The 261,099-nt window shown below is 37.3% G+C and overlaps 15 protein-coding genes, 6 long non-coding RNA genes and 1 other non-coding gene across 32 annotated transcripts; 12 read left to right on the top strand and 10 right to left on the bottom strand.

Annotated features, from left to right (window-relative positions):
- Positions 1–4,518: 4,518 nt before the first annotated feature.
- On the bottom strand, positions 4,519–10,808 carry LOC136257904 (uncharacterized). The gene is made up of 3 exons (XM_066051223.1): positions 9,460–10,808; positions 9,304–9,402; positions 4,519–5,561 (listed from the first exon to the last, which is right to left on the bottom strand). The coding sequence occupies exons 1-3, from the start codon at positions 10,561–10,563 to the stop codon at positions 4,563–4,565; spliced, it is 2,202 nt and encodes a 733-aa protein (XP_065907295.1). The 5' UTR covers positions 10,564–10,808; the 3' UTR covers positions 4,519–4,562.
- Positions 10,809–24,294: 13,486 nt separating this feature from the next.
- LOC136259271 (uncharacterized) lies at positions 24,295–53,236 on the bottom strand. Its single transcript, XM_066052759.1, has 8 exons — positions 53,114–53,236; positions 46,169–46,271; positions 45,373–45,557; positions 40,172–40,286; positions 34,781–35,365; positions 34,582–34,632; positions 29,343–29,372; positions 24,295–24,566 (listed from the first exon to the last, which is right to left on the bottom strand). The coding sequence occupies exons 2-8, from the start codon at positions 46,245–46,247 to the stop codon at positions 24,295–24,297; spliced, it is 1,317 nt and encodes a 438-aa protein (XP_065908831.1). The 5' UTR covers positions 46,248–46,271; positions 53,114–53,236.
- Positions 53,237–59,564: 6,328 nt separating this feature from the next.
- Positions 59,565–62,405, top strand: LOC136257497 (uncharacterized). Its single transcript, XR_010702034.1, has 3 exons — positions 59,565–59,743; positions 61,505–62,117; positions 62,172–62,405. It is a non-coding gene; the product is annotated as an uncharacterized lncRNA (long non-coding RNA).
- On the bottom strand, positions 61,178–64,583 carry LOC136257493 (uncharacterized). Its single transcript, XM_066050710.1, has 3 exons — positions 63,463–64,583; positions 63,344–63,415; positions 61,178–62,325 (listed from the first exon to the last, which is right to left on the bottom strand). Exons 1-3 carry the CDS (start codon positions 64,498–64,500, stop codon positions 61,327–61,329), a joined length of 2,109 nt encoding a protein of 702 aa, XP_065906782.1. The 5' UTR covers positions 64,501–64,583; the 3' UTR covers positions 61,178–61,326.
- Positions 64,584–68,665: 4,082 nt separating this feature from the next.
- Positions 68,666–81,421, top strand: LOC136257496 (uncharacterized). Of its 2 annotated transcripts, none has more exons than XR_010702033.1 (3): positions 68,666–69,168; positions 69,428–69,817; positions 80,995–81,421. It is a non-coding gene; the product is annotated as an uncharacterized lncRNA (long non-coding RNA). The 2 variants fall into 2 exon arrangements; XR_010702032.1 differs by having other exon boundaries at positions 69,389–69,817.
- LOC136257494 (uncharacterized) lies at positions 75,522–98,634 on the bottom strand. The gene is made up of 9 exons (XM_066050711.1): positions 98,409–98,634; positions 92,646–92,748; positions 91,844–92,037; positions 89,658–89,772; positions 81,920–82,504; positions 81,727–81,777; positions 79,972–80,019; positions 78,640–78,690; positions 75,522–75,655 (listed from the first exon to the last, which is right to left on the bottom strand). The coding sequence occupies exons 1-9, from the start codon at positions 98,427–98,429 to the stop codon at positions 75,615–75,617; spliced, it is 1,209 nt and encodes a 402-aa protein (XP_065906783.1). The 5' UTR covers positions 98,430–98,634; the 3' UTR covers positions 75,522–75,614.
- Positions 97,968–99,742, top strand: LOC136257495 (uncharacterized). Of its 2 annotated transcripts, XM_066050714.1 has the most exons (6): positions 97,968–98,714; positions 98,786–99,129; positions 99,185–99,263; positions 99,321–99,415; positions 99,468–99,502; positions 99,553–99,742. In XM_066050714.1, exons 2-4 carry the CDS (start codon positions 98,805–98,807, stop codon positions 99,400–99,402), a joined length of 486 nt encoding a protein of 161 aa, XP_065906786.1. In that variant the 5' UTR covers positions 97,968–98,714; positions 98,786–98,804; the 3' UTR covers positions 99,403–99,415; positions 99,468–99,502; positions 99,553–99,742. The 2 variants fall into 2 exon arrangements, with proteins under 2 accessions (XP_065906786.1, XP_065906785.1); XM_066050713.1 differs by having other exon boundaries at positions 98,170–98,714; positions 99,185–99,415; positions 99,553–99,737.
- Positions 99,743–101,318: 1,576 nt separating this feature from the next.
- On the bottom strand, positions 101,319–103,991 carry LOC136257438 (uncharacterized). Its single transcript, XR_010701998.1, has 3 exons — positions 103,695–103,991; positions 102,438–102,511; positions 101,319–101,516 (listed from the first exon to the last, which is right to left on the bottom strand). It is a non-coding gene; the product is annotated as an uncharacterized lncRNA (long non-coding RNA).
- A 168-nt stretch (positions 103,992–104,159) lies between these two features.
- On the top strand, positions 104,160–104,232 carry Trnaf-gaa (transfer RNA phenylalanine (anticodon GAA)). Its single transcript has one exon. It is a non-coding gene; the product is annotated as a tRNA-Phe (tRNA).
- Positions 104,233–107,064: 2,832 nt separating this feature from the next.
- On the top strand, positions 107,065–108,532 carry LOC136257437 (uncharacterized). Of its 2 annotated transcripts, none has more exons than XM_066050646.1 (4): positions 107,065–107,600; positions 107,770–108,158; positions 108,211–108,366; positions 108,418–108,532. In XM_066050646.1, the coding sequence occupies exons 1-3, from the start codon at positions 107,582–107,584 to the stop codon at positions 108,307–108,309; spliced, it is 507 nt and encodes a 168-aa protein (XP_065906718.1). In that variant the 5' UTR covers positions 107,065–107,581; the 3' UTR covers positions 108,310–108,366; positions 108,418–108,532. The 2 variants fall into 2 exon arrangements, with proteins under 2 accessions (XP_065906718.1, XP_065906719.1); XM_066050647.1 differs by having other exon boundaries at positions 107,066–107,600; positions 107,654–108,158.
- A 1,593-nt stretch (positions 108,533–110,125) lies between these two features.
- On the bottom strand, positions 110,126–129,983 carry LOC136257434 (rho GTPase-activating protein 24-like). Of its 2 annotated transcripts, none has more exons than XM_066050642.1 (16): positions 129,793–129,983; positions 127,945–127,990; positions 125,684–125,794; positions 125,423–125,522; positions 124,296–124,408; positions 124,007–124,130; positions 123,775–123,852; positions 121,626–121,763; positions 120,898–120,991; positions 115,858–115,954; positions 114,589–114,713; positions 114,204–114,331; positions 112,587–112,661; positions 111,673–111,771; positions 111,112–111,220; positions 110,126–110,467 (listed from the first exon to the last, which is right to left on the bottom strand). In XM_066050642.1, the coding sequence occupies exons 2-16, from the start codon at positions 127,984–127,986 to the stop codon at positions 110,335–110,337; spliced, it is 1,566 nt and encodes a 521-aa protein (XP_065906714.1). In that variant the 5' UTR covers positions 127,987–127,990; positions 129,793–129,983; the 3' UTR covers positions 110,126–110,334. The 2 variants fall into 2 exon arrangements, with proteins under 2 accessions (XP_065906714.1, XP_065906715.1); XM_066050643.1 differs by having other exon boundaries at positions 111,724–111,771.
- Positions 113,024–145,856, top strand: LOC136257436 (uncharacterized). The gene is made up of 3 exons (XR_010701996.1): positions 113,024–113,116; positions 145,625–145,733; positions 145,786–145,856. It is a non-coding gene; the product is annotated as an uncharacterized lncRNA (long non-coding RNA).
- On the bottom strand, positions 130,023–135,869 carry LOC136257435 (cyclin-dependent kinase-like 4). Of its 2 annotated transcripts, none has more exons than XM_066050644.1 (12): positions 135,738–135,869; positions 135,039–135,223; positions 134,327–134,448; positions 133,780–133,852; positions 133,492–133,582; positions 133,265–133,369; positions 131,757–131,846; positions 131,553–131,635; positions 131,441–131,497; positions 131,290–131,391; positions 130,836–131,010; positions 130,023–130,198 (listed from the first exon to the last, which is right to left on the bottom strand). In XM_066050644.1, the coding sequence occupies exons 2-12, from the start codon at positions 135,204–135,206 to the stop codon at positions 130,149–130,151; spliced, it is 1,116 nt and encodes a 371-aa protein (XP_065906716.1). In that variant the 5' UTR covers positions 135,207–135,223; positions 135,738–135,869; the 3' UTR covers positions 130,023–130,148. The 2 variants fall into 2 exon arrangements, with proteins under 2 accessions (XP_065906716.1, XP_065906717.1); XM_066050645.1 differs by having other exon boundaries at positions 135,636–135,784.
- Positions 145,857–149,193: 3,337 nt separating the features above from the next.
- Positions 149,194–186,652, top strand: LOC136257991 (uncharacterized). Of its 3 annotated transcripts, none has more exons than XM_066051291.1 (7): positions 149,194–149,284; positions 149,997–150,049; positions 150,903–151,016; positions 183,987–184,192; positions 184,531–184,645; positions 184,754–185,299; positions 186,461–186,652. In XM_066051291.1, the coding sequence occupies exons 3-7, from the start codon at positions 150,923–150,925 to the stop codon at positions 186,550–186,552; spliced, it is 1,053 nt and encodes a 350-aa protein (XP_065907363.1). In that variant the 5' UTR covers positions 149,194–149,284; positions 149,997–150,049; positions 150,903–150,922; the 3' UTR covers positions 186,553–186,652. The 3 variants fall into 3 exon arrangements, with proteins under 3 accessions (XP_065907363.1, XP_065907361.1, XP_065907362.1); XM_066051289.1 differs by having other exon boundaries at positions 150,903–151,022; XM_066051290.1 differs by lacking the exon at positions 149,194–149,284 and adding an exon at positions 149,810–149,882 and having other exon boundaries at positions 150,903–151,022.
- Positions 186,653–188,940: 2,288 nt separating this feature from the next.
- Positions 188,941–197,874, top strand: LOC136257828 (uncharacterized). Its single transcript, XM_066051127.1, has 6 exons — positions 188,941–189,040; positions 190,625–190,736; positions 191,792–191,988; positions 192,858–192,972; positions 195,067–195,642; positions 197,713–197,874. Exons 2-6 carry the CDS (start codon positions 190,640–190,642, stop codon positions 197,799–197,801), a joined length of 1,074 nt encoding a protein of 357 aa, XP_065907199.1. The 5' UTR covers positions 188,941–189,040; positions 190,625–190,639; the 3' UTR covers positions 197,802–197,874.
- Positions 197,875–203,745: 5,871 nt separating this feature from the next.
- Positions 203,746–210,929, top strand: LOC136258701 (uncharacterized). The gene is made up of 6 exons (XM_066052045.1): positions 203,746–203,807; positions 205,788–205,895; positions 207,147–207,343; positions 208,017–208,131; positions 209,361–209,924; positions 210,798–210,929. The coding sequence occupies exons 2-6, from the start codon at positions 205,796–205,798 to the stop codon at positions 210,893–210,895; spliced, it is 1,074 nt and encodes a 357-aa protein (XP_065908117.1). The 5' UTR covers positions 203,746–203,807; positions 205,788–205,795; the 3' UTR covers positions 210,896–210,929.
- Positions 210,930–211,654: 725 nt separating this feature from the next.
- Positions 211,655–214,073, bottom strand: LOC136258767 (uncharacterized). Its single transcript, XR_010702984.1, has 4 exons — positions 213,452–214,073; positions 213,274–213,386; positions 212,490–213,069; positions 211,655–211,742 (listed from the first exon to the last, which is right to left on the bottom strand). It is a non-coding gene; the product is annotated as an uncharacterized lncRNA (long non-coding RNA).
- On the top strand, positions 213,824–220,838 carry LOC136258766 (uncharacterized). 2 transcript variants are annotated; one of them, XM_066052120.1, is made up of 6 exons: positions 213,824–213,910; positions 216,333–216,438; positions 217,232–217,428; positions 218,117–218,231; positions 219,384–219,938; positions 220,614–220,838. In XM_066052120.1, exons 2-6 carry the CDS (start codon positions 216,348–216,350, stop codon positions 220,700–220,702), a joined length of 1,047 nt encoding a protein of 348 aa, XP_065908192.1. In that variant the 5' UTR covers positions 213,824–213,910; positions 216,333–216,347; the 3' UTR covers positions 220,703–220,838. The 2 variants fall into 2 exon arrangements, with proteins under 2 accessions (XP_065908192.1, XP_065908194.1); XM_066052122.1 differs by lacking the exon at positions 220,614–220,838 and having other exon boundaries at positions 219,384–219,731; positions 219,793–219,930.
- A 4,845-nt stretch (positions 220,839–225,683) lies between these two features.
- On the top strand, positions 225,684–241,761 carry LOC136259164 (SH3 domain-containing kinase-binding protein 1-like). Of its 3 annotated transcripts, XM_066052607.1 has the most exons (20): positions 225,684–225,813; positions 225,956–226,038; positions 227,365–227,410; positions 228,589–228,768; positions 229,260–229,307; positions 229,495–229,740; positions 230,037–230,161; positions 231,835–231,919; positions 232,247–232,394; positions 232,592–232,730; positions 233,553–233,604; positions 233,696–233,743; positions 233,844–233,900; positions 237,429–237,470; positions 238,353–238,379; positions 238,471–238,577; positions 238,873–238,914; positions 239,018–239,074; positions 239,231–239,295; positions 241,365–241,761. In XM_066052607.1, the coding sequence occupies exons 3-20, from the start codon at positions 227,404–227,406 to the stop codon at positions 241,615–241,617; spliced, it is 1,728 nt and encodes a 575-aa protein (XP_065908679.1). In that variant the 5' UTR covers positions 225,684–225,813; positions 225,956–226,038; positions 227,365–227,403; the 3' UTR covers positions 241,618–241,761. The 3 variants fall into 3 exon arrangements, with proteins under 3 accessions (XP_065908679.1, XP_065908681.1, XP_065908680.1); XM_066052609.1 differs by lacking the exon at positions 232,247–232,394 and having other exon boundaries at positions 232,645–232,730; XM_066052608.1 differs by lacking the exon at positions 238,353–238,379.
- LOC136259166 (uncharacterized) lies at positions 240,219–240,872 on the bottom strand. Its single transcript, XR_010703230.1, has 2 exons — positions 240,634–240,872; positions 240,219–240,509 (listed from the first exon to the last, which is right to left on the bottom strand). It is a non-coding gene; the product is annotated as an uncharacterized lncRNA (long non-coding RNA).
- Positions 241,762–241,863: 102 nt separating the features above from the next.
- Positions 241,864–251,212, top strand: LOC136259163 (tripartite motif-containing protein 2-like). The gene is made up of 2 exons (XM_066052606.1): positions 241,864–241,983; positions 248,765–251,212. The coding sequence occupies exon 2, from the start codon at positions 248,768–248,770 to the stop codon at positions 250,967–250,969; it is 2,202 nt and encodes a 733-aa protein (XP_065908678.1). The 5' UTR covers positions 241,864–241,983; positions 248,765–248,767; the 3' UTR covers positions 250,970–251,212.
- On the bottom strand, positions 244,957–246,348 carry LOC136259270 (uncharacterized). Its single transcript, XM_066052758.1, has 2 exons — positions 245,939–246,348; positions 244,957–245,707 (listed from the first exon to the last, which is right to left on the bottom strand). The coding sequence occupies exons 1-2, from the start codon at positions 246,346–246,348 to the stop codon at positions 244,957–244,959; spliced, it is 1,161 nt and encodes a 386-aa protein (XP_065908830.1).
- Positions 251,213–261,099: the final 9,887 nt, after the last annotated feature.

The following is a 261,099-nucleotide window of genomic DNA, read 5'->3' as shown; positions in this document are numbered from 1 at the left end:
TCCTTCAATTATTGGCTTCTCAAAAACATTGTTTCCTGGCTTACCCTTCACCTGGTTTCTGCCTATGCACAAGAAAGTGTATACTGAGACACTCATACAGCAGTGTTGTGACAACAACAAGCCAAATTTTAGTTTAGCAACACAACACAAAAGCCGTACATTTTCATGAAATTTTTCACATAAGTAGTACTCCTCATGACATGTATTTTTTTGTTGATATAGTGCCATCAAAGATTTGACCTTTGATGACATTTTCGCACAGAAATTTTATTATTTCTTGAGGCATAAATTAATCAACAATGGTACCAAAGTAACATTCCTGCTGAACAAAACATCCTGGTTACCATTTGAAGTACACAGATGACTTCATTCCTAAGTTACGGTCATTTGTATTACCCATGAATTTCGGAGATAATTACCTCCCCATGGTTAATTTATACTGAGGGCAGATCTAGAGAATAGAATTTTGCAGTTAATAAAGTGTCATGTGATCAAAATGAAATTATCTATTAACTTAAAATAAAAATTTGGTGTGTCCAACAATTAATTACCTTTACTTTGATACCATGTTTTAACAACTCAATTGATGTCTCAGGAAGACGAAGACAAATTTCTGTGCAAAAATTATAAATGTCATCAATGGTCAATTCTGCAATGGCTGAACATGAGTTGATAAAGTTTTGTATAATTATAAGCTATGTACATGGCACAGCCATTCTACTAGCTAACCAAATTAACCCTTAATCACAGTTGGCTGACAACCACCTAGATATAGGTAGGTATACTGTAGCTATTTAGTCATTTGAGATTCATTGTGAATTCATGCATAGTGGAAGTTTTCACTGTATATGATTTCAAGAGTAAAAATGGCTTTCACACAACTGACATGACAATCTAATTAATATAGGTGACATATAGGATTACTGGTACTCTTACATAGTTTAAATCTATATGTGTGTAGGATCTGCTTTATAGCAGCTAATGATTCTACAATATACCAGATTAAATTTAATTTAATTTAATTAACTACTAGCAATAAATTTAAATTTTGTAAATAGTTTCGCACCTCTGTTTCACCAGTTTACTTCATTTTTATCATGAACGCAACTTTACATTGACTTCCAGTGTGTATACTGCATGGTTATTTCTCAGCTGACATCTTTCTTAGTTCCTATATGGGTGGTAGCTTATGGCATGGTGGGCTTGTCAGGTGATTTGTATATGTATATGAGCAAACAATTAATAGTGGAATAAGATGAGTGAAGATGGCAAGTCCAAAACTGAGGTAACTATATCCTTATCTACAAATTGCATTTGTACTATAGGTATATATGAAAAACATTAAGTCACTGTTGCTAGTTGGCTAACAGTAGCTTGTGGCATTAATGTATATACATAGCTGCTCTTACTTTTTAAAATTAATCCAAAGAAGCTTTAAAGTACTTCCCACTTGCAAGGAAAGTAGTGTAAGATATGTGTGATGCATGAAATTACAGTTATATACATATAAACTTCATTTTCAGTTATTGATCTACATATAAGTAAGATTATAGTCTTTCTCCTCACAGGCCCTAGCTAGTGCCCCTGGTTGAAAGTGTATACATTGGTCTGAACTCCACCAATCAGTGGCAGATCAGTGAAGGTAAGTACCTCCCTCCCTCCCTCTCCCCCTAAAAAAAAATTTACAAAATCAAGATACTCTAGTAGAGCGGTCAGTCAAATACTAATAGAACAGTCACCACACAAAACACTATCCTCTGGTCCACTGTTGTTGAGTATGAAGACCATCATCTGCAGCACTATATCCCATGCATGGGCACACTTATCCTGCAAAGAAAGAATATTTTGCTAATGAAAATGCACATGGTCTTGTGTATGCCATTTTTAGGTTAGCTAACAACTCCAGACTGTCACTTGATACATATTTACATGCATGGCAAACATGAAGAAATAAAAAGAAAACTTCCAAGCAAGGTTGGCTGAAATTGAAATCACTGCTCATATGAGGATCATTGAACTTAGAGACAAATTACAAAGTATATCAGAGAACACAGCAGATTGATGTGTGATAATTGAGGTATGACATTCGCAGCTACAAAGCAGCTATAGTCATCAATTGCTCCAGTAACTGTATAAGTGACAGAGTATCCCAAATGTTTGAATGCAATTTGTTATGGCTTATCATGACATAGCCACTCATTCTATACACTTACTGCAGCGGATATAAAGTGTGCTTGAATCACTAATGATACATCTGGCTGAGCAGCTATGACATATAATATACATATCTGTGTGTAGACACACATAGTCTAACAACCGTATATGCATGGCTATATTATTTGATAATTTCTTTAACACATGCAGTAACAGTTCTTTGGTTTATTTTATCTAAGTGTTGATACACACTATATTATTATGTTAGTCACTGTGCAGTAATCAATGCAGATTATAATGCACAGGTTTCCATGCATATAGTTAATGTTTAGATTGTTATGGAAGTGATCAAAGGATGAAGAGTCAGTTCTAAAGAGGGGAAAAATGTTCTAGAATTTAATTACAGTGGGGAAAATCTCTTGTGTGCAGTAGGATAAAATATCCTCTTCTCAATGAGTGGCAGCTGGGTATAAAGTAGCAGGTCAACAGGTTGATATATCAATAAGGTTATGTGCACCATTATACTCTTGCTTCAAAATCTTCTTTACTTGAATTCAACATGGTAGTAACACTATTATTTGTTGAGAATAGTTATAGAAGCAAAATTGTATTGCAGATCTCTGAATACTCTATAGCAAGTTTGTTTAGATTTAAAATGGTGTAAGGTTCCCAAGCAAGTGACATAAACTCAATAATAGGGCATGCAGATCATAGAAATGCACAAGTTACATTTGACAAAGGTAAATGCTGATAAAACCAGTACCATGCATGAGCAGATTTAATGGCCAATTATTTCTTTTGACACTACTAAAAACACTGATATAATATTCCTAATCTAAACAAAGACCCCTTACCTGGTATTCACATAATCCAACATTTAAAGTCTATTTTTCAATATTTCTTTTCAATATTCAGAGTTTGGGAACGCTTCATAGCTACCACATGCTTAGATTACTGTACTACATACTATAATATGTTAACTTTGAGTTTAGTCTTTTAAAAATAATAAAAACTTCAGTTTTAGTTCAAGATAACAAATTAATAGCCCTTATTAAAATTACTTTTAGCTTTAGTTTTGATTAACTAAAACAATCTAGTAGACATTCTAGTATACTTTGTTTGCTATAAAAATTCCCCATTTGAACTCTGACACAAAACAACAACAAGTACATGTGTAACTTATATTGTTCCATCATCTGTGATGCTACTTGGCGTGGGGTTTGTCAATAGGTATCTTTTCTGCAGATCATTGATTTATGTTAACAGTTTTACATTTCTAGCAGTTACCCATAGAGATGTGTTGGAGGAAAGGGCTAATTGTAGCATAGTTTTGTCTGACGGGATTGATACTATATCATTGATTGGAAGCAACAGTCAGCATTGTAGTCACTTTCTACATAATATTTACTCCTTGGTTAATGTAATTATTCTATTAGAGTACATGTACATTTAATTTGATATAAAGTGTCTCAAAGACTTTTCCTTGAGGGCACATTGGTGAAAATGCTGGCAGTATAGTTATGGTACATACATATATTATATAATACATACCAAAATAGCCAACCTGTGCCTTCAAAAAGCTAAGGCCATAACAGAATACTTTTTATGAATACAATGTAGCTATGTACGTTAAATAACACTTTACACTAAGCATGTACTGTAATTTGCTTTTTTTTTCGTTGTAAAACAATTTTCGTGCGCAAAATTTGTACAAAAATTTCTTTACGTGCAAGTTTTTACACAAGATTGAACTACTCTTTAATAGAGCAGTCATTCATGTAAATCATACGAAAATATTTTTGCACAAAAATTTTTATCACGAAAATTTTTTACATGAAAATAAATTGAATTTATGGTAATTCAGAACTACCTAATTGCACAGAAGTTGTCAGATATTATGATGGTGCATTTAATTTCATACCAATTCAATAAGTAGCAATATTAGTAGGGTCAAACATTTACAGAAGAATGTTATTGTCGTCCATAGAATTATCAAGTTTTTATTGTCTCACCTGCATGCATGGCATTCAAATTTGTCAGTGATTGGGTGTATATCCATACCCGTCTAATAGATGGTCCACACCTGTGACTTACTTCTGGCAGCGTCGTTGAAATTCAAGACTATATCTCTGATCATGACCTGGTACCACGAAGCCTAAAAATAATATATAATATTATACAGCACTCAGGCGAATGGCAATTAATAGCTCTACTTATGTTGCCTGATTTTGGAGAATCAGTCATAATGTTCAATAAAGATTTTATACATTGCAATTCACTGTGTTTTTATCAGGGAAGTTCTATGCACCACTCTAAACCTCAGAAACCTCTCTAAATACTTCAACTGTATAGTTATTTTGAAAAAGCAATACATATAATTATTATAAATATATAGTTACAATAAAACTCTATAGTTCATTTATTAGTTGAACCTGTCCCAGTTCCACCGTAGTCAAATTTGATGGACCTGCTTTAGTCACACCCCCTCCTATAGCACATCCACCAACAACTATTATGGAATTGTTGCTGAATGCTGCCACCGATACATCAGTTCTAGCTGATGACAATGATGCAATGGTCTTCCATGACTTGCTAGAATCATTATACATCTTAATATCTGATGTTGATGCATTGTTGTGATCCTCTCCACCAACTACCACTGGTGGCGATGAGCTGGGGAGTAGGGCTGTAAGCCAGTGAGTGGCACTAGTCATTTCAATCCATTTGGTGGGTGTGTCACAGGTTTGTTGTTGGTCACCTGATTTTGTGATATCATCAACAGGTATCTTGTAGGCACTTTTGTTACATTTATTTTCAGTATCAGTGTACCCCACTATGAGTAAATGATCATCAGTAATAATAGGTGAGAAGTTACCCATTGGCACGGGAAGATTAATGGCCACCTTTCTCCAATGGGAGTTCTCGATCCAATTGAGGACTTCAATATCATCTTGTATTACTGGTGCACTGTCATCACCTTTTGCTCCACCAGCAACAATAACATGCTCCAGGTGAGTAGCCACCCCTGGTCTGTTCCTGACTGAGAGAAGGTCAGGATAATAGGACGTCCAAGTTGTATTAGTTTCATCAAATGTTGATACTTTATTGGTTCTTTCATTAGTGGCAGACAGACGTCCACCGATAACAGCCAACTTTCCACCAATGATGTGAGGAACACCACACCAGTGACCTGAGGGAGGTAACTGATCCCAATGGTCAGTGTTGACATCATAAACATACACTTTATCTTTAGCATCATGAATTGAACTGCTCCCACCAGCAACATAGACCTTCTTGTCTATCACTGTGACATATGTGTTAAAGGTTGGAGCAGGAAGATTGGCTAGCCGTGTCCAATTTATGTGGTATCTGCCACTGGTAAGTGCTGGCAATAATGCAGGTGCCTCCTAAGTGGAAAGTACATCAAGTACTAAATATAAATTAGCATACTGTAACAGTGACAAAAAACCATGTAGGCAAATAATAGGTGCTGCAGAGCAGCTACTATTTCTGATGTGTTGATGACATAAGTATTATGAAAATTATTGGTTGCATTGCTGTATACTTTTCACCAACACAAATTTTATTGAACTCATTATTTGGATGCACATTTGCCAAATCTGGCTTGTTTGGAAAGCCACACTCTTTCTCATGTGTCAGTTTTGGCATAGATTACTGTACCATAGACTGAAATTTTGTGAGAAGACGGTTAAAACATTGTGAATGAAATCAAAGGTGATGGCTGACTGCCAGTAAAGACATTTGGAATAAGCTCTTTAATTTGCAAGCCAGCTTTAGCACAGCATATTTAAATAATTGTGAAATAATTATAATTATGTAATTATTGATAATTATTGAAATAATTATTTTTTCTACAAGCATAATTATTTCAGAAAGAATGTGTCAAGCCTATCAATTAATGTGTGTTGAATTTGTATCACTCCGACCATGGAATAGGTATATGATATTAGAACTTTGATTGCTACAACTTAAATTATTGATTAATAAGTTACCAGAACTATAAGATATTCAGTGGCATATACCTGGCAGCAGTTGCACAGTGGTTATAGGACCTGAGAGTTTAAAAATGGGAGTACCTATAGTTCTAGGGCTAGCTACCAATTAGGATAAGTAACTTGGGTACTGGGGGATTTTCCCTGGCCCAAGGGGGCCTCACATAGCTGCACAAAAGCTGTATCCACACATATCTACAATAAAGCTGCATGAACATACAGCAATGCATGTAGCTAGACTCAAAAGCATCTGTAAGAGATACCATCTATTGGCCAGCAAGTTCAGTAAGATCTATATATAGCAATGGGTATATTTCTAGGCAGCAGGCCATTACTTGTATTAATTATTTTATAAGGCACTTATAGATAGTTTTAGTTACATTTTCTGACTCCCTGCATGTATTCACAGACTTTAAGCCTTCTCACAGGTCCCTAGTTGGATAGCATTCAAAGAATAGAGAACACCTGACACTGCGACTTGATCATCACGATTCTAATAGAACAGTGGCCCATTCAGAAAAGTATTCAGTTACTGTAACTACTGTAACTGCAAAACCAGTCTCACACTCAATTTCAGAGGGTGCAGTGTTTAAAACTTTCCTAGGACGGTGGTATGTATTTGATAGAAAGCTTACTATAAATTCAAGCTCGAGATACCCTAATAGAGCAGTCACCCTGATACAACAGACAAATAAACATTAATAATGTTACTGTTGAAATGACTCTCATATTCAATCCAGAGCAGGGGTGGATCTAGGATCTCAGAAGGGGGAGGGGGGGTGCTAACATAATGGTTGGTTAGCTAAGGAAAGTGACAAATGGTTAATACAACTAGCTATAGTGTGTGAAGCACCTCCACATGCTCTATCTAGGGGGGTCTGGGGCATGCTCCCACTGAAAAATTTGCAAAGTTAGCCTATTCAGTATAAACATTTGGCAATATTTTTGACTGAAAAATGATGCCACTTTCTTTAAGTGATTCACAAAGCTTTCACAATGCTTGTAAAGCATTGTGAGTTGCCTAAGTGTAATAATGATGAAATGACACCATTATCCCAGAACAGTTGTAATGCTAGCTGCCATATAAGGGCACAGCCAGTAACTAAAAATATTCTTTACATAAAGAACAGGAAGGAGAAGGATGCAGCTATACATAATCAATACTTGCCATTATAATTGTTTGAAATACCTTGATTTAGCGGTACATTAAATATAGCAATTTTAGAGTTTGGTTTTTGCTAATTGATTTACATCAATTCACGAATTTATAAAATTTATATAGTAAATTCATCAATATACAAAATCGCTAAATTTAGTGTATTGCTTGGCTTAAGGTATAGCAAGTGTGCTTCACAGTCTCATGGCTCAAACTATAACGTTCAAACAGTAACAATGAAGAGAGGGCTTGAGAGGGCAAGTATACACTCACCATGCGGCATGTAGAGCACACATATGTAGAATTTTCCAGCTAGGATGATGCTTCCTCTGGAAATTTTTGGAATATAGTTATCACAAAATACTCTATTGTACTGAAAGATTGTGGGGTACAAGATGGATGAGTTCAGTTGTAAGCAATTTTAGAAACACAGAACTACACCTTTAAATACTATTGGATTATAAGGCAATACATAGTAGTGGATTGTCAAAGACATACACATGTACAGGATTGGATCTTAAGGTCACTGTAGAGATTTAAAATGCACACAAAAATAACTTCAATTTTGTAGTATATATATAGCCACAGACTGTTCTGTTACTATATCAATCTGACTTTTTCAACTATATGGCCCCATCACCATATTATTTTTTTACAACCAGAGTTGAAAGTCACTTACAAGTTTTTGGTCACAACTAGCCCCTTGTAACGTGACAGTGTAAATGCTGTGGTATCATTTGAGCTTATAAAGTTGAGTTTCAAAGGATTTGGGAGTGCAAACCCTGTATGACATAAAATTTTATTAGCTTCAATTGATGCTAGATTCAGATAAATGCAGCATGGAACTTTGGTATACTGATAAAGCAAAAACAAACAGTTCTCAGATACTACAGCCTTGTTAACTGTATACATTCTAAGAAATTAACTGTTTTACTTACCCAAGCACCCAATGTAGCACAACTTAAAATACCCACTATAACATTAGACTATTTGGCAGAAGTTGTTCTCAGAAAGTGATTAGTATATGGCAGGATGTTTGGAGCAATGGTAAGATAGCAGTGCACAGGTTAAGAAACTGGCAACTTCCTGCAATTCAGAAAAAAAAACATCGTGATGGATGTTCTATTAGAGTAGTTGACTGTTCTATTAGAGTATTTCGATTTTTAGCAGCTTTTAGCTCACACCAAAAGTATAATTTGAACCCCTCTTAGTAATTCTAAGTAAAGATTAGCTATTCTCCCTTCTCTTCTCTCTTTTCATTGCCCATGCATACTTATAAGATGCAATTGCATCTATACTGCAACTTCTAGAAGCTTCCTAGCTTGCACATGGTAAAATTTTGGAAGGGGGTGCACCCCCCAAATCTGCCCTTGCAGAGGGTCTATATTTTAAAACTTTCCTGTGGGACATGCTCCCAGATCCCCCTAGATTGGCATGCTTTGCATGCTAAAGGTGTTACATATCAGTTATAGGACCCCCACTTTCAAAATTTGCCTAAATTCTCTTTGTGGCCCTGCCTAGTTCAAATTAATTTCAACTTTTCAAAGTTACCATACATGTTTTCCATTACATGACTATTCTATTAGAGTATATCAATTGTAACTGTAACACAAGATTCACTTGAAAGGAGAGAGTCAATTGGAGATTCAATGAGAAGGTTTTGCTATATAAATCACACTTCAAACTACAGACTGTTTAAACTACAATATGCAGACTGATTTTCAAATTGCCTTTATAAATGATGTACATATATGTATCACAATTCATGATTCTAAAATAATTTTATAAGATGGCAGTGTTTTGTTCAATCTGTACAAATCTTAAATGTGCTCTTTCGAATTCTACCCTCCAATTATGTTTCTTTTTTGCATGACTGAGACTGCCAATAAAAATACCTCATAAGCTCTGTTAATGCACACTTGTATGTTGCATAATTTCACACCAATTTTCTTTAGACACAAGACACATGTGTTGACTTACCATTAGCCATTTTGAAGCCTTTTCTTTCAGGTTTTTTCCTCCTAAATTTATTCTGTGCAGTTCATTGGCTACCCATGTTGGTGTACTCCTTGTTGAGGGCTAAGATAGTAATACCATAATTATGCAATGGTAACTACGTGGGCAAACAACCCTTACCAGCTGTCGTCTCAAATGCTGAATTTCAGATTGTAGTAAATCATTGTCAGATTGTAGTTTAACATTTTCAGATTTCAGTTGGTCATTAATATCAGTCATTTCTCTGTTTTTTTGTTCATATTCATATCTCAGATGATCATTCTCAGCCCTATGCTGCTCCACTTGTTGGTGTAGAGTGATAACATCTTGTGGGTACTCCTTCATGTATACATCTTTGCTCACTTGGATCCTCTCACAGACAGCTGTTATGGTTGGCCTCATGGCAGGATCATCATCCAGACACTCCTCCACCAGTGGCCTCAATACTTCAGCCTCTCTTTTCATTTTGTCCAGGTACTGCTGACGACGCTCTACCTCAGACAAGGCCACCCTCTTTCTGGTTGTTGGGTCAAACTGAACTTGCTTGGATGGATGTGGCCATTGTTGATTGAATGTGTGGAGGACTATTCCAGCAAAAGAAAACACATCCATGGGAGGGCCATAAATTGGAGTCTCATCAAGTGATTCGGGTGGCATAAAGTCAACAGTTCCTGGTGCTTTAGTCATTGTCTTTCTGCTATCAGCCTTTATCACCTTAGCCACTCCAAGATCACTGATTTTTGCTACATGATGTGCAGTCAATAAGACATTATTGGGGGAGAGGTCTCGATGGATAATGGGAGGGTCATGATTATGAAGGTAGCACAGACCAAGGGAGACATCATGGACAATTGAAAATTTTATATGAACAGGAATCTTCTCATGTTTATCCACTAGTGAGGTCAAACTATCCTCCATCATTTCCATAACCATTACTGGTAACCTCATACTTCCCTGTACACTGGCCGTCCCAGATGGATAATAAACACCGAGGAACTGTATGACGTTTGGATGACGTAATGTACTGCACTGGCGACATTCCCTCATGAATGATTCCACTGTTCGTCGTACTTCTACGTCTCCCACTTCTTCAATCAAAATAGAATGGATCTCTTTGGCGGCACATATCGTTCCACAGTATTTGACTGTGTAAACTCTCCCGTAAGCCCCTCGTCCCAATTCCTTACGATCTAGTTTGGTAACTTCATTGAGTACTAGACCTTGAAAATTATCACCAGAAGACATTTCTCTCAGAAAATTAACTTGGCAGTGATATGCAAACAGAATACAAATAGCTATACTATCGATCACGTGCCTAAACCCCAAGTCTTCGCGCACTTAATTGTTTTTTTTACCTGCATGGGGTCGGTCGTATCATATATACCAGTGATAAAGCTCTGTCACTTCACTTGGTCAAGGTTCTTGTTTTCTTAACACTGCTACGAGCACCGCCATATAAGTTGAACACAACTTAACATGACTAGCTATGATCTAGATGATATGTTTGGGTGCAAGTAGTGAGTTCAGATATGACCTAGGCTTTTGGATGGATTCCAATGGAGCCAGTTATTAGGCTTCTGTTTGTGCTGGTATATTAGGTGGGGTCTATTCTACGACAACTTGATATCGTTACTAAATAGACCATTATGGTCACATTACGTTATTTTGACCAAGTAGGTTACGAGGTTTTATTAGACCAGGCGAGTCTAGGTTTCTTCTTCTCGGGTTTCGTCGAGGTGAGCTTTGAGGGGCACTTGGGGGTGTTACTCTCTCTCTACATTGAAGCAGAGCGTATTTCTATGACCATGCTGTGAGTTGAAATTGTACTGAGGTCAGTTGTAGGGCTGATTATCACGTGTGGCCTTCATCCATAGATTAGCACATATTTATCGAATCACGTATTGTGGTTGTTGGTGGTATTAAGTATTCATCGAATTACATTTAGTAGATGCTGGTAGTATCACTATTAACTATATTTTTTGGCAGATGGTCAGGTTGTTTAATCACGTGATCAGGTGCACGTGATCCCCTCTCAACGCAGGTCGGTGACAAGCACGTAGTTGCTATTGCGTTTTCGAGCCTTTGTTGTAATCTGTATGGCTTGATGTAGGATTTTTGGCCCCTGCAGCTAACTCGAGCCTATCTGGACGAGAGTTCCATAGCCCAAAGAAAGCCCATAATGGGGTAGCAGGGGGTTCTAAGTGGCTAGTTGGAGTAGTTTAAACCTTGTCAAAATGATCATCTTGTTTGAGCTTGGTTTTCCTATCGCCCAGATGAGGTCTTGTCGCCTTTGATAGGCACCGTTAAGCGTTAGCGCCATAGGGTTAGCACGTGTGTCTGCCTATTCATGGCTACCTGGCCACCTCTAGTAAACCGTGCCAGCAGCGCAGTTTAGGAGCTGCAAATTGCTATTGGTTGTTGATACTGGCCGGTATAGAAAGGAATATATTTCAAAACGTTAAGTGAGTGATGTTGTATCAGTGCTATGCCCTGGTCTGGCGAGCAATCCACTGTCAGCGGACTACCCCAGCTTCATCGATACTTAGCTGCGTGACACCGCAGCCTTTGTTTGATTGAAGTTTTATGGTCATAGTTATGACTTATGCTAAGACTGCTTGCTATAGGTGTGTCACCTGCGTGGTGCAAAGTTGGCAGTATCAGTAGCCGTAGCTATAGCTTGTTATTAATCTATAATGTACTGACGTGTGTATGCAAGTGCGTTTGAGTGGCTGCATGGCCTGTTGGATTTTTGCACTGTAGTCATGTGATGACCTAGCTGATGTGCAGTTGCGCTCTGTCCCCAGCTCGCAGTGCAGTCATAGTGAGTAATATTGGCTCACCTATTTGTGCACTCTTGACACAATCATAATTGACGTGTTCCCCGTATCCGGAGAATTGAGGCACAGCCCAGTCTATGTGTCACTAATCTGATACTGCTTAGGGCAATCTCACATCTCTATTTATAGTGTAGGTATGTGTGTTAACCATGCCTGGTGTGATTTCAATAAACTAGTGCATGATACCGCTGGCATGTGGTAATGATCAACTACCTTAGTACAACTTTGTCTTGTTGCCTGAAGTAGCTATAGTGCTACGTACTAGATCTAGACTCACTCGGTTGCTTTGTTCGGTGGTCACCTTAGCTGTTATAGTGTGCTGCTTATCTGTCACATCCTGACTAGCTGGATATAGAATATTCTAGTCTGTTTTTTTTTGTTTTTTTTTTGTTTTTCTTTTTTTGATTGCTAGGAGTTCTAGTCAAGGTGTTCCCAGCAAGTGAGCTGAACTAGTCGCAGCTGGTCATCTTGATTATTGGTTATTGATTTAGCTGATATGTGTGTACTGTACATGTGCTACTGAACATCGCTGCCACATCTAGCTACAGCAAATAATATAGTCTGGTGCTAACGCTCAAGTTGATGACTGACTACACTGTGCTGGTCACTTAGCAGGTATAGTCATATGCTCTCGGTGTACCTGAAGTGTGCTTAAACTGTGGCCACAGCTGCTACAAGTTCTGCCATTTAGTTGTAGTGATCAGCTGATGTGTCACTGTACCATGCTACAAATGTAGCTGTCCTGTCATTCAGTTAAGTGCAGTAACTGATATGCTACTGTATAGGCAACTGAGTAGCCATTTTGTTTACTGCCATCGATGTTGTCATGTATAGCTGATACATATCTGTAGTGAACTGTGCTATACCACTGTATAACTGTCAAATATACTGCAAATGACACTGTCAAGTGCTATTGTTATAGCTGAAGCAGGAACTAGGCCTTTATGATCAGTGTGGGTGAAGAGGAGTCTTTAGAGCACATGGTTGGACATGCTAAGGAGACCAAAGCCCAACCTCATGTGATTGCTATGGCCACTGTACTGCATTACTGACATAGTTGTCTCACCCACTGTGACTGATACTGAGTGATAGTGATGCAGTCAGGTGAGAAAGCTCATAGCTGCCCTGTGCTATTACTATCTGTAAGATCTGTCAATGGTGCAGGTACAAATAATGCAACTAATGTGTAGCCGCCATCGTGATGTGGTCAGGATTATCTATCCTGGCATGGCTGTTACGTCTGCAACTAATGCGTCAGGTGTTTTCAGTATGCAGTTGAAATTCCTGACACTTCTGCTGTACATTATTCGTAGCAATCTATCTGATGTGTGGATGTAGGATCATGACAAAGCCAGATCTCACATCTACTACAATTGATGCAGTCAGATGTAACAATATACCTGATATATGTGACTGCACAGTGCTACTGATGTAGCTGTCATGTCCACTGAAGCTGCAATTGATGTAGTGAGGGTGTGTGGCTACGCTGGTGATGTTTCTGCTACCCCCATTGTAATTGATATAGTCTGATGCTAACAGTATAGACTGTACAGTGCTACTGGTGTAGCTGTCCTGATCATGAAGCTGATATGTAGCTGCCCTGCTGAAGTTTCTACCACCTCCGCTGTGACATGTTCCTATGTAACAATATAGCTGATGTGTGGCTGTTGCTACAGTGCATGGTAATAATGTATAGCAGTACTATGGCTGTCCCATTTTTCATTTTATTTTACCACTGATGTAGTCAGAAGCTAGCAATATAATGACTGTACAGTGTTGTTGACGTAGCAACTACAGCTGATGCATGCAGTATAGCTGTCATGTAAATGTGTGATGACAAGAGGTCACGTTCACTGTGATTGATAGTCAGGTAGCTGATGTATGCATGATTGTACTGTGATACCAACATAGTTATCACATTAATTTTACTAGACTTGATGTTGCATCATTCATGTTTGAGAGCTACCAATGTAGCCCATGTTTGAGTACTATGGATGCAGCCCACGTTTACTGATGTAGCTCATGGTTGAGTGCTATCGACATAGCTCATGTTTGAGTGTTATTGGTGTAGCTCATGTGTGATTGCTACTGACATCACTCATGTTTGAGAGCTGCCAACTTACCTCATCTGAGTGCTACTGACATAGCTCATGTATGGCTGCAACTAACATAGTTCATGTCTGGTGCAGCTCGTGTTTGAGTGCTACCAGCTTACCTCATTTGAGTGCTACAAACTTACATAGCTCATGTCTGGGAACCCCTGTCTGGGTACTATCAATATAGCTCATGTCTGAGTGTTACCAATGTAGTTTATGTTTGAGCATCAGCGATGTAGCTCATGTAAGCATGTTTGAGTACTACCAACATGGCTCATGATCATGTCCACATAATGCTAATGATATAGCTCATGTTTGAGTGTTACTGACATAGCCCATGTTTGAGTGTTACATGGACGTAGATCATGTTTGAGTGCTACCAACACAGCTCATGTCTGAGTGCTACTGATGTAGCTCGTGTTACCAGCTTACCTCTTTGAGTGCTATGTACCAAGTAGCTCATGTATGAGTGCTACTAATATAGCTCATGTTTGAGTGCTACCAAACATAGCTCATGTCTGAAATTGAGTGCTACTGATGTTCGTAGCTCATGTTTACATGCTACTGATGTAGCTCATGTTTGAGTACTGCTGATGTAGCTCATGTTTGAGTTTGAGTGCTACCAACATAGCTCATGTCTGAGTGTAGAAGCCCGTGTTACCGACTTGTATAATTACCTCTTTTGAGTGCTACTGACTGACATAGCTCCTGTCTGAGTGCTATTGATATAGCTAATGTTTGAGTGCTACTGACTACTCATGTTTATGTGCTACCGAGATAGCTCATGTCTGATACTGAGTGCTACTGATGTTTGTAGCTCATGTTTGCTTGCTACTGACATAGCTCGTGTTTGAATGCTACCAGCGTACCTCTTTTGAGTGCTACTGATGTAGCTCATGTTTGAGTGCTACTCACTCTTGAGTGTTTGCAATGTAGCTCATGTTTTGAGTGCTACCAATATGTTTATGGTGGAGTTCTACTGTTGTAACTCATGTTTGAGTGCTACCGACATAGCTCATGTGTGAAAGCTTTTAACTTACCACATTAATTATGGGTGCTACCGATGTAGCTCGTGTATGGGTGCTACCGATGTAGCTCATGTCTGGGCACTACCAATGTAGCTCATGCCTGAGTGCTACCGATGTATAGTAGTTCATGTTTACGTGCTACCAACATAGCTCGTATTGTGAGATGTAGACTCATGTTTGAGTACCAACTTATCTCATTTGGGTGCCAGCAACATAGCTCATTTCTGGGTGCTATAGCCACTCATGTCTGGCTACTGGTGATGTAGCTCATGTCTGAGTGCAACTGACAGCTCATTTTGGGTGTTACCAACATATTGAGTGCTACCGATGTAACTCAGATTTGGGTACTACCAATGTAGCTCATGATCATGTTTGAGAACTGCTGACATAGCTCGTTTGAGTGCTATACTGTCTTAACTCATGTTTCAGTGCTGCTGACATAGCTTATGTGTGAGTGCTACCAATGTAGCTCATGTTTGAGTGCTACCGGCGTAGCTTATGCTGTGTGAGTGCTACTGACATGGCTCATGTTGTGAGATGTAGCTCATGTTTGAGTACCAACTTGAGTGCTACCAACATAGCTCATGTCTGGCTACAGCTACAGATGTAGCTCATGTCTGGGTGCTACTGACGGCTCATGTCAGGGTGTTGCTGACATATTGAGTGCTACCGATGTCACTCAGGTTACTACCGACGTACCTCTTGTTTGAGTGCTACCGATGTAGTTCATATGTGACTGCTACCAATGTATTTTTCTACAGTTGTGACTCATGTTTGAGTGCTACCGACATAGCTCATGTGTAAATGCTTTTAACTTACCACATTTGAATGCTACCGATGTAGCTCATGTATGAGTGCTACCGACGTAGCTTATGTCTGAAAATTACCAATGTAGCTTATGTCTGAGTGCTACTGATGTATAGTAGTTCAGTTTGAGTGCTACTGATATAGCGCATGTTTAAGTGCTACTGACATAGCTCATACTGTGAGATGTAGCTCATGTTTCAGTACCAACTTACCTCATTAGAGTGCTACCAACATAGCTCATCTCTGGGTGCTATACGTGTCTGGCTACTAATGATGTAGTTCATGTCTGGGTGTTACTGACATATTGAGTGCAGCTGATGTAACTCAGGTTTGGGTACTACCGACGTAGCTCATGTTTGACTGCTACTGACATAGCTCATGTTTGCAACATAGCTAGTGTTTGACTGAGTGCTACCAATGTAGCTCATGTTTGAGTGCTACCGTTGTAGCTCATGTGTGAGTGCTACCAACATGGCTCACATTGTGAGATGTAGCTGATGTTTGAGTACCAACTTGCCTCATTTGAGCGCTGCCAAGTCTGAGTGCTACTGACAGATCGTGTCTGGGTGTTAATAACAAATTGAATGCTACTGACAGCTCAAGTCTAGGTGTTAATGACATATTGAGCACTACTGATGTAGCTCAGGTTTGAGTACTACTGATGTAGCTCATGTTCGAGTACTATTGACATAGCTCATGCATGAGTCCTACCGATGTAGCTCAAGTGTGAGTGCTGCCAACGTAGCTGATGTTTGAGTGCTACTACTGATGTAGCTGATGTTTAAGTGCTACTACCAATTAATGGAGCTGATGTGAGTGCTACTGACGTAGCTGATGTTTGAGTGCTACCGACATAGCTGGTATTTGAGTGCTGCCAACGTAGCTGATGTTTGAGTGCTACTGATGTAGCTGATGTGAGTGCTACTGAAGTAGCTGATGTTTGTGTGCTACCGACGTAGCTGATGTGAGTGCTACTGACGTAGCTGATGTTTGAGTGCCACCGACGTAGCTGGTGTTTTGAGTGCTACCGACGTAGCTGACGTTTGAGTGCTACTGACGTAGCTGATGTTTGAGTGCTACCGACGTAGCTGGTGTTTGAGAGCTACCGACGTAGCTGATGTTTGAGTGCTACCAATGTAGCTGATGTTTGAGTGCTACCGATGTAGCTGATGTGAGTGCTACTGAAGTAGCTGATGTTTGAGTGCTACCGACGTAGCTGATGTGAGTGCTACCGAAGTAGCTGATGTGAGTGCTACCGACGTAGCTGTGAGTGCTACCGATGTAGCTGATGTGAGTGCTACCGACGTAGCTGATGTGAGTGCTACCGATGTAGCTGATGTGAGTGCTACCGACGTAGCTGATGTGAGTGCTACCGACGTAGCTGTGAGTGCTACCGACGTAGCTGATGTGAGTGCTACCGACGTAGCTGATGTGAGTGCTACCGATGTAGCTGATGTGAGTGCTACTGACGTAGCTGATGTTTGAGAGCTACCAACATAGCTGGTATTTGAGTGCTGCCAACGTAGCTGATGTTTGAGTGCTACTGATGTAGCTGCCAATCCACCTGTCCCCAACTGAACCAGGCCTAGCTATCATTCCCCTTTTCCCTCCCTCCTAGGGGCTATACTTTAAAATGTGGAATCCAACCAGCTTAATTTTCGGTCAATCAATCCATAAATTCCTTTCAAAAGAAAATTCCAGCAACTTCACCCTAAAAGGCCAGGTACCCTCTACGCCTACCTCCAGGATGTACTATATTTCACTCCCTTCCTGTGTGAAGGGAGGAGAATGATCGATGACTGGTTAGTGAGGACTTCCGGTGGTAGGTGATAACTCACTCGGCGAGACGATACTGGAGCATCTACAGATAGAATCAGTTGTGATCTGTGTGTGCCACCGCGGCTAGAGCACTATTGATCAAACTAGTGCCGGAAACTTTCTTGAAAATCTTCCTGGTCACATTCTGACGGTTATGTTATGTTATGTTATTATCAATTTTGTCAAAAGACTGGGTTGTACAAAAGGACAAGCCTGTAGGCGTACTTCCCACAAAAAGCACATACACACCAGAAATTACAAAAACAATGACATAAGCAAATACACCTGTAAAACAAAACTACTACAAGAACAAAAATAAATACTAACAAAACAAGAACATTAAGTATACAGAAGATTAAAAAAAGAAAACAACGGAGGGCTAAACGGAACAAGGGTGGCTGTTTAATTCGCAGGATGGTATGGGGTATGGTATTCCACAGAAATGGGCTGTTCACAAAGAAAGAGTAACGAAACGAATTGATAGACGATGTCACAGACCGGAGAGATAGAGGGTGACACCTTGTGGGAGCTTGGGACAACTGAAAATGTTCACTAAATGGTAAGGAATTCCTGTGGTAGAGACTATCATGAATGCAACAAATAGTAAAGTAGTTGTGACGCTGTTGAATGGTAGGCCACTTTAATGCTTGGATGCATTCGTCAGAAGACTTACTCCAACAGTGAGATGAAGGAATCCACCTACTATTGGAAGCCCAACGGGCAGCTCTACGCTGAACAGATTCCAGAGCATTGATGTTTTTAGCAGTATGAGGATGCCAAACTGGACTGGCATATTCCATAACGGGGCGGACAATGCATTTGTAAGCAGTAGATTTAATGGATGAAGGAGCATTGAACAGGCAGTGGCGAAGAAAATCACTGTGGTTCGCGGGGTAAAAGTAGAAGTCGATACCCTATTCATCACGATATCATTCCGTTTGAGGTAGAGATGAAATATCATTGCTCTCCGTCTCGCACTTTTACGCACGAGTTGAAGTTCGATTACACGAGCCAGCAAATGGCGCCTTCTGCATCACGTGCGTAACTGGCTGGAGGCGTGCGTGATTCTTTTTGTGCTAACCACAGTTAAGCTATTAACCTCCATTATAGCTACAGGTTACTCTTTTTAATATTGTGGGGCTACCTCTGCTTTCAGACGTTTGTTCCCATGAGACTCTGTCAAGGGCTGCTTTCCTGAACATCAGACTATGGGGTGCCATTTGTGTCAAAATAGTACAAAAACACCTTATTTATAAACTATAACCATACTTTATAAATTATAAATCAATACACTACTTTATAAAGTATAGACATATACTTTATAAATCATACGCATACTTTATAAATCATACACAAACTTTATAAATCATAGACATATACTTTATAAATCATACTTATACTTTACAAATCATGCATATACTTTACTAATCATTATAAACCCGCATACACGTAATTTGTAAATTATTAACATAGCTACTTCATAAACATGATTTATTAGGCATTTAGTATTTCAATAAGCAATCACGAAAACATATATTATCGTTAGGTAACGATTGTCAGTAATCGATATAGGAATTTTGCACACTTGTAGAATAAATCTTCGCACGTGCAGCTTTTAAAGCGAGTCTTACCGGGTACACAAGCTTTGGAACAAGCGTTTTTAACATTCGCTGGGGCTATAGCGCAGAACCAACTACGTCACAGCAATGTGTACCACAGACTGGATCCATGGTCCAACAGTCGACCCGCTCGACTCTGAGGTCCACCTCACTCGGCCATACTGACGGAGTTGCTTCCACAACCACTTTATCTCCGGCTCTTACTTCGTCAACAAGGTATTTAACCAAGTTGTTACATGTGTTACTTTTGGAGTTGCCTGCTTGAGGCAAGTTAATTAACTAACCCGAATTGGGCTGAATGGAACGTAAAGTGTTACTTAAAGTATTATTATTTTTTGTTATTATTTCCGGGCTAGATGGACTGCCCTTGCCACCATCCCCAGCACTAGTTGGCATGTACTGGACAACTAAGAGACAGAAGGTTGGACTCAGTAGTCCCTGTTTTCATCACAGTGGCCCATCTCTGGAGAGATGTTAGCAGATCGTAGCAAGATGGACCTGCTACCACGGATACACACTGCTGTTGAGGGCAACACAGAAAAGGACAGTGTGCAGGCCAGAGTATGGCTGTATGTAGTTGAATCTCAACGAGACAGTGGGTCAGCCAAACGTGTATAGAAAACTATGGTTTATTTTCCCATTCCCCATGCAGTAGTGGGGGTAAAAGAAGCCTGCTCTATTTCTCTGAAGAAGGGTAGCTAACACAAAAGGCTAGATAGCCTGTACAAAGTGGTCCCCAACACAGAACATACACAGCTACACACATACAGTTTATCTGTTTATGATTACTGCAGAGGCATACGCAGTAATTTTGAAAAGGGTTTCCACTACAGCTAAGTGACTGTTACATTAGAGTAGTTTATATTATCTGACTGCATGCTTTATTAGAGTATCTCAATCTTTTCACCAAAATCATAATTCAGAACAATGCCGCAGGTGTTGCCATCATGTTAGAAACTATTATTTAACTAAGTAAAAGTCCTGTTCCATGATAGATTCCACATTCTGGAAACCTGAAGTTTCAATTTCTTTATGTTTCAAGTACTGTGTAAAATGCAAAGGGGTTTCCTGAAACCCCCTTGGTACATCCCTGTTACTGGGCAATCAGCACAGCTGGTGTGCCCAATAAAAAAAGGAAATTACAGTATTAGGTACAATTATATAATTATTATTAGACACAAACAAATAGAAAACAAAAATATACTACTTATGCTAACTAGCTATATTTTACAACAATCATGCACACAAAAGACCACATAATTACAAACTAAATGCTTAAGCCTATACGTAAAACTTCCTGCAGTCAGCTGAGACAAAACTGCCAATGGTGTAGAGTTCCATAACATTGGTGCAGCCACAAAAAAGGAGTGCGTGGCCTAAATGTGTTGATAGTTAATAGCACTAGGTTCAAAGTCAAAGAATGTGACCTTGTGGCTAATGTATTGAATTTAAAATATTTTTAAAAATCAATGGCTGTTCTCTTATGAAAGATGTAGTAGAGTCCAAATAGATAATTTTTGATGAGCTTTGGGCAAGGGCCATCGCAGTTCGCAATAGAAGATATGGACCATTTTGGCATGGCCTGATTGTGGAGTTCTTGTACACAAACATGTGACTGCTTTTCGAGTCTTTCTGCAATGGCCCTAAGTACCTGTAGTAACATACATTATTAGTAGTTTGGAGTATGCATGTTCTTTCTACAACTAGCCAGAACCAAACTTGAATACATTATAATATATGTTTTTGCCTCATTTTACCTCTTTATGCTTTTATTTTGGCAAACAATGGTCTAATTGGTATAAGCTACACCTCACATCAGAGATGACAGACAATGATGTTGAATGTGAAATTTGGTCAATTCTTCAAGGAACAATGCAAAATGATCCCAATTTTTCACTTTTGTACCTGCAAGTGACAGGTGCTGGTGCAAAATCATTAACTATACCATCACAAAGCTCATCTTTTAGTGGACTCCACAGCAGGTGGCTCGCCTCTCTAACCAGTTGGGCACAATTTATATACGGGCACAAGCTGACCTTCACTACACAGAAGAGAGGTAGAGGTGTACACATATAATTTAATTTGCAAACTGATTACATAATTAATTTTTTGTTATCTTCATGTAGGGTGATCAAGGGGATATTGAAGTGAACAGTCCAGAAACGTACTCTGCATCAACGCCACAATCCCCATCACAAATACCACAATCTCCAACACCAACCTCTGTCACCACTTGCGCCTTTTTCACCAGTACCACTGCTGCCACCTCTACCGATACAATGATATACTTATTATAGGGAACCAGAGAAGGGCCTATTGATAGTGCTGTTATAAAGCATGTGATTCAGCAACATCAGTTACGTGCAATAAAATCTTCAAATGATGAGGATGTTCAAAGGATCAATATCAGAAGATCACAAGTGTATTCTGATGCCCTGCAACATTTTTCAAAGAAGGCGTTTGATGTAGAGAAATTATTGAAAGCGTGCTTCGTAAGACAAGAAGCAGTTGATCTGGGAATCCTATTTCATGATGGCATGGCTGTTGCTAATGACACTTACTGTATACTGTTGGAAAAATACTTTCAACATTTTCAACTCACAGGGGTATGGAGAAGTTTAACAGAAATACTCTAAGACAAGTTACATTTCTTAATAGAAATTAGGTGTTAAGTATATAAAATTGTACACATTGTTATGACATATACATACAATATCAATTACAGGTGACATGTATTACTGTTGATTTGTAAAATTAATGTTGTCCTAGTATATACATTGCTCATAAAATTGTTTTCAAAATCTGTACAACCTGTTCCAGGGTAATAAGCTCATTAACAACCTGTGTGCATTTTTCTTACAGTACAGTTGTATTGGTGGCTAAAAGGACAACAAAAAACCATGCCAACAAGTATGTTGGGATATCTACAAGGTCCATCTCCTCTGGCATTAAATCTTGTTGTCTGCTTGTTAATCCAGATTACTTTTTGAGGCATGATACTGCACTTAGTGGCCTGTAAATCATCTAGGTACAATTGAATGGGAGTCATGTCGCCTTCAGTTGACTGCAGAGTGTCAGAGTTCCAGCCACCTTGAAAGTCAGCCAATGCTTTGTTTATTTGAGTTGAAATTAAAACTCAGGGGCGTAGCCAGGATTTTTTGAAGGGGGGTTCCAGCACCAGCATTGAGTTACTAGAAGCATACCTGACTGCTCTATTAGAGTATATACCTGACTGCTCTATTAGAGTATATCGATCTTTTTAACAAGTTTTGAAGAGGGCTCATGTTACCTCCGTAAATCCTTCCCTGAGAGATGAATGTAAGTTGTATCAATTGTTGTGCTGTGCCATTACACTATATTGCTCACTCATTTTGTCCTGCCACACTAAATGGTGTGTTAGGATCCTGCTTGCAGAAGTCTAAATTTTACAGGGGGGGTTCCTGAACCCCCCCCCCCCGGAACCCCCCCTCCCTACGCCCCTGAAACTAGTCAACATCAATACTACACCACAGGCAACAACGTTACGTAGCTAGATACCTTGTTGAGATGTCCAAGTCTCGCTTTGAGGAGTAGGAGCTGGTGGATGCTTGCGGAGGAAGCCACACTGTTGTACACTACCGTAGGCGGGGAAAGTTACGCGTGGGAAAAGTTTCGCGAATTGCACTCTACTTTGTATACCGGCGTAAAAGTTTTGCGATGCTGATTTTACATACTAATTTATTACTGTACAAATACAAGCATGTAGAAACTAACCGGCGTAAAAGTTTCGCGATAGCTACTGCATTCGCGAAACTTTTCCCGGCCACGCGTAACTTTTCCCACCTACGGTAGCTAGATCCGTACGTTTTGTACTTGGTTCTGTGCTATTGCCCCAGCAAATGTTAAAAACGCTTGTTCCAAAGCTTGTGATAACCCGGTACGACATCCTATGAGGTGCCGTTTGTACCAAAATTGTACAAAAATGTCTTATTTATAAACTATAACCATAGCTACTTTATAAATCAATGCACTACTTTATAAATCATGAACATATACTTTATAAATAATATGCATGATTTATAAACCATATACCTAATTTATAAATCATTGACATACTTTATAAACTATAACATTGATTTATATAAATTATACATGTGATTTGTAAACTATAATACTTATTTGTAAAGTATAAACACTGATTTATAAATTATAGTATTAATTTATATATCAATGTACTACTTTATAAATCATGTGTATAGTTCATAAATCATGTGTATAGTTTATAAATCATACACATGATTTATAAATCAATAACATACTTTATGAACCATAGATGCACAATTTATAAATCATCATTATGATTTATAAATTGCACATGTCAGATTAATAAATCATAAGTATGTTTTACAAATCATCATCACGAGTGACTTAGTTTGGTTATTGTTGTATTTTATAAATCATTGTCGTACTTTATAAATTTAACACATACTTTAGCTACAAGTCACATGTACAATTTACTAATACTATGATATATGAATCAATAGTGTAATTTAGTAGCCATATGTTGTTGTTTAGTATCGATAGTTAGAATTCATATCAATATTGCTTAGATGTGCATCAAATGGAAAAGCATTTGTGGCATGTGATCCAGCACAGGATTCAGCAAACTTAGTACAAGCTTTGGCAGCTGTTGTGAGCACTTGCACTAATGAGAGCAACCCGGCTAAGTGGAGTATCACCATTACCAATGCCCCTGTCATTGTCGTGGGTAACTCCCCTGCCAGTAATTCCACTAATTATGCCACTCTTGCTGGCTACTCTTAGGATTTGGGCTCAAGCCAGCCAGTGACAACAGTAGCATAATTGGTGACAACAGTGGCATAGTTGGTGGAACTACTGGCAGGGGCATTGGTAATCGTGATATACTCCACTTTGCTGGGTTGCTCTCATTAGTGCAAGTGCTCACAACAGCTGCCAAAGCCTGTACTAAGTGTGCTGAATCCTGTGCTGGATCATATACCACAAATGCTTTACATTTGATACACATATAAGTAACTATCAATACTAAACAACAATGTAAGGCTACTAAACTACACTATTGATTTATATATCATAGTATTAGTTTACAAAAGTAAATTGTACATGTGATTTGTAAAGTATATGTGTTAAAATTTATAAAGTAGGACAATGATTTATAAAATACAACAATAACCAAACTAAGTCACTCGTGATGATGGTTTGTAAAATATACTTATGATTTATTAATCTGACATGTGCAATTTATAAATTATGCATGTATGGCTCATAAAGTATGTTATTGATTTATAAATCATGTGTATGATTTATAAACTATACACATGATTTATAAAGTAGTACATTGATATATAAATTAATATTATAATTTATAAATCAGTGTTTATACTTTACAAATAAGTGTTATAGTTTACAAATCACATGTATATAATTTATATAAATCAATGTTATAGTTTATAAAGTATGTCAATGATTTATAAATCAGGTATATGGTTTATAAATCATGCATATGATTTATAAAGTATATCTTCATGATTTATAAAGTAGCGCATTGATTTATAAAGTATGCTTATAGTTTATAAATAAGGCTTTTTGTACAATTTTAGTACAAATGATACCCCATAGAAAACTGCATTATAGTTCCCTACTTGATAATCCGAAGATGAGCACATTGAGTCAGCTATTCCCACAATTAGTACTTTGTTACTAATGACAACCAACAAGAACCCATAATCGATCCTTAAATTTGTTTTATCTTTCTTGGGGGTACGTTTGATTACCTGCTGGAAGTGCCACTGATAACTTGTACAGCAATGGTAAACTGCTTCAATTTGAGAAAGCATTCCGTTCTGTAGTTTAGTCCATCGTTCTGTTCCGTAGAATAGACCCCACCGCTATATTACGGAATAGCTACATTCATTCTGCTGCTGCTGCTGCTGCTGCTGCTGCTGCTGCTGCTGCTGCTGCTGCTGCTGCTGCTGCTGCTGCTGCTGCTGCTGCTGCTGCTGCTGCTGCTGCTGCTGCTGCTGCTGCTGCTGCTGCTGCTGCTGCTGCTGCTGCTGCTGCTGCTGCTGCTGCTGCTGCTGCTGCTGCTGCTGCTGCTGCTGCTGCTGCTGCTGCTGCTGCTGCTGCTGCTGCTGCTGCTGCTGCTGCTGCTGCTGCTGCTGCTGCTGCTGCTGCTGCTGCTGCTGCTGCTGCTGCTGCTGCTGCTGCTGCTGCTGCTGCTGCTGCTGCTGCTGCTGCTGCTGCTGCTGCTGCTGCTGCTGCTGCTGCTGCTGCTGCTGCTGCTGCTGCTGCTGCTGCTGCTGCTGCTGCTGCTGCTGCTGCTGCTGCTGCTGCTGCTGCTGCTGCTGCTGCTGCTGCTGCTGCTGCTGCTGCTGCTGCTGCTGCTGAATACCATCACTGTAAAACCTGGATTGCCACCCCAACCCAATACAAGTGTAAGGAATACTATAGTGAAAATAGATGCACTCCATGATGATGCAATTGTAATGTGACTGAACATGTACACGGACACTATAGATTATGACAAGTACACATGCAAGTGATATACAAAATTAATTACAAACTTTAACTTACTACATGCAGTATACTAGATAGCTGAACAATACAATGCAATTCTCACACATATTAGCTCTGTGTTCCCTTACTAAATGAAGTGATTTTACAGTGGAGTTTTCCACCAGGTAAAATAGTCCAAGGACATGCCAAATTCAAGCATAATCATTATAGCCATTCCTAAAAATATGCATGGCTAACCACAATTTCTGGGGGTTTTATTGCACACATTGCAAGAACATAATAATAAGAACCATCACTGATAATATACACAAATGCACTAACCAATTGTGTTGAATTGATAATAGATATAATTATATAAAGCTGAAAATGCCAAACTCACAAGGGTTATATATAAACAGTGCAGCACAAAGCACGCATATGTCCGATAGCCTTGCTAAAGGGGGAATACACATAGAGCAGAAGGCACCTTAACTGCTCATCATATGGGCCTTGTGATCATCAGTGATCCAATTCATTGCATGCACGGTAAGTGTAGAATGAGTGACTATCAGCCATAAAAAAAAATATCAAAAGATTTGGGATATTCTGTCACTTTTACAGTCACTGAAGTGATTAGATAACCTGGTAATGACATAGTGCATGTTTTGTAGTTGAGAATGTTATACCAAAACACTTCTGGATCAGTTGTCATACATTCAATCTGCTGTGTGCTTTGATTTAGTTTAGCTTCTAGTTCATTGATCTTCATTTGAGTAGTGAATTAAATTTCAGTATTTCAATCAACATTAATTGCTTGGAAATTTTCTTGTATTTTAACTGGCAGCGTATATATTCCTGATTTTGATAAGAAAATGATAACTGTTGTTTTGTGTCATCCAATATTGAATATGACCTTGCTTTTCCCACACTGATCAAGGGCAAATTTAGGGGGGGGGGGGGGGGGGAGTGCTTGGGGGGCTGAAGCACCCCCCTCCAAAATTTTACAATGAGCAAGCTAGGAGCTTCTAGAAGCTGTAGTACAGGTGCAGTTGCATTTTATGCACATGTATTGGCAATGAAAACATGGAAAGAGCAAGAGGAATAGCTAATCTTATCCAAGAATTACTAAGAGGGGTTCAAAATTATACTTTTGGAGTAAGTCTTACCTTATAAGCTGCTAAAATCGAAATACTCTAATAGAACAGTCAACTATTCTAATAGAACATCCATCATTAAAACTGTAATAATATTTTCAAGAAGCTACCAGAGTGCAAGCTGAAATTAAACTATTCTTCTAGACCTGTGCACTGCTACCCTCACCAATGTACCAAACATCCTGCTATATACCTATCACTTTAGAAAGGTTTATACCTTTAATGTACTAAATTGTATAAAACATTATTAATTGAAAATCTATTCTGAAAATAGCTTTTTCTGTCAAATAGTTTTTTTAGGCTCTGTTACAAACTTGATTCTTAAGTTGAAATGCTTCTCTTGCAAGTAAAACAATAGTCACCCTTATTATAATAGTGAATTTTTTAGCATTTATAAAGTTCACAAGGCCACAACACCTGAGAGCTGTTTTTTTCCCTTACCTGATCAAATCCCATGTTACATTTATCTAAATCTAGCAGCCTCTGGAGTTTGCACTATCAAATCCCTTGAAACTCAACTTTAAATGATACTGAAGCATTTATGTTGTCATGGTTATGTGTGCTAAAGGGGGTTAGTTGTGGCCAAAAACTAGCTGTATTTGTGACCGGGCCTGCAAAAATAGGGCATGTGGGCACAAACTACATCCCACCACATAACATCTAATGTCACAGTACTGGGATAGAATAGTTTTGTTCTGTAACTAGTACTGAAAATGCTAGTTACAGAACTAACTAAATGTTTAGCAAGTGCTGAAAATTTCATGGCCAAGCAATAATGGAATGCAAAGTTATAATGCGAGTTTGACAAAGTAGGCAATTTTCATGTGCCCACATTCCCTATTTTCACAGGCCCGGTCACATTTGTAGACTAGTTGTAAAACAATTATGGTGGTGGATGGATCCATCATTTTAAAAGTTAGATTTAAATAGCAACCTGCACCACAGAACAGTGGTTATATATATGAAGTAAATCCAATCCTGTGTTCATATGTTCTCCTTGACCTTACATTCAGTTCTGTTTTTACTTCCAACTGAATCCGTTCATCTTGTACCCACATTTGGTTAAAAATAGCTTCTAAATTCAATCTTGTGATAGCCATTTTCCAAATATTTCCAGGGGAGTATGCCACCAGAGCCCCCTAGCTGGAGAATGCACTCCACACACTGGTGAGTCTACTTACCCTCTCCACTCACACTTACCTCTCTACTGTTTGGACAGCTAGTGTAGTTTGAGCTTCGAGACTGTATACTTCAGAATGCTAAAATTGATTATATGCAGCTGATACCCATATGTTTCCACTATTAGTTCTACAAGATTGAATTTAGCTACTGGCTGTGCTCTTTAGTTGTATTGACAAACTGTAGGGGAATAATGGTATCACATTAAAAAGTGACATCGTTTTTCACTCAAAATTGCTACCAAATTCAATCTCAGTAGGCCAAATTTGCAAACTTTTCCTGTGGGGGCATGCCCCCAGATCCCTAGTTGTATCAACTTTCTTGCCACATATATAAAATATAAGTGTCCATGTTAGCAACCCCCCCCCCCCCCCCTTCTAAAATCATAGATCCACCCCTGACTGATTTATGTTAGTGTAATACAGTAGCTGTTTGTCAGCAGTTTTAAATGTAAACATTCCGGTATTATTATCAATTGCTTTTATGCTAGAACTTAATAATCATGCATTTTATTATCCTTGCATGCATGAGTAAATTCATTACTTGTTAATCAGTCATGGTTTATAGAAGCATTGACATGATACCAATGAAAGCAAAGCTTAAGATTGAGTATTGTGCAAGTATATAAACTTGTATGACTTGCACAATTATATTCATGTACATCAAAATTTAAACAGGCTGTAGGACCAGGTGTCCTACAGACATTCAGCACTTGTGCTGTAAAGCCTTAATAAATAAAATAAATAAATATTACGATGAATTCAGGCCCTATATGCAAGCATATTGTAGCAGTAGCAGCAGCAGCTATATGCATACCAGTATAGGATTCTTTTGCATAAGTAGCTCCATGCATGTATTCATATTAATCATTATGATTAGTTATATCATAGTTATGTATACGAAGTATAAAATTTCATGTAAAATTAAACTACTACAATTTTGTAATGTTCATTAAAACAATTTCATACATTACGGACACTACTAAAATCACCTTGTGAGTTACCTGCAGAAAAATAAAAAAATACATAGTACAATAATTTATAATACATGCAATCATAACATTCATCAAGTTTTAGATTGTCTATTTATGTAAATGCATATTTAGTAGGGCTGAGCAATACTATTGTTTTAGCAATATATCGTGATATTTTGAAAGTATCAATATCGCAATATTTTGTTATTAACTTTTGTGATACCATGCCTGTACATTAAACAGCTATTTGTTATGCAGTACTTGGCTAAGAATCCTTGTAAGTGACAAAGTCCACCCACCTGGTTTCCCCTGTGAACATCATAACATAACCTCAAAGCATGTGTTACAATAACTGTTACTGTAAGCAAGGACGATAGTGACTAGTTTGCTATCACCTATAAGGACTTCCTGCAGGAATGCTGAGCAATACACAATGTAGCAGCAGCTATGATTGACTTATTTGTAAGTATCGTGAACTATTCAGTATCGTGAATGGTGGCTTTAGTATCGATCGTGATACTAAAATGGCAGTATCACTCAGCCTTAGTATTTAGCTGATCTAACATAGTTCTATGTTATACAGTTAACTGATTTAAGAACTTCCTGACAGTTTATGGTATGTACAGTAAATGGTTGGTTATTACGTACATGTATTTAGTTCAAGCAGAAATGGCTTAGCTAAAAAGCCAGTAAAAACTGAAGTGAGTTGGTGTCAAGTTATACAAAGAAAATTGGGAGCCAAGAAACATCTACATTGATGCAATATGTACATTGTGTACAAGATAGCAATTTATCCATGTTTACAATTATTTTGACTTTCACTCTAATTCTGAGAACACTCCAACTGAAAAATGTCTTTACATTGAGTAGCCAAGATTAAGTCTAAAATAGACCCTCGCTTATCTGACCTCAATGATATCAGGTAATGATAAAAGTGTTCAGGTAAATGAATTGTTGAGGTAACTGAAGCCCATACATTTATATACAGAGTCCTGTTGAAACACTCTAATAGAACATACAGCTGCACTCACAATACTCTAATAGAACAGTCATTTCCAATTTCGGATAAATGAGACTCGGATAGCTGAGGGTCTGCAATAGTATGGATTAACAGCTGTTTTGCAGCAAAAAGGAAGAATAAGGATAAGACAACTTTGAACTCTGAGGGAATGAAATTATCACACAAACCCAGTCTGGGAAAACTGGTCTTATCGCCTATTTAAAAGTATCAAGAAATGCCAGTTTTAAGTTTTCGGTGTGTTGTAGCTCACCAATGGATGAAGATACGTGTACCAATTTTTCACACTTTTTATACCAATTCCTTACCTTCAAGAGCACCACTATACAATTAGCCAACAGCTAAGTTTCCTGCCATTTTAGAACTGGAGTTGACTTTATCAGGTGAACTCCAAAAGGGGTGGCAGCGGAGGGCAAGGGGCTGTTTAAAAAAATTAAATAGGAAGGCATAGGGATGAATTAGGCCATGTTATTTCAAGTCTCAAAACTGAAATGAAATTTACAGCACAGGTCTTTATTCAACACCACTGAGCTTTACAGCCACATACAGCCATCCCCAGGCTGGCCAGAGCTGCTCCAGAGTGCACATTCAAATTGCCACTGTGCTTGGGAAAAGCAGCAAGCAAAAGAAGGCCACTCAAGCCTAGCTGATTTTGACAATGACATTTGATAGTTTATTTATGTAGCTTTGTGCTATTGGTGAAAAATCAAATCTGTTGTCATGGGCGATAAGACCGGTTTCCCAGACCCAGTCACATATTAGGGATCACAAAGGTTTGTGCTTTTCTGGCCAAAAATATCACACTAAAAATACCTTCATGGCACCTTGGTATATAACCAAGCCCAAAAGTGTCTTCAGTACAATCTGAAACACTTCCAAAAAGTTGCTATGAAATTTAAAAAAAAAAATTTAGTGGAATTTTCTACTGCTTGACTGACTGACTGACTGACTGACTGACTGACTGACTGACTGACTGACTGACTGACTGACTGACTGACTGACTGACTGACTGACTGACTGACTGACTGACTGACTGACTGACTGACTGACTGACTGACTGACTAATGCCTTCAGACAAGTGTAACTTAATATACAGGTTTGATTTTTTCACTGTATGACATAGCTTCAGCCTGAAAGGTGCCTTTTGGCATACCACAGTACATAATATACACGTATCATGGACTTACCTCTGTCCTTTTTGTGTCCCATTTCTTTTTGCTGACAGCTCAACGTGTCAATTCCCAGCAGCACAAAGGCTTCCCTATGTTTGTAAATATGTATTTTCCCTGGAAACTGGATTGATTGAGAGGAACTTCTCCTATTGTTCTGGGTTGAACATAGTTGAAAACGAAGCGTAATGGCCACTTCCACTTTTGAGTTAGTTGGGGAGTGCAAATTGTCTTTATTTTTCTTGGTGACTGGATTGATTGCAGAGGCGCTTCTCCTACTGTTCTTCATTTGGGCAACAAGCTGAAAATAGCTGAAAGCAAAGCGTAATGGCCACTCCACTCTCCAGTCAGTAATTGATGGTTGGGATGCACGTTCAGATGAAAACATTGATTCAGGCACCATTCTTTCTTATGATGCAGTATGCGTGGGTTCACGTATCATAATAACATTATAAAAAAGTAAACAAAGTCAACAAATAAGTATAAGGAAAAATTAGGAATTTTAAGGGATCATAAAAAAGTAGGGAAACCAGTGAGCATTTAATCCCTAGCTATATTATACCAGTACAGATTAAATGTCGAGTAGTATATCTTAAGGTGTCCTTGTTTCCATACTTTTATTCTATGATCCCTAATCAAATTTAAATTTCCTCTTATGTTATTTAAACTAGGAAAATATACAGAGGAAACATTTACATCAATGATGGACTTCTTGGGCCACATGACACAATTACGTATGCGTCAATAAAATACATCTCAGTACATGCTTGTAAAATGAAATACATTTTAACAGAAGTACTATTGAACTAGCCACATGTATACTTATGATAACTGAAGTCACGAGATGTAACATCATCATCTCTGTTATCAGCTGCAACTGTGCAAGATGGAATGTGGATCACACACAACATACACCAAAACTACATGTATGACAGTTACACCCTTTGTAGTTGAGCCATGTTTGCTCTAGATCATGTGAACCAACTTATTCAATTCATGCCCTCATTAAGAGGTATACAATTAAACTGGATAGCTACATAGATATGGTGTGTACAACATTTATAACTAGTGATTTACTATGCAGCTAATTTTTTTGATACTTCTCAGCTTCCAATTAAACTACAATAAAACAACTGTTTTGCAAAGTGTACTAGAAGAAAAAACAAACCAAAATTATTATAACTTTGAGAGCATGAGTCCTATTTTAACTTTCGCAGCAATAATTGACCTCTAGGGCCACATAGTACACTATTTAATGAAATACAGCGGCCTTTATTATTGTATAATGTATTAAAAGAGATCAAACTTATGATTATGAAATTCGCGATATGAAACATCGTCTCTGTTATCACCTGTAACTACACATAAACAACCAATATAATGTGAATCCACACACAACACTGTGCTACACCAAAACTCTATGTGACTGTCTCAGCAAAACCAGTATAGTTAACATCATTTACTATTTCTCTTATTGCATCAGTATCACCTATAGTGTCCAAGGAATGGGTTAACCAAAGTTTCAGCCTATTATGGTGGGTAGCTTTGGAATTATACAATCATGCATGTATTTACTTCTGCATACAAGTATGAAAGCGATACAATGAATAATTAACGATATTACTGTTTACGTCTACCACATTGTAAAACAACTTTTCACTTGTAACATGCATGCCCTATCCTATCCCATCCCGTCCTGTTTTGTTTCTGTGGCCCTTTCAGCTACAGAAACAAAAAAGGATAATCTAACTTTACATGAATAGGTGAACAAGATGGTATATACAGGGTGTATACGGTGCACTGCACAAAGAAGTAATAAAGTATAGTTGCAATGACTCCCACATCTTAGTTAGTAATTGCAAGCCTTTGCAAGCTGGTCACTTCTAGGCTTTACGATCATTATTTGATGCCTGTTGTACTGTACTTATTAACTGAGTCAGACTGTAAATTATAAGTTTGATATAAGGTTGTGCTTTTGCTCCAGAAGGTGTCATAGGTAACCTAACAGACAAACAGCCTGCATTAAATGACCACTAACATAATTGATCTTGTTTCTTATCAGAGATTTTATATGTGCGGTTTAATGACCCCACCAAAACACACAATCTATGTACATGCAAGCACTTCATAAGTTTTTCATGATCCTTTTGCAAAGCCTTACAAACCTGTTGGCAACCTAACAGACTCCATGAACATTTGTAAACTCTCACAACTTCTTTGTTTATTTTTCTGTGCACTGTACCATAGATTTAATTGATTTGAAATGAATAACAACCCCATTAAAACCTACAGTACATATTCTTTCCTTTATAACAAACGTAATTTCAATCACTGTTTTCAATATATTGTGTTGGTGTTAACTACACAGGTCACATACAGCTGTATACAACATGAGGACTTGAGAAGATTAAAAAGAAAGCTGTAGGCTATCAGCATCCGATGTTTTGTTCGCAGCAAATAATCAACTAATTGGGCCACATGGCACAATATGCTCTAGACACAGAGTTGGGATAAATAGCTACTTTGTAACTAAATTATGTAACTATTTACTTAAAAAGTAATATAATGTGCTTTGTAACTAGTAGCTTACAACTAGGAATAACTGTCTGAAAAGTAACTAAGTTACAATAGTAACTAGTTACAATAGTTACATTATAACTATAGGTAATTAAATTATGCTTAAAAGCAAGAGCACTTTAATTTTTTGTCATATATGCTACAGCCACATTAAATAGACACATTCTGTGTATTGTTCTTCATGACTCAGCTTCAGTAACAGATGTGACAATAATTGAAACTCGCCATAGAATCAGAAAGTGTACATAATTATAGTTCTCTTCTTCCTTTGTTGAAGTATATCCGGGCAAAGTTATGTTACAAAGCTAACAACAAGTCATAACTTATGTTATGAAAGCAACTAATAACTAAAAGTACTTAGTTACCTTTTAAGAAGTAACTGTAAGCAAGTAACTACCCCAACTCTGACTAGACATTTTAAATAGTGGTGGCCTTCACTGTGCAAAGCATTGGAACAGAATTACTGGATACTTACAATTATCAAAATCACGAGATGAAACATCATCATCCATGTTATTAGCTGTAACTACACATAAAGTTCAGATCATATCTAACACCCAAACTGCCCACAACATATACATCAGGCTTAGATCAGCAAGAAGGTTTTAAATTACATAAAATAAGCAAAGTGGTTGGAAAGTAATTCACAATAAATCTGTATTTAGGGAAATTACCTGGTGATTGAATTTCTTCATATCTATTGTATTGTCTACTCCAGGATATAGTCTTTACACTACGTTTTTTCACTACACTCACTACACAGACCACAGCCACAATAGCAACAATCCCGACGAAGATTCCACACCCTGCAACTTCGAAATAAATCTTATTAGAGCCATGTGTCTCTTTACTAGAGGAATTTGATATTATATTAATATGGACAAAAGTGAAGTTCTTGTCAAATTCCTTTGACAATCCTATTATATGTGAATTGCTTATAAATGTTCCACCATCATACTTCCTTGATATATTTTTCACTGTAAGAGAACAGCCATATTTGTATGAGCACCCTTTTCCATAATGTGATGTCAGTTTCCAATCTTTATTAGTACAGTTTCCAGCACCAGGGATATCGAGTTGGTCATTGTCACAAATACAACATGAACTCTTATTGTTGGCTCCTACAAAGCACCACTTTAGAATAGAGACCTTAACTTGTGCTGTAATAGAACAGTGCAGTTTTATATCTGAATGTTCATAGGGATGCTTCCAGGTGTCATTAGTAACTACCACACTTGGACAGTTGTCAATTTGGTTACCTATGTAAGAATGTTATAGAAATAAAAACATCTATGCATGTGTGAATAATATGTGACCAGATCTGCAAGAACCCCATATGTTAGCACATCTTTCAAATTCCATTTTATTCCATTTTCTAGCCAAAGGTCAACCAAAGTTTCAGCTCTAGATTCCATTTTCTAGCCAATGGTCAACCAAAGTTTCAGCTCTAGAAAGCAAGAAATTTTGAAGCTATAGTGCTACAAAGTGGCAACAACAATTTGTACAGTGACAATACAGAAAACAAACTACAGGTACTTAATTAAACAATCATAACTTATGAACGCAGTCCTCTACCAAGATCAAATTTACACCATCAGGTTCTCCATGAACAGACGAATCCATTGCTGGGTAAGTTTTGTCTTCTAAGCCTTTCTTAAGACTAGCAAAAACATGAGGTGAATCGCTTGTCCAATACAAGGCAGACTGCTGCTCATAGCTCTGTCTACTTGGGAGTACTGAAACAAAATAAAGATTTTGGAACTCCTCTTGCTGTGGGGATCACGATGCTATCAAGGTTTTTGACATTTCACCTTCCTTCAATGTGAAACAAGTGCTTTAAATTAAATTTTTCCAATTTCATAAATATTTCATCCATTGCATTTATTGTATTCTACCAAGCAAGATTTTAAACCTTTAACTTTCCAAAGATTTCAAAGCAAGATTTCAAAGTTTCAACAAGATTTCAGAGTTAGTAGTATCAAGAGTACATAATAATAGAAGTCCCTCTTCTATTATTATGTACTCTTGATAGTATCTAGATCACGAGACACTTAGTAACTGGAAATGTATGAAAACTTTTGCTAGTGAAGAGCAGAAACTTTTACAAGTGAAGACTTCAGATTTCAAAGCCATACAAGAGTTCTGGACCAGTATAGGGCATAGCACATGATACAAAAATATACATAATTATATAAAATATACGGAATTTTACAACAACTTTTCAAGATTTCAGATTTCAAAATCAGCTAAGATTGACGATTTCAACAAGATTTCAAAGAGCCTGTACGAGATTTCAAGAGTTGCAGACCCCTTGCATTCAACTGTAAAATTAGGCTTGCAAGAACATATGGGGATTCTTGCAGATCCAGTCACATATGACAACATAGTTGCCTATAGATATGTCAATCTGTTTATTATCCAAGCTACAGTATAGTAAGGGTATGATGACTTCAACAATAAAATTCTGTACTAAAATGCAGTGAAATAAAAGAATCAAACATGCATGAAGCAAAATAAAAGGTGGTAACTAAAATTGCCACTATAATAAACATACAACTGTAAAGTTCATGACAAGTTTGACAGCCATTCCACATACCATGGCTGCGAGGGATTTGTTGCTATATACACCCAAAAGCCCAAGGGTGCATCCCGAGGGCTGCGTGTGTATAATATCAGCAAATACCAAGCAGCCATAGTATAAGTGATATCTTAATGGAATACTTTCACACCTCAAATAAAAGGAATTCTATAGGATACATTTGCCATGCAAACCTCATACTTCTTTACAGGGAGACAACTAAATTTACACCGGTGTACATTGAGACGTGTTCCAGGAAAGTGGTTGCACTTCAGAAGAGCAAGCCACTTTCATCAAAGCTTTTATGTGGATGAGGTATAGTGGTACTGTCCTGTTTTCTACTAGGGGGCAAAAAATTGTAAATTTAAACAAGTAGAATAGGGATCGAAGTTGTGATTTTGAAAAAAAACTGCGTAAGCAAGAATTAATAGGGATGGTGATTCACAATACTGCTTAATATAAATCCCTGAAGGAATCATATGCATACCGTCATTACGTGTGTCTCAATAACTGTCATAGGCCCTGTGGGCACAAACTACACTCTGTCACACAACAGGACGTATCTCAGTACTGGAGTAAAATATTTGCATTCTGCTACTTGTATTATAAAGAGAATTATGTAGTAGTGGTTACCATGTGATGGTTAATGGTTACCATCAAACTACACAAATGACTAAACTTGAAGCAGCATGATTGGATATGCAAAATAACATATGACACAATACACCCACCGAACCACGCATGGAGATACAGTACAACCCAGTCATGTACAACTAAGTGTAGTGAGGATGTGTTTTGTACACTCAAGTGCATGATATAAATATAAAAGGTCTATCTATTCTTATAGTATGCATGACTAAAAAGCTGCAGGCTAGCAATAGAAGCTCATACTCAGTTTTGCATCACCCACATATAATGCTACAACATCCGCTGTAGAAACATTCCTTCCTCAATTAAAACCAGCATTTTTCCATAAAGTTCCTCAATTCTGTTAATACAGTGTACTTTCTTGTCTGCATGAATGCTCTATTAGAGTATACTTGACTGCTCTATTAGAATACCTTGATCTTTAACAATTTTCCAGAGAATTAATATACCCACTGTAGATCCTTCCCTGGATCTACAATCTGGATCTGGAGCTACAATAGCAGTGGTGTGACATCCCGCCATGTTTACAGTAGAGTATACATATTTATGGAGAACATGCAGTAATTTCATCATCGTTTCGTCAGAATAACATGGTTTGACTATATAACCAAGACATAAGTGGCCCTAGGGACACTAAGTTTTATATTAATGCATTCATGTATTTTACACCCATCCACCACAAGTATTAGCGTAGCTGATCTCTCTACAAGGTGACTTGTAACATAGCTGAATTCTGCACAATGAATTTTAGTAGCTGAACTCTCTACAGAGTGACTTGTTGTAGCTTAATTCTCTACAGGGTGACTTGCTGAAGCAGTTTGGTTACTAGGGGTGGCAACTAAATGTATCATACACTACGATAGTAGTGTATAGTTGGGACCACAAAGAAGTAGGCGTGGCCCACAAAAATAACATTACCCAAAAAAGCAGCCTCAATTTTCCCAGACGACGATGAGGCAGTATTGGTTAGGTAAAATTAAGCCCAAACAAGCTTTCAGATCGACCCGAAATGCTTTCAACAAGTTGCTACGGAATTTTAAAAATACTTTATTTAATGGAATTTTCTACTGACTGACTGAGTAACTGACTGACTGAGTAACTGACTGACTGAGTAACTGACTGATGCCTTCAGACAAGCGTAACTCGATAACAGATAAGGCTACGGGCTTGATTTTTTTTAACTGTTTGACGTCGCTTTGGCCCGACAGGTGTCTTTTGGCATACCGCAGTACGTACAATGCATTCTTCATGGACTTACCAGTGTCCTCCTGTGTGTCCCATTCATCTCTGCTAACAGTGAAAAATGTCGATTTGGCGATAGCACGTGATGGCTTCCCTTCGTAACAGAAATCATCCATATTTGTCATAGTGGCTATTTTGATAGTAGAGGTGCTTTTCAAACAGTTCTTGATTCGTACTGCTGTGTAACGGCTGACAACGAAGCGTAATAGATTCTTCACTTTTCAGACAATAATTGGGGCACATGGTGCCATTTCAGATGCGATATGCATGGGTTCACCAGTCATAATAATTTATTTACAAAAAAGTTAACAAACAAGTACACAGAAAAATTTGGAATTTTCAACTAGAATAGGGACCATAACACATCAATAAAAAGTACTGAAACAAGCTGGAGTAGTGCACAATATTAAATCACATTAAAACAATAATAAGTGTTGTATCCCTATTGTGCTCAAGATACCATAATGGAAATGCACAGTAGGGATATAACATTTCTTATTGTTTTACTGTTTACTGTGTGCACTACTCCAGCTTGTTTCAGTACTTTTTATCGATGTATTATGGTCCCTACTCTAGTTGAAAATTCCAAATTTTTCTGTGTACTTGTTTTATTAACAAAATGGGATTGTGTGATTGTTACACACACTGTTGGTTTTTGCTTGTATCTTCGTGTTCTTAATCTTGATTTCCTTCAAACCACCAAAAGGCACTCCTATAATGGCTAATCTAATTACAAACCAATTTTTCAAAGCAGTTTACCCTATAGGCATGATAGAAGTTTGATTTTATTTTACACAAATAATTGGTTATGACTCCATGAGTCTTGGTAGGATTTTTAGCAAAATTCAAAATTGGTACTAAGATTCACTTTAATAACCCTATTAAGTGTGCCAAATTTCAGCTTTATTGGACTATATACGTGTTTGTGTTTAATAGCAGATTTAAAAAAAAAAAAAAAAAAAAAACTTTGGCTGCTTGTATCTCAGAAATTGCTGTGGCGATTTCCTTCAAACTTGGTATGTAGACTCTCTTGCCTGATGGATATCTCTACAGCAAAATTGGTTCCAATCATTAAGGGATAATGAGCTACATATGTGTGAAAATGGCATTTTCTTTCTTCCTGTCAATATACCCATGGTGTGGCATGCCAGTTTCTTGGACTGCACAACACACTACCGTGTGTATTGATATATTTGTTGTCTTTATGCACCCACAATGACGTCAGCGAAATGTTTTAATTATTTGTAGGTAGACTTACCCAAGCCCTCGCTTTTCCTCAATTACACAGGCCATGAGCCTGCCACCAAACATTTAGCGGAACTCCAAAGCCCTTTCAACATTAGAAATGTTTATCAAAAATTGCTCTGACAAATGACAGTTTCGTGGCATTAAAATTTAATATATTCTATATATTTACTATTGGAAGCAGGCCAGAGCATGTTGATGGTTGTTGCAGTACGAAACCATCAAAAACAGACCACATGTTCACCACTTTGATACTAATGAGATTTGTATGAGCTAAGATTACAGTTGCTGTGTTATACATACATTGCATTACCTGCATAGAATATTGTAGACATAATATTATGTAACTTACAAAGTGGACAAGATGAATGTATATGAAAACATCCTGTTTTAGTAATGCCACATTCATTTGTGACATTCACAAAGAAAATTATCTTTCCTTTACCAGCACTTGACCACTTTAGTGTCTGCACATAAAACACACAATATAACAAGTCAGGTAACAATAGTAAACTTCCTAGAATACAGTATGTGATAGCATTTTATAATCAAAGTTGCATAGCAAAGCAGTGTGTAAGACCTGAGGGCATGTAGCTTTGCATTCCCATAATATAATTAATTCCTGTACATACACACATGCATGAGTATCATACAGTATGATAGTGCTGTATAGTAGACACTACAAAGGTTTGGGCATGGCTCATGTAAAAAATCACCCAAACACTAGCCTCAATTTTCCCTGACAATGATGAGGAGGCAGTGTTGGTTAGGCAAAACTAAGCCCAAAAAAACTTTCAGATTGACCTGAAAGACTTTCAACAAGTTGCTATGGATTTTTTTTTTAATTATTAAATGGAATTTTCTAATGACTGACTGAGTAACTGACTGACTGACGCCTTCAAACAAGCATAACTCAATAACAGCTAAAACTACAGGCTTGACAATAAAACAGTTCATTTTTTTATCCTAACGTAATCATTTTTAATCATAAAATAAAACGAAATGTAAACTTTCTTACAGGTATGTCCCCTAATGTCCATGAAGAATGCATTGTACATACTGCGGTAAGCCAAAAGGCATGTGTCTGACTGAAGTGATGTTGAACAGTGAAAAACTCTAAATAACAATAGTAAATACTATCATTTTTTAACCCTAAACCAGCAGAGAATGTTTGGGGAATGCATGTTTACACAATATGGGCACACATGGTGACACTAGATAGGTAACTTAATCCTTACAGCCTATAATTATACATCGTCTGTTCACTGGGCTAGGGTAAATGAACACTGTAACTACAGTGGAATACTTGTTATGAAGCAGTGAACAGTGATGAGTCACATCTCCCGTGTTTCAAAATTTTTGCATGTGTTTAATTTTGATTGTGGGTTTACTCATGTGAGTCATATATAGTCTGATAGAACATTTAACAGTGAATCAAATGGAAGTTGTTCCAAAGTGATAGGAGCAATTGCTGTTGAGTTATTAATCATTTTATAAAGGTATGTAAAGGGTTTGTACCAAAAAGTTATTTTCATGGCTAGTTTTGCCTCATCATTTAGAAAACCCTAGGTATCATTTTAATCTTTGTTACATCACAAGTAGAATGATAATTGCGTATCCAAAAGATGGACGCTTTGAAAGTTATAGTGCTATATACCACTTTAGCGTGGGCGTTCAAAGGCGCCGCTCGGTGTTTAACTGGCATATTGCCCAGGCAATATCATGGGAAAGTGGTTTGCCCATGACTTTGATGCCCAGCCAGTTCAAAGAAACGATACGTTTTGACTCATTATATTGAGCGGCATAGAACTTTGTATTGTGGGATTCATTTTTATAGTGGTTGCTAAGCTTAATATATTTTCAAAGATAGATTAGTTGGTTGTTAGTAAAGGATAATGAAGACACAAAAAAAGTGTTTGGGTGATTGTGGATGCGTATTTCTACCCACCGCGTATCAGCCTTTGAACAGACCACAGAATGGCAAAACTACTACTGCTACGCTGAAATAGGTTAGTAATTAACTTACAGTCCTAAGTACTTATTTAATATAATAACTTACTTACTGTCCCAATAGCGAAGGTAGTTGGCTTAACTTAGTACAAAAATGATAACAATATAAACTCCATCCCACAATCACAGGTTTTTTAACACTATGTGTCGAAGCACAATAACGTATTAATGACATTTTAAAGTCTCAGTGAAGCAATTGTGGGATTTAATTTTAATACAAACTGTACAGCAGTATGATCTCTAAGGTAAAATTTCTATTACAAATAACAAACGCCTAAATTATATGTATAAGAGAAAAAAAAGGGAAAAGTCCATAATGATTAATCATCAAATATTTCATCATAGTCAATACCTTGCAGTGTTTCATCACAAATACGTTGCTCTTCCTTACTGGTTGATTGATGCAGTGCCTGGCCAGAAAATGCAACAGAGCATCCTGTAAATGTACAACCATTTAGTATAAACGTTGGTGCTGTTGTTGCAGGTGATAGACTACTAGACATGGAACTGTTACCAGCTACCTGCTGATGTGCTGGAACTTGACAAATACTGGTGGATGGTGGATTGCTTACAGCACCCGCCATTATATTAGAGACATCAACTAGCTGTGCTGTGGTAGTACGTTCATACTGGCGCAATGCTTCCAGTGACCTGTGACCTGTACGCTGCTGTATCAGCTTCTCTGGAACACTTGCTTGGAAGAGAGTGGAGGTTCCATAAGCCCGAAGGCTATGATTTGTGTATTTTTCTAACCCTGCCTTTTGACACATTTTCTTCATCATTGTTCCTAATGTGTTTTTTCCAACAGGTACATTTGTAAACCATGGCATAGATGGATCTGAGGGAACTTCAGCAAACGGTTTCAAATAGAAAACATCACTTCCGTTGCTCTCATGAGGCAATACTCGTAAATACCTATCCAGTATCTTCACATGGCATCTTTTTTTATCAACTTCATATTGCCTAACCACTTTATTTGTTTGATTAAGTGAGGCAAATCCACCTTGGTTGTTTTTTGATCCGCGTTCAGTGTAAACATAGCACGCAACCACCTTACCATTGACATTATCCATTTGTCTTTTGATTTGAGATAATTTCAAGCTTCTGTGTTCTAAACCTCCCCTGAGGCAAAAGTTTTTTCCATTGTAGAAAAACACAGCATTTAATAAACCAGTAGGATTGTCAAGATTGATCACACCACTATCCCATAGCACATCCTCATCACTTTTAGACAACACAGGGATAGTTTTTGTCTCAGTGCCAATTCCACTACTGTGTAGACGCCTGAACACAGAATCACATACATTTTTTAGAGGCCGAAACACTGGATCCTGGAAAATATTGATTTGTATTTTTGGGTTAATTTTCCTTAAATGCCTTTGAATTGCTGATAATAGCATTTTAAAACTCCTAGGAGTGTATTGACTGCCGTCAGCCTTACGTGTTTCTGCAACATATTTGCAAAGCCACTCGCATATTTCTTCAAAATTCTTGGAAGCCAACACTTCAGGAGGGTACTGTTCTGAAGAATATCTCCGATTTCTTGCTACTCTCCATTCTTCAAAATTCTTCAGTGCCCACTCAGTATTCTTCATTGTATTTGCTGGGTACTCACCTTCTTTAAATGCATCGAGCTCTTCGCAGGTGACATCAAACAAAAATCTATCTTCGGATGTTTCCACTTCTTCCTCATTGTACTCGCTATTGGACTCTTTCGATCTCTTGCAATTCTCATTTGAAACCTTCGTTTGACGAGGCCGTTTCAATTGGAGAGATTTGGGTGCCCGTTTAGAATCTTTCTCCATTGGCTCCTCACAACAAGGACACCACCCAGGAATACCTAAACAGAACTTCTTTGCTCCTTCCTTCGTAATTCCTGGCCTCAAACTCGTCCGTATAAGAGACTTGCTGACAACTTCAACATGTGGTTGGCCATCACTCATACTGAACAAACCCACAATCAAATGTTCTGTGAGCAAACCCACAATCAAATGTTCTGTGCATGCTAAAGGAGATAACGTTTGGATAACGTAGTAAACCCATGATCGATTTGTTGTGGCTACTCTATAAAAGAAATGGACCAATGGGTAGTTTGTTTTTTCACCTATTAGGTGAGTGCACCCCAAGTGATATATATCACTTGTACCATGGCTGCTTGGGATTTTGCTGACATATACACCCGCAGCCCTTGGGCCTGCGGCCCTCGGGCTTTGGGTGTATATATCAGCAAAATCCCTCTCAGCCATGGTATAACTATTACTTGTGCAAGGCATGTATATTTATTAAGTTTTCTGGATTATGCGGGTTTAAGGGTTAAAATAATCAACCATTTTTTTAAAAACCCATAACTAATCGTTTTTTTTAAATGGTGCCAATATAATTTATACTACAATTGTTTTTTAAAATGATTATATTATGATAAAAACACTTTTAATAAACGATTAGTGATCCTACCAAAATTATGATTTGTAATAAAAAAGATGATGTGATTATTTTTTTTAAATAAAAAGCTGATAAGATTATGATTGTTTTATGATCGTAAAAAAAAAAAATGTATAAGTTTTTTATGTTCCCTACTGTACTAGTGTCCTCCTTTATGTCCCATTCATCTTTGCTGACAGCGAAAGGGGTTGATTTGGCGATAGCGTGTGATGGCTTCCCTTCGTAACAGAAATCATCCATATTTTTCACATTGCAATTGGCTACTTCAATTGCAGAGGTGCTTCTTGATTTGTAATGCTGTGTAATGGGTTGAACATACAGTACACCCTGTAGCTGACAACGAAGTGTAATGAATATTTTACTTTTCAGACGATAATTGATAGCTGGGGTGCGTGGCACCATTACTTTTGATGTGGCATGTGTGGGTTCAACAATCATTATAATGTTATTTTACAAAAAAAGTTGACAAATAAGTACACTAAAAATCTGGAATTTTCAACTAGAGTATAGGGACCATACATTGATAGAAACAAGCTGGAGTAGTGCACAATTTTAAATTACAGTAAAACAATAAGAAGTGTTATATCCCTACTGTACATTTCCATTATGGTATCTTGAGCACAGTGGGGATATAACACTCCCTACTGTTCTACTATCATCAAGAGTACAATAATAATAAAATTTATTATTTTATTATTTACTCTTAATTGATATCATGCACTATTTTCAATATGGTCCCTATCCAACTTGAAAATTCCACATTTTTTGTGTACTTGTTCAGTAAACATCAATCTCCAGATGCAGTGATACTCTAGGTATTTTTACATCAGTATATATCAAAGTAAGTTGCTATACTAAAGCAGTTGAGTGTTCTAATAGAGTAGTTGAGCAATCTATTTATGCCACTCAAGCAGTTTAGTGTCTCAAACTTAGCAACCATGTGAATGATGTTCTACTATCACCATGGAATAGGTTTTCATAATGAGCCAAACTATCAGACATATTGGTCTGCGAATCAGGTCGTGGAAATTTTATAGTTTTGGGCTTGCATACACTGTTATGAAGTATTTTAGTTCACAAGACATCATCCAAACTACTTACCTTATTGTTATCTTCTAATGTAAACTCAGTAGTGTTACGAATATGAGTTGTATTTCCATCCTTCCACCATTGGTAGGTCAAATTAGTTCCTGTGGCATTCACAGTCAATTCTATTGCATGACCATAAACAGCTAACTGCATGTAGCATTGATCAGCAGTACTATAGGTGTTCTCTTTAAAAAGAGCTACAGAAATAAACAGATAAACACTTATAACAGTACATGTAAAACTACAGTGTGTACCTACATAGAATGCAAACTAAAGTTTCAGTCAGCTATAAAATACCTACAAACATTTTACAGGTCAGTTGTATACCACCACCCACCTGCTTTGTAAAACATTTCAGCTTCTAATTGTAAGGCAATTGAAAGGTAAGGGGTAGACACTTTTGTAATGTTCTTTATTTGTAATATAGTATAACAGGCTGAGCATAGCTGAAAATCAAGCGTAATGGCACGTAATTGGTAGTAGGGGTGCATACTCAGATGAAAACACTTTTTTCTATTGATGCGGTATGTACGGGTTACCAGTCATAATTATGTACAAAAAGTTAATCTATCAGTACAAGGATAAATTTAGAATTTTAAGTCGATTAGGGATCATAGACATAAACAGCAGTGAAACAAGGGACCTACCGGTACATTTAATCCTTAATCAGTCATGGGTATACAGACTGAAATAGGGATTAGATATATTTGCAAATTTAGGCGATTTCCATTGTTTTACTACTTTTTATTGCTATGACCCCCAATTGAACTAATACTCTAATTATACACAACTGGTCAAAACTCAATACCTGTACAATTCTCAGAGCTATCACCATAACAACCAACACATAGCAGAGATAGTAGCAGAAAACAACAAATAGTAATCATCAGTAGCTTTACAAGATGAAATTCCTGCATGAGACAAGGCATGGTATGATATGAATAAATAAGCACACAAATTCAGAGTAACAATGGTCAAAATATAGCATACACTTTTAACAATTAAGGTATATCCCACAGGGACCCACAAGAAGACTTGTGCATCAGGGAGCCATAAAATTGACATATAAACTGCAGAAGATCACAAGGCCTTTATGTATAGAGACTGTCAAAATGGTTTATTCTGAAATCATATGCTATGTAGAGAAGTAACAGCTCAGTAAACGAAATGAAATCTCCAAACCAGAGGAGATCAGAAGTGATTAAGTGCTATTAAATATTAATTATGTAGAAAGCCGATTTCTGGGATTTAACAAAGTGTGGCATCATTGTTTCACTCACAAGAATATACACATAACTAGTCAGTGTGAGAAGATACATACATGTATATATGTCAATAGAGTTATATAATTTTTGTGTCAATATCTAGGACTTGTACAAAACAAATTACACTATCTTAGTGCTTCTATAACCACAATCTAAATATCCGATGAGCACAATTATGCTTTACTATAGTTTTTGTACTGTGACTATTAAGACTCACATGAAATTTCAAACCAAACAATTAATGTAATGTTTTAAAGTATAGCGCCTAAAGTGCTTCTGATCTCCTCTGGTCCCAAGCAATGATTGGTCAGAATGGGAGTAAACCCTATAATTAGTATATAATACCATGTAGCCTAAGGGGCAAATTTTTCAAGGCGGAGCAATGTTACCTAATAAAAATTTGCGGATTTGCAAACACTCCCAAAATGTATTAGACTATGCGGAGGGCTAAATATTTCATTGATAAAATTTTCACTGTTAACCTCATAAACTGTGAACTCAGCGACAATTTTTCTACTAGGTTATATGGCACACTACTGAGTTATATGCAATTGGCAGCATATATACTAATCAGTCACTGACTAACTCCTGATTGAGAAGTTATTTTTTTATAAACACTACTGTTTGTTGGAATCACTAGGGACTCACAAGTAGAGTCTATGCATTAAACACTGTCACAATAGTGTCTTTGATGTTTTATGCATAGCGAATTGATGACCAAGAGATAACAACCCTGTCTACCCAGGTACCTGGAGTGAAATGCTTGGCCTTGTGATAAAGCAAAAAACAGTGGTGTGTTCTAGGGCAGCTAGACAATATACCATGAGTGTTTATGCAGATTAAATCTAGTACGTAAATATATTTAGCAGTGTGAGCATAAATGTAAAAAGTTCCATGTGACTTGAATACCTATGAATTTAAGATGGAGAAGTACAGTAACTACAGTGTGTGAGGCCTAGCATATGGTATCTTCTCATTGTATGGAGTCTATCGTGCTGGTATATAGGAAGGCAAATGAATTTAAAAAATATTTTACTCTCATATACATGGCATCTCTATGTAATGTTGATGCACTCATACCACTCCATATAAGGCATACCAAACCACATACTGTAGTTAATGAAGTACTAACCTAATTCAGTTTCACTGGAAACAGGATGTTTATTAGGCTTTACTGTGTTTCCTGCTGTCTACAGGAAATACGTTATCATCCATTACTAGTGAGAGTGTAATAGGTTGTTCCCCAAACTATACACAGTATATTCATCTTAGTTGATATTATCATACACCAGAACTATGTATACAGCTGGTAACAACTTTTATAACAATAATTCTAGAATGGGACAGTTTCTGCTGTCATCCAAAGCAGTCACAGTACAACATCTATAGGAAAGATTTGTAACTGTTGCCATGATGGATTTAAAATTACTGTAGATATACAGTAATAAGGTTGAGACCAAAGTAATAAGGTGGCCTTATCAATGAGGTGGAATAACTGGATCGTTTGTATACCATTCTGGATTTGTTACATAATACTACAAAGTTTTTCTTATCAGAAAAGATGAGTTTCATGAATCTTTGAGTTGATACAGTCATGTTTTGAAGTCCACTGGACTGTTATAGACAGAGTTTGGGTAGTTACTTCAGAAAAGTAACTAGTTACTAGTTACACATTACTGTTATCCCATGTAACTTAGTTACAGTTAGTTACTTTTCAAAGGTAACTAAGTACTCTAGTTACTAGTTACTTTCGTAGTACAAATTATGACTTGTTTTTAGCTTTTGTAACATCAGATATGCATCATTAGGGATGCATTACATAAGTGCACTTAAAATAATAATTCTGTGGTTATTTCAGGTCAATTCTAAATATTGCTACGTCTGTTACTCAAGCTGAATCATAGAGAACAGTACACAGAATCTGTCTACTTACTGTGTCTGTAGCATATATATGACACAAAAATTGAAGTGCTCTTGCTTTTAAAGCATAATTAATTATAGCTACAATGTAAATATTGTAACTAGTTACTATTGTAACTTAGTTACTTTTCAGACAATTACTCCTAGTTACAAGTTACTTGTTACAAAGCAAGTAACTAGTTATATTACTAGTTACTTTAAAAGTAATCAGTTACGTAACTTAGTTACAAAAGTAACTAGTTAGCCCCAACTCTGGTTATAGATACAATAAGACAGCCAAGGATGACTGCTGGCTGTTTTTCAGAAGTGTGGCTTATGTGTGTATACCCATGTATGACATGAGATTTGGAATAAATCTCTAAGAAACCAACCAAAGAAACAATGTACGTAGAGATATGGTACAATCTGACACAGACACCATTAAAATTGCACATCTGTCAGTCATGGTGAAACCTCACTTGACAGCTGCCTCAATAAGACCATGGCTATTTCAGTTAGCTAGGGTTTTACAATCAAATAAACTGATATTGTTATTGAAGCAATATGTTTGGTTAGTGTTCACATTAATGAGGGATCACTGTAAAGTTAACCAATGAAATGGATTCTGAAATAATTCTATGCTAAATTCTATTTGTGTGTGTGTGTGTGTGCGTGCGTGCGTGCGTGTGTGTGTGTGTGTGTGCATGTGTGTGTGTGTGCATTGAATCCCCCTCCACATACCACAAAGTGTTACATACACTGTACAGCTACATATCCAGTGTTATAATGATACAAAGATGAACAGTAGTAATAAAGTAACAAGTACACAAAAAATTTGGAATTTTCAACTAGAGTAGGGACCATAACACATCGATAAAAAGTACTGAAACAAGTTGGAGTAGTGCACAATATTAAATCACAGTAAAACAATAAGAAGTGTTATATCCCTACTGTGCTCATGACACCATAATGGAAATGCACAGTAGAGATATAACACTTCTTATTGTTTTACTGTGATTTAATATCATGCACTACTCCAACTTGTTTCAGTACTTTTTATCGATGTGTTATGGTCTCTACTCTAGTTGAAAATTCCGAATTTTTCTGTGTACTTGTTTGTTAACGTTTTTTGTAAATAATAATTATGACTGGTGAACCCACGTATACCGCATCTGAAATGGCACCGTGCACCCCAATTATCATCTGAAAAGTGAAGTATCCATTACGCTTCGTTGTCAGCTTTGTTCAACCCGTTATGCAGCATTTCAAATCAAGAACTGTTCGAAAAGCACCTCTGCAATCCACGCATACCGAAAGAAATGGTGCAGCGCACCAAAAGTGAAATATCCATTACGCTTCATTGTCAGTTATGTTCAACCCGTTACACAGCAGTAAGAATCAAGAACTGCTTGAAAAGCACTTCTGCTATTTATCAAAATAGCCTCTATGACAAATATGGACGATTTCCGTTATGAAGAGAAGCCATCACGTGCTATCGCCGAATCGACACTTTTCGCTGTCAGCAAAGATGAATGGGACACAAAAGAGGACACTGGTAAGTCCATGCAGAATGCATTGTATATACTGCATTATACCAAAAGGCACCTATCGGGCCAAAGCGACGTCGAACAGTGAAAAAATCAAGCACGTATCCTTAGCCATTATCGAGTTACGCTTGTCTGAAGGCATCAGTCAGTCAGTCAGTTACTCAGTCAGTCAGTCAGTCAGTCAGTCACTAGAAAATTCCGTTAAATAAATTATTTTTTAAATTCCGTAGCAACTTGTTGAAAACGTTTCGGGTCGATCTGAAGGCTTGCTTGGGCTTAGTTTTACCTAACCAATACTGCCTCATCGTCGTCGGGGGAAATTGAGGCTGTTTTTTTGGTGATATTATTTCGTGGGCCACGCCTACTCCTTTGTGGTCCCTACTATACAGTTACTATCGTACTGTATGATGTGATGGTAAACTACTATATCCTACATGCCTATGTGGTTATCATAATTAAGATAACAATGTAAGGGACTTTTTAAAAGGCAACCTAGAAATGCTGGTATATCCCCTTTTATAGGTTCATTTCCTTCCCCATGACTGGGGGGGTCTTCACCCTGCAAGAACTTTTGTATGGATATCAGGACATGATAATTAAGTTATTAATTAAATCCTCTCACTGCTAAATTTCCTACAAGCTTCACTGTACACTAAACTACTTAGTTAGAAACTGGACCTCTGTAGGCATGCCTGTTTCAGGGTAAACACATCCTACTATGAAACATGCGATAGAAAGCAGTAGTGCATTAGAATTGTACTCAGAGAGTCTTTTACAGCATCATACTGGATAAATCTGGTTGTAGTGGTAAAATTAATTAAACCTTATAAAAAATACTTACTCCCACATCATAGCTAGAACATGGCACACAGAAAAAAAGCATTGGTTAGCGGAATAGTATAACCAGTTTGAAAATAACAAAACATAAAAAGAGAAAAGAACGTAAGTTTGAAAATAAAAAAAATATGTGACAACTAATGTACACTGTACATGTATTTCCACTATCAAAGTTTAGTGCAATTATTAATAGTCTGCAGGGTCATATTAATTTTTACGGCTAGGTAAGTTTTTGTCAAGTGGGGAAGAAAAGTTTGGGTAGCTACAGACAACATTGCTCTATTACAAGTTATGATTCATCATATACACTTCACTACACAAGTACACACCACATGTATGTATAGTAGTTTTAGTAGTCTATTGAAAACTAGCCTCTTGAGACTGAACATAAATCCATGAATAATATCCATTTATCCATCAGTAACTTCTTGGAAACACTGCATCACTAATACCTTTTCATTGGCATGTCCTCAACTGTACACACATCCACATGGATAAATTAATGATGCATTAATTTTAATAACGTATCGGCAAAATCCACCCATGATGGAATAATATGGGCATGATAGTTCCTTGCAGTATACGTCGTTTTGCTTCTACCACAGCATAAATTCACTGTGATAACTTTTCCTCTCTTAACAAAAGGTATCAGTTTTTTTGTTTTTTTTTGTAAAATAGACAAAAATTGATAATAATAATAATACAGATATTTTTATATGTTGAAATTTTCATGATTTACTATACATGTCGATATGTGGTACAATTGTCTTAATACAGGTACCAACCATGTAGTTATTCAGTTGGTACCATACCAGTTTACAGAACGAACATATGTGTGCCCACACATGTACATACATACAATTAACACAAACACACACACACACCTTCCTTCTTCCCCCTACAGGTCACGCTGCTTTCCTAATTGGAAGGGACAGACAGCAGCAAGAGTGGACAGTCACGCCACCAGTGGTTTACTGGTAACGATCATGGTACAACTACACAGAAACCAGAGGATCCATTGAACTCCAGCAGCAGCATGTGCCCTGGCATTATGACAATATCCACCAAGCTGTGCCTTTCCTAAGTGCAGACTTCAGTATCCCCTGGGAGGCTTGCAAAACCTCCACAGGGGAACCAGGTTGGTGTCTACCAAATGATGCCATCAGGAAGCATCCTGGGCTTGGCACACAGTAATCCAACCTTGTGATCGCTGTCAGCTTAGCCGGCTAAAAAAGCCATTGCCTATGGGTCACTCTTGGAGGTGCTGACCGACTAGTCTGGCGGCACCCGCCCAGAAGAAGGGTTTGGTCACTCTAGCATTACAGAGCTATAACAATGGAATGTAATTAAACAATGACATCACAATTATGGCAGCAAGAATGGCACGTCTAACAGCCACATAAAGTAGGCAGTTCACGAGATAGATTAATGAATGGCTGCTCTCCATATTGATTTGGCTACTTTACTAGTACATCAATTCTAACTACAAGGTTCTTTTACTACCTCTGTATTCTGTTCTTATAAAGAACATCCTACAAGCAGCCTCAAATCATATTGCATTTCACAAAGCTTTGTGACAAAACTCTTTCACGCATTATGTAACTATGGTAACTCCAAAACAAACGTCACAAATATTTAGTAATTACCAACAAAGCAATCTGATTAGTATTACCTGTTTTGGTAACACGCTAAAAATTTTGAATGCTAGAGTGACCAGACCCTTACTCTATGCAAAGGGGAGGGCACCACCAGACTACTGACCGACATGGTGTTAAAAACACTAACACACGCACGCACGCACACACGCATGCACACACACACACACACACACACACACACACACACACACACACACACACACACACACACACACACACACACACACACACATACGCACACATACATACACCAAACTACACTAAATCACATGCAACACACATACACACATACTAGAAGAGAGACCACGCTCTCTTAGTTATGCACCGTATTGGTATTTCCAGAAAATAAGCCGCGGAAATAGAGGTTTACCGGACACTATTTTTGTGATTTAAATTACTCAGTAGCTAACTACATGTACGTGCCATTGTAGGGACGCTTAGTCAGTCAAGTTTTACTACACCTGGCACGGCCAAGCATACATAGCCTAGTTACAATACTACACATATTTAATAAGGATTCCCGCATACTTTCATAATGTTAACTTACGGTTTACAATTTGTGAAGACTGGATCGAGGCTTAACAATTATAGCAATATATTAATGTTCGTTCGTTCCAAGGTTCGTTCGGTCGCGTACCTCGAGGTGCACCTGCTGTGAACTGTAGCGATATATTTGGACCCCCCAAAAAAGTGGACCCCGGTCCATTTTTCTTGAAATATTTGGACCCCTCTGGAATATTTTATCCCCCCTACAAAATTTACATTTGCACACATTCAAAGGGAGGTCCAGATATTTCAGCTGAAATAATCGATCCCCCGTCTATATAATTATCTTTGCCCTTACCAATCAGCTGACCAGGGGCGGATCCAGGGGGGGGAGGGGGGGGGGGGGGGCCTTGGGGGCTGAAGCCCCCCCCTTCATATTTAGGCTTTACTTCATCAATATGCTGAGTATTATAATGAAATTTTGTCTTAGCATAATTATATGATCACTAATAATACAAATACTCATAAAACCAACTTATAAACATCTTTCCAAGGTATTATCAGTGGATTTATGCTAAAGTTTATGCAACAAGGACCAGGATCAGCATTGGAGTCGTACAAGATCGAGATACTCTAATAGAGCAGTCAGCTAACTACTCTAATAGAACATTCACTGGAAACATGTAGTTGGTTCTGTTATGGAATTTTTCCAAATCTGCCTGCACCTATAGCTACATACAATGAAGTGCATTGGTCTGCATGTTTAAAGGGCTTCATTCATCTACTTGTGTAGTTAATATGTATGGCAATACTTAATTCAGGTACACAATTACCATTGAAAATGCTCTCAAATTCAATCTTGTATTGTTCAAATTTCAAAATTTTCTACTTTCAACATTATTATTCTAACATGCACCTATTCTTGGTTGTTCGTACCTACCCAAACTTTTCCATTAGCAAAATGCTTCAGAGAGCCATACCTATAATCTAAAGGCAGTATATAAAATATCTACAGGCAGAAAATATTAGGGATTTTATGTGGAAATGTCTCCAAATTGCAGTATTTTAGCATCAATTTTTCAAAATTTTCCTGGGGGGCATGCCCCCAGACCCCCCTAGTTCCAGCATGCTTCGCATGCTGGGAAACATCTCTACCCAAGAGATTATTACCTTGACTTAGCCCCCCCCTTTTATAAATCCTAGATCCGCCCCTGCTGACCACCCCAGTTTCTGGAAACTGAGTGACAAGTGTGAAGTGTAACTAGCATTTTCTCTTACGAGCTGCCTCTGCCACACTTTGACCACTGCTGTCAGTTTTCGACATCGATCCTTGCAATATGATGCAGAGTGCTTATTGTGTAATTCCACAGCAAATGTAAGTTAAATGACGGGTCGTCCCCTGTCACTCAATTAAATTAAGTTACGCTTACTATCACAATAAGGTGCTGCATGTTAATAATTTTTAATATTATGCAGACCTACAAAACTTCTGAGCTAGCTATACTGAATCACCTTAAGCAGCAATTGCTCAAATATTATTTAATTCGCTATTATGAAAATGTGATTATAGAATTGACTTTCCCTAGCTCTGGACTTTGTACATCATATACAATCAGCCCTTCCCAGGAAACAATCCAAAGTAGAGTACCTACTATTGCTGCAGAGATTTAAAAGTAGCTATATTAAGTTACTATGAGACATATACAATTGAAATTACAGTGCTTAGCCACTACCAGTATGTCTCTGTGAACCATCTGTTGAATCAACAGCATCTTCCATGTTATTTGTCAGGAAGATGTTGAATCATGATGATGCTGCCTGTATATAACAGATTTCATCTTCTGAAAGAATTTTCTTAGCTCAATCATGCAAAGAGTGGGTGGACTCAGCCAACCATACTTAATAACTGTATTTTACTGATGTAGCTAAATTTTGTTATTGTAACCACACAATCCATTTACACATATGTTACGGTCTTTGTTTGGTCATACGCAATCCAAAATTTTACCTGTCTGTGCATGTGTGTGTACTGTTGCCTCACACACATACACTGCACACACACTGCATTGCATTAGATGGTTGTGGGTGGTCAAGAAATGATGTTCGTGTTAACTAGAATTACCATTATAAAAATAAACATGAAACTGTACTTTCAAGACAACCATTCCAACTACAATTAAATCACATACATACATACATATCAAACAGCATAGTATTGTTTAGTAGGGTTTCCCTCAAAAGTGATGCATGCCACTAAAAATACAGCATCTAAAAAAGAGCCCATTTGCCCAGGTGTACATTTCTTAATCTATTATATCACTTTCACACCTAAATTCCAAAGGATACATTTGCCATATAAACCTCTACAGGGAGACAACTAAATGTACACCAGTGTACATTGAGATTGCACTTCAGCCACTTTCATCAAAGCCTAAATGTGGATGAGGTATAGTGGTACTGCCCTGTTTGTTTTATATAGGCCAATACTATGGGGTGCTGTTTGTACCAAAATTGTGCAAAAATTCCTTATCTAAAAACTATAACCATACTTTATCAATGCACTACTTTATAAATCATGGACATATACTTTATAAATCATATGCATGATTTATAAACCATATACCTGATTTATAAATCATTGACGTACTTTATAAACTATAACATTGATTTATATAAATTATACATGTGATTTGTAAACTATAACACTTATTTGTAAAGTATAAATACTGATTTATAAATTATAATATTAATTTATATATCAATGCACTACTTTATAAATCATGTGTATAGTTTATAAATCATACACATGATTTATAAATCAATAACATACTTTATGAACCATACATGCGTAATTTATAAATCATCATTATGATTTATAAATTGCACATGTTAGATTAATAAATCATAAGTATATTTTACAAACCATCATCACGAGTGACTTAGTTTGGTTATTGTTGTATTTTATAAATCATTGATGTACTTTATAAATTAACGCATACTTTACAAATCACATGTACAATTTACTTTTGTAAACTAGTACTATATGATATATAAATCAATAGTGTAATTTAGTAGCCTTACGTTGTTGTTTAGAATCGATAGTTAGAATTCATATTAATATTACTTAGATGTGCATCAAATGGAAAGCATTTGTGGTATGTGATCCAGCACAGGATTCAGCAAACTTAGTACAAGCTTTGGCAGCTATTGTGAGCATTTGCACTAATGAGAGCAACCTGGCAAAGTGGAGTATCACCATTACCAATGTCCAGCGGCGGAGGAAATAGTTGATATGAGAGGGGGGCTGGGCTGACCCAGACTTATTTCTATAGTTTGGTAAGGTGAGACCAAAAAAAAAAAAAAAAAAAAAAAAAGGTCGCAACCAACTCACAAGAGCTTTCCACCTCACCAGCTACCATTTCTAGCTGATAAACTACACAAAAATCCTTTCATAGTTCGCTACACACTGACTACTTTATTAGAGTGACTGCTCTATTAGAGTATCTCGATCTTTATCACGGTTTTCAGCCCCACTCCAAGAAAGATAATTTCGGTGTGATGCCATTCTGAGGGGGGGCTAAGCCCCCCTCAGCAGACCAAGGGGGGGCTTTAGCCCCCTAGCCCCCCCCCCCCCTTTCCGCCGCCTATGCTAATGTCCCTGCCAGTGATTCCACCAATCGTTATGCCACTGTTGTCACTGGATGGCTTGAGCGCAAATCCTACACCGTGTAAGAGTAGCCAGCAAGAGTGGCATAATTAGTGGAATTATTACTGGTAGGGGAATTACCCACAACGATGACAGGGACATTGATACTCCACTTTGCCAGGTTGCTCTCATTAGTGCCGCAAGAGCTCACCGGCAATAGCTGCCAAAACTTGTACTAAGTTTGCTGAATCCTGTGCTGGATCACATGCCACAGATGCTTTCCATTTGATGCACATCTAAGTAATATTAATATGAATTCTAAGTATCGATACTAAACAACAACGTAAGGCTACTATTGATTTATATATCATAGTGCTAGTTTACAAAAGTAAATTGTACATGTGATTTGTGAAGTATGTGTTAAATTTATAAAGTACAACAATGATTTATAAAATACAACAATAACCAAACTAAGTCACTCATGATGATGGCTTGTAAAATATACTTATGATTTATTAATCTGACATGTGCAATTTATAAATCATAATGATGATTTATAAATTATGCATGCATGGTTCATAAAGTATGCTATTGATTTATAAATCATGTGTATGGTTTATAAACTATACATATGATTTATAAACTATACACATGATTTATAAAGTAGTGCATTGATATATAAATTAATATTATAATTTATAAATCAGTGTTTATACTTTACAAATAAGTGTTATAATTTACAAATCACATGTATAATTTATATAAATCAATGCTATAGTTTATAAAGTATGTCAATGATTAATAAATCAGGTATATGGTTTATAAATCATGCATATGATTTATAAAGTATATGTCCATGATTTGTAAAGTAGTGCATTGATTTATAAAGTATGGTTATAGTTTATAAATAAGACATTTTTGCACAATTTTGGTACAAATGGCACCCCATACAAGACCAAAATTGATTATGGGAACAAATCAATTCTCACATTACTGTTATCACTAATTAAAGTTTCGCCACAGGAAGCATTCAGATGAAGGCGTTTCAGTATCCTTGCCATTCTGCGAGTTGGGAAACAAAGTTATGTGAAAGGTGATAACTAGTCCTATATGCATTCACAAGTGATTCAGCACATTTTCAAATATGGACCACACCAACCTTACAAATAACACTATAGTTATTCACTCTACAATGAAGCTTACTACTTTAGGCCTTCAGTACACATCGTAAATAGTCCTAAACAACATCATAGCATTAAAAACTTACAAGATTCACCAAATTCGACTTTTCTGTGATATCCTTAGTACTTATCCACAAATGTAGCTACAACGCTACGCACCGCCTATCCATAATCGAACCTTTCAGGCATGCATATAACAAATCCAGTGGTTGCACTCATATTGGCATGTGTGATTACTCACCCATCAACAGTGTTGGGCAAGTTACTTTTTACAAGTAACTAGTTACATATTACATATTACTTGCAGCTGAACTATTTAGTTACAGTTACATATTACCCATAAAATAAAGTAATTGTAATAATATTACATATTATATTACTTTGTGTCCACAGCTTTAAGCTGTCACATGTGAAACTACCACCTTATCACGTGACATGATTGCGTTGTTGGACAATGTGCAAATCTTGGTTATAAATAAGAAGCTGGTGAATAAACCTCATTCAGTAGGCTTCAATACTTCGTTGTGGCTGGGCATTACTCAGTGGATTACTAACGAGATTAGTAACTTCGTTACTTGTAGTAATATTATTACATAATATTAGATTCGTTACAGTAACTATATTACTTAGGTAACGCGTTACATTTGTAAGTAAAGTACCTTGAGTTATATTACCTGTTTTTATAGCGTATTTCGTTATATTACTTAGTTACCACAAAAGTAATAATATTACGTAACGCGTTACATATGTAATGCGTTACTCCCAACACTGCCCATCAAAGGCTATTAGCTTGAAGCAGAAGCATTACATATTAGCTGTAGCATGGGTACTTTGGGATTTGCCTGATACGTATGCCTGCAGCAATCCGGATTTGGGCATATCAGGCAGATCCCTTGTGTCCGTATTACATGTACACCAGGCACAGAATGATAGTGGTTAAAGTAGTTATGAGAGTGAATATATATGTGACCAGATCTGCAAGAATCCCACATGCCAGTGTAAGCCTAATTTTATAGTAGAATGACATATTCATGAATTAAAAAAAATTCTGTAAATTTTTTGAGCACTTGTGTGATGATGAAGGAAAGTGATAATGGCAAAACCATGGTAGCATGGTGATCCCAAAGCAAGGGTAATCCAAAACGCTTTGTTTCATGTTAGCATTCCCAAGGAGACAAATGTAATATATTAGTGTTAATCTGCCTTGCATTTGGACAAGCATTTCGATATCATTTCTTTTCTTCACATTTTCGCCTTATTTCACACTAGGGTTGTAGGAAGAGCCCGAAGACAAAACTTACCCAGCAATGGGTTTGCCTGATCATGGAGAACCCGATGGTGTAGGTTTTGCAGAGGACTGAATTCATAAGTTATAATAGTTTGATTAAGCACCTGTAATTTAATTTCACTGTACAAGTCAATTTTTTCTGTTGTTGCCACTTTGTAGCACTGTAACTTCAAAAGTCCGAGCCGAAACTTTGGTTGGCCATTCATTCCTTTAGCTAAAATGCATTAAAACAGAATTTGAAAAAATGTATGGGGTTCTTGCAGGTCTGACCACATATTATATGAAATCTCTGCTTGCACATCCACAAGATATAGCATGTTTGTCCAGTATGTAAAACACGCAATACCGACATTAATTGTAATTATAATTTTGTTTGTAGTGCCCTAACTGGTGTTTAAATTAGAGTTGCACCGATAATCGGTTGAATAATCGGTAACAGCCGATATAAGGTGATTTTGCAAGTATCGGTATCGGCTACAAAGAGGAAGTTATTTGCCGATAACCTAAACCCACAATCAATCATTAACGACAGTAATAAACATGTGACAGTATTAAAAGAAAGCAGTGAATGCAGTGGTAAGTGGTAAACATTTATTTGCTGTACCTGTTTATAACTATTTAGGCTTGTTTATGTGTGAATAGTGTGGCTGCAAGGCTATAATAGGCTGTGTATATTTATCGGCCCCCCACGCAATCAACCAATCACTATTTGGAAAGGGTCTGGAATCCCACCAAAACTCCGTTTGAGAAGCTGACTTAGGTGTTTTATAACTACTTGGCTTTCATTTCCATGTAAGGGGTTAGTGGCACACTGGTAGCAAACATTGTAGAATTGGCCGCCCACGCAAGTAATTAAATTATTTCAACAAACGTTATACATGCACATAAACTTTAGATGATTTTTGCTCCTTCTCCCCTGACCTACAGAATAGAAGAATATCGGTAAATATCGGCATATCGGCTACAGGAATGAGTGAAACATCGGTATCGGTAAAAGTGAAAATATGCATATCGGTGCAACACTAGTTTAAATGTATTCTGTACCTAAGAATGAAGTATATACCCAGTGTATAGTTGAGGCCATGCATGTATTTGAACCGGCCCTGCTAATAATAGAATCAGGAAATCTGTTTAAATGCACCATGACCTATATCATCTGTTTACATTAACTATCTATTATAGACTAAGTAGATATATGCAACACAATAATATTATTATGTCACTTACAAAGTGGACAAATAATTGTTTTGAAATTCCGTAGCAACTTTGTGGAAGCATTTCAGGTTGTATAATATTGGGCTTGGTTATATTAACCAATACTGCCAAGGTGCCTACTGTAAGGCTTATTTTTGGGTGATGTTTTTGGCCAGAAAAGTCCAAACTTTTATGATCCTGAGTATACAGTACTACCATACTGTAAGTTTTATTCTTTTAATGATACAAAGTGTGTGCGCGCGTGTGTGAGATCATCAGGCATATAATTATATAGGTCAGTTTATTAGGGCTGAGCGATACTACCGTTTTAGCAATATATCGCGATATTTTGAAAGTATCGATATCGCGATATTTTGTTATTAACTATCGTGATACCATGCCTGTACATTACTGTCATTAAAAATCCATTTGTTATGCAGTACTAGGCTAAGAATCCTTGGAAATGATAAAGTCCACCCATCTAGTTTCCCCTGCAGAGAGGTGTGAACACCATAACAACCTCAAAGCATGTGTTACAATAACTGTTACTGTAAACAAGGATGATAGTGGCTAGTTTGCTATCACATATAAGGACTTCCTGCAGGAATGCTGAGCAATATGCTATGTAGCACCAGCTATGATTTACTTATTTGTAAGTATCGTGAACTATTCAGTATCGTGAATAGTGGCTTTAGTATCGATCGTGATACTAAAATGGCAGTATCACTCAGCCCTACAGTTTATTTTAATTCAACAATCTGGAGAATTAAATCTTCACCAGCATCTGCATCTACTTTCCAGTGGAAACCCCTTCTAAGAAAAGTGATGCTGTAATTATTCTGTACATACACATCTCAGTGTGCATTAGTTACTATATGATTATGATAAAACCTCACATGATGTAGTGTACCAGAAATTTGACTATGTAAGCTGCAGTATTATAACATGCAACTCTACTCAGAGTACTAGTTAGTAAGAGTTATTTGTGCTTGTCCCAGTTCCACTGTAGTAATACTGGATGCTTTAGCATTACCTATGCTTTTTCCTTTAGTAAGTCCTCCAATAACTATAATGGTATTGTTGCTGACTGCTGCTACAGCTACATATGATCTAGCTGATGTTAACAATGCAACTTTTTTCCAGCTCTTGCTAGAGTCATCATACATCTTAATATCTGATGTTGCTATACCATTTTGATCTGATCCACCAACTATCACTGGTGGGGATGAGTTAGGGACTAGGGCTGTATACCAGTGAGTGGCATCAGTCATTTTAATCCATTTGGTGGATGTGTCTGTGCTTTGTTGTTGGTCACGTGGTCTGGTGATATCATCAACAGGTATCTTGTAGACTGTTTTATTACGTACATTGTCAGCATCATTGTACCCTACTATGAGTAAATGTTTGTCAGTCAAAATAGGTGTGAAGTGTACCATTGGCATAGGAAGATAAGTGGAGACTTTTCTCCAATGGGAGTTCTCAATCCAGTTAAGAACTTCAATATCATCTTGTATTACTGGTGTGCTACCGTGGCTTTTAGCTCCACCGGCAACAATAACATGCTCTAAGTGAGTAACCACCCCTGGTCTGTTCCTGACTGAGAGAAGGTCAGGATAATACGATGTCCAAGTTTGACTAGTTTCATCAAATGTAGAGACTTTATTAGTTCTTTCATTGGTAGAAGACAGACGTCCACCAATAATAGCTAATTTTCCACCAATGATGTGAGGAACACCACAGTAGTGACCTGAAGGAGGTAACTGTTCCCAGTGGCCAGTGTTGATATCATAGGCATATACTTGATGTTTAGCCTCATCAACTGGAGTAGTCCCAACAACAACATAGACCTTTTTTTCTTTCACTGTGACAACTACACCATACCCAGGAGCAGGAAGACTGGCTAGCTGAGTCCATTTTATGTGGTACCTACCACTGGTAAGTGCTTGCATTAATGGAGGTGCCTCCTGAGTGGATAATAAATAAAGCAAATACAAACCATTTTGCATTTTTATTGCAAGAAAATTGAAATCAATGAGTGTTTTAATGGTAATTGAAAGTATTTGCCCTAGTATCTTGTGAATAATTCACCAGAAAATGTTGTGCTTGTAGTTCCCTGACAGATGTTCAGCTGGTGCTTATCTATAGCTAATGAAAGTCATAATGTTATTCAAGGGAGGTCTTGCAAATACAGATTGAGTTGTCTTGGGATGTTGTAATAAGTTAATATGGAATGTGATAGTATGTTTCCTTGATAAAAGATTTTGAATGGCTATGCTTAATCATATTCATGTAAGGCGTGTAGAGCGACCATCTGTTTTTGAAAGTTTCAGTCACTAAATTTAGTATGTACTGTACTCAGTGTACTTGGGCTCTTAAGGAAATGACAATGATCTCTATAATCTGGCATTTGCTATGCAGATTTGCACTGCTAAACAACTACTTGCCATATATTAGAGTGTTACAAGTGTGCAGAGCCACCTAAAAAAGGCGGGGTAACTGAAGCAATCTTTTCCCGTCCGGTTTGGGTCCTCAGCAAAAATGAAATTGGTCCATATTGTATGGGCCCCTCTTATTTTTCCACCAGTGTGCTTGGCTAGTGATGTTTGTGGGAGTCAATTCAACATCTCTAAACAGGCTGTAGGACCAGGTGTCCTACAGACCTCTTCAGCACTTATGCTGTAACCGAGAAGCCTTAATAAACAACTATTATTCATCAGACTATCTGCATGGGATCACACTGGCAGGTGAGCACACTGGCAGGGCCAACAGGGACAAGGGGCAGGTAATGAATAATATTACTTTAGGCATTAACATATGATTCAAGTAGATTATATGTACAGTCATATAGCTAATCTGACAAGGCCACTGTAGGAAAATGTATTGGAGCTTTTTACAAACCAGCCTCTGCTGTCATCACAATGTTGCGATCGGTTCATAAAATGGTATAGTATAAGGTATATATGTACTTAAAAAGTGGCTCACTATCATCATCTTGGTCCTGCAGTTACTCTGTTGACTGGCTACTTGTTGTGTTCGTACATTCCTTGTGGAGGACTAAGGTTATGATACATGGTAATGCTAACAAAACTATTAAAACTCACCAACTGTTTTTTCAACTGGTCAACTTCGAATTTCAGTTGGTTGATTTCAAATTTCTGCTCCCTAGTTTCACTTTTCAGTTGTTGCACTTGTTGGTGTAGAGTGATAATATCTTGTGGCAACCCCTTCATGTAATTGTCCTTGCTAACTTGGATCTTCTCACAAACAACTGTTATGTTCGGTCTCATAGCAGCATCATCATCTAGACACTCTTCCACCAGTGGCCTTAATACTTCAGCCTCACCTCCTCTCATTTTGTCCAGGTATTGTTGACGGCGCTCAACCTCAGACAAGGCCACCCTCTTTCTGGTTATTGGGTCAAACTGAACTTGCTTGGATGAATAAGGCCATTGTTGGTTGAATGTATGGAGGACTATTCCAGCAAAAGCAAACACGTCCACAGGAGGGCCATAAACTGGAGTCTCATCAAGTGTTTCAGGTGGCATAAAATCAACAGTTCCTGGAGCCTTAGTCATTGTCTTTCTACTATCAGCCTTAATCACCTTGGCTACTCCAAGATCACTAATCTTTGCCACATGATGTGCCGTCAACAAGACATTATTGGGGGAGAGATCACGATGGACTATGGGAGGATCATGATTGTGAAGGTAGCACAGACCGAGGGAGACATCATAGACAATTGAAAATTTCAAGTTATATGGAATCTTCTCATGTTTATCCACCAGTGAGGTCAAGCTATCTGCCATCATCTCCATGATCATTACTGGTAGCCTCATTCTTCCTTGGACACCGCGGCCCGCCCCATAGGCATAGGTATAACAAACACCTAAGAATTGGATGACGTTTGGATGACGCAACACACTACATTGGCAACATTCCCTCATAAACGATTCCACTGTTCGTTGCATTTCCTCGTCTCTCGCCTCTTCGATCAAAATGGAGTGAATCTCTTTAGCGGCACATATCGTCCCACAATACTTGACCGCGTAAACTCTCCCGTAAGCCCCGCGTCCCAATTCCTTGCAATTTAGTTTTGTAACTCCCTTCAGAACAAGACCTTGAAAGTCACCACAAGCCATTTCTCTCGGGTGTGACAGGCATAAAAACTAAGGCATACGACAAAATTAACGTGCCGTCTGACACGCGAAACTTGCAAATACCGCACACGTGATTGCCAATATAATTATTCTGTTCTGTGAATCGTTATCAATGGTGGATCCAGTATTTGGGGCAAATGCCCCCCCTCCTTCCATCCCTCACCTTGTGGAGGAGCCAGACACACTTCTGATTAAAATAGCTACTAACTTTATGCCAGACCAAGAAACTTATGCACTTGTCAATTTCATGCCCCACCCCCCACCCCCGGGCGTCCCCACACTCCAGGTGGGGATTTGACATTGCTTCTCGTCCCCACCCCTCGGGCAATTGACAGTTGTCCAATTCACTGACCGATTTTAGGTAGTTGCATTTCTAAACAATAAAATCGCACTTGCTATAATTTTACTAGCTACAGGGCAGGTTTATTACTAGTCGCATGCATGAAATAATATTATGCGCTTAGTCATCCTTGAGGTGTTGTCAAATCCCCTACTATGGGGGTGGGGACATAGTGGAGATTTGTCAGCCGATTTTGCCCCAGTAGTGGGGAATTTGACACCACGATTTGTCAAATCCCCTGTATTCCCCGGGAGTGGGGGGTGGGGCATGAAATTGACAAGTGCATTATGAAAATATGCATACTGATTTATATATAGCTATTTGTAAGGCGGCCAACCAAACTTGATTAATTGTTTCTCATCCCCGCCCACATCCCTTTTTACCCCACCGCTGTCACAGTGATATATGTTTCCCCGGGTACCGTAGGCGGGGAAAGTTACGCGTAGGAAAAGTTTCGCGAATTTCGATTGCAGTAGCTATCGCGAAACTTTTATGCCGGTTGGGCAGGTTCTTCTTTCTTAAAAAAAAAAAAAAAAAAAAAAAAAAGTTTCTACATGCTTGTATTTGTACAGTAATAAATTAGTATGCAAAATCAACATCGCGAAACTTTTACGCCGGTATACCAGTGGCGTAGCCAGAAAAAAAATTTTACCGAGGCAAAGTAAGTTATACATTGACGTAATTGAGAGGGTGTGCTTGTGACTCAACTGATTCGCAAACAGTTTCAAGCCATAGGCGGATCTGAAGGGGGGCCAAGGGGTGCTGTGCCCCCCTTGGCCCTTCTCTTGCCCCCCTTGGACTTACAGTACCATATTGATACAGAAACTGGAATCATGCATTCTCCGGCACTGCATTCAAAAGTATAGAAAGCCAATGTGCAAATAGAAGACATGAGTTATAAATGCATTTTACAGTTATACTGTACATTGTGAAGAAAGTGAGGCAAATAAGTTTGAATTTTTGTGCTAAGATCGAGATACTCTAATAGAGCAGTCACTACTCTAATAGAACAGTCACAATTCTATAATGTCAATTCAGTGGCGGAGGAAGTAGTTGATATGAGGGGGGCTCTGCTGAGCTGACCCAGACTTATTTCTATAGTTTGGTAAGGTGAGACCAAAAAAAAAAAAAAAAGGTCACAACCAACTCACAAGAGCTTTCCACCTCACCAGCTACCATTTCTAGCTGATAAACTACATAAAAATCCTTACATAGCTCGCTACACACTGACTACTTTATTAGAGTGACTGCTCTATTAGAGTATTTCGATCTTTGTCACGGTTTTCAGCCCCACTCCAAGAAAGATAATTTCATTCTGAGGGGGGCTAAGCCCCCCCTCAGCAGACCTAGGGGGGGCTTTAGCCCCCTAGCCCCCCCCTTTCCGCCGCCTATGAATGTCCTTATAACAATACTAGCTGCGCCTTATTTTAGATTTAGTACACTTTACCATCAAACAGGTTTTATCTCAAATAAGCTAACTAATCTTTATATGCATTGCAAGCATACACTTCATTAGCTAAATGTTATCAAAACTGCTCCCAATTCAAACCTAGGAGGTCTAATAAATTTTCTCTAACTATATACAGTCTTAAAACTGTTTGTCTATCATTCATCCAGCCATACTGAATAAAGTTATGCAACTGAATATAACTTGTGTACTACAATTTAGTTGTCTATGGTATAGATGAATGCAGCAAAGGGACTCCAAAGAACGAACGACTCAATCATGATCTAGACAAAGTCACATCCATCATCACTAAAGGAGAAAACAGTATTAGTCCTTTATCCATTCGTGACCTTGTAAGACTTGGAAAATACCATGAGCAATTGAAGCAACCTCGTCCACTACTTGTCAAACTCAACCGATCCATTGATGCATCAGCGCTGTTGTTAAAAGCAAGATCTCTGCCAAAAACCATTAGAATAAAACCAGATATGTCTCAAGCTGACAGGCTTGTTGAGTCTCTTCTTCTAAAAGAAAGATGGTCATTGATTCAAAACAGTATTGATCGCAAGGTCATCAAAATTCGAAGCAACAAAATTTTTGTACACAAGAAACTTCATGGCCAAGTTATAAATTCAACTTTTGTCCTATCTCAGTCTCATCAGCTCATTCCAATGGACTCTTCAGTAGCTAACTGACTATCCCACAAGATTCCTGAATTTTTGTAGCTAACTAATCGGTTTAATTAAAGTGTATGTATGTACGTAAGTCTTGTTAGGCTGCTGCATGGTACAAGTTACCAGCAGACCCTTGGTAGTTTTCTACCATAAAGTTTAAATAAATAAATAAATAAATAAATTCCTCTTAGTGGAATAAACACTTTTGTACACTAAAACTTCTTGCCCCTCCTTGGCCCCCCCTGACAGCGCCTCCTAGATCCGCCTATGCAAGCATGGGTGGTACAGCATTTGTAGGTTGATTCTCTGGTTGGATGGAAGAAACTGTTTCAGAAGACTCTGAGTATTTTTCTACATGTTATGCTCCAGCTTAGTTAATGCAACAGTATACCATGCTTCAATTATTAGACTAGTTTAATTGTACTCAACACAAAAAAAAACTGACTTACTCTGGAGATGTTTTGAGTGGTCAGGCCATCCATGGACTGCAACAGAGGTCATAGTCATGCACACTATACTTTTTATTTGATCCGATATGATATTTAAGTCAGAGATATCTGTTTCATGAAATAATCAACTACATGTGCTAAGTATGTCAAGCTAGGGAGTCTGGGGGCATGCTCCCTTAAGGAAATTTTTGAAATATATGCTTTGAAATGGCTATTTTCATGATATACATGCATGATCAATGGGCTCAATGCAATGCCATGCAGTTGATTCATTGGAACACTTTTGAAAAGACAATTAACAATGTAAATGATTTAGACCAAGCAGTGTAAGAGCACTTGCTATAATTTACACTGAATGCTCTATTAGAGTATATTACGATGACTGCTCTATTAGAGTATCTCGATCTTTTTCCGCATACAAATTCAAGTAGCTGAAAAGTGGTCCAGGACTATGTCACCATGGGCTCCGGCCTACTTAGTGCTACAGCCATAGACTCTATTGTGTGTGGTACAGTAATGCTGTATAGTAACATTTGAGTAGAATATTCAAGGTGCCAAAACTCAGGCCTGCTCAGTGCTCAGCCTGAATTGTTGAGCTTTTTTTTTACCGAGGCAGCTGCCTCAATGGTACACTGTAAAAATTTAGTAGTGAATTGCTCTGCCACAATAGCTACTCACTCAGGGCCAGAGGGAAAATTGAGTTGGTCAGGCCATTGACTATAATGTTGAAACTGTTACTGTATACATGCCACTGAGAGAGGAGCTGTTGCACAGTGTGCGAAGCACACTCTGCAAAGTGTGAAGCACCGAGCATTCTAGGGGGGTCTGGGGGCATGCCCCCATAGGAAATTTTTGAAAATTAGACATTCAGATATGCAATTTTAGTGATATTTCACCGCTAGCTAGCTATATAAATATGCTCAGGTCTATCTGTTGTTCTTCAGACTTTCTATACTATGTATAATTGTAGACCTGACATATTATAGGGGACACAGCATGAAACTTGCTGTATGGTTCATTTAGTTATATCAGTAGCAATTAGAAGTTCAAGGGGGTGCAACCCCCAGGAGCTGCAGAATTTTTGCAATTTAAAGGTTTGAAAATGCCTTAAAATTTAAAATTGATGCTAAATATTAAAGTAGCTAAAACAACTAGCTAGCAAATTGCAACTTTCCCCCCAAATTTCACAGGGAACCCATGCAGCATGGCCCCCTTTAGCTAGGATATAATTACTATACAGTGAATTCAAACAGCTACAATAAAATGCTACACAGCTGTATACTACTATACTGGTTTGTATGAAGTGAACGGATCGTCACGTAAATGTACTGGTGGACAGTCACGAGACCAATCAGCATTCGAAAATGGCGCGATGTGGGTGAGACTGAGAGTATCTCGACAGGACGAGTGGGTAGTTGAAGAGGAGTGATTTCTACTCAACATCTCATCCAGATGGCCACCATGTAATGTATGAGTGTGCAGCTTCTTGCCGAGGAATGAGGCATCTGGTTTGTCACTGCCAGCCCTTCGCCCAGTAAAGGAAGCCAAGAGAGACAAGCCAAGGAATGCTAATCATTATTTTATGAAGATTGAATTGTGATATAAGCGTGCTGGTTTAGAATCAAAGAAGGCACCTGCCTTACACGTGATAAATGCCAACTGTCAGCACACGTGATACTGTACGTAGAACCCACAATCATTTCTGTACAAAACGATACGAATGGACTGCTGTACTGTAAGGTAATTGGAGATACTATACGTGTAGTTCTGTGCTTTAGTTAGGATGAGAAACTAGGTAACTACTCGTGTCATGCATTTTCAATAACATGTAAAATGTACGTAGCTACATGTAGATGTGATCGTCCAAAGATTGCATGAGAGTATTATTATTAATTAGCAAAGCCCACTAGGGGCAACACGCTAATAAGCAGTACAATCACACATATTATATTACTTACAGCGTTCTTAAATGTTTCAAGATCTATTGTGTCGATGTTAGGAATTTGAAGGGAGTTCCATTGAATAATTGTTCGAGGGAGGAAGGAGTATTTGTACGCATCAACTCTTGTTTGCAATTGAGTTAGCTTGAGAGGATGTTGAGCACGGGTGGAGGACACTGGAGTTGGTGACGGTAAGCAATGATCAGGTATTGCTAGTAAGTTCCTGACAATCTTGAATAGGAAGGTGAGTCTAGCAATTGTTCTTCTGTTTTGAAGTGTAGGCCATTCAAGACTGGTTAACATGTCTGTGATGCTATCATGGTTTTGGTTAGATCTGTGCCAGGGTTTGTTCAAAACGAAACGAGCAGCGCAGTGTTGGATCATTTCTAGTTTACTAATACTAGTGTGATGATAGAGGTCCCAGATGGTTGAGCAGTATTCTAATGATGGTAAGAGCAATTGTTTGTAGACGTGTTCTTTAATTTCTGATGGTGCATTGTGGAGATTTCTTTTTAAGAATCCAAGGAGTCAATTTGCCTTGTTACAGATGTAATTGATGTGAGGATCCCATGATAATTTTGTAATGTAGTTCGAGCTGGTCAGCTAGTTGGTTCAACTCCAGATTATTGGTCCGGCTCAGGCCTGACCAACCGGACCGTCTCCTCCGGCCTTGTCACTGCTTTTAAGTAGTGACGTTCACTACTTTTTGTAGTGAACGTCACTCCTTTTTGCAGTGAACGTCACTACTTGGTGGTCAATGTAGTGACGTTCAGACTACAAAATTAGTAGTGAACGTCACTACACAAAAATAGTGAGTATTGTGGCAGACATTAGTAGTGACGTTCACTAGTTTGTTTTTACTGTGTAGCTACGCCACTGTATACATAGTAGAGTGCAATTCGCGAAGCTTTCCCCTCCTATGGTAACATGTGTCCCGCACACATATCACTAGGGATCCGTGTTTCCCCGCACACATCACTAACTCGCTAGCGACCTACAAGTCAGTGATAAGTTTCCCCTTTATATAGTCATGCGCAACGTAGCGTTAGCATAGGCGCGCATGCACTTTTAATAATCATAGCTAGCCATACCTATAGCTACAACTAATAATATAATTATACATGTTGATGGAGGAAATCAAGACATTCACTGGCATTCAACTAGCTATAACTGCTAAACTGTGCTGTGATTTGGCTATGTAGCTATAGCATCAGTTTAATAAAACAGTAGCTACAAGTACACAGGGGCGTAGCCAGACTTGGTGATACCAGGGCCTACTAGCTGAAGACCAAAAATTAAAATGTAATGTTCGTGGGGGAAGGCCTGGGTGTTTCCCCCTAGACCACGTCTAAACGAAAATGATGCATACACAAAATGTGCCCTTAGGCAGTAACATTAAAAGGTGTCTGTGCATCTAACTAGCTAAAACCTACACACTGCTGTTTATGCAGCTTATAGAAACTATAAACCTATTGTAGCTAATACTAACTTAATCCACTTTCAGGCAGCCAACTTCAAATTTTCTAGCACATGGGAACCCTCCACACTCGAGTCGCTTAGTTGGCAATACTTCTTTCAGGGCATACATTATTCTCGGTCAGTCCTCCTGTTGATGGTCAGTAACTTCAGACTTGGCTTGTACTCCAATGTATTCGAGACATCACGTGCCAGCAACATGTGACAAATAAACAAACCGTTCATCAGATAAATATACATCAACTATTCACAGTTTGTGCTCACCTGACACATGTATAACACGACCACTCAAGTTTATCGCAGCTGCTGCCTTGTAATATGTCTGCCTCAATCACTCAACACTTTCGCCATTTCCACCATGCATCACATGCGCTACTGATCATGTGATACAAAAGATCTGAATGATTTGCAATAGCTCAGCATTAATGCAATGCGACTCTCAAGAGTAGTACAGGGGAGCGCTAGTGTGCAAGTAGCTACCGGAGAGCTCCAGGGCTGTAAGACTTGTGATTTTTTGTTGTAAAATATTCTGCTTCTGAAAGGGGGTTCATCCAAACCCCTCCTCCCCCTTCCCTTCTTAGCTACGCCATTGATCTCCCCTCCACCAACTGCACCTCCTTATTTATAACTACATACATAGCTTGCTACACTGCTTCTCTGAATACTGAGACTGATATATCTTGATCTGACTGCTCTATTAGAGTATCTCAAATTATTGATGCCCGGGTGGCCCGGGTTCTGGCTATGCCCCTGCAAGTACATGTATACAATAAAATACCATCTCTAGCTAATAGAGTAAATCATGTGATTGCAGCTATGTATAACTAATCAATGTAGCTACAGCTTTGGCATGCAGTCAGTCATTATCTACCCCATTGCTGGTTCTATCTGGGGTTCCCCAAGGGAGTATTTTGGGACCCCTATACTCTTCATTATTTACATGAATGATTTACCATCTTGTGTTACCATCAGTAAAACTTTACTATTCATTGACGACACCAAGATTTATAATACTGTTTGTAGTCCTGGAGATATTTCACTGTTTCAAAATGATTTGTACTTAGCAACTTTGTGGAGTACGAGATATCATAATATTATGTTCTTTAATCCAAAAAAGAGTGTATTTGTATTTGTATTTTAAGGATAAAGGCTTATGCCTGTACATCCATAAACAAAATTAATAATTATTATGTACTTAGCTATTCTAATTACTATACAAAATCAAATAAGCAATTACTGTAGTGTCTGTCCAGTAGTGTTTTAAAATCATTGACAGAGGAAGAATCAACAATAGATTGGGGTAATGAATTCCAGTCATTGATTACTCTGTTACTATAAAAATTAGATCTTGTATACAAATTAGTGTGATGTTAGAATAATTTCCTTGTGTGACCTCTTGTTACAGTAGAAGTGGATGGGGTAAATAAATGATTTTCTATATCATAACTGCCTTTGAGAATTTGGTACAAATATATCAAATCACCCCTTCGTCTACGGTGTTGTAAAGATGGTATGTTTAGATGTCTTAATCTGTCGTAGAGTGTCCACCTATATTAATGCAAAAGTCATCACTAATTACAAAATAGCTGACACACAGGTTTTAACAAATAGTTGACATAAAAATCTCGGTATTATAATATCATCAGACCTATCTTGGGATCAACACTACAAAAACATAATCCCTAAGACCTACAGAATGCTAGGACTGCTCCATCGCAGCTTTAGCAATCATCAAACAGTGACAACCAAGAGAACTTTGCATATTTCCTTAGTGAGATCGCAAGTTATATACTGTTCAGTGATTTGGAATATCAAGCAGGGACGGATCTGGAGGGGGGGCTTTGGGGGCTGAAGCCCCCCTTCATATTTAGGCTTTACTTAATCAATATGATTCTGAGAATTATAATAAAATTTGTCTTAGCATAATTATATGATCACTAATAATACAAATACTCATAAAACCACCTTATAAACATCTTTCCAAGGTATTGTCAGTGGATTTATGCTAAAGTTTATGCAACAAGGACCTGGATCAGCATTGGAGGTGTACAAGATCGAGATACTCTAATAGAGCAGTCAGCTAACTACTCTAATAGAACATTCACTGGAAACATGTAGTTGGTTCTGTTATGAAATTTTTTCAAATCTTCCTGCACCTATACATACAATGAATTGAAGTGCATTGGTCTGTTTAAAGGGCTTCATTCATCCACTTGTGTAGTTAATATGTATGGCAATACTTAATTCAGGTGCATAATTTCCAATAATTTCCATCCATTGAAAATGCTCTCAGATTCAATCTTGTATTGTTCAAATTTCAAAATTTTCCACTTTCAACATTATTATTCTAACATGCACCTATTCAGTGTTGTGCAATTGTGAGAGGGGTGCATCATGTACTTGGTTGTCTGTACCTACCCAAACTTTTCCATTAGCAAAATACTTCAGAGAGCCATACCTATAATCTAAAGGCAGTATATATAATCAAAATATTATGAATTTTATGTGGGAATGTCTCCAAATTGCAGTATTTTAGCATTTATTTTTCAAAATTTCCTGGGGGGGGGGAGGCATGCCTCCAGACTCCCTATAGTTCCAGCATGCTTTGCACACCTCTACCAAAGAAATTAGTACCTTGAGTTAGCCCCCCTTTTATAAATCCTAGATCTGCCCCTGTCAAGGACATCACACTTATTGAGCAGGTCCAGAGAAGAGCAACAAAGTTTATTTAAATGACTATAGTTCTGATTATTAGTATAGCTAGCTAGTATAATTATTGTGTTGCTTGTATATAGTAGCTATATAGCTAGTTAGCTAACTATAGCTATATACATGCAATATGCATGGGTGTCTATTAGCTAGATAGCAATATATCTACTGAATGGTTGGATCGCGTACTGTTTGCAACTAGCCATAGGACCTTGGAGTTACTGCACGATGGCTATATCTTAGTGGGAAACACGGATCCCTGGTGATATACGTGCGGGGAAACACGAATCCCTAGGGATATGTGTGTGTGGTGAAATATTTTAAAAATCGCTACGGGAAACACATACTACACTGAGCTATCACTGACAGCTTTTGGTGGGAAACACGGATCCCTAGTGATATGTGTGCGGGGAAACACGGATCCCTAGGGATATGTGTGCGAGAAACACGTTACCCGGGGAAACATATATCACTCTGACACCGCCTCTAATTTTATTATTGCTATTATCAATCACGTAAACTACAAGGTTGAAATCATTCAAAACACTAAAAAATATGCAAATTCATTTAGTATCAACAATGCATAACAACTGCAAATGTGACCGGATTTGTAAAGGTACCTTTTTCACACATAAACTTTTACCCATTTTTTGAACTTTGAAACTTTATAACTTTTGTGTCAGTGCTTACATTCGCTTACAATTTTCCATGATTAAACTTGCATTAATTGGCTACATTTTGATATACAAAGGAAGTTAATCAATGCAAGGAGGCAGCTGATATGAAAGTTTGTTTGCTGGTATGTCAAATGTGTGAAAAGGTATCTTTTCGCAAATCCGGTTACAAATATTCATCTTTCTTGTCCCCACTTCCTACATTAAAACAACTTTCTATTCTCATGGAATAAGTGTGGAATACAATTACTTGCACTATAGAGTTTGCAAACCTACCCTTGATGTACATAAGTGCTCCTAGTAGTAGAACGGGTAAGCAAAAAAAATCGTTCACCTTTTTGATTAGAACACCAAACTTCTTTGGTAAATATTTACTCATATATTTACATAATATGCCATTAAAATTACCCATCATATCATGTTCAAAGAACAATTATAATTAACAAATAAAACCAATAGTAAATGTATTGAGGTAGCCAATAAAGTGCTAAATAGTAAATTGTGGTGAAACTTTGAATCTGTGCATGCATAGACCAGTGAGGGATGGCCATATCTAAAAGCTGATCAAGGGAAGTGTTACACTCATCCAGGTCACTTGCAGTGTTAAGAAGCACGGAGGGTCAAGGTATACAAAGCCATAGATATGGAATTATATCATTTTTATTGGGTTGTACCTGCACTTTTTAGGCTCTCCATTAGAAGTTTATTTTACCACATTGCTAGATTTTCTGTAAATTTAAAACACATTCATGCTATTCAAGCAAAAACTGATTAAGAATGCACTTGTATGGTTTCCTTATCAGTTAGAAACTGGCTTATAATTTAATTTTAAAGTTTCTAAACAAGCCCTAAGGCAATAATTTTGACGTGGCTTCGTATCTCAAATGATTAAGTAGACCTTACACAACCTACACAGAAAAAAATATATATATATTTTTGGGAGGGTGAACGATTTCATTAAAATTGGTTACTTAGCCGCTCTACTAGATGTACGATGTGTATGTACTGAATTGTATAGCTAAATGTCAGTCTATAAAACTTGCATGACAACCTCATATCTGGACTTGTTGATAACCTATAAAGTTAGTACTAAAACCATAACGTGCTACAGAAACAATCTGATTGACTGAAAGCAAACTGAAAGACTACAATATTACGATGAATTCAGGCCCTATTTGCAAGCATATTGTAGCAGTAGTAGCAGCAGTGGCAGCAGCAGCTATATGCATACCAGTATAGGATTCTTTTGCATATATAGAATGTATAGCTTCCATGCATGTATTCATATTAATCATTATGATTAGTTATATCATAGTTATGTATATAAAGTATAAAATTTCATGTAAAATTAAACTACTACAATTTTGTAATGTTCATTAAAACAATTTTATACATTACGGACGCTACTAGAATCACCTTGTGAGTTACCTGCAACAAATAAAAATACATAGTACAATAGTTGTAATACGTACAATCATAACATTCATCAAGTTTAGATTGTCTATTTATGTAAATGCATATTTAGTAGGGCTGAGCGATACTATCGTTTTAGCGATACATCGCAATATTTTGAAAGTATCGATATCACAATATTTTGTTATTAACTATTGTGATACCATGCCTGTACATTACTGTCATTAAAAATCCATTTGTTAGATAGTACTTGGCTAAGAATCCTTGTAAGTGACCAAGTCCACCCACCCCTACAGAGAGGTGTGAACATCATAACATAACCTCAAATCATGTGTTACAATAATTGTTACTGTAAACAAGGACGATAGTGGCTAGTTTGCTATCACCTATAAGGACTTCCTGCAGGAATGCTGAGCAATACACTATGTAGCAGCAGCTATGATTGACTTGTTTGTAAGTATCGTGAACTATTCAGTATCATGAATAGTGGCTTTAGTATCGATCGTGATACTAAAATGGCAGTATTGCTCAGCCTTAGTATTTAGCTGATCTAACATAGTTCTATGCCATACAGTTAACTGATTTAAGAACTTCCTGACAGTTTAAGGTATCTACAGTAAATGGTTGGTTATTACGTACATGCGTTTAGTTCAAGCAGAAATGGCTTAGCCAAAAAGCCAGTAAAAACTGAAGTGAGTTGGTGTCAAGTTATACAAAGAAAATTGGGAGCCAAAAACATCTACAGTGATGCAATATGTACATTGTGTATAAGATAGCCACTTATCCATGTTTACAATTATTTTGACTTTCACTCTAATTCTGAGAACACTCCAACTGAAAAATATCTTTACATTGAATAGCCAAGATTAAGTCTAAAATAGACCCTCGCTTATCTGACCTCAATGATATCAGGCAATGATAAAAGTGTTCAGGTACATGAATTGTTCAGGTAACTGAAGCCCATACATTTATATACAGAGTCCTATTGAAACACTCTAATAAAACATACAGCTGCACTCAAAATACTCTAATAGAACAGTCATTTCAAATTTCGGATAAATGAGACTCGGATAGCTGAGGGTCTGCAGTAGTATGGATTAACAGCTGTTTTGCAGCAAAAAGGAAGAATAAGGATAAGACAACTTTGAACTCTGAGGGAATGAAATTATCACACAGACCCAGTCTGGGAAAACTGGTCTTATCGCCTATTTAAAAGTATCGAGAAATTCCAGTTTCAAGTTTTCAGTGTGTTGTAGCTCACCAATGGGGATGAAGCTACGTGTACCAATTTTTCACACTTATTACACCAATTCCTTACCTTCAAGAGCACCACTATACAATTAGCCAACAGCTAAGTTTCCTGCCATTTTAAAACTGGATTTGACTTTATCAGGTGAGCTCCAAAAGGGGTGGCAGCGGAGGGCAAGGGGCTGTTTAAAAAAATTAAATAAGAAGGCGTAGGGATGAATTAGGCCATGTTATTTCAAGTCTCAAAACTGAAATGAAATTTACAGCACAGGTCTTTATTCAACACCACAGAGCTTTACAGCCACATACAGCCATCCCCAGGCTGGCCAGAGCTTCATTAGGGCTCCAGGGTGTGCATACAAACTGCCACTGTGCTTGGGAAAAGCAGCCAGCAAAAGCAGGCCACTCAAGCCTAGCTGATTTTGACAATGAAATTTGATAGTTTATTTATGTAGCTTTGTACTATGGTGAAAAATCAAATCTGTTGTTATGGGCGATAAGACCGGTTTCCCAGACCCAGTCACATGTATTAGGGATCACAAAGGTTTGTGCTTTTCTGGCCAAAAATATCACACTAAAAATACTTTCATGGCACCTTGGTATATAACCAAACCCAAAAGTGTCTTCAGTATAATCTGAAACACTTCCAAAAAGTTGCTATGAAATTTAAAAACAATAAATTTAGTGGAATTTTCTACTGCTTGACTGACTGACTGACTGACTGACTGACTGACTGACTGACTGACTGACTGACTGACTGACTGACTGACTGACTGACTGACTGACTGACCAACCGACCGACTGACTGACTAATGCCTTCAGACAAGCGTAACTTAATACACAGGTTTGATTTTTTCACTGTATGACATAGCTTCAGCCTGACAGGTGCCTTTTGGCATACCATAGTACATAATATACACGCATCATGGACTTACCTCTGTCCTCCTTTGTGTCCCATTTCTTTTTGCTGACAACTCAACGTGTCAATTCCCAGCAGCACAAACGCTTCCCTATGTTTGTAAAGGTGTATTTTCCCTGGAGACTGGATTTATTGAGAGGCACTTCTCTTATTGTTCTTCATTTGTAATGCTGTGTAACGGGGCTGAACATAGTTGAAAGCGAAGCGTAATGGCCACTTCCACTTTTGAGTTAGTTGGGGAGCGCAAATTGTCTGTTTTTTTCTTGGTGACTGGGTTGATTGCAGAGGCACTTCTCCTACTGTTCTTCATTTGTGCAACAAGCTGAAAATAGCTGAAAGCAAAGTGTAATGGCCACTCCACTCTCCAGTCAGTAATTGATGGTTGGGATGCACGTTCAGATGAAAACATTGATTCAGGCACCATTCTTTCTTATAATGTAGTATGCATGGGTTCACGTGTCATAATAACGTTACACAAAAGTAAACAAAGTCAACAAACAAGTATAAGGAGAAATCAGAAATTTTAAGGGATCATAAAAAAGAAGGGAAACCAGTGGACATTTAATCCATATCATACCCATACAGATTAAATGTCCACTAGTATATCTTAAGGTGCCCTTGTTTCCCTACTTTTATTCTATGTTCCATAATCAAATTTAAAATTCTTCTAATGTTATTTAAACTAGGCAAATATACATTTACACCAATGATGGACTTCTTGGGCCACATGACAAAATTACGTATGTATAAATAAAGTACATGTCAGTAAATGCTTGTAAAATGAAATACATTGTAACAGAAGTACTATCGAACTAGCCACATGTATACTTACGATAATCAAAGTCACGAGATGTAACATCATGATCTCTGTTATCAGCTGCAACTGTACAAGATGGAATGTGAATCACACACAACATACACCAAAACTACATATACAACAGTTACACCCTTTGTAGTTGAGCCATGTTTGCTCTAGATCATGTGAACCAACTTATTCAATTCAAGCCCTCATTAAGAGGTATACAATTAAACTGGATAGCTACACTGATATGGTGTGTACAATACATTTATAACTAGTGATTTACTATGCAGCTAATTTTTTGGTACTTCTCAGCTTTCAATTGAACTACAATAAAACCCGAAGGCAAGTGCGTTTATACAGGCAGAGCACGAGTGCACGTTGTATAACTGTTATGTACCATTCACCTAATAGGTGGGGAGAGTCTCACAAGACAGCTGCAACACTTATAAAGGCCAGGTTTCTAACATCAATTGTGGGTAACCAAGCCTGACGTTGCGATGACGTTCCCCCTGCAGTACTACAGCCACCTGAGATATTGAAAGCTAGTACGCTATGGGATAATTATATCACTAACCTGCATTCGCTGTTCCACTCTATCATGTAGTGCTCAGCATGCCAGCGTGCCATATAGACTAAGCACCATACTAATCGCCATAGTGATTCTCTCGAGCGAAAAAATCAGCTAAATAGATGGTTTAAGTAAACAAAACCTAACTACTAAAAGATACTGGTCTAATTCTTACTATTCACACTGGCTAAACTCGAATCTGGTGGCATGACAAAACTGGTTACCACAATCGAACGTAAAGGTTAGTATTATTTAGAATATATTTGTTTTATTGAGTCATTGTCGAAGTGGACTACAGTTTAATCTGGGCTAAGATGGCACCAGACTAGTAAGGTGTATAAGTACGTTTATATATATGTAGACTAGAGTTGTGGCCACCCGCGTTGGCTTTTTCGATCGCCATTGGCTGCTTGTAAACATTATACGTATTGGTGACGTTATGGCCCACAATCGACCTTTACATGTCAGGCTATAAAAGAATTCGAGTGATCTGTGTAGTGTCTTTCCACCTATTAGGTGAGGTGTCGTAGTGGTCTTCGCCACCGGCACTTGTGCTATGCTGCACAAAACCGCAGCCAGTGCAATATCTGTATATTGCACTGCGGTCGGTGCATTATAACTTATAATGCACTCGTTGTGGTCTACAAAACCGCAACCAGTGCGTTATAAGTTATAATGCACTCGCTGCGGTCTGCAGCAGTGCAATATACAAATTATGGCACTGGCGGTGCCTTTGAACTGCCCACGCAGAGTGGTACATTGTTGTATAATGCATTAAAAGAGATCAAACTTACAATTATGAAAGTTGCGATATGAAACATCATCTCTGTTATCACCTGTAGCTACACATAAACAACCAATATAATGTGAATCCACACATAACAACACTAGGCTATACCAAAACTCTATGTGACTGTTTCAGCAAAACCTGTGTAGTTCACATGATTTACTATTTCTCATATTGCATCAGTATCACCTACAGTGTCCAAGGAATGGGTTACCAAAGTTTCAGCCTATTATGATGAGTAGCTTTGGAATTATACAATCATGTATTTACTTCTGCATACAAGTATGTAGGCGATTCAATGAATAATTAACGACAGTACTGTTTACGTCTACCACATTATAAACAAACACTTGTAACATGCATGCCCTATTCCATCCCATCCTGTTTTGTTTCTGTAGCCCTTTCAGCTACAGAAACAAAAAAAGGATAATCTAACTTTCCATGAACAGGTGAACAAGCTGGTATATACAGGGTGTATATGGTGCACTACACAAAAAAGTAATAAAGTATAGTTGCGATGACTCCTACATCTTGGTTAGTAATTGAAAGGCTTTGCAAGCTGGTCACTTCTAGGCTTTACGATCATTATGTAATGTCTGTTGTGCTGTATTTATTAACTGAGTCAGACTGTAAATTATAAGCTGTTGATATAAGGTTGTGATTTTGCTCCTGAAGGTGTCATGGGTAACCTAGCAACAGACAAACAGCCTGCATTAAATGACCACTAACATAATCTTATCAGAGATTTTATAAGTGCGGTTTAATGACCCCACCAAACCACACAATCTATGTACATGCTAAGTTTTTCATGATCCTTTTACAAAGCCTTACAAATCTGTTGGCAACCTAAGAGACTCCATGAACAATCGCAAATTCTCGCAACTTTTTTGTTACTTTTTTCTGTGCACTGTACTATAGATTTGAAATGAGTAACAACGCCATTAAAACCTATAGTACATATTTTTTCCTTTATAACAAACGTAATTTCAATCATTGTTTTCACTGTATTGTGTTGGTGCTAACTATACAGGTCACATACAGCTGTATACAACATGGGGACTTCAGAAGATTAAAAAGAAAGCTGTAGGCTATCAGCATCTGAGGTTTTGTTCACGGCAAATAATCAACTAATTGGGCCACATGGCACAATATGCTCTACTAGATGTAGAGTTGGGGTAACTAGCTACTTTGTAACTAAGTTACGTAACTATTTACTTAAAAAGTAATATTTTTATAATAACTCAATACGTGCTTTGTAACTAGTAACTTACAACTAGGAATAACTGCTGAAAAGTAACTAAGTTACAATAGTAACTAGTTACAATAGTTACTTTATAACTATAGGTAATTATGCTTAAAAGCAAGAACACTTTTTGTCATATATGCTACAGCCACATTACATAGACACATTCTGCATACTGTTCTTCATGACTCAGCTTCAGTAACAGACGTAACAATAGTTGCAACTCGTCGTAGAATCAGAAAGTGCACATAATATAGTTCTCTTCTTCCTTTGTTTAAGCATATCCGGGCAAAATTATGTTACAAAAGCTAACAAACAAGTATAATTTATATTATGAAAGCAACTAATAACTAAAGTACTTAGTTACCTTTTAAAAAGTAACTAACTAAGTCACATGGGATAAAAGTAACAAGTAATTTAGCTACTTTTCTGAAGTAACTACCCCAACTCTGACTAGACATTTAAATAGTTGTGGCCTTCACTGTGCAAGGCATTGGAACAGAATTACTGGATACTTACAATTATCAAAATCACGAGATGAAACATCATCATCCATGTTATTAGCTGCAACTACACATAAAGTTCAGATCATATCTAACACCAAAACTGCCCACAACATATGCATCAGGCTTAAATCAGCAAGAAGGTTTTAAATTACATAAAGTAAGCAAAGTGGTTGGAAAGTAATTCACAATAAAACTGTATTTATTACCTGGTGATTGAATTTCTTCATAACCGCTGTATCGTCCACTCCAGAATTTGGTCTTTACACTACGTTTTTTCACTACACTCACTACACAGACCACAGCCACAATAGCAACAATCCCGACGAAGATTCCACATCCTGCAACTTCAAAATAAATCTTATTAAAGCCATGTGTCTCTTTACTAGAAGAATTTGATATTATATTAATATGGACAAAAGTGAAGTTCTTGTCAAATTTCTCTGACAATCCTATTATATCTGAATTGCTTATAAATGTTCCACCATCATACTTCCTTGATATATTGTTCACTGTAAGAGAACAGCCATATTTGTTTGAGCACCCTTCTCCATAATGTGATGTCAGTTTCCAATCTTTATTAGTACAGTTTCCAGCACCAGGGATATCAAGTTGGTTATTGTCACAAATACAACATGAACTCTTATTGTTGGCTCCTACAAAGCACCACTTTAGAATAGAGGCCTCAACTTGTGCTGTAATAGAACAGTATAGTTTTATATCTGAATGTTCATAAGAATTCTTCCAGGTGTCATTAGTAACTACCACACTTGGACAGTTGTCAATTTGGTTACCTATGTAAGAATATTACAGAAATAAAAACATCTATGCATGTGTGAATAATATGTGACCAGATCTGCAAGAACCCCATATGTTAGCACATCTTTCAAATTCCATTTTCTAGCCAAAGGAATGGTCAACCAAAGTTTCAGCTCTAGAAGCCAAGAAATTTTGAAGCTATAGTGCTACAAAGTGGCAACAACAGAAAAATCAATTTGTACAGGGACAGTACAGAAAACAAACTACAGGCACTTAATTAAACAATCATAACTTATGAATGCAGTCCTCTACCAAGATCAAATTTACACCATCAGGTTCTCCATGAACAGGCAAATCCATTGCTGGGTAAGATAAGACTAGGGTGAAGGCAAAAACATGAGATGAACCGCTTGTCCAATACAAGGCAAACTACTGCTCATATCTCCATCTACTTGGGAGTACTGAAACAAAATAAAGATTTTGGAACTCCTCTTGCTGTGGGGATCACGATGCTACCAAGGTTTTTGACATTTCACCTTCCTTCATTGTGAAACAATTAAGTGCTTTAAATTACATTTTTTCCGATTTCGTAAATATTTCATCCATTGCGTTTATTGCATTCTACCAAGCAAGATTTCAAACCTTTAACTTTCCAAAGATTTCAAAGCAAGATTTAAGTTTCAACAAGATTTCAGAGTTAGTAGCATCTGGAACAATTAGATCATGAGACACTTAGTAACTGGAAATGTACAATACATTTTGCTAGTGAAGAGCAGAAACTTTTACAAGTGAAGACTTCAGATTTCAAAGCCATACAAGAGTTCTGGACCAGTATAAGGCATAGCACATGATACAAAAATATACATATATAAAATATACAGAATTTTACAGCAATTTTTCAAGATTTCAGATTTCAAAATCAACTAAGATTGACAATTTCGACAAGATTTCAAAGAGCTTGTACGAGATTCCAAGAATTGCAGACCCCTTGCATTCAACTGTAAAATTAGGCTTGCACGAACATATGGGGATTCTTGCAGATCCAGTCATATATGACAACATAGTTGTCTATACATATGTCAATCTGTTTATTGTCCAAGCTACAGTATAGTAAGGGTATGATGACTTCAACAACAAAATTGTGTACTAAAATGCAGTGAAATAAAAGAATCAAACAAGCGTGAAGCAAAATAAAAGGTGGTAACTAAAATTTCCACTATAATAAACATACAACTGTAAAGTTCATGACAAGTTTGACAACCATTCCAACTACATTTAAATCATAAATCACATACATATCAAACAGTATGGTAGTACGTTTAGTAGGGTTCCCTCAAAAGTGACGTGTGATGTTAAAAAATACAGCATCTAAAACTGAACTACGTCCATTCAAGCCCAGGTGTACATTTCTTAATGTAACACTTTTTTCTTTACAAAGATAAATATATGTACGTTTGACTATGTGTTGTACATATTTATTTGCAACTCTCTACAGGGTGACTTGATCGTAGCTAATCTCTCTACAGGATGATTTGTTCATAGCAATTTCAGGATGAGGATGACTTGCTTGTGGTTGAACTCTCCACATGGTGACTTGATTGTAGTTGATCTGTGACTCGTTTGTAGCTGAAATCACTACACGGTAACTTGATTGCAGTTGATCTCTCTATGAGATGACTTCTGAATTGACCTGCTATGGCTGAATTCTCTACAGGTAAAGATGACTCTGTAGGTGAACTCTCTTTGTTATTCTTTACAGGATGACTTCTTTCCAACTGAACTCTCTACAAAGTGGTCCCTCAAAGTGACTTGACTCTCTGCATGGTTACTTGATTGTAGCTGTACTGTCTACATGATGACTTGCTACTTACTGAATGTTCTATTTGGGTGACTGCACTATTAGAGTACCTTGATTGAGCGTTTGTTACATGTAGTGGCAACTATATGCGATGATTGTTACACACAGTAGGATTTTGCATTGTATTTAATCTTGGTATTTTCAAACCACCAAAAGGCACTCCTACGATAGATAATCTAACTACAGACCAATTTTCAACCAATTTCTTGAAGCAGTTTACCCTGTAGGAATGACAGAAGTTAGATTTTATTTTGTGCAAACAATTGGTTATAACTTCATGAATCTTGATTGAATTTCCACCAAAATTGGTAAGATTCACTTTAATAACGTCTTCATGTGTGCCAAATTTTAGCTTAATTGGATTATATTACATATTTGTGCTTATGGCAGATTTTACAAACTTTGAAAAACCCTAAAACTTTGTTTGTATCTCAGAATGGCTGTAGCAATTTCCTTCAAAAATTTGGTATGTGGACTACCTTCACTGACAGGCATCTCTACAGAAAAAATAGTAAGGGATCACAGAGCTACATATTTAATAGTTATACCATGGCTGCGAGGGATTTGCTGCTATATACACCCAAAAGCCCAAGGGTGCATCCCGAGGGCTGCGTGTGTATAATATCAGCAAATACCAAGCAGCCATAGTATAAGTGATATCTTACCATAGTATAAGTGATATCTTAATACAATACTTTCACACCTCAAATAAAAGGAATTCTATAGGATAAATCTGCCATGCAAACCTCATACTTCTTTACAGGGAGACAACTAAATTTACACCAGTGTACATTGAGATGTGTTCCAGGAAAGTGGTTGCACTTCAGAAGAGCAAGCCACTTTCATCAAAGCTTTTATGTGGATGAGGTATAGTGGTACTGTCCTGTTTGCTACTAGGGGGCAAAAAATTGTAAATTTAAACAAGTAGAATAGGGATCGAAGTTGTGATTCTGAAAAAAACTGCGTAAACAAGAATTAATAGGGATGGTGATTCACAATACTGCTTAATATAAACCCCTGAAGGCATCATATGCATACCGTCATTACGTGTGTCTCAATAACTGTCATAGGCCCTGCGGGCACAAACTACACTCTGTCACACAACAGGACATATCGCAGTACTGGAGTAAAATATTTGCATTCTGCTACTTGTAGAATTATGTAGTAGTGGTTACCACGTGATGGTTAATGGTTACCATCAAACTACACAAATGACTAAACTTGAAGCAGCATGATTGGATATGCAAAATAACATATGAATGACACAATATACCCACCGAACCACGAAAGGAGATACAGTACAACCCAGTCATGTGCAACTAAGTGTAGTGAAGATGTGTTTTGTACACTCAATTTAAATACTATATAATAAAATTTATAAATTTAAAAATGAAGTAGGGTTTCAAGCTATAAAAAGTAGTGAAACCAGAGATGAACAATGGTAGCTTTTACAGTGTTAAATCCCTACTTTGGCATTGAACACAAAATAATTGTTATACCATGCCAAAGTAGGGATTTAACACTGAGCTATGCTATAATAGCTACCATTGTTCATCTCTTGTTTCACTACTTTTTATAGCTTGAAACCCTACTTCATTTCTAAATTTATAATTTTTAACATACTAGTTTGTTTAGTTTTTTTGTTAAAGTATACAGCTAGCTATAAACATGTGACAGTTTTATTAGGATGACTGCTGTATTAGAGTATCTCTAGTCAGCCTGCAAAGATGTGCTTTCCTCAAAAATGGGTGTGGTAATCATGGTTTCGATCGATTATTAGACTAGAGCATCTCGAATCAGCCTACCAACATGAGGGTGTGTGGTCACAAATACAGCTAGCGTAAAAGGGGCATGGTCATCGTGGTCTCGATCGATAGATTGATAATACGTAGAATAAAGAATGGGCATGACCTTGTTACCTATCGTAGAGTACTGGTACCTCCGTACAGTCGGGAGCCGTACAGTAGCGTAGTCTAAGCGCCTTAAATAATTTTGTGCATCTATTATGCTGCTTAAAGAAAGTGTTGATATGGAAAATTAATGCCTCGGTATGGTTTCGTTGGATGAAGAAGAAGACAAGCAGCCTGATTGAAGATAAAAGAAAAGACAAGGCGCACAGGGCACACACTCGTCAGAACCCCAAAAGGCACATCCCACCGGTGAGTTTGTTATTGTGGCATAAAATGGTGACTGTGTGCTGCTTCGTTTGGGCTCTAGGCTTGCAACTGTGGTCAGTGAGTGAGTGAGTGAGACGAAATTTCGAGTTTTGACGATTTTAAAAAAATTCTATATCCGGCCGCCAGTAAGTGTTTTCTTGTTTTGACGCTACGTTTGATGTTAGATGGACTAATATTATTCCGTAAAGGTGATTTTCGTCGCGTAAGAAGTTTCTAAGCTGATTTTAAAGGGCGGTATTTTTGGTGGTGCGTCACTTTTGATGCAAACTCTACTTAAACAGTACTACCGTACTGTTTGATAAAAGGTCTATCTATTCTTATAGTATGCATGACTAAAAAGCTGCAGGCTAGCAATAGAAGCTCATACTCAGCTTTGCATCACCCACATATAATGCTACAACATCCACCGCTGTAGAAACATTCCTTCCTCAATTAAAACCAGCATTTTTCCATAGAGTTCCTCAATTCTGTTAATACAGTGTACCTTCTTATCTGCATGAATGCTCTATTAGAGTATGCTTGACTGCTCTATTAGAATACCTTGATCTTTAAAAATTTCCAAGAGAATTAAAATACCCACCGTAGATCCTTCCCTGGATCTACAATCTGGATCTGGAGCTACAATAGCAGTGGTGTGACATCCCACCATGTTTACAGTAGAGTACATAAATTTATGGAGAACATGCGGTAATTTCATCATCGTTTCGTCAGAATAACATGGTTTGACTATACAACTGAGACATAAGTGGCCCTAGGGACACTAAGTTTTATATTAATGCATTCATGTATTTTACACCCATCCACCACAAGTATTAGTGTAGCTGATCTCTCTACAAGGTGACTTGTAACATAGCTGAATTCTGCACAATGAATTTTAGTAGCTGAACTCTCTACAGGGTAACTTGTTGTAGCTTAATTCTCTACAGGGTGACTTGCTAAAGCAGTCTGGTTAGTAGGGGTGGCAACTAAATGTATCATACACTATGATAGTAGTGTATAGTAGGGACCACAAAGGAGTAAGTGTGGCCCACGAAATAACATCACCCAAAAAACAGCCTCAATTTTCCCAGACAATGATGAGGCAGTATTGCTTAGGTAAAATTAAGCCTAAACAAGCTTTCAGATCGACCCGAAACGCTTTCAACAAGTTGCTATGGAATTTTAAAATTAATTTATTTAATGGAATTTTCTACTGACTGACTGAGTAACTGACTGATGCCTTCAGACAAGCGTAACTTGATAACAGATAAGGCTACGGGCTTGATTTTTTCACTGTTCGATGTTGCTTCGGCTTGACAGGTATCTTTTGGCATACCGCAGTACATACAATACATTCTTCATGGACTTACCAGTGTCCTCCTTTGTGTCCCATTCATCTCTGCTAACAGCGAATAGTATCAATTTGGCGATAGCATGTGATGGCTTCCCTTCGTAATAGAAATCATCCGTATTTGTCATAGTGGCTATTTTGATAGCAGAGGTGCTTTTCAAACAGTTCTTGATTCGTACTGCTGTGTAACGGGTTGAACATAGCTGACAATGAAGCGCAATGGATTCTTCACTTTTCAGATGATAATTGGGGCATGCAGTGCCATTTCAGATGCAGTATGCATGGGTTCACCAGTCATAATAATTTATTTACAAAACAATTAACAAACAACTACACAGAAAAAAATGGAATTTTCAACTAGAGTAGGGACCATAACACATCGATAAAAAGTACTGAAACAAGCTGGAGTAGTGCACGATATTAAATCACAGTAAAATAATAAGAAGTGTTATATCCCTACTGTGCTCAAGATACCATAATGGAAATGCACAGTAGGGATATAACACTTCTTATTGTTTTACTGTGATTTAATATCGTGCACTACTCCAGCTTGTTTCAGTACTTTTTATTGATGTGTTATGGTCCCTACTCTAGTTGAAAATTCCAAATTTTTCTGTGTACTTGTTTTATTAACAAAATGCGATTGTGTGATTGTTACACACACTGTTGGTTTTTGCTTGTATCTTCGTGATCTTAATCTTGATTTCTTTCAAACCACCAAAAGGCACTCCTATAATGGCTAATCTAATTAGTATACAAACCAATTTCTCAAAGTACTTTACCCTGTAGGCATGATAGAAGTTTGATTTTATTTTACGCTTGCAAATAATTGGTTATGACTCCACGAGTCTTGGTAGGATTTCCAAAAAAATTGGTACTAAGATTCACTTTAACTACCCTATTAAGCGTGCCAAATTTCAGCTTTATTGGACTATATACGTGTTTGTGTTTAATAGCAGATTTTAAAAAAAGAAACTTTGGCTGCTTGTATCTCAGAAATTGCTGTGGTGATTTCCTTCAAACTTGGTATGTAGACTCTCTTGCCTGATGGATATCTCTACAGTAAAATTGGTTCCAATCATTAAGGGATAATGAGCTACATATGTGTGAAAATGGCATTTTCTTTCTTCCTGTCAATATACCCATGGTGTGGCATGCCAGCTTCTTGGACTGCACAACACACTACCGTGTGTTTTGTTTGTCTTTATGCACTCACAATGACGTCAGTGAAATGTTTTAATTACTTGTAGGTAGACTCACCCAAGCCCTCGCTTTTTCTCAATTACACAGGCCATGAGCCTGCCACCAAACATTTAGCGGAACTGCAAAGCCCTTTCAACACTAGAAATGTTTATCAAAAATTGCTCTGATAAATGACAGTTACGTGGCATTAAAATTTAATATATTATATACATTTACTATTGGAAGCAGGCCAGAGCATGTTGATGGTTGTTGCAGTACGAAACAATCAAAAACAGACCACATGTTCACCACTTTGATACTAATAAGATTTGTATGAGCTAAGACTACAGTTGCTGTGTTATACATGCTGTACATTGCATTACCTGCATAGAAGCAAGGGAAGTGATATTGTACCCAGCATTTAGACAAACCCAGTGTCTATTTGGCATTTAAATGGACCCAGGTGTGTATTCTATACATTAGAATGAAGCCCTCAGTGTATAGTTGAGACCACTGAGCCCTGCTCTAATACAGATGAATACAGTAAGTTGGTTAATATTCTAAAAGCAGCAAATTTGCTTGCATGCACCACGTCCTATCATTTGTGCAAAATATTGTAGACATAATATAATGTAACTTACAAAGTGGACAATTTGAATGTATATGAAAACATCCTGTTTCAGTAATGCCACATTCATTTGTGACATTCACAAAGAAAATTATGTTTCCTTCACCAGCACTTGACCACTTCAGCGTCTGCATAAAAAACACACAAGACAACAAGTCAGGTAACAATAGTAGACTTCTTAGAATATGTGGTAGCATTTTATAATCAAAGTTGCATAGCAAAGCAGTATGTAAGACCTGAGGGCAGGCAGCTTTGCATTCCCATAATATACGTATTAATTCCCGTACATACACACATGCATGAGTACCATACAGTATGATAGTACTGTATAGTAGGGACTACAAAGGTTTGGGCATGGCTCATGTAAAAAATCACCCAAACACTAGCCTCAATTTTCCCTGATGATGATGAGGCAGTATTGGTTAGGTAAAACTAAGCCCAAACAAGCCTTCAGATTGATCTGAAACACTTTCAACAAATTGCTATGGATTTTTTTTTTTTTTTAATTATTAAATGGAATTTTCTTCTGACTGACTGAGTAACCGACTGACTGATGCCTTCAAACAACCATAACTTGATAACAGCTAAGGCTACAGGCTTGACAATAAAACAGTTTATTTTTTCATCCTAATGTAATCATTTTTAATTAGAAAATAAAACAAAGTGTAAACTTTTTTACAGGTATGTCCCCTACTGTAAGTCCATGAAGAATGCATTGTACATACTGTGGTAAGTCAAAAGGCATGTGTCTGGCTGAAGTGACGTCGAACAGTGAAAAATCAAAATAACGATAGTAAATACTATCATTTTTGTGTTGGTTTTTAATCCTTAAACCTGCAGAGAATATTTGGGGAATGCATGTTTACATGATATAGGCACACATGGTGACACTAGGTGGGTAACTTAATTCTTATAGCCTACAAATCTACATCAATTAAAAGTATGTTCACTGGGCTACTTGGAGAAGGTTAAATGAACTTGTTAAGAAGTGATGAACAGTGACGATTCACGTCTCCGTGTTTCAAAACTTTTGCATGTGTTTAATTTCGATTGTGGGTTTACTCATGTGAATCATATAATTTTTATGGTCTGGTAGAAAATTTAACGGCAAATCAAATGGAAGTTGTTGCAAGGTGATAGGAGCAACTTCCGTTGAGTTATTAATAATTTTATAAAGGTATGTAAAGAGTTTGCATGTTTCCTAACCAAAAGTTATTTTCACGGCTATATTTGCCCTCATCATTTAGCATTAGGGTAAAACCCTAGGTATTATTTACATCACAAGTAGAACGGTGTAAAAATTGCGTAGCCATAGGATGGACACTTCAAAAGTTACAGCACTTTGTGCAAGGCATGCATATTTATTAAGTTTAAATCCAGTTTTCTGGATTATGGGGTTAAGGGTCAACCATTTAAAAAATGATTACTAATCATTTTTTTTAAATGGTACCAATATGATTTATGCTACAATTGTTTTTAAAAATGACCATATTATGACAAAAACAAGTGTAACCATTTTAAAAAGTGATTAGTGATCATACCAAAATATTGATTGGTAATAAAAAAGATAATGCAATCATTTAAAAAAATAAAAAGCTGATAAGATTATGATTGTCCTATGATTGAAAAAAAAAAACCAAATGTAAAAATTTTATATTCCCCACTGTACCAGTGTCCTCCTTTGTGTCCCGTTCATCTTTGATGATGGCGAAAGGTGTCGATTTGGCGATAGCGTGTGATGGCTTCCATTCATAACATATTGGCTACTTCAATTTCAGACGCCTGTAGCTAACAATGAAACATAATGAACACTTTACTTTTCAGATGATAATTGATGGCTGGGGTGCATGGCACCATTACTTTTGATGTGGTATATGCATGGGTTCAACAATCATTATAATGTTATTTTACAAAAAAAGGTTTACAAACAAGTACGCAAAAATTTGGAATTTTCAACTAGAGTAGGGACCATAGCACATTGATAAAAACTACTGAAACAAGTTGGAGTAGTTCATGATATTATATCACAGTAAAACAATAAGAAGTGCTATATCCCTACTGTGCATTTCCGTTATGGTATCTTGAGCACAGTAGAGATATATTGGTCTACGAATCAGGTCGTGGAAATTTTATAGTTTTGGGCTTCCATACACCGTTATGAAGTATTTTAGTTCACAAGACATCATCCAAACTACTTACCTTATTGTTATCTTCTAATGTAAACTCAGTAGTGTTATGAATATGAGTTGTATTCCCATCCTTCCACCACAGGTAGGTCAAATTAGTTCCTGTGGCGTTCACAGTCAATTCTATTGCATGACCATAAACAACTGATGGAGCTAACTGCATGTAGCATTGATCAGCAGTACTATAGGTGTTCTCTTTAAAAAGAGCTACAGAAATAAACAGATAAACGCTTATAACAGTACATGTAAAACTACAGTGTGTAACTACATAAAATGCAAACTAAAGTTTCAGTCAACTAATTACCTATAAACATTTTACAGGTCAGTTGTATACCACCACCCACCTGCTTTGTAAAACATTTCAGCTACTAATTGTAAGGAAATTGAAGGGTAAGGGGTAGACACTTTTGTAATGTTCTTTATTTGTAATATAGTATAACAGGCTGAGCATAGATGAAAATCAAGCGTAATGGCACTTAATTGGTAGTAGGGGTACATACTCAGATGAAAACATTTTTTTTCTATTGATGCGGTATGCATGGGTTTACCAGTCATAATTAAGGATAAAGTTAATCTATCAGTACAAGGATAAATTTATAATTTTAAGTCGATTAGGGATCATAGACATAAACAGCAGTGAAACAAGGGACCTACCGGTACATTTAATCCTTAATCAGTCATGGGTATACAGACTGAAATAGGGATTAGATATATTTGCAAATTTAGGCGATCTCCATTGTTTTACTACTTTTTATTGCTATCACCCCCAATTGAACTAATACTCTAATTATACACAACTGGTCAAAACTCAATACCTGTACAATTCTCAGAACTATCACCATGACAACCAACACATAGCAGAGATAGTAGCAGAAAACAACAAGTAGTAATCATCAGTAGCTTTACAAGATGAAATTCCTGCATGAGACAAGGCATGGTATGATATGAATAAATAAGTACACAAATTCAGAGTAATAATCGTCAAAATATAGCATAAACATTTAACAAGGTATATACCACAGGGACCCACAAGAAGACTTGTATATCAGCGAGCCATAACACTGACATATAAACTACAGAATATTGCAGGGCCTTTATGTAGAGACTGTCCAAAAAATGGTTTATTCTGAAATCATATGCTATGTAGACAAGTAACAGCTCAGTAAACAAAACGGAATCTCCATACCAGAGGAGATTAGAAGTGATTAAGTGCCATTAAATATTAATTACGCAGAAAGCCGATTTTCTGGGATGAGTGGATGATATATAACAAAGTGTGGCATCCTTGTTTTGCTCACAAGAATATGCATACATACATACCTGGCCAGTGTTAGAAGATACATACACACATACATACATGTCAATAGAGTTATGTAATTTTTGTGTCAATATCTAGGACTTGTAGAAAATAAAATTATCTTAGTGCATGCTTATAATTATGAAGCACAATCTAAATATCTGATGAACCCAATTAAGCCCTGCTGTTAACTAGTTTTGCATTGTGACTATTAATTAAGACTCACGTGAAATTTTAAGCCGAGCAATTAATGTAATATTTTAAAGTAGCACATAAAGTGCTTCTGATCTTCTCTGGTCCCAAGCAATGATTGGTCAGAATGGGAGTAAACCCTATAATTAGTATATAATACCGTATAGTCTAAGTGGTAATTTTTTTGAGGTTGATCAATGTTACCTAATAAAAATTCACGGATTTGTAAATACTCCCAGAATGTTAGACTCCATACAATGAGAAGATACCGTATAGTGGGAAATTTTTGAGGGGTGAAACTTTTGCAAAACTGTGTAAAATACAATTTTCGCAGTTTTTAATTCACGAAAGCCTAGAAAGCAGATTTGAATAAGGTAATAGCTATGTGTATAAACCTGAAACACCTCACGGTTATATTTTCACGAAGCTATCATTACTTGCAAAATTCACAAAAGTTTTGTCCCTCTATAAATTCACAAAAATTCACAAAAGTTTTGACTATGTGGAGGTCTAAATATTTCATTGATAAAATTTTCACTGTTAACTTCAGAAACCGTGAGCTCAGCGACAATTTTCCCCTAGGCTATATGGTACACTTCTAAGTTATATGCAATTGGCAGCATACTAATAAGTCACCTACTAACTCCTGATTGAGAAAGGTTTTTCTTTTATAAACATTACTGTTTGTTGGTATAACTAGGGACTCACTAGTAGTGTCTATGTATTAAACACTGTCACAATAGTGTCTTTGATGTTTTATGACCAAGAGATAACAACCCTGTCTACCCAGTGATATGCTTGGCCTTGTGATAAAGTGAAAAAACAGTGGTGTGTTCTAGGCAGTTAGACAATATACCATGAGATTAAATCTAGTACATAAATATACTTAACAGTGTCCACATGTGTGAGCATAAACGTAAAAAGTTTCCATGTGACTTGCATGCCTAAGGTGGAAATTATAGAGGGACAAAACTTTTGTGAATTTTGCAAGTAATGATAGCTTCGTGAAAATATAACCGTGAAGTGTTTCAGGTTTATACACATAGCTATTACCGTATATGACTGTATAGAACCCCGGGCGTTTATTTCCTATAAATCATTTTTGACCCGGTGTTTAAACGAGACCGGCGTTAATTTGGACCCGGGCGTTTATTTCTTACTAGCCACTCGTTGAGAATGACAGGTGCCAGTACAAGTACCTACGAAATCCATAACCCATCACATACAAAAACCCACTTGGACTCCTCTGCTGGGTGAAACATTGGAAGTCGGGCGGAAAGATGACAATGACCACAATAAATATGCTATGGCCATCACCAGAAGAGAAGGCATAGTCGAACAAGACAAGACATCATAAGACTGGTGACGAGACATCACTGTATAGTTAGCAGCTGACACGAGTTTACAACCCCTTTCAGTGCATATCATTAGCACCCCAGCGTTTAAATGAGCCCCGGCATTTATTATGACAGTCCCCTAGCTGTATCTGGCGTATATTTAAGCCCCTGCATGTATTTGAGCCCAGCTTTAATACGGTCATATACGGTACCTTATTAAAATCTGCTTTCTAGGCTTTCGTGAATTAAAAACTGCGAAAATTGTATTTTACACAGTTTCGCACAAGTTTCATCCCTCAAAAATTTCCCACTATACGGTATCTTCTCATTGTATAGAGTCTAACATGCTGGTATATAGGAAGGCAAAGGAATAAAAAAATATTTTACATGGTATCTAATGTTGATGCAATCACACCACTCCATATAAGGTATACCAAACCACATACTGTAGTTAATGAAGTATTAACCTAATTCAGTTTTACTGGAAACAGGATGTTGATTAGGCTTCACTGTGTTTCCTGCTGTCTACAGGAAACACATTATCATCCACTACTAGTGAGTGTATTAGGTTGTTCCCCAGACTACACAGTCTATTCATTTCAGTTGATATTATCACACACCAGAACCATGTATACAGCTGGTAACCACTTTTATAACAATAGTTCTAGAATGGGACAGTTTCTGCTGTCATCCAAAGCAGTGACATTACAACATCTATAGAAAAGATTTGTAACTGTTGCCATGATGGATTAAAGAGTAAAAACCAAAGTAATAAGGTGGCCTTATCACGGAGGTACAATCTGACAGATACCATTAAAATTGTACATCTGTCAGTCACAGTGAAACCTCACTTGACAGCCACCTCAATAAGACCATAGTTATGTCAGTTAGCTAGGGTTTTACAACCAAATAAACTGACATTGTTATTGTAGCAATATGTTTTGTTAGTGGTCACATTATGAGGGATCACCGTAAAATTAACCAATGAAATGGATTCTGTTACTTAAATAATTCTATGCTAAATTCTATTGTGTGTGTGCTTGCGCGTGTGTGGCAGCATAGTCAAGTGGCTAAAGCATCAGCCTGGTAATCAAAAGGTTCAATGTTCAATACTTGGTTTCACCAAGTTAAGTGTTGTTTTTTGTTTCAATTGAGCAAGACACTTTACTCATGTTGCTTCAGTCTAGGAAGCACCCCACCCAGCTGTAATACCAATGGGTACCTTGTTTTAACTGGGGAAGCAAATGCCAACTGTTCATGTCTCACACAGCAGGTGAAGGTCCAGGTGGGACTTCGGGTGCCTACAGTACACTTCCAGTGAGACATATGGTACAGCCTCCTGCGGGTTACTAGTACTGCCCCAGGAGGATTCCCCTGCGCTGACTCCAAGCACCTGAGGTGTCCCAGTGCTGGTTCACTGGGTAGGTGTAACCATGCTACCATGGCAGCTGAAGGCTTTGCTTTTATGTTTTTTGCTCTGTGTGTGTGCACTGAATCCCCCACCACATACCACAAAGTGTTACATACAGTGTACACATACCCAGTGTTATTATAATCATACAAAGATGAACAGCAGTAATAAAGTAATGTATGTAGTGGTAAACTACTATATCCTACATGCCTATGTGGTTATCATAATTAAGGTAACAATGTAAGGGACTTTCTAAACGACAACCTTGAACTGCTGGTATATGCCCTTTTATAGGTTCATTTCCTTCCCATGACTGAGGGGGTCTTCACCCTGCAAGAACTTTTGTATGGATATCAGGACATGATAATTAAGTTAAAATCCTTTCACTGCTAAATTTCCTTGGGGACTACACAGGTCCACACCAAATCAGCTTCACTGTACACTAAATTACTTAGTTGTCATACCTCTAAGTATATCGTTTCTTCAGCAGAGATTTATCCCAAATCTTGTATCACGCATGCATATACACATGAGTTAATCACACCACACTTCTGAAAAACAGCCAACTGTCATCCTAGCCTACCTATAACAGTCAGTGGACTTCAAAACATGACTATAGATTCATGAAACTCATCTTTTCTGATACGAAAAACTTATTTAACAAACCCGGAATGATGTGCAAAGGATCCTGTTATTCCAGAAACTGGACCTCTGTAGGCATGCCCATCCCAGGGTAAACACATCATACTATAAAACGTGCGATAGAAGTGGTGGTGCATTAGAATTGTACTCAGAAAGTCTTTACAACGTCAGACCGCATAAAATTAACCAGTTGTAGCGGAAAAACGGTTAATTAATTCATTAAATCTTACAGTATAACATTAAAGCAGAAAAGAATATAAGTTCAAAAATACAACAAAAATATGAGAAAGTTATGTACACTGTTCATGTATTTCCACTATTCAAAATGTAGTTTACTTATTAACAAATAGCCTGCAGGGTCATATTTTACAGCTAGACGTTTCTTGCATTTTCCATTTTACATGTACGTTTTTGTCAAGTGGGGAAGAAAAGTTTACAGACTTTTGCTTCTGTTTGAACACTTGCGTATTTCGGTAACGTGATTACATTACATGTCACATGGCTCACTCAATATGCAAATGTTAAAACGGAAGCAATAAAGTCTGTAAAAACAACATTGCTCTATTACAAGTTATGATTCATCATATACACTTCACTACATAAGTACACACCACATGTAGGTATATATAGTAGTTTTAAAGTAGTGAGTTATCTATTGAAAACTAGCCTCTTGAGACTGAACATAAATCCATGAATAATATCCATTTATCCATCAGTAATTTCTTGGAAACACTGCATGACTAATACCTTTTCATTGGCATGTCCTAAACTGTACGCACATCCACATGCATAAATTAACGATGCATTAATTTTAATAATTCATTGGCAAAATCCACCCATGATGCTGGGGCATGACACTAGTTCTTTGCAGCATACGTCACTTTACTTCTAGCACAGCATAAATTCACTATAATAACTTTTCTTCTCTTAACAAAAATATGTTGAGATTTTTTGTAAAAAAAAACTTTATATGTTGAAATTTTTCATGATTTACGATACATGTGGATACGTGCATCTTTTGGGTACAATTGTGTTATTAATACAGGTGTAATACCAACCATGACTGGATAAGGAATACTTTGTGATTGTGCGTAGTTTTCAGTTGGTACCACCACACCAAACATGTGTGCCCTTAAATGTACATACATACAATTCACACGCACGAACACACACACAAACATATACACGTGCATGCATGCATACAACACACATACACATGCAGTCTCATGCCCAGACCCCACCCACTGCATTGTTGAGTAGGGTCTGGTGACAAACGCAAGAATTTTGGGCCCTACGCCATTTTTCCTTTCTGACCAATCAGACGCTTTAATTCAGCTGTAATGCGATTTGATAGGCTAGAACGACGAAGATGGCCAACTGGAACTATGGATACAAATCATAAACAATATGGCGGCAGGCCCAAAAACGTAGCGCAAGTCACCAAACCCTACTCAACCAGTGGGTGGGGTCTGGGCACGAGACTAATACACATGTAGGAGAGACCACGCATTATTTCCAGACAATTAGAAATAGAAGTGTGCACTCAGTAGCTAGCTACATGTACGTGCCATTGTACGCCTACACTATAGAGCTGTGAAGGTGGCATATCAATATACGTTTAGTCAGTCCAGTTTTACCAAACATACATAGTTACAACACTACACTTTAATAAGGATTCCGGCATAATTATATAACTTACGGTGTACTGGAGGCTTAGCATTAGCAATGTTCGTTCGTTCCAAGGTTCGTTCAGTCGTGTACCTCGAGGTGCACCTGTTGTCAAAGTCCAGATACGATGGTTAGTGACTACAACTTTAATCCAACGCAGAATACACCGGAACTCCAAATATTAGCTATAAGGAAACGGGCAAAGCACTTCAAAGCTTTCCGCGAGGGTTGCCGATCGACGACTATAGGCGCGTGTAATTAGTTTTATTTCCTATAATAATAATAGGCGCTTAAGATCTACTGGCTCCTGCACAACAAAATGTGATCTATACATCAGGTTAGTGGCTCGGTTAGTGGAGTGACTAGTTATACACTACATCTATACACTATACACCATTATCACTACAGCTGAACTAGTAGAGGGGAAATGTCCGCTAGTAAAGTGCTCCAGCTCTTCCACCCTCAACTAGTAGAGATGCTACCAATGAATGATGTCACTTTCTTATCAAAATTGTTTTCAGTCAATCTTCTTCCTGGTAATATCAAAGATCAAGTAAAGTCAATGAATACACGAGCAGACAAGGCAATACACCTCCTGGACCATGTGATCCTGCCATCAGTGGCAACTGGTGTTGGTAGATGTTTTGATGATCTTATTAAAGCGATGAAGGATAGTGAGTATGATGGTGTGAAGGAGTTGGCCAAACTGATTAGAACTAGACTGAGGAAGTTTGAAGTGAACAGTGAGACTGGTTAGTTGGTGTAATGATTTTGTAGTTATAACTGTATTGTGTGTGTATTGTACAGATACCTATTCAACTACTAGCAAGTGTAAATGTTCTACAGTGAAGTACAGTCCACTAGTTGTTCGCAGATTACAGGCCAGGTACGTTAGGAAATTACCCACTGCCAAAACTGATTGGCCGAAGCATCATCATAATAGTACCCACAACAGACCACACAACAGGATAGTGATAGTAATGTTAACCCCATTAGTAGTAGTGATGGTGATGATCAACTTGTAAGAGGAGACCACAGGTATGTAGGAAGTTATGTTGTATGATGTAATAATGAATTACCATGGCAACAGATCAGAGTGGACAGGGGAATAGTGTTACTGTTCAGGTATGGGTGTGTCTCTGTTGCCATAGTGATTACTATTATCACGGTAATAGGACCAGTCATCACAAAAACCATAGCATTGTGTAGATTGACAACTATTCAACTTACTGTGAACAGGATTTACAAAACTATCATTTTTTTTATAATTTTCAAAATAATTACCTGCAAGAAAATGTATATAGGTACTTTCTATGGATGCATTAAAATAATGTTTTGCACGTTTATAGAATAACTTGTTCTACGGTGTGCATTCTGTATAATGGGTTACTACCTTGTAAGATATCGATGGGCTGGAACACTGTAGCCTAATAATTAAGACTGACCCTTTATTGTCATGTGAGATCACATGACCATCCAAACTGGATTATGGTAAATCAGTGTGTACCCCCAACATTAATTTTATTGTAATTAATTATAGATGGTATATTTGGTGGTAAACCTCTCTAATCCAACACCAGAATCCTCTCTAATCTAACCAAAATGTCATTTACCAACACATGTGTACAGAAAACAACCTCTGTAACCTGACATCTCTACTCCATGCAAAATTTTTGATTACCTATATATAGACTTATTGTTTTCGACCTTTGTAATATGACAGGGAATAATAGCAGCATTAAAAATAATCACTGAAAATAATTTTTAAGCAACCGAAGCACTAAATTGGTTGACTAAAGAAGAAAAAATTGTAATACTTGCTAACTCTGACATTACTACAGTGTGCACAGCAGTACCCATGTCACACTAACTAGCCATACGTAGTTCAGTATTACAGTACAAGTTAGGGAAAGAAATAGGTAGGGACCCGCCGATTATGCTTATAATTGTACCTATTATGCTATGCTGCACTGCTCAAAAATTTACCTATTATGCTCAAATTATGCCCAATTATTTATGCCTCAGTTCTCATGCTCTGCTAATAATTTCCAGTTTATGGATAAATTATAGTGGCTGGAGCACAAACTTACTTGTTAAAATGCATATCACAGAAAAGATCGATATACTCTAATAGAACAGTCAGCTATGTGATTGTTCTATTAGAGTTACTGACTGTTCTATTAGAGTATATCGATCTTTCTGTGATAGCTACTTGAAGAAGCAAGAATTCATACTATTACACAAATATTCTACCTATTATGCTACCATTATGCTCAATGCTTTCAGACACCTATTATGCTCATAATTATGCCAGCATAATCGGCGGATCCCTGGGAGGGACCTTTGGTGTGTGATAAAATTCTCTAAGCACTGCACTCAAGGTGTTCCTTAACTACCACTGCTAGGCTGTTATTGCATACAGGCAGGCCAGACCTGTTAAGTTGTTTACCCTGCATCAGTTGCAACCAATCAGATCAGATTTTTGTAAGGGGAGCTTGACAAACAAGTGTAATACTAATTATTCTTTTAGCTAATTACATATTTCAGGTAAAATAGCAAGCTATTTAAGAATGAATCCAGCAAGTGAATGTGTTACAATGTAATACCTTCAATAGCACCTTGACGCATTAACAGTGAAGGAGATCAGACTTACTTAGTGATGGGAGTGACACATGCTGTGTGTTCTTTAACTTTTGTCCTACATATAACACACCCAGTTGCAAACCTGACCACATAAAATTTGTTCCTCCAGCCCTGTTGCCAGAAAAACTAAAATAACATCCTATTATGTTGGCCTCTGTATTAAGGGATTACCTGCAGCTGTTGTGAATATTAATTCTTACTTATAATTATGTGTAATATACGTACATGCATCGTATACAGTTACACAAAAATACTAATACAAAAAATTATACAGATATTGGATTAATGTATTGGCTAAAATAGTATAAAATTTTTCCATGCAGTACAATGACCAAAATAAAAGAGATGTAAAATCTTTCCCATTTACAATTCTGACACTTCATCACTAACATGACCATCCACCTCATCTGTTTCATTGTCATAAGCAATTCCAAAATTTTTAAATGTCTCATCCAGTGCATGTCGTAATTCCTCCACTCTCTGCTCTGTTTGTACTCTACAAAATTAAATGACAAATGTACAGTTTAGGAAATGCTGTGCCTTAAACACACATGCAGATTAGCAAGGTTGAAATGATGTTTAACTTTTTCACAACTACTGATATGGGCATATGTGTGAAATATGTGTTGGACAATGACATCAAGTAGTTTGTGTGATATAATGTTATCAGTAGGTAGGTAAAAAATGAGGGATGGGTAAATGGAACATATTATACTATAAAAGGCTTGGTACAGTGAACCCTCGGTTATCAGAACCCCTTTGTTCTCAGGAAATAGTAAAAGTGTTCAGATAAGTGAATTGTTCGGATAAGCAAAGCCTGTACATTTAGATAGAGCTCTGTTGAAATACTCTAATAGAACATAAACCTGTACTAAAAATACTCAAATAAAACAGTCATTTTCAATTAACAAGGGTATACTATACATGATAAAGCCTGCTGCTTCCTGTTTTGTGACACAAATGACCAGAAAATGGTCTTGATACTATACTATACATAATTAGACACAACTTGTTAGCACTCTCTCCTTATAATAAGTTACAAGATCTAATGGTTTGAAGTTATATAAGGATAGGGCCAACACCAACACCAGATTAAATTTTTTTACTAACAGAATAATCAACGACTGGAACACCCTTCCAACTGTTATAGTAAATGCTTTGGACACAACTTCTTTTAAGACATTACTAGACATTTATTGGAGAGACAGTAGATTTATAATTATGTAATTTAATTTAATTTGTATGGCTATATAAGACTTTGGTCTTTTTCAGAACCATTAATAAAAAAATAAATAAAACACTTGGCTGAGTGCTACAAAGCAAAATGTGTACACTATATACAGTGATCATCTTTCTGGTGGATAATAGTGTGACCGGACACCTCTCTGCATACCAGCAAACAAATTATTGAACATACCATCATATGTCGGTGTGACAGGGCTACCTGGTGAGTCCAGTTTACATGATACACTAGCTCCGGATAGGTGGGTGCTAAATAAATAAATAGCCATGTACACTTTTATGCTATATATGTACAGTAACATGCAAACCTCTAATACCATTCCATTCTTGTGTCAGATTAAACACTTAATGTAAATTTCTAATAAGTACACAGAAAAATTTGGAATTTTCAACTAGAGTACGGACCATAGCACATCCATAAAAAGTACTGAAACAAGCTGGAGTAGTGCACAATATTAAATCATAGTAAAACAATAAGAAGTGTTATATCCCTACTGTGCTCAAGACACCATTATGGAAATGCACAGTAGGTCCAGCTTGTTTCAGTACTTTTTATCGATGTGCTATGGTCCCTACTCTAGTTGAAAATTCCAAATTTTTCTGTGTACTTAGTTGTTAATTTTTTTTGTAAATAATTATTATGACTGGTGAACCCACGCATACCGCATCTGAAATGACGCCGTGTGCCCCAATTATCATCTGAAAACTGAAGTGTCCATTATGCATGCTTCGTTGTCAGCTATGTTAAACCCGTTACTTAGCATTTCGAATCAACAACTGTTAGAAAAGCACCTCTGCAATCCACACATATCGAAAGAAATGGTGCCACGCGCCCCAGATTATATCAATAATTATCGTCTAAAAAGTGAAGTATTCATTACGCTTCATTGTCGGCTATGTTCAACCGATATGCAGCAGTACGAATTGAAAAGCACTCTGCCATCAAAATAGCCACTATTACAAATACAGACAATTTCTGTTACAAAGGGAAGCCATCACGTGCTATCGTCAAATCGACACTTTTCGCTGTCAGCAAAGATGAATGGAACACAAAGGAGGACACTGGTAAGTCCATGAAGAAGGCATTGCACGTACTGTGGTATGCCAAAAGGCACCTGTCGGGCCAAAGCGACGTCAAACAGTGAAAAAAATCAAGCCCGTAGCCTTAGCCGTTATTGAGTTATGCTTGTCTGAAGGCATCAGTCAGTCAGTCAGTTACTCAGTCAGTAGAAAATTCCGTTAAATAAATATTTTTAAAATTCCATAGCGACCAACAGGACAAACACGTATGGTCTATGCACATAACAGGAGTTGTCCTGTTTAGCACTTTATCCACATCAGCTATTTAGATACGAGAGTTTATACCTCATACAAATATTATAACTCTTCAAAAAGTCTCCAAGTCATACAGCTAGTACACATGTACAAGTACCTGTTATCTCAAATTGATACTGGTTGGATAACTTGGGATCATCTGGTAATCTGGTGATCTTGTTTCCTGCCAAAGGGACTGTCCTTAAAGGCTTTGACTCCTGAACTTAAATAAACAATACATGCAATTCATCTCATACACAATATTTCAATATTTTAAAATTTCTGAAAGTGTTGTCCCAGAAGGAGTTGATGACATGCCATACTATAAGATATACACATCCTCATACTCAGATAATTCATTTCCATACACCTCACAATACATATACTTACACTGGGATTTCTATAGTAATGTCTCCTTTTAGAATAAACCACCAAGATGATATCCTGTCACCTTTCTTATGATAACCTTCCTTAATGACTTTCTACAACAAAATGACATCATAATGACAAGTGTACAATCAATAATGTACATACATGATTGAATGGATATAACAGCACAAAGATACAGGCATATTTCTGTCCTGCCGAAATAGCTCAGTTGGGAGAGCATTAGACTGAAGATCTAAAGGTCCCTGGTTCAATCCCGGGTTTCGGCAAAACTTTTTTACACATGTACACAACAATATATAAAAACTAATAACAAATTAAGGAACATACACACAATACATGTGTATTCAGTAAACATCAGCCCAGTAAATCTCCAGTGACACTCTAGGTATTTTAACATCATTATAATACAGTATGTGACCATCTCATGATCTAAGCAAAAACCTGTCTAGTTTGCACAACTTCCGAATTTCTTTTTATTTTCTCAGCATCATTTGCATTGTCCAACGAATGATTTGCCAAAGTTTCAGTCAAATATGGGGAGCAGTTTTGGAATTACAGTGCTAGAAAGTAGGGAGAGCAAGGAAATTGATTTGTACAGTGACTATACTAAAAGTAAACTACAGGCGCTTACATTCTCAGCCATAACTTTCGTTTGGATTCTACAGAGTTGAGATTTGTCTTACAATGTTCACCATGGATTGGAAGATTGACCAAGGTATAGTTTTAGCACTGCAGTTACTTGTGCATAAGTGTATGAAGGCGGTTTTACTGAAAAAACGGCAACGATTTTTTTCTATGTCTACCTCATCATAAACAAACATACTGTACATGACATGCAAACCATTGGGGCTACAGAAACAAAACAAAGATTTTCGAACTCCCTATGAGTGAGTGAATAAGATGGTGTATAGGTTTAACCAATTTAAGACTTCCTTTCCTGAGTATTATTATTATTTATTACAGGTAATTTATAAGGCTTAACAGCCTGTTACACCTGATCAACAGGTAAAAAAAGTACAAGTAGACTAATTACATACATTTATACATAGTGTTAGATGAATATTGGTCAATCAATTTCTTAAAATCATCAACTGACGCTGCACATGCTACTTCTTGGGGTAAATTATTCCATGGTTCAACAACTCTTCTTGTAAAAAAAATATTTCCTGGCATCTGTTCTTGAAAAATATTTAAATAGCTTAAATGTATGACCTCTGGTATGGGTAATGGGTGAAAAAGTAAAAAAATCAGAATGGTCTATATCATACTTATCATGTAGCATATTGTAGACAGCAATTATGTCACCTCTATAACGTCTATAATGTAATGATGGCAAGTTAAGTACTTTCAATCGTTCCTCGTAGTCAAGATTTCTTATAGATTTGATCATTCTAGTTGCTTTCCGTTGGATTTTTTCTAATTTTTGGATGTCTGTTTTATAGCAAGGTCCCCAAACCAAGTTACCATAGTGTACCGTAGTGTGTGTTTGAAGTTTAAAGAGTAAATAATTAAATTTACCTCATGTACATTTGGCATCCTCAATATTAGATAACTATATCATACAAGTACACTCACCAACACTAGTATGTATCATACAGTACAATAGTATCATACAGTATGATAGTGCTGTATAGTAGGGACTAAAAAGGAGTGGGTGTGGCCCATGAAAAAATACAACCCAAAACCAGCCTCACTTTTCCCTGATGATGATGAGGCAGTTGGTTCGGTAAAACTAAGCAAGTCTTCAGATCGACCCAAAACGCTTTCAACAAGTTGCTATGAAATTTAAAAAAAAATTATTAAACAATATTTTCTACTGACTGACTGACGCCTTCAGACAAGCGTAACTCGATAACAGCTAAGGCTACAGGCTTGACTTTTTCACTGTTCGACGTCGCTTTGGCCCAAGAGGTGCCTTTTGGCATACTGCAGTATGTACAATACATTCTTCACGGACTTACCAGTATCCTCCTTTATGTCCGATTTGGCGGTAGCATGTGTTGTTTCCCTTCATAACAGAAATCATCCGTATTTTTCATAGTGGCTACTTTGATTACATAGGTGATTTTCGAACAGTTCTTGATTCATACTGCTGTGTAACGGGTTGAAATGAGCATAATGGATACTTCACTTTACAGGGTCGGATCTAGGATTTTTCCTAAGGGGGGACTGAGGACATGGGTGATAAGAAGCATTTAGTGTCTACAGTCAAATTATCGTATACATTAGTGCTTGAAGCACACATAGAAAGTTAGATTTGAAGTGTTGCAGACCTCTCATTTTCTCTGAGCATGTACTCACCAAATCTTGAAGGCTTTTATAAAGTTTGCTGGCTGGGTGTATCATGCTTGTGGTCATAACACTAATTTAGCCATCAACTATGACAGTACGAATTTTCCATACAGCCTGTATGTTCCACACACATTACTAACAGATTGTCAGATCAGTGGGACTCCTGGTAATTAATGTATCTCATTCACCAATGGCTACTTGAAGACATCCGCTGCTTGTAACCTGCTTGAGGTTGGAATGGATTCAAGCTACGTAGTTATCCATGCTTTTTGGCACTAAAAAACATCAGAAACTCACTACCAGTAACCTTTCCAATAATACACCATGTACTCACACTACTTATAAACAAAAATAATTAGATCACGTGACTTTTCAAATGCAATAATAAATTTGCATGCGGCTCTAAAATTACCATATGGGCGGGTTACAGGAAACAAGGAATCTACAATTGGTGGCCTAAACAAGAATCAGCTCCTTCTAATTTAGTCTGTATCAGAGGTGGAACAGGTATATCTAAAGTAGCAGTGGTTAAAAGGTGATGTCAACGCTTTTAAAGATCACATAGCAACATCTTGTTAACAAGCACTGATCCATGGAATGGACTACTGTTACATGGAATACAAGTACACAGAAAAATTTGGAATTTTCAACAAGAGTAGGGACCATAGAAACGCACAGTAGGGAAATAATACTTCTTATTGTTTTACTGTGATTTAATATCGCGCACTACTCCAGCTTGTTTCAGTACTTTTTAACGATGTGCTATGGTCCCTACTCTTGTTGAAAATTCTAAATTTTTCTGTGTACTTGTTTGTTAACTTTTTTTTGTAATTATTATTATTATGACTGGTGAACCCACGCATACCACATCTGAAATGGCAACGCATGCCCCAGCTAAATCAATCATCGTCTGAAAAGTGAAGTATCCATTACACTTCGTTGTCAGCTATGTTCAACCCATTACAAAGCATTTCAGATCTAGAACTGTTCGAAAAGCACCTCTACAATCCATAGAAATAGTACCGCGTTATATCAATTATTGTCTGAAAAGTGAAGTATCCAATACACTTTGTTGTCGGCTGTGTTCAACCCATTACACAGCAGTACGAATCAAGAACTGTTCGAAAAGCACCTCTGCAATAAAAAAAAAAAACAGCCACTATGAAAAATACGGACAATTTCCGTTACAAAGGGAAGCCATCACGTGCTATCGCCAAATTGACACTTTTCACTGTCAGCAGAATGGGACACTACTGGTCAATTACTGGAACATTTAACTCTCAGATACATTGATCTCTCACTATTGATGGGCTGGTACAAATAATGAAGATTGTGAAGACAAGTAAGCCCTGCTATTAGTGGTTGATATACTGAGTGATCATTACAATTATATAGGTAGTGCCACCTTAAGAGGATTTGTAGTTATTGGTAATCTATTTAGGTATAATATCAAGTGTACTCGTAGTATTTGTAGTTTTCGAATTACTCTATTACTGTTATGATCACTACAGGTGCCATTTGTATCAGTGAAGTGTTTATGAGAAAGCCTTCACTACAACACCTTGACATGTCATTCAACCTTGATGTTGGCAATGAAGGCATCACTGCCATTGCAGAAGCACTTAGTAACAGCCAGATTAGTTACCTGTATGTTAATCGTTGTGGTTTTACTCTCACTGGAACGAGATCACTAGCAGTAGCAGCAGGATTACTAGTCAACAACAGTGTAGAGGAAATGTATTTGTGGGGTAATTCCATCACTGTTGGGAGAGCTCGTCTAATACTAAAGGCAGCTATGGACAATGGAGTCTGTTATTTTGTAGACATTGATGAAGAACACAAGTACGATGATAAAGCAAAGAAGATCGTAAATATATTAGATCAAAGGAGAAGACACAAGGTAGGAGGTAGTGGCATAGTTATTGATGTAATAATTATTGTCATCATAATAGTACCCACAACAGATCACACAACAGGATAGTGATAGTAATGTTAACCCCATTAGTAGTAGTGATGGTGATATATGTAGGAAGTTGTGTTGTAAGATGTAATAATGAGTTACCATGACAACAGATCAGAATGGACAGGTGGATAGTGTGACTATTCAGGTATGGGTGTGTCGTTGTTGCTATAGTGATTACTTGTTGTCATGGTAATAGGACCAGTCATCACAAAAACCACAGCATCAGGTAGATTAATACCAACCATTTGAGATATACAGTACTATTATTTTCTATAATTTGCAAAACCTGCAAGAAAATGTACATCACTTAATTAGGAGATATCTCCAAACTGATTTTGGTACGCTTAACATCATAATGATGTTAAGGAGGAGGAGGGTTCAGCCCATGAAGTTATTAATTTTTATTAAAGCAGTTTGTTTTAGTGTAAACAGCTAGGAATAGAGAAAGTGACGTCATTAAGCAGCAGTACTGTTTGTAGACTATGTTTTCAGGTAAAGAATAATATAACGTTTTGTGCTTCTAATTGCCAATGCATTACTTTCATAATGCGACGTTAAGGAGGGGGGAGGGGTCTGAAGTTAGCATCATTTTGAAGTTAAGCATTATACCAAAATCAGTTTGGAGATGCCCCCTTATATTGGCAGTTTTTATGGATGCATAAAAAATTATGTTTTGTACAATTAACTTGTTCTATGGTGTGTATTCTGTATTACGGGTGACTGTACTTTGTAAGATATCAATGGACTGGAGCACTGTACCATATAGCCTAAATATTTCGAGGGGGAAATTTTTTGTTGATTTTGCAGTTTTGGGAGTTATCAGCAAAAATTTTATCCTTGAAATATTTAGACCTCCATATAGCCTAATACATTTTGGGAGTGTTTGCAAATCTGCAAAAAAAAAATTTAGCAGCATTGCTCAACCTCAAAATATTTCAGCTATATGGTATATAGCCATAAGATTTGACCCTTAATTAGCTGTCACATGACCATCCAAGACTAGGTCATGGTAATTGTGTACCCCAACATGTATAAAAAAATTATTTATCTATTTTTAACCCCGGGCTAGATGGACTGCCACCCCCTGCACTGGCTATTAAGTGCTGGACAGCTGGAGTGTACCAGCTACTGAAACAAATCAATCGAGAGTGCCAGACTCAAGGTGACCCTCGGAATAGGCCAGATCGACCATAGACGGCATCGGATGACTAGTCAATGACCGATGACCCCGTAAGCACATCACAGCAGACCTTAACAAAGAAAAACACAATCGACATCGAACCCAGAATAAACAACAACTGTAATTCACAATCCACTTCTCAGCCAACATAGGGGCAAGTTTCCGAAAGACATTAGTTGCAGTAGGTCCCATGCCTCCAGTGGCTGCAAAAACTAAAGGGGAAAAACAAGCTCCCAAATCCAATCATCAACGTTTCTCTTGTTCATGAAGTTGGTAGCACCTTGGCAGTAGGAAGCGAGAATAGGAGCACGTAAAAGAATTAAACACCCTAACATCAAAAAATGCACGCTGTCTGTTCCAACCCCAAAAATCCCTAGCAACAACATCAAGTCGAACTCTATCTTCTCTGTTGGCAGTAGCGTATCGGAGAGATTCATGATCTAAAGGAAGAAGAGCAGGCTCAACACCGGCATCACAGCACCCCAACATTTATCACATAAATTATACACCCAGACTCATTTTCAATCTTCTTGCTATTTTTCCTAAGGGAGCATGCCCCCAGACTCCCTGATTTAATGGAATGACACATGCTGTGTGTGCTCTTTAACTTTTGTTCAATATAATGCACCCAGTTACAACCTGACCACTTCCTCCAGCCCTGTTGCTAGAAACACTAAAATAATAATGTCCTAGCTTATGTTATCTGTATTAAGGGGTTATCTAATGAAGAAAGGTAGTGAATATTAATTCTTACTTATATGTGTAATATACGTACATGCATCGTATAAATACAGTTACACAAAAATATTAATACAAAAATTTATACAGATATTGGATCAATATATTGGCTAAAATAGTATAAAATTTTCCATGCAGTACAATGACCAAAATTAAAGTTATTATCTAATAACAGAGATGTAAAATCTTTCCCATTTACAATTCTGAGATTTCATCACTAACATCACCATCCACCTCATCTGTTTCATTGTCATAAGCAATTCCAAAATTTTTAAATGTCTCATCCAGTGCATGTCGTAATTCCTCCACTCTCTGCTCCGATTGTACTCTACATAATTCAATGATAAATGTACAGTTTAAGAAAGCTGTACCTTACACACACAAATTAACTACCACATGTGTAGAAAATTTTGTGGCATATAAAATATTGTCGTTTTCGTGGTATGAACCTGATCCACAAATTAATCCACATGTAACTCACGTAGCACCTCAAGCAAACTTCAGAACAGCTAGTAGTCAATGATGCACCTTTTAATCCCTACATTAATGTGTAACATAGCAACAGCACTGGCTTGTAGACCACGCAATGGCTTTCTTTAAGTATCTGTGACTGTTTATCCCAGCAGGCAAGATTCCTCAGTGATGTGAAATATGGTTTGTTTCCTCAATATACATCATGAGACCAGACCATGTGTTGCTCGAGTGATTGGTTCTAATTATCAGTTAGTTAGTGTACACCCACCATCCTCGTCATACCACATTGTTCACATCATGTCCAGTCTGACTATCACAGTACTAGTGTTGAGGTGAGGTATAACTCTGAACCACAAGTTTCAAGATTAAACCATGAAAAATTTCACCCACAAAATTTAATACACTTGAAATTTTTTTTTTTTTTTTACAAACCACGAAAATGTTACCCACAAAATTTAATACACTTACAGTAGTTGTATTTTTAAAAAATGGCCATACCTTGCTGTCTTTTCTTGGTTGTAGCGCTTCTTCCAAAGTCGCGCTGCTTTCTTGTGTTTAGATACTTCCAGATTCAGAGCATGTATTTGTCTTCTCATTGCTTCAATGTCTGTATGACAAGACAAATAAACACCATCTTTAATCAGTGTCCTTACAGGTAGGTATCCAGTCACAAAGGGTGAATGATGTTTAACTTTTTCACAACTACTAATATGGGAATATGTGTGAAATATGTGTTGGACAATGACATCAAGTAGTTTGTGTCATATAATGTTATCAGTAGGTGGGTAAAAATGAGGGATGGGCACATGGAACATTTTATAAGACAAAGTACAAGTACATAATAAAGCTTGCTCTTTCTGTTTTGCAATTTTATTAGAAAAAATCACAAACCGCCAAAACTTCTTGATCAATATACAGTACATAGTAATTTGTAATCACTATATCTCCTTATAAAACTCTTGGCTGAGTGCTACATAGTAAAATGTGTACACTGTTAACATGTATACAGTGGTCATCTTTCTGGTGGATAATAGTGTGACCGGACACCTCTCTGCATACCAGCAAACAAATTGTTGAACATGCCGTCATACGTCGGTGTAACAGGGCTACCTGGTGAGTCCAGTTTACGTGATACAGCTAGCTCCGGATAGGTGGGTGCTAAAAAAATAAATAACCATGTACACTTTTACGCTACATATGTACAGTAGCATGTAAACCTCTAATACTAGAACACATCATTCGCTCTGTGCCAGGATAAACACACTTACCATAAATTCTCATACGGTAGTCTTAACAGGGACGTTAAGTCAAACAACACCCACTTTAATATGTTATTTGCCATCAAATTCGTGCAACACCTTAAGTCACACAATTATTTTAAAACTCCTATGCAGTTTTTAATCACAAGAACATGTGTCACCCACATGTGTCACCCGCCCATCAAACAGGATATAAATAAGACAGTAGCCAGCATTAGTAATTTATGAATTTTGATGGCAAATAACATATTAAAGTGGGAGCTGTTTGACTTAGTGTGACTTAACGTCCCTGTTAAGACTACCGTATGAGAATTTTAGAATATTAGTTATGCTACCCAGCTGAGTGTTCAGTATGTATTTGCATCCATAGCAGTTAACAATTATAGGAATGATTCATAATTACATGCTGTTATATGGACGCAAATACATACTGAACACTCAGCTGGGTAGTATAACTATAATATTCTAAATACCAGTAATCACTCAGTATTTAGGTGTGTCTTTTCAGTTGTTTTAATAAAAATGATTAACAGCACGCAGAGCAGCATTTAATTGTAGACCTTGGATTAAAGTACCACTTTGTAGCAATGGAGGTACTAATCACTGTACCAAGTATGAATGACATCACTTAAATTGTCATACAGGAAAGTTGCAAATGGTATGTGAATTACAGTTATTTATGCTGAATATATTTACAAAGGTTATCTACTTTACCTGGTGTGTGTTCAACATGTTCATCGTTTTCAAAACTTATCAAACTCTCTTCAGTCACTGACACCGGTCTCTCATCTGTACAACAGTGAACAACAACTAATAAATACACCCCCTGTAAGTTTAAAAGCACTTAATATATTTTATACACATTTATAGTATTGTCTGTTATTTCATTGTTGAGGGGAGATAGGAGGTAAAGTATGTAGTCGTAATGCAAGATGTTACTTTCTACAGTCAATTTAGGCTTTTGTGAACATGTGAGATTTGTGTTAACAATCACTTACGTTATATTTTTATACATATTTAACACAGTAACTTCAATACACAGTGGAATAAGGCTCAAATAAAACATTATGCACCATCGAATTTGCAGTTCATAGAGCGTAAACTGATAATTTCACATTACAGAAATACGATGGAAGATACTCTATTATGGAGCAGTCACTTGCTCTAATACAACAGTCAGGAATGGTGATATACTCTAATAACACAATCAACTTTCAAGCTGATTTTGAAAGCTAATTAGTGAGGTGAGCTATTGCCACAATTACAACAATCAGATATGCATGCATCATACAGTATCATACAGTACAATAGTACTGTATAGTAGGGACCACAAAGGAGTAGGCGTGGCCCATGGGGATAACACCACCCAAAAACCAGCCTCAATTTCCCTGACGACGATGAGACAGTATTGGTTAGGTAAAACTAAGCCCAAACAACCTTTCAGATCGACCTGAAATGCTTTCAACAAGTTGCTATGGAATTCTAAAATAATTTATTTTAACAGAATTTTCTGACTGAATGACTGAGTAACTGACTGATGCCTTCAGACAAGCGTAATTCTATAATGGCTAAGGCTACAAGCTTGATTTTTTCACTGTTCGACATTGCTTCAGCCCGAGAGGTGCCTTTTGGCATATCGCAGTACGTACAATGCATTCTTCATGGATTTACCAGTGTCCTCCTTTGTGTCCCATTCATCTTTGCTGACAGCGAAGTGTCAATTTGGTGGTAGCATGTGATGGCTTCCCTTCGTAACGGAAATTACCCATATTTTTCATAGTGGCTATTTTATTAGCAGAGGCGCTTTTCGAACGGTTCTTAATTTGTACTGCAGTGTAATGGGTTGAACATAGCCAACAACGAAGCGTAGTGGATACTTCACTTTTCATCTGGACGATAATCAATATAACTGGGGTGCGGCACCATTTCTTTCAGTATGCGAGGATTGCAGAGGTGCTTTTCGAACAGTCCTTGATTCAAAATGCTGTGTAACGGGTTGAACATAGCTGACTACAAAGTGTAATGGATATTTCGAGGACAAAGGCAAGTCCATGATGTGCGTGTTGTACACATTGCGGTTGGCGAAAAGGCACATCTTGGGATGAAACAATGCCGAACAGTGAAGAAATCAAGCCCATAGCCTTATCCATTGTCAAGTTATGTTCAATCAGCCAGTGTAAAATTCTGTTAAATAGGAAATTCCATAGAAGCTTTTTTGAAAGGGTTTGGGTTTGGCTGTGCCTAACCAATGCTGCCAGGGAAATTGAGGCTGGTTTTAGGTCTTCATGATCCCTACTACCGTACTGTATGATACAACAAACACAATCTTACCAGTCAACTTCTTGACAGTTCTTAGCGTGGCTTGTTTGTCTAACCCACTCTCATCATACACTGAATTAGTCCAGCTATAGCTAGTCTTTCTGCTCAGTGTCTCCTGTGAGACCCTTCGCTCTGGAATCCTGGTAGAGAAATGTATACATGACTATGAAACTTGTGTGTACAGTGGAGAGTTGATTATCCAATAATATATGTGTACACTACATCCAAATAAAAATGGGGGGGGGGGATATTCTGTATAGGACAGCTAGTTCAATCACAAAAGCATTCATGGAAGTGTAGTTGATCAAACCAGTGAAGGGTGATGATTGAATTGACTCATTTATGTATGTGCTGAGTTTTGTAAAATTTTTTTAATGGAGTAAGTATATAGACACACCTCAACTTGACTGGTAATATTTCATCATTAGTTTTAGGGAACAGATCCTTGTTAGCTTCAATCATGATGACCACAAAACGTGTTAGTAGGTTGGAACAGGCTACCAGTTCATGTGGATTGTCTGACTGTTGGGAACATGAAACAGTTAGAATACAATGTCATATACACACGTGCATATGCCTATGTTTACGCACACCTTACAAAATGTGCATTAAATAGAATCACCAAGATAGTTGGTCTAACATGGCAAAACTGTAATTTCTCTAGAGCTTAGAGGAGGTTGGTCACATGTCATAGCCATATGACGTATTGATGCGTGTTATTGCACAACCAAAAATGGTATTTGAAATTGGCATTGATATTTTCTATCCTTTTCATCACATCCACACGAAGTATTCATGATGTAGCCTTTGTTTCTTGGTTAAGAAAGCCACACAGCATGCTTTGTGGCTGAAAGAAGCCATAATTTATCGATACTAATTCATGCATTAGAATACTTTATATCGATACTGAGGTGTTGGGGTTGAACTTTTCTTTGAGATCATGAGATGCTTGATGACACGTGACTAACCTCCTCTGTCTAGAGCTTACGTAATCACCTGCTACAAGGAGTCTGGTACAGTATTATAGCGACAGACTGTTGTTGGTGATTCTTGAGCCTACCTACTCTAAGAGTGATTTCAGCAGTTTGTCAGATACTATTAGATTTGTTGAGTGCTCTATTAGGGTATCTTGACCTAGGTACTTATCTAGTGCGGTGTCTGGTGTCCCGGGTTCTGGATATTTCAACTGATCTGTGGTGTTTGTGACCAGCTGAGTGAAACCCATTGTGTCTACAAAATATAGCAGTCATTGAATAAACAGCTACAGTTGAAATGCATGCTACAAATGAATTTATTTACGAAACAGCATGTAGTACACTAAAGGGCATGTGAGCTGTAGGAACTTGTTTGCAATGTGGTAGAAAATTTAAAATTGTCATTTCCTTATTTTAATTGCCGTCTTGTTTGCTTATGATTTAAAAAACTATAGCTTAATGGATGAATCTGCCAGTTCATGGTTGAGCCAAGTTTTGTCTTTGTAGTCGTATGGTCAATCAATTAATTAAGTATCTCAAAATTTGGCTGCCCGCATATGCACCATTAACAACAAATCAAGAGTACAAAAAAACATGGCAAAAGTTGGCGTTTGAGTTAACCTAGCTATGTATGTGTTCAGTTTTTGATGCATGTTGTACATTAATATTACAGGTACTAATACAATCAATACCTCAGGTCTTAGCAAGTTTGGTCCAAACACAGTTCCCAGGTTTGAGCTGATCATTTTGTTCACATCAGAATGTTGTTGTACATCATATAAAAATCGACTGTGTAGTGAACAGACAAAAGTACATACACATCTTTATCAGTGATGGAATCTTTACCTCTTACATAATAAAATTCACACACACAAATACTACACATCATATAATACAGTAGTACTGTATGATAGAGATTAGAGATGTACCAATAAGGATTTTTCTAGGGCTGTACCGACACCATTTTAGATCCAATACCGATATCCAGTATTTATTGTCTATTTCTGATGTAGACTACTGTATGGTACAGCTCATTTACAGGTTTACTAAATCACTTAGTAGTCACCTAACATATGTTCACTTAGTCACCCGCCCTCAAGTACATGATAAATAATTATAACATGAAAGGCACACTGCAGTACTTGATAATACTGTACTCTTCTTCTCCATGTTCTGCAAATAATTCTGGAGACTAAGCAGCGTATCTACTGTAGCTCTAGCCGTTACTCTGGTTACTGGTTGAATAATTATTTTTGTGGGCGCTGTAAGGGCTTCAGGAAGAAACCGCCGCTGTTCTTCACCCCACACTTATGCCCCGAATATAAAGGTACGTGCTTTAAACTATAGTCTAGACACTGTGACCAACGGGAACTAAGTGATTTAGTAACCCCTCAGGCACTAACAGCCTCAGGCCATCGGGGTTACTAAATCGCATAGTTCCCTCGGTCTTGGTGTCTAACTATTATACAGGTTTTCTAATGAACCAATATCATATACACAGTTGATAGTTCAAAGTCGAGCTGATATGTACATTATTACAGCATAACAGAGCATGTAGCATAATCGCTATGGCTGTGTTAAATTACTATAAATTATCAACAATGCACTCCTATTATTTGTTGGTACTCATGACAGCTCACAAAAGGTTTTTATCCAAACTTGTCTGTTTTTGTCAGTGCAAATCTCACAGAATTAAAAAAACCCAACCACTGAAAAACCAACAAAGTGGTACAAAAACCCTCAGAAAAAGAATTTTGACCAACGTGGAACTTGAAGCCAGGCCAACTCATGCTAGTTAAGAACTTTAAGAGCTTTACCATTTGACAACTAAATCACTTTGGCCAGTAAGGCACTTTTCATGGTACTTATACTAAGTACTTTTAATAGTGCGCATAACTCAAGTGAAACATCTCTATTGTAGACTTAATTGCAATTGACCGACACTCGTAATATCAGTATCAGTACTGCCATAGATTTTTTCAATCGTACTGATATCCAATTAATCTGTACCTTTAATATACCTGGTTACCTATGGGTGGTGTAGCTCTATTACACTACCCAGACAATTAGGCAACACAAAAAATCTAATTAATGCTCCCACAAAGACTTCTCCAGATTACTTGTATTTTGATTATTTATTCTGACTACACAGCAGATTGTTTAGTTCATATCTTGTGGTGCAGTTCTTTATTCTTAGTGTAACAGCTATACTTCAGAAGATCGGGTAAGAATATTAACAACAATCATTTTTGCGTATGCACTCATATGGCTTCTAATAGCTTGGTGCTATGATAGCATAGAAATAGGCCTGTTCGTTTGTACTGAGCAAGAAAGGCTTTTTTATTACTACAATGCAAAATAAGTATTTGTAAACTATATCGGTAGCAATATCAGTTTATTAAGCGTCGGTGCCGATTACCAATAGGTACAAATTGCCATATTGGCAACTGATCTGACCAGCCAGCCAATTATCAGTACATCTCTACTGTATGGTATGACAAAGGTTTGTATTTGCCACCAAAAAATAATATCAATTGAAAAACCAACCTTACCTTTCCTTCACTTAACAATGGTATAGTCAAGTCCACACATGCTTTCTAGAGCAGCCCAAAATGCTTTTAACGAGTTTCTAATTTTTCACTACTGACTAACCAACCAATGATTTACTGTAACTATCGTATAGCCTAAGGGTCATTCCATGTCAAATCAACAAGGAATTTAGGGTCACCTCTCAGATTTTGACGAAACTTGGCATGTTTATAGTACCTGTGGTGCTTATCACTCATGCAAATTTTTAGCTCCATACATTCCATAGTTTCTGATTTATGACCACAAATATTTTGAATATTTCATGAAAATTTGATCCATCTCTGGTTACAAAATCAACTGCAACTTTGTACTGTGTAAATATTTTTAAACACAATTTTCACTGATGGAAGACTGTAGATTGACCTTTCCAGTGATCCCTAAATTATGGGATATCTACTTAATTATGGTTCAAAAGTACTTCATTGAAAACTTTAATCCTCTATATTTTGAAAAATGCTGCTTGAAATTTTTCAAATTCTTTTGTGAATAATGATTGGGTCATAGTCTATGTTTGATAAAATTTTTGTGGTGGGACCACAATGGGCTCAAGAGATATAATGAATTATGTTGTGGTATGTGGAGGAATTTGCAGACTATTATTGCTGTATTGGAGTGTACACCTCCAATAACCACTCACAACAAGGCCATGCCAAGTTTGTCTTACAGAGTGAAGGTGTCTAGGTACACTGAAACCTGTATTAATGACCACCTGTATTGAAAGACCATCTATAAGCTGCAGCTAATTTATACTTTAATTGGATCTTAATGTATAGCACCAAAGCGTCAATCTTTTCTAGCAAATCCAAAAATGGTCCTTATTAGACAGGTTGACTATAAATGAGATAATTATGCATCCATAAACACATTAATGTTGTACCATCTCTTCAGTTATACCTTATTTATTAAGTAAAATCTCGCTGTTATACACTTACATACATATCCCCGCTCTACACTATTCAAGTTACGTACATGGCTGCATAGGTACAACAGACCTCCTTAAAAAGGATATCTGGGTACCTTGATAGCCTCATGATCTCACTTTATAATTGTACGTACATTTTGGACCCAAGACAAATCTGTGGGGTTTCTCAAAAATGAACACTTTATCAATGGTCCAGGGACTCGGAGAGAGAAGAGTTACTCTGTATATAGTAGATGCATTACTTGTACCAAGAGTTTTTATATATATTATTAACACTTGCTTGCACCTCAATGTGTGATTTATAGTACTGTAATTACTAAAATTAATGGTTTTTCAAAGTATTTTGTGTTCACGTTTTTGAAGATCAGTACAGGTAAATGGTAAATATGTGGTCAACATGTTTACTTCCTATGTGAGTATGTGTATGAATTTATGACTTGATCTTCAAAGTGGTCGTGAATTTAAAGTAATGTAGTAATTAATTTCACACATTGAGATACAATTAATGCATGTACGTATATGGTAAAACCCCTCCATTGTTAGGACCATAATAAAGTGCTCATATTACAGAAGCTACAGAAGTATCTTGGTCCAAAAGTATGTGCGCTGCTAGAGTGGGAGTACAGTGTATAAACAGGTGTCCCGGTTATCAAGGTATCCAGGTATCCCTTCTGAGGAGTTCTGTTGTATGTATCTATGCAGCCACATACGGAACTTAAATATGGCTAAATCCACTACAGTGGGATTCAACTTAATAAAGAAGATACTTGTGAAGAGATGGTACAACATTTACATGATGTTTAGGGACACATGGTGGTCAGATCTATAATTTATAGTCAACCTGTCTAATAAGGACCATTTTTGGATTTGCTAGAAAGGGTTGATGCTTTTGTGCTATACATTAAAGAAGTATAATTTAACTGCAGCATATAGGTGGCCTTTCAATACAGGTGGTCACTAATACAGGTTGCAATGTACCTATACACCTTCACTCTGTAAGACAAACTTGGCATAGCCTTGTTGTGAGTGGTTATTGGAGGCGTACACTCCAATACAGCAATAATAGCCTGAAAATTCCACCGCATACCACAACATAATTCATTATATCTCTTGAGTCCATTGTGGTCCCACCACAAAAATTTTATCAAACATAGACTATGACCCAATCATTATTCACAAAAGAATTTGAAAAATTTCAAGCAGCATTTTTCAAAATATAGAGGATTAAAGTTTTCAATGAAGTACTTTTGAACCATAATTAAGTAGATATCCCATAATTTAGGGATCACTGGAAAGGTCAATCAACAGTCTTCCATCAATGAAAATTGTGTTTAAAAATATTTACATACAACAAAGTTGCAGTCAATTTTATAACTAGAGATGGACCAAATTTTTATGAAATATTCAAAATATTTGTGGTCATAAATCAGAAACTATGGAATGTATGGAGCTAAAAATTTGCATGAGTGATAAGCACCATAGGTACTACAAACACATCAAGTTTCGTCAAAATCCGAGAGGTGACCCTAAATTCCTTGTTGATTTGACATGGAATGACCCCTAAGTATTTCGAGGGGTGGGGGGGTGGGTCAAGTTTGAGTAATGTTGGAATAAACATCTTGCGGATTAGCAACCAATCCCATTATATGGAGGTCTAAATATTTTGAGGTAAAATTTTTACTGTTAGCCCCCAAAATCTTGAAATCTGCAAAAAATTTCTTCCTCAAAATAATTATTAGCTATACAGTATGTAACCAACTGACTATACCTTCAGCAAAGCATAACTCAACACACTGGCCACTTTACTTAGACCTGAGATGTACCTTTCACCACTACAATGCAAACACTTTACTATTTTTTGTGTCCACTACTGCATACAGTGTAGGTATTGATTTGTGGGTAGCATATCACTGGCTTCTTGTGTTAGCTATCACAATTAGTAATTATTGGCCGGATTGATTGCAAAAGGTGTTTCTTGTACCAATCTTCACCATAAAATTGATTACATGGTAAATGTGTCCCGACTGAAAAAACCTAGTAATGTCACCATTTCCCTTTGTTTTCAGTGATGTTTGGTTCCACCATTACACGGTATTACAAGCACGATGTGATATTCACCAGTTGACAGCTAGGTGCTGCATGACTTTCCACAACTACAGCATTATGTATGGAATGTAGTTAACATATTCTAATAGAACAATCACCTAGAATTCCACCATACCTGATGTACTTTAGTAAGTTGTAATTTGGTCTTGGTAACAACTCAAGAGTCTCTTTCAGTACAGTTAGTCCATTAACACTATCAATATCATAAGCTGTAACAACATCAAGTCAGTAACAACACTGACATACATATTTGTGACCGACCGAGCAAAACCCCACCATGTTCACAAAATTCTATTTAGCTATTGATTGAAGACTACACTATAGCATACCATACATTTTAAAAAAAATTATGCACATTTCAATCTGTAATATGAGGATATACACCATCAGATTCACATGTTCATAAAGACTGATTTGTTTTGTGTCCATACAGTAAAGGGAATGTGAATTATGAGTATTTGAAGTTTACCATAGTTACTTCCTTTATTGAAATAGCATTCTTGTTTGTCCACACAGAGGGATATAGGTAAAGAGCACTATACATTGATGGATTAACCTGTTCACACTGAACCAAGTCCCATTATGATAACCTGTTTCAGTTGTGCATTATATGATTGATCAACCAAGTACCTGTAATGTATTCACCATACAGCTGCATATGTAAATTGAATTTTTTGCTGCGAGTGTTCCCAATAATCTAGTGCTATAACTCCCAACACAACTGGCTGAAACTAACCCATTGATAGACAACAGATAAACAATAAAATGAAATTCAAAACTATACATACAGTACATTGTGGGGTTTTGCTCAGCTGGTAACATAACATGCATACAATGGTGTACCTTTAGTAGCATCAATGATTTTCCTGTAGTTGTAGTGGTCCACTACTGGCTCAGGTAGTTCTCTGAGGTAGAGCTTGAGTAGTGAGGCCACTGTGTGTACATCCTCCCCAACATGTGTAGGGAACTCTATTTGGTGACCTAGTAGTAATAATGTCATCAACTGTTATAATACAGCTATTGATAGTAGGGGTGTGTAGTGGATGAAGAAGAAATTTCACCATAGATCAGTGCAACAGAGGACCTGCACCACAGAAACAAACGAAAGGTAAGGTGTACGATTGTGACAGAATCTGAAAGAATCCCATGTTTGTACAAACCAAAATTTACAGTAGAATGCATACATATTTCACAAATGGACGAAATGTATTTATAAAAAAATCTGTAAAGTTTTTGCACACTTATTTCGTGATGAAGGTGCTACAGTATTTGGTATCATCACATTCCCCAAAGCAACAAAAAAATTTTATTCTGTGTCAATGCAACCAAGAAGATGGAAGAATAGCGATTAGTTTACTTCGCATGGGATATGATTCACTGTCTTTTTTCCCCCACAGTTTGCCTTTTCTCTGGTTGTAGAAACAACCTAACTATTGCCAAGAGTATATAATAGTAGCCAAGAGTATCGAACAGGTGTATTACCCTGTGATTAATGATTGTGTGAAGTAACACGGATATCTCAGTAATTGTTCGTTTATATTGCCATAAAAGGTTGCTGTATTTAGCCCAATTCAGCCACTAAACCAAGTGAAACACGATAGCAAAAGTTAATAATAGTGGAGGGAGAGTGTTTAACACTGCATAGGTCTGTAAAAAATGATCCTGAGAAATTCAAAGGGATTCTTCAGATGTGTAAAATGTTCACACAGGCAGAACAAGGAAATGTGTTGTACACTAAGAGAACAAAGAAATACAATGATTGAAACAATCTTCACCTATGGAGAATACCACAAATTACAGAGTTTTACAGAAAGAATCCCTTTGAATTCTCAGGATCATTTTTTACATGCCTATACACTGTTAGGCACTCTCCCTCCACTATTATTAACTGTTGATGATAGTGTTAAAGGGAAATGGCTAATGTTGAAGTTCTGGCACTTCCCTGAAGGCATGGCAAATTGCACATTTGTGCAGCAATTTTTTTTAGCGAGCTGGAGTTATCTTGGGTCCATACTACACTTTCCTTGAACAATAACTGTTGAATACTTGGTGAATACAGTGTAACTCGGAAAATTGGTGAACATAGACCCATTGCCACAGAAAGCATTTAAAATTACCATTTCGCGTAAATGAACAATTACTGAACTTTGTGTTATTTTATGCAATCATTAATCACAACCATTCCACACTCTTGGTTTCTATTATACACTCTTGCTATAGCGGAAACCTGTTAATGGGGAACATGAATCTCCCCACGACTGCATTCTTAAGTTATGACCACTTAAATAAACTTCTGTAGATTATGTGTTTATATTCTGTATTACATACTACTGTACAAATCGATCTTTCTTTTGTTACCACTGCACATATGTAGCTTCTAAAGCTCTTAGCTTCTAGGGCTAAAATTTCAGTCGACCATTTCTTTGGCTATCCAGATAAAGAAAATGGAATCTGAAAGTGTGCAAACATATGCCTTGCAGATCTGGTCACAATTCAACAACTTTCCAGGTCAATAATATTTAATATCCTGTTATGTAGATGCCACTCTTTATGAAAAAGTCCATGTTGAACATCTATACTAAACATAAATGATTCAACTTGGCTCATGAATTAATGACCACAAAGTATTATAATAGACCAATAGAGAAAAAGCACATATCATAATCCATTATGTGGCATATAAAGACAATAGATGGCTTTTCTATTAGGAGTGTACATGGGTACAATGTTTAATGTGAATAGTCATTTACTTCATTGTTGAAGTATTCTATTGTGTGCAGATTGAGCTCCAGGAAACAGTGAGTTATGTAATACCTCTAGGAATTAAATTCCATGCTAATGAGGAGTAAATACATACTTGTGTGTGCGTGCATGCGTACATACGTATGTGTGTACAGCTATGGTAGTGTGTGCATGTGATATCTCCTTTTTCGCAGTCAGGGTGAAACACAAGAGAAACAAATACATGCTTAACATACTGTAATGTACGTACCTTCATTGAACAATTCCTTTAATTCATTTACTCTTATTGTTGATCCAGGGAGTCGAAATATCCCAACTTCTTTTAAGCCTACCAACAGCAAATTGCAAACAACCAGCAATAAATGTGTGTGTGTGCACGTGCATGCATGCGAGCAAGCAAGTGAGTGTATGCATGCATAGCGACACATACATACATACATACATACATACATACATACATACAGCTGTCAGTTATGATTCACCTTTTTCTTTCACATACTCACAACACCTGTCTACAATAAATGGGACATATCCTCCTCCACCAAACTCTTTTTCTATTGCAACAGTTTCTACAATAGGTCGTCCAAACATGGCACCACCAAAAGGCTGTATAGTAACACAAAATCAATCATGTGTACAGCATACATACAGTGACAATAAGGTGTACACACAATACACAGACACAGTATACACACACAAGCACGCACTACCATAGCCGTACACACAGACACACACACAGACACACACACAGACACACAGACACACACACACCTCATACATCACTCTAGTAATGGCGGCAACCCATGCTTGAGTCTCAAAGGGATCTTCAGTGTACATTAAGAATGAATCATGAGTGGCAGTAATTCCTTGACCACCACTACCAGCTGGAGATGAACACATACACACATGGACAAGTGTATGTACACCAGACATCTAATGCGGCAGAATTTTTCCTTAATATAATATATAATATTATGGACACCCTCAGAGCAACTGAGTTGAGGGTACAGATTGAGTAACTGCTATAGAGCATAATGCACAGTAGCAAATTATTAAAAGACGATTTTTGTGTATTCCACTACTTGTATTCAGTGTAGGTTCCTAACTAGCAAAACTCAGTAAATCCAACCATATAGTAGAATGTGCAATATGGCAGTCCAGTAGATTTAGTGATGGCCACTGTGGGGTCCTAATTAATCAGATCAGTTATTGTATATGGACTGCTATATAATAAAAAAATTTGGTGGTAAAAAAAAAATTGGCGAAAGCCCTACTGAAAAATTGGCAGAAAAAACTTTGCCACCTTAATTAATGTATGCATTATCTGATCGAATGAATGATAGATTATAAAGGAGCACGTAAGTATGCTATCTCTACATAAAAGTACCACATGCAAGTGTGCCATTCGTCAGTGTTATGAATGCTGAGAGCGATGTTTAGTTTTACAGTGAACCTCGCACTCTGGGACAGTGATCCCATGCTCAGTGCCAGGCAGGTTTTAGTCAAATTCTTCATGTGGCGATGAACTGTGCCTTCTTTCTTATATCTCTTGGTAGCTAGTAATTTATTACAGGAAAGATTTCAATGATGCAACATGGTCTCGCTATATCTGCTCATGTGATTGCTACTAAAACATTGGCAGAAAAAACTTTGGCAATTGAAGCCTTATTTGCCAAAGTATTTTACTGCTGAAGTTTTTTACTATACAGTATGTGTATACAGAAGTTATCTTGTTTAGCACTTCAGTGTCACACTTTACAGTATCCACCTCAGCTATTTTTGCTATAACAATTTAGATATGAGAGTTCATACCCTATATACACAAATATTACAAATTCTTATCATTTAAGCCTTCAAATCATATAGCTAGTTAACATGACACATGTGTATACAAGTACCTGTTATCTCAAATCGATACTGGTTGGGCAACTTGGGATCATCTGGTAATCTGGTGAGCTTGTTTCCTGCCAAAGGGACTGTCCCTAAAGGCTTTGTCTCCTGAACATAAACAAACAATACATGCAATTCATCTAATGCACAATATTTTAAAATCACTAAAAGTGTTGTCCCAGAAGGAGTTGCTTTCATCAAAGTTGCATTACATACATCTTCATACTCAGATAATTCATTTCCATACACCTCACAACACACACACTTACATTGGGATTTCTATAGTAGAATAGAATGTCTCCTTTTAGTATAAACCATCTTTTATGCCAAGATGGTATCCTGCCACCTTTCTTATGTAGATAACCTTCCTTAATGACTTTCTATAAGAAAATGATATCATAATGACAAGTGTACATGCAGTACATACATGGTTGAATGGATCAGCACTAAATAATAGTTAGACACCAAGACCAAAGGAACTAAGCGATTTAGTAACCCCGATGGCCTGAGGCTGTAGCGTCCCGAGCACAGCGAGGGTGCTACTAAGGGCCAGAGGGGTTACTAAATTACTTAGTTCCCATTGGTCGCGGTGTCTAGCTTATTTAGACTATGGTTTAAAGTACATATCTTTATAGCCAGAGTATTAGGGTGGGGTGAAAGAGCAATGCAGAACAGCAGAACGGTTTCTTCTTGAAGTCCTTACAACGCCCACAAAAATAATTATTCGACGGTAACCAGAGTAATGGCTAGAGCTACAGTAGATACGCTGCTTAGTCTACTATTTGTCCAGAATTATTTGCAGAACATGGAGAAGAATTGTATTACAGTATTATCAAGTACTCCAGTGTACCTTTCGTGTTATAATTATTTTTCACATACAAAATTGCCTGAGGGCACCCCCCCTCCCTAGAAAAATCCCTGGGCAGGTTACCAAATGAACATGTGTAGGTGACTAAATGAGCATGTCAGGTGACTAAGTGATTTAGTAACCCTCTAAATGAGCTGTACTATAGTCAAAGATACAGATAGATCTCTGGTGTGCTGAAATAGATTGGTTGGGAGAGCTTTTTTTTGACTGAAGATCTGCTTGGTTCAATCTCTGGTTTCGACAAAACTTTTTTTTACACTTGTACAACAAATTGAGTCCATAGCAAAAGAGCTTCATCACAACTTCAGGGCATGCTCCCTACAAAATTTAATATAATTTTTTTTTATGAAGAGTGGAATGGTTATTACAACACTACTTATGGCTTACAACACATATAGTTCATCCACATACACTTGGATAGTTGATAGACTGCTCAGTGTGTAGGATGAAATTAATATGTATGCAAAACTGTAGTGAAGCCTTGATTGTATGCAGTCATGGGACCAAAAAAAAGAAGGCGGTCTTAATTTATTGCAGTACGTCACGAATACCTTAACTACATGTATGTTAAACATTTAGGACTTGTAAGCCTCATTAATGAGACCATGCTTGGGATGTGCTTGACACTGTTATAATGAGGTGGTTTATTAAGCTTCATGTCACACTAGCTTACATGTATCACTATACCTCACTTTCTTGTACATGTATGTTCATTATACAAACATCTGCGCTAACCCAGAGGATCGGAAGTCAGCATTTCAAGCACTACTTCTTCTAGAACTTCTTCTAGAACTGAACAGGTATATTCATGGCCAAATTCTCAAGGACCACCGGCCGAATCGCCAAATTTAAACATCCAATACAAGAACTACATAAACAATATATCTAAATACTCGTTATAAACTAAGGAGGTCAACTATGTTGTCTTTGTTTAGATAACAGTAACCGCAATGAAGCTATGGAATATAATACACCTTTGTAAATAGTTAGCTGGGATTCCCTGCTGTTGCTAGTTCGGGCTGGGTTTTTTTGACAAAATTTAGACTTTGTTGTTTGACCAAAGAACTATTCTATACAGTTTACTTACAGTGCAATCCATTCCATAGCTGGTTTTTTCGTGATTTGTCCGATTTTTGCTGTTGTACATGCATATTTGCACTTATGTCCACCATGTCACATCCGCTATAAAACAGCCAACTGTCTGTCTTCATCAATGTAAAACACTTTCTTTGTTATCAAATAATACCATTCAACTCGAAGAACCATTTAAACTCACCTTTTCAAAAGGTTACATTTTGCACTATTACATAACAATTAACAAATAGTGCCGGTTATCCCAGCAATGGGACCTCTATGGGCATGTCCGCTTCAGTACTAGCGCATCTTGCTACGAAACTTGCTTTACAAGTAATAACAAAGCTAAAGTTAATTCTATGACTGAGTTATGATGCCATGGGAGGGAGTGGCCGTGTATGAGTTAAGCAAAACAATGATGCTACACTCTGTTACATTGTCCGCACATTTTATTTCATCATAGAAAATCAGTACAATCACTTCTATTACTAACTGGTGCACTGACAAAAACACAGTGGTACTGTCAAAAGACATACAGGACATTCATACATATACATACATACATTGATAAACTTATAGACAACTTACATTTCTACTAAGAAGTTTAGACTGTGAAAAAGAGTGTTCCATTGTCCTAATAGAGCACAATAAAACATCTATTAGTACAATACAGATAATGAACACTATTGTATTATAGTTATCAATAAATGCATTGAGTCATAGTCTTTCAGAGTCAAATCATGAATGCCCTACTAAATATCTGATTGAGCACACATTAATTGTTTATCATCTTCTCTCTAGTCACCTTCAGATATATAATCCTTATTAGTGAGGTGTCCTGGTTCTAAATGTGTATTGACTAACTAGGAACACACACCATGTCCTGATTATAATCAAGGTGTACTGTACTATACATGTCAGGGCTATATGTAAAGCCAGTCCCTGTGGCTACAATTTCCTTCTAAAGCTATGGTATACAGAAATTTTGGTAAAATATAATGACCAGATGACAGTCATATATCATTTCTGTTAGCAAAAGTAGTTAAGATTTTTAACTGCTAGTACACAGGTTTTCAGTTGTACTGCAACCAACAAAATTAGCCAATAAATGCTCACATGATAACTACATAATATAGGAATGTGTGATTTGATTTATGTACTTGAGATGGTGGCCAAACAGTCTAGTCCAACATATGCAAACATAACGCTCTTAACACATCACTCTCAAACTGTATACAATCAATCCACACTTACAGTTTATAGTGGAACCACTTAACCTTCAGACACATGTACAGTACGTTTAACTTAAAAAACAGTTTTAGAGGTCCCTATAGACCATCTACCTGTATCTGCCAATACAATTTTACCTGTACAACAGTAAATTTTCATCAAAATTGATCCCAATGTCCCTATTATAATTCTACTATATGAAGTCAGGTGACATGTTTATCAGGCACAAGAATTGCGACACTACAACAACACACCAACATCACTAACAACTACAATGATTGCATAAAAGGACATGGGTGGAGGACCATTGCTAACCATCAAAAGACTGCTGCTATATACACATAAAATAGTTTGTCATAAAGGAATGAACAGTTGTAGCCCTTCTGTTCACATCCTGTGTACATGACATTATACACATGCATCACTACTAGTAATGTACATGTTAAGGACACACCCAATATTTTATAAGTCAACAATGACTGTTACCATATGTGGCAATAAACAGGCTTCAGCTTTTTTTAGATCATCTAAATGACTACACACATTATGAATACACTAAGTGAAATATCATCAATCCTTACAAAGGTTTAGCTATATTTAACACTTCTCTGTCCATCAGAGGTGCTAATGAGATCAAAGATGAACTAATATAAGCGTTGTACAGGCCACCCAAACACTTGGGACTATAGTCTCATGTGACGAGAACTCCTGGATGCTTTATTGATTAGGCAAAGCACCTACTCCAAAAAGCACAGGCAGGTGCTTATAAATAACCATGAAAAAGAGGTTTGGCCATGTGAGTTCCAGAAAACAAGGGTGTTTAACCAACACTTCTCTTGCAAAAGTGTTGTAGGATGTCTGAAAATGAATTATAACAAAAAAGCTACACCAATTCTGTTGCCTGTTCCATGCCTTACCATGTTACAGTAATGTAACCTGATCTTAGATACTAATATTGCAAAAAATTCCCATCAGATTCCTTCAGTGTTTGGTTATAAAATAACCGCCTGAGGTGTTTGCTTTAGCACATCAATATGTTATACACGGTACAAATTGGTTAGCAAATTGGACATAAATCCTCATTACGTCTCCACCCATAAATGTCGCCAGTTTTTACCCACCTCGCAAAGAGAGCATTCTTAAAATGGTAAACGTACAGCACAATCACACAATACAACACTATAAATGCAACAAATAGTAACGCACCTGTGTATGAAGAGCCGTGTGGGTTTTAATTGGAATAATTTGCGCGGATTATGTTAACAGCTGCGATCCATATGTGACGAGTAGAATAACGTTGAAATCCTTACTGCTAATACCTCTAGGGAGCCGTACAACATTTGGTATACGAACAACTCGAAGGTTACACCGGAAGTCTACCACGCCTCTACCCTGTATATTTCCGAAAACGGTATTTATATTTTTTTGTCACGTGATAATACAACAACTGCTAATACACAACAGAAATATAACATTGTACATGATATAGAACAAATTGTGACTGCTGCTGGTCCATTAAATGGTTGAATGATGAAATGAATGAAGTAGTGAAATTATTAGAGTCATATTGACGGTAGATGGTCCATGTGAGTATCTGGCTTCTTCTCTTTTTCTAAAACACAAGACAACATTGCAACAAAAGTACATGCAACGAAACCACAGCCCGTGTTTAGGACCTGCTGTACTTGACATGGTCACTATAATAAGAGGTCTTATTAATGACAATCTTAGTTATGTTTGGGGGTTTGATGGGCCACTATATAACAACTAATGTAGTTGCAGCATTTTATCAACGAAACAAAAACAATCTTGGTGATAAGTGGCACATCTACACATGTACTCTACAATTATTCCATGTTTGCTAAATACTACTAATACACCATGCATGTGATCCCTATTTTGTTGACACTAATACAAATCTTACAAATTAAGCTTAGGTGTCACTAATTTGTATACGGTAACTTAATAAGGCATATTATTTACATTCATGATTGAGACAACAAGTGAAGTCATGTGTTTAAGAGCAATTACCTGAAGCTCTCCACAAACAAAATACTCTAATAGAACAATCACAGGTACACTAAAGATCATCACACATGTACATAACTATTGTCTGAATCCATTGGGACCAGTTCTGCAATATACAGGTATAGCGTGTGGATAATGCAGGTGTCCTTATGTTGACTACTTTACTAAAGCAGAGCTAGGCCAACACATAGTGAGTACTAGATATGTACGTATATCCATACCTGTTTGTGGTGTTTGTGTTAGTGTCCTCTCTTGGACTTGTGTTAGTTGCGGTAGATGCCTACCCTTGGGATCCACCTCTGCTGCTGCCCCTGTTGATGGGGGAGGGTGGCCACGACGTGTGTGCACCCTGGAACGTGACTTGGTCACCTTCTTGAACTCTTTGGCTAACAGAGCCTATTAGAAAACATTTATTAAATGTGTACCACAGAAGTAGCCTATAGTGCATACATGCTACTCAAATATGTAGGTACACATACATACATGCACACACACACACACACACACACCTTCTAACAGAGCCTAAAATTATGGTCACCATTTTCTGACTAACAAATGGAACACATTTAGAAAGTTTTTGTACAGTACTATTGGGTTTGTCTGAGATGATTTCCAAAACATAATTTCAGGTCCTGCTCTACACACACTCACACACAGTCATATTACGTAACATACTTCTAACTCTGGCTCAAACCAGTCTCTAAAGTCATCAAAATATGAATGGTCCAATAGCTCCTCACAAGTAAGCCTTCCAGCAGGCTCCATCACCAAACAACTCTACACACAATGCATTACACCAGCTTCCATCACATGTACTATATCTGACCTTCACGAAACTAATTGCCTTCATTGGGTAACCACCGAATTTCACTTCTAATGGTTCCTACATAGACATACAGGTCTCGTAAAGAACAGTAAGTCATGCAATGTTGCTGTACCATTTTATCAGGAGTAGGTAGTGAGATGCCTTTGAAAAACGAGTTATCACGAAATACCTCAACATGTCTTGGAATAAGAGGACCTGAAACAGTACAAATGGAGGTAGTTATACGTAATTTGCATACACACATTTGTACGCACGCATACTACATACACACACATGCACACTACATATACACATACGTATGCACACACGCACGCACCTAAATTTTTTTGAATAAGGTACAACTGATCCACGTCTGATTTTCCTGGCCACAGAGCTTGACCATTTAGTAGCTCAGCAAACAAGCAACCTAAATAACAATATGACTCCAAACCTACATACTCCATTGTGAACAACTAATGTGTAACATACAACAATAGTAACACCAAAGTAGTAAAAATATGTAATTTCATTAATAAAAATTTTGTTAATAAAAATCTAATTTCTCTTCATTTATACTTCACAGTCAATGCAATGTCTTAATCCACTTGGATACTACAGGATGTGAATAGCAAAGGGTTTTAAATACTTACTGTTTGTTATCCATAACTCTGGCACACAATTTACCTAACACTGCCCATTATATCAATGAATGGTTTACAGTATAAACAGCCCAACCAATGGATTGTGATATACAACAACATATGCCGTGTTTTATAAAATAGTTATTGACAGTGCTCAAGAGGTGAAGTGGCTCTATGCTATCACTAGACATAACAGTGGTGATGTTTTAGATTCATCCAACTACGTATAGCTGGCTTCATCAAGTCCCCACACACTTAATACTGACTACAGCATATGATCATCAGCAAAAAATAAACAAAAGTCCTCCTTCATAAATATGCCACATTATGCACACCTGGACACTTTGTTATTGTTATCAGCGCTTTACAGTGACCAGCACTGAAGGTCTGACAGCATGTGGCACATGGCACACTCACTCATACATGCATGCATGTATACTACTACAAACATGAAATCAAAGCTTTAGTAGCTGTTGTAATACATACGACATCACCACCCAGAGAACACTGGATTCCTGTGTACCACTCCAGTTCTTGGAACCTTGTACAGGCTATAAATCTTAGCCACTTGAGTGTTAGGGCTGAAAAGATCATGGATTTTAAGCATTTTAGTACTCACCACAGCTAGTGTTAACAATCAAGTACTCACAAAGTAACTTGCAGTCATACCCATGAGATGTACGTGTTTTATACTGGACCTTAAGCAGCTATAATGTTTTCAAGGAATAGCAATGATACCAGTGTATTAAAGTACTGATACGAGCTGACAAGGAGTGTAATTGCGCCAATCAAACTCTACAGCCTTCATGCTGTCATTTTCATGATGACAAATACATCACATGAGCTGGGTCACATGATCTTAACAAGTACTCAAGTATCAAGTACCAATTCTACTATTGTAGCACCAATATCCTTAACTATTACTTGAGTATTTGCAGCATTTGTACACAATTTTAAATTTTATCATTTCATAGTACACTGCATAAGTTTCCAGAATTTTAGGTACGCCCTCTCCAACATGCACATTTGATGCATACATAGGAAGGACACATGATGCATAGTGCATGAGCATGTGTGCGTGCACACACATACATGTATGCATGCATGCACGCACGCACGCACGCACGCACGCACGCACGCACGCACGCACGCACGCACGCACGCACTACACTACAAACTCTACACATACACATACAGTACTAACCAATGGCCCAGACATCCACAGGTGGACCATATTGTGTATCACCAACTAAAAGTTCTGGTGCTCTGTACCATCTTGTGGCCACATAGTCGGTATACTCATCACCAGCTATAAAGATACATCATACATTACTGTATTGTACATTAGTGTACACACATGTACACTAACAGTACATATTAATCAAGCATATGCATTTGCTTATATACAGCAACACTAACATGTATACTTACTGAGCATTCTGGCAAATCCAAAGTCGCAGATTTTCACTACTCCACTTTTACAAACTAATATATTTTCCGGCTTCACATCTCTGTGAATGCACTACAAAAAAATAAATAAAATAAAGGAACATTGTCTGTGTGCAATACGTACAAGCAAGGGTACACTTGGGTCAAACACTAACTGGCCATTAAAAAAAGTACTTGAACTTTGTCCAGTGTTAATTCACAAACCATTCATTTAACTAAGTATGGGTAAAAATTACTTGCACAATTAAGACTATTATGTACACAGCCTACCTGGTTTTCATGACAGTACTTTACACCTTGGAGGGTCTGCCATAATATCTGCTTTATAAATTTTTCATCCAGCCTACGAGCAGAATAACAACATTCCACATGAAGAAGTGTTAATGACACAAGTATGCATAATCACCCTCCCACAACACACCCTCTAAATGTCCCAGCTTGTAAACAATCTTGAACATTGAATACAGTGCGTATTGCATCAACCCATGCAGTATTACACAATTCGCAATGTTCAAATGAACAGAAATCCACAGTACTGAAATTCAAATGATTGATTTACTACTGTAAGATCAGTGAAATATAATTTCTTCCCGCAGACACATTTCCCATTTTTAAAAAGATACAATGACCATATTACACTTGCAAAATATACCACAAGCAGACAGGCTTGTACAAAAAAAATCATTTAATAGCTTGGTGGGGGGCATATAATATTTACTGAGACAGTTACTTGGCAATCAGTTGCCAACCCAAAACACCATCAAGTAGTTAATGGGTTATGTTATACAGTAGACAATGTGTTGTTAAAACACATTACCCCTTCTGATGCTTCTCCAGCTCATTCAGTACAGTGTGGTCACAGTACTCAAACACCAGGTGGAGCTTCCTCTTGCGCTTGAATACTTCAAGTAAGTTGACCAGGTTGCCGTGCTTTAGTTGCTTTAAAAAGAAATAGAAGAAGTATCATCACGGGCATATACATTTGCATACTACGGCACGCATGCACGCACACGCACACACACACCAGTGGCAGATCTAGGATTTTGAAAGGGGGTTTCTGGGAGGTGTATTATATTTCTCCATAAAGCCATTGCATTAGTATAGCATTAGTAGCTATAGCTCTATTGTGCTACCATTTAGACATCCTTACTTGCTCTTTTATCAGATGGTTTTCCTTGCTTTAAGTTCTCATCAGGGTCTCTTCTCCTTCATTTTAAACTAACATTTAAAAAAACTCATGCACAAACAAGCAACTGAAAAAATAATTATCGAGTGAGCAGATCAGCTGCTGTGCATGTGATTTGGTTGGCCTCAGAGATGAAAAAGAATACTTTCTCTGACTTAAATGTTACCGTTATAATAAAGAGCTATTTACAACAGAAGAATGGCTTAGTCAGACAGTATCACTTTCAAAAGTGAAATTTTCTTGGAAGTTCTGAAAGAGGGTTTCTGTCAAATCTACTAAAACCCTTCTAGATCTGCCACTGTACACACACACACACGCATGCACACAAAGTACACACACTCACCTTTAACATTCTCACTTCCCTCATAGCTATTCTCTTAATCATTGGATCATCCTCAGTCTCTACAAACTTTTTAATGGCTACAATGTGGCCAGATTCTTTGTACCGACACTTGAATACAACTCCATAAGCCCCCTCACCAATCTTGCACAATTTCTCATACTTCTCCATGATCTAACGTATGTGACCTACAGAAGATACACACACTAGTCCTGATGGTGTCATTTCTATCACATACGAATCAGTGATCACACTTAAAAGGGCCTAAAAAGGATGTGGCAAATTCAACGGCTTGTAGCAGATATAACACCTTGGCTCTAAATAACACACATTATAGGCCAGTTCAAAGCTTGGCACTAATCTAAGAACTGAGGTGGGAGGAAACGGGAGAAATGCTTTGTAATGCTTATGAAAAATGAAAATGCTAGCCTTAGCACACCATAACGAATGCAAAAAACAAAGCAAGGATTGCCAGTGTTAAAACACAGCATACAAATGATCCTACAAGATTAAGCATTCCCAAAGTTTTAGCAACGTGTATACACGCAAATAAACGTGCACTCTTCGCATACACATATATTGTTAGGCCACGGGTCTTACTTGTACAAATAATGCTTTTAGTGATCTTTTAATAGAATCCCTTCACGTTCTTTTAGTCGCAAGCAGGCGCAGAATTACTAATCACACAACATTTATACTCACGCAACACTTGCTTCACGATTCGATGCATTTCCAGTAAATGAAGCCCAGCCAAGGGTGTGAAAAAGAAAGCGACTTCCGTTTCTAAGAGAACGAAATAAACAATATGACGTAGTTTATTCAATTCACGTGGTGAATACATTGCGTCATATATATAATATAGTGAGGTTGAGGTGTCGGACCTTTCGCTTCCAGAAATTCATCCGCATTGTAAGGAGCTTACTGATTCGTGTTTGTGATATGTCTATTTTGATGGATTTGATACTAAGATGCCACTCCAAATAAATTTCCTGTTTCCCGTCCACCTCCCGAATCTGGTTCCATTATTCCGTATTCTTCCATTATTTTCCGGTTATTCTTGCATACTGACAGGCTTAGTAAAAGCCATCTTGAAACAGTGTCAGCAGTGCTATCAAGTCGGCTAAAACTTCACGTTTGTGTTATTTTTGCACCTTGAAAAGGAAGGAACGTGCATGCTTTTGTGCAGCTTTTTATAGCTGTGGCAGGATGAAAAGCTGCCAATCTCATAATGAAATAATGGAAATGGACCGCCTGCATGCAAATATGCATGAGGTCAGGACGGGAAACAGGAAATTTATTTGGAGTGGCCTTATCCGGACTGCAGGGCAATGCTCACTGACATCATAAAACCTTTTTTGACGTACGTGTCTTTAACAGCTTTGCAGCAACCAGTCGTTCTTTCACCCTTGCTGTTGCTTTTCGTCTACACGAAGGTGAAAATGAAGAACGCATAAACTTGCGTGAAATTGAGCATAGCAGTTTTATTCCCCTTGTTTTCAAGTCAAAGTCTGGGGGCATGGGTACAGCTGCTACCACGATGTATAAGCACCTGGCTCACTTGTTGAGGGGCTCACGTTCAACCTCTCAGTCTCCAGTAGTCCCCCTGCTCGCCCCTGCTATTGATCTTGCTGTTGCTGAGTGGAGGCTTGCTCCGCTCTGGTCTTTTCTTTAGTGTTTAGGCAAAAAAATTACTGTTTACTTCTTTTGAGATGTGGAGGTGAAGAAAGTGCCATTAGGGCTGGTATAATCTGAATTTTTTTTAAAATAGTACTGAGATGTTAGTCATGCAAGTTAGTGAATCTGATTTGTTGGGGTATACTCCAACAACCGGCTGAAATCAGGTTCACTAGCTTGCATGACTAACTATATATACTCCAACAAATCAGATTCACTAGCTTGCATGACTAACATCTCAGTACTATTTTTTTTGAAATACAGGCACTGATCCGTATACGGATCATGCAGTGCCTGTAGATAAGAAAAAATGTGTTCAAGCCCCAAAGCCAGCTTATGACCAAGGGGGATTTGGGGGTGTGTGGGGGCCTAAAGTATCTCCCTAAAAATTTTACTATTATGCTTGGTAGCTAGAAGGATATTAGAAACTATGTGCAGTACAGCACTTAAAGTGTACATGAGCAATACTCTAATAGAACATTCAACAACTCTAATAGAATGTCCATCATTAAAATTCTTTCAAAGACCAACCTTGAACTTCATGAATTTGAATTCAAACCATACTGCAGCATTTATGCTGTGTGCCCTTGTCTGCTAGAAAATAATTAGTTAAAGTGGCTCACAATGCTTATTCAATAAGAACAAATTTGATTTCAAAAAGTTTTACAATATTTTCCATTGAGAAAATGCTCCTAGACCCTCTAGATAAAGCATGCTCCTCATGCTGAATGTGTTTCTCACACTGCACTATATACTAGTTGTGTCAACCAGTTGCCACCTTTCTTAGCCCCCATGCACTAGATGCCCCTAGCTTAGTACCTCCCTGGAAAATGCTAGATCTTTTGGGGCCTTTAGTTAAATTGGAAACTTCAACTTGTTTCACGGGGGAGAGTATAGGATCTGTAGGTTGGCGGCTAAATAAAAATATTAGGACAGAATGTGTACAAAATAAGTAAAGGAACGTGGTATCGACTGCAGCGCCATGTATATTTCTAAGCTAGGTTTTTATGAGATAGTTGCACTGAGATAAACAGTAGTTTGATGCATTGGAATTAAGAATGAAGCTTGATTCAGAGTTTCTATTTTACTTATTGAAATTTATTTAAATTTTTCAATCTATAAAAGTGGGTCAGTTGGGCCCATGAAACAACACTCTACTGACTCTAGTTGATGTAGCCTTAACATCATTGCAACCATATGCTTGGTGGCCACCTTTCAAGTGATTTCACACCCCTTTACCCAGGCTTTTGAAGGTTGCACCATTTTTTTCACAGCTTAATTGGCTGTTTGTGTGGTTGGGGGTTTGTTTTTTCAAGTATGCAAACATCTACTGACTTATTGATGAAAGAAATTACAACCTGACTATACCGTACAGAGGGAAACTTTGGTGGGTGGTAAACTTTGGCAAATAGCAAGGTGAAATCAACTTTGGTGAATTGAAGCTCAATCCCTAGCTATAAATACTAATCTCAGCACTATGAATAATTGAGCGGGTTAAACTTTGGTGAATTTATAGCAATCATCAAATTCACCATAGTCCGTGGAGAGTCAGCGATATTTCTTAATTATTTTTTGTACTCTAATATAGAATACACACTTTTAAGGACTTTATACGTATACTAATAGAATGCACACCATCTAGAATTTCCCTTGGTAGATCTACGAAATTGGTAGACAAGTGGAAAAAAAGAGTTATGGTATAAAGAAATTTACTTATTCCTAATATTAAAAGAAAAAGTTACCAACTCTTGTTGGCAAAAGTATACATTAATTGTAAAAATGGATCATCATTAGTCGGTATAAGCCTGGACATCAGAAACAAAAGTTATGAGTCTGAAAGTTTGAAAAGGTAGACAATTTTTTTGTGTGCCCACATGCCCTATTTTTGCTGGCTCAGTCACAAATGTTAATGACACGTCCTGTTTTTCAAAAACAAATGGCATGCAAAAATGTAAGCAGGGTTGGCTCATGCATGCAGGCATACTGTGTTCTTATTATCATATGGCAATATAATTAAATTTTTTAAATACTTAGTCTATATCACTTATTATATAGGCTGCAGAATTAAAATATTCTATACCAGTATTGGGATATATGACCTTTTGTGTGATGTAATGTAGTTAGTGCCCACATGCCCTATTTTTGCAGACCCACACAGTAAATTCAAATGGATCAATTCAACCTCCATGGGTAAATTTAAACTACAAACTTTTTTGTTAAAAAGACCGTCTAAAAGTGGTTATAACTAGGATAGGCTTTTGGACTAAATCAGTCAAAATAACTAGGGTAGGTCAATATAACTGTTCGCTTAGGATGTTGAAATAACATATTTGGGTAATTTCAGTGTGTACATATGGTCAAGTTTACTGTAGCACAGATTAGATGACCAGCTACATAGTTAAATTTACAGTACACTGGCCGTTATAACATTTGTGTTACATCCCACAATCAAAAGTGAACATGGAGAACATAGATTTTATATACAATTTGACAACTCTATAGGTTCAGGTATGTTTAAAGTATTAAGATGCAGCATGTAACAATTATCGTGAATATGTATCATAGATAGATCAATGTATGTTATTATTAATGATGACTGATGACTTGTTAATTAGTGTAAATAAACGAATATTTTGTGACGTGAGTTAATTTTACCACAGATGGTTAAAATAACCATGATGGCAAAGTTATTTCAAACACTTGGCTAGAAGTGGTAAAACAACCCAAAAATTTTGGTCATTTGTACCCATTTGAATTTGCAGTGTGCATGCAGTCGCATTTAATATTTATCAAGACAAATGTAAGAAATGTTGTTAACTTAGGAGCATAATGCACACACTATCAAATATTATAATTAGCTAGCACACGCAGAAAGGATAACTATACACTATAGCCTCCTAGCTAGCATGTCATGGGTAAAATTTTTGAGGGTGGGTGCTTTGGAACTCTGTATGGAATTATACAGACATTACAGTCCGGTCCAGTCAGTTTAATTCAAGCAGGCCAAACATAGGCGGATCTAGAAGGCATTGTCAGGGGGGACCAAGGGGGCAAGAAGTTTTAGTGTACAACTGATTATTCCACTAAGAGGAATTCTAGTACACAAATTATGTTCAGTTGCATAACTTTATTCAGTATAGCTGGATGAATGATAGACATACAGTTTTAAGACTGTAGTTAGAGAATAATTTTAAAAATTAGACCTCCTAGGTTTGAATTTGGAAGCATTTTAGCTAACGAAGTGTAAGCTTGCAATGCATATAAAGATTAGTTAGCCTATCTGAGATAAATCTAGCTGTTTGATGGTAAAGTGTACTAAATCAAAAATAAGGTGCAGCTACTCAGCTAGTATTGCTATGACATTAGAATTGTGACTGTTCTATTAGAGTAGTAACTGCTCTATTAGAGTATCTCGATCTTAGCACAAAAATTCAAACTTATTTGCCTCACTTTCTTTGCAATGTACAGTATAACTGTAAAGTACATTTATAACTGTTGTCTTCTATTAGCACATCGGCTTTCTATATACTTCTGAACACAGTGTGAATACATGATTCCAGTTTCTGGTATCAATTATTATTATTATTTGTTTTTTTACTGTGCAGAAAACACAAATGATTATAATGCACAGATATAATTACTTAAGTTGTTACAAAAATTATCCAGGGAAGGGGAATTAACTATATAGGGGGGGAGGGGGTTCCAAAGTTTAATCACAGAGGGGGAAAAGGAAAATTTATACGAGTCAATGTTTGTCGTCAGTTGCCTATAGTATCCTTTTCTTAATCATGAATCATTAGGGATAAAGTAATCTTTGGGGATATCAATAAGATCATTAATAATTTTATACATCATTATAAGTTTAGCTCTCTCTCTTCTTTGTTGTAAAGGAGGTAAGTTGAGTGTGCTTAGCATGCTACTAACACCAGAGTGACGTGAAAACTCATTTAGGCAAAATCTGGCTGCTCTTCTCTGCACTGCTTCAATTTTATTAATATTATTTAAGGTATGGGGTCCCATACAGATGATGCATATTCAAGCACTGGCCTGACCATACTTCTGTAGCAGTTACATTTCACAGTGCTTGGACAGTGGCGCAGGTTTCTGTAAATACAGGCATTGATTTGGTTAGCTTTATTGGTGATTGTTTGGATATGGTCATTGAAGGTAAGCTTGTTGTCGATGGTGACCCCTAGATATTTGGCAGATGAAACTTCCTTAATGGGAGAATTTTCAATATAGTGCTGTGAGCCCAAAGAGGAAAGAGAAGGGCCAGGGGGGGCACAGCACCCCTTGGCCCCCCCTCAGATCCGCCTATGAGGCCAAATATACTCCAGCATGATGAATCAGTTACATGTAGTGGCTACAGAACCACTAAGCCCCTCCATGCATATACATTTTGCTCCCTATTCTCTCCCTGTGGCCAACTTTGCTCCAAAACCCAGATCTATAATACATGCATGTAACATTTGTACCATTCATCACCTTTTGACACTACAAACTACAAATCATTTTCCACTGAAAATTCCATGGCTGTCCATCACAAATTGGCCTTCATGGCATAAGATTGCTCCAAAATTTCATGTGTGAAGCCTGAATGGCTACTGTATTCTGCTGCCACCTATAGCTACATTCCTCCTTGGTTTATCTGAACCTATACAAGAATTACATAAATACACCCGGAGTCAATGCTGAACCCGACCCTAACCTAACTGAGGTATGATATCTTTCACTGTCTGAATCAAGAGTATTGAGGTGAGCTAAAGTTGGCCCATCCTTGTGCCCTGCCTTCAAGGTTGCACTGAACTCATCAATGATAATTGTACTTGAGCTATGGTGGGTGACTACTGGACAAAATATGTAGCAAATATGTCTGGCTGCCAGACAAACAGACTATTAACTAGTGCTGGTACGTGTACCTGCTCTACCTGCAGACAGTGCGGTACATGTAGCTTAGGCAGTGTAATAAAATGTGGCATTATACAGCACTTTGACATTTTGAAGTAGTACTCTCATTACACAAGGTAGCACGACGCATTCTCATTGAGAACCAAAACATCACGCAATGGAGTATTTTTACCTGCTCATGTGAAAGTGCATGATTGCAACCTTAAGAAAGTTTGATAGTACATCCTGTTTTTGAAATTATTTTCACATAGCTAGTGGTTTTGATTATGCATTGCCTGGTTAAAATTGCTGACATTGTCTGGCCTCAAACCACCAAATATTTTACATCTATGTAGTGGTCACTTCTAATTGTTGATAAAATAAATTTGACAGAAATTTAATGTTGCATGTAGGAGACTTAGTCATTTGATGGAACAAATGATGGTGATCACCCTACATTCTAAAGGAAGGAATAAAGCCAGGCATTGCGAGAATAACCAGCTATTGCATAATGGAAACCACTGTGTGAAAGTGGCTAATTGTATAACAGAATGTACCAACAAGCAATGTTATAGAGTTGTGGTCAACTAAACAAAGGACATTCAGGTGAGCAACCCAGGAAGTCACTGTGTGTGGATCAGCGTTGAAACCGGGTCGGGTCATCCGGGTCATCCGGGTCACATTTTCTCCGGGTCATCCGGGTCTGACCCGGTTTACAATTTATCCGGGTCTGACCCGGATTGGATCACGTGAGAAACGAAATTGTTCGCTTGACGACGTGGAACTTATAAACGCTATCGCGTAGCTCTTTCGTGAGCCACACCCACTTATCGCATTACCAACATATGCTCAGCCACGCTTATTTGTTAGTAAGTGCAGTATGTAGCACGAAACTGAGGGTATCTATGGTGAGGGGTAGCTATTGTCAGTAGCATATAAAGGATCTATGTCAGTAGATAAAGACCTTTTTTTTTTTTTTTTTTTTTTTTGGTCTTTAACCTACAGCTAGGCTGAAGTTGCAATATTTACTCAACACGAATCGAACGCTCAAAATGTAGACTCGTTCGCTCGCCCGAGACTAGCCGAAACACGTCTCGGCTGTAATTAATCCGGGTCACATCCGGGTCAGTGGGTCATCCGGGTCAGCAGTAGTGACCCGGTTTCAACGTTGGTGTGGATGGGATAGGTGTTTTGGTACCCAATGAGACTGTGAACAATGGGGGCATAATGTTACAATACAGGGTTCTGCACCTCCTTCCTACAGTGTAGCAGTATAGTTGTGTCTTTAAGGGAGACTGCTGTATCCTTGTAGTCACACAGAGGGTAACAGTATAGGATAACAAAAGACACATACGTCAATTTACATACGTCACATCAATTTTGTTGCCAAGCCAATTGCTGACAATCTAAAATATTTTCAAATGTATGTGGCATTTACAATTGGAAATTATTAACTTGCATAGTAACTAGGTGCATGGTTATAGTCTCATCTAGGAAATTTCTTTACCCAACTGGAATAAAAACAAGGTGACCACTCAAGAGTACACTTCACCAGGTATGCAGTCGTCCCATATTAATGTGTACCACAAATGTGTAGTGTGGGTAGGTGTCTTTACCATTATCTGTTATATAGCTGCCAAACACAGATTCCATTTTGGTTATGTTCAGTTTTCACATAAGATTCTGGTCCACATCTATAATGTACATTCTCCACTTCTATAACTTCCTGCTTATAAAATTCTGCAACATTAATGCTGGAGGACTCACTGCACAGATCTGACAATCTAATAAGCATTCTTGGCACTTTACAGTAGTAGCTGATCTACATGCATGTGTTCAATATTCATTGTTCAGTCATATAATAATAGTTTAGTATTATGATATTGCAGAGGAAATATACATGCGGATGCTGCTGAAAAACAGAATTGCCCAATAGTACATGGTATTATAGGTCAGCGTTGAAACCGGGTCGGGTCATCCGGGTCACATTTTCTCCGGGTCATCCGGGTCTGACCCGGTTTACAATTTATCAGGGTCTGACCCGGATTGGATCACGTGAGAAACGAAATTGTTCGTTTGACGACGTGGAAACTTAGAAAAGCTATCGCGTAGCTCTTTCGTGAGCCACGCCCACTTACCGCATTACCAACATACGCTCAGCCATGCTCATTTGTTAGTAAGTGTAGTATGTAGCACGAAATTGAGGGTATCTATGGTGAGGGGTAGCTATTGTCAGTAGGTGAAGACCTTTTTTTTTTTTTTTTTTGGTCTTCAACCTACAGCTAGGCTGAAGTTGCAATATTTACTGAACACGAATAGAACGCTCAAAATGTAGACTCGTTCGCTCGCTCGAGACTAGCCGAAACACGTCTCGGCTTTAATTAATCCGGGTCACATCCGGGTCAAATCCGGGTCAGTGGGTCATCCGGGTCAGCAGTAGTGACCCGGTTTCAACGTTGTTATAGGTACATGAGAATAACTCAATTTCATGTTTATATGCAATGGTTTCATTAAACCATATTATTTTTGTGAAAATAAGCTATTTTACTATGCCCCATACAATTGTTTACATAATCACTGGGCATCAAAACACCTACTTCCTCACCCAAACTCTAATAAAACTTTTGGTGCATTCTGTTGTTGAAATTATTATTTTTAGTTACTTTCACTGATAGTGCCTGTCAATAGCTAGTTTAAACTACTGATAATGTCTTCCCTCAAACCACCAACTATTTGTAGTGGCCACTTGTGATTTCTAAATGTCAGTAAATAAACTTGACAAAATCTACAGTATATGTACAGTAGTTGCTGTGCTGGGTTATCATTATGGCCAAAATGATGAATTTTCAATGCAAATGGTTGAAAGGTCACCAAAGGTCAACTCAACAATGGTACAATATCCAGAAATAAATTTCATTGAGAGAAGTGCACAAAATAATGTACAATATAATTAATTGTGCACAATTATCTCACAATACTGTGACTATGTGGGAAAGCTGAATTTTAAACTTTTTATGCCAACCTGGCGTTGAAGTGATATGAACTGTTTAGGTTGTTTAAGTCAAAAACATTTGGATTTGGCGGCAATGCCTATACAAAACACCACGCACATAACCCTAGTAGACTGCATAACCCAGTAAATCCACCTTCCTGGGATTCCTGTGTAATGCACACAGCTTAAGCATTTTAATTAATGCTTAGCCATTCATCATCAATGTGCATGTTAATCTCCCAAAATACGTACCTATCCTCCTTGCAAGTCCATAGTTACATAAATCAACTACTCAATCATAAACAATGAGAAGTCGTGATGTTGATGCATTGGTTTGAATGCAGACTGGATCCCAGGCTGTGTGGCCTCTCAGGCACTTGACCTAGACTACAAGCTGTCTGTAAACGAAGTTGCCATCTGGTCTGGGATTTTTCCGTGTTCGGCATATTTTTAACCAAAATAAAGTTCTAACTGCCTGCCTCACAAGCTATCTGTATAGGCTCCTTTCAGGTGCTAGAGGAATCTTACTACTAAAACAAAACATATAGGCATGTAGATTGTTATGTTGTAAACGGCCTAAATGAATTCTAATGAACCACTATCCTTGAATGATAGGCATTATAGCTAACTTTCCAAATCATTTAGAACAATTGCTCTTATATACTAGATGTGATTAGTCACTTACATGGGCAGTGCATATGAGAAACACATCAAGTAGATTGCTGGTTTTGCTTACCAAACAGCTGGAATATTACGTATGTTGCATTAGCCATCAAAACTTCACACTCCGATTTTATAATTCCGTGCACACAGCACAAAATAGTTAAATCCCCAACACCTCCAGTGCCACTCATCATAATAACACACCTGGACATACGTAATGTGAGCAACGACACAAGCAGATTAATCAAATAATTTTTATCTGATTCAATAGAGAGTATATATGTGTCCATGGCTCTGTTACTATTACAATTTAGTGGGTACACTGATTGTAAAATTTTGGTCATGTGTGGACTAAAGTGTTATTTGTGACCAGCAAACTGATCATCACGGTGAACAGACAAGTACCACTCATTCACCCAGGATGTGCCATGCTGCGTTTCAGAGCTGGAGTAGCAGGAATAACAATCAGAATACAACTAGTGGTTAGTTAATAATAAAACATACATGGTTCTATGTAATCCATTAACTTCACAGGTAATGCTAATTGCTTGTGCGGCTACCTCTGCTACTTTTCCAATTGGATTGATACATACAGGAGATGGAGAGATGTATTGGTTACTTATTTCAGATGCAATTGCCATCATAGCAACCCTCTCAGTGACATCTGCTGCTTTATTGTTTAGTCTTAGTTGTAGTCTGTTTCGTTTTCTCAACATCACAACTGCTATGGAATTCTGGTGAGAATAATGTCATTTGATGATTAAATATTCACTTTTAGGAAATCATTTAGTATATTGTTGTGGCTTTTGGCTACATAATAGTTATTATTATGTATTAAACTCGGCCAGTGAAGAGTACAACAGTTCTTCCAGATCTTGTGACAGGGAATATCCTGGAGATTTAGCATGTGGCAGACTGAGGAGTCGAGCAGACCAGTTAATAGCTGTTATCATAAGTGTCCAATATGGCAATTAATTTAATACACAACTTTGTACAGGTGCTACTTTCTGTCACTGTTGGAATCCTTATTGTGGGAGATGCTTTATATAGCTTCTGGTTATCACAATCGTTTACCTGTACCTAGAGTGGAGGGTCGAGCATAGCAAATCAGTTGTGAATGTTGGTTATATAACGTATACACAAACATTTGTTATTTAATTGTATGTTATTGTTGTTTCAGTTAACTGTAACTAAAACTAAAAGTACTTTTAGTAAGGTGAATATATTTAAGTTAACTATAACTAAAAATAAATGTGTGTAATCACTGAAACTATAACTATAACTAAAATCAAATCTATATTATTACTAAAACTAAAACTACTTACAATATAGCAAGTTGATCTTATTACTGAAACTGTAACTGCTTGCTAAATGTATTTGATATATACTACTTCTAAAACTAAAATATCTATATCGTATAGTTACATACATACTATTAAATCTATAGCTAATAAAAACTGTTTGACCAAAATTCACGAACTCAGTAATGTAGGTACTAGGTAGTAGTGATGGCCTATAGTATGCTAACCGTTTTTGTTAATGGTCATTGTAATTTAATGCTTTTAGCTAATGGCTACTATTGTGAATGTTGGTCCATTACTTATTTGGTACCTACAATGTATACCAATGCATTTTATTTTCTACTTTTTACCTTAATGAAGCTTTGTTCTATTGCCTTGACAGCCTATGTGTATTTGTGAAAGACTTGTTTTACTGTTTACTACATGCATACATAGCACACAGGCTGACACAGCAGATTGCACAATTGTGAATTATTTCAATTATAGTTGTATTATGCACACATAGACTGAGACTCAGCATATTACTAAGTTGAAAAAATGGTACTGAAATTATAACAAGAGTTTCATTCACATAAAATATAGTCACTCGGTGCTTACTATTAAAGTTAAACAAGGTTTTCTTATGCACAACTAAAACTATAACTAAAAGGTTTTCAAGTTTTTAACTAGAACTAGAATTAAAACATTTTCATGTACATAACTAAAACTGTAACTAAAACTAAAAGATTTTCATGTTTTTAACTGTAACTATAACTAAAACTAAAACAACAAAGAGTGAATAACCGTAACTAAATCAATAACTAAAAAGAAAGAAAGATTACTATAACTAAAACTAAAACTCCATACTAAAACAACACTAGTGTATGTGCATGCATGCAAAGTACTAAAATATACAGATTGATTACAATCTGGATGTTCAGTATAAATAATAGCTAGCTATATTTAAAGATACTGCTGTATAGAAATGTTATCATAATTTTAATGCTATACATATTTTTACCAAGAGTACTTCAATTATATCATTTTTTATTGAGTCATGACAAATAATAATCACTATTATGTATGGGATGTAAACATGCACATATGCAGTGACTAGATTTTGCTTTTACACCTCATGTTCACTAAACACAATTTAAGCCATGGCCATAAATGGTGCCAAATCTCCACATGCAGGGTCTGAGGAAAGCTGCTGCAGAAACCAGACTTGCTAGTAGTTCTTATGAAGAAAGGAATGGAGAGAAATGTCACAGTCCAATCCAATTGTGGTACTGATTTTGTGTGTGTGTGGAAGCCATATCCAAGTACATAGTATTGTACACTCACCCTGCATGCAACAGTGCATGTCAGAGAATGGTACCGTACATAGTTTGTAATGCAATGGGTTTTCCATGCCCTTTCATTAAAATTTTTAATAGTTTTTGGAATTAAAAAATAATGTATATTAGCTACTTTTGTAAGACCAAAACCTACCAATGGATCAGCTGCACTAAATGTACATCAAGTAGAATAGGGTGTGATTGATCACATAACACCCTGTGGTGTCCCCACTGATGTATATAGCTCATGAGATTATAATTCTGGTTGTGTGTGGTGTTTATCAAGTACGTTACACATTTGAACAAATTGAAGCAACTGGATCTTAACTATACTTCAAGCAATGGTATAGCTACACTACTGCTTTTAAAGTAATATTGAATTTATTAAAATGCCCATAACATAATTATACTTGGAAAAACCATGAAAATAATGGGTTAATCATCAGTTGTAAATGCTATGAATTTTATATGAAAATCATGTAAATTTTATGTGTTTGTTTAAACTGGACCACATGCACACATGTGCCAAAACCTTTATACCTATGAAATGGCTTTTGGCATTTTGTGCATGCTAGCTAATTTTAACTACGCCGACGCGTATATACATATAAGTGTTGGTATACATGATTGTATGAATCAGCTGCAATATTATTAATATACTAATGTGAAATTTCCATGGAAATTTTGGGTTCTTACATATGCCAAATTGCTAGCCCAGCGGTCAATTGATTAAACAAATGCAGAAATTCCTATGAAATGTTTGGCTACTTTTGTAAGACCAATGAATCAGCTGCACAAATGACACATAGCAATGTATGCTGAAACTGTTATATGAATTCTAATAATGATTGAGCTGTATCCTACAGTATATAGCTATATAAGGACATTATATACTAGTGCATTATGTTGCGGTATGCATGATCATGAGTTTAAATGTATAATGCTACTAGCTCTAACTTGATAGCAAGTCATAAGGCAACCAGGCAATTGAAAGATGTATAGCTAGTTTCACTTAAAGCACTGAAGCTTATGCAGCCAGACAAATCAGCTAACTATTAAACTCTCCATTACGTTTAACTAGTAGCTTTGAGCTTGAATCAGCCATGTGAACTTGAGGCAGCCATGTGAACTTGAGGCAGCCATGTGAACTTGAGGCAGCCATGTGAACTTGAGGCAGCCATGTGAACTTGAGGCAGCCATGGCAGCCATGTAAGATTTAAATTTTCCATCATCTCAGTAAGGTGGTGTGCACAAAACAATGGTGTAGTGGTATTTATTTTCGAAATTAAAAAAAACCCGACTTGTACCATTGAGCTGTCTGCATCACGTGATCATATGAATGTAAAAATTCCCCAGCATACCATTTCTGACTGTCGTACCCTTGTAGATGTGAGAATCACTGGCTAAATCAGGCAGGTAAAGCTGTGCTATCAGTCTATAATCTGTATATACCTTGATTACATCACGCTGGTGACTTAGCTATTGCATTGCTGCATGTGTATCATGACTAGTCCGACTGTCCGAGAACCTCGCCGAGAACAGACCGACTGACGAATCAGTGCTCATGTGTTCATCAAGGTTTTGTGTATCTAGATCAGTAGGCTATCTGCGTTACAGTCAGGCAGCAGCGCGATCAAAAACAGCGATCAAAAGCAGCTCAGCTGTATATAGGCGCCACCAGGGCGCACTGGTGCAAGTCGAAAAAAATGAACAACGAAAAGGTGTGCCTTGCCAAACTGAACGATGAAAGGTGGGGTCGTGCTGTTTCCCATCTACGTAGTTCGAAAAACGTAATTCGGCACAAAGAGGTGTAGCTTAGTCTCGCGCGCCCGACACTCGCGCCGGCGCCGGTCTGGCGCGCGAGTTATACTGTGGTATAGCTAGCTAAGTCATTTTAAGCTAAAGTGAATTCATCTATATAGAGAGAACAGCTATAGTAGAAGAAAATATTTTAGTGCTGAATAGCTAATGGACTATATATTTGACTTTATAGTTAATTAGTTATTCAATTAAGGTACATGATTGAAAATTTTATGATAGACTTTTAACTAGTGAAATTTAGATGTCAAGTTTACATAGCTACACTGAAATCCCTGTAATTCCACGTACTTCTGTTGCATTCCATTAGAGGTGTAAAGCTTAATTGAGAAGACTACCTCAAGCCAAAATTGAAGTCACCAGGTAAATTACTTTTATCAAGTAAGTCATGTATGCATGCCCTATACCCAACACCTTATTATGCAGCAAGTACATTATATTATGTATACATACATAGCTGTACACTTTTAAGGAGTGTGTAATCATTAATTTTGTAGAGTTTGCATATGTTGCTAAACTTATAACAATTGTGGAATTACTAATTGAGCCTAACTATTAAAAGTAACTTTGCAAGTTCATACTATAAAATTGCATTCTTTGTAGGATAAGCTATTTATTCTCACTATAATACTGCCAACTTGCAAAGATATTTAACTACACTGTGGGTATATGCGTATGTCCAGCTGTGCATGCTTGACTTTTACCTGAATTTCAATCTCAGAGCTTAGCTACATGCAGTGTTTTAAAAAGTTTTTCAAGACCCCTTTATGATGACATCATGTAACCATTGTAACTTTACCTGACCACTCCAGCCAAATTACTTCTTCATAAGATAAATAACAAGCATATCATATTTCAGCCATTATAATTTTAAAAGGAAAAGTACCACATGCTAGCTGTTCCACTTGTGGCATATAGCAATAGAAATAATAAATGCATGAATTACATCACTATAAAATGCATGCATGCATGCATGCACGCACTTACACTCGCACGCACGCACACACACACGCGCACACACACAATGGTACCTGTGTACAGTATGATACATGTGGCAGTATAGTATTGATAAAAATTTGTAAAGTGTATTCACCTGATGTGTTGTGGTCTTACTATACCATGGAGGATATACTTATACAGTATATCACTACTATATTATAAGTTATTGGTCTGGTGTTAATGATGTTGTGCTATAAATTCTATGTTTGTTATATAGTGCATTATAACCTGTACTGAATGGTACTACTATCAATGGTTACATCTTGGTTTCTACTCTTATCAACTGTACTGTGTGGAGGATGTTATGGGGAAAGTTCTGGTAACTGTACAGGTGAATGTGTGTGCATACATGTGTGTGTGTGTGCGCGTGTGTGTATGCATGCGTGTGTGTGTATGCATGCGTGTGTGTGTGTGCGTGTGTGAGTGAGTGAGTGAGTGAGTGAGTGAGTGAGTGAGTGAGTGAGTGAGTGAGTGAGTGAGTGAGTGAGTGAGTGAGTGAGTGAGTGAGTGAGTGAGTGAGTGAGTGAGTGAGTGAGTGAGTGAGTGAGTGAGTGAGTGAGTGAATGAGTGCATTAGTGAGTGAGTGAGTGAGTGAGTGAGTGAGTGAGTGAGTGAGTGAGTGAGTGAGTGAGTGAGTGAGTGAGTGAGTGAGTGAGTGAGTGAGTGAGTGAGTGAGTGAGTGAGTGAGTGAGTGAGTGAGTGAGTGAGTTAGTGAGTGAGTAAAGCTAATCATTGTTCCAACCTACCCAGCTGTGATATTGGAGACTTGCCAATTGTCCATGTCTCACATCATGGGTGAAGTATACAGGTGGGAGTTTCAGTGCATTCATGGTATAGCTGTAGCTCTAGAAGAAGAGTGTAGAGATGGCCTAATGTTTCACTCAGTAAGCATGAACATGTATATACAGCAACCTTGCAATTGGTCTTTTATATTTTACCAAAGGTACTTCCTACATGTAACATGATAAATACATACACTAATCCCCCATTAAACCCTATATTGGTGTGATGTGGGAAGAAGCCAAAATCAGTCTTTGTAACTGAATGCGTTATCAGTGAAGTAATACATTTTCCCAACTCAATCCTGGAGAATGCTTCAGCAGAGTCAAACTTTTTATACAATTGCTATTTTGAATTGATGAAGTTGGGCTTACATTTATGATAATCATGATAATCTACTGTGCAGGTTTTGTATAGCCCAAGGGAATAATGAAGAGGTTTCCATGGCTTCCAGAAACCCTTTGATCTCATTGGTTTATAATTATACAAAAGTGCAGAAAGGGAAAGAACAGAAGTCACAGTACATTAAAATTCCTTTGGCAATGCAATTATGCTTTTTTGTTCGAATTGAAGGGCAATCATCTTCATGTTTGATGTGTTCTTCATCATTGATGACTATGTGACCAAAATGATATGCAGTATATAGTGAGGCTAGACAATTTTTACAAAGTCATGAAATGTATTTCTTATGCAATAGCTGAGATATCGTACTTTACCTCTATTTTTCTTTGCAGTTATTTCTGTTACCTATTATGTTCATGATCATTTTTGCAATTAATCTATTTTACTCAACTAACTGATATGCTTACTTACAACTGCATAGCGTATAAGGAACCACTTTTACATTGCCACTCATAACATTTTTGTATGAGAGGCCTGACCCAAATTATGCTCAAAGTTTTACCTTTCAAAACTTCCTCTCCTATATATCATTCTTTTTATTCTTGTATACTAACCTATTACTGATTCCAGAAATAATGTTCATTTAGCTTGTCATTTAGTTTTCAAAATGCTAGTTTTTCCAGAATTAATTAGTAGCCATGAATGAAGCATATATTCCATCTTACACATCTTTTTTCTAGCCATAAGTAGTTACAAAAGACTTAGAATAGCTGTACACAGTATTATATTAAAGCTGTATAGCTACAGCTACATGTTTAGTTTGGTAGATCATGATCAACGACTTGAAGAAGACACACTGGTTTAAGATGTACAAGTTTCAGAATTGCAGATAAATGAGATAATCATGCAGTTGAATCCCTGATGCTGGTAGATTGTTAACAAATGATCTGACTGCTCTATTAGAGTATTGTTAGAGTATATCAATCTTTTAGAGGCTTTTCAGCCAGCACTCATAGAATTTCTAGCTAACCATGTCCCTTAATTCCACCAATTATTCCCATGACATCCAATAATTCTAACATTATGCTTGTAGCCATCCTATAAATCCTCATGAAATTGGTGTCCTATATAAATTATGCTGGCATAATAAGCGCAGGCCTATTGTACAAATAGTGATGTCATTCACACTTGGTGCTTGTGACAAATATAGTCCTTCAGGGGCTACTCAGTAGTACTACTGCCTGAGGGCAATGATAGCTGCTTTGCATACATAAAGCATCTTAAATACCGAAAGTTGCACAGTGACATATTATGTCAAGCATCTAAAGTATGGAGCAATTTCTGCTACTTATAAGGGTAAGTGTTCAGTAATTGGCCATGTCAGGTACTGATAATACATGATTCCTAGTATTGATAACAGCACTTCCTTTGTAACATAGTAGAACACCTTAAATCACACAGCTTGTCTAGCCTAATTTAAGTACTGTACTTTTCAACACAAGATCACATGTTTCATGCAACTTACCACCCGGGGCCAGACTCAAAGACAGTAACCAGTATCTGTAAATTTTTGTACTTTGATAGTGTGTATTACAACATATAGAACTGGGAACTGTGCAAGTTATGGTGTCCATAGCAAGGTGCTAAATACTGATGAAAGTTCGCTGTGTATGACTGTTCTTGTAAAGTGTTTCAATTTTTCATGCAACGGCTGTGCAAGGTTATATTCCCCAATTTTCAATTTTATGTGCTGATACACATTTCATTACTGGTGCAGCATATGCGCTGTGTTGGTATGTGCTGGACATGCAACATGCTAGAAAAAGTATAGTGACAGGCTGGACTCGGTAGTCCCTGTGCCCATGAAAGCTAACCCACATGGAGAGATATCAGCAGATGAACCTGCTGCCACAAATACTGTGTTTGCACTAATACCTGTATCACACATGCAGAGGTGGCATTATGTAACCGCATGTTGTGTTACATCTACACGCATGAGATAATGTGAGGTGTTCATCAAATGGAGCTGCACCTTTGTAACTCATGTATTGGAGTATAATGATATGTGTCACACAGCATACCTGATTCCAAACACAATGTGCACAAAACCTGCACCTAATATATGCTCAATGCCATTGCCACCTACTTTTGTCACAAATTTTAGTTTGTCAGCATCCTTATCTGCTTTACATGGCTGCTAGGTGAAATGTATTTCTCAGAGATATAACAATTATGGACCGCTTAAGGTTTCATCCTTCATAACTTGGCCTTAGAAAATTTGTAGAACAACGAACTTTTTAACACTGCTAGATCTGCTATCTCCCAACACATGCTAAATTTCAGTCCCACAATCTAAAGCATAGGAAAATGGTGGTGATAATTGTTGTGGGCATGCGTCCATCAATTATCAACCGTGTAAGTATCAATTACCTATTATCGACCTATTTCAAGAAACTATGAATATCATGCTATGAATTTGCAATACTAAGTTTAGCTAATTGATTTGTGCATATCTCTTATACTGAATGTTTTAAATAGGCCCTTCTTACGCTAAGTGTTACAGTGCTATCATAGCTGTATTGCAATTGCATACTCCACACACATAAAGGTCACTGTCATCTTGTAAACACTGGCTGTGAATCCACTTCTTGCACCTTTCATTAGTGCACTCAACCTACTTCCTCATCAACTTTCCAGCATTAGAAATCATCTTGGTACAGTCCAAAGCATACCGCACATTCTTTGCTAGATATCTCCCTGTTTTGGACCCCATATTTATCATCATAATTATGCTTCTACTTCTGAGTCAGAAGATGGTTCAGCTGCTACTGGTAGCAGTTTCTGTATCTTATTCCCAGATCTCTTTGACTTTGAAACTTTTGCTTTAATTTTTCTTCCTCCTTTTTTTCTCAATTCAGCTTTATTCTTCTTTTCCTCTTCTTTCTCTTCTCATTTCTTTTCACGCTCTTCCTTTCTCTTTGCCTTTTGCTCCTCTTCCTCTTTTTTCTTTACAATTAATAGTGCCAAAAGATTCAGCACTTGTAAGCACTCTAGATATTGACTTTGTCTTGTTATATCTTTTGGTGGCACTCTTTGTTCATCCAAAATTTCCTTCAGTTTTGTGACAAACCTTCTAGTGTTTGCCAAACTTGCAGAAAGACTGTAAGACTTGTTTACTGATTGCTCTACAATCCCATTGGTTGTGATGACACTATCACTTACAGTAGCTGTGGTGATGCCATTGTCTTTGGGATCCAGAATAACATTTGTTCCTCATCTACTACAGAAGTGCCAGCCAGTACCAAATCTTCTGGAAAGTCATCAGGGTGCTGTTGTCGTAGCCATTCCACATATATTTGATCATCATATATGTCATAGCCACTGTCCTATTTTCTTTGAAACAAATTGCTTTGATCTTCACTTAGTGAAGCAGCTGATGGCCCAGGATCATTTTCTACCCAACCACTTTCAAATTCATCTTGTTCAGTGCTTTTAGTTAGACTCACTGGGCTTTGTCACTTAGAAATTACATATGGCTTGTTAGCAGTGGGGTCAAATGGTCAAATGGATAGACATCAATTTTTCGAAAGCCATGTGCAATAGTTGTGCTTGGCTCTATAGACAAAAACCATGTAAGCTTTGTTGAAGAGCAAAGAGAACTAAAATTTTGTGACTGCCCTACCAGGATGGTCAGTTGTGTACTCATGACACGCTCTAGCCCAATGCTTTTTCAAAAAAGGTGACATCAAGTGGCCCACATGAGTGGTACAGGGTGGCAAACAAAAAGTGTAATTTTATTTTCTGCTACAAATATGATATCCTCCAAGCTATAGTGTGATGAATCCCCATCTAAAAGTAACAGCACTAGTGAAATACTTTTGATGAACAGTTTCTTAAGCCACTCATAAAATAGCTCATGGTCTGTCCACCCTTGATGTGACTTACCATATTCTGTACCTGGAACCTCTCCCCTTGTCCATTCATAGTTCAAACACTCACCCTTGATTGGGGGTAGCATGGTACCAACAACATTAGCACAAGATAAGATGGTGATTTGTGCCGTGTTCCCTGAGATGGTCCATAAACCTTCTTTATTAGTTTTAGGTGCAACATGTTTAGCTGTCTATGGTTATGCGGCATACCTGACTCATCCATATTGTAGGTGTATCCATCAGGCGATTAATCTCAATGGTTTTCTTTAGCAAATAAAAAGTAATGATCTAGTGCTGGCTGACTTACAGCACTGGATCTGCAGTGTGACAGAGGATCTGACGTTTGCAAGGAAGTAACTCAGGGTGTCTTTTCATAAATATGACCACCACTGAATTTGACCATGGGTAACCCCTTGTGAGTTCTTTTCTTCTCCACCAGCCTGTCGTTAGGTAGCCTCGTGGTCTTGGTTAGTTCTGTATTTCACTCATCCAGATAGTTTGTTTTTAGCATTGTCAGTGGATCATTGTGCTGTACTCACTCCCATTTTATTCGAGATGACTGCATTCATTGCTTTGATCATGGATTAATCTTCCCACAGTTTGCGTCGCTTAATTTCCCCAGTATGCTTTCTACTCGATCGCATGCAATCTCTTCCATCCTTGCTAAGCAGTATCAGATTGTTTCCATTTAGGTATAGCAAGAGGCAACAAAAGGTCTCATAGTTAAAGCGTCTGTAAAATCAGTGGATGCCAACTGGTTGATAATACGTAGGTGCAGCTTACTGGTCAATAATAGGTGGTGGTGGTGGTGATGGTGGTGGTGGTGGTGGTGGTGGTGGTGGTGGTCGATAATTGGTGAGTTAAGTTAAAGGAATCAAGACACACGGTAGTGTGTCGTGCGGCCCAAGTAGCCGGCGCGCCACACCCGTGAGTATATTGACAGGAAGAACGAAAATGTCATTTTCACACCTTTGTATCTCAGTGATCACTTATCCGATTGGAACCAAATTTGCTACACAGTTGCCCGCCAGCCAGGGGAGTCTACATTCCAAATTTCAAGGAAATCGCTCCAGCCATTTCCGAGATACGAGCTGCCAAAGTTTCGTTTTTTTTTCTTCGTTTTTTTTTTCTTCTTCTTCGTCTTTTCGCACACTTGCAAAAATTGCTATAACAAGCAAACGCGTACTCCGATCGCCTTGAAATTTGGCACACAGAAAGGGAGTCCAACGGCGAATCCTAGCATCAAATTTGGTACAAATGCGATGAATGGTTGAGGAGTTATGACCGATTATTCGCGTAAAACAAGATCGATTTGTTGTCACGCCTACAGGGTAAACCGCTTCATGGAATGAGTTGAAAATTGGTATGTAGATGGAGTAACCATCGTAGGAGTGCCTTTTGGTGGTTTGAAAGGAATCGAGATAAAGACCACGGAGATATGACACAAAACCCAACCTGTGTCACAATTACGCGATCGATTTTTATGAATAAAAAAGCATTAGTTTTCACGCCTACTAGGCAAACCGCTTAGAGCAATGAGCTGAAAATCGGTCTATAGCTGGAATAATCTTCATAGAAAGTTCTTGCAGTAGTACAGAAGAATCGGATTACAAACCACTGAGTTATGATTCGAAAGCCAACTCCGTGTAGCAAATGCGAGATCGAGATACTCTAATAGAACAGTCACCCTAATAGAGCATTTGACTAATTTATTTATTCCATTATAGAATTTTATTACATCACAAGTTATTCTGTAGGGAGTTCAGCTGCAAACAGTTAATCTTATAGACAGTTCAGCAAGAATACAGTCACCATGTGGAGAGTTAAGCAAATATATCACTATAGAGATTCAGAACATTACAAGTCACACTGAAGAAAGTTCAGCTATAAACAAGTCATGCACTGTGTAGAGAATTCAGCTACAATTAAGTCACTCTCTAATGAATTCAGTTACACAGAATTCAGCTACACACAAGTCACTGTGGAGAGTGTTCAGCTACAAACAAATTACCCTTTAGAGTGATCAGCTACAAACAAAACACTTTGCAGGGTGTTCAGCTGCAACAAATCAACCTTTAGAGCGATCAGCAATGAACAAATCAACACAAATCACCCTGTAGAGAGTTCAGCTACAAGAAAATCATCCTGTAGAGACATCAGCTAGAAACTAGACACAATGTAAGGAGTTCAGCTAAAAGCAATCACCCTGCAGAGAGATCAGCTACAAACAAATCACCTTATAGAGAGTTCAGGTACAAACAGATTACCTGTAGAGAGATCGGCTACAAACAAATCAACCTGCAGAGAGATCAGCTACACACAAATCAACTTGTAGAGAGATCAGCTACAAACAAATCACCCTGTAGAGAGATCAGCTAGAAACTACACACAATGTAAGGAGTTCAGCTACAAGCAAATCACCCTGTAGAGAGTTCAGCTACAAACAAACCAACCTGTTGAGCGATCAGCTAGAAACAAATTACCCTGAAGAGAGGTCAGCTACAAAAAATCACCCTGTAGAGATATCAGCTAGAAACAAATCACCCTGAAGAGAGGTCAGCTACAAAAAATCACCTTGTAGAGAAATCAACTACAAACAAAACACTTTGCAGAGAGTTCAGCTACAAACAAATCAACCTTTAGAACGATCAGCAACAAACAAATCAACCTGTAGAGAGATAAGCTAGAAACAAATCACCCTGTAGAGAGTTCAGCTAAAACAAATCAATCTGCAGAGAGATCAGCTACGTACAAATCACCTTATAGATAGTTCAGCTACCAACAAATTACCTTGTAGAGAGATCGGCTACAAACAAATCACCCTGTAGAGAGATCAGCTAGAAACTAGACACAAAGTAAGGAGTTCAGCTACAAGCAAATTACCCTGTAGAGAGTTCATCTACAAACAAATCAACCTGCAGAGCAATCAGCTAGAAACAAATCACCGTGAAGAGAGGTCAGCTACAAAAAATCACCCTGTAGAGAGATCAGCTACAAACAAATTGCCCTGTAGAGAGATCGGCTACAAACAAATCAACCTGCAGAGAGATCAGCTACACACAAATCAACTTGTAGAGAGTTCAGCTACAAACAAATTACCCTGTAGAGAGATCGGCTACAAACAAATCAGCCTGTAGAGAGTTCAGCTAAAACAAATCAACCTGCAGAGAGATCAACTACAAACAAATCACCTTATAGAGAGTTCAGCTACAAACAAATTACCCTATAGAGAGATCGGCTACAAACAAATCAACCTGCAGAGAGATCAGCTACACACAAATCAACTTGTAGAGAGATCAGCTACAAACAAATCACCCTGTAGAGAGATCAGCTAGAAACTACACACAATGTAAGGAGTTCAGCTACAAATAAATCACCCTGTAGAGAGTTCAGCTAAAACAAATCAACCTGCAGAGAGATCAGCTACAAACAAATCACCTTTTAGACAGTTCAGATACAAACAAATTACCTTGTAGAGAGATCGGCTACAAACAAATCAACCTGCAGAGAGATCAGCTACACACAATTCAATTTGTAGAGAGATCAGCTACAAACAAATCACCGAAACTACACACAATGTAAGGAGTTCAGCTACAAGCAAATCACCGTGTAGAGAGTTCAGCTACAAACAAACCAACCTGTAGAGCGATCAGCTAGAAACAAATCACCCTGAAGAGAGGTCAGCTACAAAAAATCACCCTGTAGAGATATCAGCTAGAAATAAATCACCCTGAAGAGAGGTCAGCTACAAAAAATCACCTTGTAGAGAGATCAACTACAAACAAATCTGCAGAGAGATTAGCTACATACAAATCACCTTATAGATAGTTCAGCTACAAACAAATCACTCTGTAGAGAGATCAGCTAGAAACTACACACAATGTAAGGAGTTCAGCTACAAACAAATCACCCTGTAGAGAGATCAGCTACAAACTAGACACAAAGTAAGGAGTTCAGCTACAAGCAAGTTACCCTGTAGAGAGTTCATCTACAAGCAAATCAACCTGCAGAGCAATCAACTAGAAACAAATCACCCTGAAGAGAGGTCAGCTACAAAAAATCACCCTGTAGAGAGATCAGCTAGAAACAAATCACCCTGAAGAGAGGTCAGCTACAAAAAAATCACCCTGTAGAGAGATCAGCTACAAACAAATCACCCTGAAGAGAGGTCAGCTACAAACAAAACACTTTGCAGAGAATTCAGCTACAAACAAATCAGCTTGTAGAGAGATCAGTTACACACAAATCAACCTGTAGAGAGATAAGCTAGAAACAAATCACCCTGTAGAGAGTTCAGCTACAAGCAAAACACCCTGTAGAGAGTTCAGCAACAAAGAAACCACCATGTAGAGAGTTCAGCTGCAAACAAATCGCCTTATAGAGAGTTCAGCTGCAAACAAATCACCCTGTAGAGAGATCAGCTAGAAACTAGACACAATGTAAGGAGTTCAGCTACAAGTAAATCACCCTGTAGAGAGTTCAGCTAAAACAAATCAACCTGCAGAGAGATCAGCTACAAATAAATCACTTTATAGACAGTTCAGCTACAAACAAATTACCTTGTAGAGAGATCGGCTGCAAATTAATCAACCTGCAGAGAGATCAGCTACACACAAATCAACTTGTAGAGAGATCAGCTACAAACAAATCACCCTGTAGAGAGATCAGCTAGAAACTAGATACAATGCAAGGAGTTCAGCTACAAGCAAAATCACCCTTTAGTGAGTTCAGCTACAAACAAATCAACCTGCAGTGAGATCACCCACAAAAACGCACTTGTACAGAGTTCAGCTACAAAGAAATTACCCCGTAGAGAATTCAGCTAGAAGAAGTCACCTTGTAAAGAGTTCAGCTACAAAGAAACCATCATGTAGAGAGTTCAGCTGCAAACAAATCACCCAGTAGAAAGATCAGCTAGAAGAAGTTACCTTGTAGAGAGTTCAGTTACAAAGAAACCATCATATAGAGAGTTCAGCTACAACAATTCACCCTGTAGAAATATCAGCTAGAAGAAGTCACCTTGTAGAGTGTTCAGTTACAAAGAAACCATCATGTAGAGAGTTCAGCTGCAAACAAATCACTCTGTAGAGAGTTCAGCTACAAAGAAACCACCATGTAGAGAGTTCAGCCTCATACAAACCACCTTGTAGAAAATTCAACTACAACAAATCACCCTGTAGAGAAGAAGTTACCTTGTAGAGAGTTCAGCTAAAAAGAAACCATCATGTAGGGAGTTCAGCTACAAAGACACCACCATGTAGAGAGTTTAGCTGCAAACAAATCACCTGTAGAGAGTTCAGCTAGAAACAAACCACCCAGTAGAGAGATCAGCTGGACGAAGTCACCTTGTAGAGAGTTCAGCTACAAAGAAACCATCATGTAGAGAGTTCAGCTGCAAACAAATCACCCTGCAGAGAGTTCAGCTACAAAAAAATCACCCTGTAGAGAGTTCAGCTAGATGAAGTCACCTTATAGAGAGTTCAGCTACAAAGAAACCATCATGTAGAGAGTTCGGCTACAAAGACACCACCATGTAGAGAGTTTAGCTGCAACAAATCACCTGTAGAGAGTTCAGCTAGAAACAACATACCCTGTAGAGAGACCAGCTAGAAGAGGTTATCTTGTAGAGAGTTCAGCTACAAAGAAACCATCCTGTAGAGAGTTCGGCTACAAAGGCACCACCATGTAGAGAGTTTAGCTGCAAACAAATCACCTGTAGAGAGTTCAGCTAGAAACAAAATACCCTGTAGAGAGACCAGCTAGAAGAGGTTATCTTGTAGAGAGTTCAGCTACAAAGAAACCATCCTGTATATAGTTCAGCTACATTTCAAGTCACCCAGTAGAGAGATCAGCTGCAAAAAAATATCCTGTGGGGCATAATGGGCATGTAATAAATATATGCATATAATTTGTATAATTACTAATAAAATCAAAATAATTGAAGTACTAAAATTCTTCTTTAAGTTCTTTTCTTCTTCCTGTAGTAAAGAAAAAAACACATGGGTTAAAAAGTCCCAAAGCCAGCCATAGGCCGGCTTTGCAGTATACAAATACAAAAAGAAGTGATATCTAATCAAAAACAGCCAAGCTGTAAAAAAAGGTGCGGCCCCCAAAAAGGCCATGGTGAAAAAAAGATGTGAAATCCAAGGTGGCGGCCAAGAAATGGCTGTGATGGTAGGTTAATGGTTACATTTTAATAACAACAATTCAGGTGAATTTGGTGCCAAGAACAAGCGGCACAAAATTCACCTGAATTGTCGTTATTAAAATGTAACCATTAACCTACCATCACAGCCATTTCTTGGCCGCCACCTTGGATTTCACATCTTTTTTTCACCATGGCCTTTTTGGGGGCCGCACCTTTTTTTACAGCTTGGCTGTTTTTGATTAGATATAAATTCCTTCCCTCAAGAGAATTTATACTAATAGAACAGTCAAGTGCACTCATTACCAATTGTTAATTACCATAGGAAACATAATTCACAGAAATCTCTAATGGTTGAGTAATGTAGAAAAGTCTTTTAAATCAATGCTGTAATGGTAGCAATTTGAAATGTAATGATTTTAGCTGTAACAGTAATATATTTTGACAACATAATGTTGAAATATTATTGTTATTAGTCACTATCACACTATGAACCTGCAAAGAAGGTTACTGAATAGCAGGGAGTCAGAAATATGTTACTAAAACTCTGTTGGATACCAGACCAGGTGGTGACTTGATCTACAGAGAGATTGCAGCCTAGGCAAATGCCTGAGGAGCCACACAGTCTGGGATCCAAGATTTCTTCTAGGCAGGAGTCTATTATCCTTTTTGAATTTCCAATTATTCTTTCTGGTATTTCTTTTCAAATTTACCTATTATTCCTGGATTTTGTGCAAAAACAAGCATATTAGTGAAAGTTTTTGCAAAAGTGACTACTATTAGGGCTGTACCTATACCGATATTATATTGATATCGGTACCGATATTACAAGTATCGGTATCAGTCAATTACAAGTCTATAGTACAGATACTTCACTTGAGTAGTGTAAGTACTAGTAAAGTACTATACCGTACGTAGACTCTGGTTATTAGGTGCATGCGCTTATAATTTTTGGAGGAATTATTTGTGAAAATTACTATGCTTGTAAAGCACATGCGCTTATAAATTACGGTAAGGAGTTTCTGCTAAGGAGTGCATTAGTTATGCCCACTACAGTTTTCAAGTGATTTGAACACCAGTTAATAGTTTGCTTCAGTTGGGAAATGGATATCCTTAGTTAAAAGTCAGGTAGCTACAGCTATCATTATTACAGACGGCAGTATCTGCTAGACACAGGCTTGGCAAGGCACTGAGTGTGTTGTGACATGTCTGATGCATTCTGACAATTTTTTGCTGCAATTCTATATAGTACGAGGTTGCAGAGGCGATTTCAACCATATGCGCTTAACAAACAGGTGTCTAACACAAGTCTACCATATGCGCTTAACAGGGTGGTTCTATGTGTATCTTGTCCTTACAATACATCATCATTACATCATTGTGTAGTATATACTACAGTAGTAGGGAATATGTAGTTAATAGTAACACTGGTAATATGGTAACATGGGTAGCACCAGTAACATGAGTAGTACTGGTATCATGGGTAGCACTGGTAACATGGGTAGCACGGGTAGCACTGGTGACATTGGTAGCATGGGTAGCACTGGTAGCATGGGTAGCACTGGTAACATGGATAGCACTGGTAGCATGGGTAGCACTGGTAACATGGGTAGCACTGGTAGCACTGGTAACATGGGTAGCACTGGTAACATGGATAGCACTGGTAGCATGGGTAGCACTGGTAACATGGGTAGCACTGGTAGCACTGGTAACATGGGTAGCACTGGTAGCACTGGTAACATGGGTAGCACTGGTAACATGGGTAGCACTGGTAACATGGGTAACACTGGTAACATGGGTAGCACTGGTAGCACTGGTAACATGGGTAGCACTGGTAACATGGGTAGCACTGGTAGCATGGGTAGCACTGGTAACATGGGTAGCACTGGTAGCACTGGTAACATGAGTAGCACTGGTAGCATGGGTAGCACTGGTAACATTGGTAGCATGGGTAGCACTGGTAACATGGGTAGCACTGGTAACATGGGTAGCATGGGTAGCACCGGTAACATGGGTAGCACTGGTAACATGGGTAGTACTGGTAACATGGGTAGCACTGGTAACATGGGTAGCACTGGTAGCATGGGTAGCATGGGTAGCACTGGTAACATGGGTAGCACTGGTAGCGTGGGTAGCACTGGTAACATGGGTAGCACTGGTAGCATGGGTAGCATGGGTAGCACTGGTAACATGGGTAGCATAGGTTGCACTGGTAACAGGGGTAGCACTGGTAACATGGGTAACACTGGTAACATGGGTAGCACTGGTAGCACTGGTAACATGGGTAGCACTGGTAACATGGGTAGCACTGGTAGCATGGGTAGCACTGGTAACATGGGTAGCACTGGTAGCACTGGTAACATGAGTAGCACTGGTAGCATGGGTAGCACTGGTAACATTGGTAGCATGGGTAGCACTGGTAACATGGGTAGCACTGGTAACATGGGTAGCATGGGTAGCACTGGTAACATGGGTAGCACTGGTAGCATGGGTAGCACTGGTAACATGGGTAGCATGGGTAGCACTGGTAACATGGGTAGCATGGGTAGCACTGGTAACATGGGTAGCACTGGTAACATGGGTAGCACTGGTAGCATGGGTAGCACTGGTAACATGGGTAGCACTGGTAGCACTGGTAACATGAGTAGCACTGGTAGCATGGGTAGCACTGGTAACATTGGTAGCATGGGTAGCACTGGTAACATGGGTAGCACTGGTAACATGGGTAGCATGGGTAGCACCGGTAACATGGGTAGCACTGGTAACATGGGTAGCACTGGTAACATGGGTAGCACTGGTAACATGGGTAGCACTGGTAGCATGGGTAGCATGGGTAGCACTGGTAACATGGGTAGCACTGGTAGCGTGGGTAGCACTGGTAACATGGGTAGCACTGGTAGCATGGGTAGCACTGGTAACATGGGTAGCATAGGTTGCACTGGTAACATGGGTAGCACTGGTAACATGGGTAGCATGGGTAGCACTGGTAACATGGGTAGCACTGGTAACATGGGTAGCACTGGTAACATGGGTAGCACTGGTAGCGTGGGTAGCACTGGTAACATGGGTAGCACTGGTAGCATGGGTAGCACTGGTAACATGGGTAGCATAGGTTGCACTGGTAACAGGGGTAGCACTGGTAGCATGGGTAGCATGGGTAGCACTGGTAACATGGGTAGCACTGGTAGCGTGGGTAGCACTGGTAACATGGGTAGCACTGGTAGCATGGGTAGCACTGGTAACATGGGTAGCATAGGTTGCACTGGTAACAGGGGTAGCACTGGTAACATGGGTAGCATGGGTAGCACTGGTAACATGGGTAGCACTGGTAACATGGATAGCACTGGTAACATGGGTAGCACTGGTAGCGTGGGTAGCACTGGTAACATGGGTAGCATGGGTAGCACTGGTAGCATGGGTAGCACTGGTAACATGGGTAGCATAGGTTGCACTGGTAACAGGGGTAGCACTGGTAGCATGGGTAGCATGGGTAGCACTGGTAACATGGGTAGCACTGGTAACATGGGTAGCACTGGTAGCGTGGGTAGCACTGGTAACATGGGTAGCACTGGTAGCATGGGTAGCACTGGTAGCATGGGTAGCACTGGTAACATTGGTAACATGGGTTGCACTGGTAACATGGTAACATGGGTAGCACTGGTAACATGGGTAGCACTGATAGCATGTACGCAGCAGTACTGTAATTATCACACAGCAGTACTGGTACATTATCACTTGTAAAGCAAGTTTAATTCAAGACTTTAGCCAGTGTTCACTTCATGGGTAGCACTGTTTGGATACACATGCCAATAGACACCACTTTCCCAGTCTCAGGTTATAGCTCATTGTAAAAGAAAAGTTTTTAACAACTGTAGCAGAGAGAACTGTGTTACGCTATCGTGAACCGACTTTTACTTTAAGACATTACTAATGTCCATTTGATCCCATTGGGGTTGAAATAGCTCAAATACATGAGAAGTTATAATCAGTCAAACTGAAGGGTATAAAGGTCCCTTCCTTGCAGATTCGATCACATATACACTTTATGTACTGTTATGGTATACCAAGAGTCCATAATCTAATACAGCATTTCTCCATCAACAAGAGTCCATTGAGCTAATTAGAAGCGCTGATTGTTACCATATGACCACATTTTATTTATATTCATTCCAAAGAAGCCTTGTATTAAAGGGAGTCAAAGTGCTTAAAGGGCTGCCAGGGCTGCTTGCCAGCTGGAGGGCAGCATTCAAAGACATTGGAATGTAATGAGATGGTTTGGTGATAACCACTGATTAATTAATTGATAGTTTGGTAGTGACCACAGACCAAACCCCAGCAGACAGTGGGGTAATCTACTTGTATTGAAGTGCAAAGTGCTCTTATTACAGTAGTATCATTGAGTACCATCATTTAACAGGTATATAGTGAGTAAGTGACTGCATTTATACATACTCTAATGGCTGATTCGAAGTCACAGATTATCCAATTATGAACAGGGCTTGGCCCCAGCAGGTTCAGATAAACAAGGTCCCACTGTAGATAAAATGTGGTCATACAGGACAGAGTAGACATCTCTTTTTTCATAGACTTTTGATGAATACACATGTGATACACACACTTGATTTGTACATACATTAATGATACACACTTCATGTACTTACGAGGAGTACCTTAGTGATACACATGTGATGTACTTATGATGTGAACCTTAATGATACACTTGTGATACACACTTCAAGTACTCACAATGTGTACCTTAGTGATACACATGTGATGTACTCATGATGTGCACCTTAATGATACACTTGTGATACACACTTCAAGTACTCATGATGTGTACCTTAGTGGTACACATGCGATGTACTCATGATGTGCACCTCAATGATGTACTCATGATGTGTACCTTAGTCATACACTTGTGATACACACTTCAAGTACTCATGATGTGTACTTTAGTGATACACATGTGATGTACTCATGATGTGCACCTCAATGATACACTTGTGATACACACTTCAAGTACTCATGATGTGTACCGTAGTGATACACATGTGATGTACTCATGCTGTGCACCTTAATGATACACTTGTGATACACACTTCAAGTACTCATGATGTGTACCTTAGTGATACACTTGTGATGTACTCATGATGTGCACCTTAATGATACACTTGTGATACACACTTCAAGTGCTCATGATGTGTATCTTAGTGGTACACATGCGATGTACTCATGATGTGCACCTCAATGATGCACTTGTGATCACACAATTCATGATGTGTACCTTAATGATGTACTCATGATGTGTACCTTAGTGATACACTTGTGATACACACTTCAAGTACTCATGATGTGTACCTTAGTGATACACATGTGATGTACTCATGATGTGCACCTCAATGATACACTTGTGATACACACTTCAAGTAGTCATGATGTGTACCTTAGTGATACACATGTGATGTACTCATGCTGTGCACCTTAATGATACACTTGTGATACACACTTCAAGTAGTCATGATGTGTACCTTAGTGATACACATGTGATGTACTCATGCTGTGCACCTTAATGATACACTTGTGATACACACTCAAGTACTCATAATGTGCACCTTAGTGATACACATGTGATGTACTCATGCTGTGCACCTTAATGATACACTTGTAATACACACTTCAAGTATCATGATGTGCACCTTAATGATACACTTGTGATACACACTTCACGTACTCATGATGTGTAACTTAGTGATACACGTGATGTACTCATGATGTGCACTTTAATGATACACTTGGATACACACTTCAAGTACTCATGATGTGTACCGTAGTGATACACACGTGATGTACTCATGATGTGCACCTCAATGATACACTTGTGACCACACAATTCATGATGTGTACCTTAATGATGTACTCATGATGTGTACCTCAGTGATACACATGTGATGTACTCAAGCTGTGCACCTTAATGATACACTTGTGATGCACACTTTAAGTACTCATGATATGTACCTTAGATGATACACATGTGATGTACTCATGAGATGTCTATGGTGCATTCATTGTAAGTTTTAGAAAACTACAATATTTGTAACTTTCCTTTTTTTGTCTACAACTTTGCATTCTGCTTTGCAAGTATATGTGACCAGATCTGTGATTAGGAGTCTTATAGCCTTTCCAATTGTGAACGCATCAAGTAAAAATGGAACCTTAGACATACTTAAAATAAACCTTTTACTTTAGACTCATGTTGTGCAATGTATTGACTGTTCACATGCCAAAAATGGTAAGGATATGAGGTATAGAACCCATAGTTTTTCAGCCCATAACTGAAAGGACACACACGTCATTAATTGATGACAATTGTATACGTACATACAGTTATAAAAATGAAAGCCAACGTTTGTTTGAAATAAAAGTAGTGTACATGTGTTTAAGATTAGCAAGTTTGGTTGCTGATATTTGTTTGGTACAATTTTTTTCCTTGTAGGTATCATCTTCAGTGCATAACACATTTTCATCGATACTTCGATCACTTTGCAGGTGTATAGTAGAATTGGTATAGCTTCCAGTATAGCAGAGCTTCCATACTTTGCTGACAACCTTTCCAGTTGCTGAATTTTTTACAAACAGGAAGTCATAGAGGCTACGAATACCCGAAAATTTGGAGTATTTTGATAGCTTATTTCGCCAGTCTGACACAATACTACCATCATCAACAATAACTTCGGCATAAGGAAGGATTACTTTTTGTAGCTCTTCTGTAGTAAATACATCACTTTTATTGTATGTTTTTGAAATTTTTGAAAACAACAAATCAGGAACAAATTTGGTGTGACCTGGAATCATGAATGATACACGAATAAAATCTAGTTTACCTTGCTGAATCATTTCCATAGCCCAAGCCATTGTAAAACAGTTTTTATTAGTGCTAGAAGCATTATCCAAAAACAAATGTACCCGACGCACAAAATCTGGTAAACCAGCAAGGTAATGAATGAGATAGGAAACTGTATGGTTTGTATTCTTTGGACTAATTTTTTCATCAAACAAGTACACAGCAGCTTTATTGGTGGCATGATTGACAATGCCAAACACATCGTGGTTGAGTTTCTGAAAATAGTAGGTGCTACCAGGCTGAGGTGACTCACCCCAGTAATGAACTAGCTTTCCCATTTGGTAGTCTGCACTTACAACAAGGTTAAATTTGTGCTTCAATGTTGCTAATTCCCTATCCTCAGTTTCTGTAAGGCAAGGCTTCTCAACAAACTCTAAAATTCTTTCCCACTCATCAGCGCACTGTACAGTGACTTTCTGACAGTAGTCGTGTGCTCCTTTGGCTTCTTCACGATGTATCTCTAGTGAATGTTTCATACCACTTAATTCATCTTCCAAGTGCTTCAGATCATCGGGCAAGGTATCAGAAGATTGTTTCTTACGATTTATGGTAGTCTGTTGTGAGGAAATCTTTGTCTTCATTTCTGCACAAGTATCACAATAGTCTTCTTGATGCAGACAAACCGCATGTTTAGGTCGATGCTTCTTAAGCCAGTTATGGGATGAAGCATTGGAACACTCTCCTTTGCCAGCCTCATGTTGTGATCGGTTGAATTCTCCTACAACTGATCGTCTAGCACGTTCTTCATAGTTGGCAATACCAGTTTTAGGAGTTTGTATTGTAGAAAAATTTGTAAGAAAGTAAAATGTTGGGCCAGTATAGTCTGCACTACAGCCATTCGGCTGACTGTTAACATCAACAAATTCTAGAAAATCATTCATAACACATGTCTTGGTATAATTAGATACTTTTCCACTGTTTCCGTGTCTTGAATGGGGAGTTCTAACATCAACTGTGGCAGATGGATCAAGAAACCTCCACCATTTCTTAAAACTAACATCTAAACCTTCTGGCATCACAACATACTCACCAAGATGTTCCTTTTCAACTTCACCTTTTGACATACTCTGTAATGGCTCCTTAAACTGTTTTCTCTTTATAACTCTTTGATGAGCAATCCTTTGCTTGGATATCCCAAAGGTGATTCTAACACATGCACAACAGAAAAGATAGTTCCCCATGGCGTCAAACATGTTCTCTCTTAACCAGTCATTCTGGCGCTTCACATCCCGATAATGTGTACCAGGCTTTTTGGGGTTGGGATTAACCTTCTTCTTTTTCTTTAGTTCAGTGCCTTGATGAACTAACTGCTTAAATATATCGGCGTATCGGAGAAGAACAGGCTCACATTTTGAACAAACACTTTGCGTAGTAGTTCCCGCACTGTCGTCAAGGCTGGTCCCGCTGGTGTCATTAGAACTACCTTCTGAAAACGAAGTTTCCAGGGACGGTGTATGGCAGTATGGATGCCTTGATGCTCCACCTAAGTAGCGCTCTTTTTGTTCCTTTCTTCTTTCCTTCCTTCTTGTTACTTTCGGTGTGGATTCCACATGTCTTAAACGGCACGGAAATATGCGGTAATATTAATAAATATACCCAAATATCCGTGTAGTACGCGAAAATATATTTCTAAACTTTCCAAGTTCATTCATCTCAAAAAGTATAAACGCGTCTAAGGTTCCGTTTTTACTTGATGCATTCACAATTGCATATACTTGGTAATCCATAACCTGACATGTAAGTATGGTACCAGCCTGAAATTTGTTCACTTTACACTCCTAACATAGTAATATTCCTGGATGTAATTTAAAACAATAAGTTAAACACATATCAGTTATAACTCATTAAAATTTGCAAAATTTGGAAAGGCTATAAGACCCCTTTTCGCTGATCCAGTCACGTATATAAAAAAATATGGAATAAATTCTGAAATCACTCAGTGGCCAGTGATCTGTACTTACCATTAAGGCGATCTGCCTAAAGGGGCCTAGATTTGTAAGTTCATATGAGTTAGAAATGCTACTAAGCCAATTGTATATTTGCACTTTTTATACGCAGCTGTATAGCTACAGTACAATGTCTCCAGTATTACACATGTTTCCAGGATTACTTTTACTTATACCCATATCACCATTGTTATCCGTATTACCATTACGTATGGATTCACAGCTATAATTCAATATGTAAAAGGTTAACAAATGTTCAAGTATACTGGAGGTCTGGCTGATGAAGCCACTATCTTTTACAAACGTCTGGCTTCTCTTTTGTCCAATGAGTGGGGGGGGATAGTTACTCGGTTACTCTAGGCTGGCTCAGTTGCCGTCTTTCTTTGCTGCACTCTGCTATTGCCTGTATCCATGGTGCTTGATCATCATCTGGTCACTTTGACAGAACTCCACCTCCAATGGATCTGGTTAGAGTGGAATCACGCTTAAAGAACTGATTTCTGTATGAGCTTTCTGTTTTGTTTATTGTACTTGTGTATTTACCATTTTAAAAAGTATACTGCAGACATACTAGTAGTCATTAATCTCTGATTCTATACTGACTGAATTAGGGATTAAGCAACATCTGCTAGTAAATTAAATATGCAGGTATAGGAAATCTCACTACTTTTTACTTGTTTATGTACTTCTAAGGTTGGGCAATGTTTCAATAAATCACCAACATCACCTAAGCAAGCTCTTGCAATGTACTATTATCACAAGATGCAAGTTTTCACCTTTGTAATATTATTACATAGACAACATTTATCATAATTTGCAATAATCATTGCATTTATTATCTATTTTGCATCTCTGATCTAGGCCTCACATTTGATACAGTTCATGCATATCATTGCTAACTATGCCAGTTTGTTACCTTGTTAGCAAAGAAATTGTGCTTTTAACCTAATTCTCAATGAAAACAAGTAGTAATATGGACTCTGGCTTGTCTCACTCTGTGGTTGTGTTTCAATTTTCACATGCAATATTGCAATAATCACCTCATGTAATAATCACATGTCACAAGTTCAATATTGCCCAACCTAGCCGAATTTTAATTTTTCCTTCTACTTGTACGGTAATGCTAAGAGTACCAGTATTCTATAGAGTGGGTTGTTTTTGAAGGGATTATAATTTTGTATATAATTCAAATAAATGATTCTTAAATTTATGTCAAGACATTCTATTATACAAAATATTGGTTGTCAAATGTGCTTAGTGTGGGCATGTACATACACAGCAGTATGTTGTTAAATGGCGGTATCCCATAACTCTTCGTCAATATTTTAAACAAGTGTCAAAGAAACTTCTAGACCCAGACAAGCCTATATCTCAAGTAATAACACTAGCTTTGATTCAGGATGCCAATGCGGTCTATCTGAAAACTGCTGCTCAATCCAACACAAATCATACAATCAGACTTACAGGAGTTCAACAGTCTAGATTTGCTTAAAAGCATGGTGATAAGGAATGATTCATCATTTTACAAAACAATATTGTGTACAAGGAATCCCAGAAGTTCAGTCAGCACATGAAAGTACAAATATACTGGAGTTTTACTAATCGGAGTGGTGATTTCTAGAACCCGGTGATTGCTAGAAGCTGATAATTAGCTGCTTTTACTATAATTGGAAATTGGTTGTAATTGGCTGTGGCCAGCAGATTATTGGTCTATTTAGCAGCAGCAGCTGCAGTACCACCAGAAGGCTGGTGGCAAAGGCTCTGGGGCATCTGGATCAGTGGAATGGAATGGTGGAATGGACTGGAATGGAATGGTTGACTGGAATTGAATGGTGCAATGGAATAGTATTTAGGTAATTTCAATTACTAGTCACCTCTTTATAAAGACCACCTTCTAACAAAGACTACCTCTTTATAAACACTGTTTAACTTTTATGTTTAAATTGCTGCTATCTTGTTGTTTTAAAGTGTATCCTCATAGGATGGTCTTATTGATCAGTTGTGTGCCGCATGCTCTAGAAAAGTCAGAGTGATATCTGATTTGTAATACAGCCATGCAAAATCAGTTTGGCTGTACAAAACTGACATATCCATCAAGCTAAAAATAACTGACAACTATAGGAGAATAATTTTTATAAATTATAGCCAGTTAGTTGCCGGTATTGACATTCATTTCTTGGCTTCACCAGATATTATGGCCTCACCAGATATCATTATCTGGTGAGTACAAGAAATGAATGTCTATACCAGCTACTAACCGGCTATAATTTTTAAAAATTTGGTCCTTTATCACTGACTAAGCACAGTGTTGCTGCATTTCTAAGTAATTACGTATACCTTTAACTATAATTTTCTAGTAATTTAGCTGCCTTTTTCTCCTCTATAATGACAATTGGAAAAGGTACCAATTACAGGGAATTAATTAGGAATGCAGCAGACTACACAAGTCAATGATAAAAGACCAAAATTTTTTAGTTGCCAGTATAATTAACATTCATTTCTTGGCTACACCAAATGTTAGCTCCATTAATTGCATTGCTTTTAGTTTTGTGGATGTATCGTCTTTTTTTGTATATAGCCAAGCTGTTTCTGTATGGGGTAGCTATTACTGTATTTATAATAAATCAGATATCACTCTGGCTTTTCTAGACACAACATGTGGCACACAATTCATTGATAAGACTGTCTTATAGGGATATATCACTCTAAACAACAATAAAATGATCTTTGTAAACAGGTGGTCTTTATTAAGAGGTGACTACTTACCTAAGTACCATTCCATTCCAGTCCACCATTTCATTCCACCATTCTATTCCACTGAATCCAGACACCCAAAGCTCTGGTACTACTTAAGTTGATGTTTTGTAGAAACCACAAAGATAAACAGTGATGGTTTAGGTTGCTCTTGTCTGACTACGAACTTTAAGTGTACAATATCAGCATTGGCTGGCTTTACTAGCACTACTTTTGGTGGAATATATACACAAGTATAACTTGCAGAAACGTATCAGTTAACTATCAGTAAAACATGGTAAAAATATATTGGATATTGGTTTGCCCAAAAAACAGTAGGAGTCATTACAACATTAATATTATTCCTTGCCTTTATACCCTCCTCTATCACAGTGCCTGGACATGAGGTAGAATTCTGAAGGAAGCAAGCATCCAGTCAACATGATTGGGTGTGGGTTTGGTAGGTGTACAGGTGAAGGAGGCCTATTAAATTAGGCAAGTAGTGGTAAACTGCCTAGCCAGCAAGAAAGGAACATAATGCTTAGGTGCAAAACAGACTATTTTGGGATCTATATATTATTTATGCCAAAATTAAACCAATTTAGAGGGCCACAGAAAGACAGTAATGAACTGTCTTTCCACCCAAGCATTATGATCCTGTAACAATATTTCATGCTCCTATGAATGATTATTATTAACCAGGCATATAAACAGGGGGTGAAGGAGACAAGGGGAGAGGCACAAACAAGTTCAGATTCACCATCTAAAAGGAAGAGTAGAGAGCACTCTTGAGTTGTAGTTGAAATAACATTATGTGTGAAACAGCACTCAGCATAGTCTTCATGGTTGAAATATATTTTAGGTTGTTGTAAGACTTAAAAGCAGTTACAATGTTGCAACTCTGCCAGCAATACTTTTTTGGAGTTGTTTAGTATGCAAGAAAGGTGTTGTTAACCAGTCACTCAAACTTGGGCATGAGATGTAGCCTATAATCACATTGTGAACCCATTTGTTACAAGTGCTTAACTTATGATGATTAAGGTAGTAAAAAGGAGCACCAAAGATGTATCCTTACACAGAGCATGAAATATGCTATGGACCCAGTGGTAGATTAAAGTGAGGTGGGGTATTTAACTAATGATACTGTTTCAAGATTTTAGTGTTGTGCTAAATGTCTTTTTAATAAAAGGATTTTGCTCCCATGATACACCAACTAAACATTCGCTACTGCATTGTGGATGGCTAAGTGTTGGCATACGTATGTACTTAGTCTAAATCTCTATAATATTGAAATGCATGTGAACTATTATCTGTTGTTATGTGAGGCTCCATCCACATTACTGAATGTGTAGCCATTCTGTTTGTTGGCTTTTTCTTTCAAGTGTATAACTATTAGCACTTTACTCAAGAATTTTTAATCCCTTATAATTGCAGCCCAATGGTTTGCCAGATACTTTACCAAGTGGAAGGTGACTTTTTTTTTTTTAATTTTATGAACACTCCCACCAAGATTGGTCCACTTTATAAAGATGGCAGTTGTAATATTTTTTTTGTCCTAACTGCTTCTTTTAGCAGTCTATTTTTTACTGCAGCAGTAATTTGTATGCACTTAGATGAAAGCACAGACATGAGACTGCTGATAAAAGCATGCCACACTAGTGCCTATCCACACTAGTGCTTATCATTACTATCGCAGTAATGATGTATTGCTATCACCCTCATGGTTGAATATCACACACTCTATCAATGTAGCCATGTGGTATTTGCTTTTCGTCTTAGCAAGATCCTGTGTTATTGGTACACTCATGTCTATTCAGGTAGAACTGCACTTTCAAATATGTGATATGTTGGTATTGCCACTAAAGCAGTAAGATAATATACAACGAAATAACAATGTTTGAAAACATAACATTGCACAATTGTACGCACAAACATATAGAATGTAGTGGCAATTAGTCAGCTTCCTGCAGCTGGGGAGGGGAGTTATAATGTGAACTACTGACCTCAGCATGAGTGGGTAGTGGGTAGCACTGGTAACATGGGCACTGGTAGCGTCAGTACATATTACTGCATTACAATACAATAATCATTGGTCATAATTCCTACTTAATAACACCTGCATTACCTATGTCAACTTCACTCATGATACTGTGCATAGCATATCCAACTTACCTATGTGCTTTCCATGTTACCAGTGCTACCCATATTACCAGTGCTACCCATGATACCATTGCTACCCATGTTACCAGTGCTATCCATGCTACCCATGTTACCAGTGCTACCCATGTTACCAGTGCTACCCATGCTACCCATATTACCAGTGCTACCAGTGCTACCCATGTTACCAGTGCTATCAGTGCTTTCCATGTTACCAGTGCTACCCATGTTACCAGTGCTACCAATGTTACCAGTGCTACCCATGTTACCAGTGCTACCAATGTTACCAGTGCTACCCATGTTACCAGTGTTACCCATGTTACCAGTGCTACCCATGTTACCAGTGCTACCCATGCTACCAGTGCTACCCATGTTACCAGTGCTACCCATGCTACCAGTGCTACCCATATTACCAGTGCTACCCATGTTACCAGTGCTATCAGTGCTTTCCATGTTACCAGTGCTACCCATGTTACCAGTGCTACCAGTGCTACCCATGTTACCAGTGCTACCAGTGCTACCCATGTTACCAGTGCTACCAGTGCTACCCATGTTACCAGTGCTACCAGTGCTACCCATGTTACCAGCGTTACCCATGTTACCAGTGCTACCCATGTTACCAGTGCTACCCATGTTACCAGTGCTACCCATGTTACCATTGCTACCCATGTTACCAGTGCTACCAATGTTACCAGTGCTACCCATGTTACCAGTGCTACCCATGTTACCAGTGCTACCCATGTTACCAGTGCTACCCATGTTACCAGTGCTACCCATGCTACCAGTGCTACCCATATTACCAGTGCTACCAGTGCTACCCATGTTACCTGTGCTACCCATGTTACCAGTGCTCCCAATGTTACCAGTGCTACCCATGTTACCAGTGCTACCCATGTTACCAGTGTTACCCATGTTACCGTGCTACCCATGTTACCAGTGCTACCCATGCTACCAGTGCTACCCATGTTACCAGTACTAGTGCTACCCATGTTACCAGAGCTACCCATGTTACCAGTGCTACCCATGTTACCAGTGTTACCCATATTACCAGTGTTACTATTAACTACACTTTCCTACTACTGTGGTATATACTAAACAATTACACAATGATGTAATGATGATGTATTGTAAGGACAAGATACACATAGAACCACCCGCTTAACAAGCAATGTGCGCTTAATAACCATGTGCGCCTAATAACCAGAGTCTATGGTAAGTACTATTAAAAGCATCTAACTAGCTAAAGTGACTTTGTAGATAAGTGGTAAGATCCTATACTACACTGTGAGTAGCCCTGGGTTCGGTTCTTCAAGTGGTTATGCATTTTTTTTGAGGGTTCTTTGTACCACTTTTGGTAATATATTTTTGTTGTATGATACTACTCTGACATTATACTGACCAAAAACAGACAAGTTTGGTGTGTGAACAATGTTTAGTAAATTCAACACTCATAGTGATTATGCTATAATAATCTTATTATGCTATATCTTACAATAATACATATCGGTTACAATTATTAAGTATCGGCTGAATATTTAATATCGGTTTATTGGAAAACCTGTATCAGAAATAGAGGTGTACCAATAATCGGATCGGCTATAATATCGACCACCAATATGGTAATTTTTACCAATATCGGTATCTGTACAGAACAGCAGGAGGACCAATATCGCTACCGATATTTATACAGTAGCAATAGTTTGTACATAAACGGATTGTGCATTGGTTTTCTACGTTATTCATGTGGCTCTTTAGTACCAGTGGCTTATTGTTCACTCTGAAACAAGCGCTACGCTACGAGAAGCCATGTAAACACACGTGATTCTACTGTCTGTTGCTGGAAAGCTTATCACAGTCTTTATAAATGAAGCAGTTATAGAGTACCTTGTAATAAAAAGGGTCACAAGATAACCAAGGAAACTTGCTGTACCAGCTTTCTCACAAACAATTAGAATGCAGAAATGTCCATATAAGGCTTCATGGGAGTATACATAAAAATGTTTGTGGGTGCCTAATTGTCTGGATTGCACAATAGAAACCCAAGCTGTATACCACTACAGGTAGAGTATAGCAATGAATATATGTACATGTTGTTGTAAGGTAGGTAAATGTACACTTTTAACTATAATGCAAATATCGGATCAACTATCGGTTATCGGCTTCTTTTGGTGGCATCAATATCGGATATCGGTACATGCCAAAAACCCATATCAGTACACCTCTAATCAGAAATAGACAATAAATATCAGATATCAGTGTCGGCTGTAAAATGTGGTATCAGTACAGCTTAACTAATATATTAGAATTATGCACTGCGAATTTACTGCTCTATTACAGTAAGTGACTGCTCTATTAAAGTATATCAATCTTTTCAATAGTTTTACCTAGCACTGTTTCAGTGTTTAATCCAAAAGATTTTTGCATTACACAACAAGTAAAACTTATAATTTTGCACTAATTATTCATCCAATTATTCGCCAATTCTTTTGACTCGTTATTCCTGAAATTATTCCAGCATGATTGACGAGTCCCTGCATTCAACTTGTACTTAAACATCATGACTTGACTTCTCATGTTTCAATAAGGGTTTACTATTAGTCACTAAGTTTGCAGGTTGATTGCAGTAGGAGTTTGTGACAAGTAGCCAAGCCAAAAGCTAAACACCAAGTGGATGTTACTTTTTTTACCAGTTAGGCATAGACATGAGGCTATAATGCACATAAACTTGAACTTAAAAATCACTTGTTATGTTTATGAACACTCATTATTTTCAAAATTCTGCCACCATTTTTGGCCAATAACAAATTTACAGAATAATTTTTATTCTTTTATCAGGTTATAGTAGATGTCTATGTGAGTGCTTTATTAGAGTAGTATATCTGTGGTAGAATTTCTGATTGTTCTGTTAGATCTAGAGTATCTCACTTTTAACAGAATTGGAAGTATTTTACCGTTAAAAGTTATAATTGCTTCAAAATGCCAGCATAATTCTCACTGCCCACACCTAACTGTTATTTCCAGCTTACACAGTTACAATGCATCCCTACTGTAATTGTATTGGTGGATATATTTTGTCATGCAATCTTAACTTCCTGTGTGGTCATTAACTCCTACTTCATTCATATAACTTGTTTAAAATGCTAGCCGTGACTGAAGTAGGAATTAAATGTCTTTATTTTGTGGTGCTTACTCAAATTTAAAATTCCTAGTACTCATTTGTTTACTTTTTTGTAACATAAACATAGGCGGTGAAGGGGCCCCACTTTCATTTCTAGCAAGAGGCTGAAATACTCTACTAGAGCAGTCAACCACTCTAATAGAACAGTCACTTTTACATTTCTTTTAATAACTGTTAGTAACTGCTTAATTTATCTCTGAAATCATTGAAAATACTCTCCGTAGCTTATAAATGTGACCAGATTTTACAAAACCGATCCAAATTACACATCAGGCAAAATCAAACTGACACCTCCAGTGGATAGCTACACTATCGTTCTAGTAGTTTGACACTCTGTACCACTCAAACTACTCGAAGCTGGTTTCAACAGACATCTTTTCTGAGTGGTATGTAGAACTCGAATGGCAGTTTTAGGCCTTGTGAAGGACCTGGCTTGGCAAGAATCAGTGGTTTACTGGTGGACAGCCTGATAATGTAGGCCAGACGTTTTTCTGTAGATTGTGCTACATATCAACCACTAAGGAGCCAGCACAGCCCTGTAATCTTGTCTCTGGACTCCAATCATGGTCTGCCTCCATTTTGAGGTCTAACCCTTGCCCACCCCGCCACCCCCCACCCCTCTGTGAGCACTCGTGATACTACTTCACTTGTCCAACTGCTCAGATTTTCTCTTATTTGGTGGGAAACTTTATGAGCAGCTACAAGTACTGGAAGTGGTCTGAAAGGTAACAGATTGATGCACCTTTAGTGCAGATTTCATATGCGTGCTTGCTATCCTTGGAGAGTTATGCTGGCTTGAATTCTTTAAAACCGTTTATCTTGAAACTTCTAATGGGCGATTTGGATCACTTTTCCAAAATCCAGTCACAAATATGAAAATTTTCCTGAGGGCAGACCTCTATAAATAACATACTATCTTATTCACCTGCTCATGGAATCTTTGTTTTGTTTCTGTAGCTCTATGATCTGCGTTTGTTTACCTTGGTTGATTTACTAATGCATGGTGAATGTTTTTAAACCAAATTTCAACATTGTAGACTAATGTAAATAAAAGCTACGGCTGTGAATATAAGCACCTGTAGTTTATTTTCAGTATAGTTGCTGTATAAATTAATTCTCTTGCTCTTCCTACTACTGTATAATGCTATAATTCCACTACAACAGGCTGAAAATTGGCACTCCGTTCCTTGGGCACTATAGAAATAATGCTGAGGTAACTAAAAATAATTTGGAAGTCATGCAAACTTACTAGGTTTTTGGTTGAGATGGTCAGGAAAAGTGAAGTGGCCATTATGCTTTGTTTCCAGGCTGTTACACGGTGCTACGAACGAAAAACAGTATGAGAGACACCTCTGCTAGAAAGGAATAAATCAATGATGCGTCTATTGTTGCTAGATGTGAATTTAAAGCTAGTTAGTAATTAGTTACATGGCAGTCTGCATGAGTGTTCATATAGAGGGAATAGTATTGATGGCAGAATCTGCAGGGCAGCTGGACACTTCACGTGGAAACGTTGCTGTACCTTTTGAAAGGTCTGGAGTTTATTATCAATGTACCCAAGAATGTGCACAAATCAGTAACCTCAGAAGCTCCACCATATATCAGGCTGGAGATGAACCCTGCAGAAAGATCAGGTGACAGTATGTTGGTACAGTGTAGTAGGGAAACTGCATGCAGTAACCCAAACAGTCCTCCCAGTTCTCTTGTTTTATAGGTCCTACAAGTAAGAGAACTAAGCACAAGACTAAACTGCATTTCTCACCCTGTTCTCTCCAGCTAGGGAAGAGTTACTATGGTGGAAGATGCCAATGGAGTGGCAAAGCCTTATAGTTTGCCAAATGTATCTCTGCAGGGATGGAGAGCAGCACCAGGATCAGGGACTCTGAGGAGTAGGAAATGTTGTTGGCGGTAACTTTAGTAGTCCAGTCTTCCTGAAAAATAGAATAAGAATATTGGCACTCCTTAAGCTAAAAAATTTGATGGCTGTAGCATATATCAACAGTCACCCCTTAGTTGACAAGACTCACAAAGGGTCTGTGTATCCAAGGATATTGTCCTTGCTGCAGAACATGTCTGCAGATCAACTATTGTGTGGCAGATGCCAAAGTTCAAGACATGAACATACCAGATGGACTGGATTCTTCACCTCAAGATATTCAGGGACTGGATTCTTCACCTCAAGATATTCAGGGAATCCAAATCAGCACTAGAGGTGACCTATTTGTATCCCATCTGTACGATCAGCTGCCTTGACTCTTCAGCTGGAGTCAGGACCCATTAACAGAAGCAACAGATGCCTTACAGCCAGCACTGGAGTCCATTGAAAGGGTATGTAAATCCTCTGTCATGCTTAGTTTATAATTAGGTAGAGTAGTCTCACAAGCAAAGTTCTAACAAGCTTGTGACTCTAGTGTGGAAGAGATAACCATGGTATCCAGTCCTGTTGGAATGTTTTGTCTACCTAAGGCAACTTTCATACAATTGGGACATGTTTCAGGGATCATCTTACAAAATTCAGATGGAGGCTGGCCAATTTCTGGCAGATATTTGGAAGCACAAACCTTTAAAACAAAACTTAAAGAGCTCCTTCTTGGAGTAAGACTTCGTAATCTGTGAATCCAATTTCAAGAAATGATTGAATTAGCAACTGAATGGGATATTGTGATCATATTTCAGGACTCACTTCTGATATTGCCATCCGGCGAACCAGAACTGGTATGCCTGTGCACCAGCACTGGTATGCCTGTGCACCACTCAGGCGCTTGAGCCTTGTGAAGGAAATTCCTCCTGGGGCAGGGCTAGTAACCCGTTAACAGCTGGGTAGACTGGCACAATGTGAGTAAAGTTTCTTGCTCAGGAAACAACAACAATACCAAAGTGGCGTAGCCAAGAATCAAACCTGGGACCTTTCGATCATCAGGCAGATGCCCTAACCACTTGGCTATGCTGCCTCACACACACACACACACGCACGCACGCACGCACGCACGCACGCACTCACACACACACACACACACACACACACACACACACACACACACACACACACACACACACACACACACATGCACACACACACACGCACACACACGTGCGCATATATACAGTAGCTAATGATTTGACTCACACTCACAGGCACACCAATCCAATTTATCAGCATTATTAGTTTGGATGTTACACGTAGCAGTGCATATTATGTACTTGAACATGTACTTGAACATTATAGCACATGTTCAAGTACATAATATGCACCTGAACATTCCAGGTAACTGTGTATTTAGGCAGTGATGATCTTGTGTGGAATGCCACATTGAAGAGTCTGGCAACTAAAGGGTGCTTGCCTACCTCCACATCATCCACCTTGTCATTAATATTGGATATTGCTATCATTGACCAGGCCATCCCATTTTGCTGACTTGGCATCTTTACTTGTATACACTTGGACAATTTTCAATTCAAACCAGAGGATGCACTCTACCCTTTACTCAATTTGGCCAAGCAATCACGCCAGCTTTAACTGATTATTTTGCTTGTTTGCCTAACAATAAAATTAATAGCTTTACCAACTGGAGACTTTACATGAGTATAAACATGTAACAGAACCCTTAGTTTTGCCTCTCCTTAGAACTGTCACTTATGCTATGGAATCAGATACACTATCAAACTAGTGTTCTGTAATGTGTTTTGTCTTTACCAGGTGCAAGTACACATGTGCTGGGCCAATCTCATTGATTTGATTGTGTTCTTGTATACACTGTAAAAAGCGAAGTGTGCTTTGCACACAAAAGTGTGCTCTGTGGCACCACAGGACACTTTGGTGTCACAGGGCACATTTTTTGTGTGCAAAGCACACTTCCCAGGTATAGAATATTGTCCGACTGCTCTATTAGAGTATATCAACCAAATAGTATAATTTATGTGAACTAAAATCTTATAGTAGGCAAAACTCAGCTACATAGCACCAGCTCCACTATTAGACTATATACTGTTTTAAGCCTAAAAATTCTTCCAAACTGGCCTAGCAATGGTGAATCAGTTGTTAGTAAGGATTTGACTTGACAGGACACCAGCAATTAAAATGCTAGTCACAATACCATTTTTAATATTAATCCTCCATACGAACAGTATTCTGTTAGTAGTGCACGTACTCATATAGTTTTGTATCTGCATTGAAGAAATGAACTTGCTATTACAAGCAATACAATTGGTGTTTTCAGAACCAGTTACATAATTATGGATGTACTGTACTCAGGTCACTTGTATATGGAAAGTACTTCATGTTTCTCTGTATCAAACAAGATTAGGATTGCTGGTGTATGGCCTTGACCAACCATCAGCCGCTGTCTAAACGACAATACAAGTCATAATACTTTCTTCATATCACTGGTGGTACGCCATGAAGCAGATCATAAAATGGTTGTAGTGGGGGGCACAAACAGCAAGAATGAAATTTAATTTTGGTGCATTGTATACATAGATCTGTAAGCCATAGAATAAGTTATTTGCAACCACAATTATATCAAACATGACAATCTAATTACACACATGGCATATAGGATTACTGTGAAATGTGATAGACTTACTCCTGAAGTCATACAGTATTACTGTGTAAGAGTTCACAATATCATATCAAATGACTACATAGCTAGCTACCTATCTAGGTGGTTGTCAACTAACTTGTATTAACACAGACACAATATTAAAGAGTTAATTGGTTTGTAAAGTCCTATACATGACCAAAATTTAATGATTGCCAGTACATAAATTAATAACATATCCCCTTGGATTTTGTATTGTATCACCATGATAAAATTCATGCATTCAACAATCTGGCTGACCAAGAATCCAGGAGATAACCGAGTAAACATTTATAACACTTCCTATCCATTCCATCTTCCTCCTCCACTCTACTTTGAATTGATAATATGCTAAAACAACATTTGGCACAATTATCTACCAGTAAAACTATAAACATGAGGGAATATCCTGATGGCTGAAACGCAGAGAGTATATATGTATGTGTCTTTCTTCACACTTGCAACATGCCTTCAAAGCTAGGTAACTCCAACCTGTGATTGCAAACTCTAAGATTTACTTGCTACCAAATCAAACTCAGTATTACATAACTCTGTCATGTATACATTTACATACTGTGGTAAGTTTTACATATGTGTATATGTTGTACAGCTCCCACCTTTGAGGATGCCCATTACGTACATGACTACAATTGCTACCGTTATTACTTGTCAGCAATTTTTGTTGAAGATCAAGTAGTTATGCAGGTCAAAGTAGCACAGAACAATTTGTCATTCAAATGGTGGAGAGGTCATCATGAAAGTATTGACTGTAAGCTTGGTCAAACCTGCCAATATCATCTGACAAACGATAATATGGTGAGTGTGTGAGTACAGTACTGATAAGTGTAGTGGAATGATTAGCTAGTGACTGGTATGTACGTGAATTGCATAATGGCAAGAAGCTGTTTACTACACAATAATTATGTACTGTCTATCATAATTAATTTACCCAGTGTACATACAGTATATAAACAGTTTGGGAAAATATCTGATTTTGTAAACACTCCATCCTCAGGCCATAGCACATGTTATGCTCCTGATTGGTATGGGGCTTGAATGTGGTTGTGTACTGACGTTGTTGTGTTGTTATGTTATGTTGTTGTGTTATGTTGTTGTGTTTACCATCAAACAGTTTGTGTGATTTTCCTATTCAGACACTTACTTGGTCATCAGCTGAAAAAGGAAAAACATTGTTTTATGTCAATGCCACAAACAACTGTGGAAGTAGTTCTATTGCCTGTTTTGTGGTTGAGCCATTTTGTCAATTGTGTAAGTTCATTATAAATTAAGTATTATTTGTTGAAGTTGCATGCATACTATATGTATGTATATCTAATCAAATTATAAAATTATATTAATGCATGTTTTTCTCAACAGGTCCTGAATGTCCAGTTGTATCCAAGCCAACTCACATTCACAAGAGCATTCGAGAATATTCAAATCTTACACTAAATAGTTCAGTTAAAGTAGAAAATATTGGTGTTGCATTGCAGTGGTGTTTCGTGACTGCCAATAAACAGAAATCCTGTTGTGTCTGTGACAACCATGCTGGTGTGGACCCTGGAACATGTTTACAAAGTGACTGGAACTTGACCGCATATTATGGTGATATTTGCAGCTACACATATGGTTGTTTACTATCAGTTAGTAATGTTTCAATGAAATACAGTGGAGGTGTGTTTGTTAGTAACATCCTCTTTGCATTACAAAATGAGAGTTTCCTCTACACACATATCAGAGTCACACAGAATAACACAGCATCACATGATCAACAGTTAAATGTATTATACTACACCGTTGGAGGAGGAGCATGTGTTGGATTATTTGTTGTTATTGCACTGAGTACTATAGTGTGTGTAAGGAGATACCAAAAGATCCACCTTCAAGAGAATTACGAAGAACTTCCACCATATTCTTCTCCAGGTATTATAGCACATTCAAGAGATTAGAATTTGGGAAACATTTTTTGTTAAAATCTGTGTAAATAGTGGCCTTACAGACATCTGTTGTTTTAGTCTGTTTGGTCTGCTATTGTGGTGTTAAACTGTGGAAGTCTGTACCATCTTATGTCGTACTTTGTATGGGGGTTCAAAGTGTACTGTATTTTCCATGAGTACTGTATCTGCACATGCAGTACAGTTATGTGGATAATTGGGCAGACAAAGTACATAAAAGAATTTACTTTTACAATAACAAACCCACACAGACAGCAAAACTGATCACAGTACATTGTAAAACTTCCCTACCTCTTTGTTCTATACACTTACTGATAGTCAGATCTCTGAATACTGCGGTTTAGGCACTTGCTTGAGATGAACAGGTCTATAAAGTACAACATATCCCTGAAAGTACTGCATGCACTGCCTATGCTTGTGTGTGCAATATATATACAGAGCTTGGGAAGGTGTCTGGTTGTCTTGAAACTAATACAACACTTGGCTTCAGTCACCTTGTGCTGCTGAATTAATCACTCAACATTCCACCCTTTTCCCCGGTGATTCATTTTCTGTACATACGTTTGGCGGTGCTTTATGTAATAAGTATAAATAATGGTCTTTAAAACTGCTGTTTAACCCAGACAAGTGTTTTGCATACCTGTGTGAGCCACTTGATAGTGTGCACGGACACTCCTGGTCCCGAAGTGTTTTGATTAATGACATTCTCCTGTGATATAATTATGGCATATAATATAGGTCATGATGGTTATATATACACGTATAGTAATTTATAGTAATTTAACAGTGCACGGGTATAGCTATTACCCAAGTGTACTGCAGATATCAGGCAGACACTCGGGCACTAGGGCACACTATATATGTAAACTATCATTAAGCTGATTTTTTATGATGTATTTTAAACTGACAATTCATTCATGAATTGAATCATGTAGCTTATAGCACCTTGGTCGCTCTAAATTACTAAACATTATCCAATGTACCTATCTTATCCAGTGAGCCTCTCCTTATAGCTGGTTTACTCCCACACACCTAATTGCCAACCCATGCACGCATCACCCAGCATGGCACTTTTATCCTCCTACTGTATGCACTGGATACAAAAGTTGTACATATATTCATTTTGTAGGAAAAATTCATCATCATCTGAAACCACAGCCAGTCAATGAAGACCATACTACACATGCACAAGAGGATAGATCAGGAACTACTGCCATGTAGCTGTAACAGTATTGAGTATACTTTTGCACAATATAATCACCTGCAGAATAAATATCACTGTTATTTTTTGTGTAATTGTGCAATAAAGTTTTCTAAGCCATTTGTTGAACCTTGTATACGTGGCTGTGCTCTACCTAGTTATATATAGTCCTTTTTCCCACTATATTGTGTATGCATGTGCAGCATAAGGGAAACACTAGAAAGTATATGAATAAACACAAGGTATGGCTAAATGTAATAAAATTTTACACAAAAATATTAGCTACTATTATTCAAGAGATATATAGGGGAGCACACATTGCCAGTAGTACTTTATTATTATGAGTTTTTTTTTACCACATGAGTATTCCATGCAGAGCTACATAAAGTGTTAGTCAGTTGAAGTTATAATTTTACAAAATAGGACATAATGCTATTGAAATTTCTTGAATTATACAGTATATGTGTGTAAGACATACATTCTTCCTGCTGCAACCATCCCATCGTGTTTCAAGACATACTTTTCAATGGACAGATCACACAATTATGTACAATATACTGCATAATCTGCATTTACAAAGCCTTCAATGTTCTCATACAACCTAGTATTATATTGGTATATATATATATATATATATATATATATATATATATATATACCCAGCAAAACGTTAGGTTATCTTTTCACTGCTCAGGTTCTCCTCACTGTTGTGGCATGTTGATGCATTTCATATAGTAGCTGGCAATTGGACCAAATTATACATTTGGTTTACCTCAAACTTACATAGATACACTCAACAACCGCTGCTATATAATCATGATTACTGATTGGGATACAATTCCATCTGAACCTCATTACCTGTTATGTGAGACATTGGCAGGTATGCAGAATGTGCAAATATCTATTAAGCATGCATGCTCTTATATATAGTCCCCCCACCAGTGAATATTTATAATTAATTGCCTGCATTCAGTGGTTAGTGGCTTACTTAATATTATGCTAGGAACATGTAAACTTAACAATATTAATGCAATAGTAGTGAAACTTTCACCAATGTTGCACAACAGTTTATAGTAGACTGTGTACATGAGTAAAACAAGGTCATTATATACAAATGAAGCTAATAAGACTACAATATAATGGTTGATGCTAATAGCTATCAGTGAAAGCAGTTTCACTCCTATAAACATTGCTAGCTATATACTTTTAAATTGGATGGCAGGGCACAAATAATATCTCTGTAAATGAGGGAGCTATATATGCAGCTATGCTGGGTCAAACATATCATTTTACATACATATTGTTGTAGTACTGAGAGCAATGGTGACAAGCATGCAGCAAACCTGTCTGGCCAGAAAGATGCCTGGCCAGTATCAGGAAATGCTATAATACAGGTTCATGAAAATTGTAATGCATAATTACTACTGGCATGGAACACATTGGTTTGAAAATGTAGTTGATGAACAGTGTACTGAATTTTCATTACTTGCAAAAGAAAATGTTAATGTTGATGTCATTAACATAGTATGAACTATATAATTAATATTTCAGAGTTGCTGAAAAATTAAGATCCTGTAAAAATTTTTTCATTGGTCTGGACCACTTATACATTACAAAATCAGTTAATATGATCATTTGGTTCTTGAATTGTTCAATAGAGTTAATTTCTTTGTAGTTGGATAAATTGTTCCACATCTTACAAGCATTTAGTCCAAATGAATATTGGCATGTGTTCAGGGGGCTCTTGCAAATGGAACTGGGATGTTATTCGCGTGTGCTCTTAGTGCAATGAGTAATTCATAAACAAACCACTAGCTACATACTTCTGCAGGTATAATAAAAATTTTATGTTCCTGTACATTATACTATACATGCAGCGGCGGAGGGAGTAGTTGATATGAGGGGGGGCTCCGCTGGGCTGACCCAGACTTATTTCTATAGTTTGGTAAGGTGAGACCAAAAAAAAAAAAAAAAGAAAAAAAAGGTCACAACCAACTGACAAGAGTTTTTCACCTCACCAGCTACCATTTCTAGCTGATAAACTACATAAAAATCCTTACATAGCTCGCTACACACTGACTACTTTATTAGAGTGACTGCTCTATTAGAGTATATCGATCTTTATCACGGTCTTCAAGAAAGATAATTTCGGTGTGATATCATTCTGAGGGGGGGCTAAGCCCCCCCTCAGCAGACCGAAGGGGGGCTTTAGCCCCCTAGCCCCCCCCTTTCCGCCGCCTATGTATACATGAATTGACAAATGACAATTGACACACTAAGCTAGCTATAAACGCATATTCAACACATAGCTTATTGCTAGCTAGCCACACTTCATTAGACTTTTAGTAATGTAATTTTCAGATCACGTGACACTACCACGTTAGTCACGTCGATTTTATCCGGTTTCGAAGACCGGATAAAGTCGACGTCGTTTCGTTTACTCATGTATAACAAAGATAGAACTACTCTCAGATTACGAAATAGCTACATCAGGGACTATTATATCAGGTAACTTATAGTTATTGTCAACTACGTATGGTGATAGCTAGCTAGTCACTGACACCACTAAGCCGCCTTCTAGCTACCGCCTAGCAGCTGCGACTAGGCTACTGCATGAAGTTTTGAATTAATTTCGAAGATAGCTATTCACATACGGCTGTAGTGGCTATATGACGGGATGTGTCAAAGTAGCTAATTCAACTGTGTGAGTCAGTACGTAGCCACAATGCAACAACTGTCCTAGTGGCTGTATGGTAGCTATAGCCAGCCAAATACCAATTCGAGGTGTTAACTATGAGCTAGCTATAGCTAGCTATGCATTATTATAAATGTACTGGAACAGCGAGATACGTACTATGATTCAGTGTGGTGCAGTGTAGCATGGAAAACGTTCTGTGAGTGCAACCATGGTGACTATAGCTGTGTATATCAACTGGATGTAGTTATTTTAAATTTTTTGGTGGCCCTCAAAATTACGATTAGCTGGTTCTCCTACTGGTAGTTGTATGACAATATTGTAATGCTGATTGTCATTCTTAGACTTTAGTCTAAGGCTACACTTCTAAAGCTTACTAGGTGTAATTTAGTAGGTGTTAAGTGGCAGATGAATCCAATATGTGCTAATGACATTAAAATTCATTATCAGTGAAGTGTAATAAGATTTTGTAGCTGAAAGGGTAAACATTTTTTTTGTAGTCTCCATAATCACAAACTAAAATAGATAATGTAATTCGATGGATAACCTACGTACATAGTACAACTGCACATAACCACTGTATGATATAAGAGCTGTGTACCATATGTATAGCCTAAACATTTCAAGGGAGAATATTTTTGCTGATTTTGAGGTTTTGGGGGTTAACAGCAAAAAAATTTTCCTTGAAATATTTAGACCTCCATATATATAATACACTTTTGGAATTGTTTTGCAAATCCATGAAAAATAAAGGTCAATTTAAAATATTTAGGCTATACTGTAGTGCTTGCCATCTGCTCAAGGTAATAATTAATATTTAATTAATATAATTGCCATTAGATCACACAATGGCCTATAGTGTGGTTGCTTACCAGATGTACAATAGTATTCATTGTGAGTACCCAGGACACCCCAAGTAACATTTAGTATACATTGTAATATAATTTTATATGTATGTAAAGTACATGAGCTCAAACAGGAGCTCAGAATGGTTGAAATCCTCTATAAGAACTTGGTAAAAGTGGTTGTAAGATATTGGAGTATACATGCATATGCCAAACATATGTGAAGTTTTGCTGAGCCATTAGCTATCAGTCAAAACCCAAAAGTGTATTAGAAACATGTTTTAATTTTGCACATACGTATATATAGCTAAATGCAAACATGCATCACTCTGAGTTGTGCAAGCCTCTGGCAACATGCAGTCCAGGCATGTGCTAAGGGAGCTGAAACAGCTTGGGATCTCAAATGCCTTCTGCACTAACTTTAACCTCAACTTAAACAACTTTGACTAGTAACTTTTGCTTGCATATTCCACGCTGCACATGCAGTAGCATAAGTCAAACTTAATGTAGCTAAATGTACATATTATTTAGATTATGTTCAACAAATTACAGGAGCAGTTATGCCACATGAAGTTACCAGTGGTCACTAAATGTTGTTACCTGCAGTTGCTGCTGACTGTATTGTGTGGTGGTAGCTATGGAAACACTTCTGATAACTGCACAGGTATGCATACATAGACAATGGAAAGGGATTGGGGGCTATAGGGGTTGAAGCCCCCTTGGTCTGCTGAAGGGAGGGTGGGGGGCTTAGTCCCCTCAGAAAGATATCCTATCCTTCTTGGAGTGGCCTATATAAAAAGATGATAAAATTATGTGACTGAATTTTGGAAAATGGATGCTCGTGAATTTCCACGTTAGTAGGTTGCTAATAAAAGCAGGGCACAGTTATAAAAAATATTTCAAGTAATTTAAGGCATTGAGAATGGCTTAAAACTATTAACAAGTATAGATTTGCACCATAAAGTTTGTGATTTGATCATTAAATATTTTAGGTGTCAAATGCTCTGTGATTTTCCAAAATCTGGTCACATATACTCTAACAGAGCAGTCAAAGCACTTCTTAAAAATGTGTCCCTAACTGAACAGTAAAAAAATCTTTTGCTTACAGCAGTAATCAAACCACTGATCTCTTACTTTGAAAGTTAGTACCTTGGCTGTTTTATACTGCTTATAAATGTTGTATGCCGCACCCTATAGTCTAAAAGCTTTAATTTGCCAAAAGAAGTTTTTATTGACTGCAAAAATAGCAAGGTTGGCATTTTAGTTGAAATGGTGCTTCAAATATATATATAAATTAATCCTGGTGAAGTTTGAGACATTGTGAAAGCTAAAATGATTACAGTTTCTGTAGGAATGTACCCCCAGACCCCTTGCTGCCAGAGATTCTATACTTTAGTCAGCCCCCCTCGCATCAACTAATTCCTCTGCCACTGCATACAGTATTTCTTTCTCTGTTAGTTTTATATGTGTGTAGGTAGTTTCATGCTTCATTCACATATAATGTTTCATGACAGCAAATAAAAAAGTTATAATTATAAACTACAAAGCACATTAGTAGTTGTAATGATTTAAATGGGCTACAGGTAAAAAAGAAATATTTAGACATTGTTAGCTATCCATTAATTTGAATGTTATTGGGTGTAAGTTGCTGGTGTTTACAACAAAGGATCTAAGCAAAATTTTTATTTGTTTATAAATAACATGTTCTAAATACCACAGCTCCCACCTTCAAGAATACTATTTGTGGATCTGAGTGTGGCTGCCACGAGTATGTTCCAGGATATGTACGTGTTGGAGATGATGTTACAATGACCATCAAACCAGTAGAGAGTAATTTAACAATAAAATGGTGGACAACAAATGTTAACCCCATTGTTGGTAATGATGGCCGCTATTTCTTAAAGAATAATAACAGGGTAAGATTGATGATATCAACAGTTTTGCACAAGGCATGAGAATTCAGAACGTCTGGATAAGCAATCAAGTATCTAAAGTGCACATTTTTTTTAGAAGTGTGCATCAGTAATGGATCCAGAAGGGGTTTCTAAAAATTAATATAAAAGTAGATGATTGAATATCAGGTCTGAGCACATGCCTCTATATAATTTTGAGATAGTACAATCACAGTAAAAACAATGCTTTAAACTGTGAAATAAATTAAGTAATTATGGGCAAAAGTTGTGACTAAACTGTAACTTTGGTTGCTCTATTATAATATCCCAATCATTTTTAATGCATAGTGGTAGGTGATGGTTTAATAGCTATAATGGATGCATGTTAATCCAATTGCATGCATGTTATATTGTCAAAATAACAATATTGTTACGCAGATTTCTCCTGAGCTAAACTTTAAAATGTGGTTTCTGTTGAACCACAGAAGCCCACCTAGATCCAACACCATGTATATATTTATAATTGTAATTATGAAAGCCTCACTTAGAGGCATCTCTAAAATAATTTTAAAATTTTCTTAAAATCCAATAAAACAAGACTTGCATATAATTATTTACGTACTTCTTATTTTTAAAATTTTGTCCCTTCAGCTTGCTAATTACTTCCAGATCTCAATAATTTCTCTAAAATTGCTTCCTTTACTGGCACTTTGTCACACAAGCCCCTAACTACATTACAGTGAAATTTAGAAACATCTCAAAGGTAGTAAACAGACTGTATGGTATTTTAGGGAGTTTAGTTCTGTTGAGCATGAGTTAAGTAAGAACTCATTACTGTTTTAATGCACAATTATGTGGAAATATTTGTGCTTTTTGCTTTTTACTTATTGTAGACTCTCAAATGGCATTATGCTACAAAAGGAAGGACGGTCTTCTTTATCAATGTAACAAATAGTTGTGGAATGTCTAGCAAAGCTTGTTTTTTAGTTCGTCCATTTTGTAATGAATGTGAGTTAATATATGAATACAAAACACACAAACAGAGTTAACATATAAATGACTCTCAGTGACTGATTCATGTCTGTATAATGTTCTTGTTATTATGGTTCGAACCTATGAATGTTAATTGCTAATAATAATAGGCCTTGTGCATTAGTCTTTCTCCTATATACACATAGCTACAAGTTGTTTCTTTTCAACCCCAGTATCCAGTTAGCATCTGATATATTTACAGTTCTTAATTGACAGGGGAAATTTCCTGAGAGCAGCTGGGATAATTATTTATTTTGAATGCTTGATGTTGTTCATAGTGCCAATAATTTTTTTTTGTAAAATGCATGTTTAACTGAGTGAATTGTTATTGAGATGGTGACCAGTGTAAATCGAATATAGAAATGGTGATAAGGGGTTACCATGTCTACAAATAAATCAGTATAGATCACTATACTATGCGGGGAAATTTTGTGACAAGAAATGATGAGAGCACAAATCATTGTACATAGCTTGAAATAATGATACCAAGAGTTAATAATAGTGGAGGGAGAGTGTCTAACACTGCATAGGCCTGTAAAAAATGATCCTGAGAAATTCAAAGGGATTCTTTCTGTAAAACTCTGTAATTTGTAGTATTCTCCATAGGTGAAGATTGTTTCAATCATCATATTTCTTTGTTCTCTCAGTGTGCAATCATCACATTACCTTGTTCTGCCTGTGTGAACATTTTACACATCTGAAGGAATCCCTTTGAATTTCTCAGGATCATTTTTTACAGGCCTATGCAGTGTTAGACACTCTCCCTCCACTATTATTAACTCTTGATGATACAAATCCATGGCATGCCATTCCAGCTGTAGCTCAACAGTTTAACACTTCTGCAGCATGAGTTCACATGTACTAGTGAGCATGAGCAAGTTCAAACACAAAGGTTTAAATCAATTGTGCATAATTAGAAACTTTTTCAAAGAGTAAAAATTTTTGTACTTCAAATAATTTTAAAAAATTAAACTCCTTCATGTTATACGATATCACACATGCAGAATGAAGCAGATATACAAATATAAAATTTCAAATATATACAGTAGTATAGCTTGATACTAACTGTCCTAGCTGCAACGTGCTACCCACACATCAACATCTATATACACAGTAATGGAGAAAGAAGTGCAACACAAAGGAGGACATGTAGTGGTAAGTGCATGATGAATGCATTGTAGCTGCTACGGTTGACAAAAAGGCACATCTTGGGCTTAGTTACTTAGTCTAAAATTCTGTTAAAAGTCCATAAATAATATTTGAACGCATTTTGGGTTACTTTGAAGGTATGTTTAGGTTTGGTTATGCCTAACCAATGCTTTCAAGCTGCTGTGAAGGTTGGTTTCTAGGCGATATTAATTTTACTGGCAGGAAAGCATGATCCCTACAATAATTGTAGTACTACCATACTTTACAATGTGGATGCTGTCATATCCTCTAAGTAGCTAGACTATGTATAGTTTGTACTGTTAATAAACATACAAATTTGTGACAATTGAATGCATTTATATTTAGTATACCAACTGAAAGCCTGCAGAAGTGCCCCAAATAGAAACCGGTCAAATTAAAAATAATTACTTTTAATAAGAATTCGTCAAGCATGTAGATAGTGTATGGCTTCTTGTTGAGGCTTCTGTTTAGCTACATTGTACTATGAATGTTGTTTGTGGCTATCTCTGTAATTTTATCACATTCTAGGTACTGTCGACGAAGTGAACTTATAGTCTTATAGTTCTCTTTTCCTGCAACATTGACTAGATATAGCTCCTGACTATAGGAATATTAATACTGTAATTTTGAATTCATGCCAGTACCACCACGGTACCATACAGTAGCCATCAACCACTGCAATGGATAATAACAGTTCTATTGTATATTATTTTAACAGCTCATATTGTTTAAAAATCTGCTTTAATTTGCATGGACAACTATAATAAATTATAGGAAAGACAGATTTTAATTTTGTAATCTAATACTACAGTAGTCATGCATTACTCACATGTAAACTGCGTAATCATAAATAGTATTTTGAATGTAGATTTCATTTCTTTCTTTACCTTACATTTTCAGGTATAGGTTGTCCATATGTTGATAATCCAACTAACGATAGTACAAGTGTTCATGAACATACAAACTTCAAAGTCACTAATTCAATCAAATCAGACAACCGGTCTAGTTTTCTTCAGTGGTGTTTTGTAGGAGCTGATAAACAACGTAATTGTTGTATATGTGACAATACAGTTGGAGTAAAGTCTGATATATGTTCACAAAAAGATTGGCATTTACAAACTTCTTATGATCACAATAAGAAAGAATGTAGCTATAAGATTACATGTTCACTTACAATCAAGAATATTGCAATGAAATACAGTGGAGGAGTGTTTGTTGGTGAAGCAGTTATAGTTAAATATCAGTACAATGAAACTCGTTTAGGTAGTCAAACAAATATTACATTAATTCAAAATACACAAGGCTATTACTTACCATACATCATTAGTGGAAGTGGAGCTCTTGTTGGAGTGCTAGTCATTGTAGCCATTAGTCATGGTGTAATACATCTGATTAAAGTTCGTCATCAAACCGCAAGGAGACGTGAAGGTTATCAGTCAATACCATCACTGGATTCTTTACCTGCCAATGCCCCAGGTACAGCAGTTTGTTCAATGTGCATAAATTCTTAGTATAGCTACTAGCTGATTTCATTTCCTAAAATGCACCAATAAAAATGTCTACATTGAATGGTATATAGCTGTCCTACATTGTGTGGCTGGAGTAATGCTTAACTATAGCAAAAAAAAATAGCTTACTAATAGTTGTAACCCATTATAATTGTTTGAAGTCTGTATAACCACAGCAGAAGCTTTAGGATTTGCCAAAATCTATTTCAGTAAAGCTGAGCAACTAAGAAAGTAGCAATGTCAGCTATATTGTTAAAACTTTGATGAGTAATTGTTAATCTCATCAACTTCGTAATGAAACCAATAGTAACTGAATGGTATTAATGTATAAGGCTAACACCTGCAGTGGCGGATCCAGGATGGGGCATTTGGGGCAAATGCCCCCCCCCTTCAAGAAATTGCATACAAGATCGATATACTCTAATAGAGCAGTCAATTACTCTAATAAAGCAGTCACAATGTTCATGAGGCAGTGTAGCTTACCTATGAAGCTACAAATAGGATTTTATTTTACATAACAGACGTGATATAGTAGGTAAGGATAACTAGCTATTATTGTTGTGACCTTTTTTTTTTTTTTTTTTTTGGTCTTCAACTGGTTTTCAGCAAGTTTTTTTGGTCTTCAACTGTTTTTCAGAAAGGTGCCCCCCCTCTTTCGAAACTCTGGATCCGCCCCTGGACCTGATAGAAAAAAGAAAGCACCTAACATTGGTGGTGTGAGTGCTTTTGTTCGGTTCAAGGGGTTACACCACTGAGAAATTAAAACTTACTTATGTAATTATACAAGTCTCACGGGTGTGTTGTAACATAGTATTATAAAGTAATAAGTGACAGGAATGTCATGAAACCTGGAATATATAAGCACTAACCACCAGACTGCTAACCACTGGTACAAATTTAGTACAGCAGCTATATCATACAGTGCGATAGTGTTGTATAGTAGGGACAACGAAGGTGTAGGCATGGCCCGCAATAAAATACTACCAAAAACCTACCTCCATTTCCCCTCATGATGACATGACAGTAAAATTAGCCCAAAAATGCCTTCAGATTGACTCAAACATTTTCGTCAAGTTGCTACAGATTTTCAAAAAAAAATTGTTATGAAATTTTCCACTGACTGACTGACTGCCTGCTTGCCCGCCTGCCCGCCTGATGCATTTAGGAAACAAAAGTGGCTACAGCTATGACCCTACTTCCTTCACAGAAATGTTTCGAATTCACTTAAAAAGAAACCTTTGGTATATTGATAGCATACAATATGTGCACTATTATCCTTCCATATACTAGAGCAGTCATAGTACAGTATGGCTTCGATCTCCAGGCATGCATGTTATTGCATGAACATATTGGAATACACGTGCAGGTAATTCAGTGAGCTGTTCTCTGTTAAGATGTCACCTGTCACCAGGAAATGGACTGCTTGTGGAATGGTATGCACAAAACAAAGTAGACAATTGTTGTGAGTTAGTCTGGCGTACCTGGCAGCTACGCCATACATTGATGCCGTTGGTGCATATCATTAGTATAGGTGCTGCAGCTGGAATGTAAGTGGACAGCTCTATGATTGCTGCAGATCATGATCTCACTGAGAATTGTAGCTATTTGCATAGGTGACAGTAGTTAGCCTTTTGATAATTGACAAAAAAAAAAGTTCACAAACAAGCTTAAGAAAAATTAGGATTTTAAACTAGAGTAGGGACAGTATTATTGCAAGGATCAGAGTATATAATACGTAATGTCCAGATACTGTAAAACAATAAGAAGTGAATATCCCTACTGTGTATTTTGATTGTAAAATATCCGTAGCATAGTAGGGATATTCACTTATTATTGTTTTACAGTATCTGGACATTACGTACTACTCCGATCCAGCTTGATCCAGTACTTTTTATTGCAGTGGCACTAAACTGTCCCTACTCTAGTTTAAAATTCCTAATTTTTTTCTTATGCTTGTATATTATAATTAAATGCTTGAATTTGCCTTCTGATGAAAACACAAGAATATTAATATGCATGCTGTGTTCTACTTTTGTAGTGAGTGTTACCCAAGACTCAGATAGTGGATCAGTAACTACAGATGATTTTGAAAATACCAGTCAGTTAAATATAGGAACACCAGTTTAAGCACAAATAATGTATTAAGTGCATATATACTGTCAGATTGGTATGATTTATTTTTATTAATACTATTACACTATGCAAACTAATTTAGCAGGTAAATAAGGTTGCAACACCTTGTATGAAAGTTTTCATTGTGTACTGGGGTGGGCATGATTTATAATATTATGCGCATTGTGTTTTAAACAGCACCTCAATGCAATAAAGTTCACATGCCATCACAATCAGTGACCAAGTCACAACAGTACACAAACCTGAAAACTAGCTATATAGAGCCAATATTAAACACAATATTTTGCAGCATATAGAAGTCTTAAACCAATATACAGTGCTATTGCATGTGGACAAGTAGCATCAGTACTCCAAACAGTCTGCATATTACGGTATAAATATTGTTGTATACATACAACTAGTTTCAGTGCAAAAAACCTAGCTCGAGGGAAGTGCATGTATGTCATATTAACACTGGGATACTAAATAATGTTGTTATACGTAGCTAGCTATATACTGAACTCTAGTAGGGTCATCCCAAACATGTAGTGCTAGACACCAGCCTATTCTACTGGCATAGTTTGTATAATAGAAGTGTCAAACAGCAGGGGTGGATCCATGCAGGGCTTTGAAAGAGGGAGTGCTATGAGTAGGAATCTTAATTGGGGGCTGTTCCCTCCAGAAGCTATAGGCACTTTATAAATGTTATTGATAAATTTTGTACTTTTTGTTGTGAGTATGCATTAGCTATAAACATATACCTTCATTAAACATAAGTAACTGGTGACTTCTTGAGCTATTAGTTCACAGTATGTCCCTTAAGTACACAGAATAACACCGCATCACATGATCAACAGTTGAATGTACTGTACTACACTATTGGAGGAGGAGCATGTGTTGGACTATTTGTTGTCATTGTACTGAGCACTATAGTGTGTGTAAGAAGATACCAAAAGATTCGCCTTCAAGAGAATCATGAAGAACTTCCACCATATTCTTCTCCAGGTATGCATTGATGGGATCTTTATTTACAGTTGGTTACAACCATGGTACAATCAAACTGTATTATGTAGTCTCACTGCTTGAAGGTTCTTAGTTTACTAATTTGTTAAGATGCCTTACTGTAGTTATACTGATAGTAAAGTGTCAGTAAACTTAAGTATATGGAACATAATTATTTTACTAAGTTTTAAACTCTCTGTAAAACATCAGTGAATGCGGGTTTACTGAAAAACTACTAAAATAACAAACAATTAACTGTTCCATATACTGGGGATATACCACTGTAGTAAACTAAGATACTTCAAGCAGTGTCTATTCAAAGTAACAATTTTTCCTGGCTTAAACTTCCCATTGTACTTGATTAAAATGCTGTTTAGTCTGCTTGGAATGTGAAAGTGTCCACAATAAAACCACTGTAATCCGATACTCATTGGTGCATTGGATTAGAGGCAGCAATGCATCAAAAATCTGATTAGTGCAGCAAACAGTGTCAGATTATAGAGGTATTATGGAGATGTCGGATTAGAGAGGTTTCACTACATACTGCCTTATATAAATGACCCCATAATTAAAAAGCACCACTGAACCCAGACAAGTAGTTGGAAAATCGAAAACTCTTTGTTGGATATTAATGGTCTTTTCATTGAAAATGTGCAGTAAATTTGTCACCAAAATAGATTTTGGTTGGCTGGAAATGGCCGATGGCCAACTGTTATTTTTATTATTGGAGAAACCTCTAGCCAATCCATATAGGTATAACGTGATAACAATGGTAGTATGCTATAGTGATAATATATAATAGTAGTAATATTACCAGGAGCTATGAGCATCTGAAGTAGCATACAATTTATGCAATCTTATTCCATGAGATTCCAAATTATACATCATGTGTTTTAAAATTTGCTTACATATAAGGTGATAAACATTTGCATAATAACTGTAATTAAAACCACAAAATAACAGCATGAGAGGTTGGCAATACCGTAATAGCAATGACTCTGTCATTTCCAAGGGGCTGCCCTCAAACTAAGAGTAATAAGGATAGGCATATGTCAAAGTGGGAGCCTCACCTCAGTGTTCATCCCACAGTCAGATCATACACATCGTAGGACTGTTTTATAGTTGTCAATTAACTGTTCTCATCAAGTGCTACTGGTGAAAGCAGCTCTTAGTTTTGCTGTCCTCATTCATTTAATTACATGCACAATCCTTAAACAGCTTCAAATAGCAAGGTAGTACTCTCCATATATGGAAACCATTCAGCGATGGATTTGGATTGTGGTAAGCAGTATAAGTTGCATGCACCTTTGCTTCCTTCTGTATCTCATAAGCTCCTGATGTTACTGTAATCATATTTAATGCATATTGTCAGGGAAAAGTCATCATCATGTAAAGCCACAACCTGTTAATGAAGATTGTACTACACATGAGGATGGATGGAAAATAACTGATGTGTAACTCTAACAGTATTGTTTACTTGTTTTGCTCAATAGATAATATGCATGACAGGGTTTTATGCAATTGTATAATGTATCAAGCTAGTATTTCTATAACATGTATATATATATATATTGTTGAATTGTATATATAGCCTGAAAATCATGATAATTATATAAAACAGTGAAATATCTAAGATAGTAAAATTCCTAAAGTGCATGTGAACAGAGGCACAGGAAACAGTACAGAAAATACCTATCTAAATTTTGCTAAAAAACTTCAGCAAAGTACCTAAAGTCACCTAAGCTGTTTAAAACACAGATTCTCTCCACTGTGATGCATAACAATTCCCACATGCAGTTGATCAGGCTGAATAATAGCAAGTACACACATGAACCAGCACACACACAACTTGCACAAATTTATTTTCTTGGATACTTTTGTTTGCAACATAAGTGTATAGCTATATTATGTACATATAGTTCATATATAGTCATTGTGTGCAACACCATGGAATTATTTTTAGTATATACCATAATTCACTTTATTTTCATACAAACTTTTTATGTATTTAAATTTATTCATTTATTTATTTTTAAATTTATTTATTCAAATTTATTTTTACACACAAAATCAAACTTACCTTTTTACCAGAAATGGATTGCTGGTCTAATACACTACCATATTCCACTCTGCATGCATTTCCTTCAGGACTGGCAAGTCTGGTTTCTGCAGCAGCTTTCTTCCGACCCTGTCAAACCCACTAGTGGAAGATTGGTGCCCTTTGTTGTAATGGCGTGTAGTGAGCTGGGACGTCACAGAGAACTTGCCAATAGTGTTTTCAATCAATTTGGAGTGATTTGAGGGCCATGGAGAGCGCAAACATGGCCTCTGGATTCCATTCATCTTCTTGCTCCATTTTATACTCCTATATTAAGAATAAAGTTAGGAATATTTTATGGCATCATTTTGTACTTAAGTTTAATTCTGACAACCCTTGTACCTATCATTATTTTTGTCCATGCACTAATTGTTGTAACCGTGGTCCAATAATTAATTTTATTTACATACATGCAACTTTTAAATCAATGGCAAGTTATATAGTGCCGGCAGTCACGTGCAGTAAAAAAAAAACTTAGACAAAAATCTTAAGGAAGCGAAAAAAAAAGTTGCCTCAGAAGGGTCTGGGTATCCATACTCATAATCAATGCTCGTAACCACTGTACCACTGGTGCTGCAGCTACTCACCTCCCTTAGTTTCTACTTTATAAACATCTGACTGAAGTGACTTCTACATATAACAAGAATCAGTGAAGAAGAAACCAAAGCTGAACCCTACCTTACCCCTAACGTTAAAGAACTAGTTTTCGCATCCCCTAAAGTTGAATGCTTGGGGAAACCTACTAGACACATGCCCTAAAGTCGAATGCTTGGGGCATATTGGACGTGTACCAACCCTAGCTTGCCTAGATACAACTGGTGTGTTTGATAGTCCAGTAAACGATGATGGACTTGTGCCGGTAAAATAGCTGTTCACATTCGTAACCGGTGCCGGTACTATATCCACTTTGTAAATTAATTGTACTCAGGCTACTGGCACTGGTTGCCAGTAGACCTTCAATACATGCACATGTAATTTTTTCATCTGTACATGTACTAATGCTGCTGTACATGTACTGTATATATTAATAATAATAATTAAGCCCACCCACCACCCCCACCCACTGCCCACCTGTGATATTATTACCCACTCGAAAAAAACTGTCCAAAACAGGGCATGTTTTGGGTATCAGAAACTTATACACCCACACAGTGATAGCTAGTAAATAGATGATTATAGCTTGCACAGCTGTAGGCACTGGGAAGTTACTATACAATGATTACTTAAAATCGCCATAGCTCCTAACGAAGCTTTGTGCGTCGAAGCCAGATTTTGTCAAATTCAGTCACATATTTTCATATATGATTTACATTGAACAGGTTTTATTTTGTGCAAGTAATTTACGTCACTGCTCTGTTAGAGTATAATCTTTTGCGTCACCAGTAGCTACAGTGGTAAAAGGATTTTTCCATGTTATTTGATGTCTAACTCATCTTAGTTGAAAGCAAATAGCTGCAGTGCAGGCCACACAGTTCAATTCTTGGCAACTTAAAGCTTTGGCCAGTATTTCTATAAGAACATATGTAATTTTGCTAAAAATTTCATGTAACTGATTTTTTCGTATATATAATTTTTGCATGCAAACGTTAGCTTACAATAAAAATAGCAAATTATGGTAGCATATAATATTGAAATCATCAGCCAATACATGGATGCTTGTATGGTTGTTCACATCATATTATATAACTATTCAAGATGATTTTATAAAATCAAAAAAAAAAATTAATGTAGGAGAAAAGTGTGCATGTACATGCTTGATGATGCAAAGTGTTAAACTGTGTTCTACAATCCTGGTGTATGAGGTGAAACACAAAGTGGGTTTCTGAGCCAATTGAAAATTACATACTTTAAACTGAGAAAGGCTATAGCTTACCTATATACATGTAGTGAAACATTACCTAACAGATTGTAAGCTGTAACAAGGCCACCCATAGCTGTCATGGTTAGCAGGCTCAGCACAAAGATCAGTGAAACTAGCTAGTGCCACCAGGCTGCTGTATCTTATATTTATAGTTCATGTCATTGTGAGGAAAACTGAATCAAGGCAGTTATTTTATCGCAGGCCATGCCCACACCTTCACTGTCCCTACTATACAGTACTATCGTACTGTATGATACAATTAAGTTTAAAATGTTTTTCAGCAGCAAATCACAATACAATTACCCTAACACCCCCTACATCATCTACCCATGGACACAGCCAGTACTTCACTATTCTGTTTGCCAAAACTGGCACATATTTAAATTCTTTCTTCCCTTCTACCATCAAATTGTGGAATTTTCTACCTGATTCTCTAGTTGTACTGGATGATAATCAATTTAAAGATGACTTATCCTTGCACTTCTTCCCTTAACTGCATGATTTATGTATAATTATCTGTGTTTTTATACTCTTTGAGTTCTACACAGTAAATAGCAATAACAATACATGATGATAATAAAAATAATGATCCTTCAGCTTATTCCTCAAAGCTGCAACCTTGTTATGTAGCCGGCTGCTTTGGATAAGCACTCAACCTCTCTATAGTTTTGAAAGTATCATATAAAATGTGCTGGGATTCTTAACTATCAAAAAAGCCTCTGACATGCTCAACCAGTTAAAGCCCCAGAAATTCAGTCCTGGATCTATACAAGAGCAGTATATAGCTAACTATGCCTGGCTATTACTAATTATACTACAAAATCCATGTGTATTAAATAAATTCAAGTTTGTATATACTGTGGTTTTACCTGACATGACCATACACATGTAAGTGAAATCATAGATTTATAGCTACCTGGGATTTATTAGTCTATGGTGAAATTGATTGTTTCCGGATCACGTGAGTTACACACGTTAAAACCCGGCGAAACCCGGTTTCCAACCAGCTGGGTAACGGTAGATAGAACTACTCCTCAGATTACAGGGACTGTTCTATCAGGTAGGTAATCTGTTGTAATTGTATTACTTATATAGCTACGTTTAGTGGCGGTAGCTCCATTTGACTAGCCTTTCTAACCGGCATATACGTAGCAGCTGAGAGCGGGTAACTACATAGGCTAAATTCATTACAGCCAGTACACTGACATGTGTAGCTATACTGCTAGCTAGCTAGCTAGCTAGCTAGCTAGCTACTGCATTCCACTAACTTCAGACACTAATGAACATGCACATATTGGATTCATCATAGACGCGTAGACTAGTACTCGTAATACGTTATACTCGCGATCTGCTAGAGCTGAAGCTCACAGTACACGCAAACTGAGCCTTAGCCAGGCAGCCGCTATATACGTATATACATGACTGATTAAGTCATGATTTTTATTGTTTATAAATTACTTTACAACACCAAACAATGCGTCAAGATTAATATAACAGAATTGTTGTGTACAAAAGTAGGCCGGGTAGTGTTGAGCTAGCTCAGTAGCTAGTAGTGCTAACTAAAAACTGCTTAACAAATGCAGAGCTCCGCATCCTGTAAAATATTATGGCTAACTAGTTAGCTGCTATAACTCTATGTTTGCCCCAGTGGACGCATGCATGGCAACACTGTAAGTGCAACTATGACAACTAGCTAGCTAGATTTAGTAAGTAATCTGTCTGTAATTAATTTTGGGTATTTTGGTGTCCCTCAAAGTGGATTGATTTATGAATGCTCACATAGCTATTCTTCCCTATACCATGCAGAGTTACAATGAGTTCAATGAAACTGTTGATCTCTTCCTGGTACTTTGTGTGACAATATTATCATGCTAATTGGCATTCTTAGCCTTTTAGTCTAAAGTCATTACATTCTTCAGGTGTAATCTAGTAGGTATTGAGTGACTGCATTTGATAGGTGAATCCAAATTACGCTAATGACATAAATTTAAATTCATACCATTGAAGTGTATTAAGTTGCTAAGAGTGTTAATAATGGTTAGCATGTTTAGCTGTTCTCTACTAATCTATGAGGCAAATAGACATGCAATGTTGCAACAATATGTTATTATCTTAATTTGCATGGTAAATCACACAAAGGTACACTAGGCTGTATGGTATATACACTACTAGCTAGCATTATGTGATATGCTTTGCCATCTGTTCAAGGTAATAATAATCAGTAATTAGTTAGTGCTCAGTGCACAAACTCAGCGTTTGTGTATCTATTGGAAATAAATTATTTATATACCATTTACTTGCATGAATACCATTTAAATACACCGTTTATGTATACTGTTAAAGTGCACGAATGGTCCTATATATTATAACTTATGATGATACCACAAATATTTGAACCATTTGCAATTGAGAATACTAGTTCCATATAAATTATCTACAAGGCAACAATATTATGCCTTGCTGACATCTATGCTTTTCAATGATAGCTCAGCAAAACTTCCTGAATGAAATATGTACATAACTACTACATATACTTAAGTGTTGGCTATTATACATTTAATATGCAGCTTTTAAGTATTTGTAGTCACAATCATGCACACGACATACAGAGTATATGTTTAGTCTAATACAATCATAAGTGTCACCCCATCTGTGAGAAAAATTCTGTTAATACAGAAGTTCAGAATCTGCAGTGTGCAGTGTGTGCCAAGAGTCTATATACATATATTGTTAAAAAAATTGTAGTGAATCATGCTGTTTTTGTGTAGCGATGTTCACTACTTTTGTAGTGACAGTCACTACCACGTAGTGACATTCACTACTATGTAGTGAAGGTTACTACAAAAGTAGAGAACGTCACTGCACAAAAATAGTGAGTATTGTGGCAGAAATTAGTATTGACCTTCACTGGTTAGTTTTTACTGTGTAGCTACGACAACTGGTTTCCCTCTGTATTTAACTTAATCATAAATTATATTGTTGATTGCACTTGCTACACTACAATGACATAACTCATATATTATTATATACAAATTTACAGGAGCAGTTATGCTATACATGAAGTTACCAGTGGTCACCAAATGTTGTTACCTGCTGTTCACTGTATTGTGTGATAGTAGCTATGGAGACACTTCTGATAAATGTACAGGTACTACATATATCACCAGTGTAATAATAATCTTTCCTTATTGTGTTGATTGCAGTAGTGGGTGGGTTTCTGTGGATTTTGAACCCCTTTTAAATTTAGCTCAATGGCAGTCTATATTTTTATTACTACTGGATTGCTAATTTATCACAACAAAACCCCTATATACTCTCTGTTCTTTAGCAGCAAGTATGTGATTACATTTAACTATAGCTTTACTAAACTCTCAGCAACGCTTAATTATTATTATATTATTATTATTATTAAAGCTTTACAGTGGCCTGCACTGGAGATCTTACAGCAACATGTGCTGCAGCCTTTGGATTAACCTAACCTAACAAACTGGAACTGGAGACTTAAAGATTACATGACCTAGCTAACAGTAAGGTGAAACAGAAAAGGGCCAAAGAAAGGAATAATAAATACTTAGGGTTAAAGGAAGAAAATCCATCCCTCCTGGAGGAGACTGAGTGTGGTGCTCAACTAGACATTGGGTGGCCTGCAGTTCGAATCCTGGGGTAGGAGAGATTTTTTTCCTTTCTTTGGCCCTTTTCTGTTTCACCTTATTGTTAGCTAGGCCATGTAATCTTTAAGTCTCCAGATCCAGTTTGTTAGGTTAGGTTAATCCAAAGGCTGCAGCACATGTTGCTGTCAGACCTTCCACTGTAAAGCTTTAATAATAATAACTTAACTTTCCGATCCTCACTATAAGTGTATTGATCAAGATACTCTAATAGAGCAATCAAAGCTACAGCTTAGTCACAACAATTTCCCTGTAGTTAGTTTTTTATTGAATGTTAACCTATCAAATCTCAGTCAGAGCTTCTATAATCTCAAAATTTCAAGAGGCATCTCCTCAGGTACCTTATTATTATATTCCTTGTCTATAATACACTTTGAATTAATTTTCAGAAACTTAAATATAAAAATCCTATATCAGCTCTGTATGAACATATGCATATTAATATATTATTTTATCTACATACAACTTTTCATAAAAGCAATTTATATAGATACCTTGACACATTGGTAAACCTTGTAACGCATTGGTAATTGTAACAATCAACTGCATGAATTGGGCTATGCTACAAGAAAAAAATTTACTAAGGTAATCCAAATATACTGCACTTAAGATATAATTATATATTAATTTTTGAGACCATGTCTAACAAGCACCTTAGCAAATATTTATTTGCATATAATACTCTACATAGATGTAAACACATTTTATAAATATGTCTCTAATTACTATAGCTCCCACCTTCAAACATGCTACCTGTGGATCTGAGTGTGGCTGCCATGAGTATTATCCAAAAACCACATCTGTTGGGGATAGTGTTACAATGACAGTCAAACCAGTAGAGACTAATTTAACAATAAGATGGTGGACAACAAATGTTAACCCCATTGTTGGTAATGATGGCCGCTATTTCTTAAAGAATAATAACAGGGTAAGATTGATTGTCCTCCACCACATTAACAGCTTTGCATATGCAATTCAACACTCCTCTTAAGACAAACGTACGTAGCTATATAGATTAAGCATTCCCTCTTTGGCTTTTAATGTATAATATAGTTATACTGCATAAGTTACAACAGTGCTGTAGAAACACAGTATGCATGAATGCAGATACTATTTTGGCATCTGGACAAGCAAATGTATAAATCTGGTTGGTCTTCAAATCAATAAAGTAAAAATTGGTATTGATTACAATTCACCTACAGACACCTGATTTTTAAAATGTTTATTATGGATCTGCAAAGAAGGCTACTGATAGCAGGGAGTCAGAAACATGTTACTAAAATTGTGTTAAATACAGAAAACAATAATGAACTGTCACTGCATGGATTAAAATGTATTCTTCAAATTACTGCATCGAAAACATACAGCGACTGATTAGTTACTCATTAGTGCTATAAATTGTGATGGGCATATACTATGCATACATCACAGCTTTTGAATTTGTAAATATAGTAAAACTAATTGCCGTGCAGTAGTTTTTATTATAATTTTGGCCGTTTGATTATGAATTGTACTACATGGCCTTAATTGTAAGCTTATTGTCATTATCATGTACATGCAATTATGTGGAGTATGTATGTGTACTTTTATTTATTGCATAGACACTCATATGGGACACTGTTACAAAAGGAAGGAAAGTCTTCTTTATCAATGTCACAAATAGTTGTGGAATGTCTAGCAAAGCTTGTTTTTTGGTAATACCAGTATGTCACAAATGTGAGTTACTACACACATACATACATACGTACCTACGTACATAGATACATACATACATACATACATACATACATACATACATACATACATACATACATACATACATACATACATACATACATACATACATACATACATAACATACATAACATACATACATACGTAACATACATACATACATACATACATACATACATACATACATACATACATACATACATACATACATACATACATACATACATACATACATACATACATACATACATACATACATACATACATACATACATACATACATACATACATTACATACATACATACATACATACATACATACATACATACATACATACATACGTATATAGTATGTACGTACCTTAATACACATGCATTAGTGAACAACTTTTACATCAAATTCTTTCATTCTCAGCTAACTATACATGCAGTATTTGGCCTTGCAGTTTTATGTATCTAATCAGCAAGGCCATTCACTTACAGCTCCGAGTTTTATATTTTTTAAAGCTCTATAGTTTGATTCCACATTAATAGTGAAGTTGAAATAGTTATGTTGAAGACTTACGTACAAACCTTAATATCACACCATGGAGCCAAATATATGAATTGTTCACACATTCTCAAGTATCATGTGAACAATTTTCTATAGGTTGTGTACTGCTCATAAATATACTTTAATTTTATATGTTTAGTATTAAGCATGCATAGCTAGATGCTCAAAATAGAAGCCTCTTTTGTGAGTATTAAGGAAGCATACATACCTTATAGCAATCCTGATGTACAAGCTATAGGCTTCTGTATAGCCATATTGTAACATAATATTTGTTTGAGGCTAGCTCTGTAACTCTACGTATATCACATATTATAGGAAACTTATAGTTCTCTTTTGCTATATTGCAATTGGTTGTAGCTCAAGAACCACCATTGTATATAGATGATAATTGATGTAAGAATTCTGATTTGTCCAAATGGTTGCGCTTGCGTATGAACCAGACAAATCATTTTTATAATTTTGTAATTAGCTATTTCTTACATGCAAGATGCATAAAACACACACACACACACACACACACACACACACACACACACATGCACACATTCATATGAACACATATACTTTTATAAGAGTTAAATTGTAGCCAGTGCTTTACACCATGCATTGAACTTACTTTTGATATATAATTATGTTTTCCTCTCTTTTACATTTCCAGGTTTAAACTGTCCATATGTTGATAACACTACTGATAGTAGAAATGTTTATGAACATTCAAAATTCAAAGTCACTAATTCAATCACATCAAACAAGTCCACTTTTCTTCAGTGGTGTTTCATAGGAGCTGATAAACGACGTAACTGTTGTATATGTGACAATACAGTTGGAGAAAATCCTGGAATATGTTCACAAAAAGATTGGAATTTAACAACTTCTTATGGTGATAAATGTAGTTACCAGTCTACGTGTACACTTACAATCAGAAATATTACAATGAAATACAATGGAGGAGTGTTTGTTGGTGAAGCAGTTACAGTTACATATCAGCACAGTGAAACTCTTTTAGGTAGTCAAACAAATATTACAATAATTCACAGTTCGGTGAATTCACGCAATTACTTACCATACATCATTAGTGGAACTGGAGCACTTGTTGGAGTGCTAGTCATTGTAGCCATTAGTCATGGTGTAGTACATCTAATTAAAGCTCAACATCGAAAAAGGAGACATGTAGGTTATCTGTCAATACCTTCATCAGATTCTTTACCTGTTCATTCCCCAGGTAAGACATAACTCTACAGTTTGTTCAATTGCATAAATACATAGTATATAGCTACTATATAATAGTTCTATTTCCTAAAATGTGACTGGATCTGTGAAAAGGGGTCTTATAATTTCCAAGTTTGACGAGTCATAACTTGTGATGTGCTTAACCTATTGTCTTAAAAATACATTCAGGAATAGTGCTATGTTTGGAGGTGACCAAATTTCAGGCTGGTACCATACTCACAGGTCAAGTTATGGATTGCCAAGTACATGCAATTTGAAAGGCTATAAGACCCCTTTTCACAGATCCGATCACAAATGCAGCAATAAAAATGTCTACATTGAATGATAACTATCACACATTGTGTGGGTGGAGTAATCCTTAACTGTGGTAATAAAGTAAACTTGTTTGCTAGTGATTGTAACCAGTTATAATTGGTTGAAATCTGTATAACCACAGCAGACACTTTATGAAACTTTATATAGGATTTGCCAACATCTATAAGTATTTCAGTAAAGCTGAGTATTAACACTTTAACAAGTAATAGTTAATGATCTCATCAACTTCTTAACCAATAGTAAATGAATGGTGTATAAATCTTATACCTGATGGAAGAAAGCAAGCACCTATAATATTGATGTGAAGGCTTTTTTCTATTCAAGGAGTTACACCACTGAAAATTAAAATTTCTGCATGGATTTTAACATAGTATTATAAGGTAGTAAGTGACATGAATGTCATGCAACCAACAATATATAAAACACTAACCACTGGTACAAATTTAGTACAGCAACTATATATTATAATCACATGCTTGAATTTTTCCTTCTGAGGAAAGCACAAGGATACTCCACATATTAATATACATACCGTGTTTTACTTTTGTAGTGAATGTTTCCGAGCAACATGTAGACTCAGATAGTGGATCAGTGATTTCAGATGATTTTGAAAAAAACAGTCAGTTAAATATAGGAACACCAGTTTAATAGGCACGAAGAACATATCAAGTGCATATGTCTGGATTGGTATGATTTAAATATTTATTTATTAATACCATTACACTATGTAAACTAGTCTAGCAGGTACATAACATTGCAACACTAAAATAAAGTTTTCATTGTGTACTGGGATCAGCAATATTTAATCTATTTGTTAAATTACTTGCACTGTGGTTTAAATGGCACCTCAGTGCAAATAAATTTCACATGTCATCACAATTAGTGATCAAGTCACAAGAGTACACAAATACAACTCTTAAATCAATATGCAATGTTATTCCATGTGGACAAGAAACTTCAATACTCCAAACAGTCTGCGTATTATGGTATGAATATTATTCTATACACAGAGCTAGCTTCAGTACAAAACCCCAGTTGGAGAGAAGTGTAAGCATGTCGTATATATTAACACTGGGATACTGATGTTGTTATAGCTAGCTATTTACTGTACTCTAGTAGGATCATCCCAAACATGTAGTACTAGACACCAACCTATCACGCTGGCATAGTTTTGTATAATAAGAACTGTATATAGTTAATTGTACAGTATAAACATCTAAATTGTACTAGTAAATTATACCTTCACTAAACGTAAATTGTAGGGATAATTAAGTAGCTGGTGATTTTCTTGAGTAGTTTACAGTATAAGAACAGCCAATGTTCACTGTAACCACATACTGTAGTGCATAATGTCAAATTCAATACATTGCTACAACACATAGTTTATATACACTAAAATTTTACAGTGTACTATCATACTACACCTAACAAAATGATCTACTGTAATTTAGCTAGTTGCTTGTTTGATTAATGGTCATCATTATTTGGTGTAGACCTGGGAGTAAAAAAACCAATCCATAAATTAAAATGCATTTATCTGCACAAATATGGCAATGATGTCCTACTCATAAGGCCAGGCAAACTTGATTACTTTTTTCTCATCCACAAAAGTTTGGAATTCTATCTGGGTGGAAAGTCATTTTTATTATCCAGAAAATACTCCAAACCAAGCTGTAAGTCACTACATAGGTTAGTTAAAGTCTTTTAAGAACTAGTACTTATGTTTCACCACCATTTCTGAGGTGCAAGTGACATTTGCTGTGCTGTAAAATGAAAGCCAACCTTTTGGCTTAGCATCAAAATATGTGTGCACTTGATTGATATCAGCAATAATGAAATTAGAGGCGGTGTGGTAAAAAGGGACGTGGGCAGGGATGAGAAACAATTAATCAAGTTTTGCCTGGCCTAAAGGTCAAGAGGTACAATATACATACCTTAAGACAAAATATATAAATAATTATATGTAAAATGTTATAGCATATTAAATTACATAATTAGTTCACCAGCAGCTGCTATAAACAATTTTTACATCTTCCGCACAGATAGTTTTCACATGCATGTTGATCCACACAAAACAAAGCATTGAAAAAAAAAGAATTAAAACTCCACAAATTTTGTAATACATTCACAAATTTTTGTAATATGTTTCCTCAGTTTGTGATTTCACTGGTACAGTATCATACTACACATTTGTAATAACCATATTATGTATATATGGCTTGGCTTCATATGTTCCGCTTACCCATTTCTTTCTTGGTCTGGTGATTTAATTATTGTCAGACATTCTTCAATTTCATCACATAACTGTACAGTATCAATGTTACCATGTTGCTTCGCTATATTCAGCAATTTATAAAAGCTAACAGTGCAGCCGTCAAAACCAGCTTTCAAAGGGGCTGATACTTTGGCTAATAAAAGTTCTGCTGCTCTTTTTTTTGAACAAATCAAATCTATACTTTCTCTGTCTTGTGTTGAAATTATACGTTCTCCTACTAAGTATGGTGCAAGAGATTTGACCTGCAACACGTCAACTAATTTACTATAAAACTTCAGTAAAACAATATACTCCACTGACTAAAATGTACTCCGCTTCTCAAATGGTACTGTATTGCCCTTTCGCAATGACACAGAAATTATACTCAGGATCCTTTGTGCTGCCTTGTAAGAAGTAATGGAACTATTAATTTCTTCATTTTCTGCTAGTGATTACACTTTGAGACACTAAATATGTAAATAGTGTGACAACTCTTGGGCTGGTAAACAATCCACCAACTTGTAGTACTCTTGGAACACTCTGTACTCTGTTGTCATAGAGCCTCGTTCTACATCAAGAACATGCACTAAACCATAAGTGACTTTTACATAATTCAACAGTAGTACAGAACAAACATATGTATAGCACCACAATAATAACCCAAAGGTAAAATTGGTTAAATGCATTACTATTGATCAGATTTGCAAAATGGGAACTGACACATATTTAAATTCTTTCTTCCCTTCTACCATCAAATTGTGGAATTCTCTACCTGATTCTCTAGTTGTACTGGATGATAATCAACTTAAAGATGACTTATCCTTGCACCTCTTCCCTCAACTGATTTATGTATAATTATCTGTGTTTTTATACTCTTTTTGAGTTCTACACAGTAAATAACAATAACAATATATGATAACAATCATAAAAATAATGATCCTTCAGCTTACCTCATAACTGCAACCTTGTTATGTAGCCGGCTGCTTTGGATAAGCACTCAACCTCTCTATAGTTTTGAAGGTATCATATAAAATGTGCTGGGATTCTTAACTATCAAAAAAGCCTCTGACATGCTCAACCAGTTAAAGCCCCAGAAACTCAGTCCTGGATCTATACACTAAAGAGCAGGCTAGCTGTTACTAACTATACTGCAAAATCCATGTATTAAGCTATAGACTCAAATTTGTATATACTGTGGCTTTACCTGACATGAGCATACACATGCAAATGAAATCATAGATTTACATAGCTACCTGGGATTTATTGATCTATGGTGAAATTGATTGTGTTTACCGGATCACGTGAGTTCCACACGTAAAAACCTTGAAGCTCAAGCTTTATCCGGTTTTCAACCAGCTGGGTAACGGTAGATAGAACTACTCCTCAGATTACAGGGACTATTCCATCAGGTAGGTAATCTGTTGTAATTGTATTACTTATAGCTACGTGTAGTGGCGGTACTGAGCTACTGAGCTAGCTATACTGAGTGACTGATCTGAGATCAGTGGCTCCAACACTACCCTACTTCTGTACACAACAATTCTGTTATAGCTAATCTTGATATATTGTTTGGTGTTGTAAAGGCAATACTAATACTATATTAATAATAAACAAATAAAAATCATGACTTATCACATGCTGAGTGACGAGTCATGTATATACCAGCATCTTTTACAAACGTCTAGCCTACTTACTGTCCCTGAAGAGAGAAGTTCCCTACAGCAGCGCGATGTCTTGGCTACGTTGTCGCATCAGCTTCTCGTTGCTCCGCTCAGCGATTGCGTGCCTTAGGGGGGCGCGCTCCCACAGTGGTTGTCCCATCAGCCATAGGGCACTTGACCTTGTACTATCAGAGGGTCGGGTGCCTTCCCCCTAATTATTTAAATTGCTCCCTTTAATCTCAGTCCAATTTTTGTCTAGCACTTCAACATCTAGTGCTAGGGGTGGTGGCAAGGGGTGCTGGTTACCCCGGGAAAAAAAAAAAAGAAAAAAAGTCATGTATATACATAGCAGCTGACTGGCTGAGGCTGTGTGTGTAGCTTTTAGTAGCTACGTACCTAGCATATAGTGAGTATAACTACGAGTTACGTCTATGAATTGAATATGTGTACGTTAGTGTCAGTGAAGTTAGTGGAAAGCAGTAGCTAGCTATAGCTAGTAGTATAGCTACATATTATGTCAGTGTACTGGCTGTAATGAATTTAGCCTATGATGCAGTTACCTCTCAGCTGACGGTTCAAGTAGAAAAGCTAGTCAAATGGAGGTGCTAACTAAAAAACTACTTAACAAATGTACAGCTCTGCATCTTGTAAAATATTATTACAACTAGCTAGTTAGCTTCTGTGACTCTATGTTTTCCCCAGTGGACGCATGCATGGCAACACTGTAATTGTAACCATACAACTAGCTAGCTAGATTTAGTAAGTAGCTAATTGTATGCATTTAATTTTGGTATTTTGGTGTCCCTCAAAGTGGATTGATTTATGAATGCTCACAGAGCCATTCTTCCCTACCATAGCTACGACGAGTTCATTGGATTGAAACTGATGATCTCTTCCTGGTACTTCGTATGACAATAATGTAATGCTAATTGGCATTCTTTGCCTTTTAGTCTAAAGTTACTACATTCTTCAGGTGTAATTTAGTAGGTATTGACTGACTGCATTTGATAGGTGAATCCAAATTACGCTAATGACATTAATTTAAATTCATACCATTGAAGTGTATTAAGTAGCTAAGAGTGCTAATAATGGTTAGCATGTTTAGCTGTTCTCTACTAATCTTCCTGGCAAATAGGCATGCAATGCTGCAACAATGTAATTTGCATGGTAAATCACACAAAGGTACACTAGGCTGTATGGTATATACACTACTAACTAGCATTATGTGATATGCTTTGCCATCTGTTCAAGGTAATAATAATGATCAATAATTAATTAGTACGATTACCATTAGATTACACAATAGTCTAAAGTGTGGTTGCTCACCTGATGTACAATTTAAGGACATACCAAGTGGCAATTAGTATAATTATTTATTGTTACATAATTTTATGTGTATAAGTGCACAAACTCAGCTTGAGCTTTTGTATATCTTTTTGAAAGAAATGATTTATGTACCGTTTACTTGCACGAATACCATTTAGGTACCGTTTATGTACTGTTAAAGTGCATGAACAGTCCTGTATATAATGCCACAAATATATGAGCCATTTGCAATTGAGAATACTAATATTATGCCTTGTTGACATCTATGCTTTTCAATGATAGCTCAGCAAAACTTCAGGAATAAAATACATAACTACAACGTATACTAGTGTTGGTTATTATACACTTCAATAATATCAGCTCTCAAGTATTTGTAGTATGCACTCACGCATGCACACAACATACACAGTATATATTTATCATGAGTGTTACCCCATCTGTAAGAAAGCCAAATTCTGTTAATACAGATGTTCAGAATCTGCAGTATGCAGTATGTGCCAAGAGCTATACATTGTAAAAAAAGTAGTAATGAATTTCACTACTAACTTCTGCCACAATACTCACTATTTTTGTGTAGTGATGTTCGCTACTTTTGTAGTGACCTTCACTACCATATAGTGAACGTCACTACATGGTAGTGACTGTCACTACAAGATTAGTAGTGAACATCACTACACAAAAATAGTGAGTATTGTGGCAGAAATTAGTAGTGATCTACAGTTAGTTTTTTCCGTTTAGCTATGACAGCTGGTCTCCTTCTGTTCATAAACTACATGATTAGTACTGTTGATTGCACTTGCCACACTACAATGGTATAAGTCATATATTATATACAAATTTACAGGTGCAGTTATGCTACATGAAGTTACCGGTGGTCACCAAATGTTGTTACCTGCTGTTCACTGTGTTGTGTGGTAGTAGCTATGGAGACACTTCTGATAACTGTACAGGTACTAAATATCACCAGTATAATAATAATCTTTCCTTATTGTGTTGATTGCAGTAGTGGGTGGGTTTCTGTGGTTTTGACAGAAACCCTTTTTAAATTTAGCTCAGTGGCAGTCTATCAATTTTTATTATTGCTGTATTGATAATTTATCACAACAAACCCCTAATATACTTTCTGTTCTTTAGCAGCAAGTTTGTGATTACATTTAACTATAGCTTTACTAAACTCTCAGCAACACTTAACTTTCTAATCCTCACTATATATACATTAAATAATCAAGATACTCTAATAGAGCAATCAAAGCTACAGCTTAGCCACAACATTTGCCCTGTAGTTAGTTTGTTTATTAACCTATTAAATCTCAGAACTTCTATAATCTCAAAATTTTCAAGAGACATCTCCTCATATGCCTTATTACTATATTCCTTAACACACTTTGAATTAATCTTCAGAAACTTAGATATAAAAATCGTATATCAGCTCTGTGTAGACATGCGCATATTAATATATTATTTTATTCGCATACAACTTTTCATAAAGCGATTTAGATACCTTGACACATTGGTGGTAAACCTTGTAACACATTGGTAATTGTAACGATCAACTGCATGAATTGCGCTGTGTGCTACAAGAAAAAAATTTATAAGGTAATCCAAATATACTGCATGTACTTAAGATTTATATATTAATTTTTGAGACCATGTCTAACAAGCACCTTAACAAATGTTTATTTGCATATAATACTCTACACAGATGTAAATATTTTATAAATAACATGTCTCTAATTACTATAGCTCCCACCTTCAAGAATGCTACCTGCGGATCTGAATGTGGCTGCCACCAGTATTTTCCAAAAGCCTCATTTGTTGGGGATAGTGTTATAATGACCGTCAAACCAGTAGGAACTAATTTAACAATAAGATGGTGGACAGCAAATGTTAACCCCATTGTTGGTAATGATGGCCGCTATTTCTTAAAGAATAATAACAGGGTAAGATTGATTGTCCTCCATCACATTAACAGCTTTGCATATGCAATTCAACACTCCTCTTAAGACAAACGTACGTAGCTATATAGATTAAGCATTCCCTTTTTGGCTTTTAATGTATAATATAGTTATACTGCATAAGTTACAACAGTGCTGTAGAAACACAGTATGCATGAATGCAGATACTATTTTGGCATCTGGACAAACAAATGTATAAATCTGGTTGGTCTTCAAATCAATAAAGTAAAAATTGGTATTGATTACAATTCACCTACAGATCAGGACACCTGATTTTAAACATATTTATTAGGGACCTGCAAAGAAGGCTACTGACAGCAAGGAGTCAGCTAAAACTGCGTTGAATACAGAAAACAATATGAAATGTCACTGCATGGATTAAAATGTATTCTTCAAATTACTGTATCAAAAACATACAGTAACTGATTAGTTACTCATTAGTGCTATAAATTGTGATGGACATATACGTATGCATACATCACAACTTTTGAATTTGTAAATATAATAAAACTTTTTACAGTCAGAAATTTAATTGCTGTGCGGTAGTTTTTATTATTGGCCATTTGATTATGAGTTGTACTGCATGGCCTTATAATTAATTGTGAGCTTATTATCAATATCATGTACTTACAATTATGTGGAGTATGTATATGTACTTTTATTTATTGCATAGACGCTCATATGGGACACTGCTACAGAAGGAAGGAAAGTCTTCTATATCAATGTAACAAATAGTTGTGGAATGTCTAGTAAAGCTTGTTTTTTGGTAGTACCATTTTGTCACAAATGTGAGTTACTACATACATACATACATACATACATACATACATACATACATACATACATACATACATACATACATACATACATACATACATACATACATACATACATACATACATACATACATACATACATACATACATACATACATACATACATACATACATGCATACATACATGCATACATACATGCATACATACATACATACATACATACATACATACATACATACATACATACATACATGCATACATACATACATACATACTTAATACACATGCATTAGTAAACAACCTTTACAGCAAAATTCTTTCATTCTCAGCTAACTATACATGCAGTATTTGGCCTTGCAGTTTTATGTATCTGATTAGCAAGACCACTTACAGCTCTAAGTTTAAATTTCTAAAGTTTTATATTTTTGATCCCACGTTCACTTACAGCTCCAAGTTTTATATTTTTAAAGTTCTATAGTTTTGATTCCACATTAATAGTGAAGTAATAGTTATGTTGAAGACTTACGGTCAAACCTAATCACATCATGGAGCCAAATATGAAGTGTTTACACATCCTCAAGTATCATATGTACAATTTTCTATAAGTTGTGTACTGCTCATAAATATACTTTAATTTTATATGGTTAGTACTAAGAATGCATAGCTATAGATGCTCAAAATAGAAGCCTCTTTTGCAAGTATCCAGGAAGCATACATGCCTTATAGCAATCCAGGCTTCTTGATGAACAAGATATATAGGCTTCTGTGTAACCACATTGTAACATGAAATCTGTTTGAGGCTAGCTCTGTAACTCTATATCAGGAAACTTATAGTTCTCTTTTGCTATATTGCAATTGGCTGTAGCCCAAGAACCACCATTGTATATAGATGATAATCGATGTCAGAATTCTGATTGGTCCAAATGGTTGTGCTTGCGTATGAACCAGACAAATCAATTTTATGATTTTGTGTGTGTAATTAGCTATTTCTCACATGCAAGATGCATATATGCATAAAACAGACACACACAGAGATGCACACATTCATAGTAAATGTGTTCTGGAACATACATTTCTAAGAGTTAAATGGTAGCCAGTGCTTTACACCGTGCATTGAACTTACTTTTGATATATAATGATGTTTTTCTCTTTTACATTTCCAGGTTTAAACTGTCCATATGTTGATAACACTACTGATAGTAGAAATGTTTATGAACATTCAAAATTCAAAGTCACTAATTCAATCACATCAAACAAGTCCATTTTTCTTCAGTGGTGTTTCATAGGTGCTAATAAACAACGTAACTGTTGTATATGTGACAATACAGTTGGAGTGAATCCTGGAATATGTTCACAAAAAGATTGGAATTTAAACACTACTTATGGTGATGAATGCAGTTACCAGTCTACGTGTACACTTACAGTCAAGAATATTGCTATGAAATACAATGGAGGGGCATTTGTTAGTGAAGCAGTTATAGTTAGATATCAGCACAATGAAACTCTTTTAGGTAGTCAAACAAATATTACAATAATTCACAATTCACGCAATTATTTACCATACATCATTAGTGGAACTGGAGCTCTTGTTGGAGTGCTAGTCATTGTAGCCATTAGTCATGGTGTGGTACATCTGATTAGAGTTCAACGTCAAACATGGAGACGTAGAGGATATCTGTCAATACCATCATCGGATTATTTACCTGTAAATTCCCCAGGTATGACATCATTCAATGTGCATAAATAGACAGCATAACTACTAGCTGATTTTCATTTCCTGAAGTGCACCCAAATTAAAGCTGTCATACATTGTGTGGGTGGAATAATGCTTAACTATGGTAAAAAGTATTTACAAACTTATTGCTTATATACTAATGGTTGTAACCAGTTTTAATTGTTTGAAATCTGTATATATATATACCATAGCAGACACCTTATGGTATCTCTAGGATTTGTCAATATGAAAGCAGCAATGATAGCTACGTGTATGGTTGTAACGCTTTGCCGAACAATCTCATGAACTTCCTAGCAAACCAATAGTAGCTGAACAGTTTTAATGTATAGGCCTAACACCTGATGGAAAGTAGTAAGCACCTAATATTGGTGGTATGAATGCCTTTAATCTGTTCAAGTGGTTACACCACTGAGAATAAAACTTACTCATAATAATTAATCTCGTGGGTGTGTTATATAGAGTTTTGTTGTAACTTGCAAAATAGTATTAAGACGCAAAATTAAGTGATGTGAATGTCATGAAGCCTGGAATATATGAACACTAACCATTGGTACAAATTCACTATAACACCTGTTCTAGTCAGCTATAGTTATAATTACATGCTTGAATTTTAACTTCTGATACATATCAATATACATACTGTGTTTTACTTTTGTAGTGAGTGTTTCCCAGCAACATGCAGACTCAGATAGTGGATCAGTGATTTCAGATGATTTTAGTCAGTTAAATATAGGAACACCAGTTTAGGCACAAATTACATATATATTAAGTACATATTGTCTGGTCTATTATAGATTTACATGTAAATATATTTTTTTATTAATACTATTGTACTATGTAAACTAGTAGATATGCTATACCAAAATTATAGGCCATCATTATTATATTTTAAGCACCCACATCAAATTTGATTATATATTTTGTGGTTGTATTTGTGGTGGTATTTGGAGTCCTTCCACTTTTTGTTCAACAAGGTGCATTCCTTGCACCTTTCAAGAGTGAAAAACTCTAATTGAGCAGTCACATACTCAAATAACAAGAGTCTACTGTATAACTAATAATCAGTAATCACCTCCCGCCTGCATCAGTGTTTGCTCTACTAGATAACAGGATACAAGCAATATGATAATGATGGCCTAATGAAATTCCATTATGTACTGGGTGGGCATGATGTCATCTATTTGAATTATATGAAATTATCTGTTCTCTTACTACGTAACAATTCGGTATCATGCAAAGTATATACTGAACTCTGTAAGCAGTCATAGGTAATCACTGCTACAAATTGGATAATATCAGATATCTTTCATAACACTTGTGTATAAATACAGGATATATGCTAGGGTAGATTACTATGATTGTTCAAGATGTGAGTTCAGAGTGACGGAGCTATAGTTGATTGACAGCAATTTAATAACAATTATGTCCAAAGACAAAATAGGCCCACAATATTCAGGAGGGGAGCTTTGAGGGCTCCCCCCCTCTTTACTTTTAGGCTTAATTTACTTGATCAATATGCTGAGGATTAGGCCATGCACACAAACTTAATTTTTAGTTTCTCATCCTCCTGTATTCAAAATAGCAGTGCGGGAGGGTGGATTGTTTATTTTATTTTTTTCTAACTAGATAGCTGAAGTAGCTAGCTAAAATGACTCGAAATGCAATTTTCTTAGACTGCTCTAGCAAGGTACCAACTATAAAAGGTGCTAATTGGTCTCCCTTAGCTACCCAGTGGTGCAAAAACTTCTTGATGAGGTAAGAAAATTGGCGATGCAGGCCGGGATGAGAAATTAAGTGTATGTGGCCTTAATGAAATTTTGTCTTAGCACCATTATATGATCACTAATAATACAATACTCATAAACCCACCTTATAAAAGACATTGTCACTGGATTTATGCTATAAAGGTCGTTATGCAGCAAGGATCCGGATCAGCATTGGAGGTGTACAAGATTGAGATACTCTAATAGAACATTCAGCAGATACATAATAGTTGGTTCTGTTATGGAATTTATCCATATCTGTCTGCACCTATACATACAATCAAGTGCATTGGTCTGCTTAAAAGGCTTGATTCATCTACTTGTGTAGTTATTATGTATGGCAATGCTTACACAATTTCCATTGAAAATGCTCTCAGATTCAACCTTGTATATCATTCAAATTTCACTTTCAACATATTGTTATTCTAGCATGCAGCTATTGTTGTGCAATTGTGAGAGGATGCATCTTGTGCTTGGCTGTCTGAACCTACCCAAATCTTTCCCTTAGCAAATGCTGCAGAGAGCCATACCTATAATCTAAAGGCAGTATATAAAATACCTACAGGCAGAAAATTAATATGCATTTTATCTGGAAATATCTCCAAATTGCAGAATTTTAGCATCTATTTTTCAAAATTTTCCTGGGGAGGCCAGACCCCCCTAGTTCCAGCATGCTGGGAGGTGTGCTTCACACACCTCCACCCAAGCTCCACCAAAGAGTTTAATACTTTGAGTTAGCCCCCCCCTAGAAATCCTAGATCCGCCCCTGCAACTCTCATATAGATGGTATATATGTACACTACAAAAAGAACATGAAACAGTATATTGTTTAATGTTTCAACTGTATTAGAGTATCTTGATCTTATACTCTCAAAAGTACTCAGTTGCGATCCTTTTGAAAGAATAGTGAAAGCATCAGTTAGCATATGAGCATTGGTGAGTATGATTTGTGTGCTATGTCCTATGAGTTTATAGTTGTAGTTAAGGAAGAATCAGTATTACCTAAGGACTATAGACAGCTGTAAAATTGTGGGCAAACTTCATGTGGTTGGTGGAATTAGGGTTAAGCAGGCTTTCATACTGGGATGAACTTCATTTAAATTCACAGTAACAGTGCAATGCAATATAGCTTTCTGGTTTGTGGGCTGGATATATACTCATTTTATGTGCATATCACATATACTCTTCCCTCTTTACCAGGTTTAGAATGCATTTAGTTGGAATCAGTAGTCAGCCCCCCTTAAGACTTGTGAATATTAGGTAGCTACATACAATGCCGGGTATTGCTGAAGCAGTAGATGATATGGATGATTTGGATGGGCCAAGAACCAAAAATTTCAGTCAAGCAGAACAAAAAAAATTCCTTTTCTTAGATATCATCATTTCTGAGGTTTATAATGAGTCCATTGTTTGACATTTTGTGCCATCTGGCATGAAAGAGCTTCACCTTACATGTAAATGCGCATTAATGTCATTGCAGTAATAACTGTGTATTACTTTTGTATGTGCGTGTGTTGCATAGAATGCATAAATAGTTTTGTATAGCCGACTCCAACAAGAAGTAACAGCATGCATTGCTGTTAGTTTGCTGATAGTCAAGGCATGAATGTGAGCATGAGTGTAAACCGATGCAAAAAACCATTATAATATATGTACGTCTATAGTTAAATTATAAGAACAACGAAACTTACTGTAACTGAAAATTTTGACAAAGAGAAAAATTTGATGAATTTGACAAATCAGTTACTAAAATTTGTCATCATCAAATTAAAGTCCATAAGCCTAAATTATATGTCATGTCTATACCATTAATTTATGGACTGTCTCGTAAACTAACAGATTTGGCACAACTGTTTTTTTCCATCCAAATTTCCTGTCATGCGATGTTTTCTTTTATGTCCTGGAACCGCTTTATTTTCATGGTGGAACTTATAGTTTACAAAATTACACAACAAAAACAATAACAACAGGTTGGTTTATGCATACCCTATAGGTACTTGGGGCATAGATTTACAACAGTATTGCCTCTTTGCATAAATGGCTACTATCATATGTGACTATCTATATTTGAGAGGATAGCTATAGCTACAATCTGAAATGTCATCGTAGTAAGTTGTCAAGGCATCTGCTTATTTGCTATATGGTTCGACCAGTAATGGACTATGCATGTGTTGTCTGGGACCCACACTATCAGACTCAAAAATCAATTTTAGAATTTTAGAAAAGGTTCAGAGGGTGCAGCTGGATGGGTCCTATCTGACTATAGCCACTATAGTATAGTATGGACAAGTTGAGCTGGATCCTAAAAAACAGCTAAAAATTAAAAGTGGATTTTTTTTCTCAAGAGAGTTAGCCAACCAGATGATTAGTGGTAACAACAAAGGTGTCAACAACAAGCACGTATGGTTTGGCTTCATTACAAGTCCTGGAAAGGGCTGTAATAGACACTGCACTTTTATGACTTCCATCATAGGAAATGTATGGTGATTAACCATGAATATTGTGTCAGACATTTGAACGAAAAGATTTTGAAACATTTTTCTGCAGGTCAAGCAATTATATTACAAATAAGCCAAATTTCAAGATCACATATAATTACATTCCTGAGTTATTAAATGTTTTTGAGGATCCAGCTCAATGCGTACATAGTGTTAGTGCTATGCTGGAACAGCTCAACTGGTTACCCTTAGCAAAACGAAGGAAGCAACACTCAGAGGCTTAATTTACATGTATGGAGAAATTGGCTTATCCTTACCAGAATACGTTCATTTCATCACCACCAGAGTGACCATGCATGCAGACACACTAGACATCACTATCCATTTTACTTGATGATAGATGATGATTTCTATAGTGTGTCTGGTGGAAATGAATGTATTCTGGTAAGGATAAGCCAATTAACAAAATCATATAAGATATTTATTATTTGGGAGGACAGCATGCAAAACTGATTAGCTACGCCCAAACAAGTACTGTACAATCAAATCTGAAAATTTAGCTGAAGTGGTCAGTTCAATCAATTTTCCACGGTGTAGTGAATTCTATTCCCTGGTGGTTCTTGGAAAGTAACTTATCATGTGGGGGAGGGTGTGTGTGTGTGTGTGTTTGTTGGTGGCACAACACTCTGCCACTGCAATTAATTAAACTGAACATTTTAGCTAAATTTTTTGTACAGTAATTAGCTATAACTTATGGTTTGGGATAGCTAATTAGCGGCTAATCTGCTTTGCATGTTGCCGAAATAATAAATAATATTTATCATGATGGTCTTTTAGGCCATTCCAAATACATTCTCTGTTTCCCGTCCACCGCCCGAATTTGATTACTGTCAGTTCTGAATACTCCATTTATTCCGCATTCTTCCATTATTATCCGGTTATTCTTGCATTCTTTACAGGCTCAGTAAAAGCTATCTTGTGAGAGCGTCAGCTCACGCGACAAACAGTGCTATCAAGTCGGCACAAATTCAGGTTAGTGTTATTTTTGCAACATAAAAAGAGATGCAAAGCTTAAGCATGCTTTTTTATGGTTGTGCCAGGCAAATAATGGCTTGAAAATCTGTCAATCTTATAATGAAATAATGGAAATAGACCGCCCACCCGCCCGCATGCAAATATGCCTGAGTCCAGGACGGGAATAAACAGAGAATTTATTTGGAGTGGCCTTAATCTCTCTACGAATACAAACACAATATAGCTAACTTACCTGTCCGTCCTGTCACTTGAAAACAAATATCAGTATGCACATATTTAGCCTAGTTTCAGCTTCTCTTCGATGACTCAATTCTAGATTCACTGAGCCCCGCCCTGATTCTTGCGTGGCCACTTCAGTTCTCAGCAACACCACGTTTTGATGTGATTTTTATTACTGTTTTCTCTGTGTTTGGGTAGGGAATTTGCCGCTTTCCTTTTTCGTGTTTGGGAGGAACTTTAATGCAACATAGTGCCTATTATCTATGAATGTACCCTCTAATTAAATTATTGCAAGCGCTTTAAGTTTTAAGCGCTGGCGTGTTGTTTGGTAGAGCGAGTGGGAGAAGTAATCACATGATCTATTTGCACATGGCTGACTGTTCATCTCACTGAACTGTTTCAGGTTAGCACTACTATCGATGATTTAGTTTCTAGTATATTATACCATGTTATAAATCGCTGTATTTATCACATATGAGATTAGCGATTACTGTTATGTTTTGCGCGGACATTTTAATATTACACACCCATTTCTCTTTTTATAGTGCGCTCCGTCAGCCGTCAGGATCCGTGGACCACTTGTGTACGGTAGAAGACACGCTATACTGCTCTTACTTTAACTGACAGTGTAAGTAGTCCATGCTGCATCGAAATGTAGTCGTACATGTTGCCGCATATAATGTGGAAATAATGGCGCCTTCATGCCCGTAATGATTTAATACCTAAGATTGGTTGTCGTCCAGCACGCCTAGGTACTCTGCTAAGTATTGCAATACTGTGGTTGTGCATGGGGATGTTTCAGTTACTTTCTGGAAATTTGTATTTAGTTGTTGTGGCCATATTTGTCTTCTCAATCAGACATGATAATTAAAGCCTTTCGATGATTGTTGCATGAGGTGTACAAGAAATTCATGTAATAGTTATGGCAAGGAAACATGAGTTGTAATTTTGAGGTACAAGGAGTGCGGATGCACATTTAGAGTAAGATTAATCCCCCCCAGGGGGGTGACACACAGGCACTCACTGTAGGTAGATCTGCAACCGCGGTCAAAGTCTTAACCCACTGAAATTTCCCTTTGACCTGTGACTAAGAGCCTTTTCCCCCCTTTGACTGGTGACCTAGCGACGATATTTCAGTACTTTCGATTGTGGGTTGTAAATTTTCACCCTTGACTGTTGACTTGGCACGAATTTGGTGGCCTTGACCTTTGACTTAGACTTTGGCTGCGGTTGCAGGTCTACCTACAGTGATTACCTGTGTGTCACCCCCTTGTTTGTTCCCTTAAATTTTGTTTCAGAGCAGTTGCTGACTATCCAAAAGTGGTCACCACATGTATGCAACTAGCAGTTGGAAGAAACACCCTTGAACATTTTTGTATATCCTCATTCACATTTAGTGATACTCTTCCAATTGTCGCTGTATCTTGCATACTTAGAAGTTGTTGAAGTGTTTGTATTCCTCAACTACCTCTTTGTATGTGTGATGTAACATGGTGTTTTTAACTTAAAGTTTTAAGAGCCGCCAGACAGAATCATACTCACCAATGCTCATTTGCTAACTGATGCTTTCCACTATTCTTTCAGTACAACTCAAGGATCACAAGTATTTTTGAGAGTATAAGATAAGATACACAAATACATTTTTATTTGTGCATCATGATTAGCAGTACTCACTACTCAGGAATAGAATTGAAGCATGATCTAAACTTGTCCTATGGCTAGAAAATTTTAGATGCGTGTCCTTATTTAAGCTGATTCATTAGGCAGGTCATTTCGTTAAGATGGCCTAAGCAGTGTAAAACGTGTATCGTTACAAATAGTTGAACATTTAATGGTTGTCATTTTGTACACTATGTATGTAGTTAATTGAAATAGTTTAACAATAGCTGTCAAGTGATTTCTGTTAGTGATATTGTTGTAGTCACTTTAGTACATGTGTGTGTACATTGTACAGGCCTTGATTATTCCACTTGGTTTCATTGCAATCTAATTCATGGCTGGTAAGTTTTGCCTGTTTGTATAGTCCAGTAAATTTTGTCAAGTGAGACCCTGTTATTAGGGTCACTTATGGGAAAATAACTTGGCCGTTGTAGTAAAGCAGAGGATGATGGTTGATCACATGTTACGATGTATTGGGCTTACAACCAAACACTGCTTCTTGTTATTCTGAAATACTACTGTCTTACTCACAAGAAGTTTGCATAATGTAGTTAGCGTCTTAGCTATGAAAGCCATATAAAATTTTAGGTGGCTGAAAAAGGGACTGTGATACAGCAATATGTAATTCATGTTGATTCTGAGGTGTTGGGGTTTGAATGGGTTGAACATTTCTTTGCAGTCACGAGATATTTGATGACATGTGACCATCATCTCTTGTAATAAGGTTCGGTAGGTTTCACTGTACCAGCTTAGTAGCCTACCAACCTATGGAATTTTAACATAAACATGAATAACTTCTTGCATCATCATCATATATGGCAGACAATCTACCTGTAGTGGTTTCTATAGTGAAAGTATTCTGGGATGACAGTGCCACTTTGTTTTCCACATCTAGTACAGATTACTTGTTTATTTACACCTCTTCTTTCTTTGTTGTTACTTCTTGTAAATACTGTACACTTTGATTGTTGCTCTTTCATATGTACACTCCAATAAAATGACACATATGCATGTGTATATGCTCGCTGTGCATACTTACACATTCACAGAACCCTACTATACACACACCACATCAACCATACTCATATTTTACACCCAATCACATGTTTACGTTACCCTTTAATTTCTTTCATTGCCATTCCATAAATACTTTGACCATAGACAATCAGGCTGATGAGCTGTATGCCTATTTCCTGTAGTCTCTTGTGTGATTCTTTTAGAGTATATCATACCCTTGATGGTACATACTGTAGACAACAATTTTCTAGGATTTTTACTAATATAATAGAGGAGTTGACGAGTGAATATTCTGAATAGGTCCGGACCTTTTGTCATGAAATGCCATTAATTGTATCATATTGTCTACTGTACAGAAAACACAGTGTTAATGTACACTCTTGTGTATGCCACACAATTGTTCACATGTGCTTGCAAGTAAGCATGCACGTACATGTATGCACATCACACATACACTTAGCCATGTAAAGTATACGTCACATGATGCCATTACTATTTATAGAAACAGTAGAAGTACTATACGATTACGATGCTGAACAACCAGATGAGTTGACACTTCGTGTTGGCAACATCATTAAGAGCTGTAGGGCTGTTGAAGATGGATGGATGGAAGGTGAGATAAATGGAAAAAGAGGCATCTTCCCTGATAACTTTGTGAAGAAAGCGGAAGTGGCTCCACCAGGTATGAAATTGTACCATGTTAGTTTTTGTAGTTTTTTGTTTTTGTAAAGCCCAAGAACTGGTGCTCCCATATTCAGTTAGCAGTTACTAGTACAGTCTAGTGTAATCATTATACTCTTTGTAGATACTGGATACAAACTGGTACAGTATGTGTAGGTATGACCGAGCTACAGATGTTTGGTTAAAAATATAGGTATTGGCGAGCCGTATTGCTAGGGAGGAAACTGAGGCTTTGTTCAATTGCAAAGATAACTAGAAAGCTATAGGTGTTAATTTTCTTATTGTATCTACATAAATAAACAGGTGGGCATTAAAAAGAATATCATTACTGGAAAAGCTGTACATTTGCCAACGATACCATATGACATTTTAAAGATTTGTGCAAGCATGTAACTTGGACAAGTTGCCATACATTGGGGAGTTACATGACGACATATATGGCCAAACTATTCACTTTTGTTAAATGTATATAATATATGTATTATCTTGTAGTACCAGTATCTGAGCCAGCCAATGTGCCACTGAGAGGAAGAAGTGGTGGTGAGTTATTGTGTCATATGAGGAATACACTTGATGTGTACACCGTAGACTCAAAGCCATGCACACACGCACATGTGCGCACACACACGTATACACTTACATTGTTATAACACGTACATCATATCATGTACACCACTTGTTTACATGCTACACAGATATGTTAATTATTTAATGGTTTACTCTTTAGGCAGCAACAAGCTACGTAAAGCTAAGGCCCGGTTCAGTTATCATCCAGAAGCTGAAGATGAACTAGAGCTAGCAGATGGTGATGAAGTGATCATATTGGATGTAATAGAGGATGGCTGGTGGAAGGGTAGGGTTGGGACCAAGGAAGGAGTCTTCCCTAGCAACTTTGTTGAGGAAATCCCTGAAGTGAATGAGCCAACACCACCACCTGCTGTAGCTCCGACTGAACCACCACCACCAAGTACAGGTATGTGTGTGTGTCTTTGTAGTGTTTGTATTTTTGTTGTCCTCATGGTGGACCTGATAACATACCACATGTCTGGTGCTGTGGCTACTGACCCATGCGGTGGAAACCAGTAGTCCACATACATGCATGTGTCTAGGATGTGTGCCTACGTGATATGTGAGCATGGTTGTGCATACAGTTGTTCATACAAGAAAGCCATGTTGCTGATCAATCTTTATTCAACGTTGTGTAGTTGCATAGATTAAAGTTTCTCAGTGCTAGGAATTATATGTCTCATACATATGTTTAACATACAGGTCGTCCTGGAGTGAAACTACCAGCTTTAGGAGGATTTGATCCCGCCAACCTTCGAGCTAACCTTCGTAGAACTCCTCAGCAGCAGCCACCACAAGATACACCAAAGGATATCAAGAAGGATAAGGTATTTAGTACTGTTCAGAATCTGTAAATATGCATATGCACCTTAAAGAGATTATATAAGTACGCTAGGTCTATAAATGACATTTAAGTACATTGTCATAAGTATTGCGATCGTTAAACACACATTGGGGTAAAATGTACACTATGTTAATTCTTTTTCTGTGCATTCTGTGACCATCTCAGCATCTAGATTGCACAAGCATACTTTTAAAAGAATAACTAAATTTTAAAAATTGCAAATGCCATATAAATGAAAAGAAATCCACAGTTTTAATTGAGCCATTACTGAAGTGGTATACATCATCTTATTCTCCTGCCCATGAATAGTTTTGATATCTTTATTTCATTTCTGGACCTCAATAGTATGCGTGTGAAGTGTGTTTGTTGACAACATGGTGGACATAAGTTATAGTTATATCCCATTACGAGGGTGATATCATTGTTATTACACGAGTCCGAGGTGGAGCCGAGGACGAGTGTAATAACAATGATATCATCTGAGTATACTGGATATAACTATTTTATATCCCAGTGCGTGGGAGTGCGCAGAAGTTTACGGATAGTAAATTAAGTTCCGGTTTGAGTTCCTGTCACTGTGCTCAAGATTTCGTCTGAATTGTGTGGAGATTCTACTTCGTAGCTACAAGGGAGACCTTACATACTGCCTACAAACTGTAGCAAAGGGCGGCGTTATAAAGCAGCAGTTCCAGGTACGATTCACCTTCGTCAGAGGTTGGTATGGTGGTGTCGCGTAGTGTGCAAGAGAAAAATAAAGACCAACAAGTAGCTACCGTAGTCCGAGATAGAACGATGAAGCTAGAGGAAGTTAGTTCTTCACCATAGTGACCGTTGAGAGTGATTGCTGGAGTGAAAATCGTCACGGACTATTCTTGACATTTGTTAAACTATCATATTGGCAACTTGTAGTGTTATTGTGTAAAGGATTAACAGTTTTCTTGTAAGATTTAGCTAGTTTAAGTGCTGTATTGGTGTAATTTGTATCAATATTTCCTTATTTGGCTCTTTGTTCCATTGGTAAACAATGCCATTCGTGGTTATTATGATGTCACGAACGAGACTGAGTGGATCCGCAACAGGGTGATAAGTTAGTTATCACTGGGTAATAACTAATATATCGTACAGTAGCAGCGCCGCTCTGTCTAGCTGTATGGTAGTTATAACCCAGCGCAGCGCTTTGATACTCCCATGCACTGGGATTTAATAAAGTTTATCATATTGCTTCCTTCATACTTGTATGCACAGACGACTATAGGGCTAAACCTGTAGTCGGTTGATTTGCTTATTCATGGTGAGCATTTATTCCAAATACTGTATGTAGACCGATGTAAACAGATGTTGTGGATGCAAATTTAAATGCCTGTAGGTATAGCTGCTGTACATATGAATTTCTTTGGTCTTCAATCTCTCAATAATCCACACATCTTCCTACTGTCTAGCACTATAATTCCAAAGCTACGTACTCACTATAATAGACTGAAACTTTGGTAATTGATTCCTTGGACACTGTAGATAATTAATACTGAGACGAATTCGGAAATTGTGTGAGTGGATTTTTGCAGAGACGGTCATATATGGTATTGTACATGTAACATATCAGTGTGGTATACTTGCATGTAATAGATATTAGGTCACATGTGTATGTACTCCTCTTAGCCTCCATTGCCAACTTCATCTCCCAAGTTACCACACAAACCACCTGTAGTGCCCAGCAGTACCGCCAGTCATCCACCACCACCTGGTATGTATGTTTGTATTGATTATCTACACCCTGTAATGTACCCAGTGTGGTAGCTTCTTGTTTGTTGATCATGCTCTCACCCTTTATTGGTATACATATAAATACAGTGGAACCTGGATACTTTATACTGAGTGTCCAAGTTTTTTTTGTTTTCCAGAATACTCTATGTCTGAACTTATTCAGGTGCTGTGTAGACCCTACAGTTTCTACTGTATAATTGTAATTGCACTACTCACCTGTTTTCTGCCTTGATGGTCCTGTGTTGTGTCTTGCTTAACCTGTTTTTGTGCCTTTGTTTTGTTTCCCGGTCTGGTGATGTCATTTTAGTTCAAAGAGCTAGTGCAACAACTCCAGCAAAGAAAATGGCTCGAGTGATGTTTGACTATGAGGCCACACAAGAAGATGAGCTATCCATCAAAGTGGATGACACGGTTGAAGTTATCATCGATGAGAAAGATCCAGCTGAGCCAGGATGGTAGGCTTATTTGTGGACTTGGCAGTATAAGTTGGTACAATTAGATCCAAATGTGCCTTCAAACTGATCTGAAATATTCTGTAACAATGTTCTTCAAGGATTCCTTTTGCTAATATTCCTATGGTTGTTCAAACAGACAGACATGTTTGTGTATGAAGTATTCATTTTACTCATGTTGTTGTGTACATACACTACAGGGTGAAAGTTAAATTAGGAAACAAGGTTGGGATGGTTCCTGATAATTTCATAGAGATAAAGAAAGAGACAGCAAAAGTTCCAACACCACCACTACCATCCCGTGAAGAAACAAACCCTCCTACTGCCAAAGAGAATGAGGTGCGCATGTGTGTGCATGCATGTATGTGCTTGTGTTCACATAACAGGTGGGACTTTGGGTGCTCGTACCTTTAGTGGGTCATGGTTTTACTGTCTCCTGTAAGGTACTATTTCTGAGAATTTGTAGTTACTTCAGTACTGCCCCATTGTTCTACTGGGTACTGTAGTTTATACTGTAGTTTATACTGCAGTCGTAGACTTGTGTTCCTTTGCTTTCTTGTGTGTAGTACACATGCACCTTCTCATTCACTGGGTAGATGTGATCATATTATGTTTTTCTGAAAATAGAAATAATTCGCAACATACATGTAGTAGGCAAAGTTTCTACCCTATTAAGAGACCCGAGAACGATGTTGTTGAGGCTACCCACAAACTTAAATTACTGAGGTTACATGTTGAGGGGGGTAGCCAAGCCTGCAGCTGTAAATATTGTAGTAACGAACCTCAGTTGTGTACATACTGTATTGTACATACTGTATATGTATGTACAGTGAAGCCTCATCAATTAGGTCATCTTTGGCACTGAAAAATGACCCCAACAATGAGACTATGAACTTACAGTGTTCCCTCGATTATCTGAACCTCATTATCTGAACCAAACTGTAGAAATGACTGCTCTATTGTCTAAGACGTATGTTCTATTAGAGTATTTGAATAGGGCTCTGTATATTAAATGAATGGGCTTTGATTATCCAAACTTTTTGATTGTCTGAATGTGTCTTATTTTCTTGGTCCCAAGGGGGAGGGAGCACTGTATTACTAGGTTTCACTGTATGCTTAATTTATATAGCTTGTATTATGACAATTGTTATGATATTGTAGGCACCACCAAGAAGACCAGGTGCTGTACCTCTACCAGGAGTGACAGGCGGCAGTAAGTGACATAAACATGTGGTCACTGACTGTTTTAATAAAACTGGCTATAGCATTTATATTAGTTGTATTTAGCTGTGTTTCAATTACAGGACCACCTCCACCGGCCGTTGCTAAGAAGACAGCACCCAAACCACCTGGTGAGTGTATGTGTTGAAATTGTGATCAGCACTGTGATATGTGTAATTCCATTGCTTGTCCTCCATTCAGTCGTTTAGTAAATGTGTGATTACTGTGCAGGTAAACCTTCAAGACCACATGATAATACTTCAGAAGATCACTCAGAGAACAAGCCAGGTTAGTTTGCACACAGTAATTTTAGGCACATAGCACAGCCGCCTGGTTTAACCCTTAAACCCACATAATCCAGAAAACTGGATTTAAACTTAATAAATACACATGCTAGAGTTGCAACGATATATCGATGTATGGATACGAATCAATGCATAATGAAAGTGATACAGGATCGATTCAAATTTAAGTGAATCGATATATTGATTAGTTGATATTTGTGCATGCGCACTTGAACCAATTAATGTATTTGCTGAGTTGTTGAAAATGGCATCTGGCAGTGATACACGTAACAGAATAGTCCAAAACCCTATGGGGAAAAGCCACATGTGGAAGCATTTTGGGTTTTTCACTAATGAAGAAGGGATTCTGTTAAGAGAGAAAGCTGTTTGTCAACTTTGTTTGTCAGAAGTTTTATATTCTAAGAATACAACTAACCTTCGTACTCATTTGGAGCGGCACCATCGAAATGAATATTCACTATTGTTAAAGGAGGAGGGAGACAAAGACAAGCCCTACAGCTTTTGCTTCTCTCTTAATTTTGACAGAGATTTTGGTGATCTATGAAAATGGGCCACTAGTCTTCCAACTCGAGCAAGTGCTATGTGAATTTTTGGCACATCAAATGCTTTCTTCACCCCAAGTTGCAGCGTGTGGCCAATACAAGGGAAGTTAAACAAATCCAGATCACCGATTGCATTTTGGCATTGTCGGTAACTACTAACTACAGCCACTACTTTTTCATTGTTGATGTTCCAGTCACTCAACGTCTGTTGAATTGCGGTGCTAATATTAGTAGCTGCGTGCTCTCCTGGTAGTTCCTTTGTTGATCAACAGTAACTCGCAAGTTCCCACGAAGAGGTGACACAGTGAACAGTGAAGCTAATATAGCTTTTTGTGCTATGCTGAGTTGTCCAGATATCTGTAGTCACACTACAGTACTACACAGAAGGTAAACAATTTCTCAGTTTTCTCTCTTACAGGTATACATAGCTGGAATCACCGTATTTGTAAAGTAAGGTCGAGACGGAATTTTAAAACGTGGCTCAGCTGTGTACATCAATTGTTTGAATCCAGCGTTCTCCACCACGGACAATGGCTGCATATCAGACGCAATGAAGTTACCAACTGCTTCAACCAAACTTTGCCATCGTTCACTATCTTTTGGTAGCGGCTGACTTCGTTCTAAAACCTTTAGTAGCATTGACTGCGCTTGTAAAAGTTTACCTGAACACCAGTTGATAAATGACTGCATCACAAGATGGGGTAGCACATATGAAATGTTAAAGAGGTTCTTAGAGCAACAAGAAGCTATTTGTGCTATGCTGTTGGAAGATGGAGATAATAGATCACTCATGCCTTCTACAGATGAAATTGCTACCATGGAGGAGTTGATTAAAATTTGGAACATTTTTACCAGGCAACTGAAATTTTAGTGGAGAATTATACCCAACCATTGGTGTGGTATTCCCAATACTAAACCGTCTTTTAACAGTGTTACTAGTTACAGACAGCAGTGATAAAGATGTTACAAAGAAAATTAAAGAAAAAATAAAGCAAGATTTGGTAACCAGATACCAAGGTGATGAAATTGAAAATATACTTCATGTATCCATGTACTTGGATCCCAGATTCAAACAGCTCCGATGCTTACAGAACGATAAAAATGGGCGGTGCGAAGTGCAGTCAAGGTTGAGCTAACATCTACAACATTACAAGAAAGGGAAGATAACCTAGAGACAAAACAAACAGCATGAATCTACCACACACTCTTGTGCTGAACAATCAGAGGAACCGCAACCTAAGCGTACTAGTTAGAGAAGTTTTTTGATGGTGCTTTTAGACCAAGGGCAGGAGAAAATGTTGTTGCTTCAGAGGTTGCTGAAACAGAACTAAAAAAGTACAAACTTGAACCAGTTGGTTTAGAAAACAAGCAACCTTTATTATGATGGAAGGAACACGAATCATTATACTAATATCTCACCTTACTTGCCAAAATGTTTTTATGCATCACAGCCACTAGCGTACCTAGTGAGCAACTTTTCAGTGCTGCTGGAAACGTGGTTTCTGAGAAAAGATCTCGTTTAACATCCGACAATATTGACAAACTCATTTTCCTATATAAAAACAAAACTGTTTAAACTATCTACCATGTAGTAGTAGTAGTAGCAGCAGCAGCAGCAGCAGCAGCAGTAGTGTGATCACGTTGTCTTTTACATGCTTTTATTATCAACAACAATTATCCTAAATGGTGAAGATCATACATATACTTCTTTAATTGATTCTGCTGGAAAATAAGCTGCTTAGAACATATTCATTCGATGTTTGCTAAGTTACTATATGAAAACAATAGTAATAAGTAAGCATGTACATAATACAAATATTACAATAATGAGTGCACAGCAGCTAGTCTACTATATAGGTTACTAGTTGACCTTTGCAGTAGACTTTATCAAACTAAACATGTGTATCGTGTGATATATTGCTGTATCGTGATATATATCGATACGTTCATCTGCCATATCGTTGCACCTCTAACGCATGCCTTGCACAAAGCGCTGTAACTTTTGAAGCATCCATCATATGGCTTTGTAATTTATGTCATTCTACTTGTGATGTAACAAGGATTAAAATGATAATTAGGGTTTTACCCTAATGCTAAATGGTGAGGCCAAAACTAGCCGTGAAAATAACTTTTCAGTAAAGAAACACGCCAACCCTTTACATACCTTTATAAAATGGTTGATAACTTGATGGTAGTTGCTCCTATCACCTTGCAACAACTCCCATTTGATTCGTCGTGAAATTCTCCATCAGGCCATATGTGACTCACGTGAGTAAACCCACAATCAAAATTAAACACATGGCAAGATTTCTGAAACACGGAAACGCTGTTTGTCGCTGGTCATCACTTCATAACAAGTAAGTCACTGTAGTTACAGTGTTCATTTAACCTTAGCCCAGTGAACACACTTTTAATTTATGTGTGTTTGTAGGCTATAAAAATTAAGTTACCCACCTAGCATCGTCGTGCATGCCCAATTGCCCATATTGTGTAAGCATGCATTTCCAAAAAAGTCTCTGTGGGTTTAAGGGTTAAAGTGATTTACATGTCAACACTGTTAATGTTTAGACAAAGGATAGGACCCTTTTTCTGAGCCACCTAACTTAACTCTTATCAATAGTGATTGTTCGATTGAAGCATTTAATGTACAGAAGATATGCTGTGTGTGTGTGTGAGCTGGAAATTTTTAAGACCTAATTTTAAAATTACTGTGTCTGTTGACATTGTTACTAAAATATTACAACCCTGTATATATACATATGTGTATTATGATTATGATTAAAGTACTTGGTAAAGGCAGAGCCTGTATACCAGAAGGCCTTATAAAGGCGTAAGATGTTTATATTAGCTTCACTAAGTATGTTTGAAAAGTAAGAGATCCATAATGGATTTTGAATACATTTACAATCTGAAGATTTCCAGCATATCAATTACATATTTTAAGAACTATGGGTTTTGTGTTCCCATAGTTATTGCCTCAAGACCACCACCTCCTGTCACATCTAGACCTGGTACTTGTTATTTTGTGTTGTTGTGTGTGATATACATACTTTGTGATATTAGCTGACTGTTCTATTAGAGTAGTCTGCCAATAAACATTATACTGTTGTGTTTATTATGTGTGTCCCTGATGCTTCTGAGATTTAGTTTGACCACTTCATTATGTCAAATCTGTAGGTCCCAAATGATAACTAAGGTACAACCTGATAATCTACTGTTGAAACCATGTCTAATATGTCATGTAATTCAATAGCGCAGGTCGCCAATTATCAGCATCAAGCAATTGTAATTGTTTATTGCATGAACTTCAGGTTTGAAGTACTTACTAAATAAAGCTATCCTTAGTCTCTTTGCACACAAAATTCTTTAATCTTATGTCAGTGACGTAGTGTTAGAAGTGAAATCACAAAGCTTATCGTGCACCAGTTATCAACATCAGGTACCTATTATCGACATCCTGTACTTCAGTGATTGACCTATTATCGGTAGACTGTGTGAATTCGTGGGTAATTGCTTTGTTGGTTGTTTGTGAAATATTTGTGGGTTATACAGTCTGGAAAGCTGAAGTTTTACAAAGATGAAGCCAGCTGCTCGAGATATTCAGGTTAGACACAAAAGCGTACCGGTTTCCAATACTTCATGGGTAACCATCAAAGCTTGTGTAGAGCGCTTTAAGAACTACTGTATAATGAAAACAATCGTAAGAAATATTTTTGAGGGTATAACAGCCCATACTGTTACTGGGTAGCTTCTATGTTCTCCGTAGTCTGGCACCTGGCGATAATTGGTGACTTACACTAGTTGGCCCAACTAATGAGGTTTCACTGTATACCATACAAGTATGATATGCTCATAGTTCCAATGACACACTCTTCATGAACGTTTTCTTTCAGAAAAACCAAAACCAGTAGAAGAGAAAGGTGGCAAGACCTTTTTGTTTCGTTTTGTGTCCATTAAACATGTTACATTGGGTGTGTCCATGTACATTATTGGTTAATGGTTCTCCTGTAGAAAAGCCAATTGATTTTGATATGATACCTAAGACAGAACGACTGGACAATCAAGCTGCTGTCACTCGTCCTAAAATGACTCACAATCCTCCATCAAGGACTCATATAGTAAGTGTGAAATCACCCGTTTTCTTAGCTGTAAACTACAATGGATAAATGTCTTTGTAGCAATCAGAATCAGCTGGTCTGTATTTCTCTGTGAAATAGTAACAAGTATAATACCACTGTCACAAGAATGTAACTCTTACCCATACATACTTCTGTACATAGTGTTATGCCTTATCTAGAGTAGACGGGGGGTTGCCCACACCCAAGGCCGGGGGAGTTTATGGGGGGGGGGGACCTGAATGAAGCATGAAACTCTGCAATACTGTATACTGTATATAATATATGCTTTTTTTAGCACAAGACAACTAGTGACCAAGAAGAATCACAACCAAAACAGGTACAAATGTGTGAACTAGTGTACTAGAGTGAACACTGTGTTAACCATAATTGATCATAGTAGCTACTGCCATTGTGACTGTGTGTGTTGACTTATCCACTAGGATGAAGCTGAAATACCACCATGGAAAAGAGAGCTACAGCAGAAGAAAACTAGAGAGGTGTGTGGCTGTTTTTTGCAATTGTTTAGTTTTAGGATTAAGAATAGTAGCCAAAGTACAGAATACTGTACCTTTAAAGCTGTACTAGGGTACTTGTTGTTCTTATCTTGATATTCCTTAACTCTTATGTTTACCTCTTTGTTTACTTGTTTTTAGCCTAAAGTGCCTCCATCAATTCCGTCAACAAAACCAACACAGCCGACTGAACATCCACCAACTTCGTAAGTGATAATTATACATGTTACTGTGTGTGGAACAACTTTGATTGGTCTGGTTACTTTAGTATACAGTATGTAACTGTACAATCACCAAAATTCTATTTTAACCAGGGACTTGTTCAGTTCCTATAATTGATTTGGGAAATCGTGTATGCATGTATCTGTTTGCCACCAATCACATGAGCAAAATGTTTTAGGTTAAAAGTAGTCAGTGTGTGTGTGTGCGTGCGTGCGTGCGTGCGTGCGTGCGTGCGTGCGTGCGTGCGTGCGTGAGTATACAGGCAGGTAAGCTTGTCAAGCCAGTTTTAAATATACATGAGTGAAACCGAAAATCTATGTAATGGTTGATCAGGAATGGGTTGTCCCTTTGGGTTAACTGGGGGCACATCCCTCTTGTATGTGTACATAAATAAATAACCAAGAATTATTTGTAGAAAAATATGATAGACAAACTACAAACGTTAAGGGTGCTCGCGGCTATTTGAAGCCATACAACATGCATTTTTTGTATTGTTGCTAATACTCACATAATGTATAAAATGAATCCATATGCTACTTGCGTTGGAAGTGCTTCTCTTTCTCTTCAACACAAACCAAACAGAATTCTTCTAGCCTATACCATTTTATAACTATGCGTAGTTCTTTATGAAGCGCTTAAATCGAAACTAGTCCTCCATTTTTCGCAGTAGCACACTGGAAACCACGTTGAACAAACTTCAGCTTATAACTCACAACTCTATGTTTAGTATTAGTACACAGCGTACATAGAACTTAAGTTAGTACTAAAAGTGTGCTACACCATTCAAAACCTCATGTTCTCGGTGCCGTAACTCATGAAGCCATAACGCTACGGACAAAATCTAAACATAGACCTCTGGAGAATTTATCAGCAAATCTCCCTACAAACTTTGAAGCCTTCACGGGTATCACTCAAAAACTAGTTTTATTTTTAGTAAACATGTGTAAAGATTGCGTGCGCCCAACATTATTGATACAATAACCACACAAATTCCTATTGACCGCAATCACCAACTTTTCAAAATAACATGTCATAAACGCTGTTCTAAACACAAAAAGCTCTGTTTTCTCTTCTTCACACACAGGAACAGCTTCTTGCTTCGCCTGGAGTCTCCAAGTCGCTCTTGGATAGGTTACGCTAGGCACGCCATCATCATCAGCTTGTAACGCCTTGTGATTCCAGCTGGTAACATTGTCCCCTACATAAGCAGCTTACAATTACAATACTAACTACCAGCATACCCTATCACTCGAGAAAACAAGGCACGAACTTGCCTACAAGCGAAAAGTGCGTTCACACTTGTTGCCTTAAATAACACTTACTTTTAAATTAATTCATAACTGTTGATCCATCAGACAATCATTTGCTAACACTTCAGTGACGATTCTAAAGCGAAATAACATGCTATTCTTCGAGCTATTCTTCCTCGTGTTCTCTGGTGCAAAACATGTCCACTTAACACGGATACTACAAGTATGCGTAGTAATGCCAATTATGATGTAATAGCCGCATGTGGTTTCTGGGCTGGCACTTAAACGGCTTCAAATATCAGCGAGCACCCTTAAGAAAATACTTCTGTACACTCTTTGTGGTTTCTTGAATTTGGTTGTTGCACATCCTTAGCAACGAAATCATGTGATACTCACTGAATTGCAAAATAATTGACGAAGTACAAGTACATGTATGTGTTAGTGAAATGTTGTATACATGCATTGTTCAAAAGTAAAGTACTTGTCTGGGCTGGTCAACAGGTACGTTAATTACATGTTGATTATTTGAATGCTTAGAAAAAGTTAGTTGAACTCCTGGTTTTTAGAAGTAGTACAACATTGGTCAGTTTATTTTCACGGATTGTTAAAATTCTTTTCCACCGATTATTTTTCATGCATCCTTAGAACATGAGATATTCAAGTTGTATCCCAAACACCAAAGTGATTGCATGCTCTATTAGAATGGTTGCTTGTATTGTATGTGCTATTTGTACACTTGTAAACATTTCAGTAGTATAGTACAGTTAAACTAGTTTGTTTACTGTGGTAATGTCATTTTGTAGTAATAGACCAGAATTACCTACAAGCACAACACCGGCTGTTTCTGCTGCTCCAGTCATAAAAGGTGCATCAGAGGAATCGGTCAAACAACTAAAGGATGAATTGGCATCTCTCAAAAAGATTGTCGAAGAACTGAGAACGGAATACAAAAAAGATATTGAGATATTAACACAAGATTTAGACGAGGAGCGTAAAAAGGTGGCAGGCTTGCAGGTGGAAATTGATCGGTTGAAAAAGTCGAAGGGATTTCGATAATGACTTGTCTGTTAGCATTTTATTACGACTTGATAACACAGAAGATTTGTATGTGTGCTTGTAACAATTACATTCTTGCACATTTTGTGGTTTACATTTTTTATTGTCAAGACACTAGTTAACAATAGTTATTTATATATATGAGTCACTGCTTACACATCTGTGCAGCCGTAATATTATAGACTTTGCAGTCGTCATAGTGGGTAAGTATTTCTTTGCCTCTCGATGGACAATGGTGCGCGACGCTACAGACTGATTGTTTATTTTGCTGTCTCAACTCGGAAGTTCACGAAAAAACCGCTGAAGCTCGTGATTCTTGTGGTGGCATTTGAAGGTATACTGGCGGCTGAAGCACACGTACTTTTGGTAAGTGTACATATAACTTGTCAGTGTTGGTCGAACCAGCTTTGACTCTGCAGTTGATTGATTCGTGTCACGTCTATTTCATGTATTTGTTTGGCACTGGCCTCAAGTGTATTTTGCAGGAGTGCACAACGTTTTTTGTAAATGCTGTGCTCTTGTTAAGCCCACTCCAAGAAAATTCCTTGTTTCCCATTTCAAAAATACATGGGTGGGGGGTAGTCTCGTGCCCAGACCGCTTTTTTTTTCTTTTTGTGTCCTTTTTTTCTCCGCGGGAGGTGGAGCATGGGAGTTTTACCCCCCTTGTTTTTTCCACTTCGGGTGGCATGGGAAGGGCTGCCACCACCACTTATAAACATCTTGCCCGCCTGCTGAGCGAGAAGTGGAATTCCCCATATTCTGTGGTGATGGGCTGGCTCCGTTGTAGTTTGGGGTTTTCCTTGCTCCGTTCTTCAGTTATGTGCATCAGAGGATCACGCTCAAGATCCAAGTGTCCGTGTGTGCCTCCAGCAGTTGATCTTGCTGTCGCTGAGGGGCACCTGCCTGCCCATTGAACCCTGGGCATGCTGTAGGTTCTGTGTAGGTTCTTTTCTGTAGGTTATAATTAATTTTTCAAATATTTTGTTAGCATTCTATAGAGATGTGTGGGAGGAAGGGAGTGCCATTAGGGCCGGAGGAAAAAAAATTTTTTTTTTCTCCACCCCCACACAAAAAGAAAAAAAGCGGTCTGGGCACGAGACTAGGTGGGGGGTGGGTGGGTGTCATTATCCACTATTCATTATAGGTGTACTTATTTGCAGTGTTGGGCAAGTTACTTTGTAAAAGTAACTAGTTACATATTACAACTGAACTGTGACTATAGTTACATATTACCCATAAAATAAAGTAACTAATAATATTATATTACTTTGTGTCCACAGCCTTAAGCTGTCACGTGTGAAACTACCACCTTATCACGTGACATGATTGCGTTGTTGGACAATGTGCAAATCTTGGTTATAAGCAAGAAGCTGGTGAATAAGCTTCATTCAGTAGGCTTCGTTACTTCTTTGTGGCTAGGCGTTACTCAGAGGGTAACTAACGAGATTAGTAACTTCGTTACTTGTAGTAATAATATTACGTAATATTAGACGCGTTACATTTGTAAGTAAAGTAACTTGAGTTATATTATCCGTTTTTATAGCGTATTTCGTTGTATTACTGAGATACCACAAAAGTAATAATATTATGTAACACGTTACTCCCAACACTGCTTATTTTTGAAATTCATAACTAACATGCAGGTAAGAATACAGTAGAAATGTTTAAGGCCACTCCAACAAAACTCCTTGTTTCCCATTTCATTGACCTTAAAAATACATGCGGGCGGGCGGTTCATTATCCTGTATTCATTATAGATATTGGCACTAATTTTCAATTTTCATAACTAACTTACAGGTATGAATACAGTAGAAATATTTAAACTAAGAACCTTAACAGTGAAAAGCTAGCTAAAATGGCTTTCTGAATGCTAAACTAGTTACTGCTATGCTGCCTATGCAGTTACAGGATAAATAATGAATTTTGACAGCAATAATGAATGACCATGCGGGAAGAGAATCTGCACGTGTGGATGGGAAATGGGAAACCGATGAATTTTCTTGGAGGAGCCTAAGCTGGAAAAAAAGAGGTGGTTGACCTATTTCCTTCAGTTTGCTGACTGTTGAAGCTGGGAGTTTGGAAGTGTGTACGCATGAGCCCAATGGTTTTACATTAAAAAGTGTACTGGATCTCCTTGGGTGTTACAATCACTCCCGATTGAGGTAATGTGATAAGTACATGGTAATGCACTTGAAGCTCCACTAGCTTTTTGAAATCATGCAAGGGGGTGACACACAGGCACTCACTGCAGTAGATCTGTGACCACGGTCAAGGGTAAAAAATTCCAACCCACAATCGAATAGTTCTGAAATATCGTCACTATAAATCAAAGATTGAAAAAGGCTATTAGTCAATGCAAAATTTTGACCGGTCAAGACTTTGACTACGGTCGCAGATCTACCTACAACTCCTATCTACGTGACACCTCCTTGTCTCACACCAGACCAAAGATGCAGTAAAATATTATTATTAATGCTTTTGTTGACAAACTAGAAAGACAGAAAGGAGTCCCAGTCAAGAAAATAGTATGGTGACTCAGTGAATATTTTGCATATATGATCAACGAAACTTATTCCAAAACAAAATTTGGTCTCACACAATGTAGTCTGTGTATGCAGCGAATTTCACGTGCGTTTGAAAATTGCGTGTGGTTTGCATGTATGTAAAATGAACAATGCTATTGGAATATTTTGCATAAATGCAATATGCAATTTTCAAATGCATGTAAAATCCACTGTACTGAAAATTTTCTGTCTGTGTGAACATTGCGTATTGCATACTGCATTATTATTCATGTGATTATGTCAAGCACACAGTACGCAATATTCAAACGGACAGAAAATCCTCAGTACGAAATTATGAGTGATTCGGATATATATACATAATTATTAAGAAGTCTGCTACATGGAATGGACATTATTGTGCTTAATCATGGACACACTGTAATTTTTATAAACTAACCTGCAGAACTGACATGTTTTTGTTTCATTTTAGCACCAATGTAATGAGTGTTAAGATGTTGAAATAACTTCAGAGTGCTCCCTTCCAATTATCTGCCATTGAATTTGCTATATAAAATGTAAGTGATTTTTCAACCTTGCACTTAAACTTCCTCTTAATTCCTTCTGCTACAGCTCATTTTAATTGCTATTCACTGCTCTTGTCCGGAATCTGAAGTATCTATCACGTGTTGCGGGTTATTATGTCTTTTATTACATGTCCCCAAAATTGTGCAAGGAGTGAAATTACAACAAAACAACAGCAAGCACACAAAACATAAATAACAGCGAATAAACAAATAGTCCTATGTGTTTACCGACCACTCAGCACAGTTCCTTGCTAGAAATATTCTTCTAGATGCGGTAATAGATAATCCAGCAGCTTCATCAAGTAACTTTCTACATTGAGATCGCAAGATTGCCGTAGCTTGTTGAATATAGCCAGAGCATTACACAGTGAGGACAGTAATGATTGTAAATAATGGCCAAGAACACTAACTTCGATGGTATTATAGTAACAAGGAGTTCCCAATCTGTCCAGTTCTGATAAAATCTGTAAGTAATCTTCCTTGGTCTGCTTTTGATCTCTTGCAGATTCCAAATGTTGGATAGAGTCCAAAGGACATGTCAGCTCTAACAGCACAACTGCATTAGTTGATTTATTGTGAATCACTATATCAGGACAATAAGGAGTTATGATAAGTGATGGAGGGATGGTTGCCTGAGGAGACACACTAGCATACATTCCTGGTAAGTCAGCATAAACATGAATGGTTTGTGACTCCGCCAAAAGACCGGAGAGATTGGAAACTATGCAGTGCAAAACTTGGTCATGTCTGTAAGTAAAACGGCCTTGTGAAAAAGCAACAGGGCAACCCCCTAAAATGTGAGCAATGGTGGGACGTGTATTACCACACAGAGAGCACTTCACATCACACTGAATATGCCATTGCTGAAGATTTACTGGTGTGGGAAGGGTATCAGAAGCAGCTTGCAGGATAAAGGAAGAGTGACCAGGATGACACCCCAACAAAAGTCTGTTCCAAGTTTTATAGCAATATTCCGAACACACAGAGTCTTTTAAGCTTACACTGAACAGACAAAGTATCCAAATAATCATCATATCTAGAGCATTCATCAGCTGCTAGCAGTTTCTTTGAAAGCAGAGCCATTGGAAAAGATGACAACTGTAAATGTGCCTCAGATAAAAGTTGATAATCAGATGCTTGAGTCTGTAAATAAGCATCACCCAGATGAAGCTGCAGCCCCAACTGCTAGAGTGGGGGTCTCCAGATGTGCTGATGCAAGACAGGAGACTTAACTTGGCCTCTCTGGACACCACTGATACACTGGGACAACAGACACCAGGGTAGTAAAGTAAGGCCCGAGTAGCACATCTGGGAAGTCCCAACCACTTCTTAAGGTAGCGGGTAGCCAAATTCTCTAACTTACCAATAGCAGACTTAGTAATAGCATCCACAGACAAATGAAAATGTAATAGTGAAACAATATAGTTCCTGTATAACCATAACTTATATTCACCACGGATTGGTAGCAGGTCTGTGGCTGATAAGAGTTGAGACAGTGAGTCAGTCATTTTCTTGTTTGCAGCAGCTTTAGCGACACTCGGACACTTCCAATGATTTTCCCAAAAACTTAATGCTGCCTTCAGTGATTGACTTAGTGCAACCTCCAGACAGTTGTATGCCTTCTTTCCTATGACTGTGGCCATCAAACAAATAGGAGACACACTTGGAAGATTTAAAAGACAAATCCAGGTCTGCAGCCTTTCGATCAATTTGCTGCAACACAGAGGCATGTATTTCTAGGGAATCCGATATCAATGTCACATCGTCTGCATAAGCCTTGACTGAATGTTCCATAGAAGAATAATACTTTGGAGAAGGTTTCTGTTTACTCTTTAAACTCTTGGGAGAACAGTTAAGAGAAACATAACGCTTGGCTCTCTGAGCAAGGTAGCCAATCAACAGATCTCAAGTCGAGTATCTCAGAGACAGAAGAAGTGCAGGTATCTTCATACACTATTCTCCAAGAGCCATCTTAAAAATGCTCTGAAACACAGGCACGGTACCAACCAGGAGGTTCATTTCCTTGTTCTGTCCACTTTACATATATTGAAGAATCAATTGGGGGAAGACCCTCTGAGTTTGGCAATGGTAATTGGATGGTATAGCCATAGCCATGATTAAGTTCAGTAGCTAACTGTAGGAAAGGGTTGAAAGCCAACAAAAACATTATGGGGGACATAGTGTCACCCTGAAACACACCTCGATTAAAAGGAATTAGCAAAGTCTCCCAATTCCTAGTAGCAATAATAACAAATAACTGTGAATAAAATGATTCAACATAGTTCAGAACAGAAGAGGGAACTCTGACTGCTCTTAACATGTCAAAAAGAAGTTGATGTGGGACAGAGCCAAAGGCATTCTTCAAATCAAGAAAGGTGATCATTGCAGGCTTCCTAATTGATGTACTGTCTGGTAAAATTGCTGATAGTGAGTAAATGTGTTCAAAAACTCCGGGTACGCTGCTGATAAATCCTTTCTGAATACTTGTATTGATCACATCATTCTTCTGTAGGTAATCCTCTTAAACGAAAGCTATTGGTTTTGTGAAATAGTTTGCCAACCACAGATGTTAAAGCAATTGGACAAAAATTCGTTGGATCTGAAGCGATGCCAGCTTTATAGATTGGGCTAGTCCCCAGCAGGCTGGGGATGAACCCCTATCTAGTAGTTTGTTGAACAATGTAGCCATAAAATGATGGCTTGATGGCAAATGTCATCAATGCCAGGGGCTGATTTCATTGAGCATCATTGAAGTGTAGCTTTGACTAATGAAGGAGTGATGGGAGATTTATTAAACAGCGATACATCACAATCAGGTACAATGTCTACAACCCATGGCAGGAGATTGCAATACTGTGAATTATTATTAGAATAAGTTTGTGTAAAGTGTTGTGTTGCTTCAGACACACTGAACAATTACCCTACAGAATCCTTCATGGTATGAAGCTTTTTCTTAGCATACAACTAGGGGTTGCGTCTGAACTCTCGTTCATCTTTAATCACACAAAGATTATTTGTGATTATGCCTGCCTTAATGGCACTCGATTCAGGTAAACTGCATAATATTTTTTTAAAGAGCTGTGCTCTCATTAAGCTCAAAATGAAGATGGTGGTTAACCTATATCCCCTTCCAGCTGCCTTCATGAACGTTATTTTTGTTACTAGACCCACCAATATGTGAGGAGGTTGGAAGCGATCACGTGCACCACATGGTTTTGCATTGAAAAGCACACTGCACCTCCTTGGGTGATAAAGTCACTTCCGATTGATGAAATGTGACAAATACATGATAATGCACCTTAAGCCCCACTGAACAGATATGCTTTTTAAACTTGGGATGCATATAAATCATGTGAGATCTCATGCCAGACACAGTTGACATGCAAAGAAAAGAGTCCCAGTAGAGAAAATAGTAAGGTATCTCAGTAGATATTTTGCATTCAAAATTTGTACGATCAATAAATATCCAGCATGTATGGGATAACTGCAAATTTCTGACTAATCCAGAAAGACCACCAACACTGCTTTAATGCAAGAAAGCTGTCTTACCTTGTCTACATTTCATCATGATCGCAATGCTGTTTCTTTCACAGCTGTTGGTAGCATGCATCAAGAAATTATTATTGGCATGCATTGGAAAATGCTTGAAGAATGTATAAGTCACAGATTAAGGTGAATTTATGTGGTCAAGACTTCAGCTGCAGTTGCAGCTACAGTGCATGTCAGTATGTGACACCCGTACATGGCTGGTTCAAGTTTTAAATTAGAGGGTATCCTGACCTGTAGATTCCCACTGCAAAACTGATACCTTTTAGTTTAAATGCAACTGAACTGTGATACACATTTGAGCTGTGACGCACAGTGTGTATCACAACTTGGTTAGAATATCGAATACACGGTGTGTATTAGTGTGTGTTTAGACTACAATATGGTTGTCTGTCATGCAGCCACTCCAGTTGTCACATATCTGCCTGACACACTTTCATGTGTCTTGCTCTTGATCATAGATATTAGAGTTACATAATAATTAGTGTTAATATTTCCCAATCCTTTTATTAGTGAATGATGTCAGCAGTGGAGGTGAAGAAAGCTCAAAATAATTTAACATGTCCAATATGTAATCAATTGTTCAGCAACCCCAAGTATCTGCCTTGCTATCATTCCTACGGTGAAGGATGTCTGGAGAAGATGCAGGTACAATCCAAGATCATCTGTCCTGAGTGTAGGAAGGAAGCTAAGGTTCCTGCAGGAGGAGTGAAGGAATTCGCTACCAATTTCTTCATCAACCGACTTGTTGATGATTTGATTCTGAAGAAGAAAGTAGCTGGGGAAGAGAAAGTCAATTGTGACGAATGTGATGAAGATGATCCTGTGGTGTCATTTTGCCCTGACTGTAATTCATTTCTATGTAGTGCTTGTAATGACAGTCATAATCGTCAAAAGAAGTATCGTGGTCATGGTGTAGTACCATTAACTGAACTGAGATCAAACAAAGACACACCAGCCATCCAAGCTAAGGTGAAGATCCCACTTTGTAAGGAACATGATTATGAACTGAAGCACTACTGTGAGACATGTGATGAACTGGTGTGTATGTATTGTACAATGAAAGATCACAATGGCCACGATCATGACACTGTGAACAAGATGGCCAGTAAGCATCGGTCTCAGTTAAAGAAGGTCACCATTCCAATAGAAGAAATGATTCAAGATCTGTCTGGTGTACATTGTAACATTGACAAGATGAAGAAGAAGATAAGAAAACAAGGTGATGAAGTGAACAAGCAAATTGATCAACATTATGTTGAACTTGTTGAAAAGCTGATGAAGCAGAAAGATCAAGTGAAGCAACAAGTATGCAACACAGTGTCACAGAAAGAGAAGGCACTTACAACACAACTTGATGAAGTGGATTCAACACAAGCTGAACTTGTGAGCATGAAGGAACTGAATGATGCTCTAGAGAAGAGCTCTGACCAAGAAGCATTGTCTACAATGAAACAAGTGATTGATGGTATGCAACAACTGACTAAGAAGTACAAGAAACTGAACAAACATCCTGTGCAATGTGCCACAATGGGATTTATTGCTGTCAAAAATGATTTCCCACAATTTGGCTCTTTCTTTGCTAATGTAGACCTCTGTGCTTCTGAGGTAGTTAATCTTCCACAATCCATCGTTGTAGGTAAAAAAGTAGAAGTCACCATTATTACCAAGGATAGTATTGGAGATCATTTTTCTACAGGAGGTCATAAGGTATTTGTCCAGCTAAAATCATTTGCAGGCAATGTTACTGTTGGGGAGGTGAGGGATAACAATGATGGCAGTTATGTGGCTTTATTTGTAGGTGAGCAAGTTGGAGAGATAAAGTTACATGTGTCCATAAATGGTCAAAAAATTAGGGGAAGTCCCTACAACATTGCTGTGGTTAGGAATTACCAAGCACTTAACCTGCCTAACAAGATAGCGAATAGTAATGGCAGAATGGGTAAGCCTTTCGGTGTTGCATTGGGTAGGAATGGTGTGTGGGCAGTGTCTGACTGTTTGATTCATTGTGTATATGTATTTGATGGTCAGGATAAATTAACTGTAAAGTTTGGTAGCCATGGTAAGAATAATGGTCAACTAAATTACCCAGAAGGCATTGCATTTGATAATGACAATCACTTGTATGTGGTAGATAGTGGTAACCACAGAGTGCAAAAGTTTGATGTCAATGGTAACTACTTGCTACAGTTTGGGGACTCCGGTTCACATGATCGTAAATTACAGGATCCATATGGTATCACAACACATAACGGTAAGGCATACATTGCTGATAACGGTAACCATCGTATATCAGTGTTCCGGTACAATGGTCAGTTTTGCATCTCATTTGGCTCTGATCAGTTAGGTGGTCCCTATGATGTAGCAGTTAATGTCAATAATCAGTTGCTTGTTGCTGACCATAGTAATCACTGCATAGTCACCTTTACTCTTGATGGTCATTATGTAGGCAAGTTTGGTACACAAGGATCTAATAGGGGTCAATTGAATCAGCCATATAGTCTTGCCACTGATATGAATGGCTTCATCTTAGTGGGTGATCGCAATCATCATGTGTCTGTCTTTGACCAAGTTGGTAATTTCATTCATTGCTTCGGATCCAAGGGAACTGCAAATGGCCAATTTTATTACCCTTTTGGCTTAGCTCTCAGTCCTAATGGTAGCATCTATGTTAGTGACTGTGAAAACAAAAGGATTCAGATCTTTACCAGCTACTGACCTTATAGCAATAATGTGTTTATACTTTACAAGAAGAGTAGTGTCTGCATGTGTATAGTGTAACATTAATTCTGGTGTGTTTTGATAATAGGTATACTATTGTAGTTATACACATGTAATGGTTATTATTCTAATTTTGTAGCAATTTATTCTGGTAGTTGTAACCCTACACTGCATACCACATTTGATGTTTGTTATTATACCAAAGAGATTCTTTCACATGTATACATGATCATGCATGTAAATCAGGAAAGCTTGGCAGAAAGAAACCATAAATAAAATTTATCAGGTGGCTTGATGCACTCCTGAATTTATCCTGGCAAATTATTTAATCTTATATATATATTATGCAGTGCTGTGTTCTTTTTAAGCAACCACATGTGGAGGAATGCACTTGTATATTCCAGTGTATACAGTACCTAATATGGTTACTCTTAATTATGGGTCATTCCATGTCAAATCAACCAGGAATTTAGAGGTGTCTCAGATTTTGATGAAACTTGGTGTGTTTGTAGTACCTGTGGTGCTTATCACTCGTGCAAATTTTTAGCCCAATACACTGCATAGTTTCTGATTTATGACATCAAATATTTTGAATATTTCATGAAAAATTGGTTCATCTGTAGATACAAAATCAATCATATGTGTAAATATTTTTAAACACAATTTTCACTGATGGAAGACTGTTGATTGACCTTTCCAGTGATCCCTAAATTATGGGATATCTACTTACTTATGGTTTGAAAGTACTTTAACGAAAACTTTAATCCTATATATTTTTTAAAATGCTGCTTGAAATTCTTCAAATTTTTTTTATGAATAATGATTTGGTCATGATCTATGTTTGATGAAATTTTTGTGGTGGGACCACAATGGGCTCAAGAGATATAATGAATTATGTTTATGTATGCAGTGGAATTTTGTAGTCTATTATTGCTGTATGGGAGTGTACACCTCCAATAACCACTCACAACAAGGCCATGACAAGTTTGTCTTACAGAGTGAAGGTGTCTAGGTACAGTACAACCTGTATTAGTGACCACCTGTATTGAAAGACCATCTATGTGCTGCAGTTCTTTAATTGGATATTAATGTATAGCGCTAAAGCATCAACTTTTTCTAGCAAATCCAAAAATAGTCCTTATTAGACAGGTGGACTTTAAATTACAGATCTAACCACCATGTGTCCATATAACATAGCATGTGAATGTTACATCATCTCTTTAAAAATACCTTCTTTATTAAGTTGAATCCCACTGTAGTGGACTTAGCGCTATTTAAGTTGCGTGCATAGGTAAGTATACAACAGAAATCCTCAAAAAGGATACCAGGACACCTTGATAACCAGGATGCCTGTTTATAATCCCACTCTAGTAGTATAATAAAATATATATGTGACTGGATTTGCGAAAAGGGGTCTTCCACAGTAAATCCACACACATCCAATTTACGAACTTTGAAACTTCATAACTTGGAATTGGAAAACAATATTTAGTGAAAATTTGGTCAGTAGTGAGCACCAACATACGTAGATTAATAGATGGAGAAAATTTCAGGTTTGTATCTTTCTTGAACACAAAGTTATGGTCTTCCAAGTTGGATGTGTGTGGAAGACCCCTTTTCGCTAATCCGGTCACATATATAGATCAAGATACTTCTGTGGCTTCTGTGATAAGAGCACTTTATTATTATGGTCCTAGGAATGGAGGGGTTTTACTGTATACTGTACATGCATTACTTGCACCTCAATGTGTGAAATTAATCACTAAATTACTTTACATTCATGACCACTTTGAAGATCAAGTCATAAATTCATGTACATACTCATGAAGGAGGTAAACATGTTGACCAAATTTTCATCTGTACTTAAAATTTTCCTGTACTGATCTTCAAAGCGTGAATGCAAAATACTTTGAAAAACCATTTAGTAATGACAGTACTATAAATCACACATTGAGGTGCTTTAAAACCTCTTGGTACAAGTAATGCATCTACTGTATACAGTGTATTCCTTGGACCACAGATAAAGTGTTTATTTTTTGAGAAACCACAGACTTGTCTTGGGTCCAATTATATGTAGAATTATAAAGTGAGATCATGAACAAATAAGATGTCCATGTATCCTTTTCGAGGAAGTCTGTTGAACCTATGCAACCATGTACGTAATTTGAATAGTGTGGAGTGGGGCTAAGTATGTAAGTGCACTATGGTGGGATTTGACTTAATAAAGTGTTTTCAAAAGGATGGTACAACATTCACGTGTTTATGGATGCATGGTGATCTCATTTAAAGTCCACCTGTCTAATAAGGACCATTTTTGGATTTGCTAGAAAGGGTTAATGCTTTGGTGCTGCACATTAATATCCAATTAGATAAACTGCAGATAGGTGGTCTTTCAATACAGGTGGTCACTAGTACAGGTTGCACTGTACCTAGACACCTTCACTCTGTAAGACAAACTTGTCATGGCCTTGTTGTGAGTGGTTATTGGAGGTGTATACACTCCCATACAGCTACAAAATTCCACTGCATACATAAACATAATTCATTATATCTCTTGAGCCCATTGTGGTCCCACCACAAAAATTTCATCAAATATAGATCATGACCAAATCATTATTCATAAAAAAATTCGAAGAATTTCAAGTAGTATTTAAAATATATATATATAGGATTAAAGTTTTCAATAAAGTACTTTCAAACCATAATTAAGTAGATATCCCATAATTTAGGGATCACTGGAAAGGTAATCAACAGTCTTCCATCAGTGAAAAATTGTGTTTAAAAATATTTACACAGTGCGAAGTTACGATTGATTTTGTATCTACAGATGGACCAATTTTTTCATGAAATATTCAAAATATTAAATCAGAAACTATGTGGTGTATGGAGCTAAAAATTTGCACGAGTGATAAGTGCCACAGGTACTACAAACACACCAAGTTTCATCAAAATCTGAGAGGTGACCCTAAATTCCTGACATGGAATGACCCTTATTGAAGTCTTCACACATGAACAGATTGGGAGATATGAGATTTCAACCCATGATAACTGAATGAGAAGGCCAATAGCTTTTCACAGTAAATGCAACCAACAAACGACCACGCATACAGGTAGCATGTGTAAACAACGTATAATAACAAATTGGTGCAAACCCATTCTGCAACATTTTGCTTTATTGTTACCTTTAGTAGTAAAAGTTTTATTTACTGCATGGCAACTATAGTTATAATTATTTCAATGCTGGTCACTGTAAAGCTCTAATAATATAGAGAGTAGGATAAAGAGAAGAGGAAGGAAAGGGAATAATTGCTAAACATGTTTGACACTAAATCTGTTGCCACAGGCATATGCATTTTGAGATCTGTGACTGCATGTTTTATGAAAGTGTATGCTATATGATATAGCTCTATGCTCCATGGGCAGCTGCAGGAATTTTGCATGCTATACTGATTTGTAATGAATGTATCACATATAATGCATACACAGCTAAACACATCAAACATATTCCACTGACTGCATAGTTTAGAAAGCTACTTGAACATTGCTTGATAAATCATTACTAAATTGAATGTAGACATTTTGAGGCAAAGGGATTAAATGTGGTAGTAATTGACAATTGCTGGGGGCACACCTATACAGCCACCACTCACAAATTTTAAACAATTTAAAATATCATAATAAGATTATTATGGGTGATAGCTAAAAGACTAAATAAATGTCTCCAACCCATGTATATAAAAACAGCTATATGGACTATCTGACTTACATATCAGCACAGGAGCAATCAATCAACATATAATCATTATCATTAACCATTTATCATGCACTATCTGCTAAAAGCTGAAAGCCTAGCTATACAGCAGAGACTGAGATGGAAAGTCCCCACATGTAGTAGTGCAGGAATTATGAAGCACTTAGCCTGCCTGATAAGATGGTGAATAATAATGATAAACCCTGGAGAATTGCAATTTGTAGGAATGGAGTATGGGCATGCAGTATCTAAATGTTGTGTATATATTTTGATAGTCAAGATCAGTTTGTTAGAAAGTTTGGCAGTCGAGATAGTAATATAGGCCAATTCAGTGATCCATGAGGTATTGCATTTGATAGTTAGAATCACTTGTATGTGGCTGATACTGCATGGCAACCACTGACTACAGAAGTTTGATGTTAATGGTAACTGTAAAGCATTAATACAATACAATACAATACAATTAATTACTCAGCTAAAATTAATGTGTTGCTTAAATTATTAATGTTAGGTGATTTGATAGAACTGCTGGATAAACCATTCCATAGGACTGATTGTAGAGTGGTAAGGCCACTCCAATTGGTAATTATGTTTCTGGTCCACCGCCCGCATCCTTTTTGGAGAATGTGAAATTTCAGAAATACATGGGTAAAATGCCCGCATTAGCTTTTTGAAAAATCTGGATTTTAGAAACAAATATTGGGCTGCAACAAGTATGCTAAATCTAACTATCTAAGTGACTGTCATAATTTGTATTTTATCATTGAAAACCTGCAAGAAATGGGCAGAGTGCATGGTACGAATCGATATACTCTAATAGAACAGTCAGTAAATCACAAAAATACTCTAATTGAGCAGTCACTTCATTGCTGCTTTGTTGCTGAATTCCGCCCGCCCGCACCTAAAACTGATTTTCAAAGGACCAGAAACATAATTACCAATTGGAGTGGCCTAATAAGGGTACAGGTAAGCATCAATTCTTGAGTGTAGCTTTAAAAATCATTGGCTATGGCCCCGTGTATAGCTTGTTGTTTGGATTAGGCAGTTTCAACTTGGACTTGACTATGAATGATTTTGTACATCTTAACCAGTTGCAAATTTTTGCGTCACTCGTCAAGAGTTGGTAGGTCAAGGTTGTGTAGTATCTCTGCTACACTGGCCCAGGGCGAATAGTTGTTTGTAATAAACCTGGCAGCTCTACACTGGACTATCTCTAACTTGTGTATATTACTCTGTGTGTGGAGACCAAACGATTGATACATAATATTATTCTAAAATGGGGCGTATTATTGCTAAATAACACATTTTCTTGATCTGTAGAGGGCAAGAGGAGATGTTTCATCATAAGAAAGCATTGGCGGAGTTTGCTTTACAGGCAACATGTTGGATATGGTTTGCCCATTTGAGGTGTTCGTCAATCATAACACCTAGGTAAGTGGCATTTTTAGATTGATGGATTTGATGTTGTTTCATAAAGTATGTCAAATCAGTTGTTAATAACCAGTTAGTAATCTTGAGGTGTACACACTTGCTAAAATTGAAAAACATTTGCCAGTCTTCATTCCATTTCACTATGGCATCAAGGTCTCTCTGCAATGCTAAACAATCCTCAATATGTCTGAAAAGGAGTAGTATATCATCAGCTTATACTCGTATTTGAGAGTTCACAAGAGCTGGTAAATCATTGATGAAGCAAATAAATAGCAAAGGATCCAATACCATATACCTTGTGGTACACCAGAAATGACCTCACACTGTTCACTAGATATGATAACAGTTATCGTCTTGTACACTTATATTGTTTTCTTCACATTCAGGGCCGTAGCCAGACTTTTGTCTGGGTAGGTTCTTTTAGAAGAAAAGTGGACCTTTTTATGACATGATTCAGATTATATTATGGTGTGCGCACCCAGCATGTGAAGCATGCTGAAACTAGGGGGGTCTGGGGGCATGCCCTACCAGGAAATTTTTTGAAAATACATCATAAAAGGTTGAATTTAGTGGCATTTTAGTCAATAAAATAACAATATTTTAGGTAAGCAGAAGACTAGCTGTGTGGATGATATCTGGAAAAATATTTCTACTGCTACTGTAATTATACCATCTGCACATGCATGTGTCTAAATATAATAATATAAATGCCACAATGAATAAGAATGGGAAAAATTGAGCACTCTGCCATGATCAACTGGGGCAGTGGAGCAGAACAAAGGGTGTCCTAAACAATGAAATTTACGCATTGCATGGAGTTGAAGCATGGATGCTATTTGTGTGCACTGCATGGAGAGGGCATGTCTACCAAAATCTTATATTTTAATGAAAGCTACGTTTAGACAATCTACATGTAGCTTTTAAAAGAAAATGTAATTGTGACTGTTCTATTAGAGTGATTGACTGCTCTATTAGAGTATCTCGATCTTACATTTAATACAAGCACTGAATGAGTTACTCGGAGCAATTAATTTCGCTTCTTATTAGTGGTGTCTAGTACTAAAACTGTAGCTAATGGACTTTTGCTCCTGAAAATTTGGACTTGGATACTAAAATTGTGGACCTTTTTGGTTAAATTATGGACCTTTTTGCTAAAATTGTGGACCTTTTTACTGAAATTGTGGACCTTTTTTCCAAGAGGGCGGTTCTTCAGAACTCCCCGAACCCCCCTGGCTACGAGCCTGACGTTGTTGTTCTTCACTTAGTATGATTATTTCAATGCTGTACTGTAAAGCATACACGAAGGTAGCAGCACGTGCACTTGTGCTGCTATAAAAAGAAGCACAGATAGCTGCAATAGTGGGATCAAAACATCATGTGAAAATAATTAGGGAAACAACAGATATAACGTTCAACCACACTGTAAGAAAATCCCTATTATTATTCCTGTTCATGCACCACTAAATAAATTTATAATTACAGCCAAAGTATTATATAAATTTTCCCACGCATATCTTTTGAATATCATCATGTTGCTTGTCTAGCTTAACTGCAATAGAAAGGAAGTATTTAATTGATCAAGGATCTTGACTTATCAAACCTGAAAACCCACTTTGAGAAATCCTGGATATGCTCCTGTGTTATGAGACTGTTGGTAATGTGACCACTTTTGGACATTAAATGCATGTTAAACGTACACTGATACTGAAAGCAATATAAATATAGGCAGAGTTACAAAAATTAGTACTTGTTTGTTTTATCTTAAAGGTCAGCATCACCAGAAACCATGAAAGAAGGCATCTACCTATTCCACTGGACCAATGTAGCCATTGTAGGACTTTTGGTCATGTGGCCACTTTTGAATATTTATATGTGTTAAAATTATGCTGATATTGAATGCTACAAACAATCCAATATTAAAGTGGCACTTGCTTGCTTTATGTGGAAGGGGTCATTCTGCGTGAATATCTCCAGAAACAACAAAAAGAAGCATCTTCCAAGTTTGAGTGGAAACCTTACAGATGGTGGGAAAATTCACTGGAAAAACAACCTCAAAGGGGTTCCCATCGGCAGTATTGTGTTAGCAGCTGATGCAGAGTATAGTACTCCCATAAGTGGCCTAGGATGCGTTAATGGCTCAAAATTCATGCTTCAGACTGCTATATTCTCATGTATGAATACAGTAGTACATTAATGTGAAGTATAACTGTAAACCAGTTTAGTGAGGCTACCTGAACGTGCATGCACTGACAAAATGAAATTAGCATTAAACAATCAAAATTTTAATTTGATTTCTCTGCAGGATGCATCTTGTGCACCCAGGTGACTTGTAACGCAATGCGAGATCGAGATACTCTAATAGAGCAGTCAAACATTCTAATAGAACAACCACTCTAATAGAACAGTCACAATTACATTTTGTAAAGCTGCATGTATGTAACTACTTATTTATTTACAAGAACATATTGAAATTATCTAACTAGAGCTTTCATTAAAATATATGGGCAAGCCTCTCCCATGCAGAGCCCATGAATAGCAGCCATGCTTCAACTCCATGCAATGTGTATAAATTTCATTGTTTAAGATACTCTCTCTTTGTTCTGCTCCACTGCCCCTGTTGATAATGACAGTGTGCTCAATCTTTCCCATTCTTATTCACTGTAATATATTATATTTAGACACATGCATGTACAGAGGGTACAATTACAGTAGCAGTAGAGATATTTCCTAGATGTCATCCATACAGCTGGTCTTGAGCTTACCTAAAAAATTGCTATTTTCATTGACTGAAATGCCACTAAATTCAACCTTTTAATTCAACCTGTATCTACTTTCAGAAAACTTCCTGGGGGGGATGCTCCCAGATCCCCCTAGTTTCAGCATGCTTCCGCACACCATAATGCAATCTGCATCATGCCATATAAAAGGTCCACTTTTCTTCTAAAAATAACCTACCCAGATAAAAGTCTGGCTACTGCCCTGTTTATCACTTTAATTGTTTGTTTAATCGTCTTCTTTATCTCGTCACTATTATCAGTGCAAAGGTCTAAGGGCACAACCCCAGCCGCTGATAGATTTTGAACATTAAAATGCTTTAGAGTCATGCATGACTTCATGGACTATGATCAGTATGTGGTTGGTTCCCTTTAAGTCCTAAATGTCAATTATACGTTATATTCAAATTGAAATGAAAAACACAAGACATGACTAGTTACTAAATTACTCCACTCAATTTAGGTAACTAGCTGATCTATATTGTATTAACTTTAATGCTGATTTTTAAAATTGTATTCTGTTCTATTAGAATACATTTGACTGCTCTATTAGAGTATCTTGATCCTTGTAAAAGTTTTACAATACATGTCCTTAAATTAAATCCACCTATGAGGGATCAATGTATTACTGCCCTCCCCTATTCTCATTTATTCTGTATATTTGTGCTGCTAAAGTATTTGATGTTCCTGCTGCTAGACCACATGCAAGTTAAAATTTCAGAAGGAATTCCAGAATTCCAATTAAGATACCCCCTAAATATTCCTCTGTAACAGCTACATTGGACATGCTACAGCACTACAAGATGATAGCCAGAGTTGGGGTAGTTACTTCAAAAAAAAAGTAACTAGTTACTTTCATAAAATGTAACTTTGTTACAGTTACTAATAGTCAAGTTACTAGTTACTTACATTTCAAGGTAATGGACATAAAAGTGAATTAAGTAATAATAAATTTGTAATGTAATCATGTGAGACAATAATACCATTAAACTATGTACAAGCGCTGTCCACAGCATAAAATCTAAATTATGTAAAACTCCTTGTTATATCCAAGCTGTCATCAATCAATCGGTTACATTTCAATATTAACACTAATCTGCCTAGACTAAAATAGTCTTTCAACTGGTGCACTGGAAGTATTGTGCAAAAGGAAAAGCCTTAAGTTTTCACTACAGGATACCTGTGGAAACTCTTAATAGTCTTTACATTCTTTACATAATCATTTCCACACTGCTCTGTGACTCAGATTCCTCATCCGATTGAAAGCCATAGAAACCATCTTTATTCTTTTGAATTGGCTGATTCTGTCACGTGCAAGAATCACACTGTGATTCTTGCACAACCACAACTTCATCTGTAGCGTGTGATCACATTTCTTGGATATCCATTTGCTTATACAGATCCGTTTTGCTGTGTGGTTCTACCCACTTGAGCTTAAACTTTGGCAGAGTTATAGCTGCTATGATGGCATTATCATTTTGGAAAACTTTCATCTTCTACAGCACCAGCAAGCCCAGTGGTCATTGCTGAAAGATTAGGTCAAAGAGCTGCCACTTTCTGGACAATAGTTTCTAAGGTTGGCAAGACAGTACCAAAAAAAGTTATCTTCCTCTTGCAAAATGTCTAAGCCTCTTTCATCTAAGCCCCCTGAAAGAGGCTTTAAAACAACACAATTAATACTCTTTCCAAAACTTGAACTCTCGTTCGTTGAAGCAATGTAATTTCAATTTGGTACAGAGCTCATTTAATTCCACTAAAGAATTCTCTGTAACTCTAACTACTGCATCATAATAAGAGTTCTACATTGTGGCAGTGGGCACAATCAGCTTTGTCTTAATTGCTTCTTGCACAGCATCTGAAGCTATACTGTTTAATCTACTTGCCTTATTCCATAAAGCAGAACAAGATGATTGATAGCGCTATACAAGTGAAAAATATAATAATGATAGCTAGCTATCATTCCTATCAAATGCTAAAAGCAATACCAATAATAAATTTTTAATAATCATGATTTGTAAAATTGTGTGTACTTATACATATATACCTGCTTGCAACCAGTCACGTTATGAGTGGCTAACAGTAGCCAGTGTGTGATCATGAGTGTGTGTGTGTGCACGTGTGCACGTGTGCATGCATAGGTGTGTTGGTGGGTGGATGCTTAACAACTGAAA

The sequence above is a fragment of the Dysidea avara genome, chromosome 6 (genome assembly GCF_963678975.1).
Source record: "Dysidea avara chromosome 6, odDysAvar1.4, whole genome shotgun sequence".
Classification (NCBI taxonomy): domain Eukaryota; kingdom Metazoa; phylum Porifera; class Demospongiae; order Dictyoceratida; family Dysideidae; genus Dysidea; species Dysidea avara.
This window is presented reverse-complemented; position numbering and strand designations above follow the sequence as displayed.

Bases quoted from the DNA above. Each gene is read 5' to 3' on its own strand.
- LOC136257828 (XM_066051127.1), top strand. From the start codon at position 190,640: ATGAAGTTACCAGTGGTCACTAAATGTTGTTACCTGCAGTTGCTGCTG. The intron at 192,973-195,066 runs GTGAGTTAATAT...TTACATTTTCAG, and splicing joins TCGTCCATTTTGTAATGAAT to GTATAGGTTGTCCATATGTT. The intron at 195,643-197,712 runs GTACAGCAGTTT...CTACTTTTGTAG, and splicing joins TTTACCTGCCAATGCCCCAG to TGAGTGTTACCCAAGACTCA.
- LOC136257434 (XM_066050642.1), bottom strand. From the start codon at position 127,986: ATGGAACACTCTTTTTCACAGTCTAAACTTCTTAGTAGAAAT. The intron at 115,955-120,897 runs GTATGGTGGAAT...TTCACTACACAG, and splicing joins AACTTACTAAAGTACATCAG to TCGATTTTTATATGATGTAC. The intron at 114,714-115,857 runs GTATTGATTGTA...TGTTCCCAACAG, and splicing joins CAAACTTGCTAAGACCTGAG to TCAGACAATCCACATGAACT.
- LOC136257437 (XM_066050646.1), top strand. The intron at 108,159-108,210 runs GTAGGAGGTAGT...TCATCATAATAG, and splicing joins ATCAAAGGAGAAGACACAAG to TACCCACAACAGATCACACA.
- LOC136257435 (XM_066050644.1), bottom strand. From the start codon at position 135,206: ATGGAGAAGTATGAGAAATTGTGCAAGATTGGTGAGGGGGCTTATGGA. The intron at 133,583-133,779 runs GTAGGCTGTGTA...ATTTTTTTGTAG, and splicing joins AGTACTGTCATGAAAACCAG to TGCATTCACAGAGATGTGAA. The intron at 131,636-131,756 runs GTGCGTGCGTGT...GTACTGTTTCAG, and splicing joins CCTTATTCAAAAAAATTTAG to GTCCTCTTATTCCAAGACAT.
- LOC136257904 (XM_066051223.1), bottom strand. From the start codon at position 10,563: ATGTCTTCTGGTGATAATTTTCAAGGTCTAGTACTCAATGAAGTTACC. The intron at 9,403-9,459 runs GTAAGGGTTGTT...TTACTATCTTAG, and splicing joins AGCATTTGAGACGACAGCTG to CCCTCAACAAGGAGTACACC. The intron at 5,562-9,303 runs GTAAGTCAACAC...CTTTCCACTTAG, and splicing joins AGGCTTCAAAATGGCTAATG to GAGGCACCTGCATTATTGCC.
- LOC136258701 (XM_066052045.1), top strand. From the start codon at position 205,796: ATGCTATACATGAAGTTACCAGTGGTCACCAAATGTTGTTACCTGCTG. The intron at 205,896-207,146 runs GTACTACATATA...TAATTACTATAG, and splicing joins CACTTCTGATAAATGTACAG to CTCCCACCTTCAAACATGCT. The intron at 207,344-208,016 runs GTAAGATTGATT...TTTATTGCATAG, and splicing joins TCTTAAAGAATAATAACAGG to ACACTCATATGGGACACTGT.
- LOC136257493 (XM_066050710.1), bottom strand. From the start codon at position 64,500: ATGGCTTGTGGTGACTTTCAAGGTCTTGTTCTGAAGGGAGTTACAAAA. The intron at 63,416-63,462 runs GTGAGTTTTAAT...TCATAACCTTAG, and splicing joins ACCAGTTGAAAAAACAGTTG to TCCTCCACAAGGAATGTACG. The intron at 62,326-63,343 runs GTGAGCCACTTT...TTATCCACTCAG, and splicing joins GCAGGACCAAGATGATGATA to GAGGCACCTCCATTAATGCA.
- LOC136257494 (XM_066050711.1), bottom strand. From the start codon at position 98,429: ATGCTAAGCCTCCAGTACACC. The intron at 82,505-89,657 runs GTAAGTTACATT...ATTCTTACATAG, and splicing joins ACATTCAAATTGTCCACTTT to GTAACCAAATTGACAACTGT. The intron at 75,656-78,639 runs GTAAGTATACAT...TATTTGTTGCAG, and splicing joins ATCTCGTGACTTTGATTATC to GTAACTCACAAGGTGATTCT.
- LOC136257991 (XM_066051289.1), top strand. From the start codon at position 150,923: ATGGTACTACTATCAATGGTTACATCTTGGTTTCTACTCTTATCAACT. The intron at 151,023-183,986 runs GTGTGTGCATAC...TATGTTGTACAG, and splicing joins TGGTAACTGTACAGGTGAAT to CTCCCACCTTTGAGGATGCC. The intron at 184,193-184,530 runs GTGAGTGTGTGA...TTTCCTATTCAG, and splicing joins ATCTGACAAACGATAATATG to ACACTTACTTGGTCATCAGC.
- LOC136259163 (XM_066052606.1), top strand. From the start codon at position 248,768: ATGATGTCAGCAGTGGAGGTGAAGAAAGCTCAAAATAATTTAACATGT.
- LOC136259270 (XM_066052758.1), bottom strand. From the start codon at position 246,348: ATGGCCACAGTCATAGGAAAGAAGGCATACAACTGTCTGGAGGTTGCA. The intron at 245,708-245,938 runs GTTAAGTCTCCT...TTGTCTGTTCAG, and splicing joins GTGGTGTCCAGAGAGGCCAA to TGTAAGCTTAAAAGACTCTG.
- LOC136259271 (XM_066052759.1), bottom strand. From the start codon at position 46,247: ATGATTACTATTTGTTGTTTTCTGCTACTATCTCTGCTATGTGTTGGT. The intron at 45,558-46,168 runs GTATTGAGTTTT...TTATTTCTGTAG, and splicing joins TAGCTCTGAGAATTGTACAG to CTCTTTTTAAAGAGAACACC. The intron at 34,633-34,780 runs GTAATTTCCCTA...CTTTATGTGTAG, and splicing joins TGAAGAAATTCAATCACCAG to TTACAGCTAATAACATGGAT.
- LOC136259164 (XM_066052607.1), top strand. The intron at 231,920-232,246 runs GTATGTATGTTT...ATGTCATTTTAG, and splicing joins CAGTCATCCACCACCACCTG to TTCAAAGAGCTAGTGCAACA. The intron at 233,605-233,695 runs GTAAGTGACATA...TTTCAATTACAG, and splicing joins ACCAGGAGTGACAGGCGGCA to GACCACCTCCACCGGCCGTT.
- LOC136257495 (XM_066050713.1), top strand. From the start codon at position 98,805: ATGTCCGCTAGTAAAGTGCTCCAGCTCTTCCACCCTCAACTAGTAGAG. The intron at 99,130-99,184 runs GTTAGTTGGTGT...TGTATTGTACAG, and splicing joins TGAAGTGAACAGTGAGACTG to ATACCTATTCAACTACTAGC.
- LOC136258766 (XM_066052120.1), top strand. From the start codon at position 216,348: ATGAAGTTACCGGTGGTCACCAAATGTTGTTACCTGCTGTTCACTGTG. The intron at 218,232-219,383 runs GTGAGTTACTAC...TTACATTTCCAG, and splicing joins AGTACCATTTTGTCACAAAT to GTTTAAACTGTCCATATGTT. The intron at 219,939-220,613 runs GTATGACATCAT...TTACTTTTGTAG, and splicing joins TTTACCTGTAAATTCCCCAG to TGAGTGTTTCCCAGCAACAT.